At 38.6% G+C, this 288,358-nt stretch overlaps 4 protein-coding genes, 1 long non-coding RNA gene and 3 other non-coding genes across 11 annotated transcripts in view; 5 read left to right on the top strand and 3 right to left on the bottom strand.

Moving 5' to 3' along the window:
- The window catches only part of LRBA (LPS responsive beige-like anchor protein), a 740,236-nt gene extending 720,725 nt beyond the window's left edge, over positions 1–19,511 (bottom strand). The window contains exons 1-2 of the mRNA XM_037024623.2: positions 18,999–19,511; positions 18,237–18,677 (exon numbers count right to left, since the gene is read on the bottom strand). Coding sequence (XP_036880518.2) covers positions 18,237–18,455 — 219 coding nt within the window. The 5' untranslated portion in view covers positions 18,456–18,677; positions 18,999–19,511. The remainder of the gene's footprint in view (positions 1–18,236; positions 18,678–18,998) is intronic.
- Positions 19,512–107,580: 88,069 nt separating this feature from the next.
- On the top strand, positions 107,581–111,856 carry RPS3A (ribosomal protein S3A). The gene is made up of 6 exons (XM_017675333.3): positions 107,581–107,736; positions 108,480–108,583; positions 108,971–109,158; positions 110,649–110,857; positions 111,406–111,515; positions 111,694–111,856. The coding sequence occupies exons 1-6, from the start codon at positions 107,675–107,677 to the stop codon at positions 111,813–111,815; spliced, it is 795 nt and encodes a 264-aa protein (XP_017530822.1). The 5' UTR covers positions 107,581–107,674; the 3' UTR covers positions 111,816–111,856.
- LOC118968553 (small nucleolar RNA SNORD73) lies at positions 109,852–109,924 on the top strand. Its single transcript, XR_005056284.1, has one exon. It is a non-coding gene; the product is annotated as a small nucleolar RNA SNORD73 (small nucleolar RNA).
- LOC118968551 (small nucleolar RNA SNORD73) lies at positions 111,138–111,209 on the top strand. The gene has a single exon (XR_005056283.1). It is a non-coding gene; the product is annotated as a small nucleolar RNA SNORD73 (small nucleolar RNA).
- A 6,913-nt stretch (positions 111,857–118,769) lies between the features above and the next one.
- Positions 118,770–287,427, bottom strand: SH3D19 (SH3 domain containing 19). Of its 4 annotated transcripts, none has more exons than XR_012129616.1 (21): positions 287,183–287,427; positions 209,188–209,227; positions 175,360–175,400; positions 166,452–166,494; positions 164,614–164,752; positions 164,326–164,488; positions 162,635–163,636; positions 154,520–154,627; positions 150,690–150,802; positions 144,225–144,286; positions 142,934–143,198; positions 140,633–140,701; positions 136,511–136,583; positions 135,408–135,538; positions 133,533–133,594; positions 130,886–131,088; positions 130,356–130,405; positions 127,681–127,867; positions 127,179–127,276; positions 124,473–124,650; positions 118,770–120,675 (listed from the first exon to the last, which is right to left on the bottom strand). XR_012129616.1 is itself a non-coding variant. In XM_073232587.1 (20 exons), the coding sequence occupies exons 1-20, from the start codon at positions 287,292–287,294 to the stop codon at positions 120,568–120,570; spliced, it is 3,069 nt and encodes a 1,022-aa protein (XP_073088688.1). In that variant the 5' UTR covers positions 287,295–287,427; the 3' UTR covers positions 118,770–120,567. The 4 variants fall into 4 exon arrangements, 2 of the variants coding, with proteins under 2 accessions (XP_073088688.1, XP_073088689.1); XR_012129617.1 differs by having other exon boundaries at positions 127,179–127,273; XM_073232587.1 differs by lacking the exon at positions 124,473–124,650.
- Positions 185,191–185,297, top strand: LOC118968559 (U6 spliceosomal RNA). The gene has a single exon (XR_005056289.2). It is a non-coding gene; the product is annotated as a U6 spliceosomal RNA (small nuclear RNA).
- PRSS48 (serine protease 48) lies at positions 240,745–254,603 on the top strand. The gene is given in 3 exon segments (XM_073230394.1): positions 240,745–246,451; positions 248,448–248,554; positions 251,460–254,603. Coding segments are annotated over 3 exon segments (570 nt in total). The 5' UTR covers positions 240,745–246,240; the 3' UTR covers positions 251,712–254,603.
- On the bottom strand, positions 280,491–287,176 carry LOC118968418 (uncharacterized). Its single transcript, XR_012129618.1, has 2 exons — positions 286,551–287,176; positions 280,491–280,989 (listed from the first exon to the last, which is right to left on the bottom strand). It is a non-coding gene; the product is annotated as an uncharacterized lncRNA (long non-coding RNA).
- Positions 287,428–288,358: the final 931 nt, after the last annotated feature.

Below are 288,358 nucleotides of genomic sequence, written 5' to 3'. Positions count from 1 at the left end.
ATTGGAGTCAAAATCTGAACAGCAACACTCTCAGTTGGGTGAACAGAGGCTGGGCACGTGGGTAAGAGGACATGCTCAGCATGGAAGACAGTAGACATATGCCTGTCTCAACTGCATAAAAGAGAAAAAAAGAAGTCTCCCTCCTCCTAACCCAGTTTGGAACCAGAATTCATACTGTGAGGTCTAACAAAACTAACTAAAAATTTAGTTTTAAGAGATTCTAGGCTAGAAAAGACTGGACATGACAGAAGCAAACACATCCCGCCAGAAGGAATACACTTTAAACCCAGACTTCTAGTTGTACCCAAGGAATACACTTTAATCCCAGACTTCTAGTTGTACCCACAAACAAAAGTCCCATTGAACATAAGCCCACATTTTTTTAAAAAATCATAAAATAATGAATAAGCCCCCAAGAATCAGCACAAGTCTTATAGAAACAAGTCTTACAGATCCCAAACACTTACGAAAATAAAAATGATCAGATATAAAACATGAAATGTTAATGTTTAAGGAAATAAAAGAGATGTCAAAAGTACGGCTAAGAATATGAAAAAAATTAAATGGACACTTACGACACAAAAATTATAATTTATATTTATATCATTAATGTATTATTTATTGACATTTACAATATAATTAGATATTTAAGAGAAGATTGTTCTAGGCAGAGGGAAAAACAAGAGCTAAGGGGTCACTGCATCCAGAATTGAGTAAGCAAGGAAGTAGAGTAGAAATAAATGGCGTATTGCTTCTACACCGCAAATGTTCATTGAATGAATAAAAGGATTGATCCCACTGGAAACAGATATTTACATGCTTCATGAAAGGGAAGCAGAGTCATATTATTGAATCATAAAAGAAAGTTCCAGTTGAAATAGCAAAATATAAAAATGCTCCACTTTAAAATCTTATTCATAGTTGATCCTTTGACTTCTTCTTAAATAAATGTCTTACTTGAAATTTTAAATGCTAAATCCTAGCTAAATTTACATCCTAATCTATAGAAAGAACAAATAATCTTGTCCCATAAATTTAAGAGTATGGTAACTTTGTTCAGTAAATATATCACGGAAGCTTATCAACTTCAAGGAAAGGTCATTTGAATACCAGAAGCCCATTAATACATCTTGACAAATAATAAAGACAACATCTGGTATTGTCCGCTGCAACATATTAATAAAAGCATCACCCTCTCCTATTAATGTGCTCAATGTACCCAGTGTATTAATGTCACAAAAAAGATTATTAAAATTCCACTTTCTTATGGGATCACTATACAAGGCCATTTCAATCTTGGAAGCTAAGCCAACTAAATCTTAACCACAGCAGTAAAAAAGCAACCTCCAGCAACTTGTATAATGACTAACTACATCATTAATTCCATACAATTTGAATAGCACATTAAAACCTCCCTTTTCCTAATATTCATTTTAGGTTAAAGTAAAAAAAAAAATCTACCTTTCCTAAGACAAATCTTGACTATTTTAGGCAAGTTGTAAACAATCTAGATACCTTTCCAGAATCACTATTCAATTACATAATTGAAAGACGCCTTAAGCCACTATTTCACATTTAAGTTTTTTTTCAGTTATAAGCCATATAATGGCTCAATGGTTAAGAGCTCAGATTGTAGATACCCTGATCTTGAATCCCAGCAAATTACTCACTCATTGACTTGAGCAAGTTATAATCCTTTCTTGTCTGAATTTCATCTTTTTAAAGTGAATATTATAATACAATGTGTTGTCCTATAACTTATATCTTTGCCCTGAATTACCTCCCAAAGGATTGTTAAAGAATAAAATAATGTAACAATAGTGTGTAAGTGATGTTGGTTTATATGTAATTTCTTTCAACAGAATTAAAAATAAATACTTCACAATATATAAAGATCTTAAGAAAAACCTGAAAATTTACAGCAATTTGTATTGTTCTTTAATCCAAGTAAGTGCATGGTTTAATGACTGCAAAAACCACTATGCATTACCATCACATTAAGTATCTAACAATTTGCAAGTACAGATGAAGAAACTACAAAGACATTTCCCCCTGTATTAAAACAATGAATTTAAGAAGAAGGCTACTTTGGGATCAGATTTTTAATACTGATAAAAATGTTGTCTATCAGAAGCTAAAGAAACTGGGCCCACATCTCAAAGAAGGAAACTGAAGCTCCAGTTTAAAAGTGACCGATGCTAATGTGAAAATACCAGTAGAGATTTAATCATGCTAGTATTTTCATTAGGGTTATTTTATTAGTATTCTGGCTACAAAGTTCAACAGATTTTTAATCCATTCCAAACCTATTTTTTCCCCTATAAGGCCTGTTGTTTTTAGTCCACTTTTGCAGAACACAAGGAATTTTGGCAGAAACACCTATACCTATCTAATTGTGAGAACAGGGAGAATTAAATTGGGTTAACACACATCAAACACAACCTGGCATACTAAATAAATCTTAGCTATTGCTATTATCTACTATAACTCAAAATAATGAATTAACTTCAACTCAAAAGCATATCAATTATCAATACATTTTTCCCCTACCTCAAGAGCTACAAATGTCATCATCACTGAAAATAAAAACTGACCCCAAAAGAAGCTTGAAAATAGATTAAGAACCCTAAGTCCACCAAATGTTTTAGTAAAACAAAATAGCCCACTCACACTTCTGGCCACAGGTCCTGCCTTCATCCACCCCCTGACACCTACAGTAAGAAAAATTATCCTGAAGTGCTTTGGATTTTGTGTCAGATTGCTATCTATTACAGCACTTTGATCTAAGAAAATGAGTTGGTAAGAAAATGTTAATAATCATTTTATAATATCTTTATATAACATTTAATAATTAATACATTTTCCACTTTAGATACCAATAAGCCTCTTTAAATCAGGGCCTACTGTGTTTCTGGAAAAGATAGTTGATACCCATTTAAAATTAACTATGTGTTACTATCAGGATTGATTTCTTTAAGTTTCATGTATTAACATTAAATCAACAGGATTTTGTTTAATGTTTTAGGCTAAAATGTTTTATGTATGTATGTCTGTATTTACTCATAAGATCTGAGATATAGTGAGTATAAGATCTGAGATATGTGGGGTATTATAAGATATTGAAGCCTGAAGATCATAAAGACTGGATTCAACTAGGTACTATATAAAGGATTTAAGATAACAAACTTTCATTACTTTATGAGTATTTTCGCTGGAAACAACAAATGCAACCTAATTATTTAAGACTCCAACCTCATCAGAGACCTAATTATTTAAGACTCCTATAGCTTTAAAAGATATATTATAGCTTATGAGTAAAAATATCACAACAATCAAGTCATTATTCATTGAACAAAGATCTTATTAGGCAAGGAAAAAATCTTTTTCAATTCTCAAGAAATAGATTTATTCTCACAAAACTTAATTAAAACCTCACCAGTTTTTTTCACTTGCTGTAAGAAACCATATAGAAAAATCCAGCCCTTCACCTTTTCTAAAACTGAAATTTTTATAGAATATCAATTACTAAAAAATTATAAAAACCAAAAAGTATAAAGTACTGGTGGGGATGAGTCCAGTCAAGAGAAGGGGGAAATAAATGCAAATGCCTACATGTTACAAGGACAACAAAAGAGCATGAACATCACAGCTCCATAACCTTTAAAGTCTTTGGTGTCCAATTTTTTACCCAATGTAAGAATCCACTCCACAAAATCCCCATATGCAATCTCCTAAAACCACCAGCAACAAGAAATTATCTATTCACAAAGCACATTTTAATCATATATATTATTCTTAGACAAATCTAATTAAATTTTTGAGGAATTAGAAAATATACACAAATACATAAACAAAATTCTTAAAAATCTAAAACTGGGAATGTTTTACAAATTTAGTTAGAATTCATGAATTTTCAACAGATTTCTTTTCTGTTTTGCTCTTTCCCTTTCTATATCTTTACTTCCTGTTTTGTCCCAACTTTAAGCCAAAGATTCACTAGAAATTTGCACACAGATAAGTTTCTGAATGTATATATATATATATATGCCATTACATGGGAGCTAATGATATAATACTAGAATAAAAGAACAACAATACTTTAAGGTTAGAAGAGACTGTTGTGAAAACAGACTAATGAATTTACTCTGAATTCACAGGGGTGAAAGAGAGGTTGAGGTAATTCAAAATAGTCCAGTGATAAATGCAAGCTGTCTGACAAGTATCTTCATTAGAAATAGTCAGAAAATAACTGAAATATGTAATAAGGTTTTAACAGCATTTCTTTTGCAGAAAAGAACAACAGAAACTAGGCTTTCTAATAATTGTAATTTATTTAATTAATGAAAAAAAGACATTTCAATTTAACAAATGCTTCTCAAGTACCAAATACTGAAAATTTCTAGAGGCACAAAAATAAATACAACAATTTATTACCAAAGTAAATATTATAAAACAAAAATGTATTCTGGACATTTTGATTTCAAGTTGTAAAAGACTACTTAAGGAATATATGCGTGAAAAGAAATACTTAATAACAAAAAAGTTAAATTTATTATATTAGTTCGACTATGTCAGTATGAGAAACAAAGAGCTTAGTTTCCTTTCTTAGTAATTCAAACAGGGGTAGACAGAAAAAAAAATGACCCTGTAGGAAGGCAAGGCAAAAACCTCCTCCCAAAATCAAACCAAACATGAAAATACAGCAAATACAATACGGCCTGAAACCAACCTGAAGACTGCAGAACTGACCACCTACATCCGGGGAAGAAGAGAAGACCCTACAGAAAAGGGTAAAGAGGCTAGCCATGACCAGGTGGGACCCAAGCTCTCCCCCCACCCCAGCCCACAAGCAGAAGAGGAACCAAGCAGGGAGAGAATAGAAGCTCAGGGCCTCAGAAACCCAGCCCTGGAGATCTACTCCAGGAACATGAGCCCACATTGCATAGTGCCCTGGTGATTGGTAGGACTAGACAACAGAGATGGGCAGACCATTCAGGGAGGCTGAGATCCCAGCTGCCTGTGGAGAACAGGCACACTCTACTGGTCCCCCTGAGAAAGAAGGCAGAGCAGGCAGTTTGAAAGACTTCCCAGCAGTGAGAGGAGTGCCAGAGGGGCAAGGATTGCACAGTGCTCTGTTTAGGAGAACAGTCAGGGTGACAATACCCTGCCAGTCTGCCATCAGCCCAACAGGTTGGGAGCCCTCCGTAGCTTCAGACACTCCATCCCCCTCACTGGCAATGGAGCCCGGAGACACCTTGCAGTGGCATATTGCCTACCGGCCAGCAGTGAAACCAAACTTTACTCCCTGGTAGGCAGGGGGAGAACCCCCAGCTTACTCAGCCCTATTTTGGGCCAGCCAGAGAGCTGTGTGTAAGAGCCAGCTCCAGGAGCTCTTTCCTCCTGACAGGCACCAGTCCTGTTTTCCCGCAGCCCCTGCAATCGCAGCAGGCTGGGCGGAGAGTGGCTCAGCCCATGGCAGCTCCAGAGAGTATTCTCCCACTCCTGTGATCAGATGATGGCCCCCACAGCCCACCTAAAATCAGGACATGACAAGCAAGGCAGACAGGTACCACACCCATTGTGTGCCAAAAGCTGGGGCTCCTGTACAGGAAATTGAGCTTCTGAGCACTAGAGGGCACCTCCTACACAAATCTATTACCTCGTAAGAAAGACTAAAAAAAATGAACAGTCAAAAGAATTTAGTCCAAACAAAAATTCAAGAAAAAACACCAGAAAGAGAGCTTATGGAACCTGAAATCACCCATCTTCTCGATAAAGATTTGAAAATAAAAGTCATAAACATGCACACAGATTTACAGAAAAGTATTCAAGATCTCAGGGAAGACTTAAAGAGATAGAAATCCTCAAAAAAAGCCATTCAGAGATGAAGAATACAGGATATTAAATGAAACACACAACGGAGGGATTTAAAAGATTAGATGAGGTAGAGGAGATAGTATATGAAATAGAAATTAGAGAAGAGAAAAACAAAGAAGCTGAGGAACAGAGTGAAAAAAGAATCTCTATGAATCAAAAAATAGTAAGAGAGCTGCGTGACCAATCCAAATGGAATAACATCGCATTATAGGGGTACCAGAAGAAGTAGAGAGAGACAAAGGGATAGAAAGTCTCTTTGAGGAAATAATTGTTGAAAACTTCCCCAATGTGGGGAAGGAAATAGACACTCAAGTCCTAGAAGGGCAGAGAGCCCCTAACAAAAGGAATATGAAGACAACACCAAGACATATATACTAATTAAAATGACAAAGATTAAGGATAAGGAGAAAGTACTAAAAAAGGAGAAAGTACTGAAAGCAGCCAGAGAGACAAAAAAGATCACTTACAAAGGAAACCCCATCAGGCTATCAGCAGACTTCTCAGTAGAAACTTTACAAGGAGTAGCATGATATATTTAAATTAATGAAACAGAAAGGCTTCCAACCAGAGAATACTCAACCCAACAAGATTATCACAAACCAAAAAAAAAAAAAAAAAATTATTAATTTTTCAGTTCCCAAATGACTTCCCAGTTTAAAGTGAACCAATTCAAATGCAAACAAAACTGTACAAGGGCCTAAATGATTCACGTCTAAGATACTATAAAATTTTTTTGATTCACCAATTCACCCAAAGTTTTTAAAATTATCAACAGTAATAAACAATCTAACAATATCTACTAATGATCTATATAAATGTATTTTTATGCTTTTAACCATATATTACACTTCTGAAAAATTCAGTGCACAAATATGCCCACAGAAAAACAAAAAATAAACAAGAAAAACCCATTTACTTAAAAATAATTCATCTCCTCATACACTAACTACTACAAAACATTGATGAAAGAAATCAAGGAAGGCCTAAATGGATGGAAATAACCTAAACAGATGGAAACACACTCCACTTTCATAGACAGGAAAACTCAATATTCCCCAAAGTGATCTACAGATTCAATATTTCCACAACAAAATCCCAGCTTGCTTGTTTACAAAAATTGGTAAGCTGATCCTAGAATTCATATGGAAATGAAAAGGACTTAGAATAGCCAACACACAAAAAAAAAAAATAGAAGAAAAAGGTAGGAGGACAGAGGACATCCATCCCAATTTCAAAACTTACAACAAATCTACAGTAATTAAAACAGTTTGGTAGCAGAATGAGAATAGACACATAGGCCAAAGGAAAAAAGTTAAAACTCCAGGTAAATCCAACCTTAAGGCCAACCGATTTTTGACAAAGGTGCCAAGGCAATTCAATGGGAAAGAATACCTGTTTCAACAAAGAGCAGTGATACAATTGAATATCCACATACAAAAAAAATGGATTTAGATTGTATCTTATCATTCTTTTTAATCATACAAAAATTAACTCAAAAGTGCATCATAAGCCTGAACATAACAGCTAAAACTATAAAAGATCTTGAACACAGGATGTAAGTTGTCTAAAATTAGGTTGTGGTAGACATGTAGGGGAAAGAATTAAAGATGGAGGCATGAGAGGTGAGACAGAGGCTTCCTCCTAAAACCTCAGATAATATGAAAATAACTAATACAACTAATCCTGAAAGAACAACATGAAAGAGGACAGCACCAGACTGCATACACCTGGAGAAAAGAGCAGACCTCAAGGAACAAAGTAACGTATCAAAGCTGTGGCCCGGCCGGACCCAAGCCCTTCCCCCACCTCAGCTCACTGGCAGGAGGAAGAGAAACGGAGCCAGGAGGGAGTGGAGGCCTGGGACTGCAGAATATCTAACTCTGGAGATCTGCTCTGGGAGCACAAACCCACATTTCATGGTGCTTGCATGATACTCTCGTGATTAGGGGGTTGGAAACCTAAGACAGGCAGAATTCCTGGAGAGACTGAGATTCCAGCCACTTGTGGAAAGCAGGGATCCATATCCAGCTGCTCTGGTACAGCGGAGACAGGCATAGCAACTGGGAAGTAGGAAACAGCTCTTTCCTCCCCCCAGGCACCAATACCACTCCCCTGCAAACCCCGACACTGCTTCAGGGGGCTGAGCAGATCCAGAGAGTAGCACTTCTGGGCACTAGAGGGCACCATATACAAAAATGAAATGCCAAAGGAACTGGTTCGGAGTAAAATTATTACTACAACTCCTGAGAAAGATTTAAATGACATCAACCTCATGAATCTTACTGAATGGGAGTTCAAAATAAAAATCATTAACACGCTCATGGAGGTATGGAAAGATATTCAAGAACTCAGGAATGAATTCCGGTCAGAGATCCAGTCGTTGAAGAGCACAGTGGAGGGTATTAAAAGCAGATTGGATACGGTGGATGAGACGATAAATGAAACAGAAACCAGAGAAGAAGAATACAAAAACGCTGAGGCACAGAGAGAAAAAAGGATCTCTAAGAATGAAAGATTATTGAGAGAACTGTGTGACCAATCCAAACGGAACAATATTCACATGATAGGGGTACGAGAAGAAGACAGTGAAAAAGGGACAGGAAGTGTCTTTGAGGAGGTAATTGCTGAAAACCTCCCCAAACTAGGGAAAGAGATAGTCTCCCCGGCCATGGAGATGCACAGACCTCCCAACACAAGAGACCCAAGGAAGACAACACCAAGACATATAGTAATTAAAATGGCAAAGATCAAGGATAAGGACAAAATACTAAAAGTAGCCAGAGAGAGAAATAAGATCACATACAAAGAAAAGACCATCAGGCTATCATCAGACTTCTCAACAGAAACCTTATAGGCCAGAAGGGAGTGGCATGATGTATTTAATGCAATGAAGTAGAAGGGGCCAGAACCAAGATTACTTTATAGGGTAAGATCATCATTTAAATTTAAAGGAGAGATTAAACAATTTCCAGATAAGCAAAAGCTGAGAGAATTTACATCCCACGAACCATCTCTACAGTGTATTTTGAAGGGACTGCTACAGATAGAAGTGTTCCTAAGGTTTAATAGCTGTCACCAGAGGTAATAAAATCACAGTAAAGAAAGTAGAACAGCTAATTACTAAGCAAACACAAAATTAAATTAACTATCCCCAAAGTCAACCAAAGGATAGACAAAGAGGACAGAATATGATAGCTAATATATAAAGAATGGAGGAGGAAGAAAAAGGACAAGAAAAAGAAAAGAACCTTTAGATTGTGTTTGTAATAGCATATTAAGTGAGTTAAGTCAGACTCTTAGATAGTAAGGAAATTAACCTTGAACCTTTGCTAACCACGAATCTAAAACCTGCAATGGCAATAAGTACATACCTATCAATAATCACCCTAAATGTAAATGGACTGAACATACAAATCAAAAGACATAGAGTCACTGAATGGATAAAAAAACAAGACCCATCTATATGCTGCCTACAAGAAACTCACTTTAAACCCAAAGACATACACAGACTAAAAGTGAAGGGATAGAAAAAGATATTTCATGCAACTAATAGGGAGAAAAAAGTAGGAGTTGCAGTACTTGTATTAGACAAAATAGACTTCAAAACAAAGAAAGTCACAAGAGACAAAGATGGATATTACATAATGATGAAGGGGTCAGTACAACAAGAAGATATAATCATTATAAATATCTATGCACCCAACACAGGAGCACCGACATATGTGAAACAAATACTACAGAATTAAAAGGGGAAATAGAGTGCAATGCATTCATTCTAGGAGACTTCAACACTCCACTCACTCTGAAGGACAGATCAACCAGACAGAAAATAAGTAAGGACACAGAAGCAGTGAACAACACATTAGAACAGATGGACCTAATAGACATCTACAGAACACTATACCCAAAAGCAGCAGAATACACATTCTTCTCAAGTGGACATGGAACATTTTCAAGAACACATCATATACTGGGCCACAAAAAGAGCGTCGATAAATTCAAAAAGACTGAAATTGCGCCAACCAGTTTCTCAGACCACAAAGGTATGAAACTAGAAATAAATTACACAAAGAAAATGAAAAAGCCCACAAACACATGGAGGCTTCACAACATGCTCCTAAATAACCAATGTATCAATGACCAAATAAAAATGGAGATCAAGCAATATATGGAGACAAATAACAACAATAATTCAACACCGCAAAATCTGTGGGATGCAGCGAAGGCCGTTCTAAGAGGAAAGTACATTGCAATACAGGCCTATCTCAGGAAAGAAGAACAATCCCATATGAGCAATCTTAACTCACAATTAATGAACTAGAAAAAGAACAACTGAGGCCCAAAGTCAGTAGAAGGAGGGACATAAAAAAGATTAGAGCAGAAATAAATAAAGTCGAGAAGAATAAAACAATAAAAAGAATCAATGAAAACAAGACGTGGTTCTTCAAGAAAATAAACAAAATAAACCCCTAGTCAGACTTATCAAGAAAAAAAGGGAGTCTACTCACATAAACAGAATCAGAAATGAGAAAGGAAAAATCACTATGAAAACAATAGAAATATAAAGAATTATTAGAGAATACTATGAAAAATTACATGATAACAAACTGGAGAACAGAGAAGAAATGGACAAATTTCTAGAAAAATACAACCTTCCAAGGCTGACCCAGGAAGAAACAGAAAATCTGAACAGACCAATTACTAGCAACAAAATTGAACTGGTAATCAAAAACCTACCTAAAAACAAAACTGCTGGACAAGATGGCTTCACCGCTGAATTTTATCAAACATTTAGCGAAGACCTAATACCCATTCTCCTTAAAGTTTTGCAAAGAGTAGAAGAGGAGGGAATACTTCCAAACTCATTCTATGAGGCCATTATCACTCTAATACCAAAACCAAGCAAAGAACCCACCAAAAAAGAAAATTACAGACCAATATCCTTGATGAACATAGATGCAAAAATACTCAACAAAATTTAGCAAACAAAATTCAAAAATATATCAAAAGGATCATACACCATGACCAAGTGGGATTCATCCCAGGGATGCAAGGGTGGTACAACATTCAAAAATCCATCAATAGCATCCACCACATCAACAAAAAGGACAAAAGCCACATGATCATCTCCATAGATGCTGAAAAAGCATTCAACAAAATTCAACATCCATTCATGGTAAAAACTCTCAACAAAATGGGTACAGAGGGCAAGTAACTCAACATAATAAAGGCCATATATGACAAACCTACAGCCAACATTATACTTAATAGCAAGAAGCTGAAAGCTTTTCCTTTAAGGTCAGGAACAAGACAAGGATGCCCACTCTCTCCACTTTTAGTCAATATAGTACTGGAGATCCTAGCCACAGCAATCAGACAACACAAAGAAATAAAAGGCATCCATATTGGTAAAGAAGAAGTTAAACTGTCCCTGTTTGCAGATGACATGATATTGTACATAAAAAACCCTAAAGAATCCACTCCAAAACTACTAGATCTAATATCTGAATTCAGCAAAGTTGCAGGCTACAAAACTAATACACAGAAATCTGTTGCATTCCTATACACTAACAATGAACTAGCCAAAAGAGAAATAGGAAAACAATTCCATTCACAACGGCATCAAAAGGAATAAAATACCTAGGAATAAACCTAACCAAGGAAGTGAGTGACCTATACTCTGAAAACTACAAGACACTCATGAGAGAAATTAAAGAAGATACCAATAAATGTAAACACATGCCATGCTCATGGATAGGAAGAATTAATATTGTCAAAATGGCCATCTTGCCTAAAGCAATCTAAAGATTCAGTGCAATTCCTATCAATATACCAACAGCATTCTTCAACAAACTAGAGAAAATAGTTCTAAAATTCATATGGAACCACAAAAGACCCTGAATAGCCAAAGCAATCCTGAGAAGGAAGAATAAAGCTGGGGGGATCTTGCTCCCCAACTTCAAGCTCTACTACAAAGTCACAGTAATCAAGACAATTTGGTACTGGCACAAGAACAGACCCATAGACCAATGGAATAGACTAGAGAGCCCTGATATAAACACAAACATATATGGTCAATTAATATGCGATAAAGGAGCCATGGACACACAATGGGGAAATGACAGCCTCTTCAACAGCTGATGTTGGCAAAACTGGACAACTACATGTACGAGAATGAAACTGCATTATTGTTTAACCCCAGACACAAAAGTAAACTCAAAATGGATCAAAGACCTGAATGTAAGTCATGAAACTGTAAAACTCTTAGAAGACAACATAGGCAAAAATCTCCTGAATATAAGCATGGGCAACTTCTCCCTGAACGCATCTCCTAGGGCAAGGGAAACAGAAGCAAATATGAACTCATGGGATTACATCAAACTAAAATGTTTCTGCATGGCAAAGGACACCATCAACAGAACAAAAAAGCATCCTACAGTATGGGAGAATATATTTGTAAATGACATATTTGACAAGGGGTTAACATCCAAAATACATAAAGAACTTACATGCCTCAACACCCAAAAAGCAAATAACCGGATTAAAAAATGGGCAGAGGATACGAAGAGACAGTTCTCCAAAGAAGAAATTCAGATGGCCAACAGACACATGAAAAGGTTTCCCACATCACTAATCATCAGGGAAAATGCAAATTAAAACCACGAGATAGCACCTCACACCAGTAAGGATGGCCAGCAGCGAAAAGACTAAGAACAACAAATGCTGGAAAAGGGGAACCTCCTACTCTGCTGGTGGGAATGTAAGCTAGTTCAACCATTGTGGAAAGCAATATGGAGGTTCCTCAAAAAACTAAAAATAGAAATACCATTTGACCCAGGAATTCCACTCCTTGGAATTGACCCAAAGAAAACAACTTCTCAGATTCAAAAAGACATATGCACCCCTATGTTTATCACAGCACTTTTTACAATAGCCAAGATATGGAAGCAACTTAAGCGTCCATCAGTAGATGAATGGATAAAGAAGAGGTGGTACTTATTCAGCCATAAGAAAGAAACAAATCCTATCATTTGCAACAACATCGATGGAGCTGGAGGACATTATGCTCAGTGAAATAAGCCAGGCGGAGAAAGACATGTGCCAAATGATTTCCCTCATTTGTGGAGTATAACAACGAAGCAAAACTGAAGGAACAAAATAGCAGCAGACTCAGAGACTCCAAGAAGGGACTAGTGGTTACCAAAGGGGAGGGGTATGGGAGGGCAGGTGGGGAGGGAGGGAGAAGGGGATTGAGGGGTATCATGTTTAGTACACATGGTGTGAGGGCTCACGGGAAAAACAGTGTAGCACAGAGAAGGCAAACAGTGAATCTGTGGCATCTTACTACACTGATGGACAGTGACTCCATTGGGGTTTGGGTGGGGACTTGATAATATGGGTAAATGTAGTAACCACATGGTTTTTTCATGTGAACGCTTCATAAGAGTGTATATCAATCATACCTTAATAATAAATAAATAAAACTAGTTTGTGGTGTTTGCACAACTCTGTAAACTTAATAAAAATCACTGAATTGTATACTTAAAACAAGTTAATTTTATGGTATGTGAATTATGCCTCAAAAAAGATGCCTAAAAGCACATCACCTTTAAAAAATCCACAATGACTATTAAATAAATTCCAAACTAGGAACTACCTAGCATATTGCAGGGCCAATAAGGCTAAAAATAGCTATTCAGAAATAAAAAATATATACATAAGATTGGAATATGATTGTAACTACCTATAATTATAAATATTAAAATAACAACAAATAGTTATAGTAGCACTTAATGTGACACACATTATTCTAAGTGCTTTACAAGTATTTACTCATTTAATCCTTCCTACAGTGCAGTTTGCCCACTGTACACATGGACAAACTAGGCACAAACAGGATAAAATAGATCTTGCTCAAGATCACATTCCATATGAATGGACTTGCGATATTGGGTATTGGGATAGCAAACAATTTTTCTTCACTTTACACAAATATCTTTAACATTACTATTATATTACTGTGCATTGAAAAGGAGAATAGTGGACATCATTCATTGCCTACTCAGTTTCAACTCACCCTTCCAAATTCTTACCCAGATTTTTATTTGTGCATCTACCCCTCCCCATACCTATGTACTTCAGAGAAAAATGACCCCATCCTTAGGTATAGCAGTTGACCATGGTTTGCTTAAGCCAATCAGCACATTTCAGAAGCCAGTTTACTGGTCCAGCAGTGCAATCAGGACTGCTGTTTAGACTGTTAGGACAGAAAGGCTCTCTCTCAAGAGATGTGAACAAAAATACATATGGTCCTACATGACACTGTCAGTCACCCTACAACCATGGCAGGAACAGCAATAGACTGTAGCTGACACAGAAAACAATAGAAAGGAAAAGAAACTGGTCTTTAATATTATTGTGTTACTGTTAAGTCTTGCCCTACCTTTGAACTTTCAGATAAATGAGCCTATAAATCCTTTTTATTATGTTTAAAACTAGTTCGAGCTTTCTATTAGTTATAACATGAAGTATAAATTGATGTGGGGGGAGGTGTAAACCCATTAACAAGCATACTTCTAGAGTACATTACTCTTAATCCTTAAATTTATGACAGCAGGTATTAAGGAGGAAGTAAGTTTAGAGACACACTTCAAAATAAAAACACGTTGAATGAGTATCTTTCTAGTGAAGGTTCATTTAAAAGCTTGAAAAGTAACTACATGCAATTTTATGTCCCACACAGTGTATTTTAATATTTTAACTTGACATTTTAAAATGTTATTTTTTAACATCTAGATTTCCAATTCTCCCTGAAAAATCAAAAGGTATGACACCATTGGGTCCATGATACTGCAGAACAATCAGTAGAATGAAATAGCATCTGCCCCTTTAAGTCTACAAGTACACCCTCTGCACAGTCAATACAAATGGAGCTGTTGTGTGGGCTTCCTGCAGGTAGTAAGAGTTTGCACAATTAATATTATCAGGCCCTGTATCAAATGTCATATAATTAGTGAAAAATTATATTCTACCTTTTAAGTGTTAACATTTTAATTAAAATCATACATTTTTTAAACAAAAAAAATATCATGAGAACATGTATTTGTCACTGGTCCATGGGAAATAGTATTACTTAATTAAATAGGACTGGATACCTTGAAATAACCTGATGGAAGTCAAACTCAACAACAAATTCCTGAAAACATGCCAATACATTAATTATTCTGTGTTCAAGAGTTTCACAAATTATTTTAACATACAGAAGACAAAAGAAAATGGTTTTAAACTGCAACAAGAAAAATACAAAAATTGAGAAGTCTGAACCACTTCTATACACAGGCATACCATTAATCAAAACTTATCTATAAAACAGATTTACAAAAGAAATTGAGAAATATGGTAAATTTTAAAGGAACTTATAATAAAATAAGGTCAAGCTACATTAGGAAAGTTGGGAGTTAGCACTTCATAAAGAAAGATCTCTGGAGCTATGCGTCTCTACCACTATATTGGACAACTCTAGGGGAGGGAAGGTAAATTTTAACTGCACAAACCTTATAGTTTAAAGTACCTAATACGTAATCAGTTAAAAAAGAACATGCCTTAATAAAATGCTTGAAAAATAAGAAAAAGTTATGAAACCCATAAATAAGTTTAAACTTAGTAATGAAAAATCCAGTGAAGAAAGGGTAAAGGAGGACCACACCTAAGGATTAGGGATACTGGTAATAAACTCAGTTAGATGGAAGGTTCACCTAGTTCATACTGTTAGAGTATTTCATTACTACACGTTAAATATTCCTTTGTCTTTATCCTTTTCTTCACAATTTTAGAAATTTTAATCCAATGTACTGGCTGTAAAAAAAGTTAATGATCAACTTTGTGCATTCACATTCTTAGTGACAAAAGTGATTGAATGACCTGAAAAATGTTTTTTTACCTTTAAGGTCTTTATTAAACGGTTTTTTGAAAGCTACTTTAATGTTAAGTAAGAAAGGAAATCTACTGTTGGAGGTCTCATCATTAATTTAGCAGGCCAAGGATTTTTATTTCCTTAACACTGTGGGAAAACTGTCTAAACTTTAAATACCTGCTTTAAATAACTGCAAACAATTGTACATCAACTCAAGAGACAGATGTATTCTTGGAAAGGCTGGCATCCTAAGAATCACCAAATTGTAGGTAATCTATTTAACTTTTCGGTGTCTTGGTTTCCTCATGCATAAAATGAGATATATGTATTAAAGAGTTGTTGGAAGAATTTTAAAAAATATATGTAAAACACCTGACCAGTTGACTGGCACATAGTAAATTAGTAGTAACTTTTTTTAAATCATACTTATTATTAATGTAATTTCCTTCCTTGAGTATAATCAAGACTAAGGCTGATAACTATCAATTAGGAAATATTTAGGTGCGGCAGTACTAACAACACTGAAATAGACTAGCTTACCAGATTCCAAACATTTCAGTTCTCAAGATTTTCTAAAGTCTGGCCAAGACTCTAGATATCCCCAAAAGACCATGAAAAGTACTGTAAAGGAGAATGGAAGGAGAGGAACCAATCTAATCCTCTCAGCAACGTTCTGTGCTTTACATGAGAAGAGAATTATGGTGATGAGGAGGTGTGATACAACAGATTTTCCCTCTCCTTCTACGCGGTCACCTATTATTGCCCTACAAACTCATAGCTGTGAAGCACTTAACCAATAACCTGAAAATCCCCACCAGGTCTAAGTTCTAGGCAGCATACAAGCAAACTATCACTACAGAATTTGGAAGTTCCTTAATAAAATGCATGTGACTCATGTTTGGTCATCCACCTCTACACAGAGAAGTTCGAATCCTCCGTCTGCCAAAGAAATGTTGTACTTCACACACAAACAACTAATTATAGTCTATATCACCACCATGGATTTCTGTTTATCAGCCAAAGTACATGAGGTTTAGAAAAAGATTTTAAAAATCACACAGGAAAGTTCTCAGGTCTTGAAGTAAGATGTAAAGGAACAATCAATTTACCATTTATTTCCTTGAAACTCACAAACTTTTTAAAGACCCCCCACACACAAAATCCCCAAAATGTTAATTAACTGTTGAAGCTAGACAATAGATACCACAGTTCATAATATTCTCTATTTTTGTGTATATTTGAACATTTCCATAATATACAGCTTTAAAAATATGTATGTGTGTGTCTGTATTTATACACAAGCTCCCAACACAACAAACTGGTAGAGAAATACCCTACTGTTCAAAGTTTTCATATTCCAAGAATAAGTGAATTTCATCTGGCTACCTTCTCATTCTAGAAATTGTATTGCAGGTGACCGGACTATTATTTAAGGTCCAGTGAAGGAAATAATTAACTGCCCCGGAATAAAACAAGTCTAACCTTGAAAACAGAGACAAAGGGGAAAGGTGCTAAACACTCATTACAGTTATTACATTCATATTTGTTCCCATCTGTTATGTAACACAAGTGAGCAAGTAGAAAAGGGTAAAGTATTTCAAGGCCAAACTTACTTTTTATTCCTTAAGGTGATAAGCACAGACACTGGAATAAAAAAATGTAAAAAGTCCCCTAGAAATAATATCCATTTCTAAGAATGGAACAGGGAAAAAGTAAAGTATTGCATATTTTTAAAATTAGGTTTATAGCTCATAATAGCAAAGCCAGCAACTTCCAATGACAAAATATGCTTTACTGCTAGACATAAATTTACAAAAGAAATAACACTATATGCACGCCACAATCCTCTCTTCAAACTGCCATTCAATTTTCACAAGATGTAACCCTAAATCATTCCAAAATTTAACTTTTCTTAATTATGCCTAACAATAAAACTAGTTAACATTTAAAATAAACACTAACTCATCAACCCTATGAACAAAACGTTTGTATTTAAAACTTAAGGCAAGGCAACTTAGGCAGATTCAAAAGAGTAAGTAAGGACTACCACTTAGATTTTTTCTCAAGTCCAAGAATAGGTCACAAGAACTTATTTAAAACGTCAATGGAAAATGGAGACTTAGTTATACTTCCCAAGAAAAAAAAATGTATAGAATAAAAACTTCTCCACTGGAACCCCCAACGACCACCAAATACTTCCGCAGCAACATTTCCTTAGTACAAAAGTGATTTGTTCACTTTCACAAAACCTGGAGCATCTAAATTTACATAATTCCTCTGAAACTGAAAGATACAAGAAAATGTTTCATTTAGGTCAGTAGAATTTTGTGTTTCTATCCATGGAAAAAGCCATCACCCGTCTGAGTAAAGCACATGGCTCCTGCTTTAAGGTCTTGTTCCCAATCCAAGGAGAAAGGATCTGCTTATAAAAGAGATATTTACTTACCAGATTAAAGACGGTTTCTACAATATCTCTGTTGGATACTTCTCCAACTTCAACCAGTCCCGCCAACACGGCAAATTTCATCCTGACGCCCCTGATGGGGAGCCCTGGTTTCAGCGACAAGGCGCCCTCTTCGGCAGAGGCTTCTTCTCCCTTCCCTCCACCTCCCCCGTCGTCACCTGTTGGTGGCGGGGAAGGGGCATTACTGGCCTCACTAGCCATTCCAGTTCACGAGAAAGGGCAACTCCGAGTCACTCTGGGACAGCAACTGCTGCTGCACTAGTAAGGAGCACACACACGCGATGCGAAACGAAAAGGGTCACGCTCCCAAGTTGTGGAGAAACCCCAGAAGCGATTGATGTGGAAAGTCCTTGGCGTCACTCCCCTGCTCTTGGAGAATACTTATCCAATCTCTCTCCCCGAGGCTGACAACAACGCCAAACCCTATTGGAAGATCAGATTAATGTTAAATAGGCTAGGTTTTCTTTCAGGGGGCTTGGGGGCTGGAGGGGGACAGCTGTCCGTCAAGGAAGTTACTGAAGGGACCCCACTCCCAGCCGCCCGCTTCCCCAGGCTCGCGGAGCGGGGCTCCGAGCGAAGGCGGGCGTCAGGCCCCCGCACAGGCTCGCTCCTCCCCCACCCGCTCGCAGGAGGCGCAGGGCGGCCTCTCCTCACAGGTGCACGGAGAGAAGCTGTCGCTGGGAAGGAGAGGTCGGGAGGAAGCAGGGGGCCCGCAAGCTCCCTCAGGGGAAAGTTCCTCCTCACCCAGACACTCCGGACTGTCCTCACGCCCCTCCGGGGAGCCGCGAGACGGAGGTGGCGGCGAAGATCCAGGGCAGGAAACGGCGGGGGGAAAGGGGCGGTGATTATTCTCCACGCTCGGCCCAGGGGGAGGAGTGAGGCGCCCCTCAGGCACCTGAGGTTCGACGGAGAGAAGAGGGGCGGTGTGTGCAGTGGCTAGAAGGGAGGAGAGGCCCGCGGCGACGGCGGGGGGAGGAGGGAGGAGAGTCAGGGCACCTGGTCGCAGCCGCCAAGTTTCCCTAGTCTGCTCCCCGGGAGTCCGCGGCTGCACAGAACTCCACGGCTTGCTGGCCCGCCCCACCCCTGCGCTCAGCCTTTGCAAAAACGGCCGCTGCAGACGCTAGGCCGCCGCGCCTGAGGCGGCCGGCGATCGTGAGGATGCTACTGCCACACTCCGCTACGGCTCGCGCGGCTGTTCTCAAACCCACTGAGGTTGCTCCCCGCCGCCATGACAGCGCTGAGGGCCGCCGGGCGCGGCGTGCGCGTGCGCGAGCGCGCGGGGCGGGGGCGGGTAGTGGGGCGCGTGGCGCCCAAGGGGCCTGGGGAAGGCGGGGGCGCTGGGCGCGTGTCGGGGTGGGACCGTGAGCCGGCACGCTGCTCGAACACCACCTGGTGTCGCCCGGCCCTGCCAGGGCAGACGCGCCCTCACGGAACCGGCTCTTCCCCCACCCGGTGGGGGACGGTGCCGTGGCGGGGGCTGAGGCGGTGATGCTGCCGCGCCTAATGTTGTTAAGTTACCGGAGGGTCTCCCGGCGCGAGGGAGCCCGCCCCACGTTACCAAGGTGTTTCCTTGGGCTTGGAGAAGGACACCAGAGGGACCGCTCGGAGCGAGAGAGGCTGCTGTCCTTGCCTAAGGGGAGCAGAGTCCCCACTCCTGATTGCTTTCAGCTGCTGCCTGCCGGCTGCGCTCGACGAAGACTTGGAAAGCGATTTCCACTGGGATGCCCGGCAGCTGCCACGATTCGGAGACGGGGCGGGAGCACTCGAGTCGAAGAGGAATAGGGAAATTCCTGGCTCTGCAGCTGCCGCCCCACCAACCCTCTCCCACATTCTAAGGAAGGGAGGATTCCTGAGGCAGCTGCTCCAAATAGCCGGGAGGCGGGGTTAATTGGTAGATTTCTAAGTGCTTTTTTTTCCCCCTCTCGTAATTTTCCAATGTGAAAGGTTCGCCTTATTCTCAGATGGGTTTAAAAGATAAATTGTATTAGGATCAAAACCAGCACAGATCATCGTGTGCCCTTGCGTTCAACTCCCACTATTAACAGTAAAGCATTCTTCCTGATGCATTAGTTAGAAACAGAGAGGAACGTGGTTTTTCAACCCATGGTACTCTTTTAAGTCACAAGGCCTCTTAAAAAATAATGTTTAATATACTCACTCCCTAAAATGAAAGTGAAGCAAAAACTGGGGTCGAACAAAAGTTAGTAAGTACTACGGAGGAGTTAGAAGGAAAAAGTTAATGGCTTGAAAGGCAAAATAGTTTCCTAGAGAAGGGGTTGAGATGAATTTGAAAAGTCAACTGCGTTTTAACTATCACATGGAAATTTGGGGGGAGAGAGGCAACATGACGCATGGCAAAAAGCACCGGAGTATCTTCTTTAGAAAAGTGTTAACACCTTTTTAAAATACTAAAATGAATTCTGCACCAATCTCATGTTGTTGCAGATGTTAAAGATTTGTTGTCTATAACTGGGTTTAAATACTCAAAAGATGAAACACATGTTTTTCATGAACTGAATTGATGACTTAGTCATTGGCAGGGTAAGAGGCAAGCAACATCAATGGCTTGCCATTCCTTAAATCCCTGAAAAACTATAAACAACTCAGGTTATAAATACGGAATAACAGGGAGTGGGGTGTGCCTGCAAGAGAGACAACTTTCAGGTGAGCTTTTACACATCTGCAGGGAAGGAGGGAGGGAGGCATTAAACAATGAAAGGCCTTAAAAGCAGCGTTTTGCCTCAGAAACTTACATGGTCTAACCTTGAGTATATTAATTTATCTGGCCTATAAGTACTAGTAAAGTATTGGTTAAATAAGTAAACGTCTTGTCTTGCAATGGATTTCAGCCCCAGGCAAATTCACTGTGGACTCGATGTGACCAATGAAATGACGGTAGAACGTTCTTGGAGTGAAAGGGTTATTCCCAACTTTGTTTACATGGTGGCTGGTCAATCACCAGAATCCTCTCCATTCAGAGCAAGTCTGCATGCAGCAAGCCAGTCTCTGTCTATGGGCCTGTGCCCTCAGTGCTGCCACCACTCCAGCCTCTGGTCTGGTCTGCCTCCTGCAGCCTTGCAGCCGTGCTACCGTGTAGCCCACAGTACTGGGCGGAGCTCTTTATATACAGTCAATAGCAACGCATTGCCCACACATGTGTAGGGGGCCAGCCAACCAGGGACAGGTGAGAATCCTGGCCACAGGAACCTTCACTTTATCCATGTCTTCTATTAAGAAGGAGCAGACGATAATAATAAAAATGCGTTAAACGCAGTGTGGTCACAATTAGTCTAAATGACCTAGGTCTAAGGTTTGTATTTGTCATAGATTTGCTAGCTCAGTATTAACATGTGCTACTGGGGAAACAAAATGGGACGCAAGAGAATTACCCAAATATTTACCAAAAAATTGTCAGCTGTTTATTAGAGTTTTTCAGAATTATTCAACCTCCTGCTTTACTTTGCCCCTAGTTGGCAACAACGGGAGGTTCACTGCAGCAGGAAGCAGAAAGAAAACAGACGGGGAAACTTCACTTTCTTGCTACAGTTAAAATACAATAGCTGCAGGTTATTGAGGTGTAAAGAATAGGGCCGTAGAATGCTTTAGGGTGAACTACCCATCAACTGTTAAGTTCCTTCATGGGACCATACATTTGAACATTGTAGGAGCTCAATATGTATTATTTGGACTGACTTAAAACTAGTTACTTGCTTCAATTTTTCTGGCCTGAAAGGCCTTAGGCTTGAGTCAAGAAGATCACAGTATAAATGGCTATCTTAATATGGAAAGCAGTTTTACCATTTATTAAAATTTGTTTATATTTTTATTACTATAACAGAAGAATTCTAGTCAAAAGCCTTCATATGAACTATCAGCAGATGAGTTTATATGACTGCCATATTTATATCCCTGTATCATTAATTCAACTGCTAACAAAGGGAAGGAAGAAAAAAAGGAAAAGAAAGGGTGGAAAAAAGATTACCTCCTGTAAAGCCAGGCTCAAGATTTCACCATCTAGTTTGTATCTATCTCTGACATCACAATCTTGACAGAACTAATGATTAAAACTTTTCATAATTTTTCTTCCCTCCAGCATACATTGAAACCATAGCAGAAAAAAATAACACAGTGGATTCAGAACAGGAAGTCTTGTGCATAACGCAAAGGAACTCAAGCAAAAAGAATGTAATTTGATGGTGAAATCAAGAAGGTTATTGATGCACAAACATCTATGTACAAAGAAAATTTTGATAGTAAAGGTTAGATGGAATTTTCTTTCTACCAGAAAGAACACCCAACCACCCAATTATAACTTCTTGGTAATTTGTTAGGGTATGGATTAAATAATAATTTAGGGGAAAAGTACTACCTACAAAATTTGCTGTGCATCTGTATGTGTATTCTTGGATTTGGAGGTTTCTTCAGATTGTTATTCAGCCTAGCTTTATGATACCATAGGCTGGAAATTTGTGGCCCTAGCTTGCAGCACCCTCCTTATGATAAAGTCAAACATATCTTTACTATTTATTGTCTTACTAACATTAAATAAAACATACATTAATAGCCTTTATACTAGTGGCATTTTTCTTGGGCCTTAGACTCTGAGAACAATTACAATTTAAGAGGAAAAGATATTGCCTGCTTTTACAGTTGGAAACTCAAAAGTTTAAAAGTTCACGTGATTAATGTTCTTCAACTAGTGAGTAGATAAACAAAATGTGATATATCCAAACAATGTAATACTGCTAAACAATAAAAAGGAAAGAACTATGGATACATACTATCACACGGGTGAACCTCAAAAGCATTAAGTTAAAGAAGTCAAATGCAAAAGACTACATATTATATGATTCAATTTATAAGAAAATGTCGAAAAAGGTAAATTTATAGAGCCTGAAAACAGAGGGAATAGGGATTGACTACAAATGGACCTTTTAAAAATTGGAAGGGGGAGGTGTGGGAACTGTACTAAAACTGGTTTATTGTAATTATTGCACAACTACATAAGTTTACTAAAAATTATTAAATTATATGCTTACAAGAGTGAATTTTATAATATGTATATTATACCTCAATAAAGCTGCTAAAAAAAAAGTTCACGTGATGTTCAGTATCTAGAAGTTCAAAATTATGCACATCAACTTAATACATTTTGGGCATTTTAAAATTCTTTTTTCCCTTGTGTATGTCACATGAGTTATAGAGACTTTGAAAAGGGCAACTCCACTTTCAGCCAGTGTCCTAGCCAAAGCATACTTTTTTAAGACATAAAATACTAAAATACAGTATTTAGCACAGTTGATGTGGACATAGACTAGGTTTGTGTATTTCCCCATCTCTATTTTGTTCTCAAGTAGTGTGTAAATAAGTAGCCTATTTGTAGTGTTCTCTTATGATAGTAAAATACTGTCATGAGACCGCAATGAAATGCATAACCACCCCATCCTACCTTTGTAATCTATGTAAGTGCATATCCCCAGAATTACTATGTCATAGCTGAATTCTGAATTGCTTGTCCAGATCAGGCCTCAGAGGTCAGTATGTCCCCTGAAAATAGTAGGTTACCATTTCAGTCATCAGGATAGAAGTAGGGGTTCACATAGGAAATAGACACAAGGAGATTGACTTTAAGCAGACAAGAGAGGAAATTACTTTTTCTAGCCCTCACTCTCTGGGGTTTGAACTTTGAATTGCTTGCTAGTAATGCAGCTAGAGGGAAAAAGATGACTTTGTCATGTAAAGGTGCTCAAAGCATTCCTTCTTGGAATGAAGCAACAAAGAGAAGCTATATGGAGAGCAATCAAGGCCCTTCAGCCAACAGCTCCAGCTGAACTCCAAGCTGAGTACCACATGAGAGTGAGCCATCTTGGATAGTGCAGCCAGGCAGAACATTCAGGTGACTGCCACCCTGTCAACAACACATCATATAAAATTACACAGTTGGGTCTACTTAAGCCACACCAAAATTATAAGAGCTAATAAGTACTTTAAGCCACTGAGTCTTGGGAATATTTGTTATAAAGCAATAAGTAGAAAATCAGAACATTAGGTAAAACATCATGTAGTTTTGGGTTACTCTTCCTAAACATATTACTTTTGTTCATCCAAAATACAAACTTTCAGAAATATTCCAGCCTGGTCACAGTTATAATATAGAATCCCTATAATTGGGTATCTATGTTAAGGAGGGTGACAGCACTGTATTTGGCTAGAGATTCTAAAGGAAAAGGGGATTTTGTGGGATCACAGTGGGCTATGAGTTCCATAAGAAATTTTTCAGGAAGGTTTTCTCTCTGTTGCTGACTAGGAAGAACTAGGTTTAGTTTCATTAAAGAAAGCTACCATTTCCTTACAGATGCTCCAAATTATTTTCTCTGTTGAGAAAGATACAGACACCATGGATAAGCATACCTATATCAAAAATACAGAAGAAAAAATGTTCAATAGTAGTTCAATTCTACTAATAATCAAATGTAAATTAAGATAGTATTGAGGTAATGTTTTTTTACCTCTTATCATTACAAATATTTGTAATACCTACTGTTGGCAAAGTAGAAATATGTACCCTCATCAACTGCAAATGTAGAATATCACTGAGAAGCAGTTTAACAATATACTGAACTTGCACTCTTAAAAATGTATCTTAAGCATAACCAGGTAGCTCAGAGACAATTAAAGATCATGTACATTTTAGTAGTAATTATAACTTCAAAATCTTAGAAACAATATACATATCTAAAATAAAAAAACAGGAGTTCATTAAATTACAGTTCTTCCATGAAATGGGATTCTTCGCAGCCATTAAAAATGACATTGGGAGGCAGAGCCAAGATGGCGGTGTGAGTAGAGCAGCGGAAATCTCCTCCCAAAACCATACATATTTTTGAAAATACAGCAAATACAACTATTCCTAAAAGAGAGACCAGGAGACACAACACAATAGCCAGACTACATCTACACTACTTGCAAGAACCCAGCGCCTCACGAAGGGGGTAAGATACAAGCAGCGGCCCGGCGGGACCCGAGCACCCCTCACCCCAGCTCCCGGTGGGAGGAGAGGAGTCAGAGCGGGGAGGGAGAGGGAGCCCAGGACTGCAAAACACCCAGCCCTAGCCATCCAGACCAGAGCACAGACACACAGTGCGTGGTGTGCTGGATACTAGGGAAACAGGACAGTAACACCTGTGAGCGGGTCACTGCAGCTGGTGCCCCTGGGATGAAAGAAAAGCAAGTGCCCTTTGAAAATCTTAAAGGGACAGGGGCCTCACAGCTGGATGGAAGAGCCATGGCGCAATCAGCCTAGTAACTGGGAGTCCCGGGGAATTTTGGGTACCTCAACCCCCTGGGTGGCAGCACAGCTCGGAGGCCCCACATGGTGAAAAACAGCCTCCTGCCCATTCCCCCTCCAGCACGACTCTGCCATAGTGGCAGTGGCCATGCCCACAACAACTGGGCAGAGCTTCTACCACAGTGGCCGGGCAAGAATCAGACACCCCGTCTGGGCACAGCTGCCCAGCATAAGCCACTAGGGGTTGCTGTTCTCCCAGGAGAGGAAGGCCATAACTAGCAAGAAGGGATGTTCTCCCAACCAACACATGCACCAACTCCCCACAACTACCTCTATCATTATGAAAAGGCAGAAGAATTTGACCCAGTCCAAAATGACAGAGACAACCCCTGAGAAGGAGATAGACCTAACCAATCTTACTGAATAAGAATTCAAAATAAAGGTCATAACCATGCTGATGGATATTCAGAGAAATATGCAAGAGCTAAGGGATGAAGTCCAGAAGGAGATTACAGAAATAAAACAATCTCTGGAAAGACTTAAGAGCAGACTGGTTGAGGTGCAAGAAGCTGTCAATTGAATAGAAATCAGAGAACAGGAACACACAGAAGCTTAGGCAGAGAAAGATAAAAGGATCTCCAGGAATGAAACAATATTAAGAGAACTGTGTGACCAATCCAAAAGGAACAATATCTGCATTATAGGGGTACCAGAAGAAGAACAGAGAGAAAAGGGGATAGAAAGTGCTTTGAAGAAATAATTGCTGAAAACTTCCCCAAACTGGGGGAAGAAATAGCGTCTCAGACCACAGAAGCACACAGAACTCCCATGACAAGGGACCCAAGGAGGGCAACACCAAGACACATAATAATTAAAATGGCAAAGATCAATGACAAGGACAGTTTTAAAGGCAGCTAGAGAGAGGAAAATGGTCACCTACAAAGGAAAACCCATCAGATTATCATCAGACTTCTCAACAGAAACCTTACAGGCCAGAAGAGAATGGCATCATATATTTAATGCAATGAAACAGAAGGGCCTTGAACCAAGAATACTGCTCTAGATGGGAGCACTCCTAAGACTAAATAGACGTCACCGGGAAAATAAAATCACAGCAAAGAAAGTAAACCAACCAAATACTAACTAAAGGCAAAAAATAAAATCAACTACCCACGAAAGCAGTTAAAGGAAACACAAAAGAGCACAGAATAAGACAACCAACATATAAAGAATGGAGGAGGAGGAATAAGAAGGGAGAGAAATAAAGAATCACCACACAGTGTTTATAATAGCTCAATAAGTGAGTTAAGTTAGACAGTAAGATACTAAAGAAGATAACCTTGAACCTTTGGTAACCATGAATCTAAAGCCTGCAATGGCAATAAGTACATATCTTTCAATAATCACCCTAAATGTAAATGGACTGAATGCACCAATCAAAAGACACAGAGTAATAGAATGGATAAAAAAGCAAGACCCATCTATATGCTGCCTACAATAGACTCATCTCAAAACCAAAGACATGTACAGACTAAAAATCAAGGGATGGAAAAACATATTTCATGCAAACAACAGGGAGAAAAAAGCAGGTGTTGCAGTACTAGTATCAGACAAAATAGACTTCAAAACAAACAAAGTAACAAGAGGTAAAGAATGACATTACATAACAATAAAGGGCTCAGTCCAACAAGAGGATATAACCATTATAAATATATATGCACCCAACACAGGAGCACCAGCATAAGTGAAACAAATACTAACAGAGCTAAAGGAGGAAATAGAATGCAATGCATTGATTTTGGGAGACTTCAACACACCACTCACTCCAAAGGACAGATCCACCAGAAAGAAAATGAGTAAGAACACAGAGGCACTGAAGAACACATTAGAACAGATGGACCTAATAGACATCTACAGAACTCTACATCCAAAAGCAACAGGATACACATTCTTCTCAAGTGCATGTGGAACATTCTCCAGAATAGACCACATACTAGGCCACAAAAAGAGCCTCAGTAAATTAAAAAAGATTGAAATTATACAAAACAACTTCTAAGACCACAGAGGTATAAAACTAGAAATAAATTGTACGAAGAAAACAAAAAGGCCCGCAAACATATGAAGGCTTAACAACGTGCTCCTAAATAATCAGTGGATCAATGACCAAATTAAAATAGAGATCAAGCAATATAACAAAACAAATGACAACACCACAAAGACCCAACTTCTGTGGGACACAGCAAAAGCAGTCTTAAGAGGAAAGTATATAGCAACCCAGGCATACTACAAGAAGGAAGAACAATCCCAAATGAATAGTCTAACATCACAATTATCGAAACTGGAAGAAGAAGAACAAATGAGGCCTCAAGTCAGCAGAAGGAGGGACATAACAAAGATTAGAGAAGAAATAAATAAAATTGAGAAGAATAAAACAAAAGAAAAAATCGATGAAACCAAGAGCTGGTTCTTTGATAAATTAAACAAAATAGATAAGCCTCTAGCCAAACTTATTAAAAGAAATAGAGAATCAACACACAACAACAGAATCAGAAACGAGAAAGGAAAAATCATGATGGACCCCACAGAAATACAAAGAATTATTAGAGAATACTATGAAAACCTATATGCTAACAAGCTGGAAAACCTAGAAGAAATGGACAACTTCCTAGAAAAATACAACCTTCCAAGACTGACCAAGGAAGAATCACAAAAATTAAACAAACCAATTACCAGCAAAGAAATTGAAGCAGTAATCAAAAAACTACCCAAGAACAAAACCCTCGGGCCAGATGGATTTACCTCGGAATTTTATCAGACATACAGAGAAGACATAATACCCATTCTCCTTAAAGTTTTCCAAAAAATAGAAGAGGAGGGAATACTCCCAAACTCATTCTATGAAGCCAACATCATGGTAATACCAAAACCAGACAAAGACCACACCAAAAAAGAAAATTAGAGACCAATATCCCTGATGAACATAAATGCAAAAATACTCAACAAAATATTAGCAAAATGAATTCAAAAATATATCAAAAGGATCATACACCATGACCAAGTGGGATTCATCCCAGAGATGCAAGGATGGTACAACATTTGAAAATCCATCAACATCATCCACCACATCAACAAAAAGAAGGACAAAAAACACATGATCATCTCCATAGATGCTGAAAAAGCATTCGACAAAATTCAAAGAAGCTGAAAGCTTTTCCTCTGAGATCGGGAACAAGACAGGGATGCCCACTTTCCCCACTGTAATTTAAGATAGTACTGAAGGTCCTAGCCATGGCAATTAGACAAAACAAAGAAATACATGGAATCCAGATTGGTAAAGAAGAAGTTAAACTGTCACTATTTGCAGATGACATGATATTGTACATAAAAAACCCTAAAGACTCCACTCCAAAACTACTAGAACTGATATCGGAATACAGCAAAGTTGCAGGATACAAAAGTAACACACAGAAATCTGTGGCTTTCCTATACACTAACAATGAACTAATAGAAAGAGAAATCAGGGAAACAATTCCATTCACAATTGCATCAAAAAGAATAAAATACCTAGGAATAAACGTAACCAAAGAAGTGAAAGACCTGTACCCTGAAACCTACAAGACACTCTAAAGAGAAATTAAAGAGGACACTAGCAAATGGAAATTCATCCCATGCTCTTAGCTAGGAAGAATTAATATCATCAAAATGGCCATCCTGCCCAAAGCAATATACAGATTTGATGTAATCCCTATCAAATTACCAACAGCACTCTTCAACGAATTGGAATAAATAGTTCAAAAATTCATATGGAAACACCAAAGGCCCCGAACAGCCAAAGCAATCCTGAGAAAGAAGAATAAAGTGGGGGGGATCTCGCTCCCCAACTTCAAGCTCTACTACAAAGCCACAGTAATCAAGACAATTTGGTACTGGCATAAGAACAGACCCACAGACCAGTGGAATAGAATAGAGACTCCAGACATTAACCCAAACATATATGGTCAATTAATATAGGATAAAGGAGCCATGGACATACAATGGGGAAATGACAGTCTCTTCAACAGATGGTGCTGTCAAAACTGGACAGCTACATGTAAGAGAATGATACTGGATCACTGTCTAACCCCGTACACAAAAGTAAACTCCAAATGGATCAAAGACCTGAATGTAAGTCATGAAACCATAAAACTCTTAGAAAAAAACAGAGGCAAAAATCTCTTGGGCATAAGCATGAGCAACTTCTCTGTGAACATATCTCCCTGGGCAAGGGAAACAAAAGCAAAAATGAACAAGTGGGACTACATCAAGCTGAAAAGCTTCAGTACAGCAAAGAACACCATCAACAGAACAAAAAGGTACCCTACAGTATGGGAGAATATATTCATAAATGACAGATATGATAAAGGCTTGACATCCAAAATATATAAAGAGGTCATGCACCTCAACAAACAAAAAGCAAATAATCCAATTAAAAAACGGGCAGAGGAGCTAAACAGACAGTTCTCCAAAGAAGAAATTCAGATGGCCAACAGACACATGAAAAGATGCTCCACATCGCTTGTCATCAGAGAAATGCAAATTAAAACCACAGTGAGATATTACCTCACACCAGTAAGGATGGCTACCATCCAAAAGACAAACAACAACAAATGTTGGCGAGGCTGTGGAGAAAGGGAAACCCTTCTACACTGCTGTTGGGAATGTAAATTTGTTCAATCACTGTGGAAAGCAATATGGAGGTTCTTCAAAAAGCTCAAAATAGAAATACCATTTGACCCAGGAATTCCACTTTTAGGAATTTACCCTAAGAATGCAGCAGCCCAGTTTGAAAAAGACATATGCACCCCTATGTTTATCACAGCACTATTTACAATAGCCAAGAAATGGAAGCAACCTAAGTGTCCATCAGTAGATGAATGGATAAAGAAGATGTGGTACATATACACAATGGAATATTATTCAGCCATAAGAAGAAAACAAATCCTACATTTGCAACAACATGGATGGAGCTACAAGGTATTATGCTCAGTGAAATAAGCCAGGCAGAGAAAGACAAATACCAAATGATTTCACTCATCTGTGGAGTATAAGCACAAAGGAAAAACTGAAGGAACAAAACAGCAGCAGAATCACAGAACCCAAGAATGGACTAACAGTTACCAAAGGGAAAGGGACTGGGGAGGATGGGAGAGAAAGGGGGGGCAAGGGGGAAGGAAAGAAAGGGGGTATTATGATTTGCATGTATAATGTGGGGAGGGGGCATGGGGAGGGCTGTGCAACACAGAGAAGACAAGTAGTGATTCTACAACATCTTACTACACTGATGGACAGTGACTGTAATGGGGTTTGTGGGGGGGACTTGGTGAAGGGGGGACCATAGTAAACATAATGTTCTTCATGTAATTGTAAATTAATGATAACATAATTTAAAAAATGACATTGGAAGGCAAACATCTTCTGAGTATAAACATGAGCAACTTCTTCCTGAATGCATCTCCTCAAGAAAGGGAAACAAAAGCAAAAATGAACTCATGGGACTACATCAAACGAAAAAGTTTCTGTACAACAAAGGACACCATCAGTAGAACTAAAAGGCATTCTACAGTATGGGAGAATATCTTTGTAAATGACATATCCGACAAAGGGTTAACCTCCAAAATATATAAAGAACTTACACACCTCAACACCCAAAAAGCAAATAACCCGATTAAAAAATGGGCAGAGGATATGAAGAGACAATTCTCCGAAGAAGAAATTCAGATGGCCAACAGACACATGAAAAGATGCTCCACATCACTCATCATCAGGGAAATGCAAATTAAAACCACAATGAGATAGCACCTCACACCAGTAAGGATGGCCAGCAGCGAAAAGACTAAGAACAACAAATGCTGGAGAAGGGGAGCCCTCCTACACTGCTGGTGGGAATGTAAGCTAGTTCAACCATTGTAGAAAGCAATACGGAGGTTCCTCAAAAAACTAAAAATAGAAAATAGAAATACCATTTGACCCAGGAATCCCACTCCTTGGAATTTACCCAAAGAATACAACTTCTCAGATTCAAAAAGACAAATGCACCCCTATGTTTATCACAGCACTTTTTACAATAGCCAAGATATGGAAGCAACCTAAGTGTCCATCAGTAAATGAATGGATAAAGAGGTGGTACATATACACAATGGAATACTATTCAGCCATAAGAAAGAAACAAATCCTACCATTTGCAACAACATGGATGGAGCTGGAGGATATTATGCTCAGTGAAATAAGCCAGGTGGAGAAAGACAAATGCCAAATGATTTCCCTCATTTGTGGAGTATAACAATGAAGCAAAACTGAAGGAACAAAATGGCAGCAGACTCAGAGACTCCAAGAATGAACTAGTGGTTACCAAAGGGGAGGGGTGTGGGAGGGAGGGTGGTGAGGGAAGGAGAAGGGGATTGAGGGGTATTATGTTTATTACACATGGTGTGGGGGATCACGGGGAAAACAGTGTAGCACAGAGAATACACATAGTGGATCAGTGGCATCTTGCTGCACTGATGGACAGTGACTATATTGGGGTATGTGTGGGGACTTGATAATATGGGTAAATGTAGTAACCACATTGTTTTTTCATGTGAAACCTTCATAAGAGTGTATATCAATCATATCTTAATAAAAAAATTTTTAATAAAGTAAATAAATAAAAATTTAAAAATAACATTAGAGATAAAAAAGTTAATAGATATAGAAAATTTTCATGATCTATTAAGTTTAAGGAACTTTACCTTTTTGAGTCATTGTGGATAAAGTGAAGGTTCCTATGGCCAGGTTTCTCACCTGGCCCTGGTCAGCTAGCTCACTACACACGTGTGGGCAATATGTCATTATTGACTCTATATAAAGAGTTCCGCCCAGTGCTCTGGACGACATGGTGGCAGGGCTGCAAGGCTGCAGGAGAGCAGAGCACAGGCTGGAGTGGTGGCAGTGCCAAGGCCAGAGACTGGGACAGCTATGCAGGTAGAGAGGCCCAGAGGCAGAGACCAACTCGCTGCATGCAGACTCCCTCTGTGTGGAGAGAATTCTAGTGACTGACCTGCCACTGTGGAAATAAAGTTGGGTATAACCCTTTCACCCTAAGAACATTCTACTGTCATTTCTTTGGTCACATTGAATCCATAGTGAACTTTCCCAGGGCTGAAACCCATTGTCAACACAGCCATGTATCATTCTGCTGTGGTATCAATAAGACCAAAAAATCTTTAAAGCAAGAGGAAATTCTCTCATTAATTAAAATCATTCCAAAAACATTTACTGAGTATTTCTATGTGTTAAGCAGAGCATTCCATATTTAGGTTAGAAACGAAAAACAGTCCCTACCTTTAGGATTCAGTCTAGTAATCGAGGAAGACATTATAATGCAGTATGTTAAGTCTATGAAAATCTAAAAGAAAGATTTTCATGAAAAGGTGATACCACAGCTGAGTATTAAAAATAATAAGTAAGAACAAGCCAGATGAAAAACTCAGAGAAGGTTATACCATGATATTAAAAGACCCCGGAATGGTTGGACCTTTTTAATTGGTTTTGACTTTAGAAGAGAACTGAGATCGTCGCTCTTAAATAGATTTTTCTTCTGGATAAAGCTATAGAGCAGTAAAAAGGGTGCTTATTAATATATATTGAAAAACATATCCTACCACTTTGCTCACAACCCTCTTTATAGGTATTCTTTATGTACGAGGAACATAAGTCTGGGTAAGTCTCGTCCCAGGCATTATATGGTACTTGATAGTTTAAAATGCCATTATAGCGTCTATTATCTCTGCACAAAAGGGGAAATGGAAGTGATTTTGAACTTACACAATAGGTTGCAGCAGGGAGAATTAGTAGATTATGACCCTTCCTTAGTTTTGTTACGAATGAAAATTATGTTAACATAACAAGATCCCCACGCCTAAATTATAATTGTTCAATGCAAATGGTGAATCTGAACAGCAAGTAGGCTGTTAATAAGAACTAGGCATGAAACAAGAGAGGTGGAGTGGACCAAGATAAACCAGGCTAAGGACTGGACTACTACCCTGAAGGCAACCTGCTGCCTTCAAAGGATTTCAGGCTTATAAAGTGAAAGATTTCACAAGTCTGTTAAGAAAATCACAGGCAGCTACCAACACCAATACATACTTGGGTGGAATCATCCATTGTATAGTATTGGTAGAATGCAGTGTTTATATTACTCTACAATAATTTACATTTATTAAAGGTGCAAAATCCTGTGGGAAGGTGCTTAGTTTTAGACCTTTCCTCAAAATGTTAAAAACTGAAGATACATGATAAGCATTATGTAATGTATACAATTGTCAAATCACTATGTTGTACACCTGAAACTAATATAATGTATGTCAACTATATTTCAATAAAAAAGTAAAATAAAATAAATACTGGGTGATAAAAGTAAAAAAAGAAAAAGAAACAAAGTAAAGTAAAAATGTCTTAATTATCTCTCCATAGAAAATACACAATCTTTGGTGAGGCTCTATGGAAGTATAAAAATTTTATTTAGCTGTTAAACAAATACTCAAAACATATTTGGAAGATTGATGTTCCTGTGAATGGAACACTGTCCTAGGAACCTGAGGTGGTGCAACGTAGGAAAATATATTGCCACCAGAAAACTGGACAACCACATGAAAAATGACATTGGATCCCTATCTTACAACCCTCATAAAAATTAACTAAAAATGGATTAAAGACTTAAACATAAGACCTGATACTATAAAGCTCCTAGAAGACAACATAGGAAAGAAGCTCCTTGACACTGATCTTGGCAATGATTTTTTTTCTATATGATACCAAAATCACAAGCAACAAAAGCAAAAATCAAGTGGAATTACATCAAATTTAAATGCTTTCACACAGCAAAAAAAGCAAAATGAAAAGGCAAGCTGCAGAATGAGAGAAAATATTTGCAAAACATATTGAATAATGTGTTAATATCCAAAATATATAAAGAACTCGCATATAACTCAATAAACAAAAAACAAATGATCTGATTTTAAAATAAGCTAAGAAAATAGATATTTTTCCAAAGAAGACAGCATGGGCTCTAGGACCTGTAGGACATTGAGGGAAGATGTCCTGTGAATATTTGCAGCTGGAGTTGGAGATAGAAATGTGGTGTCATCCACTAAAATGAGAAAGATCACCAAGGAGAGTGTGTAGAGTTAGAAAGGGAAAACATCTACAGATTATGGGGCTTGTGGTAGGCAGGTAATGGCCCCTATAGATGCCCACACCCTAACCCCTGGAACTTGTGAGTACATTAACTCACGTGGGAAAAGGGTTCTGTAGATAATTAAAGATCTGAGATGGGAGACTATCCTGGATTATACAGGTGGACGTAGTATAACCACAAGTGTCCTTGTAAGTGAAAGAGTGAGGCAGAAATGTTAGAGTCAGTGAGAGATTTGAAGATACTACACTGATGTCTTTGAAAACAGCTGATGAGGCCACTGGCCAAGGAGTTCAGGCAGCTTCTAGAAGCTGAAAAAGGTAAGAAAGCAGATTCTCACCTTTATTCTCCAGAAGAAATGCCACCCTGCCAACACCCTGATTTTAGCCCAGTGAAACCTATTTTGGACTTCTGACCTCCAGAACTGTCAAAATAATAAATGTCTGTTGTGTTACAGCACTTTTTTTAAAAAAGTAAAATATATCACCACTTTTTTCATATACGCAAGGAGCCTCAAAGATAGAGAATGACATCTTGGAGCTGTAATTGTCTAATTCTGTGAGTGTTAATCTTGGTCATGCTTTAGAGTCATCTGGAACCTTTTATAAATCCCAATACCCTAGCCAAGTAAACCAGATCTTGAGTAGGACCAAGGCATCAGTACTATTTTATTCTCCCAGCTAAGTCCAGTGGGGGCAAGGTTTGTAACCACAAAATTAGCTTATTTTCATTTGATTTTGTAATATTCCTTTTATGACATAATATATATATGTATATATATATTTAATGTTAATTAAAATAATTTGTATAAAGATTTTAGTTATCACTCATTTTGAATATTGGAAATAAGCTTAAGAGTCCTGGTTTTTTTTTTTTTTGGACTATATTTTCCTAGTCCAAAAGCAGCAACCTTCTAAATCAGAAGGAAGAAAAATTGAGTTCTGTGCAAAGAAAAGAACAGACATTTGCTAGATTTCATGTTAAAGACAACACAGAAATAGTGTGAACTTAAAAATAGCTTTATTTCTAAAACAATAAATTACCATTTAGGAAAATATACTCTAATTTTCAGAATTTAAATAAGATTACTAAAACGTTTTGCTATGCTGATGGACAGTGACTGTAAAGGGGTATAAAGGGGGGACCTGGTATAGAGGAGAGCCTAGTAAACAAAATATTCGTCATGTAAGTGTAGATTGATGATAAAAAAAAAAAAAAAGCAGTTCCTGTGTGGTGACCTCCAATGAGTTCTACACAATGATATAAAGGGCATATAAAAGTGCAGGCAAAGGGTCTGTTTGTGTTTATACAGAGGATCAAAGCCTAATTTGGCTATCCCGAAAATGAACTAAGATACGATATGAAAAAGAACTTCCAACATCAGCACTCTTGGGAAGACTCATGCCAGAAGATGATCATCAAAAAACCCCAACAAAGATCCACGCACTGCTACAGGTGTAGATGCACTCATTCCACCGGTTCCTGGACTTGCCATGGGAATGAAGGTGATATCTAAGCTGGCCTGTGCATACAGTAAAACAACAAATTTGACTGGATCTATACTGTTGGAACTCAAGCAAGAATTAGGAGAAGTGCAAATTGTAGCGCTCCAAAATCTTACAACTACAGACTATTTACTGTTAAAAGAACATATGGGATGTGAACAGTCCCCAGGAATGGGTTGTTTTAATTTGTCTGATTTCTCTCAGACTGCTCAAGTTCAGTTGGACAATATTCACCATATTATAGATAAGTTTTCCCAAATGCCTAAGGTGCCTAACTGGTTTTCTTGGTTTCACTGGAGATGGCTGGTAATTGTAGGTCTGCTTTGGTTATGTAACTGTACTCCTATTATGTTAATGTGTGTGTGCAATTTAATTAGTAGTTTAAAACCTATACATGCTGAAGTTACTCTACAAAAAGATATGTCAAAGAAATAATCAATCTTCCCAGGTTTTCTTCTGCCTGCTACTTCTATAGCTTTTCTTCTTCCTTCCTAATTACAACCCTTATATAGAATTCATGCCACATATCGAATTTACCGAGTATCATAATTCTTCCAAGTGGTAAAGACACCTCAAGACAACTGCTGGGCATAGAAGCCACAGGGCATAAATATGCAAAGAAGTAAAAAGCTAACCTTTTCAAACAATAAGGCTTCTCTCTCACTTACCAACTTAACATTTCCCTGTATGGCCCCAGAAGATGACTGGTTAGCCAGAGATGGGTAAGATTCCTCAAGGGAGGAACAACCTAAGACAGGCACAGTCGCAGGGGGGCCATCAGGTGAGAAATTGGGGATCAACAGAGGTGAGGTTTAGAACCTCCTCCCCCTGTTCTGAGAGAAATCTTCTGCATACGTGGATGTTTTATTGCCCCTGTCTAGCTTGGATTAACACATAGTCTACAGGCACACACCTGATCATCTACATTTGCTCTCTTACAACACTAAACTATGTTTTCTACCTTTATCTTGTATCTGCCTACCACTTCAGCATTTTATTAAAAATAATAATAATAAAGAGAGAAATGTGGTATCCACATATAAATCAAGTATAAAAATCAAATGAATATTCATATTTGAACTGTTTATAGTTCATAATGCATAAGCAAAACCGAAAGCTTCTGTGATGACTGCCCTTGTAATGTTCACCATGTAACTTATTCACTATGTAAGAATTTTTTCTCCATGTAAGAACTTGTTCGTTATGCTTCAGAAGATTGGAGACTGATGAAAATTAGGCTTGGGGTGGATTAAGGATTGTGCATTGAGCACTGACCCCCCTATACAGAATTTTATTGTTGTTAACAACCATTTGATCAATAAATATGAGAGATGCCCTCACAAAAAAAATATATATATATATATATACACACACTTCCAATTGTAAAATAAATAAGTAACCGGGATGTAATGTATAGCATAAGGAATATAGTCAAAATATTGTAACAACTTGGTATGGTGATGGCTGGTACCTAGAATTATCATGTATATAAATGTTCAATCACTGTGTTGTATACCTGAAACTAATGTAATACTGTGTGTCAACTACCCTTCAATAAAAAACAATTATATAAAAAAAATAATAATAAGATTGCTAAAATGTGATCTGCAACTATGGGATAGATGCAGAGGAAGTAACTGGGGGAAATTATTTTATGTTGTATAGTAAAATTAGAAAGTCTTTATGCCTCTGCTAAATCCAATACTTTTAATTGGAGGTTGTTAGGCAGTTTAACTTTGTATTTAAGCTTTGAAAAAAACAAAATGTATTTTGCTTTATGCCATGTTAGCCAGTCAAGAAAAACCTAATACAGAAAGTAATTCATAGCAGTACTGATCTAGTTCAATGAGTCATGGCTGTAGAAGCTTAGAAGGCAAAAAAAAAAACAAAAAACTATTGAATTGAGGTCCTGGAAAAATGAGGTAAGTCTAACTGAAGTGGAAACAAGTTTGGTAAGCCACCCCCTGACTATAACACATATTTATTTCAGCCTTTCTATTTCATTCTTTACAGATGGATGATTATTAAGAATAGAATATTATTTCCTTCTTTTCAATTCTCCCTCAACTATTGTTAACCAAGGTGATGGTGTACAACATGAGCAGAACAACTGAGCAAACAAATTTTGTTATTCTCTTTTTTTAGGTTCCCAAATATCTAATTGTCAGGGAACCAAAGTGAATGCACTTTTTTCACTATTAATTTTGAATTGTGATAATTCAGGCAAGTTAGGTAAATTTTACATTTTGAATAGGAAGAATAAAAAAAAGATCAGTGCCACAACTGAGTTTTCAATCCCAAACCCAGAGATTAGTACAACTAGTTATTTGTGAAGAATGGATGGTGTTCAGGCAAGAATAAAAGCAAAGAGACCCTTTAGGATAACACTTAAATAGCATAAGCAAAATAGAGGCTGAGAAGGGAAAGAAAATAATCCAAGATATAGTTTTAAAATAGAACTAACAGGATTTGCTAATGTATTGGATGGAGGAGGTGAAACTAAGGAAAAGGGAACAATAAAAGATGGCTTCTAGATTTTCAGCCTGAGCAATTGGTGGGTAAGCTATTGTCTGAGCTGATGACTGGGGCTGGGCTGAGGGACGAGTTGGTGGTGACATCAAGGACTTACCTCACTTACTTGTTACTAGCCTGTCTCCTGAGGGCATTTTAATTATTTTTTCCTCTGAGGTAAATTAGTGAGGGGAAAACCCAAGGCCACTTGGGGGCTTTTATAAATGAAAGGGAGGTGACAAGAGAGGAGAGGACTAACCGAGGAGATGGAGAGAAAGGAGGCTAATTAGGCAGATGGGAAATAGGGAGTCGTGTTCACAAAGGGAGGAAAGCAATTCAGGCAGCAGGAAAAGGATGTGATCATGCTTATTCATAACCCTGGTTGTATTCTATTGATTATGAAACATATCTGTACTGGCAGCTGTACCTGTGAATAAACACACATTTATGTCACAGTTACATTCATATATTCAGTTCTTCCCACCCTTCTTTCCCCCCAGTATTTCCACTTTCTGTCACAGGATTGATGATGGTGCATTTGTTATTCCTCTTACTACATTTCTCTCTTATACTCTAAATAACATTAAAGGGTCTTACATAATTTAAAAAGTAATCCATGTTGCAGTATTTACAATAGCCAAGATAGGAAAGCAACCTAAGTGCCTATCAATAGATGAATGGATAAACAGAGATGGTATATATACAAAATGGAATATTATTCAACCATAAAAAAGAATGAAATCTTGCCTTTGTGACAACATGGATGGACTTAGAGGGCACTATGCTAAATGATATAAGCCAGGCAGAGAAAGACAAATACCATGTGATTTCATTTGTATGTAGAATCTAAAAAACAAACAAAACAGAAATAGGCTCATAAAACACAGAACAGACTGGTGGTTGCCACAGTGGAGGAGGGTAGGGGATGGGTGAAAATAGGTGAAGTGGATAAAGAGGGGCAAGCTTCTAATTATAAAATAAATTAGTTATGGGAATGAAAATACAGCATAGGGAATAGAGTCAACAATATTGTAGTATCTTTGTATTTTGACAGATGGAAGAACACTTATTGTGAATATTTTGTAATGTATATAATTGCCGAATCACTGTTGTACACCTGAAAAACAATATAATATTGTATATCAATTATATTTCAATTCTTTAAAAGTAATGCATATGAATTGTACAAAGTTTCAAAAATGTGGAAAGGTTAAAAAAAACCCACATAATTGCAACATCCAGAGATATCATCTCTAACATTTGGTGTATGTATATATTCCCACTTAATAAATGTGCTTTACAAAATTGAGATCATGGTAAACATACTGCTTGTAGCCTGCTTTTTTCACTTAGAAATATATCATTAACATTTTCCATGTCAGTAAATAGTCTTTTAAATATCACCTTAAGAACTGTATATTATTACATTATTGACTAGCCCGTCATTGAACCAGTCTTCTGTTGTTTAAATTCAAGTTGTTTCCAATGTTTTGCTGTTGTAAACATTATACAATTGTGTACTAGTTAAGAACATAGGCTTTGACACCTAACACATCTGGCTTAAGTTCTACTTCCATGACTGGCTGTGTGCTCTTGAGAAATTATTAAACAAATTATTGAGGTTTCAGTTTCTTCATCTTAAAATCACTATAATAATAGTACCCATTATAAAGATTAAAGATGAAGTACTTAGTATGGTCCCCAAAAACAATTAGTGCTTAATAAATAAATGTAAGCCATTACTATAATACTTAAAGCATATGTTATTACATGACTGTATCTTTAATTTTTTGAAAAAAAATTTATAAAAGCCTTTCTGATCAATTTAGCTATTTACTGTTCTATTTACCAGCTAGTCTGGTTAGCATTTGGGACATCCATATAATCTTTGATTCAGTCACAAATTTCATTAGTTTCTTAAAGCAAAAGAGGTAGCTCTTGACAATGAATTTTTCTTTGCTCACTCAGACCATTAGGAATCCATGAAGCAAAATGATTCATTTTTCTCAGAATCAGAATCTCAGATACTGTGAAATCCTAGACCACATAAACAGTGCTAATCTGTTAAAATATATCAAAAAGCATCTAGGACTGAGCATAACAAATGGCACAACTCCTGGTCTGCCTGCTCAGCGTCCATTGTTGCCTACTTCCTCTCTGTCACTTTGTTGTAGGCAGTGAAAGGAGAGAAAGCGAAGCAAAGGCATTCAAGACTAGAGTTACTGTCTAATTCAACACGCCCATCACCCTGGGCCTTCCTCTAGCCCTCCCCCCACTGCTCAGAGATGACAGACTGCAGTACCTTTCCAACAGTCCCAGATCCCTTTGCTCCTGAGTCAAGGAATTTTACTTTGTAGAAAACCAAGTTCTCACTTATGTCTTGGTCACTTTTTTATCCCTGAAAATTCCTCAGGGTTCCTACAGGTAAGCTTCTGGAATCAAAAATTTTGGCCACAAGATTTTTTGAGCAAAAGCAAGAAGGGTCAAACACCCTCCCCACTCCACTTCCACCTCCCATAAACCTCTATTTTGTCGATTGTGGGTTGTCTGCTGTGATCTCTTTCTACTTGAATGTTCCTAGTGTGCCCTGGACACTAAAGAAAGTAGATACTATGTTTATACAGCCTTCATTTCTATTTACAAAATCTCTCTGGAATTGGCAGGTTTTTTTCTTTCTTTCTTTTTTTTCATTGCCACACCTGTGGATCCAACTCTAACCATCAGCCTGTGAGTACTAAGGTCTGAAGCCAGTTTCTGATGGGGGAAATGGGAGAGGTACCCATCAAACTGGTTCGACTGCCTGGAGATGACTGATTGCCCCAGTTTTAGAAAAAAATAGAACATAGAAAATAATGTTGGAATTTGGTTTTCCCAACACTGAAATCAAATTTGAGGACTATGAACAACTACTAGCACATTTCTCACTTTTTAACCATTTTAGTAATGTCATGTAGACAGGTGGCCTGGTAGCTTTAAGAGAGCTGCATTATAGACCCTGTTGTACCCTCTTGAGTTAGAAGAGTTATGTCCCGAAGCACCTAACCAATTGCTGGGTCACTTTGACAATGAAGAAAATGAGTCTCTTGGGTTAAATAAATGGTACTGAATCTGAGGTCCTATGAGCCCATTCAGTTTAAGTGCTGGCATTTAGCTTCCCAATTTAGTAAAAACCCAAAGAGGAAGTATACTTAAATAAACACTCTGCCTATAGTTTCCTGAAGAGTTCATTTCAAATAATGAGGAAAAGAGTTTAATTCTATCTGAGGTCAGTTTCCTACATTTTTATTCAATTCCACTGAGTCTCACTTTCTTCATCTCTAAAACAGGGCTAATAATATCTACCACATAGGATTGTTCTAAGAATCAAGTGAGAAAGTAATTACCACTAGATATAGTAATCATTTTTAAAAGGAAGTTTTAATATTTATAATGTAAACCAATAATACAGGACGAAAAACAATTTTTTTCTTTAAGAATCATGCAAACTTTTCTTAGGGTTTTCCTTAACCAACGGGGCATTGGTAATAAATCCTCATAGTTGGACAGAGATGAACAATTCTGATTTTTAAGGTCATTTTTAGTTGTCCATCTTTTCATACCCACAGAATGCTGCTTATCCTTAATAACCCTTATCTTTTTCAGTTTTGAGTTTTAATTGCTTGTTTACCGATCTCTTTTCTCCACAAGACTGGACATTCCAGGAGTCTTTTCCCCCTTATGGCATCTGACATGGTGTCTTGGAAATAGTATATTTTCCAAATTGAATGTAGAACCTGTTGTAGGACTTGACTGTTTCTTATTAACAGTTATATTCTCACTGGAACCCATTTCTGTTCTCTGCTAATGGAAAAGGAACCAAAGGAAGGTGTATAGGTACCGTCAGGAGCAGTTGGAGAGCTAAGGGTTTCAAGAAAGATTAAATTATTGGATGACTCAGACAGGTAGGGAAAATCAAAGCCCACTGGTTTTTCTGGTGGTTAGAGGTGACCTTCAAGAGGACTGTCTCAGCTAAGGGATAAGGAAAAGCTAGACTACCATGGTTTGAAAGTGAATGGGTGGTGACAAAAGGCTCGAAGACTGTACAGACCCTATTTCCGGGAAAGGTGTTCCTTCAGGGGTGAGCTGCAGTCCAACATGACACATGATCTCCCTCCGCAGTTCTGTGCTCCATCCAAGCCAGTTCCTCCCCTTTACACACAGGGATTTCTCATCTCCAGGATTTTGTACATGGTCTTTCCACATGAACTGAGAGTCCAGCAGCAACTACACTTAAACTCTGAGGTCTTTCCTCAGTCACTCCTACTTAACATGTTCTGTTTGCTCTGATGACAGCAACATGTAAACTGCAACTCTCTTATGGCACTTAATGCATTCAGCCTAGTTATTAGAGTTAGGAAAATATGTGATTCCCCTATTAGTCAGTAAGGGATAAATAAACTTTAACAAATACTAAAATCACTTTTCATATTAAGATTCTACCTGTTCAATGGGTAGTCATTGTATAGATCCAGATAAGGAATTTTAAGTCAGAAAAATTATATCAAGAGACTTGAGAATTTAAACTTATGTTAATAAACATGTATATATTGAATGCCTTCTCTGTGCAAAACACTGTTCCCTCAAAGAGTTTAAGGTCTAATGCAGGGATCAGCAAATGTTTCCCATGATCAGTCAGAGAGTAAATATTTTAGACTTTGTGGACCATATAGCTTCTGTTGCAATGACTCATCTCTGCCACATAGCAGGAAAGCAGCCATAGATACTACCTAAACTAGTAAGAGTGGTTGTGTTCCAATAAAACTTTATATACAAACACTAAAAGTTGAATTTCATTTAATTTTCACATGTCATACTACTCATATTATTCTTTTGATTTTTTTCCAAAGATCTAAAAATGTAAAAACCATTTTTAGCTTGTAGGCCATATAAAAGGAGGTGGGAGACCAGATTTGGCCAGTGGCCATAGTGTGCTAATCCCTGGTGCAATCAATGGACAGACAGACAGTTCACTCATAAGCACTTTGAAGTTCTATCCTTAACACCAAAATAATCTACGTGGTGCTGCCATTTTGACAGGATTTGTGATTGACTTATTCTATTGAAGTAGATTTTCATCCACTTCTTTGCCAAATATTTACTTCATGCAATCCTTATTCTAAGCACTGTGCCAGGCACTGAGGATACAAAAGAGGTCAGAAGAGGTGTGAAGAGAGCAGAAAAGATGGTTGGCCTTAGAAAAATCACCATTTTGTAGCTACCACTGTAAAATGTTTCAAGAATTATCAAAGAATGCTAAAACTAATGAGTGAAAGATTATTGAAGAACTAGATATTCACATGCTCTCTAAACAATATTAACTATCAAGAGGAAAAGGTATTTTTAAAATGAAGCAACCTGATAGACCCCATCTTAACCACGTGATCAAACATAACATCACCACTAATAGCTCAAAGTAGCATTAGGTGTGTCCTGATCTGTGGAATGGGAAGTATGACAACATTCTATGTTAGTATTCTTGCCAAAAATAGGTTGTAGAAGATTCTACAAGACAATGGGCCTGTACTTAAAAAATATCAAGGTCATGAAAGACAAAAATAATACTAATAAAATAGGGGCACACTTGTAGATTAAAGGAGGCTTTAAAAGACTTAATCAAATACAATCGATGGTCCTTGATTGGATTTCAGATTGGGAAAACAGAGCCATAAAGGACAACTGGGGGGAAGTGAATATGGACTATATATAGATAATAGTATTATAGCAATGGAAAATGTCTTAGAGCAGTACTAGTATCGGGATTACACAGGAATGATTCTGGGCTTTAGGAGATTCAGGCTGAAGTATTTAAGGGTGAATTATGGTATCTGCAACTTTTAAATGGTTCAGAAAAACTTGATAAACACATATAAAGAGAGAAATAAAGCAAATGTGATAAAATGTTTACAATTGAAGAGCAGGTAAAGGGCATATGGGTGTTTTAGTGCTAACTTTTCTGGAGGTTTCTAAATTTTCAAAATAAAAAGTCGGGAAATTTTTTAAATATAGAAAACCAGGACAAACAAACTAAAAACTGTCCCATGAAATTTTTATGCCAGTAAGAAAGCCAGTCAATATACCACTAGCAAATAAGTGATATAAAATCATTTATAGATTGTAAATCAAGTGAAGAAAATAAATAGGGTGATACAATGGAGAGTAGTTGGGTAGATGGGAGGGCTATTTTGGATACTGTGTTCAGAAAAAACTTCTCTGCACAAGTATCATTTCAGCTGAGCCCCTCAGGGTGATGCCAGCAGAAAATAGATTCCAGGATTCTAGGTTAAGTAAACAGCAATTGCAAAGGTATATGGGTCATTAAATAAATTGGAGGGATACAGGTGGGAACCAAATTACACAAGAATATCAACCATTGTCAAGAGTTTGGATTTGATTCAAAACCCAGGGAGAGATGTTCGCACAACTTTGTGAATTGTACAGTTTAAAAAGTAAATTTTATGATATTTAAATTATATCCCCACAATTTTTATTTAATTAAAATGAAAATAAATTCAGTGAGGACCCACTGAAGGTTTAAAGAAGGTACATGACATGATCCTATTTTCCTTTAAAGAGTAAAGGCTTTTTGGCTGACAGCAGCTTTCTTAAGTCACATACCCTTCCTGCCTTGTATTAAGGTTCTAAATGCATCTAATCTATGAACTGAGTCATGGGACCAGTGTCCAATTTCTCTTTATGCTCTTCACAGTGTCAATACCAGAGCATTACTCATGTTTTATGTTCAGAAAATATTTGCTTAATGAAATAATTAACAAAGGAAAAACCACATTTCAATGATAACTTTATATTCTGAATGTTTTATACAATTTATACTTCTACGGTCAAGAAATCAACATCTAAATATAAATTAAATATGACTTACAATAAGTTTCAAATATCATTGATATAAAACACCACATGATAGTTCCTTCAAGTTATGGGATTTATAGGTAACTTTAATTTTATTTTTGTATATTTTTCAATTTTCCAAAAAATGAATTTGTAATACTTTTTTTTGTAATAATCAGAACAGTAAAAGGTTCTTTTAAGTCCCTGAAATGTTCATCTCTTCTAGATTCTAAATTTAAAAAAAATTTAAGGTCATTAATTTAAAAACCTAGTATATACACAATCCAAGAATGACTCTTGCCTAAGTTCCAGTCTCTGCAGCATTCTTCCTCACCCAGCTGAAGCCACTCATTCATCTGGTGTTGTCACCAATAAAATACTGCTAGGCCAGGGCTAATAGTTACACCATTCCAGGGGGCCCATCTGCGTGGAAGGTGGTATGAATGGCACCCACCGGAACTGTATATAATTTAGGCACTAAGCACACACCTACCGGTCCTGGCATGTGGTAAGGCCTGGAGGTAAAAGATTAAACAAAGCAGTTCTCACACTGTCATAGTTACATGTTTAATCTGTCTCTCCCAGTGTGTAAGCCCTGTGAGGCCAGGAACCATATGGACGGTAAGTTGGATTTCTGAAGGAGGTAATGACTGAGGAGTTTACCAAGCAGAGAAGGGATAGAGTCAAGGAAGAAGATTCAGAAAGAAACAGTAAGTAGGAAGGCAAGAGGGGATTGTTCCACAAGTTCTGTTTGACTGAAAAAGAGAACGGGAGTAAGGCACTGGAGAGAGATACCCATCCTGGTCTTGATCCTATAGGCCAGGAGAACCACAGAAGAGTTTTAAGGAAAGGAATGGGCTGATCAGAGTTGTGCATTCCCAAACCAGATGCTGGATTAGAGGCACATCTGCCTGAAGGCAGGGAACCTTGTTTAGAAGCTACAGCCTAAAAACCAGAGGTTCATATCTGGGATCTATAGTAGATTGAACATGGATGGGAAAAAAATACATCCTTATTTTTTACTGGTCTAACTAAAATTTAGGAATTCCTCCAGTTATGAATGTAGGCAATAAACACAGTACTGTTAACAATGTCTGTGACTTTATAACTAATAGAAATCAGATATTTTCAAAATGCATTCCAGTTATTGCAGATATTATAAATAAAACATTGCTTATCACTGTTGCTCTGTGGAATTATAGTAGTTATCAAACCTACTGTTCCACCTTATTATTAATGGATTAATGAAGAAATACATATATTACTCTTGTATTTTAAATATTCTGATAAATGTGCAGCAATGTAAGTTTTCTATTTTATACATTTAAAAACATTACTCCTCTACATCAACAAAAAGAAGGACAAAAACCACATGATCATCTCCAGAGATGCTGAAAACGCATTCGACAAAATTCAACATCCATTCATGATAAAAACTCTCAACAAAATGGATATAGAGGACAAGCACCTCAACATAATAAAGGCCATATATGATAAACCCACAGCCAACATCACACTGAACAGTGAAAAGCTGAAAGCTTTTCCTCTGAGATCGGGAACAAGACAGGGATGCCCACTCTCCCCACTGTTATTTAACATAGTACTGGAGGTCCTAGCCACAGCAATCAGACAAAACAAAGAAATACAAGGAATCCAGATTGGTAAAGAAGAAGTTAAACTGTAACTATTTACAGATGACATGATATTGTACATAAAAACCCTAAAGACTCCACTCCAAAACTACTAGAACTGATATCAGAATACAGCAAAGTTGCAGGATACAAAATTAACACACAGAAATCTGTGACTTTCCTATACACTAACAATCAACCAATAGAAAGAGAAATCCGGAAAACAACTCCATTCACAATTGCATCAAAAAGAATAAAATACCTAGGAATAAACCTAACCAAAGAAGTGAAAGACCTATACCCTGAAAACTACAAGTCACTCTTAAGAGAAATTAAAGGGGACACTAACAAATGGAAACTCATCCCATGCTCTTGGCTAGGAAGAATTAATATCATCAAAATGGCCATCCTGCCCAAAGCAATATACAGATTTGATGCAATCCCTCTCAAATTACCAGCAACATTCTTCAATGAATTGGAACAAATAATTCAAAAATTCATATGGAAACACCAAAGACCCCAAATAGCCAAAGCAATCCTGAGAAAGAAGAATAAAGTGGGGGAGATCTCACTCCCCAACTTCAAGCTCTACTACAAAGCCATAGTAATCAAGACAATTTGATACTGGCACAAGAACAGAACCACAGAGCAGTGGAACAGATTAGAGACTCCAGACATTAACCCAAACATATATGGTCAATTAATATAGGATAAAGGAGACATGGACATACAATGGGGAAATGACAGTCTCTTCAACACATGGTGCTGGCAAAACTGGACAACTACATGTAAGAGAATGAAACTGGACCATTGTCTAACCCCATACACAAAAGTAAATTCAAAATGAATCAAAGACCTTAATGTAAGTCATGAAACCATAAAACTCTTCGAAAAAAACATAGGCAAAAATCTCTTAGACATAAACATGAGTGACTTCTTCTTGAACATATCTCCCCAGGCAAGGAAAACAAAAGCAAAAATGAACAAGTGGGACTATATTAAGCTGAAAAGCTTCTGTACAGCAAAAGACACCATCAATAGAACAAAAAAGGTACCCTACAGTATCAGAGAATATATTTGTAAATGACAGATCCGATAAAGGCTTGACATCCAAAATATATAAAGAGCTCACCCACCTCAACAAACAAAAAACAAATAATCCAATTAAAAAATGGGCAGAGGAATTGAACAGGCAGTTCTCCAAAAAAGAAATTCATATGGCCAACAGACACATGAAAAGATGCTCCACATCGCTAATTATCAGAGAAATGCAAATTAAAACCAAATTGAGGTATCATCTCACACCAGTAAGGATGGCTATCATCCAAAAGACAAACAACAACAAATGTTGGCAAGGGTGTGGACAAAGGGTAACCCTCCTACACTGCTGGTGGGAATGTAAATTAGTTCAGCCATTGTGGAAAGCAGTATGGAGGTTCCTGAAAATGTTCAAAATAGACTTACCATTTAACCCAGGAATTCCACTTCTAGGAATTTACCCTAAGAATGCAGCACTCCAGTTTGAAAAAGACAGATGCACCCCTATGTTTATCGCAGCACTGTTTACAATAGCCAAGAATTGGAAGCAACCTAAGTGTCCATCAGTAGATGAATGGATAAAGAAGATGTAGTACATATACACAATGGAATATTATTCAGCCATAAGAAGAAAACAAATCCTACCATTTGCAACAACATGGATGGAGCTAGAGGGTATTATGCTCAGTGAAATAAGCCAAACGAAGAAAGAGAAATACCAAATGATTTCACTCATCTGTGGAGTATAAGCACAAAGGAAAACTGAAGGAACAAAACAGCAGCAGAATCACAGAACCCAAGAATGGACTAACAGGTACCAAAGGGAAAGGGACTGGGGAGGATGGGTGGGTAGGGAGGGATAAGGGGGAAGAAGAAGAAAGGGGGTATTATGATTGGCATGCATAATGGGGGGGTGGGAGAAAGGGGAGGGCTGTACAACACAGAGAAGACAAGTAGTGATTCTACAACATTTTGTTATGCTGATGGACAGTGACTGTAATGGGGTTTGTGGGGGGAACCTGGTATAGGGGAGAGCCTAGTAAACATAATATTCTTCATGTAATTGTAGATTAATGATAACAAAAAAAGAGAGAAAGAAAAGCGGGATTACTTCCTGATAGGATAAAACTAACTTCAAATCAATGATTAATGCATGCTTTACATATCCTTAATTTTGATCATTTAAAGGGTGTCAGATTATCAGCTATGGAAGTACATTTTTCTGATAATATTCCTTTCTCTTAAAAAAAAAAAAAAGCAGTTCCTGTGTGGCGATCTCCAATAAGTTCTTCACAATGGTATAAAGGTCATATCAAAGTGTGGGCAAAGGGTTTGTTTGTGTTTATACAGAGGATCAAAGCCTAATTTGGCTACCCAGAAAACGAATTAAGATATGATATGAAGAAGAACTTCCAACATCAACATCCTCTAGAAGAGTCATTCCAGAAGATGATCATCAAAAAACTTCAACAAATATCCTGGTGCTGCTGCAGTTGTAGCTGCATTCACCCCACCGGTTCCTGGACTTGCCATTGGAATGAAGAAGGAGATATCTAAGCTGGCCTGTGCATACAGTAAAACAACAAATTTGACTGGATCTATACTGTTGGAACTCAACCAAGAATTAGGAGAAGTGCAAGTTGCAGCACTCCAAAATCGTGCGACTATAGACTATCTACTGTTAAAAGAACATACGGGATGTGAACAGTTCCCAGGAATGTGTTGTTTCAATTTGTCTGATTTTTCTCAAACTATTCAAATTCAGTTAGACAATATCCATCATATCATTGATAAGTTTTCATAAATGCCTAGGGTTCCTAACTGGTTTTCTTGGTTTCACTGGAGATGGCTGGTAATTATAGGTCTGCTTTTGTTATATAGCTGTATTTCTACTATGTTAATGTGTGTATGTAATTTAATTAGTAGTTTAAAACCTATACATGCCTATGTTACTCTACAAGAAGATACGTCAAAGAAATAATCAATCTTCCCCGTGTTTTCTTCCATCTGCTACTTCTATAGCTTTTTTTCTTCCTTCCTAATTACAACCCTTTAGTAGAATTCGTGCCTCATATCGAAATTACCGAGTATCATAATTCCTCCAAGTGGTAAAGATACCTCAAGACAAATGCTGGGCATAGAAGCCACAGGGCATAAATCTGCAAAGAAGTTAAAAGCTAACCTTTTCAAAGAATATTTCTTCTCTCTCACTTACCAACTTTACATTTCCCTGTATGGCCCTGGAAGATGACTGGTTAGCCAGAGACAGGTAAGATTCCTCAACAGTGGAACAACCTAAGACAGGCACAATTGCAGGGGGGCCATCAAGTGAGAAATTGGGGATCAACAGAGGTGAGGTTTAGAACCTCACCCCCCCTGTTTTGAGAGAAATCTTCTGCATCCATGGATGTTTTGTTGCCCTTGTCTCGCTTGGATTAATACTTAGTCTATAGGCACAGACCTGATCATCTACATTTGCCCTCTTACAGCACTAAATTATGTTTTCTACCTTTATCTTGCATCTACCTACCACTTCAGCATTTTATTAAAAATAATAATAATAATAATAAGGGAGAGATGTGGGATTCACATATAAATCAAGTATAAAAATCATATTTGACCTGATTGTTTATAGTTCATAATGCGTGATCAAAACTGAAAGTTTCTGTGATATGACTGCCCTTGCACTGTTCACCATGTAAGAACTTAATCACTATGTAAGAACTTGTTCGTTATGCTTCAGAAGATTGGAGACTGTTGAGAATTAGGCTTGGGGTTGATTAATGATTGTGCATTGAATCCCCTATACAGAATTTTACTGTTGTTTACAACCATTTGATCAATAAATATGAGAGATGCCCTCTTAAAAAAAATGTACATAATAACAACCATGAAAAAAAATTGAAATTAAAAGTAAATCAAATCTTAACAAAACAATCACTAACTATGAATCAAGACTGACTCAAACCAAGAACTTTGTAAACTTGAAATTCAGGAGCATGTTAGGAGGTGAGCATTTGCTCTTTGTTGCTGGAGACCACAAGTGAACTGGAGAGGCCAGATGTCTGGAACCGGCAGGTGGTTGACAGCAGAGCTTTCCCAGGGTCTCAGAGCACATCCTGTTCCCAAACTGTGCTCCCACCTGCGCAGGGAGCAGCAGCGACATAGGGGAGTCTGATGAGAGGCAGCCGTCGGCAGAGGTCATCCCAGACCGGCTGCACTCGGACCTGTGTGTGATGACTTGCCCCAGGAGGGACACTGCAGGAAACAAAAGGCTTTAGTGAAATGAATCAGAGTTTGGGGGTTAGATGAGGAAGATGGATCAGTTGAGTTTATACTAAAAGATTCCCCCCAGAGCTGCTAGGTACTCAGGGTGCACAAGTCAAGTGCAGACGGACAGACGGAGGACCACCAACCCAATGTGTGAGTCAACAGCGAGATCGAAACCGGACCCCGCGGGCTGAGGTTCTGAACGCATGTGGACATAGGAGGCCGTGGCAAGCAGCCCAGATGATGCCCACAGTCATCCCATTGCTGGAACCACCACCTAGAGAAGCCTCCCGGGACCAGTCCAACCTCTCTCCTGTATCTGTGGCATCTGCAAGTACCCACAGCAGCACAGCCTTCCTCTGGACTTGATATTTTGTGTTAGGTGATGAGCCCTGAGATTTAGTAAAAGCCCAAAAATTGATGGGAGAGGCTTTTTGTCTTTTGGCTGATTAAAAAGATTTAAAAATTAAAAACAAAACAAAACATTACTCTGAGAAGGGTGCAATGCCTTTCCCAGACGGACCAAGTGAGCTACAGCACAAAAAAGGCTGAAAATCACTGCTCAGGCTCTAGTTCTACTGAAATAACTGTGGCTCCTGTAAAGCACCAGGCTCCCTTCTCTGACCTCCAACTACTCACCCAATCTCTTGTGCTTTAAATGCCAATTATTTTATCTACTCTCAGACTAATTCCTTAAACCTCATGTCAGGATTCCCTGCACCCACCCGCGCCCACTCCCCACTCCAGTGTCCTTTCTATATACTGTCATGACAACCTGTTTTTACCCCAAACATAACACTTACTAGATGGACCTGGCATCCCACAATTTAACATCTGGTTTTAAATATCACAAGTGGCCCTGAAACTCCAAGACATGTAGTAATTTGTCAGTGTGCTGAGGCATGAAATAGGATTGCTACTGCTGAGATGGAGTTGCTGAGCCAGTCAGGAGCTTGACCACCCAAGATCCACATTCTACATGATGTCATTTAATGCATATAACAAAGCTATAAATAAAGTCATACTATCCCGATTTACAGATGAAGAATTTGATGAAATCACAAATTAGAGTAAAATTAAAGGTTCTGTAGAGTTTGAAAAGTCTTCAGTCCATCTCTTTAGACTACTGTATTGTTTCTGACTCTACCATAAGGAAATGAGCTCCCTGAAGACAAGGACTATGTCCTTAACCTTGGCATCTCCAGGGCACATACTGGCTCAACAATTAGTAGGTGCTCAGTAAGTGGTTTTCTGGTTAATGAAAGAAAGAACCTAAGAAATCTGCCTTACCTAGCTGAAAGGGAATTTCCTGGAGGTTAGGGCCTCAACGCTGGCCCCACTGAATTTCCAGCTCCTAGAAAAGTGCCTGGCTCATAAAAAGTAAAAGTATTTATTAATTGGCCAATTGTCTAACTCTAATCCTTTTTTTTTTTTGAGGCAAAAGTGAATCTTTATTTAGAATGAGAAAAAAGAAATCACAGCAAATTATACATTTTTTTAAAGCTGACAAATACTACTATAAAATCTAGAAAGATAACTCAATGTTTTTATGAATTAGCTACCTGACATCTCTGCTTCTTCTTTGACAATGATTTTTTTTGGTATCATTAATGTACAATTACATGAGCAGCATTATGGTTACTAGACTCCCCCCATTATTAAGTCCCCACCATATACCCCATTACAGTCACTGTCCATCAGCATAGTAAGATGCTATAGAATCACTACTTGTCTTCTCTGTGTTGTACTGCCTTCCCCATGCCTCCCACAAGATTATGTGTGCTAATCGTAATGCCCCTTTTCCCCCTTATATCCCTCCCTTCCCACCTGTCCTCCCCAGTCCCTTTCCCTTTGGTAACTGTTAGTCCATTGTTGGGTTCTGTGCTTCTGCTGCTGTTTTGTTCCTTCAGTTTTCTTTTGTTCTTATACTCCACATATGAGTGAAATCATTTGGTATTTGTCTTTCTCTGCTTGGCTTCTTTCACTGAGCATAATACCCTCTAGCTCCATCCATGTTGTTGCAAATGGTAGGATCTGTTTTTTTCTTATAGCTGAGTAATATTCCATTGTGTATATGTATCACATCTTCTTTATCCATTCATCTACTGATGGACATTTAGGTTGTTTCCATATCTTGGCTATTGTAAATAGTGCAGCAATAAACATAGGGGTGCATCTGTCTTCTTCAAACTGGAGTGCGGCATTCTTAGGGTTCTAATCTGTTTTTGACACTTGACGCACATTTTCTCTTATCAAGGGTTTTCTATAATTGTCTTTGAATAGCAAAATAATGTACAAAGTATAAATAAGAACAATCTTATAATTAATAATTCTTTCAGATTTCAACTTTTATATTCTTTGGAATAACTTGAACATTACTCTCCCTGATTATCACAGGAATTTTTTACTTATAAAATATGGGGAGGGAAATCTATTTTTTGTTTTGGCTATTGATCTTCAGTACACATACTGATAGGGAAATATTTACAAGGTCAGCAATCTAGTCCAGGTGGCTCCCTTCTGCTTCTCTTCTTTAGCAAAGACAGCAGAAACTCCTGTTTCCTCCACCCCTTCACTCCCTGCTCCACCAGGCACTCACTTCTCAACTCCCTTTTCCCCTTGCTTGCTGCCTACTTGCTGCTGTGCATGTAGAAATGTTACAGATATGGAAGCAGAATGGTATATATTGCTCCCCTTGCCTTTGTTCGGGATTCAGACCTTGGGAGATTAGTCCCCTCTGAGGCCACCAGTGTAAAATAAACCTCAACACTCCAAGACCTCCAAGTGCTGCTTGGTTCTTCTGTCAGTGATCCAGTCCAAGTTTTTCAGGTTTTTCTGTAACATTTGGTTCCCTGACCGGGAATCCCAACCATGCTGTCCCCTTGTTGCCACTGGTTTGGGGCAACGGCGGGGCAGTGACAGAACGGGCAATTGCAATGGAAAAGGCGCACCCTACCTGATCTTTCAGCAGTCTCCCGCCCAGTTGTGCCAGGCCAGCCCGGCTCTGCTGTTCCCACCGGACTCAGGGAGGACCTGGTTCTGACGTTGGATTATGGTAAGGCCCTGGGGCCCCTGACCCAGCCAGTTCCCACTCGTTGGGGTGGAACAGGAGCCCGATCACCTCCTGGAGACATCTTAGAAGTCTCACAGGTAGGGATTCCAGGGAGGGAATGTTTAAACTCTGGTCTGAGTATGTGAGTGAGTGTACAGTGCAGCTGAACCCATTCAGTCTGCACTGAATCTCTGATTCCATGGCCTGTGCTATGGAATCTGAGTGGGCCCTTCGCCACATTCACGGTCGGCTGCCATGACATAATGATGACTCAGTTTTGGCTGGCCTGGCCCAGGGCTTATATGGGTGCACCTTAGTCAAGGCTGACCAATGTCTCCGAGAGGAGTGCGAATGGATGGGCATCTGATTGGTCTCCTCTATAGAGGAGGCACCTCTCCTTTGTCTGTTGTCGTGGCACCATTACGCGGACATGTCACGGGGTCAGGGCACAGCAAACCCACAGTTCTTGACACCATGATCAAAAATTTCAGGAAGGGATTTTCAGGAGACTATGGAGTAAAGTTAACTCCCGGCAGGTTAGAAACACGGTGGGAATCTGAATGGACCACCTTTGGTGTAGGATGGCCTCCAGAAGGAACCCTAGATGTCCCAACAGTCCACCAGGTCTGGCAGGTCATCACAGGAGATCCAGGTCATCCTGACTAGTTCCCATATATTGACTTCTGCTTAGGAATCGCCCAGACCCTTCCCCCTTGGGTGCAATTCACATGCAACAGGCAGGGACAGGGTAGGGTCTTATTTGCCTCAACAAAGAAGCCTACAAAGAATCAGCAGAAGCCTGAGCCTCCTCAAAATCTTGCTGGTGACCCAGAGAAAGAGCTAATATTGCCCCCACTTTATGCACCCCCAAGGCTATCAGCATCAAGTCCCCTGGTCCTGGACACCCTGCTGCGTTCAGCCTCTCTGCCACCTGCAGAACCAGCAGACCCACTCTCCCCTGGACCAGCAGCCAGACTGCGTGCTTGGCCAGGAGCAGGCACCCTTCAGATGCTGGTGCGAGAGACGCGGGAGCCTGAGAGGGCTGATGAGGACGGAACCACCCAGCCAGACAGGTCCATGCTTTACTACCAACCCTTCTCCAAGACTGACCTTCTCAGTTGGAAACACAAAACCTCTCATACTCAGAGAAGCCACAAGCCTTGGTTGATCTAATGGAATCCCTCTTCCAAACCCATTGGCTGACCTGGAAAGACTGCCCACAGCTTCTCTGCACCCTGTTCAACACGGAGGAAAGGAAGTGGATTATAAAAGGGGCCCACCAATACCTGGAAGAGCATGCACCAGCCGGGGTCCTTGATTGGGGTGCATGGGCTGAAATCACTGTCCTTGAAGTGTGCCCCAAGTGGGACTTCACCACCCCTGAGGGACAGCACCAGATCTGCCAATATCAGGACGCCCTCCTCGAGGGGATAACAGCCAGATCTAAAAGGCCTATGAATATGACCAAAGTATCTTCAGTCACTCAACAACCAGGAGAGTCTCCTGGGGACTATTATGAAAGACTGTGTGAAGCTTGTCGCATCTCCACCCCCTTCCCTCCTGAGTCATCAGGGAGCCAGCAAATGATCAACACCTCACTCATAGCTCAAGCCACCCCAGACATCAGACGAAATCTCCAACAATTTGAAGGCTTTGCCAGGATGAATATCACTGAACTGATTAAAATTGCCAACAAAGTATCTAAACAGAGAAGTTCAGGCTGACAGAGAGGCTGAAAGAAGAATGAAGAAAAAGGGGTCAGTCTCCTAGCAGCTGCCCTAAAAGAAAGAGAGATGACCAAAAGGCAGAGAAAAGCCAGCTGCCAAGAGGGTCGATGCCTATGACCCCCCTAGCCAGGTGCCAGTGTGCTTACTGTAAAGAGAAGGGCATTGGAAGAATGAATGCCCCAACCGAGGCAAAGCCCTGAAGCCCAGTAACAACCAGCAGGAGCCCCACGGGGAAAGGCTCACTGGCCTGGCAGGAACAGACTCAGTCTGACAAGGACCAGGCTCTCTAACTCTCGGCCCCCATGAGCCTGCAGTCAAAATGAAAGTGGGGGGCCAAAACATGACTTTTATGGTTGACACAAGAGCAGAATACTCTGTGGTCACCCTCCCTGTAGCCCCTTTCAGTAAAAAAGATTGCCACTATTCTTGGAACCACTGGGACAAAAGCAGTCCAGCAACACTTTTGCCAAGGCCACCAATGTGAACTTTAGACATGTGACATGAGTTTCTCTCCCTGCCCAAGTGCCCCGTTCCCCTCCTCGTTCAAGATATCTCAAAGCTTGGAGCCCAGATGACTTTTGAACCAACTGGACGGACTAGCCTCAAACTAAATCCCCACCAGGAAGAGCCAGGGTCCCACATACTGGCAATAACCACATCCAGGGAAGAGGACTGGAAGCTATTCTGTGCCCAGACCCTCTCAAGTAGCCCACCTGAATTCAAAGCCGCCTTCCCCTCAGTATGGGCTGAAGACAACCCACCTGGACTTGCTCATACCTGAGCCCTTGTCATTGCAGAATTGACTCCAGACGCCCAGCCACAGAGACAGCGGCAGTACCCCCTCTCACAAGAGGCAAGAGCAGGCATCCAGGACACCTAATCAGACTCAAAGAGGCAGGCATTCTAACCGAGTGCCAGTCGCCCTGGAACACCCCACTTCTACTAGTCAAAAGGCCAGGAGGAGGGTACCTGTTCAAGACATGAGAGCCATTAACAGAGTGACTGTATCTTTACACCCAGTGACCCCAAATCCATACACACTTCTCAGCCAGATCTCGGGGTCTGCCAAATGGTTCACTTGCCTAGACTTAAAAGATGCCTTTTTCTGCTTCTGGCTGGCCCCTCAAAGCCAGCTCTTGTTTGCCTTTGAATGGACTGAACTGGATACGGGGCAGCAGATGCAGTTAATATGGACGCAGCTTCCACATGGTTTCAAAAACTCACTCACTCTCTTTGGAGAGGTATTGGCTGCAGACCTTGACAGCTTTCCAAAGGAAGCCACATGCTGCACCCTCCTGCAGTACGTGATGACCTCCTCCTTGCCAGTGACACCCAGGAAAATTGTGCAAAAGGCACAAAGTCCCTCCTCCCACAATTCCTGTCAGACTCAGGATACCGAGCCTCATGGAAAAAGGCACAAATCTGCCAGCAGCAAGTCCGGTACTTGGGCTTCCTCCTTACCCAGGGAGAAAGGGCACTAGGGTCAGAGAGGAAGAAGGTCATTACCTCCTTACTATGGCCCCAGATGAAAAAGGCATATGAGAGTTCCTGGGGGCCGCCAGGTTCTACAGAATCTGGATTCCTGGATTCTCGGCAATGGCAAGGCCCCTCTACAGCCTCCTGGGGGACCGAGACCGAGAGCCCCCTGTCTGGACAGAAGAGGCAAGAGCCGCCTTCCTGGAAATTAAGGCTGCTTTAGGACAGGCACCCCTAGGTCTGCCAGATATAGAAAAGCCCTTCAATCTCTTTGTACATGAAAAGGAAAAGGTGGCCCTTGGGGTTCTCACACAGCCTGTTGGGCCCTGGCAGTGGACGGTCACATGCCTGTCAAAGAAACTGGACCCAGTTGCAGCAGGATGGCCATCCTGCCTCAGGGCACTGGCAGCCACAGTTGTACTCATTAAGGAAGCAGATAAACTCACCCTGAGACAAGAACTAAATGTCAAGGTCCTCCATGCTGTTGTGTCCCTCATGAACACATAGGGACACCACTTCCTCTCCAACTCCCAGCTGGCACAATACCAAGGGCTCCTCTGTGAAAACCCACCGGTTACTCTTGAAACAGTATGGACACTGAATCCAGCAACTTTCTTCTCCACCAAAGAGAGGAAACCAGATCATAACTGCTCTGAAGTAACTGACGAAGTATATGCAATTTGTCTGGATTTGTGAGATCAAGCAATATAAAATCCAGAGCTCACACTGGTCAGTGATGGCAGCAGTTACCTACAAGAGGGTATCCAGAGAACAGGTTATGCAGTAACTACTGCTACTGAGGTCTCAGAAGCAAAAGCCCTGCTGGCTGGTGGGTCAGCACAATGGGCTGAACTGCATGCCTTGATTCAAGCCCTCACCATCAGCAAGAGCAAACAAGCCAACATCTACATGGATTCCCGATATGCCTTTGCCACTGTACACATACATGGGGCAATCTACCAGGAAAGAGGAAAAGCAGTCAAGAACAAGGAAGAAATACTAAAACTCCTCGAGGCTGTCTGGCTCCCAAAAGAAGTAGCAATTCTGCATCGCAAAGGATACCAAAAGGGAAATGACCCTATAATAATCAGCTGGCAGATGAAGCAGCTAAAGCAGCAGCCAGTAAGGAGACAGGTAAAGCTCCTTCCCTCACTATGGCCCTAACACCCTGGTCGAGGCCCCTCCACCCAAACACACTGAAAAGAACGACTAGGCCATGGCTGAAGGAGCCACCTTACTGAGAAAGGGTGGTGGATGCTGCCTGACAGATGGATCTTTGTCCCAACTGCAATCGGAAGGCATTTAGTCAGTGAATACCATCAGCTCACCCACCTAGGAAAAACTGCACCGGAAGCCCTCCTCAGAAAGCAATTCTACATCAGCCAGTTGCCAGCATTAGGCCAAGCAGCAAGTGAGCAGTGTGTAACTTGTATCAGAAATAATGCTCAATCCATATCATGACCCCCACCCGGTGTCCAAAGAGCAGGAGTTTCCCCCTTTGAAGACCTTGAGATAGACTTCACAGATGTCCAGCCAGGCAGAGGACGCAGATACCTCCTAGTAATAGTGTGTACATACTCTGGGTGGGTCACAGCCTTCCCAACTAGGGCAGAACGAAGCCGGGAAGTAGCCAAAGTCCTCCTGAGAGAAATCATGCCCCAGTTTGGCCTATCATCTACAATTCACAACAACAATGGACCTGCATTTGTAGCAGATGCAGTACAAAATTTAGCTAAATCTCTCAATATTTACTTGGAACTCCACACTGCATACAGGCCACAAAGTTCAGGGATAGTAGAGCAAAGGAATTGTGCCCTCAAGGGGACCCAAGCTAAGTTTTGCCAAGAAACTGGCCTTCCACGGTCGGACCTACTGCCCCTGGCTCTACTGTGTGCTCGCTGCACACCTGGGGCTCAAGGCTTTCCCACTTTTGAATTAGTGTGTGGATGCCCTCCCCATGTCTAGGAAGCCTCCCAGGGAACCTACACCAGATAGGAGGTAAGGGAGCAAGAGAACAGTTCCAAGCCTTGGGAGCCACCCTACGTAAGCTGCAGCAATACACCATAGAAAGAGCCCCAATCTCCTTAGGGACCCCAGTACATTCCTTTCAGGCTGGGGACTCTGTCTGGATCAAAGACTGGAAAAGGAACCCCCTCAAACCTCCATGGTCTGGCCCCCGCATTGTTGTGCTAACCACTCCTACTGCCCTCAAAGTTGCAGGCATTACTCCATGGGTCCATCATTCCAGAGTGAAAAAGGCCCATAATCTGGACAAAGAAATACATCAGTGGAAGGCCGAGCCAGACCTCTCTACTATATTGGAGTAGGGCTCAATTTGCCTCCCATCACTGTTCATAATCATTCCCAGGGTCACAACTATGGGGGACATAACAGGAAATGCCACCTGTTTCTGACCCTCTAAGAGCCCCCCTGAACCACAAAAAAGAGGCTTTCCTGACATCTGTGCTAATAACATCACTGTTAATGAATTTTTAATTTACCTGGCCCCAAATGGCATGTTGTGGGCCTGTAAAACCGGACTAACTCGCTGCACCTATAATGCTGCCCAGCCTGGACTGTGCATCCTTGTTCTAGTGCTACCCCAAATATTTACTCATAGTGGGCCTGAGAGGAGCTACCTCCTTTCCCACGGTGAAACTTCCCGAACAAAACGGGCTGCCCCTTTGCTGATCCCTGCTCTGGTTGGGCTCAGTGTAGCCCGATCAGCTGCAGTGGGCACAGTGGCCCTGATAAAGGGAGACTTAGAGCTCACTGCCCTAATACAAGAAGTTGATCAAGATTTAAAGCAGCTTGAATCTGCCATGAATCAACTTCAAGATAAAACTGATTCCCTGGCTGAAGTGGTGTTGCAAAATAGTAAAGCACTTGACCTCCTATTCATGTCCCAGGGAGGCTTATGTGTAGCTCTTGGAGAAGATTGTTGTTTTTATGCAAACCGGTCTGGCATAGCTAGAAGCTCACTAGCTAAAGTAAAAGAAAACATCTAGCATAGAAATAAGATACTAGAAAACAAAAAGTCCTCGTTCCAGGAATGGTTTGAATGGAACACATGGCTAACAACTCTTTTAACTGGCCTCGCTGGACCCACAGTTCTGTTGCTCCTTGTACTATTAGTGAGACCCTTTATCTTTAACTGGCTTGTTAACTTTATCAAGGAATGCATTTCCTCCACACAGCTCATGTATATGCAGAGCCATTATGACCCTATCATAAACCAAGGAGATGATGCCCCCTAAAATGAATTGTTTAAAGGGGCATCAGAGGGGGGAGTGATAGGGTAATATTTACAATATTTACAAGTCAGGCAATCTAGTCCAGGTGGCTCCCTTTGCTTCTCTTCTTTGGCAAAGACAGCAGAAACTCCCATTTCCCTCCTCCCCTTCATGCCCTGCTCCACCAGGCACTCACTTCCCAAATCCCTTTTCCCCTTGCTTGCTGCCTACTCGCTGCTGTCCACATAGAAATGTTGCAGATACAGAAGCAGAAAGGTACATATTGCTCCCCTTGCCTTTGTTTGGGGCTCAGACCTTGGGAAATTAGTCCCCTCTGAGCCCACCGGTGTAAAATAAACCTCAACACTCCAAGACCTCCGAGTGCCGTTTGTTTCTTCCATCAGCAATCCAGTTCAGGTTTTTCAGTTTTTTCCGTAACAATACAACTGGCACACATGGTAAGTGTACTTTTATAGAATCACATTTTTCCTTAAGTTCTAATAAAGTTAAATAGTAATATTTAGTTTATTTTACATTACAGAAAGAAAAAACTTTGTGTTAAACAGTAGCATTACTTAGGCTTAAGATTTGACTTTGAAAGGGATAAAATTTTACTGTAGTACTAGGCCAGAAAAAGGATACATTTTTTCCCACGTCTTGAATGTGTTAAGTGTAAAAAGTGTCCTATCTCAAAGTGCTTCCCTTCCAGACTGATCCATAAATAGACCCACAAAATCCAAATGTGAAATGTACAAATTTCTACTTAACAGTTCCTTCCTCTTCTCCCTCATTAGCTTCAGTTGAACTGAGCTTGCTCAGATAGTCACTAATAACTATGTGCCACATGTATATTTAGAAGCCACCTTGCAGAGGCAATTATCTTTGCCTCTAAGTGTGCAGTTTCAGTAAGTATTTCAGTTACTGTTTCTTACATATCACAAGAGCCCCAGCTTTGTAAAATCAATCACTTTCATTTTTTTAAAATAATGCATTTTCATGCGGCAAGGGATGACAAAAGCATTGGGTACTATTTATTTATATGTTATGCAATATAAGTAAATTTACTAGTGGATTTTAAAATAATTTTTGTAAGTATATGGACAGAATGTAATAAAGGAAAAACTGTTTCAGTTATTCTTTGTGAAATCTGGAGATATGTTGACAAAATGGGAACATTTTATTGAATCCTAACACATCCTGAATCTACATATAAAGTAGTATGATAGAATGGGTCCAAAATCATGTCCCCATCCCCACCACACCTTGTCAACAATGGGATTAGTCATTAAAGGTTTTCTTAGCATGTAAATAGTTTAATTGTGTAAGTCACTCTGTTAATTTTATCTGTAAAATCATTACTATTATTGTCATCTAGAGGAAATAAAGACCTTGAAGAAACAATCAGCATAATAGGTAAGTTTTTATGGAAAAAAAAAACTGCTAGAGACACGCCAGAGTCAGGAATGAATGCTTACTATCTTACTCTACAGCTAGTTTTGATGCCAAGGAATAGTGATTTTGAGTTGGGAAACAGATAAAAAGTTTAGAAAACACGGTCAGTCAAATTTCACACACATATCTTGCTAAGTGATAGTTCTAAAAGACAAATTCCAAAAGTTCCCATTTATTGCACAAGAGGGAAAGATTTAGTTAAAATCTAAAATCTAAAGATTTAGTTAAAATCTTATTACAACTAAATAAGATTACATAAATTAAGAAAACATTTCCTAAATTTCTGAATTAGGATGGAAGACCAAACAAAGCATTCATTTCAATCTCCTTCCCAAGTACCTCCAAAACTAAAGAAGTACAGGGAAAACAGCATCAAAAATTTTGGAAGCTGAAAACAAAACAGACTAATGGTAACAGACTTAGATCCAAGAAATGTGAATCCTAGACATGTTTGGGAAAACTGAAAAACAGCTCAATTTATTCTACAGTGTCTTCAAAATAAATACATGGGAAGTGGTGGCAAGAAGAACTTCTGGAACTTGAAGTTAGAAAGTCTAGGATAAAGACAGTTTGACCTTCCCTTCAACTGGGAAGCAATTGTTGTTCCTCAAGGTGATGGATCAGGTATTTCTTCTCTGAAGAAAGTAAAAAATAAGGTCTCTAGACTATGAAAGTGCCTGGCACAGTTGAGGGATAGGTCTTATATCCCAACAAGTGGATTTATTGACTTTATGCATATTGAATGCTTATTGCAGAAACTGCCACCCCTCTTCACCCACTTAGTGCTCAGAATGCTACATCATTATGGCCATAGATTGAATGTCTCTTTCCTGATGAATCTAACCCCAGAGTTAAATTTACCAATGCAAGTCATCCTACAGTGAAGTATAGTCACTTAGCCACTTATTCAGTATATCCAATGCGTTTTTTAGTCTCTCATGCTTATGCATGGGGTTACGTATTCAAGAATTACCAGTCACTGAGGAAACTTTCTAAGGTGAAAAATATAGACAGCTACAAACAAACAAACAAAAAGTAATCTGGAGGAATTAAAGACTATTCAGGGAGAAGAAAACTTTGAAAAGGAAAAAATGTTGTTAATATGTTTAGAGTTATTAGAAAAAACATATAGCACCCATGAAACAAGAACAGAGTGCCATAGAATAGGAATTCTCAGAGAACAAAAAAGAGTCCTTGGAAATTAAAACCTTAATAGAAAAAAAAATCCATAAAAATTTTTTTAGAAGGATTAGAAGATAAAGTTAAAAAAAAGTATCTCTGAAAATAGAACAGAAAAAAAAAGCAGATGGGATATAGGAGAAAAAAGTTAAGAAAGCTGAAGGAACAGAAAAAAAAATAGAGCAAAGGAAATCAACAAAATAATTCAAGAAAAATTACCAGAATTTAAGGACTCAAGGTTCCAAATTAAAAAACTCACCAAGGGCCAAGGAAAACAGATAAAGATAGATTCATAACAAGTACCCATTGTGAAATTTCAGAACACCTGGACAAAGAAATGATCCCACTGGCTTTCAGGAAAAAAAGTAAACAGATTGGTTATACACATAAGATGAAGAGACACAACAGCTTTAGACTTCCCTGGAAATAAGCACTAGAAGCAAGCAGATAGGCTTTCAAGAAGCAACAGAAATCCATTCAAAATTCTGAACAAAATATCCCCGACCTAGAATCCTCTCCTCAGAAATTATCAAACAAGAATGAGGACTGAACAAAGATGTTTTCAAACATTCAAGGTCTGTTTATTTCCTATGTATCTTTTCTTAAGAAGGTACTGGAGGATGTGCTTCACTAAAATGGGAGAAAAAACAAAAACCAAGAGGATGACATGTAATATACAGGGAGTAAGAGATCTAAAACAGGGGAGAAGAAATCCCAGATGATGTCTGTGCCCCACACATGGGAGTAACAAGTCCAGGTGGGACAGTATGACTCAAGAATCAGACATGGTCAGCCTTTCATCACCAAGATCCTCTGCCATTATACCCTCTTTTAACCTGAGAATAGAGTCCCTGGGTGAGCCTGACCCAGGGTTTTATTTGTGTCTGGTTTATCTTAACCATATGCTGGTAAAGTTTCTGCTTTCACCCCCAGAAGTCTTGGCTTACTCCTAAGACCTAGAGGTAGGCCAGAGGAGTTAAAATCAGAAACTACAGAGCAACTCTCTCTGACCAAACTTCAGCTGTGTGAACAGTATCTAGTCCACACTACATCCATGTTAGATGCGTGGATTCTAATATTTAAAACTATGCATATGTAGCTTGTACACTGCTCCATTTAAATGATACATTACACAATAAAACATCTTAAAAAGAAAAAATAGGAATAAAAAAAATTATTTAACTGCATTTTGTCAAAATATGTTTCTATTTTATTATCAACTTTTGTTTCACATTTTAGTCGAATTCAGTGTTTGTAATACTTCATCTCTCCTGGCAACTATTTGTTTCTAATAAAAACGTTTAGGGTCCTTTGTGGTTCCATATGAATTTTAAAACTATCTGTTTTAGTTCATTGAAAAATGCTATTAGCATTTTGATAGGGATTGCTCTGAATCTGTAAATTACTTTAGGCAGGATGGCCATTTTGAAAATATTAGTTCTTCCTATCCATGAGCATGGGACAGATTTCCATTTATTGGTGTCTTCATTAATTTCTCTCATGAGTTTCTTACACTTTTCAGAGGATAGGTCTTTCACCTCCTTGGTTAGGTTTATTCCTAGGTATTTTATTCATTTTGATGAAGTTGTCAATGGAGTTGTTTTCCTGATTTCTCTTTCTCCTAGTTTGTTGTTAGTATATAGGAATTCAATAGATTTCTGTGTATTAGTTTTGTATTTGGCAACCTTGCTGAATGCAATTATTAGTTTTAACAGTTTTTGGTGGAATCTTTAGGGTTTTATAAGTATAATATTATTTCATCTGCAAATAGTGAGAGCTTAACTTCTTTACCAATTTGGATACCTTTTATCTCTTTGTTTTACTGATTGCTGTGTCTAGGACCTCCAGTACTATGTTGAATAAAGGTGGTGAAAGTGGACATCCTTGTATTATTCCTGATCGTAGAGGAAAGTCTTTTAGCCTTTTGGTACTATGATCTTGGCTGTGGCCTTTATTATGTTGAGGTACTTGCCCTCTAAACCCATTTTGTTGAGAGTTTTTATCAAGAATGTATGTTGAATTTTGCCAATGCTTTTTCAGCATCTATTGAAATGATCATGTGGGTTTTATCCTTTTTGTTAGTGTGGTGTATGATATTGATGGATTTATGAATATTGTAAAATTCTTGCATCCTGGGAATAAATCCCACTTGGTCATGATGGATTATATTTTTTATGTATTTTGGAATTTGTTTGGCTAACATTTTATTGAGGAATTTTGCATCTATGTTCACTAGGGATATTGATCTGTAATTTTCTTTTTTTGTGGTGTCTGTCTGGTTTTGGTATTAGAGTGATACTGGCCTCATACAATGAGTTTGGAAAAATTCCAACCTCTTCTACTTTTTGGAATATCTAAGAAGGATGGGTATTATCTCTCCTTTAAATGTTTGGTAGAATTCAGCTGTGAAGTGACCTGGACTGGAAGGTTTGTTTTTTGGAAGCTTTTTTTTTTTACTACAAATTCAATTTCATTGCTGGTAATTGGGCTTGTTCAGATTTTCTTTTTTTTCCTGGGTCAGTCTTGGAAGGTGGCATTTTTCTAGGAAGTTGCTCATTTCTTCTAAGTTGTCGAATTTATTGGCATATAATTTTTCATAGTATTTGCTAATAATTCTTTGTATTTATGTGATATACATTGTGACTGTTCCTTCTTCATTTCTGATTTTGTTCATGTGTGTACACTCTCTTTTTTTCTTGATAAGTCTGGCCAGGGGTTGTCTATTTTGTATATCTTCTCAAAGAACCAGTTTCTGTTTTCATTAATTATTTTTCTATTCTTTTATTCTTCTTGATTTCATTTATTTCTGCTCTAATCTTTATGATGTCCTTTGGGTTTCATTTGTTCTTTTTTATCTAGTTTCTTTAATTGTGAGTTTAGACTGTTTATTTGAGATTGTTCTTATTTATTGATGTAGGCCTCTGTTGCTTTGTACTTCCCTCTTAGAACTGCCTTTGCAGTGTCCCACAGATTTTGGGCCATTGAATTTTTGTTTTCATTTGTCTCCATGCATTGCTTGATTTCTGTTTTAATCTATTCACTGATCCATTGATTCTTTAGAAGCATGTTGTTTAGCTTCCATGTCTTTGTAGGCTTTTTTGTTTTGTTTGTGTAATTTATTTCTAGTTTCATGCCATTGTGGTCTAGGAAGCTGCTTGATACACTTTCAATCATTTTGAATTTATTGAGCCTCTTTTCATGACCTAGTATATAATCTATGCTGGAGAACATTCCATGTATACTTAAGAAAAATGTGTATCCTGCTGCTTTTGGGTGCAATGTTCTGAGATAACTGTTAAGTCTATTTGATCTAATGTATTGTTCAATGCTTCTATTTCCTTATTTATTTTCTGTTCAGTTGATCTGTCTATTGACATGAGAGATGTGTTAAAGTCTCCTAAAATGAATGTGTTGCATTCTAGTTCCCCTTTAATTCTGTTCGTAACTGTTTTACATATTTAGGTGCTCCTATGTTGGGTACCCAGATATTTATAATGGTTATATCCTCTTGTTGGGCTGACCCCTTTACCATTATGTAATATCCTTCTTTGTCTCCTGTTACTTTCTTTGTTTTGAAATCAATTTTGTCTGATAGAAGTACTGCAACTCCTGTTTTTTTCTCCCTATTATTTTCATGGAATATTTATTTCCATCCCTTCCTTTTTAGTCTGTGTATGTCTTTGGGTCTAAAATGAATCTGTTGTAAGCAATATATAGATGGGTCTTGTTTCTTTATCCATTCTGCCACTCTATGTCTTTTTATTGGTGCATTCAGTCCATTTACCTTTAAAATAATTATTGATAGTATGTACTTATTGTCATCTTATTGCTTTCTGGCTGTTTTTATAGCTCCTTTCTGTTCCTTTCTTCCTCTCTTATACTCTTCTCTTGTTATTTGATGGTTTTCTTTAATGTTATGATTGGATTTCTCTTTTTTAATTGTTTTATCTATTATATATTTTAGTTTTGTGGTTACCAAAGGTTCAAGGATAGCTTCCTTACTATATGATAGTCTATATTAAAGTTTCTGATTGCTCTATTTCAAACACAATCTAAAAGTACTTTCTTCTTCTTCTTCTTCCTCCTTCACATTTTATACATTAGATGTCATAATCTGCACTTTTTGTGAATCCCTTTACTGATTTTGTGTGTAGTTGATATTGTTCCTTGTGTTTTGTTTTAATTTCGTACTTGCCTGGTAATTAATTAGTCTACTACCTTTACTATGGGTTTATTTTCACTGGTGAAAGCTATTTAGCCTTAGGAACATTTCCATCAACAGTAGTCCCTTTAACATATTGTTTAATACTAGTTTAGTTGTTTTAAATTCTCTGAGCCTTTATCTGGAAATTGTTTAATCCATACCTCAAATTTAAATGATAATCTTGCTATGTAGAGGATTCTTGGTTGAATATCCTTCTGTTTTGTTACTTTAAATATTTCATTCCACTCCCTTCTGCCCTGTAAAGTTTCTGCTGAGAAGTCTGTTTAGAGCCTGATGGGATTTCCTTTCAAAGTAATCTTTTATCTGTCTCTGGCTGTTTTCAGTACTCTCTCCTTATCCTTAATCTTTGCCATTTTAATTATTATGTCTTGGTGTTGTATTCCTGGGGTTCCATTTGTTAGGGGCTCTCTGTGTTTCCATAACCTGAGTGTCTATTTCCTTTCCCAGACAGGGAATTTTTCAACAATTATTTCCTCAAAGAGATTTTCTGTACCTTGTCCCTCTCTTCTTCTGGTATCCCTATTATGCAAATATTGTTTCATCTGGATTGGCCACCACAGCTCTTTTATCATTCTTTCATTCCTAGAGACCCTCTTTTCTCTCTTTTACTCAGCTTCATTGTGTTCCTGTTCTCTAATTTGCATCTCACAGACTGTCTCCTCTACCTGCAACAATCTGCTATTCATTCCCTCCACTGTGTGTTTCATTTCAGAGACTGTGTTCTTCAGCTCTGACTGGCTCTTTTTCAGCTCTTCTGTCCTTTGTTGAAATCCTGCCTGAGATCTTCAGTACTTCTGCAAATCACTGAGCATATTTATGACTGTTACTTTGAAATCTTTGTCAAGAATATTAGTGATCTCCATTTCATTTAGCCCTCTTTTTGGTGTCTTGTCTTGTAGTTTTGTTTGGAATAAATTCCTCTGCCTCCTTATTTTATCAGAGTTTTTGTGTTTCTTCCTTTGGATTAGATGGATCTGTTATGCTTCCTGGTCTAGAGAGTAATGGCTTTATGAAGGAGGTGTCCTGAGGTGCTCAGAAGCTCAAGACTCTTTAGGAGCCAGTGCCTGATTCTACTCTGTGGGGGCCCCAGTTGCTTTTGGTGTGCAAAGGCTGGGGCTGCCTTTCTGTCTGTCTACTGGTAGTGGTCTCAGTCTGTAATGCTGGCAGTTTGCCTCAGCCACCTTTGTGATCAGAGCAGCAGCCTCTGCTAGGATTTTGTGAACAAGGTCACCCTTTTCCTGCCCTACAGCAGTGGCATTTTCCTGCCCTACAGCAGTGGATTCAGGGTTGGTAGGTTGTTGTGCAGCTCTGGGGCAAGGCAGAACACATGGCACCAGGCTTCAACACCTATGGCGTGGAAGGAGTTCTCTGGGCTGGCTCCTGCAGGTACCTCCCCTGTTGGACTGAAACAGGGCCAAGAAAGCTAGGAGTTTCCCTATGCCTGCCTGGTAGCAAAGTCTCACACTGCTGCTGGGCCAAGTGGGTTGGACTGCTGGCAGTGCACACAGGAAAGTGCCTCAGGACTGAGTTGCCTGCAAGGGGAATACAGCTTCTGGGGCTCCCAAGAGTGCCTATACTGTTGGGCCAAGTGAGGGCCTGGGAATTATCACCCACCTGCCCTTTTTCCTGATGAGAGAGCTCTGTCCAACTCTCACCTATCTGGCACCCTTTCTGCTGCTGGCAAATCTTTCAAACTGCCACCTCTGCTCTGTCCCATGGGAAGTGGTAGAGCATGCCTGTCCTCCACAAGCAGCTGGAGTCTCAGCTTCTCAGAGTGTTCCAACTGTCCCTGATGTCCAGCACCCTAATTGCCAGGACCCAGTGTAATGTAAACTGGTGATCCTAGAGCATATCCTCAGGCCAGGTGTGCAGAGTTCCTGGGCACCTATCCCCTCCCATTCTGTTCTTCTTCCACCTACCTGTTGGCTGGGATGGGGGAAGGGTTTGGGTCCCACCTGATCATGGCTCTGCCACTTGGCCCTATTATGTGTGGTCTTCTCTTCTTCCCCTGGTGTAGGTGGTCTGTTTTTCAGTCTTCAGGTTGTTTTCAGGTTTAGTTGTATTTGCTGTAGTTACTTTCTTTACGTATTTGTGGGAGGAGATTTCCACCTTGCCTTCCTACTCAACCGTTTTTTTCGCCCTTAATTGTGGGAGTCTTAACTGAATCTGCTTACCTTTTGAGACTAGTTGATGATGATAGTCTGGTGTCCATATTTTGGATTTTGGTGTGTTTCATTTTTAATCTCTGAATTAGTGCTGTGATCAGGCAAAAGAATTTTACAAAGTTTCATAAAACACACACATGTCTGGCTTGACTAAACATAAGCTATAGGTAAGGGAATTTAAATTTTCCTCTGGACACATTGCCTCAGGCAAATATCTATTTTTACCTATGTCCAGGATTTTCTGATTCATTACTTACTAAAACTGCGATTTACCTTATATCTGAAAATGTTAATTATATCTACTTTTTCTATTATGTACTTCAATTGCAAACCAATTGTCAATCTAAAACTAAAAATAAGTCATCTGCTCTAGTTATCCATAGCCTAAGTACTTTCTATATGAAATTCCTTACCATAAATAGTAAGGTCTTTCTACTTCACTAATTAATTAAACAAAACTTATACTGAGTACCTGCTATGTACCTAGAATTGTACTAGGTGTTTTTGATATATCAGTGTATAAAACAGAAAAAAATCCATGTCCTCATAGAGTTTATATGCTAATCGGGGGACAGAATATAAAATATATAGATTCATTGTATAGCATGTAGGAACATAAGAAGTGTGGAGGAAAATACAGTAGACAAAGAATGTGTATGTCACAACAGTTGCAATTTTAAATAGGGTGGTTAAGGAAGGCCTCACTGAGAAAGTGGTATCTGAGCAAGGAGTTAAGGTGGTAAGGATGTAGGACCTGAGGATATAGGATATTTGAAAGAAGAGCATTTTAGGCAAAGGGAACAGCATGCATGAAAGCCTTGAGATGGGAGTAGGCTTGGTGTGTTTGTGAAAAAACTATACCAGTGTGACTATAGAGAATGAGTGAAGATGGTAAATGGGATGAGAAAATTCAGGGGCCAGATCATGGCTTATGAGTGTGATGGAAAACCACCAGAGGACCTTGAGCAGATGGACATGGTTGCTATATAGTTTTAAAGAGCTGTTCTATCTGCTGGATTGAGAATAGGTTGAAGGTAGAGCAAAAGCCAGAGTACAAAGGCCAGTTAGAAAAATCCAGGCGACAACTTTGACCAGGGTGGAAGTGGTGAGAAGTGGTCAGATTCTGAAAACATTTTGGAGATGGAGCTGATAGGTGTTAGATGTGCAATATGAAAAAGAGAGAAGTTGAGAATAGTTGCAAAGCATGCTACAGGAAGTATTCAGTTGTCATTACTGAGTGGGGAAGGCCATGTTCTAACATGAATATGAGCTTCTGGGTTGACAAATGCAAATTTATTTCTGAATAATGTTTCATTACTTGTCAAAGTATTTTACTGTGAGAGATAATTATTTATAACAAAAAAGCCATTTGAATCAGAGTGTGTTTTTTTAATTTTTGAGGATCTGGTAAATGAAAAAACACAGTTGTTCTTAAAAAAGTACTTCTTCTATAATTGTTAAGTGTAACCTGCAATCTTGGCTCTCATTGCGCCGCTTTAGTCCTTGTCTCATTGTGGGTCTAAAGTGCTGATGATACATGCTGCTTCTGTCTGTATAGCACTTTAATTGTGGGAATTATCTCTTAGTTTACCCATCCTCTGATTTTTAATTATCTTTAGAGACAACTATACATAGAATATCTCCAATGATTATCCACTGTCCTACACTGGTAACTCCTAACCCTGTTCATTATGATGCAAACAGGAAGAAAGTATGTTTTCCACTCTTCCTCATTGGGTATATGAAGTACTGTAGTGTCTCTTTCCATTTCTACAAATAATGTAAACCTAAAAACATATATTCTTCTCTTCCTTTTTTGTTCCTTGAAAAGTAAAATTATTTGATTTCAGAGCTTTACTCTTATTTTAACAATGGTTACTGGGCCTACATTTTATTCTGTATTCTTTAATGGAAACATATCATTTATTTGTACAGAGTTTTGTTTTCTTTTTAAGATTCTGGAATTCTGTTTTTAACTCTCTTAGTAAATACTGGTCTGTTTATAATCTTTTTACCCTTAAAAATAATTTGGAAACACTTGTTAGAGTTGCGTGGAAGCTTGTAAGTAATGGGATTCAATTCAATGTCTACTTAAGCAGATACCCAGGTCATTTATTTTTGACCACTTCCAGTATCTAGAAGCCAATATACCACATAGTAGTCCCTTGCATTTTCAAAGAGTTCCAATAGCTAGAAAGTTGTTTCTCACAACTAATTAACCTTAGCCTTACTATAGCTTCTATTCCTATACACCCAGAGCTACAAAAAGCCCAGCTGCCTTTGATTTAGACATCCAGTGTTACATTCTCATATCTGCCAGTAACTAGCCATGTCACATTATGTCAGAATCATAAGCACTCTGAGCCTCACCTTTCTGATTTATAAAATGAGGGGGTTGAACTGGTGAATACCTCTTCTAGCTCTTAAGTTCCATGTTTCTAGTAGCTTTTCCATAAAATCATATGATAGCTGAAAGTAGCTATCATTCTCCCATAAATTTAAGTTTTTTTTTCCTGTCCTCATGTATTGAGTTTACTCAAGGATTCCTTGTGTGACATTTCTGGCTCCTGCACAGTCCTCATCACCCTTTCCTGGACATACTTCAGATTGTGAACATGCTTAAAGATTGCACTCAAAACTGAAGAAAATAGATGTCCTAGGTGGTCTGTGTACTGAGTTCTATATTACAATCACTCCATTTTTCCTTGTATTAGCTATTTATACTGTGCAGCAAATAACCCCAAAATTTAACAGCTTAAAATAGCACAAACATTTATTAACTCACAATTCTGTAGGTCAGGAATTTGGAAAGAGCTTAGCTGAGTGATTCTAGCTCAGGGTTTCTCATGAAGTGGTAGTAAAGTCATCAACCAGGGCTGTAGTGATCTCAGGACTAAACTCAGGCTGCAGAACCTCGTTTAAACTCACACGTGCATGTTGGTAGGCTTAACTTCCTCACAGGGCCATTGAATTGAGAGCTTTGATGCCTCATCACAGCGGGTGGGCCTCTCCACAGGCCTGCTCACATCATGATGCATCAAGACAGTTTGCTCACTCTAGAGCAAATGATCATAGGAAGAAGAAAGAGGGAGAAAGAAGCCAGTTTTTCTTTATAATTATAGGAGTAGCCTATCACTTCTGCCTTAATGATTTCTTGAAATTGTCTCTCTACATCCAGCCCACAGAATTACACGCAGACATTGAATATCAGGAGGCAGGAGGCACTGGGGACTATTTTAGAGGCTGCCTACTTCAGTGGTGAACACCACCTTTCCATAAATGCAGCCTAAGATTAAATGATGGTTTTGTGTTAATGGTTTAAATTGAGCTTCTTGTCCATTAAAACATGAAAAGTTTCTATTTGTTTTGCAAAGGCATTGATTTTGCATTTAATCCTTTGAACCTAAGAGCAGGAATTATCTCTGACATTTTATTCGATTTGTCTCTAATACATTGTTTTTTTTTTAACTAAGTCCCATATCTTATCATTTAAACCCCTATTGAGAGAGAATATGGAGTTTGCAAAACATACTCTTTCATATGACCAATTTACTTTAATTAACTCCTATGATATCTCCTGAAGATTAGGGGGTTTAAAGTAGTATCATGAGTAAATTTAATACCTTATTAAGCCTTAGAGGTCTCTTATAAAACTTGATAAACATCCTTCATTAAAATAAGTGAAGATAACCATAAATAAATGATTATATCTGTTTTGATCTCTAAGGGCCCTTTCAATCTCTCAGTAGCAAAGCTTGCAGAAACTGAATAGTAGTTAATGTCTATTCTACTTTACTTTGAGTTACTTAAAGTTACTGTTATTTGTGACAAAAATATCTTATTTTTCTAGCTGACATAAAATGGACATTAGAGTCTCCCTTTGGAGATTTATCCTCTACTTCTTAGCTTTCTAATTCAAGAGTTTTAGTGTACAAAGTGAATATACAAAAAAATTTACAATCAATATTTTTAGACCAAAAAAGACAGCATAATTCATTGCATTTTTTAAATCAACAACATAAAAAATGTACTTAGTGTTATAAATCCTGCCTATTTCAGTTTCTAAATAATTCCTTTTTTTCTTATGGAGAAAAAAGAACCTAAAAAATAAATATAAATAAAATGACGTCTTGAATGGCTGCTTTTAGTCACATAGTATGGTTGTGTACTATAAACACAATTAAGGAAGTGCATTCCAAGCTAGAAATCACTGATCTGACTCAGAAGTCCAATTTAAAAATATGTATAGGTTTTGGAAAAGTGGAAGAAAAAGAGGTCTCAAAATTATTCTTTTCTTTTCACCAAGAAGTACCATGTCATTAAGAATGAGACCTGGGCTCTGGACATGGCACTGAGTCTGTGGTGTAATTACTGACACGAGTCATTGACTACTCTATATCTTGGTTACTGGTCTATAAAAGGAGGTGATTGGATCAAGGTTTCTTTCAGATTTCAAACTTTCTCATTCTATGAATTTCTTACTGTTTATACTCTCTTTTCTGTATACTTCTTGCCCTCACACAAGCATGGCCTCCCCCATTATCAATATCACTCACCAGAATGCTACATTTTTTACCACGGATGAACCTGTATTGATAGATCATAATAACCCAAAGTCCATAGTTCACTTTAAGGTTCATTCTTGTACATTCTATGCATCTGGACAAAAGTGTAATGTTATATATATATATATATATCCATCATTAAAATATCATATACAGTATTTTCACTACTCTAAAATTGTTAATCTTAAAAAATATATATTGTTTCATGGATTATAAAATTCCTTATCTTTATAAGAAATACAAATATTTCAGAAATTATAATTTAGACAAGTCAAATAAAACCCCTCCTATAAGTAATCTCTGGTAGTTTTTTGTATAAACTTCTAGATTTTAAGTGCATATTTTAACTTACATATTAATTAATTCTAACGTAGCCTGAATATTTAATGAATACCTACTATAACTCAGATTATATAAAATTATATAAATAAATTTACAATAATGCCATCACATTATTCATCCAATATATACTATTTGAACCACTTTCTTTTTTTCACATAATGAGGAATCTTGTAATACTAGATGGTATTCTGTCACCCCATGAATGTATTATTGGGTTATTTCCGATTATCATTATTTTCAATTGTCATTACTTAGGTTCCAAGTGGAACCTAAAGCTCCATTAACAAAATGAACCCTTTGTTAGTCCAACAAGTGGATATAACCATTATAAATATCTATGCACCCAACATAGGAGCACCCAAATATGTGTAAAAAATACTAGCAGAATTAAAGGGGGAAATAGAATGCAATCTATTTATTTTAGGAGACTTCAACATACTGCTTACTCCAAAGGACAGATCAATCAGACAGAAAATAAGTCAGGAGAACAACACATTAGAACAGATGGACCTAACAGACATCTACAGAACACTCCACTCAAAAGCAGAAGGATACACATTCTTCTTAAGTGCACGTGGAACATTTTCAAGAATAGATCATATACTAGGCCACAAAATGAGCCTCAGCAAATTCAAAAGGATTGAAATTGTACCAACCAGCTGCTCTGACAACAAAGGTATGAAATCAAGAATAAGTTATGCAAAGAAAACAAAAAATCCCACAAACACATGGAGGCTTAACAACATGCTCCTAAATAATCAATGGATCAATGACCAAATAAAAATAGAGATCAAGCAACATATGGAGACAAATAACAACAATAACTCAACACTGCAAAATCTGCAGGATACAGCGAAAGCCGTCCTAAGAGGGAAGTATATTGCAATACAGGCCTACCACAGGAAAGAAGAACAATCTCATATGAACAGTCTAAACTCATAATTAATGAAACTAGAAAAAGAATAATAAGTGAGGCCCAAAGTCAGTACAAGGAGGGTCACAATAAAGATAAGAGCAGAAATAGATCAAATTGAGAAGAATAAAACAATAGAAAGAATCCATGAAAGCAGGAGCTGGTTCTTCGAGAAAATAAACAAAGTAGATAAACCTCTAGCCAGACTAATCAAGAAAAAAAGAGACTCTACACACATAAACAGAATCAGAAATGAGAAAGGAAAAATCACTACAGATACCACAGAAATACAAAGAATTATGAGAGAATACTCTGAAAAATTATATGCTAACAAACTGGATAACCTAGAGGAAATGGACAACTTTCTAGAAAAATACAACCTACCAAGGCTGACCCAGGAAGAAACAGAAAATTTGAACAGACCAATTACCTGCAAAAAAATTAAATTGGTAATAAAAAATTGGTAATGAGAGAATAGATTTGTAAATGACATATCTGACAAGGGTTAACTTCAAAAATATATAAAGAACTCACACGCCTCAACACCCAAAAAGCAAATAACCCTATTAAAAAATGGGAAGAGGATATGAACAGACACTTCTCCAAAGAAGAAATTCAGATAGCCAACAGGCAGGTGAAAAGATGCTCCATATCGCTAATTATCAGAGAAATGCAAATAAAAACCACAATGAGATATCATTTCACACCAGTTAGGATGGCAGGCACTGAAACGACTAAGAACAACAAATGCTGGCAAGGATGCAGAGAAAGGGGAACCCTCCCACACTGCTGGTGGAAATGTAAGCTAGTTCAACCATTGTGGAAAGTAATATGGAGGTTCCTCAAAAAACTAAAAATAGAAATACCATTTGACCCAGGAATTCCACTCCTAGGAATTTACCCAAAGAATACAAGTTCTCAGATTCAAAAAGACATATGCACCCGCGTGTTTATTGCAGCACTATTTACAATAGCCAATATATGAAAGCAACCTAAGTGTCCATCAGTAGATGAATGGATAAAGAAGATGTGGTATATATACACAAAGGAATGTTATTCAACCATAAGAAGAAAACAAATCCTATGATTTGCAACAATATGGATGAATGCTCAGTGAAATAAGCCAGGTGGAGAAAGACAAGTACCAAATGATTTCATTCATCTGTGGAGCATAAGAACAAAGCAAAAACTGAAGGACCAAAACAGCAGCAGACTTACAGACCCCAAGAATAGACGGATGGTTACCAAAGGGAAAGGGTCTGGGGAGGGTGGGTGGGAAGGGAGGGATAAGGGGATTAAGGGGTCTTATGATTAGCTCAGATATTATGGGGAAGGCAGTATAGCACAGAGAAGACAAGTAGTGATTCTATAGCATCTTACTATGCTTATGGACAGTGACCCTAATGGAATATTTGGTGGGGACTTTATAATAGGGGGAAATGTAGTAACCAGAATGTTGCTCATGTTAAACCTGAGCATAAGGGTGTATATCAATGATAGCTTAAAAAAAAAAATAAAAGACCACAAGGACCAAGCTCGAGGTTAAAGAAGTTCAAGTGCACAAAAGATCATTATTTCCAGACACCTAAATTCATCAGAAGATTTGCATCTTGATTCTTGGCAGGCCAAACAGGGGTGTTGATAGAGTGGTGAAAAATCAGTGTATAATTCCTGAATGAAAGTATCCAGGAAAAGTTAAGAGAGATCATTATTAAAGGGGAAAATCTCTGAGTGTACAAATTCTAAAGTGAAAGAAAAATAGAATGAAATGTAAGGGGAGATAAATATCTGAGAATTTGTCCCCTTGAGAACTCATTGATTTCATGTAGCAGTGGTTTTCAGACTTCCCTGATTTTCACATTTTACGTGGTGACCAAACACACACAAATTTTGTATTTTAAAAGTGAAACAAAAACTTATGAAACAATACTTAAACTTTCTATGTACATGATAGTTTCTATTCCATTTCATTAAAAAAATTAATAAATGCTGATTGACACCCATTAAACTGATTTCATAAACTGTTAATGGGTCTGACCTGCTGTTTGAAAAACATCGTTCTAAGGTAAAAGATAAGGAGCCCCTGGCTCGATTAATAGAAATGTCCCTGCTCCTCCTTAACAGGCAGTGGAGGGAAGGAGACTGTCCCGTGGACAGTGGTGGAAAATGCACAGGCTGTTTAACCCCTAAGTTTGATGTCCTTACCGTTGGGAGCTCACAATGCTATCACCACCAAGCTGGTCTCAAGGAGACCTACTCTCCCCTTTTAGCCTCTCGTCTAAGGTGGACAGAGCTCTTCTCTTAACACCTTCTGGCCTAGTGTAGTGAAATCAGGCTGAAACATGTAAGTAAGATTTTATCAAAGGTTGAGGAATAGCAAGGGGGAAATGGACAAAAGGAGTAACAGGAGCCTAAGTTATCTTTTGTTAAGATAAGGCTCCTTCTCCAGCTTTGGTGCCTAGGCCTGTCTGCCTCTGTGCTACAGAGGTCATCTGTTCTTTTCCTTCCAGGAGGGGCCTGAAATGAATTCTCAAGAACAACAGAGTGACTCCCAGCCAAATACCTGCAGATCCCCATCCTAGCCCTCTAGTATCTGGTTTCCTTTTACACTTTCCACCTCTTCCTCTGATACTTTGCAAAATTAAAGTCCAATTCTTAGGTGGAATCTCTCAGTCACAACCTCAGCAGTATAACCTCATTCTGTGGCTTCATCCTTCTCAGATTATAATGCAACAGCTTAACATCATTAGAGGAGATGTACATAAAGAAGTCTTTTGGTGAACCCCCAAAGGACTCATTAAAATCACTATGTTCAAACTTCCTGAAAGTGAGTATGTGTACCCTGGCCCTTCTGAAAGAAGTCTACGGTAAGTTCAGATGAAATACAGGTATGATTAGAACAGCAAAAACACCATGCCTCTCTATTTTAATTTTCTTCTTTTTTCCTTCTTAAGAGAACAAGTTTCAGTATCAGGTGCAAAGTTCAATGCTCCTTACCTTAAAGGGAAAGTTCCTGATTCTCTCTGAACCCCAGTTTACTCAGTAAGACAGATGTAAGTACTACTCACTTCCTAGGGTTATAAAAAGAGTTAAGTGAGCTAATCAGAAAATATGTATAATTCACTTAGCAAAGGATCAGTAAATGATAGCTGCTCTTTATCTTAGGTCAGTTGAAGATAGACAAGAACACAAACATTGTAAACTCCTTGGTTAAAAAACATTTGTTTTAGGCTGCCTGATGGCTCCTGGTCTGATGTTTTCTTTGGGGAAGCTCCTACTAGAAATGCCTGTTTCTAGGATACTGCTGTATCTCTTCTGCTCTGCTAATTCCTGCTACAACACAAACTGTGACTGTCCATGCAATGGGTATAAAAAAGACAAAAGGGCAAATACAGGCTTCCGTAGATTTCTTCCCATTCCCATCATACCAAATTTAGGGCCTTAATAGGCTCAGACCATTATAAGAGGTCTTGTGCCCAGAGTCCAATCAAACATGTGATGGCAGATGGATTTCCGAAAGCCGAGTTCTCATTGTGTCACTTCACTGCTCAATAAATTACTTTGGCTCTCCACAACTCTGAACGGTACATATTTTGGCATGGGGCATACCACATGAAGTAAAAGTATCAACTTGCTTTAAAAAATAAATCAATAAAAATCCATTTTTGTTGAATCAGTTCACTTTTTTTGTATTTCAAAAGCTTTGTTTTTTAAACTGGACGGTAGGTACATGGGTTTTGTTGTATTATTACTATTGCAGTAAACAGTTACTCCTCATTTCCCCCTCCTGTCCAGCCCTTGGGAATCACTAATCTGTTTCCGGTTATTAAGGCTTTGGAGACTGCTCATTTCAATAAATGGAATCATACAACATGTGGCTGCTTGAAACTATCAACAAAACAAAAAGGCAATATATTTGCAGAAAAGGAGAATATATTTGCAAAAGACATATCTGACAAGGGGCTAATACTGAAAATATATAAAGAACTCATAAAACGTGTTAAAAAGAAATACACAGGCCCAACATGGTGCCCCTTTGGTTAGGCCAAGTCACCAAACCAGGGCTTAATACCTAAACTTAATTACTGTTTCAACCTGTCTCAGAAATGTAGTCAGTCAGAAATTTTCTGGTCAGCATAACCATAAAATAATCTACCACAGAAGGCCATCTTTCTTAAAAGAAGAGGCAATCTTCATTATAAGAGTCTCTGCTCTTCCACATAATGGAAAGTGACCTTGCCTGAAAAAACACCTTCTTTTCCTTTGCTAATCATCTTACCCCCACCAGCCTGTCTATTAAAACCTTCCATTTTGTACAATTCCTTGGGGCACCTCACTACTTGCTAGAGGGGATGCTGCCCTATTCAGGATTCCTGAATAAAACCAATTAGATCTTCAAATTTATTTGGATTAATTTTGTTTTTTAACAAACTGAACAACAAAAAAGCAAATAATCTGATTAAAACATGGGCATAGAACCTGAATAGACATTTTTCCAAAGGACACATACAGATGGCCAACAGACACACCAAAAAGATGTTTAACATCACCAGTCATCAGAGAAATGCAAATTAAAACCAGAGAGAGATCACTTTAACACCATCAGAGTGGTTAATATCAAGAAGACAAGAAATAACAAGTGTTAGTTGCTGTAGGATTGTAAATTGGTACAGCCAGTGTGGAAAGCAGTAAGTAGTTTTCTCAAAAAACTAAAAATAGAAATACTACTCAACCCAGCAATTTCACTTCTGGGAATTTACCCAAAGAAAACAAAATAAATAATTCAAGAACTATATGAACTCCTTTGTTTATCACAGCATTATTTAAGCTAGCCAAAATATGGAATGGAAGCAACCTAAATGTCCATCTATAGATGAATGGATAAAAAAAGAAGTGATACATATATACAGTGGACTATTACTCAACCATAAAAAAGAATGAAATCTTGTCACCTGCAACAACACAGATGGGTCTAGAGGGTATTATGCTAAGTGAAATAAGTCAGACAGAGAAAGGCAAATACCATATGATATCACTTATATGTGAAATCTAAAAAACAAAACAAATGAACAAAATAGAAAAGACTCATAAACACAGAGTTTTGATCCTTCCGTTTTTTTCTTTGTTCTTATACTCCACAGATGAGTGAAATCATTTGGTACTTGTCTTTCTCCGCCTGGCTTATTTCACTGAGCATAATACCCTCTAGCTCCATCCATGTTGTTGCAAATGGTAGGATTTGTTTTCTTCTTATGGCTGAATAATATTCCATTGTGCATATGTAGCACATCTTCTGTATCCATTCCTTTGGTCCATTTTGAGTTAATTTTTGTATATGGTATGAGGTAAGAATCCAACTTAATTCTTTTGCATGTTGCTATCATAGACATACAGACACATTAATGTATTTATTTCATACTTCTTTTTTTTGCCATTTTTTTTTGAGAGGGCATCTCTCATATTTATTGATCAAATGGTTGTTAACAACAATAAAATTCTGTATACGGGGGTCAATGCTCAATGCACAATCATTAATCCATCTCAAGCCTAATTCTCATCAGTCTCCAATCTTCTGAAGCATAATGAACAAGTTCTTACATGGTGAACGAATTCTTACATAGTGAATAAGTTCTTACATGCTGAACAGTACAAGGGCATTCATCACAGAAACTTTCAGTTTTGATCACGCATTATGAACTATAAAAAATCAGGTCAAATATGAATATTTGTTTGATTTTTATACTTGATTTATATGTGGATCCCACATTTCTCCCTTTATTATTATTATTATTATTATTTTTATTTTCAATAAAATGCTGAAGTGGTAGGTAGAGGCAAGATAAAGTTAGAAAACATAGTTTAGTGTTGTAACAGAGCAATTGTAGATGATCAGGTGTGTGCCTGTAGACTATGTGCTAATCTGAGCTAGACAAGGGCAATAAAATATTCACGAATGCAGAAGCTTTCTCTCAAAACAGGTGGGGGTGAGGTTCTAAGCTTCACCACTCTTGTTCCCCGATTTCTCACCTGATGGCCCCCCTGTGACTGTGCCTGTCTTAGGTTGTTCCTCCCTTGGGGAATCTTACCCGTCTCTGTCTAACCAGTCATCTTCCGGGGCCATACAGGGAAATGTAGAGTTGGTAAGTGAGAGAGAAGCAATATTCTTTGAAAAGGTTAGCTTTTTACTTCTTTGCAGATTCATGCCCTGTGGCTTCTATGCCCAGCACTTGTCTCGCGGTATCTTTACCACCTGGAGGAATTATGATACTCGGTAAATTCGATATGAGGCATGAATTCTATTTAAGGGTTGTAATTAGGAAGGAAGAAGAAAAGCTATAGAGGTAGCATATGGAAGAAAACATGGAGGGATTGATTATTTCTTTGACATATCTTCTTGTAGACTACCTTAAACAGGTATAGCTTTTAAACTACTAACTAACTTGTGCACACATATTAACATAATAGGAATACGGTGACATAAACAAAGCAAATCTATAATTACCAGCCATCTCCAGTGAAGCCAAGAAAACCATTTAGGCACCCTAGGCATTTGTGAAAATTATTCTATCATATGATGAATATTGTCCAACTGTACTTGAACAGTCTCAGAGAAATCAGACAAATTAAAGCAACCCATTTCTGGGATCTGTTCACATCCCATATGTTCTTTTGACCGTAGATAGTCTATAGTCATAAGATTTTGGAGTGCTACAACTTGCACCCCTCCCAACTCCTGGTTGAGTGCCAACAGTACAGATCCGGTCAAATTCATTGTCTCACTGTATGCACATGCCAGCCTAGACATCCCCCTCCTCATTCCTATGGCAAGTCCAGGAAACGGTGGGATGGACGCAGCCACAACCGCAGCATCACCCGGATCCCTGTGGAGGCTTTTTGATGATCATCCCCCAGCACGAGCCCTCCAGACAGTGCTGATGCCGGAAGCTCCTCCTCATATCATATCTTAGTTCATTTTCTGGGTATCCAAGCTAGGCCTTGATCTTGTGCATAGAAACAAACAGACCCTTTGCCCACACTTTGACATGCCCTCTATACCACTGTGTAGAACTCATTGGAGGTCAGCACACAGGAGCTGTTTTTTTTTTTTTTTTATTAAGAGAAAGGAATATTATCAGAAAAGAGTACCTCCATAGCTGATCATCTGACACCCTTTAAGTGATCAACATTAAGGATATTTAAAGCATGTGTTAACCTTTTATTTACCAATAGTTTTATCCTATCAAGGAGTGATCCCCCTTTTCTTTCTTTCTTTCTTATTTTTTTTTTAATCTTTAATCTACACTTACATGAAGAATACTATGTTTACTATGCTCTCCCCTATATCAGGTCCCCCCTAAAAAACACATTACGGTCACTGTCCATCAGCATAGCAAAATGTAGAATCACTACTTGTCCTCTCTGTGTTGTACAGCCCTCCCTCCCTTTCTCCCTCCCCCCACTATGCATGCTAATCTTAATACCCCCCTTCTTCTTCCTCCCCCTTATCCCCCACTGCCCACCCATCCTCCCCAGTTCCTTTCCCTTTGGTACCTGTTAGTCCATTTTTGGGTTCTGTAATTCCGCTGCTGTTTTGTTCCTTCAGTTTTTCCTTTGTTCTTATACTCCTCAGATGAGTGAAATCATTTGGTATTTCTCTTTCTCCGCTTGGCTTATTTCACTGAGCATAGTACTCTCCAGCTCCATCCATGTTGCTGCAAATGGTAGGATTTTTCCTCTTCTTATGGCTGAGTAGTATTCCATTGTGTATATGTACCACATCTTCTTTGTCCATTCATCTACCGATGGACATTTAGGGTGCTTCCAATTCTTGGCTATTGTAAATAGTGCTCTGATAAACATAGGGGTGCATCTGTCTTTTTCAAACTTTATTGCTGCATTCTTAGGGTAAATTCCTAGGAGTGGAATTCCTGGGTCAAATGGTAGGTCTGTTTTGAGCATTTTGATGAACCCCCATACTGCTTTCCACAATGGTTGAACTAATTTACATTCCACCAGCAGTGTAGGAGGGTTCCCCTTTCTCCACAGCCTCGCCAACATTTGTTGTTGTTTGTCTTTTGGATGGCAGCTATCCTTACTGGTGTGAGGTGATACCTCATTGTAGTTTTAATTTGCATTTCTCTGATAGTTAGCGATGTGGAGCATCTTTTCATGTGTCTGTTGTCCATCTATATTTCTTTTTTGGAGAACTGTCTGTTCAGTTCCTCTGCCCATTTTTTAATTGGGTTATTTGTTTTTTGTTTGTTGAGGCGTGTGAGCTCTTTATATATTCTGGACATCAAGCCTTTATCGGATATGTCATTTTCAAATATATTCTCCCATACTGTAGGGTTCCTTTTTGTTCTATTGTTGGTGTCCTTCGCTGTACAGAAGCTTTTCAGCTTAATGTAGTCCAACTTGCTCATTTTTGCTGTTGTTTTCCTTGCCCGGGGAGATATGTTCAAGAAGAGGTCGCTAATGTTTATGTCCAAGAGATTTTTGCCTATGTTTTTTTCCAAGAGTTTAATGGTTTTATGACTTACATTCAGGTCTTTGATCCATTTTGAGTTTACCTTTGTATATGGGGTTAGACAATGGTCCAGTTTCATTCTCCTACATGTAGCTGTCCAGTTTTGCCAGCACCATCTGTTGAAGAGACTGTCATTTTGCCATTGTATGTCCATGGCTCCTTTATCAAATATTAATTGACCATATTTGTTTGGGTTAATGTCTGGAGTCTCTAATCTGTTACACTGGTCTGTGGCTCTGTTCTTGTGCCAGTACCAAATTGTCTTGATTACTATGGCTTTGTAGTAGAGCTTCAAGTTGAGGAGTGAGATCCCCCCTACTGTATTCTTCTTTTTCAGGATTGCTTTGGCTATTCGGGGTCTTTGGTGTTTCCATATGAATTTTTGAATTATTTGTTCCAATTCATTGAAGAATGTTGCTGGTAATTTGAGAGGGATTGCATCAAATCTGTATATTGCTTTGGGCAGGATGGCCATTTTGACGATATTAATTCTTCCTAGCCATGAGCATGGGATGATTTTCCATTTATCAGTGTCCCCTTTAATTTCTCTTAAGAGTGACTTGTAGTTTTCAGAGTATAAGTCTTTCACTTCTTTGGTTAGGTTTATTCCTAGGTATTTTATTCTTTTTGATACAATGGTGAATGGAATTGTTTTCCGGATTTCTCTTTCTATTGGTTCATTGTTAGTGTATAGGAAAGCTACAGATTTCTGTGTGTTAATTTTGTATCCTGCAACTTTGCTGTATTCCAATATCAGTTCTAGTAGTTTTGGAGTGGAGTCTTTAGGGTTTTTTATGTACAGTATCATATCATCTGCAAATAGTGACAGTTTAACTTCTTCTTTACCAATCTGGATTCCTTGTATTTCTTTGTTTTGGCTGATTGCCATGGCTAGGACCTCCAGTACTATGTTAAATAACAGTGGGGAGAGTGGGCATCCCAGTCTGGTTCCTGATCTCAGAGGAAATGCTTTCAGCTTCTCACTGTTCAGTATAATGCTGGCTGTGGGTTTATCATATATGACTTTTATTATGTTGAGGTACTTGCCCTCTATTCCCATTTTGCTGAGAGTTTTTATCATGAATGGATGTTGAATTTTGTCAAATGCTTTTTCAGCATCTATGGAGATGATCATGTAGTTTTTGTCTTTCTTTTTGTTGATGTGGTGGATGATGTTGATGGATTTTCGAATGTTGTGCCATCCTTGCATCCCTGGGATGAAACCCCCTTGGTCATGGTGTATGTTCCTTTTGATATACTGTTGAATTCTGTTTGCTAATATTTTATTGAGTATTTTTGCATCTACATTCATCAGGGATATTGGTCTGTAATTTTCTTTTTTGGTGGGGTCTTTGCCTGGTTTTGGTATTAGGGTGATGTTGGCTTCATAGAATGAGTTTGGGAGTATTCCCTCTTCTTCTATTTTGTGGAACACTTTAAGGAGAATGGGTATTATGTCTTCTCTGTGTGTCTGATAAAATTCCGAGGTAAATCCGTCCGGACCCGGGGTTTTGTTCTTGGGTAGTTTTTTGATTACTGTTTCAATTTCTTTGCTCGTAATTGGTTTGTTTAACTTTTGTGTTTCTTCCTTGGTCAGTCTTGGGAGGTTGTATTTTTCTAGGAAGTTGTCCATTTCTTCTAGGTTTTCCAGCTTGTTGGCATATAGGTTTTCATAGTAGTCTTTAATAATTCTTTGTATTTCTGTGGAGTCTGTCGTGATTTTTCCATTCTCATTTCTGATTCTGTTGATGTGTGTTGACTCTCTTTTTCTCTTAATAAGTTTGGCTAGAGGCTTATCTATTTTGTTTATTTTCTCAAAGAACCAGCTCTTGGTTTCATTGATTTTTGCTATTGTTTTATTCTTCTCAATTTTGCTTACTTTTTCTCTGATCTTTACTATGTCCCTCCTTCTGCTGACTTTAGGCTTCATTTGTTCTTCTTTTTCCAGTTTCAATAATTGTGATGTTAGACTATTCATTTGGGATTGTTCTTCCTTCTTCAAATGTGCCTGGATTGCTATATACTTTCCTGTTAAGACTGCTTTCACTGTGTCCCACAGAAGTTGGGGCTTTGTGTTGTTGTTGTCATTTGTTTCTATATATTCCTTGATCTCTATTTTTATTTGTTCATTTATCCATTGATTATTTAGAAGCATGTTGTTAAGCCTCCATGTGTTTGTGAGCCTTTTTGTTTACTTTGTAGAATTTATTTCTACTTTTACACCTTTATGGTCTGAAAAATTGTTTGGTAGAATTTCAATCTCTTGGAATTTACTGAGGCTCTTTTTGTGAGCTAGTATGTTGTCTATTCTGGAGAATGTTCCATGTGCACTTGAGAAGAATGTATATCCTGTTGCTTTTGGATGTAGAGTTCTGTAGATGTCTGTTAGGTCCATCTGTTCTAGTGTGTTGTTTAATGCCTGTGTGTCCTTATTTATTTTCTGCCCGGTGGATCTATCCTTTGGGGTGAGTGGTGTGTTGAAGTCTCCTAAAATGAATGTATTGCAGTCTATTTCCCTCTTTAGTTCTGTTAGTATTTGCTTCACATATGCTGGTGCTCCTGTATTGGGTGCATATATATATTTAGAATGGTTATATCCTCTTGTTGGACTGAGCTGTTTATCATTATGTAGTATCCTTCTTTATCTCTTGTTACTTTCTTTGTTTTGAAGTCTATTTTGTCTCTTATTAGTACTGCAACCCCTGCTTTCTTCTCACTGTTGTTTGCCTGAAATATGTTTTTCCATCCCTTGACTTTTAGTCTGTGCTTGTCTTTGGGTTTAAGGTGAGTTTCTTGTAAGCAGCATATAGATGGGTCTTGCTTTTTTATCCATTCTATTACTCTGTGTCTTTTGATTGGTGCATTAAGTCCATTTACATTTAGGGTGACTATTGAGAGATATGTACTTATTGCCATTGGAGGCTTTAGATTCGTGGTTACCAAAGGTTCAAGGTTAGCTCTTTAGTATCTTACTGCCTAACTTAGCTCACTTATTGAGCTGTTATATACACTGTGTGGAGATTCTTTTCTTCTCTCCCTTCTTATTCCTCCTCCTCCATTCTTCATATGTTGTGTGTTTTGTTCTGTGCTCTTTTTAGGAGTGCTCCCATCTATATCAGTCCCTGTAGGATGCCCTGTAGAGGTGGTTTGTGGGAAGCAAATTCCCTCAGCTTTTGCTTGTCTGGGAATTGTTTAATCCTGCCATCATATTTAAATGATAGTCGTGCTGGATACAGTATTCTTGGTTCAAGGCCCTTCTGTTTCATTGCATTAAATATATCATGCCATTCTCTTCTGGCCTGTAGGGTTTCTGTCAAGAAGTCTGATGTTAGCCTGATGGTTTTCCTTTATAGGTGACCTTTTTCTCTCTAGCTGCCTTTAAAACTCTTTCCTTGTCCTTGATCCTTGCCATTTTAATTATTATGTGTCTTGGTGTTGTCTTCCTTGGATCCTTTCTGTTGGGGGTTCTGTGTATTTCCGTGGTCTGTTCGATTATTTCCTCCCCCAGTTTGGATAAGTTTTCAGCAATTATTTCTTCAAAGAGACTTTCTATCCCTTTTCCTCTTTCTTCTTCTTCTGGTACCCCTATAATACGAATATTATTCCTTTTGGATTGATCACATAGTTCTCTTAGTGTTGTTTCATTCCTGGAGATCCTTTTATCTCTCTCTATGTGAGCTTCTATACGTTTCTGTTCTCTGGTTTCTATTCCTTCAATGGCCTCTTGCATCTTATCCATTCTGCTTATAAATTCTTCCAGGGATTGTTTCACTTCTGTGATCTCCTTCCTGACATCTGTGTTCTCCCTCCAGACTTCATCCCATTGCTCTTGCATTTTTCTCTGCATCTCATCCCATTGCTCTTGCATTTTTCTCTGCATCTCTGTCAGCATGTTCATGATTTTTATTTTGAATTCTTTTTCAGGAGGACTGGTTAGGTCTGTCTCCTTCTCAGGTGTTGTCTCTGTGATCTTTGTCTGCCTGTAGTTTTGCCTTTTCATGGTGATAGAGATAGTCTGCAGAGCTGGTATGAGTGACCGCTGGAAGAGCTTTCCTTCTTGTTGGTTTGTGGCCTTCCTCTCCTGGGAGAATAGTGACTTCTAGTGGCCTATGCTTGGCAGCTGTGCGCAGACAGGGCTTCTGCTACCTGACCGTTTGCTATGGAGTTTATCTCTGCTGTTGCTGTGGGCGTGGCCTGGCTGGGGCTGCTCCTCCAAAATGGTGGAGCCCTGTTGGAGGGGGAGCGGCTGGGAGGTTATTTATCTCCATAAGGGGCCTCTGTGCTCCCTGTTGCCCAGGGGTTTAGAGTGCCCAGAGATCCCCAGATTTCCTGACTCTGGTCTGGTCTAAGTGTCCTGTCCTGCCCGTTTAAGACTTCCAAAAAGCACTCTCCAAATCAAAACAACAACAGCAACAACCAAAGAGAAAAAAAAAAAAAAAGAAAAAACACGCTATTTTCTTTGTCCTCAGGCGCTGGTCCCAGGCACCCGCTCACCAGTCCTGCTGCTCTGCCTCCCTAGCACTGGGGTCCCTGTCCCTTCCAGGCTTCCAAAAAAGCACCCACCAAAAAAAAAAAAGGGGAAAACGCGTGATATTGTTTGTCCTCAGGTGCCGGTGCCAGGCACCCGCCCACCGGTCCTGCCGCCCAGCCTCCCTAGAACTGGGGTCCCCGTCCCTCCAAGGCCTCCAAAAAGCACTTGCTAAAAAAAAAGGGAAAAACACGCAACCTTCTCCATCCCCAGGAGCCGTTCCCAGGCACCCGCCCCCGGCCCTGCCGCCCTGCCTCCCTGGCACTGGGGTCCCTGTCCCCCTAAGGCCTCCAAGAAGCACTCGCCAAAAAGAAAAAGAAGGGAGAAACGCGCTATTTTCTTTGTCTGCCAGGCACCCGCCTCCCTGGTATTGGGGTCCCCGTCCCTCCAAGGCTTCCAAAAAGCACTCGCCAAAAAAAAAGGGAAAAACACGCAATTTTCTTTGTCCTCAGGCGCCGGTCCCAGGCACCGGCTCACTGGTCCTGCCGCCCCGCCTCCCTGGCATTGGGGTCCCTGTCCTTTTAAGGCTTCCAAAAAGCACTCGCCAACAAAAAGAAAGGGAAAAAACGCGTGATATTCTTTGTCCTCAGGCACCAGCCCCAGGCACCCACCCACCGGTCCCGCCACCCTGCCTCCCTAGTATTGGGAAGAATGCGCGATTTTCTTTGTCCCCAGGTGCCGATCTCAGGCACCCGCTCACCAGTCTTGTTGCCCTGTTTCCCTGGTATTGGGGTCCCTGTCCCTTTAAGGCTTCCAAAAAGCACTCGCCAAAAAGAAAAAAAAAGGGAAAAATGTGCGATTTTCTCCATCCTCAGGTGCTGGTCTCAGGCACCCGCCCACCGGTCCTGCCGTCCTGCCTCCCTGGCATTGAGGTCCCTGTCCCCTTAAAGCTTCCAAAAAGCACTCGCCAAAAAAGAAAAGGGAAAAACGCGATTTTCCCTGTCCCCAGGTGCCGGTCTCAGGCACCGCTCACTGGTCCTGCTGCCCTGCCTTCCCAGTACTGGGAAAAACGCGCGATTTTCTTTGTCCTCAGGTGCCAGTCTCAGGCACCTGCTCACCAGTCTTGCTGCCCTGTTTCACTGACTGGTATGGGGGGCCCTGTCCCTTTAAGGCTTCCAAAAAGCACTCGCCAAGAAAAAAAAAAATCTGCTCCGGTTTCTTTCCACCCGCCAGGAGCTGAGGCTTGTATCTTACCCCCTTCGCGAGGCGCTGGGTTCTTGCAGGTGTGGATGTGGTCTGGATGTTGTCCTGTGTCCTCTGGTCTCTATTTTAGGAAGAGTTTTCTTTGTTATATTTTCATAGATCTTTGTGGTTTTGGGAGGAGATTTCCACTGCTCTACTCACGCCGCCATCCTGGCTCCGCCCTCTATTTTGTACTTCTTTTTAAAAAATTGTTCATAATTATTCTTTTTGATGGTGTTGTAAATAGAACTGTTTCTTGATTTCATTTTCTGACTGTTCATTGCTAGTGTCTAAAAATACAGTTGATTTTTGCATATTGAATTTGTAGCCTACACTAGTTTATAAGCTCTAGATTTTTGGTGAATTTCTTTTGATTTCTACAAGATTATATCACCAGTGAATATAGTTTTACCTTTTCCTTTCCAATCTGGATGACTTTTATTTCATTTTCTTGCTTAATTTTCCCTGCTAGAACCTTCAGTATAATGTTGAATGGAAGTAACAAGACTGAACATCCATGTGTTATTTCTGATCTTAGGGGGAATCATCTGGTCTTTTACTCTTAAGCATATTGTTAGCTGTGGGGTTTTCATTAATGCTTTTTATCAGGTTGAGGAATTCCCTTCTTTTCCTAGTCTGTCAGCTGTTTTAATTATGAAAGGTATTGGATTTTTGTCAGTGCTTTTTCTACATCTATCGACATGACCATGTGGTTTTTTCTTTTAATTGTGTAGATGTGGTGTATTACATTTATTGACTTTCAGATGTTAAACAAATCCCAGTTTCCTGAAATATAACACATTTGGTCATGATACATAATTCTTTTTATAGACTATTGAATTTTGTTTGCTATTGTGTTAAGAATTTTTGCATTAATATGCATAAGAGAATATTGGGTTTTAGCTTTCTTTTTTGTGGTATCTTTTTAATTTTTTATATTGAGGCAATACAATAATATGCACAAACCTTAGTGTACAGTTTGATGAATTTTGACATATATATACACTCATGTGACCATTGCCCAGATCAGATTTTATGATGTCTTTGTGTAGTTTTATTAGAGTAATACTAGCCTCATAGAATGAATTGGGAAGTATTCCCTTGTTTTCTATTTTTTGTAGGAGTGTATGAAGAATTAGTATTAATTCTCCTTTAAATGTTTGGTAGATTTCACCAGTGAAGCCATATGGGTCTTGGATTTTCTTTGTGGGTAGATTTTTCTATTGTCAATCTTTTTTATGGGTCTTTTGAAAGTATCTTTTTTCTTGAGTCAATTTTGGTAGTTGGTCTCTTTATAGCAATCTGTCCATTTCATCTAGGTTTTCTAATTTATTGGCATAGGATTGTTCATATTATTACTTTATAATCCTTTTTATTTCTGTAAGGTCAGCAATAATGTCCCTTACTTCATTTTTTATTTTAATAATTTATATCTTAAAAATTTTTTTCTTGGCCAATCTAGCTAAAAGTTTGTCGGTTTTGTTGATCTTGTCAGAAGACCAGCTTTTGTTTTATTTTTCTCTATTGCATTTCTACTGTCTATTAATTTCCTCTCTAATCTTTATTATTCTCTTCCATCTGCTTGCTTAAGATTTAGTTTGGTTTTCTTTTTCCAGTATCTTAAGATAGAGGGTTAAGTTACTGATTAAAAATATTTCTTTTTTAATATAGGCATTTTCAGCTATAAATTATCTTTTTAGCACTGCATTAGATGCATTCCATAAGTTTTGCCATGTTGTGTTTTCATTTTCATCATCTCAAAGTGTTCTTTAATTTCCTTTTGCTTTCTTCTTTGACCCTTTGTGTATTTAGAAGTGTGTTGTTTAATTTCAACATACTTGAAAGTTTCCCTAAATTCTTCCTGTGATTGATTTCTAATTCCATTCCATTCTTGTTGGAGAATTTACTTTGTATTATTTCTGTCCTCTTAAATGTATTGATATTTGTTTTGGCTCAGCATATAGTCTATCCTGTAGAATCTCCTCTGGGCACTGGAGAACATTGTGTGTTTTACTGTTAAGTGGAGTGCTCTATAGATGTCCACTATATCTAGTTGGTTTATAGTGTCACTGAAGTCTTGTTTTCTTATTGTCCTTCTGTCTAATCGTTCTATCCATTTTTGAAAGTGGAGGATTGAAGTCTCCAGCTATTACTATAGCACTATTTCTCCCTTCTTTCAGTTTTTGCTTGATGATGTATTTTGATAATCTGTTGTTAGATGCATATACATTTACAATTGTTATAACTTCCTGACAGACATCACTATGAAATATCCCTCTTTAATAACATATTTTGTTCATAGACTTTAAGTCTACTTTGTCTGATATTAGTACAGTCACTCTAGCTTTGCTTTGCTGTTTGCATGATACATCCTTTTCCATTCTTTTACCTTCTATTTGTAACTGAATCTAAAGTGTTTCCTGTAGACAGTATACAGTTGGATGTTTTTTAGAAAAAATTTAGTCTGACAATGTCTGCTTTTTTATTGGACTGGTTAATCCATTCACATGCAATGTTATTGGATTGGATTTACACTTGCCATTTAAATTTGTTTTCTATATATCTTGTGGGTTTTTCATTGTTGCTGTTCCTCCTATTTTTTAATGCACAAAAGGGAGTTTCAAGACAGGTAACTGAATTGTTCCCTAGCCAGTATATCCTAGGCATCCAACCTAATGTTGAATACCATATTATTATAGATACTGGATGATACAAACAGCAGAATCTTACCCAGTGATTTTTAAAACATGGACTCCAGACCAGCAGAATCAAACATCAACTGGAAATCTGTTAGAGGAAAAAAGTTAATCTCTGGGATCAAACTTGGGTTTGAATATTAGTTCCACACTTACAGCTGTGTGATTTGGGAGAAGCCACTAAATGACTGACTCTTGTTTCCTCATTTAATAACCCTACCCTACAGCATTGTTGTGAAAACTAAAAGAGATTGAGATAATGTAAATAATTGAGATGATGTACATAGTAATGTAAATAATTCTACTACTAGGCTAGGACTTCCATTTCTTTCCCATTGCTAATATAATATATAATATAATATACGAAAGCTTCTATCTGTTTTCTCAGTATTTTCAGTATAACTATGAGGGGTTTAAATTGCTTAAACCACTTCTCATTTTAGCAATTATTGGGAAGGAAAAATGCATAAACAGGAATAGAAATAGAAAACATGAGATTGTGTGGTAGTTTAGCAGAGAAAAAGGGAAATCCAGTCTCAGATAACTTCCAAGGAGTTCAGAAAAGTTAAGTGGCAATTTAAATATCACTCTGAATGTTGGTATATGCTCAAGGCCTGAAAATACAGCAATTTTTTTGAAAATCACTGTTCTATGTATCTTTTGCTTTTATTGAGAGTATTGCAGTAATCCTGTGAGAAGATAGGGCAGGCATTACCATCTCCATTTTACAGGGACCTAATACTAAGAGGGCTTAACTGACTTGCCAATGATTATATGACTAGTTGGTGGAGAAAGTGAGATTGAAGCTATGTCAATTAATTTCAAATTACATAGTATCACGGTTTCTAAGAAGGTCTCAACAATGTACTGAAAGGATAAAGGTCACTATACAGCCAGATAATACTATTGAATAAATAAATATCTGATTTATAAATAAAAATCTTATTGCAATAAATACCCTTGCAGAGATCCTATTTAAGAGGAGACTTTATGCTATTTGCAATTCAGATCTCCAGAGCAGAGGGTAAGAAATGTGTATGTGAATATTTATTCTGGTCAAAACTTTAAGGAACATGACAATTGTTTTTGAAGGCTTTGTAATCTGACTTGACTATACATAGACTTTATGGTAGTATATACATTGTTGCTTTACTGTACAATTTACAGGTGTCACTGAGTAGGATTCATATATAGATTAGGTAATGTATAAGCATATAGACCTACATTAATCTCTTTAGCATACTTGGATTCTTGAGAGCAGAAACTATATTTTCCCACCCAATTTCATAGTGTCTACCACTAGTGAATGAATAAATACATAAATAAGTGAATAAATCATCCTTCATTTACTTCCCATTTTGTCAAAACCAACTTCCTCTATTTCTGACCCTTGAGGCCACCAGTATCTCCTATTACTCAAAAACATTTCCAACCAAGCCCAGTCTAAATTCCATTCAAAACCAAGACACTGATTTACTCTCCATACCACTTATTTATTCCCTAAGAAACAGACCAAAGTGATTCTCACAGAGATCTGAACCCTGACTATGTGAGGGTCTCCAGAACTGCTTATATAAACTTGTAGATCACCACTCCTTTATCCTGCTCAGTTCTGTGACTCAAGATTCTGCTCAAAATCAGCACATTACATGTTCTTTCTGGTGCTTCCCTTTCCCACACTTTATAGTTCTGCATCACCTTCCATGCAATCATTATGGTGCTGCACATTTTAATACAGAGATGAACTTTATGATTAGCCATTTAAGAAACAAAAATGAAGTCTATAAAATTCTTATTGATGTAAATGTATCGCTAAAGAGTGGCTGGTGGAAATAAGTTCCCTTTTTGGGTAAAAAGGTGAGGGGAATGGGAAAAAAATAAAGAAAAACTTTTTTGAGCACCTACACTGTGTCAGGTAGTATGCTTTGTCTTTAATTTTCACAAAAACTTTAGAAGCAAGGCAGACAGAGACTAATTGTTCCTAAATATCCATTCTTGGAAAGTAACAGAATTTTTGGTAGGCACAAGTGTGCATAGCTAGGGTTTACATTTCCAGCCTCTCCTGCAGGGAGAGCAAAGTGATATGAGCCAAAGGATGTGGAACTTGTGGATGGCATTCTGTAAGGAAAGGAACATGCCTTCCACTTTGCCTTTCCCTCTTCCTGATGACTAAATTTTGACTTTTCATCTTGGATCACGTGGATAAGAGCAACATATTATGGATGGTACAGTAATAAAACTGATGAAACCACTGAAACCTAAATCCTTAACACTATGGAACCTATGCATCAGCCCTGGACTGTGTATATCTGGACAGTCACATAGTAAGAAATAATTTCTACCTTGTTTAAGCCAGTATTATATAAGTCTTTGTTATGGTTTCTGAAACAAGTCATTGCTTAGCTCCCTGTGCAATCAATGTGAATGATGGTCCCTGGAGCTGTGCAACTCAGTGGCCTTGAACTGAACTGCTAACTAACAGTGTAAGGAGTAAAATTCAGAAAGATTTAAAACTTTCCAGAAGTCAAGCTACTGAATGATAAGGTAAAACTGAACCCAGATCTACATGATACCAAACAGTGGCAATACTAGATTCTAGACCTCAATTTTCATTTTGTGAAATGCTGTTGACCAGAGGGGAATTTCTACATGATACTCACATAGGCTGAGGAAAGTGGTTTCAATTCCCACCTCAAAACAGCAACAATGGGTGTCTGGATATTGAAAACAAGTGAGTGGCCCCTAGACACGTGCTCTGCTTAGTACTAGCAATAGTACTAAGGAATCTAGTTTGATGGTGCCATTGTACTTTTGTAGTGACACTAATATCACGGTGTACAGATTTAATCTCAGCTTTCCTGCTCAATTCTCTTGCTTTGCTTCCTGGAACTGGTTCCTTCTTTGTATTTACCATCCACAACAAAACATGCAGGCTGGGGTAGGAAGGGGGAATTATTCCAACAAGAACAACACTTCACATTTAACAAGTTAAGGATAGAGAGGTGTTGGCATGAGTGTGACTAGCAGCTGATTTTGTTTTGGAGAGAGAGAGAAAAGGGTAGTTACTAGTTACTGAGTACCTATGACGTACAAAACCCTGCACTAAGCTTCTGATATATGTTGTGTTTACTTGAACCTTACAATAACCACAGGAGGTAGGTATTACTCCTACTTACTGGTGAGAAAATAAAGACAATGTAAAGTCACATAGCGGTGAGAGAGCAGTGATTTGAAACCAGGCCTGACTACAAAATTCATGTTCTTTCCACTACATCTTGCTGCCTTTAAACTTTCTAAAGTCCTTTCAAAAACTTTATTTTCTCATTTTCAAATACATTATCTCCTCTATAGAATTCTGAAGATTATCTTGGGACTTTACAAAATTTACCAGGCTTTTAATTCTTTGGCACAAACACTAAAATACTCTGCAGCTTTCAGGAAATCCAGAAGATCCTTTGCTGTAGTGCAGTAAAAGGTGCCAGCTGGCAACAAGAGAAAGTGCTTAAGCCAGAGCGTCAATCAGCCTACTACTTCCTTAACAAAGTTTTACTATGGGGAATAAAGGTCAGCTGAACTAAACAATGTGCTTTGTGACACACTTGATTTCATTTTATCAAAAACTCCTCATCTTACTGCCACCTGATACTTGTTGGTTGACCTGTAACTATTCTGGTGACTGGTGTAGGCATTTCAATAATCCCAACTAGAATATCTCTACAATGAGAACTCAGCATTATGTATTATTTTCACTCTGTCAATAGGAAAGGAGAAAACCTATATTCGCAAAGAAAAAGAGTACTCCGCTGTAAGTAAAAATATTAATCAGGATTCATCCTTTAATTGCCTGAATCATTCACTGATTTTTTCAAGACTAGTATACAATGAAAGATTATCTGGGACAGAGTCTGCCTTCTCTGCAGGTGGAAGGTAAGCATCAAGAAACAAATCATAATTATATAATGTGATCATCTGTGATGATTCTTTTTCTCTCCACACAATAATTCATCAGTAAATTCTGTGGTTCCTATCTTCAAAACATAACCCATAATTTCCATTGCATCCTTCCCCGAGGGCAACTGAATCTAACAACTCCAGAGAATTTCATTCGCCTCTCAGTCTCAGGAAATGGCATCCTGTCTCCAAAGCTCCCTCTCTACTTGCTCCTCTCCATCATAGACCAAGCTACCATCGTCTCTTTTAACTTCTTCTTGATTCTACTCTTACTGTACTACACTGCATTCTCCACACAGCAGCCAGTGTCACTTCACTGCTCCAAGTCCTCCGATGGCTTCTCAGCCCACACAGAAAAATATCCAGAGTCCTTACTGTAGCCTACAAGCCTCCACATTACCTGAAGGAGGCAACAAAGTCATTCTAAAAATGACAGGGGAAAGGACTGAGTTGGGAATGGGAGGAGTGAGGTGAGGAATTGGAATAGTCAGACACGGGTAAGGGAGCTGACAGGTAAGAGGACAGACAGGGGCCCCAAAGACCCAACTGATATGTAGTACTATTAATTTCTAGCAATTCCAGTCTGAAACGTACAATTTTCTCTAATCATACTGAAGAGTAAGGGTAAATATAAGGGCAGAGAAAATGCATGTTAGTTTTTGCTGCAAAACAAATTCTCCCAATACTTAATGACTTAACACAATAAACATGTTTATTTTCTTATCATTCTATGTGTCAGCTGGGTGGTTGTACTGTTCTGGGCCAGCTTAGTTGGACTAAATGGTCTAGGGTGGCCTTACCCAAATACCTGATGGTTGGTAGACTGGTTGTTCTGGAGGTACCTCAGCTGGGGCTACTTATTTCTGTTTCAAATGAACTCTTATTCTTTAGCAGGCTAGCTCAGGCTTCTTAGTGAACTCAATGTTCTAAAGAGCAGAAAGAGAACAAACCATATATGGGCCAATATGTTTTAAGCTATTGCTTGAGTTATAGTTGTTAATGTCCCTTGACTAGAGCCAGTTATATGATCAAGACAAGAGAGAGTGTGGAAGGGGACTGCACAAGGTCATAGACACAGGGAAGAGTGAAAATACTGGGAAGAGTGAAAAAAAGTACTACCACAGAAGGTAGATTGCATACTAGGCTTAGGGTGTTCCAGGCAGGGCTGGAGGATAGACTGCAAGGAAATAGTTTGAATGAGAAAACATGTTGTTCAGATTAGCAACCATGGGCTACAGCTGAGAAGGAAAGGAAATGAGATCAGGAGGTGTTTACAGACTGGGAGGAAATGATGTTAAACAATTCTAGAACCCATTCCAACATGTGTGAGGCTCTTTCCCACATCTACAAGCAGTTTTTGGAGTCAGATCCCACAGATGAAGGGCTTAGTAGTACAAGACCACTGTCCTCCTTCAGACACCAATCCCAAATCCTGTATCACTAGTACCTCTTACAGGCTGTAGATCTGGGGTTCCAAAGGTACCCTCCTTTTTTGTTAGATAAGCTCACAGAACTCAGAGAAACATTTTACTTACCAAATTTCTAGGTTCTTATAAAAGGGTATAGCTCAAGAAGAGCCAGATGGTGTCCATCAATAGATGAAAGGATAAAGAAGATGTGGTACATATATACAAGAGAATATTATTCAGCTATAAAAAGAAGAGAAATCCCGCCTGTCTTGCCAGGGTTTCAGCCCTGGGCAAGTTCGCTATGGATTCAATGTGACCAAAGAAAATGACAGCAAAATGTTCTTGGGGTGAAAGGGTTATACCCAACTTTATTTCCATGGCGGCAGGTTAATAACTAAAATCCTGTTCACTCAGAGCGAGTCTGCATGCAGCTAGCCAGTCTCTGCCTCTGGGCCCTTCTGCCCACACAGCCATCCTCTGGGTCTCTCTGCCCGCACAGCCATCCTCTAGGCCTCTGTCCTCAGCGCTGCCACCACTCCAGCCTCTGCTCTCCTGCAGCCTTGCAGCCATACCACCGTGTCATGCAGAGCACTGGGCAGAGCTCTTTATATAGACTCAATAGCAACATATTGCACACACATATGTAGTGAGCTAGCTAACGAGGGCCATGTGAGAATCCTGGCCACAGGGACTTTCATTTTGTCCACACCGCCATTTGCAACAACACAGGTGGATCTAGAGGGTATTATGCTCAGTGAAATAAGCCATGTGGAAAAAGACAAGTACAATATGATTTCACTTATTTGTGGAATATAAAAACAAAAAACAGGACACGGGAAAGAAAGACAGCAGTGTTGGAAGGCCATGAAAATACAGCAAGTACAACAAGGCCTGAAACCAACCTGAAGACTGCAGAACTGACCACCTACATCTAGGGAAGAAGAGAAGACCCAACAGAAAAGGGAAAAGAGGCAGAGCCATGATTTGGAGGGACCCAAGCCCTTCTTCAATCCCAGCCCACAGGCAGGAGGAAGAGGAACTGAGCAGGGAGGGAGTAGAAGCCCAGGGCCTCTGCACACCTGGCCCTGGAGACCTGCTCCAGAAACAATGAGCCCACATTGCATGATGCCCTGGTGCTTGGTGGGGCTGAGCAAGAGAGATGGGCAGAACAGTCAGGGATGCTGAAATCCCAGCTGCCTATGGAGAAAAGGCACACTCTACTGGTCCCCCTGAGAAAGAAAGCAGAGAAGGCACTTAGAAAGACATCCCAGCAGTGAGAGGAGTGCCAGAGGGTCAAGCATTGCACAGCACTCTCTGTTTAGGAGAAAGGTCAGGTGGACAATACCCCACCAGCCTCCCATCAGCCCCACCAGGTTGGGAGCCCTCAGGAACTTCACACACTCCATTCCCCTCACTGACAACACAGCCTGGAGACCTCTCACAGTAGCATGGCCTGCTGGCCTGCAGTGAAATCCTCAAAAAAAGCCATTCAGAGCTGAAGAATACAGGATCTGAAATGAAACATACAATGGAGGGATTTAAAAGTAGATTAGATGAAGTAGAGGAGACAGTAAATGAAATAGAAATTACAGAACAGGAAAACAAAGAAGCTGAGGAACAGAGTGAAAAAAGGATCTGTGGGAATGAAAAAATAATAAGAGAGCTGTATGATCAATCCAAATGGAACAACATTCATATTATAGGGGTACCAGAGAAGAAGAGAGAGACAAAGGGATAGAAAATCTCTTTGAGGAAATAATTGTTGAAAACTTGCCCAATTTGCAGAAAGAAATAGACACTCAGGGCATGGAAGGGCAGAGATCATCCAACAAAAGGAACCCTAGGAAGACAACATATAATAATTAAAATGGCAAAGATAAAGGACAAGGAGAGAGTACTGAAAGCTGTCAGAGAGAGAAAAAAGATCACTTATAAAGGAAACCCAACCAGGCTATCAGCAGACTTCTCAGCAGAAACCTTACAGGCCAGAAGGGAGTGGCATGACACATTTAATGAAACAGAAGGGCCTCTCCCCAAGAATACGCAGCAAGATTATCATTTAAATTTGAAGCAAGGATTAAACAATTTCCAGATAAGCTAAAGTTGAGAGAATTCACTACCACCAAACCATTTCCAAAAGATCTCTTATAGAGACTGCTCGAGATGGAAATGCCCCTAAGGCTAAATAGCTGTCACCAGAGAAAATAAATCCACAGTAAAGAGAGTAGGTGAATTAATTACTAAGCAAACACAAATTTAAATCAACTACTCAGAAAGTTAGTCAAGAGATACACAAAGGGTGTAGAATATGACATCTAATACATGAAGAGTGGAGATGGGAGAAGAATAAGAAACGGAGGGAAAAAAAAAACCTTTATATTTTGTTTGAAATAGAGTAATAAGTGATTTAAGATAGACTGTTAGATAGTAAGGAAACTATCCTTGGACCTTTGAATATAAACATTATAAATATCTATACACCCAACATAGGAGTACCTAAATATGTGAAACAAATACTAACAGAGTTAAAGCGGGAAAGGGAATGCAGCACATTCACTTTAGGAGACTTTAACACAACACTCACACCAAAAGACAGATCCATTAAACAGAATATAAGTAAGGAGATAGAGGCAGTGAACAACACATTAGAACAGATGGACCTATCAGACATCTACAGAAAATTCCACCCAAAAGCAGCAGGATACACATTCTTCTCAAGTACACATGGAACATTTTCCTGAATAGATCACATACTAAGCCATAAAAAGAGCCTCTATAAATTAAAAAGATTGAAATTGTGCAACCAGACTTTCAGACCACAAAGGTATGAAACTAGAAATTAATTACGCAAGGAAAACAAAAAAGCCCATAAACACATGGAGGCTCTTAAATAATCAATGGATCAATGACCGAATTAAAACAGGCATCAAGCAACATATGGAGACAAATGCAAACAACTCAACAGCCCAAAATCTCTGGGATGCGGTAAAGGCAGTTCTAAAAGGAAACAATATAGGAATACAGGCTTACCTCAAGAAATAAGAACAATTGCAAATGAACAGTCTAAACTCACAATTAGTGAAACTAAAATAACAAGAACAAATGAGGCCCAGAGTCAGTAGGAGAGACCTAGTAAAGATCAAAGCAGAAATAAATAAAATTGAGAAGAATAAAACAACAGAAAGAATCAATGAAACCAGGAGCTGGTTCTTTGAGAAAATAAATAAAATAGATAAACCCTAGCCAGACTTATCAAGAAAAAAAAGAGAGTCTACACACATAAGCAGACTCAGAAGTGAAAAAGGAAAAATCACCATGGACACCACAGAAATACAAAGAATTATTAAAGAATACTATAAAAAATCATATGCCAAAACATTGGATAACCTATAAGAAATGGACAACTTTCTAGAAAAATAAAACCTTCAAAGACTGACCCAGGAAGAAACAGAAAATCTGAACAGACCAATTACCAGCAATGAAATTGAATTGGTAATCAAAAACTACCTAAGACCAAAACCCCTGGTGCAGATTGTCTCATGGCTTAATTTTATCAAACATTTAAAGAAGAGCTAATACCCATCCTCTTTAAAGTTTTCCAAAAAATAGAAGAGGGAATACTTTCAACTCATTCTATGAGGTCATTGTGACTCTAATGCCAAAACCAGACAAAGATACTACAAAAAAAGAATATTAAAGACCAATATCCCTGATGAATATAGACACAAAAATACTCATCAGAATATTAGCTTAACCAAATTCAAAAAAACATCAAAAAGATCATCCATCATGACCAAATGGGATTTATTTCAGTGATGCAAGTATGGTACAATATTTGAAATCAATCAGCATCATACACCACACCAACAAAAAGGACAAAAATCACATGATCATCTCAATAGATGCTGAAAAAGCATTCGATAAAATTCAGTATCTATTCATGATAAAATCTCTCAACAAAATGGATATAGAGGGCAAGCACCTGAACATACTAAAGGCCATATACAACAAACCCACAGCCAACATCATACTTAATGGTGAAAAGCTGAATGCTTTTCCCCTAAGATTGGGAAGAAGACATGGATGCCCACTCTCAACACTTTTATTAAACATAATACTGGAGGTCCTAGCCATGGCAATCAGACAACACAAAAGAGGCAAAAGGCATCCAGATTGATAAGGATGAAGTTAAACTGTCACTGTTTTCAGATGACATGATATTGTACATAGAAAACCCTAAAGACTCTACCAAAAAACTACTAGAAGAACTGAATTCAGCAAAGCTGCAGGATACAAAATTAATATACAGAAATCTGTTGTACTCCTATATACTAACAATGAACTAGCAGAAAGAGAAATCAGGAAAACAAATGCATTTACAATTACATCAAAAAGAATTAAAGGCCTAAGAATAAACCTTACCAAGATGGTGAAAGACTTACACTCAGAAAACTATAAGACACTCATGAGAGAAATTAAAGAAGACACCAATAAATGGAAATGTATCCCATGCTCATGGACAGGAAGAATTAATATTGTCCAAATTTAGCCATCCTGCCTAAAGCAATCTACAGATTCAATGCAATCCCTATCAAAATACCAACAGCATTCTTCAGTGAACTAGAATAGTTCCAAAGTTCATATGGAACTATAAAAGACCCCAAATAGCCAAACCAATCCTGAGAAGGAACAATAAAGCTGGGGGGGATTATGCCCCCTAACTTCAAGCTCTACTACAAAGCCACAGTAATCAAAACAATTTGGTACTGGCACAAGAACAGACCCATAGACCCAAGGAACAGAATAGAGATCCCAGATATAAACCCACACATATATGGCCAATTACTATATGATATAGGAGCCAAAGATATACAATGGGGAAAAGAAAACCTCTTCAACAAATGGTGTTGGCAAAACTGGAAAGCTGCATGTATGAGAATGAAACTGGATTATTGTCTAACTCCATACATAAAAGTAAACTCAAAATGGATTAAAGACCTAAATATAAGACCTAAAACCATAAAACTCTTAGAAGAAAACATAGGCAAAAATTTTTTGCATGTTGTCATAAGCAATTTTTTCCTGGACACATCTCCTCAGGCAAGGGAAACAAAATAAAAAATGAACAAGTGGGGCTACATCAAACTAAAAAGTTTCTGTATAGCAAAGGACACCCTCAAGAATAAAAGAGGCTATCTACAGTATGGGAGAATATATTTATCCGGTTTAAAATATATAAAGAACTCACACAAATCAACCCCCCAAAAACAAATAACCCAATTCAAAAATGGGCAGAGGACCTGAACATACATTTTTGTAAAGAAGAAATACAGATGGTCAACAGGCATATGAAAAGATGCTCTACATCACTAATCACCAGGGAAATGCAAATCAAAACCACAATGAGATATCACCTCACACCAGTCAGAATGGCCACTATTCAAAGACTAGAAATGACAAGTGTTGATGATGATGTGGAGAAAAGGGAGCCCTCCTGCACTCTTGGTGGGAATGTAAATTGATGCAGCCACCATGGAGAGCAGTATGGAGGTTCTTCAAAAAACTAAATGTAGAAATACCATATGACCCAGTAATTCATGTCTAGGAATTTACCTAAAGAAAACAAAGTCCCTGATTCAAAAAGATGTATGTACCCCTATGTTTACTGCATTATTTACAATAGCCATAATATGGAAGCAACCAAAGTATCTATCAATAGATGAATGGATAAAGAAAGTGTGGTACATATACACAATGGAATATATTCAGCCACAAAAGAGAAAGAAATCCTGTCATTTGCCACAACATGGGCGGACCTAGGTGGTATTATGCCAAGTGAAAGAAGTCAGGTGTTGAATGATCAATACTGTACGACTTCACTTTTTTGTGTTATCTACAAAACAAAGTAAAACAAAATGATTAAAATAGTAATAGACTCAGAGAAACTGAGAGGTGACTGGTGGTTACATGGTGTGGAGGGATGGGTTGGTGGGCTGGTGAGGAGAGTAAAGGGGCACACAAATCTCAATCATATTATAAGTTAGTCATGGGGATGGTATACAGCATGGAGGAATATACTCAATGGTTCTGTAACATCTTTCTATGTTGACAGATAGCAACTGCACTAGTTGCATAAGGATTTAATAATGTGGGTAACTGTTGAACCATTTTGTTGTATACTTGAAACCAATATAATATTGTATATCAGCTATACTTCAACTTTAAAAAGTGCTATTTTTAGTAAACAATTACTGGTTCAAAACATGAGAGGGAGAAAAAAAAAAAGGAATAACGAAGATAAACAAATGTCAAGCTGTTTTTGGTATACTAAAGGTATTCCTTGGTTCCAGAATCCAAAAATTTATTTGGATAGCCACTAAGGATGACAACGACTTAAATCCAATCCCAGGGTCCACAGGTGTGAAGTCTAACAGAAGATTCTCCCCTCAATAAACTGTGACCTTCTATGGCTACACCCTCAGGATAAAAGCTGAATCCAGAGGGTGACAGCTTCTGTAAGGAATTATAGCTGCATTTGAAACTCCTGGGTTGCCCAGGAAGCCTAAACCCAAAAGCTTAGCTAAATGCCTGCACAGAAGGACATGTACATCCTTTGTGGAGGAACTTACCTTCATTCTAGGCATCAAATTATTCCCACAAACAAGTCTTCAAACACAATGCTAGTATTCAAAGATGACTAGGAACTCAAGGCAACCAGACTGCATTATGGAGGAAGAGTGCAAAAATAGACAATAGAAAGACTGGCAGAGACTTCAGATACTACAACTGTCATTCAGTGACTGTAAAACAAATATGTTCTCTGGGCTTAAATCTATATTGAAGATGCCTGCAAAGAATAACAAACTACAAAGGGACATAAACTGCAAAGTTAAATGGATATTTTAGAAATAAAAATACAGTAATCAAAACTAAAAAATGATTGGATGGATTTAATAGAGATGAAAAGGAAATTAACAGCATTGACACCTTACTAGGTTTGATGTATTCTGACATTTTTCTGTTGGGTTTTATTCTATCTGAATTATGAAATTCTCATATGGTTGAGACCCAGAAATCTGGTTTCACACCCTGTGCTGCCCCCTGCCCATTTGCTGTTATTCAGTGTAATTAAACTAAAACTGGTGATTGAACTATTTACTATAATAACAGTGTCAGGCGATATAATTTTTTTAAAAGATGCTATTATTACGAAGCAAGTTGAGGATTGGAATATGTACCTCTGACAAATCCCTTAGGTGCTAGTGTTTGTAGAATAAACCAGATGCAACTGAGTTCATTAATGCCTCCCCTGAGGCTCTTACACACAGGCAGAAAGAGAAATTAGATCACGAAGAAGGCGAGTTAGGTTTTTAATTCTGAAGTATGTAGCCTGGGGGTCTATAACATTTTTCCAATGGATAAGTTTTAAGCTAGCCAACTGCCACTTATAAAGTAAATTTAGTCTAGGTTACTTTAAGTATAGAATAATAAAGATGTTTATTAGACTCAGCATTAAATTTAGCAGGACTCATTGATTTCCATTGGTCACTAGTTTTTGTCAGTCTGCAATGAAACACGAAAAATAAGATTTATGTTGTTTTTCATAAAGTTGGTTTATTTATATAAAAAGGCTGACTTTTTAGAGGGTATGTTCTTTCTTTTTATTTGGGGGGTCAAAATGTAATTTTAAAAGAAAATGATGGTGATAGTAAATGGCAGTTGTTTTGTTTTTGTTTTCATAGCTTGATGAAATTTAAAAATTATAGTCCTATTAGTTCCCAAAATTATTTTGAAAATCTTGATTGATCCACAAAGTTCAAATTCTGGAACAACAGTGATGTTGTCTTATTTGTTAACCCAACAAATATTATGTACTAAGAGATGGTGCACTGTGTGTCCTTCTGCTTACAGTGAGAAAGAGACACGTTTTAATTAATAGTTACTAAGCAGGTAAAGAGTGCTAGGTCTTCTGGGAGCAGGTCTGAGGGAAAACGTGTTTGTCTGGGGAATCAATCCCTTACTCAAAGAAGCAATGATGATGAGCTCTCTTGGAAATGCACAGGTATTTGCCTGCTGATAAGAGAAAAGGAATGAAGACAAAATTGCTCAGTCCAGGGAGTTTTAAATAGTTCTAGATGGCTGGAGTTGGGATACCTGGTAAAGAGTAAGATGTGGTAAGGATGAAAAGGGATTAAGTGAGTAGGGTCAGATAAAAGAGTTTTTGTAGGCTTGGCTAAGGACTTGGATTTTTTTCTTTTTAGATTGTGGTAAAAAATATGTAACATAAAATTGACCATCTTAACCATTTTTACGCACACAGTTCAGTAGTGTTAAGTATCTTCATATTGTTATGAAATAAGGACTCTGAGTTTATCCAATAAGCAACTGAATTAATTGAATTATTTGAATATTTCAGGATAGTTTCAGAGATTTAGGATGATTGTTTTAGAAGGTGCGGCTAGTAGGAGGTAGGGGATGGAGGCTAGAAGGACTGGAAGGGATTATAGAACTTAAAGGCTGTGAGTGGCAGGCAGTTTCTAGCTTGGTCAAAGTTTTGCTGTTTTTTTTTTTTTTTTTTTTTGCCAGAAAGGAAGTTAGAAAAGTGAACTCTACATACCACTGGCTGAGTTCCAAATCTGCATGGGCCAGCTTCCCAGGGGCTGCAACTTGACGCTAAGGGGCCACATCCAGCCAGGAAGTATTTTGTCAAACCCCTATAAAAAAAAAATTGTTTTTTGAATTAGCTGTAAAAATTGAAAAAATTAGAAATTTCACATGCAAAAAAGTCCAGCTTTTCTTGAAAAATCAAAATATCTGGAAACACTGGATTCATAGTCCCTCGGATAAACAATCAGCAGAGTTAATTCTACCTGTTTCTTTCTTTAAACTTTATATGAATGTGAAAACAGGAAAGTATACAAGTCAGTGTACAGCTTGATGGATGTTCGTTCACAAGGCGAACATACCGCACTGCCCAGCAGCCGTATCAGGCAGAACACTACTACCATCTCCAAAACTATACTGATTTAATCCTAACACTCCTGAGGTAGATTTTATTACTGTCTCCATTTTAAAAAGGCGAAAACTGAAGGTCACAGGCTAAATACTGCTGAATAACTAGTATTTGAACCCGTATCTGCTTTTCGGAGTCCAGATTCCAAGCTCTCGAGAAGAGACAGGTTTGAAAGTGAGGTGGTAAATTCAGGTTGGAGCAATGTTGAGCGGGCGCCTCCTCCCAAGGAAACCTACTTCCAGGCCACAGGAGCCACCAGCGGCGTGCTGCACGGCCTCCTCACACGCGAGGGCGCTCCTCGTGGCTGCAGCCTCTTTCTGTTGCCGCGACTTTCTTGAGGCCGGAAGAACGAAGGCCAGGTCACGTAGCGGGCGCGCCTACCCCGTACTCCTAAGTTCTCGCGCGAGTTGTACTTCCGCCTTTCTGGTTCTCTGAGCAGCACCATGGCGGTTGGTAAGAACAAGCGCCTTACGAAAGGCGGCAAAAAGGGAGCCAAGAAGAAAGTGTAAGTGGTGACTGTCGTGGTCTCCCGCTTTTTGGGGGTGCTGCTGGAGCCGGCGGGCGGGTTCTGGATCTCGGCGCGGGCCGGATGGCGAGGATGTCGGTTGGATTGCGCGGGCCCTGCCGGGGGTGTACCCTCCGAACCGCGGCTTGGCGGATCTGGGTGCTGCGTCGCGGCGAGCCTACTGCCTATGCCCTGGTTCCCTGGGCCTCGTGCGCGGTCCTGGGCTGGATTCCGTCGCCACTTGGGGCTGACGTGTTCCGTATCGTGGGCTCGCGGGCCTCGTAAATCCCATGGGTAATGGATGTCACTCCAGGAGCTGGAGTTGAGACAGACACTGTTCTTAGCCACCCAGGACCCCATGTTCCTCCTGCACTTGGGTCGGATTGAGCCCGGGAGCTGCTAATAGGCACGCGTGGGACCTTTAGCCGGGGTTACCGGTATTGTTTTCGCGTATCTGTAAAGTCCAAAAGACGGGCGTGTTACTAGAGGCATGCTGCCTGTAGAAGAACCTTTCTACAGGGGCGGGGAGTGTGTGGGGCGCATAGCTTTGATCAAAGTATCCGGTCTCTACAGTGAAACATCGTGGTAACAGCTAGATTTAATGTGCGCTCCCCGCCTCACCGTGAGAGGAATAGTTTTTGTCTACATGCCAGTTAGCTCTTTAAAGTCATTAGACTGAGGAAAGTTAAAAAAAAAACGAACTACGTGATCAGCAATAAAACTTACGCTTTTTAAAAATACAGGGTTGATCCATTTTCTAAGAAAGATTGGTATGATGTGAAAGCACCAGCCATGTTCAATATAAGAAATATTGGGAAAACACTAGTCACAAGAACTCAAGGAACCAGTGAGTATCTTATTCTTGGTTTGTATTTTTCCTAAACTGACTCTTATGTATCTCCGTCTACATCTCCTGCAGAGGGAGACTTTAAGGAAATGTCAGCTCATGGTTGCAGTTTTGGCCATCGAGATGCTTGTTTTTGGTACACTTCATAGGAGCAAGGAGGTGCTTTTAGAATTACTTAGTAAACATCCACGGGTAGTTTTGAGCTGCTAATGAGCACTGTCATAGGTCACTGGTGTCTAACTTGACTTGGTTAACAGAAGTCAAGGTCTTTACAATTTACGTTAATGAACATTCTAAGCTCAACCTTATGCATGAACATTGTCTTTGGTGGCTTGATTTTGCTTATGTGGTTCCTGCTGTTAAGACTATTTTTTTCTTATTTTATAGAAATTGCATCCGATGGCCTCAAGGGTCGTGTTTTTGAAGTGAGTCTTGCTGATCTGCAGAATGATGAAGTTGCATTTAGAAAATTCAAGCTGATTACTGAGGATGTTCAGGGTAAAAACTGCTTGACTAATTTCCATGGCATGGATCTTACCCGTGACAAAATGTGCTCCATGGTCAAAAAATGGCAGGTGAGAACAGAATTCTGTTCGTGAGAGCGCAGGGTGCTGTGGATTTGCATGATGGGATGTCATGGTGTGATGACAGCAGGGAGCACATCTGAGTTGAGGTTTAGATTTCATTTAAATCCTTGATGTTTCCTTGCCATTATTGAGCACTGGCTCCAGGATTGTCAGTTTTAAACTTGAGCAACAGCAGTGAGCAAGCCATGATCTTCATATCTGTTTCAATTCAAGATTTAATATTGGGTTATCAAAGTTTTTTTGCTGCGTGGATTAGTGACTGGTTGAGGAACATCTGGGTTCAGGTTTTCAGTTTTGCCTGTCTTGAGAATATCTTTGGGCCTCAAAATCTCGTGAATTTTATATTTATAGTGAAAGAGTGGATTGGGCCAGTCTTGATTACCTCTGCAATAGAACATAATAGGAGATACAGAGCCTCTGACACAAGGTTGAAATTTTGGCTCCATTTCTCTTTGGTAGGAAACTTAAATCCTGTTAAGCCTTGGTTTCTTCATCTGTAAAACATAGGTCAGAGTATAAAATCATAGTTATAAAAATGAAATAAAAGATCCACATAAATATGCTTAGGTCAGCTTGACATAAAAAACATTTAGTGAACATGAGTATTAATACAGGAAATAGCTGCATTGGTTCAGATGTATGTGGCTAGCCATCCAGTTTTGAGATGATTTAGATTATAGGAATGATTGGTGAAAAACTGTTTTGGTCCAAATGTTAGATACTGATTATACAGTTAATGTTTGTATCTGACATTCCTCTAAGGTTTTTATGGTAGTATTTTTTGGAAATATTTTAAGATCCCTTTGCTGTAACTATTGTATTTTTTAAGTCATAAAATTTAAATGCTAAGGAGGCAGTTCATTTTTTGTTACTAAAGATAGTTTTCGCTGTTTAAATTTAGGCAATAACATGACTATGGATGTTTTATATTTTTAGCTGTGATATAGACTAATCCCCAGCATGGCTTTAGTTTGGAACATAAAGGACATTTAAAAATATATGCATTTTGTGTTGACATTATTTTGCCAATTCAGAACACATTCTTTTAAAAGATGGAGTGGGTGTAAGATGTCCATATTGTAGAGTGTTCTGACCTATTTTCCTCTTGTAGAGTTGACAGTTAATTTGGGGAGGGGCAGGCTGTAAGGAAAAGTATGTGTATGTGCAATGTGTGGGGATGGGTGCTGTTAGGATAGTACTGGGTAAGTTTCTGTGGTTAAGTTACCCAGTGAAGAAAAGGGAAGACATTTGAAAGGACTTGGTATTTAACTAAGGATAGTAAGGATTTGGGTAACCATTGGTAGGTTTGTTTCAAGAAAAACAATTCTGTAAATCAGGTATGTGATTTATATTATACTTTATAATGTATAATGAGTATGTGATCTTCCAGTATTTTCATATTGGAATATGAGGGCTAAAAACTGATAATAAATCCCTGTATGTTTGAGACTATCTTTTTCTTTCTTTCTTTCATTTAGACCATGATTGAAGCTCATGTTGATGTCAAGACTACCGATGGTTATTTGCTTCGTCTGTTCTGTGTTGGTTTTACTAAAAAACGCAATAATCAGATCCGGAAGACCTCTTATGCTCAGCATCAACAGGTCCGCCAAATCCGGAAGAAGATGATGGAAATCATGACCCGAGAAGTGCAGACAAATGACTTGAAAGAAGTGGTCAATAAATTGTAAGTATTTCTTTCCCTCAGACAACACAATCCTGAATCTCTTATAATCCCTCAGATGAGGGAAAGCATGTGAGACAGTGGGGAGTCTGACTTGTGTTTAAATCCTGTGAAACCTACATTCCTTGAACAGCATGTGAAGTGCTCAGTAATGGTGATTTTTTTCCTTTTTTTTGATGAAGCTATCTCTTGGTAAGATAGAATGAGGCTGAAACACAGGAAATGCTTTTGCCTTAATTAGAAAATACACTGAATAGACAACTGTCTATAATCCTTGTATGGGAATAAGTGATGACAAAATGTTTCGGTCCCAGATGATGTCCAGTGATAACACTGTTATCATTTTTCTGATGTTCCCATGCAGTTGGCAAAGCAGGTGTAATGGAAAGGGCAGAAGGCTCAAATACTAACTTTGCTACCTAATAACTAACTTATTTAACCTTGGCCTGTACATGGGCAGTAATAGACTGTCTTACGTGAGGATTTAATGTGAATTAAATGCAATGGGTATTATATGTGTAGGCTTCTTTTCTGTCATTACTGGTTTGCAGGATTCCAGACAGCATTGGAAAAGACATAGAAAAGGCTTGCCAGTCTATTTATCCGCTGCATGATGTCTTTGTTAGAAAAGTAAAAATGCTGAAGAAGCCCAAGTTTGAATGTAAGTGAAAAATCACAGGACTCCTGAAAGAAAAAATTGTGTGGCCAAATAGATGATTTGGGGTTTTGTTTTGAGGCCAGATGATGTCTTTTGGGGAGGGGGGGGAGGTTCATATCTACATACTAATTTTGGAGACCATTATTTCAAGATAAAATTAACAATTTCTTTTTTATTTCAGTGGGAAAACTCATGGAGCTTCATGGTGAAGGCAGTAGTTCTGGAAAAGCTACCGGGGATGAGACAGGTGCTAAAGTTGAACGAGCTGATGGATATGAGCCACCAGTCCAAGAATCTGTTTAAAATTCAGACTTTAGGTATCAAATAAAAAATCTTATTTGTGATGTTTCATTTCTGATCATTCTTTAAAAATCTGACACCTTGCTGAAATCATATTTTGAATTGATAGTAATGTGAACTTTTTGAATCTGTGATGATTTTATTCATACCATCCATTTTATCTATTGCTCTTAGTTACTGAGTAGCTGAGAAAGGGTAGTGATCTGGGAGTGTTAAAGCTGATTAACAAAAGGAAGTCTTTTAATTACATGGTTCTTAAGCCATCCGTAGGCTTATTAAAACATTGCTTAGTCTTGCCCCCAGAGTTTTAATTCAGTACTTCTGGGTTGAGTCCTGGGAATTTGCATTTTAATGTTTTCCCAGGATGCTGATGGCCAAGGACCATGCTGCAAGAACTGTGCTAGACAGAAAAGGAAGAGCCCATTGGCTTTTAGTCTGTTTTTTTAAAAATCCAAATGCTGTCTTGCCAGTACCTGTAAAATAGTCCATTGTGCCCTGGCATAGGCCTTGTGTGATTTTATCAAAACTCCACCAACGGGTGTATAAAATTCAGGAGCCTGTTCACCAAGTAGAGCTTCTTGGGACTGTGTTGGGTAGACTTAATAATGCTTAATCCCTCCAGCAGTCAAGAAAAAACTCTTTGATCTGCCACCACCTAACGGGAGGCCCAACTCCTTGGATGCTTTGACTATAGTGAACAGTATGTATGCCTCAGTAAGCAAGCCTTTCTGTTAAGTAAAATATTCCGGAGTATTTTTGATTCTTGCATGAAACTGGTGACAAACGTGGAAAACTGTCTCCTACCCCATCACCTTATGCGTAGCTGCTGGTTCAGTGGGGCTCTGACTTTAGAGATTCCCCCAAATACCTGGGTCTCAATCCCCGGCAGCTTGGCTAAATTAAAAGGTTATGGTATCCAGTGTGCTGCTGTGGCTCCAACCTCAGCAGCTGTGCAAAACTGAAGTGAATGTGGTCACTGCTTAGTGGGGCTAAACTCACAGCTGTGCTCTTTACATCTGGCCAGTACTTCTTGATAAAAAATGGTCATTCCCTTTGCTGTTGCCCAAGCTCTAGCTACCTGGTCCACCACTTGAAAGACTATCCACACAGATTAAAGATACCTCTTTTTAGGGATGTAAATTGTGGCTGGGTCACACATGTAGTACCGTGATACAACTTAGAAAAAACAAGGTGTGGATCACCCCTGCACCGATTGCCTCTTGCACATGGCAACTTGTCTACCACCGTGGGATGTGCACATGAAATAAGTCTGTCTATGCATGCCAGACTTGGGATTCCTGCCCAAAGTTGCCCCATTTGTCTTGAGGTAAACAAGGCCATATTACACAGAATAACTACTGACCACTGGACCTTTGCCCACCCCTGGGTGATGTGGTGCCTTGGTACTGTTGATAACATTTTTAGGTTACCATGTTTTCCAGTCTCATCAACTGCAAAAACATCTTGTAGCCCTTGAGATTAACGTGTCCTACTAGTTTTCCAGAACACTTGGAATTTACATCAGGGCACTTGTCACAAAGGCCATCCGGAAATGAGCCAATATTTCACGGCTCTCTACCATCCACATATAACCTGGTGGTGGCGAGCATTTAAAAGTTTTGACTCTTACCCTCACCTCCTGTGTTACCCACCTGAGTGCTGAGTGAGGTAGTTTGGTCTCAGAACACAGCAAATCCCAGAAAAGTATCTTGGCTGCCTCCTGGGTGATAATGAGTAAAGGTCTAGGTGAAAGTACAGATGAAATTACAGGTACCAATTTTGTGACAGTGGAGGAAAGTGGAACAACGCACAATTTGTTCCTAGATCAGTTTCTCAGCCTGGTACTACTATTTTAGGCCAGATAGTTGTGAAGAACTGCCCTCTGCATTGCAGGATGTTTAGCCATATGTAGCAGCTCCCGAATGTACAAACACAGATGACAAGAGTGGCTGGTCACATGCCTCTGATGTCTAGTGGCCTTGGGTAATGCTAATAATGGCAACTGCAGTTCCAGCTTTTGAGTGATACTGTCCATGTGACTTAACCAGTGTGATAATCCAAATCAGGTTTAGCAGTTAAGTCCCAAAGTGACTGCCCTTTTGGGTTGTAAGTTTGTATGTGGGGGAAAATGGGTCATGAGATGGTTCTTAGCTGGGGACAGGTGTTGCTTTTTTGGCCCATCTACTACCCCTCTAATTACAATAATGGCAACAAAGATTAGCAGATAGTTTAAACTCACCTGCAACATATCAAAATGAATAATAGCCTGGCTTTGGAATTCACCACGGTTGTGATTCCTGCCCAAAGTTGGCCCATTTAGACTGCTCCCCAATTGGACTTAAGAGTTCGCCAAGTCTGGGACCCTGGAGAGAACTGAGTCAGTTCCACAGGTTGGCTTCATGCACCTTCATGCACTGCTTTTAAGTCTTAACTGACAATACCCCTAATTAAGTGTTCTTTGAGAGCCTAACCTCTGTTGGTTACATTAATCAGAGTGGCTGAGAGAAGAGCATACTTCTGTAAAAATTCAACTTTGGCCAAGATCTCAGGCTGAAGAGTGAATGGTGAGAGGCAATCTGCTGTAGAGCCCAAGTGCTCCTGCATGTTCTTGTTGGGTATGCCAAGAATACAATTCTCTGCTTTTTACCTGGGCCATTCCTCAGGGCTGTTTGTACCATGAGCAACTTTGAGGAATGAGGTAGTGTCTCCCCTGGAAAAAGTTGGCTTGCTTCTTATAAAAGTGGAAATCTTAAGTGTTCCTGTTCTGTAATGCAACCCACTTTGTGACACACCCTTAGCATCATCTCTTGGATTTGGGGGAAATAGGAAGCTGACACAAATGAACACAAAGATTTTATTTTGCTTTGCTGTAATAAGGTCCTTTGTTTCTGACCCAGGGGTCTCATGTTTTTTTGCCAGCATCTATAAAAGTGTGGCAGTCTAACTTTTTAGCTTACAAGTTGGGTAAAATGTCAAACACTTTCTCCTTCCCAATTATTTTGAAGCAAATCTCAGATAATAAAATATAAATATTTCAGCATGTATCTCTGAATTCCTCAAAAAGAAAAACACAATCTTACTAACACTCCTCTACATTGCAGTAACTCCTTGATACTATCAAATATCCAGTGACACCAATAGATGATTCTGTTGGACATAATGCTGTGATAGGCAATGCAAAAGTGAAACCTTCCATTTGCAAAGACCATGAAGTCAAGGTCGAGAAATTATTGCAGGTGTCATTAAACTTAGTCTGTTTGCAGTACTGCAATTGTTTTGGGTCAAAAGAAAATATAACACTATAGTGGCTGAAACAATACCAACAGAATGATAAAATCAAATGGTGAGGATATGGAGTAACGAGTTCTCAAATATCACTAGTGGAGTGCAAAATGGTACAACTATTTTAGAAGAGAGGGAGCTTTTTAAAGAAAATCAAACATGTTTATTTTACCACTTTAACAATTTTACTTCAGGTATTTATCCAAGAGAAATAAAATGCACAAAAAAACTCAGGAGAATGGATAAACAAATTGTGGTATATTCAAATGATGAAATACTACTGAGTAATAAAAGGGAATGAAATACTGTTATACAACAGCATGGATAAATCTGAAAAATACATTGAGCAGAAGAAGCCAGAAAAAAAAGTTATTCCAACTTAACGAAATTCAAGAACAGGCAAAATGAATCTATGTAATAGAAACCAGAACAGTGATTGCCTCTGTAAAGGGATGGGGTAGAGGTGAGGATGTGGTGACTGACTGGAAAGGGGTATGACGGACTATTTAGGATAATGGAGGCGTTCTATACATTTACTGATGGACATATGTGTATGTAATTGTCAAAACTCAGTGAATTGTATTCTTAGATCTATGCATTTAATGCAAATTACATCCTAATTTTAAAAATGTGGGCCTAGCCTTTAGGTCAAGGACTTCTGTTTGCCCCACTCGGGGGTATGCTTTCCACACCAACTCACCCCTTCGTACCTACTCAGGTCGGGAACCAAACCTCAATACATTTCATTTTCTTCGTGGACTTCTTGGCAATGATGGTATCGAGAACCTTGGCTCCACATCTGGTTCTGCACGGCAGCCTGGGCATCATTCCCAGGAATCACGTGGCCAGATCCGATCATGATGTCCAACATTCCAGCGGTCATGGTTAGTATCACTGCTGTCTAGAGCCTGACAGTAGTGGTCCTCACTGCCAACTCCTAAAGAAGGACATCTTACTTTCTAAGTCTGGGCACCAGCTTGAGTGATTTGGCTGCAGGCTTCGTGCAGACCATCAGTGTGCAGGATCCGTCCCATTTTGTGAATGTGATCCTGCTTTTCATTTTCCCTGAGGGACTCAGATTGTGTGGTCTCATCTTTATTCTTACTCTTTTATAAAGTAGTCCCTCTTTGTACCTGTCAAACAATATGACAGAGGCCATCTACCCCAATCCAGCAGTAACAGCCTGGCACACCTGCATAGGGGCAGTCATCCCCTTGGTCATCTGATAAGATGCACCACTGCCTTACTGCTTTATTTTCTGCTGCTCTCTGACCTGCCAACTCCCTCATTTCAGTGGACAACTCATAGCCCAATCAAGTCCCTCTTACCTGCTTTATTTTCTGCTGCTCTCTGACCTGCCAACTCCCTCATTTCAGTGGACAACTCATAGCCCAATCAAGTCCCTCTTACCAGCAAAGATGCAGGCTTCCACCTGCTCCTTCACATTCATCTTCCCTTAGAGTGTTCTGTATATGCATGAGTTGGGTAAGTGTTTTCACCACTGCATGTTTATTGTTTAATAGCCTTGGCATTTCACATGTCTAAAGACAACACACCACTGTCTCTCTAGGATAGAATAATTTTAGGTATAGTACTACGCTGAAGAGCCACATGCTCTGAGGATCTTTGGAAGTTAACAACTCTGCCCTTCAGGTGTTGGCCACTTTGGGACCTGGTGAGCAGTGTGACAGGCCTCAGTCATCCTTTCAATCAGGGCTCTATCTAATAAAAACCTGGGATATGATTGGAGAAATAAATGTAGCTGGTCCTTTTAATTGTAAAGAAGACTTAACTATGGGACCAATATCTTGGTATTAAGACTGTCCGTCAATTTCTGTTAAAGAGGATAGATGGATGACTCGTAGGTAATTCTCCTTTCTGAATTATAAGTTTGAATCATTACTGCTTCTAAAATATATTTCAGAGTTATTATCTTGCAGTATCTGAAGATAAACAATCCATGGTATATATATATAATTAAGATTCCTTTCTGAAAACCCAGACTGTGTCCCAGACTCTGAAATACAAATTTATTAGCTTAACATTGCTTGAGTTAATCTAATAGACTCCAAAATACTGAGACAGTATTTTGCTCTATATGTGCATGAAAACCTAGGCTTAGTATTGTTCTGCTGTTACTAAAAGCACAGCCCTATAGACAAAGCTTTTCAAGACCCGATGTTTCAAGCATTCAAATAGTTCCTATTAAATAGAAAAAGGAACCTCCAAAAGGATCAGTTTGTGTTTGAGTTTCTAAGTAACATCAATCTGTCTATATAAAACTAAGAAGCTGAGCAGGAATTTTCTTTTCTCCTTGAAAGAGATAAATTCAGTTTGATTTATTCTCTGCAACTAGTTCTAATCGTAAGTATTATATCTTAAGAAATCATACATTTTATAGGCCAATAAAGCAGATCAATTCTACTTAAGTGCTAAAGAGAAATGTTATCACTCTACCATATCAAATTGAAAAAGTAATGAATTGGGAATCAGTTAAGCTACATTTTACTTTAGGCTCTGCAATACGTATATGGCCTTAGGCAAAATCATTTGACCTCTACCATTTGAGCTCTGGTCTGCAGACTCTTCAGTGGTCTAACTGGATGAGCTTGCAGTTAGGTGAGAGGCCCCTAGATGGTGCTGTTGTTCTAAACTGGGTTTGTATTTTTTTCCCCCCTAATTACAGTGAAGTAAAAAAGCATTAGGTTAGAAAATGATTTCCTGTTAGCTCTGAAAAAATGCAGTTAAGATTTCATTCCGTGGCATTCAAAATGGTACGAATTATGGATCATATGGCCCATGTGCATTTGACATTAATTAAAAGGAATAAACTTTTAATGATTATACCAAATATCTCCTTATAATTAGCCCATATATCCATCACTATTTCTCCATATACTATCTAAGCTTAAGAAACCAAATAAAAACTAAACAATTATTGTTAAGAGTACTGAAGTGTAACAAACCTTACAGAAAAATGTTATTTTTTTTTCAAATGCCATTCTAACAATTCTGGCAAATGCTCTGATTTTTCTCATTATGTTTCAGACTGTATTCTAAACCTATAATTTCCATGAGCACAATGACAGATACATTACCCCCTCAGCAATGTAAACAAGAGCACCTTTTAAAGAAATGTGTTCTTTTGGTGTTCAAAAGGGTAAATATATTACATGACTTCTCTAGTTATAACACACCAAAGATAAAGGATTTGAAAATTCTAGTTTGAGGAAGCTTGAATGAACAGTATCAGGTTTTCACCTAAAATTCCTGAAAGGAAAGATCCATTCCTATTTCTCTTATACAAAACTGAGTCCAAAAATTATATTTGATCAATATAGAGGAAAAAATATCCATGAAAAGCTATAACCAACTAATACTTTTGTCTTCTTTTCAGTTGAGTGGGTAAAAATGGCAAGCAAAAAATGTGGCACAATGGAATAAAATAACATAAAATTGTGAATTTTGTTTCAATAAAGACTTTGTCAACAAATTAAAGAGGAAAGACTGGATCTTGATGGATCCAAGACAGTATTGCTATATGTAAGTTATCCATCCGTCCATCCATTCATCCCACCCACCCACCTTTACTGAGCCTACACGGTCAAAAGCCTGGAGATACAAAGATAAGATGCCATCTCCATCTTCAAAAAACTCAGTCTAGTATGAGAAAAGGACTTTGAAAAGTTCAGTTCAGTTTATTACAGTGTCAAGTAGATTTACAACTATTGCACTTATCATTCTGCTGACAGAAGGCCAAAATTTAAGAGGGATATTATTCTCCAAAAAAGCTAGGTTTTCATGATCTTTGATGCAAGATGTTAAAATTACATAGGCAAAGTAATATACCTCATGTTGTACTGTACTCCCCCCACCCCACACTTTCTTCTGTTGTACAGCTTGCTGCAGATGGGAATTTAACTGGGATAATGCTTTAATACCTCCATTTCTCATGAAATTACCCTTGAATGAAATTTGACGTTTTTTATAGTCTTCTTTACTCAAAACGTAGAAAAAACAGCTCTCATACTCCAAAATCATTTGTAACCATATAACTGGAAGATGAACTTTAATCAAAGACAAAGTAAATACCTCTTCCTTTACAGAACCCCATGTGATGTTCACATAATAGTTTGACCACTGGCTGCCTATTTTTGGACAATAGGAAACAACAGTAAAAGCTAAAAAGTGGGCCAGCATATGAAACTCTTATCAAAAATAGAAGAAAGTCATGAACCATTGTTGGAAAAATGTTTTACATTTCCAATGAAACTATTCCACTGATCTGTTTGGCAGATTGTCTTCGACCTATTTGGCTTTAGTCCGTAAACTGTAATTGATTCAGTCTTATAAAGAGCCACTTTTACCTTAGGCCTGGAATGAATAACAACGGATAGCAGGAAAGTGGTTTATTTATTCTAATAATTGTGTAGGGATGAGCTGGGAAAAAAAACCTCAAAGTATCAGCCTTCAGTCTTCTTACATTATTTTTCATTCTGATTATACTGGGAAGAAATGAGCTGTGGAGGTTTGGCATTGTTTTCAATCTTAACAGTTGCTCTGTATTCTGAGATACATGTGATTTGTAATATACCACTATTACAGAGACACAGCTTTTATATATTACTGGGGTAATGCAAAGAAAATGAATTTTTCTTTGGGTACCAGTAATTGTCAAAAGAATGATTGCAGATTCAAAAAAACGTGCTTTTATAATAACCCTGTTAACATAAAGTATACATGGAGAAAAGAATTAAGTACGACATGTATGTGGAAGGGTTAGTTGTATTAACAAGACATTTCAGGATGGTTTTGGTTCTCTTGACTACAATATATCAAATTTCAACCCCCTTCAAATCCTTGGACAAAGTGGTGACAGTAACACAAGGAGCATTTCGTGAGCATGAGATGACTCACCACTTGCTTACAAGGCTCCAACTAGTCAAGAAATTACCCATTCCTGAAGCAAGAATTTGCCCTACTTAATAAGAATGTGCTTAAGCTGTTAGGGTTAATTTGAATATCAAAAATGAAATTTAGATTACCAACCCATATTCTGATAGTTACAGCATGTAGAATCTCAAATGTTCTATTTTTAAATGAAAGTAAAAAAAATGAAGAAGCACAGTTAATTTATTTGTGGTGATAAAAATAGATGGCCAAGTGCAACTTCTGCTTGTAAGTGTCCCCAGGCTGCCAGGTCACTAGGTGCTTCCCTGGAGGACATGTATCTTTCCTGCTAGATGTTCTCCTTGGTAACATATTTGCTCACAGGTTCCATGTGCACACTTCTACTGTGAATGAAAGCTAACCACAAAATCTAGATATTTTCTGCTTTCAGAAAATTCTAGTGTACCATGTACAGCATAGATATTTTTTTAAAAATAGTGCAAAAACATATCTGATAGTCAAAGTGATAGTTCAAGTGAGTTCTTGTGCCAAGGAACATAGTTAAGCTTCACCTTTAGCTGACTCATAAAAACTGAACGTAGGTTTTGGGAAATATCCCACATTTTCCCATTAGTTCTCCGCTCATCCAGTCATCATCTACAGATTCCAGCTCTGTTAGTATATCTCCAGCCTGTAAGAAGAAAGAAATTGGAAATGATCTTTAATTACTTTTAAATATGAGTATGTTAAGTAGCCCACCTGGAGAAGCATGTATAATCTCTTTAAATAACTTCTTCATCCTGATCTGCTGAGGTTAAATGATACACTACAAGGATTATCTACAACTACGTAATGATAATGATGCCATTTGCTTATATGCCTCTTTTCCTCAAAGTCCATTCCTTTGCCATGTTGCCCTTGCTGCTACTTGTATTTTCCTGCTTGTATTTTGTGCCCCTCAAACCCACACTCCTAATCTAAAATTCTCCCTTAATAAATAACAATACCAGCTATTTTACATGTGTGTGTGTGTGTGTGTGTGTGTGTGTGTGTGTGTGTATATATATATATATATACATATCTAGTAATTATTCACTGTGCACCAGCTATGTGTCAGATACAGTTCTGGGAACTATGGATACAGCAATAAATGAATGATGACCTCATGCTAGAGTGGGGAGACCAAGAAATAAGCTGGCAGAGGAGGACAGAAAGTATGGGGTTGCTATCTTGTTAGGGCAGTGAGGAAAGGTTCTACTGCAGGTGGCATTTAAGTGAAAGAGAATAAGCCAAGTGCTTGCTGTATGCCTTGTCCTATTCTACAAACTTTATAAGAATTGATTCATTTAAACAACATTGTTCTCCTAGATGTGAGTACTATTACTATTCCCATTTTAAAGAGATCTATTTACAGATTTTCTTATTTAAAGAAATTGAAGCTCAGAGAGATTAACTTATTGTGTCGCCTGTCTTGTCAGTGGTAGGGACAGGATTTGACGTGTGATTTCTAAGTGTGTGATTAGTCTACACTGCTGACCATTGAGAAACATAGCCATCACATTTTTTTGTTGTTGTTCTTGTTGTCATTAATCTACAATTACATGAAGAACATTATGTTTACTAGGGTCCCCCCTTCACCAAGTCCCCCCCACAAACCCCATTACAGTACTGTCCATCAGCATAGTAAGATGCTGTAAAATCACTATTTGTCTTCTCTGTGTTGCACAGCCCTCCCCATGCAGCCCCTATATTATACATGTTAATTGTAATACCCCCTTTCTTTTTCCCTGCCCTTAACCCTCCCTACTCCCATTCTCCCCAGTCCCTTTCCCTTTGGTAAGTGTTAGTCCATTCTTAGGTTCTGTGATTCTGCTGCTGTTTTGTTCCTTCAGTCTTTCTTTGTTCCTGTACTCCACATATGAGTGAAATCATCTGGTGTTTGTCTTTCTCCACCTGGCTTATTTATACCCTCTAACTCCATCCACATTTGTTGCAAATGGTAGGATTTGTTTTCTTCTTATGGCTGAATAATATTCCATTGTGTATATGTACCACATCTTCTTTATCCATTCATCTGCTAATGGACACTTAGGTTGTTTCCATTTCTTGGCTATTGTAAATAGTGGCTTTTGAATGTAGAATTCTGTAGATGTCTATTAGGTCCATCTGTTCTAGTGTGTTGTTCAGTGCCTCTGTGTCCTTACTTATTTTCTGTCTGGTGGATCTATCCTTTGGAGTGAGTGGCGTGTTGAAGTCTCCTAAAATGAATGCATTGCATTCTATTTCCTCCTTTAGTTCTGTTAGTATTTGTTTCACATATGCTGGTGCTCCTGTGTTGGGTGCATATATATTTATAATGGTTATATCCTCTTGTTGGACTGAGCCCTTTATCATTATGTAATGTCCTTCTTTATCTTTTGTTACTTCTTTGTTTTGAGGTCTATTTTGTCTGATATTACTGCAACACCTGCTTTTTTCTCCCCGTTGTTTGCATGAAATATCTTTTTCCACCCCTTGGCTTTTAGTCTGTGCATGTCTTTGGGTTTGAGGTGAGTCTCTTGTATGCAGCATAGAGATGGGTCTTACTTTTTTATCCATTCTATTACTCTGTGTCTTTTGATTGGTGCTTTCAGTCCATTTACATTTAGGGTGATTATTGAAAGATATGTACTTATTCTTATTGCAGACTTTAGATTTGTGGTTACCAAAGGTTCAAGGTGTTCAAGGTTATCTTCTTTAGTATCTTACTGTCTAACTTAACTCGCTTATTGAGCTATTTTAAACACTGTCTGGTGATTCTTCTTCTCCCTTCTTATTCCTCTTCCTCCATTCTTTATACGTTGGTTGTTTTATTCTGTGCTCTTTTGTGTTTCCTTTAACTACTTTTCTGGGTAGTTGATTTTATCTTTTTGCCTTTAGTTAGTATTTGGTTGGTCTGCTTTCTTTGCTATGATTTTATTTTCTCTGGTGACATCTGTTTAGTCTTAAGAGTGCTCCCATCTAGAGCCGTCCCTCTAAAATAGCTTGTAGAGGTGGTTTGTGGGAGGCAAATTCCCTCAACTTTTGCTTGTCTGGGAATTGTTTAATCCCTCCTTCATATTTAAATGATAATCATACTGGATACAATATTCTTGGTTCAAGGCCCTTCTGTTTCATTGCATTAAGTATATCGTGCCATTCTCTTCTGGCGTGTAAGGTTTCTGTTGAGAAGTCTGATGAGAGCCTGGTGGGTTTTCCTTTGTAGGTGACCTTTTTCCTCTCTCTAGATGCCTTTAAAACTCTGTCCTTGTCCTTGATCTTTGTCATTTTAATTATTATGTGTCTTGGTGTTGTTCTCCTTGGTCCCTTCTGTTGGGCATTCTGTGTACTTCTGTGGTCTGATTGATTATTTCCTTCCCCAGTTTTGGGAAGTTCTCAGCAATTATTTCTTCAAAGACACTTTCTATCCCTTTTTCTCTCTGTTCTTCTTCTGGTACCACTATAATGCGGATATTGTTCCTTTTGGATTGGTCACACAGTTCTCTTAATATTGTTTCATTCCTGGAGATCCTTTTATCTCTCTCTGCATCAGCTTCTATGTGTTCCTGTTCTCTGGTTTCTATTCCATCAATGGCCTCTTGCATCTTATCCATTCTGCTTATAAATCCTTCCAGAGATTGTTTCATTTCTGTAATCTCCTTCTGGACATCATCCCTTAGCTCTTGCATATTTTTCTACAGCTCCATCAGCATGGTTATGAGCTTTATTTTTAATTCTTTTTCAGGGAGATTGGTTAGGTCTATCTCCTTCTCAGGGTTTGCCTCTGTGATCTTGGTCTGTATCAAGTTCTTCTGCCTTTTCATGGTGATAGAGATAGTTTGCAGAACTGGCGTGTGTGATGGCTGGGAGAACGTCCCTTCTTGCTGGTTTGTGGCCCTCCTCTCTTGGGAGAACAGTGACCCCTAGTGGCTTGTGCTGGGTAGCTGCATGCAGACGGGGTTTCTAATTCTTGCCCGGCCGCTGTGGAGCTCCGCGGTTGCTGTGGGCATGGCCAGCCTCAGGCTGCTTCTCCAATATGGCGGAGCCGCATTGGAGGGGGAACAGGTGGGAGGCTGTTTATCTCTGTGAGGGGCCTCTGAGCTGCGCTGCCGCCCAGGGGGTTAGAGCGCCCGGTGTCCCCAGGGATTCCCAGCTGCTGGGCTAAGTGTCCCAGGACATTTCCGTCCAGCTGTGGGGTCTCTGTCCCTTTAAGACTTTCAAAAAGCACTCGCTTTTCTTTGCCCCTGGGGCACTGGCTGCAGGGGCCCGCTCACAGGTTTTACTGTCCTGTTTCCCTAGTTTCCAGCACCCCACGCATGCACTGTGTGTCTGCACTCTGGTGTGGATGGCTGGGGCTGGGTGTTCAGCAGTCCTGGGCTCCCTCTCCCTCCCCGCTCCGACTTCTCTCCTCCCGCTGGGAGCTGGGGTGAGGGGCGCTCGGGTCCCGCCGGGCTGGGGCTTGTATCTTACCCCCTTCGCGAGGCGCTGGGTTCTCTCTGGTGTGGATGTAGCCTGGCTGTTGTCCTGTGTCTTCTGATCTCTCTTTTAGGAATAGTTGTATTCGTTATATTTTCAAAAATATATATGGTTTTGGGAGGAGATTTCCGCTGTTCTACTCATGCCGCCATCTTGGTTCTCTGCATAGGATCTGCCATCACATTTTTACAGTGTTATCTTTTTACTTAGGCTTTTTACTGTAATTGCCTCTTCTCAGCATCCTGAGCATTTTGTCTTCTACATTTACATCTCCACATAATGGTAAATCTCCTCTACCGTTCGGTTTATTCCATTCCTCCATGGCCTTGACAGCAAATTTACATTCTTTCCTATCTTAAAGAGCTTCTCACTGACCCAGAACACTGATATATCCTTATCAGATTAGTCAAAAAGGCTGTGAGTCTTATTCACGCTTGAATTATAATTCCCCAACAGATGAAGACGTACTTTTTGAAATTATCTCCTGAAACTATTTTGTCACTTATGGTTTCTAACCATATCTGAAATCTGGGTTTAACATTCTATAATGATTCAAAATGACCCTGGCCACTTTTATGAATCTTTTTATCAGGAGATGGACTTATTTGTAGTCCTCACACACTGACCTCCGAAAAATGGTTTGATTTAAGGCCTTTCTTTATGAAAAATAGAAAGGAAAAATGATGACTATCAAATGTCATTAATTATTTTATTCTGCTAAAATCTGTAAAATTTCTGGTAATTCAAAGTTTCTTTTATACATAAGTTTCCTCTGGTTCCTAAATTATAACATAGTGGTTGACTAAAACTATTTTTCTTAGCTCTGGGCCTTACGTACATACCATGTCAGTTTTCTGATAGCCAGGACTATTTAAAGAAAAAGCTTTACCTATTAATATTCTGTAGCTATTTAATTAACTACTAATGATCAACAAGTATAGAATCTCTTACCTAAAAAACTCTAGAACTTTCTTAGAGTCAGTCACCTGTAAAATGAAGACCACCTATTTTTTGGAGGATCCTGTGAATTCTGTTATCTATATTGACATAACTTAAATGAAAGTCAAAATAACATCCAAGAAGTCTGAATCTAGATTGTTCACTAGCAGTAACTTTTTTTTAACAACAGATTGTTTATTGTGATATTAATTTACTGATACATTTTCTTTTATAGAGTGCATTTTCCAGGATCATTACAGTAGAGGCTTTATTTAGTCAAATCCTTAGTGTTTCTTAGTAAGTTGTATAGTTTTCTAAGACCCACATATTTTCATTAATGTTATTTACCATTTTATATAGTATTTTTATTATTTCATATTTTGAAACTCTTTAATATATTTTTTATTGAAATATCATTGATATACAATCTTATATTATTTTCAAGTATACAACACAGTGGTTCAACAGTTACCCATATTATTAAACCCCTCCCCTATGGTAACCACCAGTCACCTCTCAGCATCTATGAGTCTATCACTTGCAGTAACATTTATGTAAAGATAAAAGGAATGAATTTTAAGCCACTGACTCCCAAGAGTGGAAAGGACTAGGCAACAGTTTCCCAACTTTTGGATTTTAAGGTCCAAGAAATTTTTTAAAAACGAAAAAGGAACTCACATAGGGTTACCAAATTATAATTTTGCATAAGAAATATCTATCACTTACTGAAAATATTTTATATAAAAAATGACATTTTAATATAAAAAAATAGAAGAAATTCTCAGAAGAAAGCAAAACTCCATCACAAAATAGGAAAGTCAGCCATCCCATATACTGACCTATCTTGGCATGCCTCCCTTACTCCGTGACTCACCAGAAGCCTGCACGTACCCAGCGTCTCCTTATTTTCCTCATTTTGTTGCAGACATGTAAAAACCTTGTTTGGGCACTCCCTGTTTTAAGTCTCATTTTGCCCAATCACTCTTTGATGCTTTAATTCCTTCTCTGGCATTGCTGCCTCTGACTGATGATCTCCAGTTATGGAGAATTTAGCCATCTGCCGCAGGCTCTTCCGACAGCAGCCACAACTAAAACCACTCTCCTTCCTCCGACACAGCCCCAAGTACTGTTCTGGCTGCTTTCCTCAGAACGTGGTCCAAGTGTGGAAACAGGGTCATGGGAGTACTGTTTTCACTTTTAAAATAAACAAGAGGCACTTCATAGGTGAAGTAAGATTAAGATGGACGTTCAGCCTTCTAAAAACCTTTGCAAAGCAGCTTAACTTTCTGGGATCATTTTCCCAAAGTCTAGTCAGTGTCTCTGTGGAGCAGACTCTAGTGCCTCACAAGGCCCTGCTGCAGGGGCCAACTGCAGTAGGTACCACCTGCCTTTGTCACTGGCTTCAAAGGCATGACAGTAGCAGGCTGCAAGGCCATGGAGAGAGTCATCCTTGACTACGGCTACCAATGAAAATCCATTTTTACTGAGATCTGATGCTGTAAGGCGCAGGAATAAGGAATTCATTTGGGGATCATAGGGCTACTAAGCAAATAAGTTTTCTTTAAGTACCTAAATGCTTTACTGATAAATTACTGATAATTGTCCTATTCACTTTCTCTAACCTCCTTTAAAATTAGGGTCTGAGATCTGTTCATTCTTGGCTAATGATTAATACTACACCCAAATACACTACCCTTCAGTGGAAGACATTTTGAAATTTATAGCTGTGTAATGCACTTATAAAAAGATACACATTCTGACCTTGAAGGAAAGTTCATCTTCATTTTCCCCGTGGAAATCATATAAGGCTTTGGCCTTCCTCTCCTTCAGTGCTAAAGCAGACACACTTTCTGCCTCTGCTGTGAAGACACCAAAAATTCAAATATATACAAAAACATTAGACTAAAACACAAATCAAACATTTTAAGAAACCTCCTTGACATTACCAGGACAGAATATTTTCAATTAACTTTGAATTTATTTAACTTGCAAAAAGATGAAGAAGGTTCTCTTAGTAGGAAAAAATTGTAAAGAACTTACTTAGTAGATAAAATTAGCCATTATTAAGACATTTTTATATCTTTTTGCCCCCATAAATCCAACAAAGTATATGAAGAGAGTTTGCAAACTTTATGGATCAACTCTTTCAAATGTAGGCAAACCACTTAAAGTGAGCACGGACAGAGGGAAAAAGAATATATATTGTCTCAAAGGTCTCAGGTGCCCCTTAGAGAACAAGAGTCATTTCTTGCAGTTGTCGCACCTGGGCAGGGTCGCACAAAGGCTGCTGGAAAGACCCCCTCCGTGCCACGCAGTCGGTCCCTGGGCCAGGCAGCGTCCAGACGCTCGGGGTTCAGGATCTGGTCTCCCCTCTTAAAGGATGAGTCCTCACTGGCCTCTGCTGGGAAACTGTGAAGAGCCTCACACCATTCTCCAGAAAGGGTATTCTCCTGTTACAAATAAGGAGTTTGGTAAGAAAGGTGAGATTTTACTTGAAATTAATTTGTACATAACTTAAAAAGTGGTGTGGTAAAAGCTAAGTGGTCATAAAATTTCAAAGCTTGAAGGCTTCTTTAAGTCACGTAGCATTTATATTCTATCTGGTCTTCGAAATGAAAGTTTCCAGTAACTTTTTTCTTCAAATATAATTCTGAAGGACATGTGATAAATTTGTGGCTTTACTGCTTTTAAGAGATACACAATGCTTAAGCAAAACCTTTTTTCTAATTCTGATCTATAACATTAGTTACATTTTAAAAATTAAGTAAAACCAGAGAATACTTATCTATACCATTTATGAAAGCATACATGAAAAACCCTACCTAAATTTCATGTAATTTATGCAAATAACTTCCAGTGATGCTCTTCTTTACCTAAACTGGGAAGGATCAGAATGGACAGTCTGATATATACAATGAGTATTACTCAGCCACAAAGAATGAAGTCTTGCCATCTGAGATATGATGGACCTAGAGGGCATTTACACTAAGTTCAGTAAGTCAGAGAAAGACAAGTACCATATGATCTCACTTACATGTGGAACCTGAAAAACAAAACAAATGAACAAAACAGAAATAGACTCAGAGACACAAGAGAATACACTGGTGGCTGCAACAGCGGTGAGGCGGGGATTGGGTGAAACAGGTGAAGGGGGAAATTTATTTAGTGAGAACGTTCAATATGTTGATGTGGATGATGGCTACTTGAGTGTATACACATACTGAAATTCATCACACTGTACACTAAGATTTGTGCATTTTATTATATGTACCTCAGTATAAAAAAAGAACAGTCTGTTAATTCCTAGGTCATCACCTCATTCAGAGGCTATCAGATTCCCTGGCACAGGATCTCATTAGTTAGCTTAGTCAGCCTAGTTAGCCAGCCTTACTCAGCTCCAAGGCTGGTAGGATACTGACCCAAATGTGTGGTAGGCAGTATAAGGGAAGGCTCCAACAAGAATGCTTTTCCCCCAGACACACCAAAGGGAAGTTCTGCTCTGTGAAAAAGGCATCTCTACCAAGTTGGCACAGGAGCCCTGTATGCAAGGTGCCCAAACAGGGAGGAGAGAATAATGCTGAGAGTAAAGGCTTGGAGCCGGGCAGGCTAGGTTCCAGACCCAGCTCTTGACACTTCCTAGCTGACACTGGGCGAGATGCTTCTCTTCTCAGAGCCTCAGCTTCATTTTAGGGATGCTGTGAGGATTAAATGAGATAATGCATGTAGAATGCTTGGCACAGTTCCTGGACCATGTTCAGTTCTCAAGAAATTATAAAACAAAAGAAAAGAAAAAAAAAGCAAACAAAAAACTCCAACCCTAGCCCTCTTGCTCTTGCACTTGAACAACCAATCCTAAAGAATGGTACTAGCACTCCCAAGAAATGCAGGCGACCATGCGAACATTTCCTTTTGGGAACTGTAGTCACTTTCTGTCCTGTTTGACCTTATCAGTGGCTGGGGATGAAAGAATTAAGAGGCACACCATCCAATTCCAGTGACATTTTGACAAACAATGACCCCATCAAGCTCACTCTTCTGAAGTATGTCGCAGACCACAATGGGAGTCGCCCACATTCCAATTCAGTCTAACTACTTCTGAAGTCATGTCATACAGTATAAAGTTTTTAATCCTTTCCCCTCTCCCATTATAAAAATAACTCAAATGTTCCCAAACATTTGGCCAGTTTGGATATGTAGGAAGAAGTGGGAAAAAACCTACCCACCTTTAAATTTTACCAACTAAAGGCAACTGAATGTTAACAACTCTGTTTCCTTCTTGTCTTTTTATGCTGTATATTCAATTTTCCTATAATACATGTTTTCCTCCCATGATGTTTACTTTATAAATCTAGTTTGTCATGGCCTCAGATCATTCTCCCAATAATGGTTACATTTAGGTTGTTCCCAATTTTTTACCTATTATAATAACAACAGTATGGCCATCTATGTGACTAAAACCTTGTCTCATTTTTTATCCTTTTCTTAGAGAATTAGTACCAATAATAATCTGTACTTCTCTTTTAACATCCATATGCTTATTGATTACTTGTTTAGTGTTGAGCTGTACTAAATTTTTGTTAAATGGATACTTTAAGTGGTACCTTATTACTGCTTTACAAGGTGTTTCTTTGATTACTAGGTGAGTAATCAAATTAAAATTTTTTAAATATCAGCCACTTAATAGTATCTCTTCTATGAATATTCCAATCACATCTCTTCCCTTGTTTTCTATCAAGGGTTACATATCTTTCTAATCTATTTGTATGAGCTCTATATACAATAAAGATATTAACCATCTAATTATTTAATTTACTTCAAATATTTTCTACATGAATTAAAAAATGATTTATAACATCTTCTCTTTATAATTATGGTTTTAACATTCCTCCCAGAGTTGAGAGCTGGTCTTCACTACAGTCATCTATGCAAGCAGCATACCTGAGACTTTGCACCAGAATCTTGTTTGGTCTTCAGCGGTACTTTTGTGCCTAAGTTTAAGAGAAAAGTCAAAACTTCAGATGTAAAGACTATATTGTACGGAGAGAAACTATAGGGGGACAGTGAAAAGTCTGGTATTTCAGACCAGAGTCTTCAGATATTGGCTATATAACTTTGACCAAGCACTACCCATACTGGGCTTGTTAACTTTACTGTAAAGTGAAAGAGGATACACACTAGTTATGTCCTATAGTCCACTTCGATTTAAAAGTCTATGATTCCTTGTCTGCCATTTCTGGTATGAACCTATTGCTAATTATCTAAGACACCAAAACCAGCTTTCTGATAGATTACCACAATCTATCTGACAGATTATCCCAATAATGACTATTGCATTTTAAAAAACATTTTTCATGCAACTAAAAAAATATGGAAAATATGGACTGTTACACATCTTAAACTGCATAAGCTGTCATTGCTTATTTGAATTAGGGTATGAAAAAATACAAAAAAATATTTTCTATACTCACTTAAAACATTTGTACCAGAAGTAGGATGATCCTCAATGAGTTCCACAAAGTTAAGGGGAAAAATCCCAGTTCTGTCTTGAAGTTCTCCTCTGGCCCATTCTTCATTCACATACTCTTTAAGAGTAATAATTTCTCCCTCCGAGAAACTTAACTCATCCTTCTGGTCTCCAATGTATTCAAATCGAGCAACACATCTTGGGCTCCTGAACAAAGATGACATTTATAGGTTAAACTAAACTAGAGAGTCTTAACTTTCAATATGCTTTAAAACCTTCATTCAGTCTTTCAATAAATATTCTGTAATTGCTATGGAACAAGGTATACTAGACAGAATTTAAAATTTTTCATGAAAAGAGAGTGACACTTCTAAATGATAGTCCTTATCTTTTAGATAGGAACTTATTTACTCAGAAAAGCTAAAATCAAGGTCACAGAGGACAGGCAGAATTCCAGATAAGTAGCTAGGTGGTCACTTTACATTGCCATGCCTTCCAATCACCTCTACGTTATTACAGAATCTCCCTAGTCTCTACGTCTGTATCCTCAGGCCACAGTAATCCATGGCCAAATCCGAACCCTCTCAATCAGAATGCACTGAGTTGAGGAGTGCTAACCCTGACAATCCCAGGGCAAGACATCCAACCTCCAGGGCAGATGCCACGGGCATCCACTGGGCAAGAGTAGATACTTAATATATGTTGAATCAGTGAGTTGTACATACAGATAAATGGCCTTCAAAACTATAAGGTTTGAAAAAACAGGAACTCAGCATGTTTTCTTGTAATAGTTAATCTTATTTATACCAATCACTGTTCAAAAGATATTTGTATCTCCTTTAAAACGTCTTTATTTCTGAAATTTAGAACAATCCTTAAATGATCTGCAATTTTGACTGAAAAAAAGAGAAAAGAGAAAAAATTCTGTCCCTAGAAGGCATGATTTAATTTCAAACATTCAAGCTGAGGCTTTAGAAAGGAAGTTTCAAGTTTCAATAGCAACAGGCTAAGGAGATGCAATTGCCTGAAGAGAAGAGGGATTCTAGCTCCAATCAAAGTCTGATTGAAGACAGGTCAATGGATCAATGGCTATGAAAGCCCACTTTAAATTTAACCTGTTGACACAATAAACACTACTTAAAAATAGGAGAAAAATTGAACCGAAAATAGAATTCAACTGTTGTGACATCAGAAGTTTTCTTACTTGTGATAACCTTTGCATTTATTTTCTAAAGTCCTCAGGGAACATCACCTTATGTCTGACCTATTCAGAGACAGGTTTACAGTCTTCAGCCAGTAGTGAATTCTATTAATTTGCTCATTTAACTGGAATATAAAGTTGCAGTGTGACAGCGTTTTAAATCAAAAGAAGTTACAATGATGCATAAAAGGGTATATAAATTCATGGAAAGGCCTTCAGGCATAAAAGAAGACCCTTCAATTTAACTCTTCCTTTACTTTCTTCAAGTCCCTCTTAAAAACAAAACAATACAAAATGTCTACCAGTTTTTGTAGGGCTCATATTACTACAAGATTTAAACATTTTCTATAACAAAAATATTTGAGCCTTCTAAAAAACGTGTTGGTAGATAAACACCGAAGGCCAAAACTAGATGCACTGGATGACAGAGCTGTCTCTGCTCCAGCTGGTACCAGGCCATCAGAGCATCAGGGTAAACTCTTGATGTCTCTGCCTTGTATCGGCACGGAGTGTTGCTTATGTCAGCTTCCATCAGCCTGTTGCATTTTCATCAAAATTCTAATCCTCTAAGACTTTTTAAAACAAGTAGCTTCCTTCATAATTAAAGAGACACACAAATAGCCAAGATATGGAAGCAACCTAAGTGTCCATCAGTCGATGAGTGGATAAAGAAGACGTGGTACATACACACAATGGAATATTATTCAGCCATAAGAAAGAAACAAATCCTACCATTCGCAACAATATGGATGGAGCTGGCGGGTATTATGCTCAGTGAAATCAGACAGACAGAAAAAGACAAATACCAAATGATTTCCCTCATTTGTGGAGTATAACAATGAAGCAAAACTGAAGGAACAAAACAGCAGCAGACTCACAGACTCCAAGAAGGGAACTAGCGGGTTACCAAAGGGGAGGGGTGGGGTTGGGCTGGTGGGGGGGGGGAGTGAGAAGGGGATTGAGGGGTATTATGTTTAGTACACATGGTGTGGGGAGAGTTATGGGGGTTACAAATTAATAGAATTCACTACCGGCTGAAGACTGTAAACCTGTCTCTGAATAGGTCAGACATAAGGAGATGTTCCCTGAGGACTTTAGAAAATAAATGCAAAGGTTATATCACAAGTAAGAAAACTTCTGGTATGTGTGGGGATCATGGGGAAAACAGTGTAGCACAGAGAAGGCAAACAGTGACTCTGTGGCATCTTACAACACTGATGGACAGTGACTGCATTGGGGTATGGGGAGGACTTGATAATATGGGTAAATGTAGTAACCACATTATTTTTTCATGTAAAACCTTCATAAGAGTGTGTATCAGTAATACCTTAATAAAAAAAACACAGAGAATCTGAATAACTGCACATCTGAAGTGTTTAAGCTTGGTAATTCTTTGTGATATCAATGTTCACCTCTGTAGTTTGTTCAGGAGAACACAAATAAAACTTACTTAACACAGTGAGATGAAACGGATGATACTCTTTTCCCATTTCCAGCTTTTGGAACATCAATCTAGTGAAGGCAAAATCAAGGCAGTAATTCTATTTCTTCAGATTTTTAGTAAGATAAATTTAAGGGTAAGTAATTAGGAAGTACATAATTAAAATTAACCAGTTTAGCTAGGTGTTAAACTAATTAAGTAGTACCATAGGTTCTAAGAGATAAGAAACAGAATTTGGAGTTTGAAAAAAATGCATGACTTGTGATATAGCCTTCCATGGCCCATCAATCCCTCTCCTATTTGTTGTAATAAGCACATTAATATCCCTTTACTCCTGATGGAGTTTTCTCTATCCCATATCCTCTGAGTGGGGAACTTCAGAGGAGGAGGACTAACTAACTTCCTCACCTATTCAAAGCACTGGGAGAATTTTGCACTACTTTCCTGACCCCAGAAGAAAACATTTTAATCAAACTTGTGAATTCTCTCCATTTTTATATCTCTGGTACATTTTCTCCCCCTTTAATCGGGAAGGAAGGAAGGAATTAGTACTCAGCAAGCACCTAGTAAGTGGCAAATACTTTATATTAAAATCCTCATTTACAAGGCTCAGTAGAGGTGGGCTGTAATAAAATATATGGCCATAATGCACTAAGTCTGAAAAGTACTTAAGACTTTGAGGTTTATATTAAATAAATCAGTACTCTTCCTAATGAATTCGAAAAGTTCGAAGTCTTAAAACAATTTTTTAAACTTGTGGGCTTAGAAGTAACACTTATACGAATAATCTGGCAGATCCCGTGTGACTGATTCTGATGTGGAAATGGTGCTTTTAAAGCATTGCTATGTTGGGCAGAGGAAGAATGAGGACAAGCGCTGAAACTATTATTCTTAATGTTAGTTTAGTGAATGTGGTGGGATTTCTCCAAAGAATTAGCGCATATATATATCGGACAATTTTTAAGACCCACATTTTGTGATTCAAGAGACTCAACCTCATTTATATTTGAAATATACAGGTTTCCTGTCATACTTGTTTTCTAAGTTTCTGATGTAATGGAAAATCATTTGTTTTTTTCCCTCCAAGTAAGTTGTTAATGTTCAACTACTTAAGTTCACTTTATTGGTATTTTCTAGTATTTATAAATTACATGAGGGCTGAGTTATACTCTTTCTACTGATACAAATGTGTAAGTGGCAGTCTGATTTGACCCCATGTTTCACAGCCCCCCAGGCTCAGCAGTTACAGCTTTACCATACAGGTCTGCTATCGCAGCTACATTGTGAGGGTGTAGATATAAAACTCTGAACTTTAATGTAATTTTTCCCAATCAGATTTGAAATTATTGTATGAAGAACCATTAGCGGACCACTACCATCAATGAAAGTACTTTAGTATTTCCAAATCTATTTTTTTTAATGATAGAAATAAATGGGAATGAAAAGAATGAAAGAAACCAAAAATAGATGCACTCCAAAGAAAAAGAGAAGTGGTACCATAACCACAGAGGACATTGCTTCAGGACAGTCGAGTACCACTTAATTCTTATTTACTAAATGTTTCAAATAATCAACATACATCCTTCAGTACTTCCCAACCCTGCAAGAACACGTGGTCTATCTGCTGACCTGCAGTAGTTTTTCACCTTAGGATTTCAGATAGCATTTAGGCATTAAGTTCTAATACCCCATAATATTATAATAATTTACCATTATGCAGTTGAATAAACATTTTTTGAATATTCCAAACATTTTCCAAATTAATCAATGGAAAAGAGAGAAGCAGAGCCCAAGAATCTAGGCTCCCAGTTATGTTTTCCAAACTGCAGGTCACACAGAACCCTCTGACTGTATGGCCAATTTAAGCAAGCACAACCCACTTACAATTACTTTGACATAGTTGGCAGGAAATATGCCAGTCTGGTTTCTACATTTTCCTCTGTACCAATCTGTATCTATTTTTTCCAGAAGATAAACAATTTCTCCAGAAGTGAGGTTCAAATCATCAACTTGTTCTGCAACATAAAATTATAATTATGTTTGATGAATTATCCTGGTTGCTGATCTGATTAAAGCAGAGCACAAAGTAGCATTTAGTTCTGTCCACTGAGGCAGTATGTTCTACTGATTCTGAGAACAGATGATACTAATCATACTGGCTTAAAAAATATATCCTTTTTGGGGGATACTGTTGTGAGCTTCCTCTCTTAAGACAAAATTAGATATATTTACCATGCATTGATTAATAGGAAATGGTTAAAAAAAAAACCACATTGTGCTGGCCAATGATTTCTACTGAGCCAATATAAACCCTTTGCTGAATACACACTGAACAATTAAAGAGCTTTATAGACATGGCATAATTTTCTTATTCTCAATCCTGCTTAAAAATCATTTCAATCTCAATATATTAACTAAGGGAGTACTACAGTTCTTCAGCAAGTAAATTGACTGGCACTAAAAATAAAAGTCTACTAAGTGGATAAAAAGAGGTTATAAATGAATCAGGAATTTATTTTACTTTAGACTTGGATATAAAATATATTTAAAAATTGATTACAAAAAATTTATATTTTCATCTCATAAATAATTGAGCATGTGTGTAGCTTTTACAACTCTTGGGAGAAAAGAACTTCACTTATTACATTAGAATTAATTTCATTGTAATTGTTAATTGGTACCCACTGTTTTCAAAGTGTTTATGAGTTTGCAATTGGTAAGCAATCTACTCCCTCCCTTCGGCTCCCTCACAGTCTCCCTCTCCATCTCAGGGAGAGTTCCACAAAGGCAAGGGAATGCAGCTAAGCTTTCTGGGATGGCTGGGTACAATCAACCCTTCCTGAAGGCAGGGTGATGGATAAGGTGACCTCTCCAGTCCAGATTCTGTTGGCACAGCAAATGAATAAGATGTCCTTGAGAGGTTAACCCAGAGAGGATGCCTGCTCAGGGATCCTAAACCACTCCCACTTTATCACTTATGTCCTTACCTGCTGGGAAATTGTGAAGAACGACAGCATGAGGGGCACTACTGTCAACAGGCTTCTGGGCATGGCGTGGGCCCTTAGGGGGAAAACAGGGCTGTGAATGAAGTGTGCAGGATGGATGCTGGATTTATTATTCACTCTGAAACCATTTTTTCCCCTCATTAGTGATCTCTTGACACAATTACATTATTAGTATACAGGATGCAAACCACATGGTTGAGCCAAACAAGGGAATCATTAACAAGTTGAAAAGGCATGTGTCCTTGCCAAAGGAGGACAGAAATAACTCTCAATTATTATGTCCCCTAGCAATTTCTTTAAACCAGGAGAGTAAAACAAAAGGGAATTACTTTTTTTGTAAAAAAGAAAACCCCAGTACCTAATTCTACCCTGAAGTAGTGTTTTTGGCCTCTTTACCTTTCAAAGGTCATTTTTTCCTTAAGCTGTCATCAGACTTAAGCCTTAAGAACCGAGCCTTAAAAGTTGTGTCTTCATTAAGATGGGAAAAGAAGAAAGTTCCACAATTTACACTCTAGCCTTTTGTAAAGGTAAGAGGTGATAGCTTCCTTGAAAGTATAATTCACAAGCAGTAAAACCCATTTCCTTTTTTACCACTTAAATGAATGCTTTTTCTAATTTGAAAGCCAATGCTATCTCCCATGCCTGGCCTGGATTTTCTATTTCATCTGAATGGTTTACTCAACAGTAATTCTAGGTAAAATTAGCAAAGAGAATTCAGTATTCTCTACCTATCTAGCCAAATGCCCTGATTGGGTAGAGGAGGAGAAGCTGAAGAGTGACCTGTCATACTGGCAAGCAGTTGCTAGGGTTGGTTTCTTGAGGAGAACAGACAAGCTTATTCACCTCATCACCAAATCCGACTGAAGACTATTATCTGGAGTTGGAACTTCTCTCCAACACTGGCAAACCCGTGAAATAAATGAGGGCATATTTCTGTGCCCCTCCTTGTCACTGAATCTCTGCTAACGACTCCTGTCCCCTTAGGGATATCCTCACACTTCCATTCCTCGGCCCCTCCCCTGGCCACGGCACACCAGTTGATGAGACTGCACTGTGGATCACAGCACCTTTGCTCAAACACACCTGCTCTTTTAACTAAAATGCACCTGCAAAGGCATGATGCATTTTCTCATTAGGTAAACCGAAACACTAATTAAGGTTGAGACAATAACACTGATGGCAGCTTACTATATTAGCTTACCAAAGTAACGCTGACATTTTCTTAAAGGCTGCTCAGTGCTTTTCCCTAAATAAATGAGCATGAGGGGAATTTCAGGGACTGCGCAAAGGAATTGTGAAATATTTTATGTTTGGAGAGGCTTTCAAAAATTTTTATATATTCATTATACATGCATATGTATGTTTTAATCTGTGGAGAAAAGACTGGCTATTCAATTAATTGTGTTGGACTAGATGGCTATCCATTCGGAAAGACTGATGTCAGCTACACCAAACACAAACATGAATCTCCAAATGAACCAACGATCTAAACATAACCAAGCCTGAGAGAGCAGAAGAGGTGGGACAGGAATGGGCGCCTCCCAGTTAGTTTCCCTTCTCTGCCTTCAATCACGGACACCCCTGGCAATGGGCTCACAACCGGGCAGGGCAGGTAAAGGGCAAGAGGGACAGGCTCAGCAGGGTGGCCACCAGGGGGCTGTACAATTCAGTTCATACCATTAGGGGGTATCTGGGAGGTTAATCTAATATTTCAAGCTCTAATTATGACTACAATTGGCAATATAAATTATTAATAAGTATAGTTAATATTCACTGTTCACTCACTATGTTCTACTATGTTAAATACCTTACATGCATTAATTAGCTCAATTTTTAAACATCTTGAGACATAATTCGCATACCATGAAATTCACCTACTTAAAAGTATACAGAGTTGTAATATATTCACAGAATTGTACAACCATCATCACAATCTCTCACAATGTTTATCACTCCCCAAAGAACTCCCCCCATCTAGCAGTCATCCCCTGTTCACCCTCCTCCCAGCCCTAGGCAGTCACTATTCTACTTTCTGGATTTACCTTCTTAGGACTTTTATATAAATGAATCACACAAGATTCTAAAAATAACTCTGTGAGAACTCATCATACCTACTTCACACATTAAAAAAATGATGTTCAGAGAGATTAAATAACTGCCTAAGGTAGCAGAAGGCTAACTGAACCCTTGAGCATGAGCAGAGTTTCAGGGATAGTGGAAAGGAAATTGCAAAACCCTGAAATTGTGAAACTCCTGAAACCCAAATCTGTGCTCGCCTCCAGGCAATAGGTAACAATCTCCTACTTTCCCCTTGATCTGACAGACTCAGTCTCAATTGGTCATGTTCAATATTTTCTGTTTACTAAAGCAAGGTTAAGAATTAAATGTTTTTAGACATCTTCACCACAAAACCAGGCTTTCATATAGGTAAATTTTATTTTTCTAAAAACTATAACACTAGCTATGAACCCAGAAGCCTAAAGGAAACTTTATTTAGTATCACCAGTAGTAGTTGGCCACTGGAGGCCAACTGCGTGCAAGTCATCTACTTACAAGATGAGTAAGGTAATGTTTAAAATGGAAAAAAACTTTGGATTGTTATAAAACAATGACCTAAATTTTGTAGCTTTTGTTTCCCACCAAGGAAAGCTTTTTGGCTGTACAACTCCCACTATTACTCAGCAGTGTGTTCTCAGAGAGGAAGGACAGCTGTGACAGATGGATAATGTGGTGTCGAAACAAAGAGACAATGAAGGAGCCACAGAACTGTCCCTTGCAGACTAAAGTTAGAATTTTCAGTATCCTAGCTGCAACTAGCTTAACAAGCATCTTTTCTGCTCTCTAAGATACAGACTTAAGTTTCTTAACAATCTTCAAAAAGATAAACTGCCTTCATCTTACTACACTGATGGACAGTGACTGCAGCTGGGTATTGAGGGGGCTCGATAATATGGGTGAATGTAACAACCACATCGTTTCTCATGTGAAACCTTCGTAAGGGTGTATATCAATGATACATTAAATTAAATAGCCTTCTAAGGAGAAAGAATTGGACTAGATTATGAAAACTAGAATGAATAGCAAGCCAAATATTTTACTTAGGCTAAATGATTGGTGGGTATTATTCTACATGTTTGGCTACATTAACTAACAGAGTTAAAATATAACTGGGAAATCTGCAAAACTCTTTTAAAAATATTCCTCTTATGAACTGTTCAGTGGTATTTTTCTTGCTAGGCAAATGACCTTCAATAATCACTGTATTCTCCCAGGTTCCACAAATTTGTTAGGCCTCAATTGTGACTTCAGCTCATTGGATTACATTTCATTTCATTATTTTATAAGCTATGATTAGAGAAATGAGGTTTACACTAAGCTTAAATCTTAAAGGGAAGTGCTTTATTATGTCAGACTTAGCATTTACAGGGCAGGACCCCCTTTAAAATAATTAACCATTTTGTTAGCAAACTAATCTTTGGTAAACATGTTTACATTATTTCAAGAAGAAACAGCTCTCACAGTTGAAAATTAATGATTGAGTGCTCTGGTGCTCTAAAGTCAGCACAATATGAAGCTGGCAAAACTTGGTAGTCACTTAGTGTATCAAAGTGATTAGCATGGTGGTGGCATGTCTCTTGGAAGTAATTTATTTTTAAAATGGAATAAAACGCTGCTGTAATCTTTACTCTGGTTAAAATAAACATGCCAATAAAAATCTGAGGAGGAGAGATAATTAATAGTTCTATAAAAAGGGCTGTCATGTGTGATATGAGGGCTGTACGATATTAATTCCTTACGTTTGGTCTGCTTCTAAGATATTCGTCAAGTGGGGTGATAATCTTTATCTGAGACTGGTGAACTCTGCCAATCTCTTCTCCCTTTTGGCATTCCAAGTAATTATTTTCCACCCACTTCAGCACCACAAGTACGTCCCCAAGCTGTAAGGTACAATACCACTCTCTGAAGCAATTATTATTTAATAAAACATTATTGCCTTTTTCATATTTTAATCTTTGGAGCCGAAAGTACTTAATAATATGGAGGGCAGTAACAGAGGCCAGTGATCTTTTTTTATCAGTCAGGAGAGAAAGAACTCTACTTTACCTTACAAGAGAGTTCTCCAGGGTTCTGGGGGACAATGTCTTCATTAGCAATTCTGTGAGGCACAGGCAGCTTAAACGTAAGTCAGTAAAAGTATTATTCACAATCAAATAACCTGCTCCTAAACTGCGGACTGTCTGGGGATGTGGCATGTGCGACCGACGTGCGAATCCCCAGCACTGGAGCTCTCCCCTTGTTTTCCTCGGGGCCTGGGTCCAGCGGGGCCTGCCGTTTCTCCCGGACACTGAAGGTCCTTGGGGCTGTGGAGCGGAGTCCACAGGACCACACAGGTTGAATGTGCTCTAAAGTTCTCTTTAACAACCAGGAAGTCTCATTCTATAGGACAAAGTCCAGCAAGTCCCCTGGATGTCTGAAGGGTAATCAGTACCCGACGTCAGCCTGCCAAGGTACGCCTTTAGTTCAGGGTCCTCAGTGGCTGTCTTCTGAAGGCTGACAGGGGATAGGTGCTTCCTCTGTACTGCTTGACTGACGGCTTCTATTGCCTTGAATCGCATCATCTCCTGGAGCCTGACACCCAAAGGCCACTTAAACCCACTTCACTGCCTGACTCCAGTCTCTTCCTGGCCCACTCAGCTCTGTCTGATCTCAGAATGGCTTTCCTCCCATTCCCTTCCTGGCCAGGGGACTCTGTTCCCTGCCTTGGTAAGTTCTGGCCGATGAGTACAGGTCAGAGGCTTTGTAAGATACAAAACGCACGCCCAGGAAATGTGATCAGACAACTTCACTTCTAACAAGGAAAGGGAGGCTGCCTGTGTCCTTCAGTCACTCATGGGCAAAGGTGCTGAGTGCAAGGTTGTGGCTCCGTGAGGCTGGCGCTGCTTCCAAGCAGCTCTGTCAGAGTCCCTGGGCCCCCACTGTACCTAGGTTCCTGGCTAGCCATTTAATGAATGGTAGGACAGCCATGGAAAAAATGAGGGACTTAAGGGATTATTTCATAATGAGACATCCTACACTAATGTACTACCATTTTGAACTTATTAATTTCTTTAAGTTATTCAAATGCTTTATTGACATTACACAGCTACGCTAAGAACCACAAGCAAAATCTGGTTCCCCTTGAATGAGGCTCTTAACACGGAATGGCTAAAGCAAGTGAAGATTTCACAACCAGGAACACTATTTTCATAATACAGCTTAATGGTTAAGAGTGTGGGCTCAGAGCCAGTTGACTGATGTTCAAATCTTGGCTCCACCAGTAATTGACTTTGTGACCCTGGGCAAAGTTACTTAACCTGTGTCTTACTTCCCTCATTTACATAAAGGTGATAACAACAGTATTTATCTCACAGGTAAATGGTGTGAGGAATAAATGAGTTATTTAATTTATATAAAGCACTTCACAAACAATATCTGGCTGATAAAAAGTACTCTCAACATATCAGCCTACGGTTTTTATTTATTATTTTTAAGTAACCTATCCCCAGAAATACCCCTGGGTTTTAGCAATTAAAATTTCATGAGTTTAAATGAATATAAATATATATGAATATATTACCTCCTCCTTATCTTTCTATATCCTTCCTTCTCTTACAAGAGTTAAAAAAAATCGTAAGTGCTTAAAGTAAAAAAAATTTCTGATTCGATGGAAATGTAGAACAATGTAAAATTATTAGTTGCTGTTCCTGGTAAGAGCCACTGTCATACAGTTGTCCAAAGAGTGCAAACAACCCTTCTTATTCATTTTATCAGGTTAACCCAAACAAAGCAGAGAGGGCACAGCTCTGTTTTCAAGTGTGAGAAATGGACATAGATTTAAGGTCATATGATGAGAAAAACATTCAAAGAAAATGAAATTATTATCTCAACTACCATAATTATTGATGAAAACTTTCAACTGGTTAAATGGATTGGTAATTAGGTTTAAAAGGGGAAAATGAGAGAAAAACCATTCATCTTAATAAAAACATTCTTTGCATTTCATTTAAAATTTTACTTTGTGGGCAATAAAGCTGTAGCTGTAAGATATAAACTATACCAAGAAGGAAACCACAACATCTGTCAGAGTTACTCCCATCAGCATAATCTACTGGGTCAGGTTTTTCAGAATCTGTTTGGCCAAGCCAGATACAGCAGGTTACAGTCCCTGTCTGTGCTGCTTCCTTTCCTGTATTTCTCCTAACAGGGAATCCCTGCTTTAAAGACCTGGGTTTATTATGGCATACTTACCTAAAGCTCTCTCAGAAGCAGGGGCAAACTACATTTGTCTCATCCTTTTCTAAGGAATAACGATTTTATATACATTAGGACAAACCTCCTGACCACATTTTTAAAGGTTCAACTTACCATGTATTTCCTGTAGAGAGGGTGTCCTGGTTTGGGGCGAGGGGGCAGCACTGGATCTTGATTTTTAAAGACTTGACTCTTCGCTTTTGAGAGTCCAGATGCTAAGTTTCCTTGTTTTTTCTGAAGGTCCATGTCAGAAGACGACCAACTCAAGAGCAGCTTTTTGTTTGATGTTCTGCTTGCAGCAAGTTTAGGGGGAGGTGGTCTCTCGGGGGCCCCCTTGGAAGCAGGCTGTCGAGCTGGTACGACTTTTCCGTTTACAGGTCTGAAAGCCAAAGTGGTAGCTGAGTCAATCTGATCAATACCAGGGTCTGTTTTGTTTTTTCTTAAACACACTGTGTACACACACACACCCTGCTTCCTGCTAGTATAATACAACTTACTAAAACATGCAGGGTATGATATTTTTGAGCTAATGACTGCCATATTAAGCATAATATTATTAAAGGAAATGCCATGATGTTCCAGCTTCTTATCTTGCACTAGAGATTCATTAGCTCAAGACCAACAAGCATTTATTCTCATGTGCTCTCTAAAGCACCATTTGCTCTTAAAACACACTATGACTGTTTTAGGAAACTAAAGCACTTTCTACCAAAGTCTGAGATGAAAAGCTTATTATATAATCAGGTGTATGTGATGGGGTCTCGTACATGATTAGCAAAGGAACATCAAACTCTCCTGATATTCATGTTGTAGAAATTATTATTAAACCCTAATTCAGATGAGTATAAAGAAACCTAGTTCAGAAAATGGGAAAGGACAACTATTAACTTTGAAAGCCTTTCCTTAATCTCTATGATAAAAATAATTTCCATCATTGTAACATTTCCTGATAACACCACAGCTTTTTGTTCAAACAGCCCTGAAACTCACGAGGGCAAGCTGTTTCTGAGCTCACAAAGGCTGTTCCCCTTTGGGGATGCCAACAATCAGGTAGGTTTTTCATAATGGGGAGTGTGAGTGTGTGTGTGCGTGTGCACGTTCATTCCAGAAGTGGAGCTGTTTTAGATTCAGAAAGGAGTCTCATTCATTTGAGCAAAAGTAACAATAATCCATGTTTGAGCTCTGTGCGATTTTGGATGGAGTTAAAAGAAAGCAGCAGAGATTCCTCCAACCTGCTGCCAAAGCAGACTGGATTAGAGGCCTGGGTGAATTTCTGAGTTTAATATATCCCTGAAAGAAGATCTAAGACCAACAACATTCAGTTTTGGTGATGGAAAGACAGTCCAGTCACTGAGTCATTTGTTTTCTCTAATTTACTTTTAAAACTTTTCTCATATTTACTTACCTTGGTGGCAACCGTGGGGGTCCTCGCACAGAGCCTCCTGTTTGACCAGCATGGTCAGTTGCCTGCAAGAATCAGAGACCGCTTTTTAGTTAAGGTTATTTTGAAACAAGAGCTTGTCAAGAGCAAACAGGGCAACTTTTTGGCAGGATCTGTAAGTGGAAATGGAGCTGAGTTATAGAAAATAGCTTAAGAGTTTTTAGTCTTAAACAATACTAATTAATTGCTCATTCCTACCTATGCTGTTCATGTCCTAATACAAGTGAAAAGAGAGAGGAGGAAAGCAGAGGGTCTGCTGTTCCAATTGTAGGGCATTGTCATACACCCAGCAGAATCATGAGGTATTAAGGATGATGTTTAAATCATGATAGATTACAAAGTAGCAATTTAAGCAGGCACTGTAGGGTACTACGAAATGAAGCCTTATTTATTCCATGACAACACAGGATATGCACTGCTCCTAAGTTTAAACATATAATAACTGAGGTGGTGATTCATTTTTTTTTCTCTTAGAACAGGAAGATGTCTCATCACTGGATAGTTTACACATTGTGCAGTAGGTTTTGAACTAGAAAGAGGTGGAACATGAAAGAAGTTTAACGGACTGCCTGCAAGGAAGAAGGTGGGAACATAACAGAAAGTTTAAGGGATAGCACATGAGAAGAAACAGAAAAGGCCCAAGAAAGCAGAGAGCTTGTACCACTACCCCAAAGGGGTTAGATGTGCCAAGAAGGCTTTTGCAGTAAAGGGGGATAATAAGAAAAACAAAAGATAGGCAGAGTTGGAATATTTTAGCCTAACAGTAGATGAGAGAAATTGGACATGTGGAGATCAACAGGAAGTTTCTCTAGGGGAAGATATTCAAACTGCTATTTAGTAGTTTTTTTCTGCACATGTTGTATAGTCCAAGGATCAGGAAATGAGTATAATACATGGAAAATATATTCAGACCTTCTGTTGAATTAAAGTTAAGGGATCTCAAAGCCAAAACTTTTTTTTTTTAGGAAAAAGTCTTCACTGAATTCTTCTAAATTGAGTCTCTTTTTCTACCTTCAAGCCCCCAACACTGACATCCAAGAAACAGTAACTTCTCCAAGACCTCACAACAGGGAAAAATGCTAGCTCTTTCTCTTTAAAATTATACTCCCTTTTTTTATAAATGAGGTTTAACTATAACTTGGGAATCTCTGGGCTAATTTAGATTATTTTCCTCCTTCTCATCATATAAAAATGAATTAAAACTCACTCCCATGGTTTTTAATTCAAACTGAATTTTAACAACTTTTCTTCACACCAAATGATTAATTTCCAGTAACTATGATCATTTAAATGTTTCAGTGTTTTAAAATTCCATTTTTAAACACAAATTATGTTTGCCCTTAAACTTTGTTTCACTAATGAGTTCAGTTAATGTAGTGAAACAAGTCACCAGCTCATAAACCCTGCAATATTCCCGACTATAATCCATGCCTTTTAACTATGCTGCTGTCTATATTTCCCCCTGACAAATACTGCTATGATGCTTGAAAAACTCATTTATTTTTTAACCAACAGGGTTCCCTTTTCTTCACACCCTCACCAACCCTTGTTATTCCTTGTCTTTTTGATAATAGCTATTCTGACAGGTATCAGTAGATAACTCACCATGGTTTTGATTTGCATTTTCCTGATATCTGGTGATGTTGAGCATCTTTTCATGTGCATTGGCCTGGTATCTATCTGTATATCTATTTCTCTAATAAACATTTTCTAATAGACCTCTACCCATTTTTAAATTCTATTGTTTCTTTTTTTGATATTGAGTGTGTGAGTTCTTTATATATTTTGGATATAAATCCTTTATCAGTTATATTATTTGCAAATACCTTCTCCCATTCAGTAGGTGACCTTTTCATTTTGTTGGTTTCCTTCACTGTGCAAAAGCTTAGAACAATGTCTAAGAGCTTACTGCTTATTTGTTTTCTAGACGTTTTATGGTTTGAGGTCTTATATTTATGTTTTTAGTCCATTTTTGTATAAGGCATAAGGAAGTGTTCTGGGTTCATTCTTTTGCATGGAGCTGTCCAGTTTTCTGAACACCATTTATTGAAGAGATTGCCTTTCCCCCACTGTATGTATCTTGCTTATTTTGTTAATTGGCATATAAGTGTAGGTTTATTTCTGGACTGTTTATTCTGTTTCATTGATCTATGTGTCTGTTTCTGTGCTAGTAGTATATTGTTTTAAGTATTATAGCTTTGTAGTACAGTTTGAAACCAGAGAGCATGCTATCTATAGCTTTGTTCTTCTTTCTCAAGATTGCTTTAGCTATTCAGGGTCTTTCAAGTTCCATACAAATTTTAGGATTACTTGTTCTAGTTCTATGAAAAAGGCCATTGTTATTTTTATAAGGACTGCACTGAATCAGTAGATTGCTTTGGATAGTACGGGCATTTTAACAGTTTTTTAATTCTTCTAATACATGAGCACAACACAGACACCTTGGAAATATTTCAGGTTCATACCTTGGATATATTGGAAATACTTAGTTCCAGAGAGACCACTGCAATAAAATGAATATTGCAATAAAATAAGTCAAATGAAATTTTTGGTTTCCCAGAGCATATAAAAGTTATGTATACCTTACATTGTACTGTATTAAGACTGCAACAGTATTATGTCTAAACAATATATATTAATTTTAAAACTCTATATTGCTAAAAATGCTAATCATTTGAGCTTTCAGTGAGTCATGATCACTGACCACACATCACCTTAACAAATGTAATAATAATGAAGAAGGTTGAAATATTGTAAGAATTACCAAAATGTGACCCAGAGACACAAAGGGAGAAAACGTTGTTGGAAAAATGGCACCGACAGACTTGCTTGACACATGTTTGCCACAAAACTTTATTTTGTAAAATCTACAATAAAATAAAATGTAATAAAACAGGTATGCCTGCATATCTTTCCATTTATTTGTGTCATCTGCGTCTTAGAGTTTCATCAGTGTCTTAGAGTTTTTCAGAGTACAGATCTTTCACCTCATTGGTTAAATTTATTCCTAGGTATTCTATTCTTTTTGATGTAATTGTGAATGGGGTTGTTTTCTTTTCTTTTTTTTCTTTTAAGGTATCACTGATATACACTCTTATGAAGGTTTCACATGAAAAACATTGTGGTTACTACATTCACCCATATTATCAAGTTCGCCCCCATACCCGACTGAAGTCACTGTCCATCAGTGTAATAAAATGCCACAGAGTCACTACTCATCTTCTCTGTGCTACACTGTCTTCCCCACGACACCCCCCCACACACACCATGTGTACCAATCATAATACCCCTCAATCCCCTTCTCCCTCCCTCCCCACTCACCCTCCACCACCCCTCCCCTTTGGTAACTGCTAGTCCCTTTTTGGAGTCTGTGAGTCTGCTGCTGTTTTGTTCCTTCAGTTTTGCTTCGTTGTTATACTCCACAAATGAGGGAAATCATTTGGTCACTTGTCCTTTTCTGCCTGGCTGGGATTGTTTTCTTAATTTTTCTTTCTGCTAGTTCATTAGTGTACAGAAATGCAACAAATTGATGTATATTAATTTTGTATCCTTAATTGATTGACTAGTTTTAAGAGATTTCTCGTGGAGTCTTTAGGGTTTCCATACATAGTATCATGTTGTCTGCAAATAGTTGAGTTTTACTTCTTCCTTTCCAATCTGAATGCCTTTTATTTATTTATTTTTTCTTCTCTGATTGCTGTGGCCAGGACTTCTAGTACTACTCTGAATAAAAGTGCTGAGAATGGGCATCTTTACCTTGTTCCTGATCTTGGAGAACTTTTCATCTTTTCAGAGTTGAGCAAATTAGCTGTAGGTTTGCCACACATGGCCTTTACTATGTTGAGGTACATTCCCTCTATATCCACTTTGTTGAGAGTTTTTATCATGAATGGATGTTGAATTTTATTAAATGCTTTTTCTGCAATAGATGATGTACATCAATAAATACATATCATATAATCCTAATCTTGCACCAAATATTAACTCTAATATTCTGTGGTTAGTGTTATTTTTATGGGGAATCTTATATATCTTTTAAATTTCTCAATTTTCTACAGTGTACAAATTTTAAATCAGAAAAAAAAAGGCAGTAAACTCAAATTCCCCAGGAATGTTAGGCTAAATTTGAAAGACACTGTTGTATCTGACATACATCAAATACTGACTGAATTGGGGATGGGTTCCTGCAGAAGCCACTGTCTTAGTGTTTGCTCAAGTCCAGGTTTATACACAGATTCTGCCAAAGGCTTTGGAAGATTATTGATTAGGGATTTCTTCTCTTTGATATTCCACATGCAACTGGAGCCTCTCTCTATTTGCTTTTTGTAGTTTTTCTCTAGTTCTGACAACCCTGAACTTCGGCTTTTGATGTGTTTGGATAAACCTTTTAGTTTCTATTGAAATTGGTTTTTCTGCTTGTTATTATCCCTGTAGATGCCATCTTTTTGTGCATCTGCTTTGGAAAGGTTTTTTATATTCTAATTTCAAAATTACTCCCCAGTTTTCTTCTGTATTCTTAGAAGACAGATAGGTCTTCCAAGACCAGATTCTTGTCTGTTAGAATTACTGAGCAGCCTCTGCAGATGTTTCATATCTTTTTATCCAATAACTGGTATACTTCTTATATCCTGAATTTATTAGCCAGCTTCAGTGTTACAGCCTTGGTTCCTTATACATGCTGGGCAGCATCTCCTCACTTTCCTCCTGCACAGCTGGCAGCCTCCCTGGCAAAGGCCTCTGGAGCCTTGGGCTTCCACTGTGGGAGGCAGGACACACAGAAGCATCTGCTCCTGCAGACAGACTGGCTCCAGTGGGTCCTAATGTTCCTCCCCCTGGAGTCCCTCATTGTATAAGTGAAGAAAGTGAGATTTTAGAACCACAACCATCTTTTCCTGAGATGGAAAGTTCCCCAGTGCCTCAGGCAGGACAAACAGTAGAGCGGTTTTACCTGTGCCTCATAAAGACGACACAGGTGGTAACAACCATGCCTATCCTAATGGGTCATTGCACTGGTAAAATATTCTTTCTAGAGCTCCTTACCCATACCTGAAGTCTTATGATCTCTGGTCTAAAATTCATTCAATAATTGTAATTCTCAAACAAAAGAAATTTCTCAGTTGTAGATTTTGACTTCCTGGCCCTGGAAATCTGTTATATGTGATTTCAGCCAAATCATTTAACTTGTGATTTATTTCTCATCTCTCCCTTCAGACCCAATGTGTCTATTATGGTTTGTGTTTGTTACAGTTCAGCACAGAATGCTTTGACCCTCCTTTATAAACAGCCTAGGACAGGACTTTGCTCATGTTGTTCATGTTAGGTACAAACAATTATGAATATAGTACCTCTCTAGATGGTTTAATTTATTCTAACTTCCTTTTCTCATTTTTCTAAAATGTGCTTTGTGGACTGCTTAACACCAAATGTAATGATACCTAATATTTGGATAGAGCTTTACACGACTTAATGAATGATACATATGCCTATTCACCATCCTCTCACTCGCTTTTAGAACCTTTAGAGTACATATCAGTAACTTTCTCAAGTAACTTTTCCTCCACAGAAATGTGGGATTTTCCTGTTCAAAAATAGTATGGTAGGGGCCCTATCATCCTCTTTTGGACTTCCTTGGCCCAGTTTTAATAAAAATTTATTACCAAATACTTTAAAAACACAAGTGATCACTAAATTTTAATATGGCCTATAGGAAAATCTCATTAACCTGATATTGGCTAATTCAATTTAATGTCTCCTTCAAAGAAATTTCTCTTCTATAATCAGGTGGGTTTGCATGTATAATAAGCATAGTTAATGCACAATGTAAAAATATTATGAAATATGAACAGAAAATTTGATTTAGACTTTAAGAATTGGTTTCTTTTGAAACAAACCTTAAAGATACTCTATCACATGGAAATTTCAAAAAGTATGGAGAAATTGTATTGAGTCTGAAAAAATATATATAGAGAGAGAACTCTCTGACCACCATCAGTTAACAAGTACAGAGTAAAGCATTATTTTTTAATTAAATAAATATTTTCCCTTAAACTTAAAATGAACAAATTCTTACAATATCTTAAAATTATGTCAGTAATTATGTAAATAAAAATTGATAATTGAACTAAATCTATTTCTACAAATACTAAAGGTTTTTAGAGATTTCATTAAATCCCTCATTATTAGTGCCATTAAATTGTATACAACTAATTATTTTATGATGAAGTGTAATGATTGAGCCTAATTTTTTTGTTCTGCAGTGATTTTTTAAAATACTGAACATCAAACTAAATAAGTAATTAGGGCTTAGAAATTGCTTTGTGATCTTTTATTATCTGACCAATATTAAAATAATTTAGACATCAGCTGAATATTTAAAATTAACACATAGCTTAATCTTCAACCTAAGATGATCTATAAATGACCACTTACCAAGTTTCTAGTTCTGTCAACATTACTGAGTTTTCCAGATACTGTACTGTAAGTGTTTCCAATAGGTTTTTCAGTAGGGAGAGGAGGTGGGCTTTGTGGATCCTCATGTAAACCTGGAAAAATAACAGTAATTCATCAATAATTTCTGGTCTTTGGTGACTTCAAAGTAGGAAATGATTGCAGTTTGGTTCGTGAGGAAAATGGCTATCATAAAAGATGCACGCAGAGAATGGAGAGGTAAACAAATGAGAAAGAGCTCCCAGCAAACCTCAGAAAATAGACAGTTAGTAGACATCAGTTAATTTTACTAAATGTTTTATAGAGAATAAAAAAATACTAAATAATTACAACAAGGGCTCAGGATGTTTGAGGACCTTCTACATGGCAGGCAGTAAGTTAAGGCACTTTATTCACATACATTTTCTCCAACCGACATCTATCTATGTGCTAGATTTATGAAGTCCACTAGCTAGTGGACTAGTGGTGATTCAGACTTAAATCTAAGCTAATTAAAATTTCAGTTTCTCAGTTGCACTAGCCACATTTCAAGTGCTCAATAGCCACATGTGGCTAGTGGCTAACATAATGGACAGCACAGATATGAAACATTTCCATCTCTGCAGAAAGTCCTCTTGGGCAGTACTATGCTAGATAATATCCTACCCATTTTACAGATGAAGAAATTGTAGCTAAGAAAAAATTAATGAATCATCCAAGGTCTTAATGGTAGTAATTGTCAGATTCAGGGCTTTGAACCCAAAAGCCTTTGCTCTATGTAATAAGGCATGCTGGTTCTTAATAGGTGGTGCATCCAACCCTCTCCCATCCAAATAATTAAATGGTTTTTCTAATTCATTAGCTTCAGATTAATGAGCTTAATTAATTGCCCTCAATTTAAAAAACAGTATCTTTACATACAAAGTACATCCTTAACTCAGTGATACTATACCCCCAACTTATTTTAAAAAGAAGAAAACAAGATGACTGACTTAATTACTGGCAGCTAATCAAATCTGTGTGCAAAAACACTCGGAGGGAGATGGCTGTTAGCACACTGCACGGGGCTAAAGCCACCTTTTACGTACTGGTTTAGGCATTTAAAGGAGATGGGAATTTTTTTTCATTCTTTCAAATGAACACTTTCTGCTTCCATTTCACATAAAAAACCTTTTAAGAACAAGATGATTTGTCAGGTTCCTATGTTATTCACAGACAGGAGAACCCTCTCAAACAGAGGAAAATATCCAGGCCAGCTACTGGGAAAACAATGATTTAGACACTAGCAAGAGAGGCAGGGCTGCTCTGGGCATTAAGACTCACACACAGAACATTCCAACTCTGTAGCCACCTTGAAGACCTTCGCTGTGCTGTAGCTTCCTTCCTCTTACAAGGAAATAATGAATAATTTAGGATATAATGTTGTTGTGACAAACAATTAAGGGTACAAAGTAGTAACTGTATGAATGTGGAGAGGAGACAGCTTACTGGCAGGAGGGGATATAGGGATTATCTTTTGCTGGGTGTGTGGCAAGAGGTGGAGATTTCCAACTTCAAATAATGTGATCACTTTTCTCAATGAGAAAAGTGACATTTGAGCAAAGACTAGAAGAAACAGTGAAGGGAGAGCCATGCAGATATCTGGGAAAAGGACAACCTAGTCAGAAGAAACAGGTTCAAAGGGGAAGAAGCTAACAGCTTCAAAAAGAACAAGGAGTTTTGCACCACAAAGCTGTTCTTTCTTCCCTGTCCAATCTAAGTTCCTCAGACACCAATAGTCTTTCATTTTTTTTCTCCCACAGTCTGTATGCATTGCTTAATAAGTATAATAATAGTTTGGGGCACTGGTTTTTGATATAAAAGAGACAACTTTCCAGAAACTAACACTTCAATTCTCTCACTTACAGCAGTACAGAATTCAACTAATAGTTCCTGGACTTTGTCAGGATAATAAATAAAGGTGCTTCCTCAATATATCCTTTTCAGGACTTCGGGACTATTAATCCAATTTGTAAGTGTGTAGAAAAGATTAAACAAAGCAGGTTTGAGACTGTTTATCTTAGAAAGATCTGCTTATAAGGTTGGTTGGTCCTTGCTAGCATCTAGAAACTTGGACTTCAGGAAGGTTCCCACCATTCCCAGAACTGATAAAAGAAAAGTATATGGCTTATGCTGAACACCTGCTTTCTTTCTGGGATCTGGAATTTTGGTATGTGTGAAAATTCTCAGAGGGGCACAGAGTCTCTAATGAGCTTCCCTGTTGACAATATTTCCCATGTGTTGTCACAACTGGCTCCTGGGGGAGTCAAGCCAATCCTGTGTGACCCACTGGGTGAGGACTCCTAGAAGCTTGTGCCAGGTTTCCTCCAGACTTCACCCCATGCACCTTTTTCCTTTGCTGATTTTGTTTCATACACTTTTGCTCTAATAAATCACAAATGTGAATACAAGTACATCCTGTGGTTCTCCTGTACGTTGTACACTATATATGCTAAATCATGTGAGTTGTCCTAGCACATCATTTTACCTGACAGTCTTGGGGAGCCCGACACAATAGGAGAGCAAGTTTAAATGAAGAAGTTGTATTACTTAAAACCAACATGAGGCTTCAGGGAATATATTTATTATCACTGTATCACAGTATGCTTGCTAAAATCCAGAATACATTTAACAAGTTAACAGCAAGCAAGCAAACAACCCAATGAACCATCACTTCACTCACCTGGGGGCTAGCTAATGCTGTCAAAAGAAATGTACCACCAGTTCTTTAATGTAACACTTAACGCATAGTCTCCTAAGAGAAGTACCACCAGAATCTGGTACCTTGAATTCTTCTCCTCACAGAAACTCAATTCAAATTTCTTGTTACTTGGCTTGGAGCCATCAGTTAATAACCAAAACCACCAAAAGACCAAAACCAGTAGATCCTTCTGGGTAGTATTTTATAGAGAAACTAAACCTCTCTACTAAAGAGGTTTCATAGCATTCCAGGGTATGCCTGCAAGATGACCCTGGGATGCTAGAGGTAAAGGAGAGACCCTTGCTCTGCTTTCAGGAGGAATGGAGTGGCAGAATCTCATTAGACAGAGGGAAGGATGCATCTGGGCTATGTGAAAGCATGGGAAGAAATGAAATGAAAGTAGAGGCTCATGGAGAAAGCTGTGATCACTGAGCAATGCCAGGAACTGCTCTGGAACCCACTGTACACGCACATATATGCGCACATACCCACACTTTAAAATAAATCTCCGGGGTCTAAAATAAATAGTTCTGGCCCTCTTGGTTTCTATCTCTTACAGTAAGTATCAAGTTTCTTTGTAGTAACTGTTAAAGCTCATAGAAAATTTCACTTGTACCATTACAAAAATCAAGGGAATAAGTAATATAAAAGTGTAGCATTATACTAATTAAAAAACATTTATACATTATCATGTTTTTATGAGTTCTGGTTACTGCTCTTCACACAATTCACACATAACTTACATTATGCTGACTGGAATAAAATACTCCTAATAGGCAAACACAATTTTATTTGCTACCCCATGTCTTTACCAGAGGCACTAACATAGGATACTACAACCGTTCTGAGTTTCAGTCCCCACTATTCTCTTTGCTTAAAGACAACATTAAAGAGAAATGAAATCTGTATTGACAGTACTACTGTACTTCACTGTCTAAAGAATTATTAACAAACAACTTGTTCCCAAATGTCCTGAACTATAAAAAGAATAAATGTCCTATTACACATAATTGTAAGAGCAGACATTAATAAATTAGCATATATTTCTCCCAGGCTCTTGGAGAAGCAAATAAAGGCGGTGAGAAGTACTTACATTTTCCTGGTTTGGATGGAATCCGAATCACAGTGGGCTTCCTGGTGGGTGCTGGTAGAATTGCTCCTTCTTTTGTTGGTTCTGTTTTTGTGGGGAGCTGAAAGGGATCTAATGAAAAACACAGTTTATTTTGCATGTTTTAGTTAACAAGGACTCAAACAAAAAGCCTCATTCATAATTAAAGAGTCATATTTTTCATGCCCCAGGGAAAACTATTCATGGATAAACAAAATCTCAGTTAGCAGAGACAAAAACAAAGTTTGAGCTCATGAAAGGAAATAACTTGGTGCTCTGTAAATAATTCATATGGCTTTGTTCCCTCTCTGATGAGAGATATCCAGGACAATTTGAATTATGTAGAAGTTTTCTTTCGTGGGTGTATAAATCATTTCATAAGTGTCCGCCTGAAAATAAGGGGCAACTGAAACAAGGAGCTTCAACTGCCTATTGGGAAGCTTCTCAGATCTCCTGGGAGGAAGGCCTCTTCTTCTACCCAACACTTCTGTACCTGCTGGAAAATTTACCCACAGAGCTCCCCACAGGCCCTTCATCCTACCTACAACCATGCCTGGCATTGGGTGGGTGTGCTGCAGTCTTGGCTTTGGTGGTTTAGTAAAACTGTGCTTCAGTAACATGAAAATGAAAAACATTTTATCCTGGAAATAAAATGATACATCTCCCTGCAAATATTTAATCTTGGGGCAAGGACACATGACTTGGCATTTCTCTGCCTTAACTGACTCATTTAAAATGGATAGTAGATGCTTGAAACAAAGGTATAACTACCAAACTTTTTTTACTGAAAAAAAGAAAAAAGCCTTTTTAAAATGCAATATTCTTTTCAGTTAATTTGGGAAAGTTACCATAAATTTTTTTAAGGATGAAAAATCTAAAAATAGATTAGCAAAAAAAAAAAGCTGTATAATGGATACTCCATACAGCACACAGGATCTCATGAGGCTGCCTCTGCCTTTATTCAACAAGAGGCAGAATGAGGATATGCTGTAATTCTGCACCTGTTCAGTGAACCGTGCCTGTAGGGAGATATTCCTGTAAAACAATGCACTCCATAGCTCCTGTGATGAACAGCATTCATGTTCTGCCCGTTACGAGCTGTAGTTCAATAAGTACTACTTGCTGACCGCTCTTTTCACAATATGTGAAGAGCTGAGCTAAGGAATAAGACCTTCAGGTCCCCTTCCACTCAGCTCTCAGGCAACCCTATCATCATATATCCTGCTCCCTAGTCACTTGCTCATCATGTATGTCTAGCATGTGCCAGTAATAGTGGTAGACAGGGAGACGCACTGGAAAGGCAGAATCCTACTTTACGTGTATTATCTATCATCTAAGAAGGGCCCCCAGATAGCATGCTAGGTAAAATAATTATTAGACTACTAAGAAAAAACCCTAGATCATCCCGCTATGGGAATCTATTAGCTCACAAGTCAGGCAAGTCTTACCTATTTTCAAAAAAAGACAACTCAAGATTTCCAGAATACTATCAAACTTTAAAAAGGGGCTCTTTTAATAATATAACTTTCTTTCACTATAATCTATATCCTCACAAAACAAAGCTCTTTTTAGATCTAACCAAATTCTTTAATTCCTTATTTTGTTACAGCATTTGTTGCTACTTCAAAAGTAAAATTCATTGTAACATGGGAAACTTAAGAAATACATGATAGAAAAGTTCCTGTAATCCCGTCCCTCCAATAATAATTATCTAAAATTTGGGTACCTACCTATACATTTTTTTCCTATATTATATATATTATTATCACAGGTAGTTTGAAAAAACAAAAACAGGATCTTTTTACATCCATTTCTTTGTAATTTGCTTTTTTACTTTGTTCATCCAATACTGACTGGGTGCCTGCTACAGATCAAACACTATTCTAGATAAGTAATTCATGTGGTATTATTAGAAGTACTATTGAAAAAGGAAAAAGTACAGCAAGGTGAGGAGCTTCAGGCGAGCGCAGCAGCAGGCTGCAGCATCAAACAGGCACGCAGCTGGCGAGGGAGGGGACGCCTTCATGACCATCTTTCTATCAACTGGATTTTACATATTCTCATATTCTTTCAACTTGAACAGTATACATCTAGTCTTTAGGAAACAGCAGTGCTAATGGATAAAAAGGGGACAGGTGCACTTGTGTTAAAGCCCATTCTTGCAAACAGGGTATTACCCAAATCTGAACTCCCCAAAAGGTTCATCTATTCTCAGCAATACTAGCTAAAATGAAATAATCTGAAGACTCCGTGTAATCTTAGCATACATTGTATTCAAACACAGAAACACAATATTCTTCTGTGCCTATTTTTCTTTCTATTCATCTTCCTCCTGCCATTGCCTCCACTCTGGGTCCCTGGCCCTTGCTGGAACCCACTGACCTCCACGGAGCCATCTTCCTACCCACTGCTGCCACAGAGCTTGTTCAGGGACTTGACTGCCTTCCCTTCCACCAACCTTGGCTGTCACATCCCGTTCCCTCAGGGTTCTGGTTTTCTGCTGGGAAAAGGACCAAAAATTCAAGGAAAGGATTAAGGCTGATAATTGTCCATTATTTTGGGTGGGTATAGAGCTGGAAGAAAATCTTGAGCATGGAGTAACTTCAGCTGTTTCCTAACTTCTATAAATTCTGGGCCAGTATACCACTATACTCTCTCTCTCACATTCCAGAGTGGAAGCATGAACAGGAAGGGCAGGAAAAAAAGAAAATAGGCCAATCAGTGCCCTTGAGGGCCAGGGCACAAGGCACCCACAGTGTGCTTGCTGTTGGAGGCCTGGCCTCAGGAAACCCTGCCCCAACCACACATGCTGTGCAGGTCTCACTTACTCCTTAAAGGGTCCAGTCACTGTTTTAAACCTATAGGATTTAAATTGAAGTAGCACAGATACAACTTACGTTAACAAAGTATTTGAAGTGTTCTAGTTGCACCCACTCTTTGTCTTTTGGTCTTTATTCTTAATATCATGAACTGCTCTTTAATAACTGGCACCATAGATCATGTGTAATTCTTCCTCTATACATGTCTCTGGAGAAAAACCAATTTTTTCTCAATACAGTGAAGTGAGGAAGTCTTACTGTCCCCATACTGTGGGCCGCTTGGCAGGAGTGGAACTGTTCAGTGACCTGCCCCAGCTGTGCTCACTAAGTCAGTGAGTTCGGCATTTGCCTCTGTCTGCTGGCTGTCCTGGGTTGCAATCCGAACAAGGCATGCGGATTAGTAGGGAGGACAAGTGGCATCACTTCAATGGGAAGGTGGAGTCAGAGGCCTGTTTTTCCTTTTGTTGATAGTGTGCAAGTCTCTAAATATGTATGAATTTTTCTTTTTATGTTGTCTTCACATGAGAGAGTTGTTTTTTTCCAACAGAAATGTAAGTGGGCAACATATAAAACAAGGACGGAACCTCATGTTTGGAAACTCCAGGCATTGCCAGGCAGGAAACTGGGTCATTGGTCCTATCAAAATGTTTAAAGTTCGTAACCTTTGACGCAGTGGTCTCATTTTTAGAAATTTACTCCTCAGAGTAAAAGCACCATAGAGGTCAAAATGTTTATGAGTGCTTGCTGCAGCACTTCATGAGTGCCAAAAAAAACCCCACAAAAAAATCCAAAAAACTAAAAACATTGTCCATTAATAGATGAAATGTTCAATCAACTGTGATATACTCATCCTAGGGAATATTAGGCAGGTATAAAGAAACAAGGAGTTAGACTTAGACTGGCCTGAAGAGAAGTCCGCAAATCTCATTGTTAAAATTTTTTAAAGTGCTAAGGGGTATAGTATGACAAAAATTGTTATAAAAAATAGGAAAAGTACATATATGTGTATAAGTTTGTAAGCTTTGGTTTGGAAAGTCCCAAGCCATAGAAGGCTACGAAGAACATTGTTTACACTGGCTACTCTAGGGATTTAGATGAACTAGAGGGAGATTTAATTTTCCTCTTTTACTAAATGTTTGTATTGTCTGATTTGTTATAGCAAATATGTTACTTTGTAACTGAAAAAAATACAAAAAAAAAAATTGAATCACAAAAAACAAGTTGTAAGATTAAACTGAAATAACACCCCTGCCAAGCAAACCAAAACAAAACCACTTAAAAATAAGGGGAAACAAATGAAAATTCATGTCCCTTCAGCTGTGTTTCAAGGCATTAATGGCTATGAAATTTTTCATTACATAAATAAAAAAATAAAAACTCCTTTTTTTGGGATACTATTCCTCAGTGATTCTATTTAATAGGAAATAATGCAGATACATGTTTTTGAATTTGCTTATTTTTAGTCATAATAATCAGCTTATATTTGTAAGCCTGGAGTATGTAACTATTTAACTATTTAGAAAAATCATATATTATTGTTTTTAAAATTTCTACTCATCACAAGGCTGAGGATGAGTACAGAAAGCACTTTCTGTGGCAAAAACGACAGGAACGCATGCTCCCAGTTTCTTTCATCCTAATCCTGCTTATGTGCAGTGACTTGAAAGCCAGGCTCCCCAATCCCGTTCTGCCTAACCAGCTTCCTCATAAAGGGCAACCTTTGTTACCAACCTTTTATACATCTTTCCACAGATACTGCCTATTTCTATGCTTTAACACAGTAGCTAAAATACCAAGACTATTATCTGTACCTTGCATTTTTCACTATTATCTTGGAAGTTGGTCCAAAGGAGGAGGGAATACCATCTTTTAAAATTCTCTACAATACTCCATTGTATGGACGTACAGTAATTTATTTAAGCAGACCACTGAAGGTTATTTCTAACATTCTGTAACAGAAGTCTGGAATCTGGGGTCCAAGATTGCACTCTGCCCTTGAAGCTCTGGAAATTATACCTCCAACTATGCATATATGAGCTAAAGGATTACTCTCAAGGGAGATAAAAGATTCATAGGCTACTAATCAGATTCTAAGAGGTCTCTGTTTCAGAAAGGGTTAAGAACCACAGTGCCACAATTCTATCACAGACTGCTCTTGCTTCTACAGAAAAATACAAAGCATATCCAAAAGAATCTCCTATACAAATCTAAGAGCCAATGGCACTTCTCTCTACTTTTATTTGCAGTTTTATTCTTGCCTTCTTCTACCTGTTCACACCAACACCAATATTCTACATGTGCTGCCAAACAAGCAGGCCCCTTTACATTATATCTGCGTAGTCTTCATCATTGGATTGAGAAAAACACTGATGATAATGTAGTTTTCTGCCCATTACCTGTCTCTAATAATATGCTTGTCATCATAATTAGTTTCACCATCCTTGGCTTGTTTTTCTGTCATCCCTTGAGTTCTGTGAATAACAAAAATTGGCTGCTAAACTATTATTCTGGTCTGTGTAATGGAGCTGACAGCAGAAGCACTCTGCTTTTTTTGACAACTGGGTATGATTTGTAAAGGTGTGAAGAGGAATTGCTAACACTCTCAGCTCCATTACATTCACCTGGAAGGCATTCTACCCAAGAAATGAATCCAATATTACATTGCTTGTTTTATGAGTCTTCCTTTAATAATATATTTAATCTTTACAATGTTTTCATAGCTTTGGTATTTTCTGATCTCTACTTCCTGAGATTAATATGGCAACTTCATTGTATGAAAACTATCTTACTAGATTTTCTTTGTTTTTAAGGGAAAAGAAAAAGAAGACACATTTCTGAGTTGCTCTCCTTTCTCTCCTGGTTTTCCACTGATGCCAGGATGACTAAGCAAGGTTTCAAAGAAAGACCATAATCTTTATTTACATAGAGAATGCTACTGATATACCATCAAAAAGTCACAAGGCCTCAAATCAATAAACAAAAATCTCTACACATTGAGGAATTCAGAGGTAATCCTGAAGGCCACTGGGGGGGTAGTAAGCAGGGAAGCAACAGGAACTAAGGAACACTCTAGAAAAGATCCTTGAGCAGCCTTCATATGGAGGGTAATGTGTTTGAGGCAAAAACAGGGGTTCAATATAGGAGGCCACTGCAGTAATCCAGGAATAGAGGTCTATAGCAGGGAAGTACATGAGGGATGGAAATGAGAGGACAATTCAAGAGCTATTCAGAAGGTAAAACCAGCAGGACTTGGTAATTAACTGGATGCGAGGGCAATAACTGCTACTAAATGGGCACTTATCAGGTTCATAAAAGGTGATAGGGTTTTCCTGCATAATCACATCTAATCCTTGCAATTCCCCCATAAGGAGTATTATTATCATGTTTTATAGATGAGGAATCCTAAGCACTGTGGGGTTAAATAAATTTTCCAAGGTCACATAGCAATTAGATGGCCTGACTCCAAGTCCAAACTACCAGCCACTGTGTAACAGGTCAGGAGACTCAAGGATGACCTCTAGGATTCTCTAGGGAAGGATGGGTATGTGATGGTGTCATTAAGGTACATAATATACAGGAAGCGGGGCAGGTTTAGACAAACATAAAATATTCAGTTCAGTGTAACTCCACAGTTAAGTGCAATGGTTAGTCAGGCAGGGCAAGCAAATTACACATTTTGCTAAAAGACTACCTCAGTAATTAAATGTTTTGCAATGAAGTGGTAGAAATCAAGAAACAGAAAGGCTGAGTATGAAGCATGAGACTGTCTTCATGCTGAATGTATATTGTTGACCTTCCTTTTTGAAAATGACTGTAATTACCTGCTTGATGACATAGAATAAATTCTCAGCAATTATTAACCAAGCTGCCATCCCTATATAATCTAGCAGGTGCTACAAAAAGTGACACTTCTTTGGTTTGTACTGTTCCACCCTGTAACAGCTTGCTGCTGTTGGACCTAAACCTTTTAACACTGAAAGGTTTAAATAACAAAATGATGTAACAAAGACTTGAAAACTTTATAAATGTTGCCTGGTTTAAGGATTCATGAAAATGTTGGGTAGCAACATGACACAGTGAAAAATAAACTAGACTGAGAATAAAAAGACTAAGTTTGAACCTGCCTTGGAAAAATGTTAGCTTTATATGACCCTGGGCAAGTTACCCACTCATCTCTCTTGGCATCATTTTCTCATCTGCAAACTGAGAACAAGACACTTGCAGAGGGTTACTGTAAGTATTAAATTAAATAATATATGTCTGGGTATCTAGTAGGTTTGAGCAGCTCAACACAGTCTAATGTTTTCCCTTCCATCCCTTATAGACAACAGGCATGCTATAACCAGTTACAATGTTGTGCGTGCATGATAAATATTTAGTAAATATGTGTTTGTTATCATTTAAAATATACCTGCGCTGTGCAGAATTTGGTTTTGAATCACAGAGATTATACCATCTTAATGCATGTTAAACATTTATAAGATGACAGCTAACCTTTTGGAAATACTATTAAGCTTGTATGTTCAAAGATTCTACCTAAATGAGTAAATAGCAGTGAAAGGAATCTTATCAATGACAAGTAGAGCAGCTTAGTTAGACAAATCAAAGATAAGCTTTACCATCATACCCTCCATCTGAACAGCATGAGGAAGGAAAACATACTCTCTGCCTCTTGGGAAATTTAATTTAGTGATCTTGGCAGGAAACTTACAACTGTGTATTTTATTTACAGAACTTTGCATTCCCTAGGGAAGATGTCCTGTGAAGATTAAAAATTGGCAACATATGATTTGGTCCTCACTCCCGGCATTGCTGCTGCCAGAGTCCACCCCAGGGCTGGTCCCTCTCCTGGCACTCCCAGTGATTCAATCTGGGGAGCCCTTCTGGGGCCACTAAATGTTCCCTGTCTATGAGGAGTTTCTCCTGTATCCTCTGAATACTGGCATCTCTGCTCGACAGAGTAAGAAACCAGCTTTACATCCATTTTAGTCCGTCCCAATCTGCTTATTCCTGGCTCATAAATAATAACAGTAATCAATATGTGTGTCTCCCTCTTTCTCTGTCTCCATCTCCCCCAACCCGATACTTTCCCTTCCCAGTTCCTACCCAGCTCCATGTTTCTTAACCTTTCTGTATTTTTCCCTGTCTCTATACACACACACACACACACACCACCCACCCACCCTCAATAAATTATGTACTGGCAACTAAAACAGCCAAGTGCCACTCAAGATCCCCTATAATGAGTTTAGATTTCCCTCCACTTCTGATTTTTACTCACCCAGAACCATCTCTGAACTAACAGACTCTTCACCCAGGTTCCCAGATGGGGTGGGTAAAACATCATCGTCAAAACTAATGAGGTCAATGTCTCCTGGAGGCTTGCTCTGCACAACTGGGACTGGGGCAGCTGGTGGAGGTCCTTCCCCCAGTGACCTGAACGCTTTGGCTTGTGATGCCACCAAGAGCCGGGGAGGAGCAGCGACAGGGCTCAGGGAAGTCGCAGGGCTGGGGTTTTCTGAGGAAACAGACTTCTTTAGCAGTAAAGGCCGGGGAGCAGGAGTTGGGACTTTCCTGCCACCATCGGGGCTCTCAGCCAGAGGCCCTCCTCCCAGACTCTCATGATTAACACGTTGTGTGAGGCCAGCACTTGGCTTCTTTGGCAATTCAGGTTTGGTTACCGGGATGCTCCCTGCTTCCTGTGCCGAGGAGAATGGGGAGAGCCCTTCCCTGGAGGCCAGCTTGAGTCTGTTTTCAGTCCAGGAGTCCCATTCTCCAGAAACTCTGTTAGCAGCTGGTTTGGGAGCCACGGCGGGTTTCCCTGAGGGAACAGCAGGCCTTGAGGGGAGTGTGCGGGGAGCAATTTCTGGTTTCTTAGGCAGACCCGAGATTTCTGTATTTGTCTGACCCTCAAATGCTTTGATCTTTGAAACAACACTGTTTTGGCTTCGCTCTGCATTCATGATGTTCATCGCGGCCTGACCATCCAAGCCGTTGGTATTGCCCAACAGAAACTGGCACTGGCTTGGGGAAGATTCCTCTTCTGTGGCCACTGGGCTGATTTTCTGGTGATTTTGCTCTTTAATGGGAGTATCTCTGGCTACTGGTCTGAGGTTGTTTTTTGATCTTGGTCTTGGCACTGGACATCTTATAGCACTGGAGTTTTCTGGACAATTCTGTGCTTCAGAATTATCAAAGACTATTAAAGGTGCCACACTTGACAGGAGATCACAGGCTGAGACCACTGGGGGAGGCTGAAGAGGCTTGAGAGGTGCCTGTAGTGCTAACAAGACCAAAACAAACAGAAAGAACTTGCAACATTACAATTTAGAAGAAAAAAAATAGAAGATACACAGACTTCTTAAATATACATGTCGAATAGCAAGAGATTTCAGTTAAGTAACAAAAAGCAATTCCAGTAACAATGGGGAAAGGTTTATACTCATTTCTTCCTGCAGGAGTATTCAAGTTATATTTATTCATATAAAAATATTCATTATATAGTATTTTAAAATACCATCAAATTCCTGATTCTCAGAATTATCACATAAACCATTACTATCTTGTCAAAACTCCAACATGTCTTACTTTATTTTCCCAAAATAATTTACTCTCATCTGTTATCCAAATACAATACTTTTTAATAGCCTAATAGGACAACTACCTTTAGCACCCCATCACATTTAAGTTACAGAATATAACATCCCTCTCAATGGGAATAACGCACATCAGCAGCATTAATAACCAAGACTTAAAAGGATGATGCTTTGGTGATAGGAACTAGGGTGAGTCCAAGAGACTGGGGCTGCAGCTTGAGAATGATCCATAATAATCACAGCAAAGCACACAGTGATTATACTGATGGGGAAGTAGAGTTCCATGAATTATGCAAAAATTGAAAATTATTTTAAAGGCTAGAAATCTACTGATTACTTCCCTAGAACTAGGTCAGAATTAGGGAAGACAAATTACTTGCATTACTTTGAGGCAGATGGTTGTCTATTTCTTCTGAAAAGTCTGTCTGAGTTGCCGAAGTAATAGTGCGCCTTGAAATGGCAGCAGCATTATTATTATTTGTAGCATTAACTTGAACTTGGTTGATTTCTTTTATGACTTGTTCATAAGATGGTGGAAGCTGCAAAATAATGAAAACTTCAGATATGTATGCGTAATAGCCAAGGTGTTACTTTCATTAACTTTAATTATCTTTAAACTTCTTTTAAAAATAACATGCAAAGAGAGAATGTGGTATTTGCTCACCTCAGCAGGAACTAGCTCATTGGTTCTCCACGGGCCTGCGGCAGAAGATGGTGGAAATCCCAGTCCTGGGGGTGGGGCTCCTGGAAACCACGAGGCCGGCCTCAGGGGCTCAGCTGCCACAATGGTGATCTCTGGGCGCCTAACAGACAAAGCCTCAGTGAGATTTAAAGGTTGGTAACAAGGTATTATTGTTTATCTGCAAATGTTCAAAGATTCATGAACACAACTACCACCCACAAAAGTTACATAAGCATGGCCACAGTCACAGGGATGACCTCTTTGGCTTGGGCTGTCTCTAACAGTACACCCAGACAGGTTTCAAGGGAGCAAATGATGGCCTCCAAGAGTTAGACATGTATCCTGAGCACACTTGGTTGACGGTTGATAAGGATAAGGACTAAGTAAGGCCCATACAATCTCTTCATTCCAGGGCTCTGCAGCCTAGCCTATAGCACAAACATCAATATACTTACTGTAGTTAGAAAAGTACACTGATCAAATAGAATTGTTTAGTTTTCTGCCATTATCAAGTACATACTTGCAATGTTTCCATATAAAAAGAGTATCTTCTTCGTCCTGCCCCACTTCTGCTCCAATTCACAGTTATCTTTAACTGTTTAGAGGTTACATGCTCACTTTCAGACCCTGATGCATGAGTCTGTGCTCCTGACCGGGTTTATATATTAATTTGAGAAGCTACAGTTACTTAGGCATGGCTCCTTTCATCATTTTCTTAACTTGATTCTACATTTCCATGTTTAAATTTTACATTTAATCGGACTGCCTAGCAAACAACTGTGTGACCCTGGGCAAATCAGTCACACTCTCTGAGCCTCAGTTTTCTCATCTAACAAATAGGAATGATGGCATCTGCTCTGCCTGTCTCTAGCACTCTTTGGAAAATGAAAATACAAATAAACAAGCACTGCCATAATCAAAACTGCATATACATGCATTCTCATGCTAGCTTGTGAAGCAGAACTTGCCCATTGATTAAATTTGAATTGCATTACCTAAGAGCCTCCGCTTGGAGCTTTTGTCTAACTAAATAAGTTACTAGTTAATCGATGTTAAGAACTATACATACATTAATCCTTATGATAACCTTATGAGGTAGGTATGATTAGCACAACTTTAATGATGGGGTTACAGAAGCTAAGCAAGGTTGGGTAGCTTGCCCAAGGTCACATGGTGAGAAAGTAGTGAGTCAGGATTTGAACTTGGTTATGTCAGACTCAAATCCTGGTTCTTTATTGCTCTATACTACTGTAAGAAATGTGAAAGCAGGGACCGTATCTTTAAAAACCCATCCACCTATTTATCTATGTGTCCATGCATCCATCCATTCTCCCACCTATCTATTGGTCCTTCCTTCTATTTATATGACAACTCCCTCCTACCCTCCTTTCCTCTCTCCAAACCAGCCATCCAGTCATGTACCCATCCAGCTCTATCCAGCTGGCCTGACTCTTTTCCTTTCTTTATTCTTCCATTTGCTTTTCTATCCTGTCATCCAACTATTTATCTACGCAACATCTACTAAGTAGCTAGGAGGTACAAAGCATTTCTTTGAAGCAGTTACAACAGTGCTTTACATGTAGCAGTTGCTTAATAAACATTTTTACAATTGACTTCAGTAAATAATAACTTGTCAAAAGAACATTTTCAGGCCTGTACTGCTTTTCTCAAGCAAAATCTTCACCATTCAAACTTACAGATTAATTCAGGAAATGTACTGATGAGGCAGAACACTGCAATACATTGTATACAGAAGAGAAATATTTCACTTAACTGATTATTAGCAGAATTTATGCCCTTTGCTATAAATATAACCATACCTCCTATCTCGGTGAAGCTCACTTTGAATAGAAGTCCGAGAAGCTAGAGAAGAAAGAAAAACTGGTATAGCACATCACTGCATTCAATAACAGTTTAAGTTTTTATAAGGCACACTATTAGAAAAGGTTAGCTTATACTCAACATCATACAGAATGTATGAATTTTAACATTCATAAGTAGAAAGGCAAATCAAAATGATCCTTTTATAAGGCATTAAGTTAATCTGAATTGCATAAGAATATACAGATTTCAAGAACTCCCAAAAGACTTTCTTTGGTTCTGAAAATAATTTGAAGAATGAACAGAAAAAGAAGACAGCTATTAGATATAAACTGCATGGTAAAATCATAAATGATGATGACATGAAATTAACAATGGGCAGAAAAAATTTAAGTATCTATTCTAATCCATTTATTTTTATAATATTTGTTTATAACTGTCTCTAACTCTGTAAAGATAGTGGAAGTGGTGAAATTTTCATCTATTTTCTAACTTTTCTGGAATTTTATAACCTTTAAGGTATTTTATTACCTAAATTAAGAGAGAACACACAAAAAAAGTATTTGAAACTTTTATGAACATGTTTATAGCACATATTAATTGTACATACAGTACTAACTTTTCCCTCAAGACTTAAACTCAAAAAGCTAGATGGCTTAAGTTTTCCAAATTTTATTTTAAAGTTAAATTAAGTTTTCAACAGACAATCTGGCAAATGTCACATATGGGATCCATATTACACACATGTGTAATAGAGAATATTACCCCTATTTTCAAGGAGCACATACTAAAGATACCTTTAAAAAAAACCTTCAAATACTTAAGATTTGTGCATAAGGGGAATTTGTTTCAGGTTAAACTGTTTCTACCAGATGCCCTCAGATCTCTCCAATACTCTACTTTTTCAATTCTTCTTGTTTGGAAAGCTTAAAGGCATGAATCTTTTCTCTCTTCCTCCTATTAACTTGTGATTCCCTCTGAACAAGGAGGCTGCCAAAGCTGGGGTGGCGAGGTTGGTCATGGGAGGAAGGAATGAAGTTTAGGCTGCGGTGGAACTGTGCCATCTGAACCTATACTGGGCTGGCAAGGCCAACCCAACGTCTGAAATGAAAACTCCTGGACCTTGAGTTGGAGGATGTCCTATCTGCCTATCATTGACGGGTTTGACTATTAATTTTTATCAAGAGCTAAACCAAGCTGAGGTGCATTTTGTCTATTGGAATAAATGAGGACAGAGAGGCTAAAGCTCTGAGTGGTGCATCTGATTCGTAAGAATAGTTTCAGTATGTCAGAGGCTCAACAAGTGTGCTACAATCATCACCATCACTAAAGCCAGAATCAGCAGACACAGCACTATTAAAAGACATCATGTTATTGTCACAAACATACCTCTTCCACGGGGCATTTTTGGTGTGCACTATTCATGAGTACTAAGGGAGAAAAAGAAGGGGTTATAGAAGAGGAAAGGGAGGAAAAAGTGTGAACTCTGTTGCATATGCCAAAAAAAGGAATTTGGGAACAAGACTGTTTGCCATGCCACTGTTTCTCCCCACTCCGTACACTTCAATGGAAAAGAAAAGTTGATGAACCATAGTTTCAGAGAGTAAAGGTATTGTCTATACAGACCAGGACATAAACACACATAACCAGAGTAAAAAACATACCTACAGTTTTTAACCACCACCACCACAAAAATCTAAAGATTATTTTACAAGATCAATTTGCTATATCAATGGGGATGAGTTTTAAAGTATGAATAAGGTATGTACGGGGTAATTCAGTTGTCAATTTACATTCTTTTAACTCAGTGGGTTTTCATTTGATTCTGCCCCTTCACACTGGGTCATTAGTTAGTAACACGTACTGCCCCTGGTTAGTGATGTGATATTCCCACTCGGGGACAGAAGGCCTCCCAACCACACTTACAGATACCCACATCCTTTGAGAATCAATGCTTTCCCTTTTCCTGCTCTGGATTTTTTTTTTTTCATACTCAACTCTGAAATCTCTTCCTTCTCTTGATCCTTACAGAAAGACTGGCACTTTCTGTCAGTGTTGAACATGTTCAGCAGCTAGAAACGCTTTATATTTTTATGGCAGATTTTCATATAGTGTCTCACACTCTGCCTAATATTTCTCAACTATCTGCTTAATCTCTTTCTCACTTTCCCAGATTAAACAGATTTGATGTAGTTGTTGCTAGAACTGAGTTTGCCACCAAAGCCCACACAGAAGAACATGTTCCTTTTAACCCCTGCCCCAGGCTGCTAGTCTTTTGAGCATTTTGGATTAAGGCCACAGAATAAAGTCAGTATTTTTGTTTAAAGTTACCTTATCATTTTACAGAAGTATTTTGAAATTTATCTGGTTAATGTGATTAAACTCTAAGTACAAAACAAATTCATATTCTGCTGTTTATATACAACTGAATCTGGATTTGCAATATTAACACTAATAAAGAAAAATCCTCCTAATTCCAACAGGATCATAAGCCTGGAAGGGCCCTCAATGATCCTCCTATTCCAATCTTACAGAAGAGGAGACTGAGATACAAAGAGGTTAATGAATTATCCCATGTCACACAGCTCCTTAGGGAAAGGGTGGAGCAGTTTGTTCCTTGAAGCAGGTTACCTCCTTGTGGAGCCAGCCCGGAGAGCTGGATGCTAGTCCTGATTCTAATAATTCAAAATTATTGATTAAGTTATGGTTGGACGAAATAAGCACAGAGAAGGACTATTACATTACAAGCATCCTTGCTTTAGTACTGCCTAACCAATGAAAATCATAATTAATAAAAAAATAACAACTGCATTTGCTTAAGACAGGGACTAAGCTAGATGTGTTTCACTTGATAACAAGAACTCAGGAGTGGGAAGCTCAATAGCTGTGTAGTCAGGATGTCTAGGCTCATAACTCAGATCAACCTTGTAAGCCATTCCACCTTCCTGAGACTCAGTGTCCCTACCATCTATAAAATGGTGTCAATACCTGCCCTGCAGAGCATTATTTATAACATATGTGAATAGCTTCTGACTTAGAGTAGGCAATGAATATTTGCTAAATCTGAATTTCAGAGAATAATTTTCTCTTAAGAAGCTGGTGCAAGAAAAAGCATGTAATTCCAGATGTATCTAATTGGAACACTTCTATGATCTTTATCCAAAATATTTAGGGCTCACAAGAACGAGCACAAAAAGCAGGACCTCAAGGCTTGACTGGAACCAGAATCACTATGAAAAGAATTTAAAATACAACCAGTTAAGGAATATTGCTTTTAAAATATGGTCAAGTCTTTCTCCTTGCCAGGGTTAGATGACTGAGTCTAGGATAGTAAAACATTTCCGTGGATTGGGTAAGACATAAATTGCTGACAACTTTTTCTTACACAACAGCAAAACAGGAAAAAGAAAAGGGGATGACACAATTATTCTTCATTCTCTAACTTACATAGAGTCATGAGAGGATCTGTTTGGCCTTCTTGCCTAAACCTCAGGAATAAATACAACCAACAACTACTACTTTTTTTTAATTTTGGTATCATTAATCTACAATTACATGAAGGACATTATGTTTACGAGGGTCCCCCCTTCACCCAGTTCACCCCACATGCCCGTTCACAGTCACTGTCCATCAACATAGTAAGATGCTGTAAAATCACTACTTGTCTTCTCTGTGTTGCACAGCCCTTCCTGTAACCCCCACACACTATACATGTTAATCGTAATGCCCCATTTCTTTTTTCCTGCCCTTATCCCTCCCTTCCCACCTGTCCTCCCCAGTCCCTTTCCCTTTGGTAACTGTTAGTCCATTGTTGGGTTCTGTGCTTCTGCTGCTGTTTTGTTCCTTCAGTTTTCCTTTGTTCTTATACTCCACATATGAGTGAAATCATTTGGTACTTGTCTTTCTCTGCTTGGCTTATTTCACTGAGCATAATACCCTCTAGCTCCATCCATGTTGTTGCAAATGGTAGGATCTGTTTTTTTCTTATAGCTGAGTAATATTCCATTGTGTATATGTACCACATCTTCTTTACCCATTCATCTACTGATGGACACTTAGGTTGCTTCCAATTCTTGGCTATTGTAAATAGTGCTGCGATAAACATAGGGGTGCATCTGTCTTTTTCAAACTGGAGTGCTGCATTCTTAGGGTAAATTCCTAGAAGTGGAATTGCTGGGTCAAATGGTATTTCTATTTTGAGCATTTTGAGGAACCTCCATACTGCTTTCCACAATGGTTGAACTAATTTACATTCCCACCAGCAGTGTAGGAGGGTTCCCCTTTCTCCACAACCTCGCCAACATTTGTTGTTGTTTGTCTTTTGGATGGTAGCCATCCTTACTGGTGTGAGATGATATCTCATTGTGGTTTTAATAAGCATTTCTCTGATGACAAGCGATGTGGAGATTCTTTTCATGTGTCTGTTGGCCATCTGATTTTCTTCTTTAGAGAACTGTCTATTCAGCTCCTATGCCCATTTTTTAATTGGATTATTTGCTTTTTGTTTGTTGAGGTGTGTGAGCTCTTTATATATTTTGTATGTCAAGCCTTTATCGGATCTGTCATTTATGAATATATTCTCCCACACTGTAGGATACCTTCTTGTTCTATTGATGGTGTCCTTTGCTGTACAGAAGCTTTTCAGCTTGATATAGTCCCACTTGTTCATTTTTGCTTTTGTTTCCCTTGCCCAGGGAGATATGTTCAAGAAGAGGTCACTCATGTTTATGTCTAAGAGATTTTTGCCTATGTTTTTTTCTAAGAGTTTTATGATTTCATGACTTACATTCAGGTCTTTGATCCATTCTAATTTACTTTTGTGTATGGGGTTAGACAGTGATCCAGTTTCATTCTCTTACATGTAGCTGTCCAGTTTTGCCAGCACATTCTGTTGAAGAGACTGTCATTTCCCCATTGTATGTCCATGGCCCCTTTATCGAGTATTAGTTGACCATATATGTTTGGGTTAATGTTCAGAGTCTCTATTCTGTTCCATTGGTCTGTGGCTCTGCTCTTGTGCCAGTACCAAATTGTCTTGATTACTGTGGCTTTGTAGTAGAACTTGAAGTTGGGGAGTGAGATCCCCCCCACTTTATTCTTCCTTCTCAGGATTGCTTTAGCTATTCGGGGTCTTTGGTGTTTCCATATGAATTTTTGAACTATTTGTTCCAGTTCATTGAAGAATGCTGTTGGTAATTTGACAGAGATTGCGTCCAATCTGTATATTGCTTTGGGCAGGATGGCCATTTTGACGATATTAATTCTTCCTAGCCAGAAGCATGGGATGAGTTTCCATTTGTTAGTGACCTCTTTAATTTCTCTTAAGAGTGTCTTATAGTTTTCAGGGTATAGGTCTTTCACTTCCTTGGTTAGATTTATTCCTAGCTAGTTTATTCTTTTTGATGCTACTGTGAATGGAATTGTCTTCCTGATTTCTCTTTCTATTAGTTTATTGTTAGTGCATAGGAAAGCCACAGATTTCTGTGTGTTAATTTTGTATCCTGCAACTTTGCTGAATGCCGATATTAGCTCTAGTAGTTTCAGAGTGGAGTCTTTAGGGTTTTTTATGTACAGTATCATGTCATTTGCAAATAGTGACAGTTTGACTTCTTCTTTACCAATCTGGATTCCTTGTATTTCTTTGTTTTGTCTAATTGCCGTGGCTAGGACCTCCAGTACTACGTTGAATAACAGTGGGGAGAGTGGGCATCCCTGTCTTGTTCCCGATCTCAGAGGAAAAGCTTTCAGCTTCTCGCTGTTCAGTATGATGTTGGCTGTGGGTTTATCATATACGACTTTTATTATGTTGAGGTACTTACCCTCATACTATACCCATTTTGTTGAGAGTTTTTATCATGAATGGATGTTGAATTTTGTCAAATGCTTTTTCAGCATCTATCGAGATGATCATGTGGTTTTTGTCTTTCTTTTTGTGGATGTGGTGGATGATGTTAATGGATTTTCGAATGTTGTACCATCCTTGCATCCCTGGAATGAATCCCACTTGGTCATGGTGTACGATCCTTTTGATGTATTTCTGAATTTGCTTTGCTAATATTTTACATCTACGTTCATCAAGAATATTGGCCTGTAGTTTTCTTTTTTGGTGGGGTCTTTGCTGGTTTTGGTATTAGGGTGATGTTGGCTTCATAGAATGAGTTTGGGAGTATTCCCTCCTCTTCTATTTTTGGAAAACTTTGAGGAGAATGGGTGTTTTGTCTTCTCTGTATGTCTGATAAAATTCCGAGGTAAATCCATCTGGCCTGGGGGTTTTGTTCTTTGGTAGTTTTTTGATTACCGCTTCAATTTCGTTGCTGGTAATTGGTCTGTTTAGATTTTCTGTTTCTTCTTTGGTCAATCTTGGAAGGTTGTATTTTTCTAGGAAGTTGTCCATTTTTTCTAGGTTTCCCAGCTTGTTAGCATATAGATTTTCATAGTACTCTCTAATTATTCTTTGTATTTCTGTGGGGTCCATCATGATTTTTCCTTTCTCGTTTCTGATTCTGTTGATGTGTGTTGACTCTCTTTTCCTCTTAATAAGTCTGGCTAGAGGCTTATCTATTTTGTTTATTTTCTCGAAGAACCACCTCTTGGTTTCATTGATTTTTGCTACTGTTTTATTCTCCTTAATTTTATTTATTTCTTCTCTGATCTTTATTATGTCCCTCCTTCTGCTGACCTTAGGCCTCATTTGTTCTTCTTTTTCCAATTTCGATAATTGTGACATTAGACCATTCATTTGGGGTTGTTCTTCCTTCTTTGGATATGCCTGGATTAGTATATACTTTCCTCTTAAGACTGCTTTTGCTATACCCCACAGTAGTTGGGGCTTTGTGTTGTTGTTGTCATCAACAAGTATTTCTTTAGTGTTTACAAAGTAACTGACCTACAAGGATTAAAAGGCAACTTTTTTTTTTAAAGAAGATGCCTCAAAGCCAGAGCTTTCCCTTTGTTTCAGCTCCTTTCTCTCTCTGCTAGGACCCTGCTTCAGCAGCTTCCTCCTCTGTCCTGGTCCGGTCTGATCTCCCCAGGGACTCCTTCCCTGCTGCCTATATATGTCCCCAGCTTCCTCATCCTAAACAGTCTATGAACACGTTCAAATCTCCTCTCTGCTTAACCCTCTTTCCTTCTCAAGCTGCAGCCCTTCCTTCCCTTGCTTACCAAATGTCATAAGAGAGTAACTTACCCCAGCTCTCCCAACTTCCACATATTCCATTCACTGTTCAAACCGAAGTGTGACTTCCAACATCAGTGTTCTCCTAAACTGCTCTCTCAAAGGTCACCACTGCCCTCCTAAGTGCCACATGCAATGACCTCTTCTCAGCTGCCTGTCATTTGGCCTTGCAACAGAGGTAAGAGCTATCTGTGGTTCACTCATTTTTTTTGGAAACCTCTCCCCTCCCTTGACCTCGAACACACAGCTGTCTCCCAGTTTTTCTATTACTCTTATCATTCTTTTTCAGCCTCTTTGGGTCACTCCTTCTTAGCTGCCTTCTCCTCAAGTCTTGCATGCACAGGGGCATCAGAGTAAGCAAGTTCCATCCTGGAGGATCTATGGGAAATCAGGTACAAATTACAATTACCAACAGAGAGATCCTGAAATCCAAGAGGGAGGAAAGGGAAGAAGCCGGAGAACAAAGGCAGCAGCCAGCAGACAGGACTTACTGACAGGAGGTCCTCCTCCTCAGCAGGGTTTTTTGGGTCATGCCTTTCTTGCCCAGTGGTCCCTTAAAGGGACAGCTTGGCTTCAGAATGAGTATTTTCCACGACTCTGTCCTTTGTCGTCATCTTTATTCTCTATACTTTCTTCCTAAATGTTTACCTATTTCCAGGGTTTTGCCTATAACCTTGAATACCCCAAATTATATCTCAAGAAATTCTTGCCTGAATTCCCAGCCCTAATTTCCTTTTCAAATTGTATCCATGCCCCTTCTCCCCAACCCCTCACCCCAAAGGCTCGAAGGCATGTTAAGCTGACATGAATTCTTCATTTTCATATCTGAATTCCTTTCAACATGAACCTTGGCATTCCCACATCTTTGTAATTCACCACCACCAACAGAAATGAAATGTGGAGAAATATGGACTATCTTTCTATATTGCCACCTTAAATTTTTTCACTGAAGTGATTCAAATGCATGAGCTTTGCAACCTGTGTATATCCTAAATTCATAGTAAACATTACAAATTATGTTTCTAAAAATAGGATACCTTCTCAGGTAGTGACCTCAGCTCAAATAATGTGAACAACATCTAAAATCCCTTCTTTATTTTTCTAACAGGTAATCCATGTTCTATTGGGAAAAGGGACCTTTGTAGAGCCTTTTATTAAAAAACAACACAGAGATCCCATGCCAAGAGCAGGTTTTAACAAAGAGGTAAAGCTTTAACCAAAAAGTAAAGTCAGAAAGTATGAATGCACCATTTTGAAGAGAATTCTATTACAGCACTTCATTTTTGTATGTAACAGTGTGAGCCAATCTCCATAGATATTTATACAGTTAAATAAAAATATTGTGGAAACAGATGAATAAAAAAAATGACAGGGTTTGGTATTTTTTAAGCCCATTAGATGGGCTATAGAAATGGTTACCTATAGAAAATGGTTACATAAAATTTGTGTTAGAATCACAGAAACTGACTATATGACCCAGATTTTTTTTTTTTTTTTGCAGGTTAGTTCTGTAAGAGAAGTATACTATCCTGAGGAACTGGCTTACTAATAAACAAAAGTTGCAAAGAAATCTGAAAAACTAGCTGTTTGTCTAAAATGGTTTATTATTCCTTAGAAGCTACTCTTGTTGGATCCTTCGTAAAATTCATCAGTTACAATCACTTGCTGGAAATCTAAGTCATCATTTAAAATTATTACAGAGGAAAATACAGAGCAAGGAAAAACAAACTTACATCTCTTGATTACCGCTCTAATGGATGACAAGGGTCCTTGGCTAGAAAAAGAGAAAGAAAACTTATCACATATTCATTAATCCTTTGAAGAATAATCATTCATAATGCTAGGTCATTGCTGGGACTCAGTATGGCACCAAACAGCAAACCTGATACATTAGTTACTGTATCCTCTTTGCAGAACACAAATTTAAAACCTTTAAAAAATTGTCTTTAATATTTGAAATGTTTTATGGGAAATGCACAGGCTGGTGAAATATATATGCAGTATATAAGTAAAATTTTGCTTTAAAATTGCTTTCACAACCACCTACATACTATGTTTTCCAATGAAATTCTGGACACTGCTTGAAGTTAGGTAGCAATTACATGGTACTCAAAAGAATTCTGACCCCCTTTCTCTCTTTTAATATAAATTTTTATAATCAATTTAACCTAAACTAACACAATTTTCTTACTAAGATTAGAATTAAAAACCTAAAATTAAAAATGTTTTGGTTGCTTTGTATTTTGTTCAACCAGTGGTTCTGGCTGCCAGATTGTAACCTTAGGCAAGTCACAGAACCTCTGAGCTGTTTACTTACTGCTTAAGACCTCTAGTTACAAAGGTTTATGCTCCTAGTTTGTGAGGTGGTTGGTTGGTTTTTAACTTTATTAAAACAAACTGGGATGATTTTGAAATCATTTAGAAAAAATATACAACCTTGAAAGCTTACTATCATTTAGAAAAAAACCTTGTTTAAAAAATTCTTTACTTTTTAAAAGAAATTTACATTCTTAAATTTATGCTTGTGGTAATCTGTATAAATCTTCTTGCTGTTTCTTAGGCAGATAAGCTACAATTAAAGGAAGATGCAACAACATATCGGTTCATCTTATGGGAAGGGTACCTAAAGAATATACTCTGCTAGACAAGAAAATAAAAAAATTAGCTCCATGAAGTTTACAATATTATGAAGCTAGGACCATAATATAAAAAAGTAAGTATTTTCAGCAATGTTGAATTTTTTTTAAAAAAGTTCTTGAAAGCTTTCTGTAAACAATATCTTGAAAAAAAATTAGTATAAGGTAATATAGAAGAGGTAACAGCACTAAAACACAAATAGGTCGACTGGAGGTCATAGGAGAAAATCCTTGGTGCAAAAGTGGAGAAAATCTGCATGTTAATACTATACCTGTTGATTCATGTACAGTAATTCAAAGCATCACAGTCAGTACGTAGAGGCAGGGCCAACAAAGCCAAAGTTCATGTGTGCACAGGCAGAACCTATGCCTAGGAGATGTTTCTCAATGTCTACATGATCATCTCCTTGCTTGCTACATCTGATTTGGTAGAATGTTGTTATTATCATTTAAAAAATTTCCTTCATTAGCGTTGTGAAGGAGGAAGGTGTATTGACTGGGGTGGAACATGGTAGGTGTTGTGTCAAACTGCTGCCCTCCCAAAATGATATGTTGAAGTTTTAACCCGTAGGACCCCGGAATGTGACCTTATTTGGAAATAGGGTCATTACAGACGTAACTAGTTAAGATGAGGTCATACTGGAGCAGGGTGGCCTATAGTCCAGTAGGACTGGTGTCCGTAGAAGAAAACCATGTGAAGATGGAGACTGAGGACTGGAGAGGTGCAGCTGCAAGCCCAGGACTGCCTGCAGACCAGCAGAAGAGGGAAGAGGCAAGGAGGGTTTCTCTTGTGCATTTCAGAAGCACGGCCCTGATGACACTTTGATTTCAGACTTCCAGCCTTTGGAGCTGCAAGATAAATGCCATCATTTTAAGTCACCAAGTTTCTGGTACTTTTGTTATGGCAGCGTAGAAACCTAGGAAGAACATAAGGGGGCCTTCAGGGTGCTGAGTTGATGTGATAATTCAGTGAACTGTACACTTTCTGCACTTTTCTGTATCTTAAGCTTTTAAAGCTGGGAGTAGAAACCTTGGCACAAAATAGAATTTTGACTCAGGTCAGCCCAGGATCTATAATTCTCAAGCTTTGCAGCATTAAGTTTAAGCTACATCTACAAACCAACCAACCAATCAGCCAGTATCTTTTGTCTAAAACATTTTCCAAACTCTAAAGTTTAAAGTTCCCCTTTAAACATTAACAGGTTTGGTAATGAGGAAAATGAAAAGGAGGACTGTGGTCAAATACATCTCCATGGGAAGCAGTTCTGGGAGGCGCTGGAGCAGCCACTTGGCTGGGCAGGGCATATAATTTCTGTATCTTAAATGTAGCTATAGATGCAAAACTGTTGGTTTTGAAGACGACCTTTTATCTTCATCTTTCTGCAGAGAAAAAAGCTACTGGTGAAGGTACCATCCTATAGTCTTAAGAAAAAGCCTAATGGGAGTGCTTTCTCCAGATGAGCTCAGGCTCATGTCTAGTCTGGGGACCTCCAGGAAAAGTGGCCACTGCGGGATAGCGGCCACAGCCACGTGACGATTAATCAGAGGAGGGGAACACTCTTGAGGGAGCTAGTTCTAGAGTCCAACTGTCCATGTTCACTCAGTGCCTCCACGTGCTAGCTGGTGTGACTTTGTGCCAATTATTAGCTTCTCTAAGGCCCTTGTTTCCTCATATTTAAAAGCAGGAATAATTCATCTCCTTCATCAGGTTGTTTTGAACAGTAAGAGGGAGAATCCATTAAAGCATTTTACACAAAGCCTAGAACAAAGTGCATGTTCAAGGTACGTGAGCTGCTATTATCATTATTCATGTTTGTTCATAATCTTTAGGGGCATCACAAAATATCTCACAATACGTACAACCCGTGATAGGCTTTCACTTTGCGGTCTGATTTCATACAGATTGTAAGCCTAACAGCTTATGGGTTTAAAGTTTTTTTTCCTTTGAGTTTACTTTGCTCTCCTCTGGCTTCTGTTGTTCAGATGGAACCCGAACCCAGGCTACCCCACAGCAAAACAGAGCGCCAAAAACTCCATCCTCATTCCATCTTGAACTTATAAGCCTATGTCCTGGCCCTCAGCAGAGCTAACCCAGATCTTCTGCCTTCTGCTCTTCAAGCACTGTGGCCCCTATCATCAGGTGCCCTTGCTCTCGGTTGGGCAGATAAAACCACTCAAGATATGATCATCAGAAACCCCCCCAGGAGGGCAAAGGGCTTGCAGATCCTGAGGAGGAGAATCAAAATAAAAGTTGGGTCAAGCCAGAATTGTTTCCAGTCTCTGTTCTGATGATTCATCTTTCTCCAGGACTCCGGGGGGCTCCTCCTAGCTGTGCAGAGACCCTGTCTATCCTTTCTTCCTGCTCTCTTACAAAAAGCACTTCTCAGGCTGTTCTGTAGGATCATTCTCTTACCTGTTACCATTGCATTTGTATATGAACCTTAATTAGTTAAGTGTTTTTAAGAAAGAAAATTACATTTTAAAAGTGTTTCTTAACCTAGTGAAGTTATTTTCTAATTAAGATTTCAACGATGAAGATGACGGAAACAGCTTATTATATGTGCCAAACAGACCATCTATTTTATAAATGAAGAACAGAAGGCTTAGAAATTAGGTACTGTGTCTGTAGTCACACAGCTGGTAAGTGCCAGAGCCACATGTGAAATCCATTATTGCCTGACTATAGTCTAAAAGTCTGTAATTCAGGTTTGGGTAGCTGGGTAAAAGTTTCTGTTTGTTCCACAAAGTTCAATATGCAGGCAGCACCTTCTATGCAAAAGATGATCCAAAAAATACCACAATGTCTCATCCAGATTCTTCAGGTAACAGAAGAAAGCAAAGGGTTGCTAGGTTTGACATTTTGATGTTGTGAAAAACAGCAAAGCAAACCTCAATGGTCATTCTTAAGCTCAACTAAGAAAATCCAACCTCTCTTTTTATTTTGAATCATGTTTTATTTATCATAATAAAAGATTTGAAACAATTAATTATACAACTTTCAAAGCAAGAGCATGTTTCCTGGTTTAAATTCTTTCCTCCCCCACCCCTTCTTTGGTGAGGAAAAAGTTGTTTTCCCAAACCAGTCATGGAAGTCGCTGGGTTTAGCTTGCTTGGGACACAGATCAGAATAATGCCTACAAGTGCCCACTGTTGTCATCATATCTAGTTTTGGAGTTCTTTCTGTGTGCAGACGTAACTGAATATATTTTTTAAAATGCATTATTTGCAAAAAAAAAAAAATCAATAAAGGCATGGCATATCATTGGAATACCAGTCAGTAAAGCCATTAGCCATTTAACTCCTTTTAACAAGGAGTTAAGCTAATATGATGTAGAGGAGCAGCCCTCTCGTCAAGGTGATAAACCTGCCAGTGATAAAACGTTTGTCTCCTTGCACCATCTTCTCTCAACATTTAGATCAATTCATCTCCATTTCATAGCAGTGAAGTTAGACCACATTGGTAGAGGTATTCTGTCTCCTCCATGCTCTCACACATCCAGTATCTATTACATGTATAATATGTACCATGCACCAGGAATGCCCTGAAAGCAGACTCTGACCTCAGGGAGAAAGGCAATCATTACAACTGCCTTTCTATTAGTACTACACAGGGATAGGCACAAGGTGCTATGGATGCAGAGAAGATATACCACTTGATCTTGGGGTCTGAGGAAAGGCTTCCAAAATGTGATTTGTGTCTTGACTGAGCCCTGAAGAATGTGTGGGAAGAAAGGCTTGGAAGACGGAGTGTCAGACGACATGTGTAACAGACCAGGGGTGTGGAGACAGGTAAGCATGGTTGGAGCACAGCATATGAAGAAGCCATGGTAAGAGATTAAGAAGTGACTGGAACTCAAATGCCATGTCAAAGGGTAAGTGAAAACATGCTATTGAGGGAAGTGATGATACCAGACATCACCAACCAAGTTAGACACTAAGAATCCATGGGTTGAAGATATGGCAGCAAAGTGTTTCAAAAGCAATTAAGAATTTGTCTGGGACATCTTCCTGAAGTTACCTGGTCTGTCTGTTTGCACCAGCCATTGTGGTTGTGGCATGCCTGACTTCTTAAAGGGTTTAGTTATATGAGTGCTGGTATTCTGTATCTTGAATTGTGGGCATATCCACATTTTTAGGAACTAAATTATGTAGATGATAGGATTTGACAAGCTAATATTGGATGGATGAGATAAATAATGAGTGGATGCAGAGAAGAGATGGTAGAAGCAAGAGGAGGTTTCTGTAAGTGCCAGAAAGGCACTGGAGAAGTCTGCAGTCTTACTCATGCATCAGTTCTTCATTTATGGACCTCTCACTATATACTCAGCAATATATCACAAACTGGGGACACCAATATGAATAATATACAATCTCGTCCCCCATGAAGTATGCGGTCTTGTTGATAATTCAATAAATAAAATATAACAACAATGTGAAAGAAAATGTTATATAAGATATTATGGGAACTTTGAAGAAGGGCATCTAAATTTAGCCCTAAGAGAGTTGAAGGAAGCATGGAGCTGATGCTTGAATAGAACTAGTGCAGGGTACTCAACCGGCCACTATACTGACATTTGGTAAGGAAGGGGGGTTGTCCTGTGTATTACAGGATGACAAGCAGCATCCCCAGCCTCTACCTACTAGATGCCAAAAGCATACTTACTTACCCCGCCTCCCTGCCAGTTGTGACAACCCAAAGTGTCTCTAGACACTGCTAAATGTCTCCTGGGGAGGAAATCACCCCCAGAGAACCACTAAGTTAGTGGCAACAAAACAGAGTTAACAGGATTTATATGGACAGGAAGGAAGATGACTGTCATTTCTGGTTGCCAAGTTAATGGTGACAGTAGTGGGATAAAACTGTGTGTCAGAGGTGAGGGAATGGGGCAAAAGCAGTGAGGAGGAAAGAAGAAAGAAGTAAAAGAAATTTCCAGCATCAGTAACAGTTTTAGAAAAGTAGTACTATGGTTATACCAGGTGAAAAATATGAGTCTGCGAAGAAACACTGAGTCAGTCATTCTACAAAAAGAATGTTTTTAAGACAGGTGTTTGTATAGCAAGGGTTACCTGTACTTCTTCAAAGTGCTACTTATTTCAGGACTACAATAAAACCAAAGTCCTTGACTTGCTCCATTAAAAAAAATCATTACATGTAATTTTATAAACAAAGCCTTGGGACAACCCTGACTTGCTTGTCAAAACAGAAGGCAACAGTGTTACAGAATAACACAAATACCTGTTTTCATCTTGTATGAGCATCAGATTTTTATCACTCTATATTACCTTCTAGATGAAGGCAGTATTATGTAATGGGAGAAGAAATGAGAGTTAATAAACAATATTTTGCCACTGAAACAAACATAAAGCTATGATGCCATTTTAATAGTGCCTAAATTATCATGCCAATATGTAGGACCAGATCTGATAAAGTGTGAGGAATGGAAAAGAATAAGAATGTGTAGTTACTTGAAACTAATGAAAATAAATTATTTTTTAATTTTAAAACTCCAACAAGCTGCTACAGTTTAAAGTGTGAGGATGGTGAGGAGGCGAATCCTTTCTTAAGAATTTAAGAGTGAAGATTAGTAAAGAAAAATAATTGATAACCAACTAGAATAGCTTCTGCTAAAGTCAAAAACTACAACAAAACTACAAAATATTTCTATCAGTGCTCTGACAGCTTGAGGGGAAAAGTTATATACATTCTGAGACACTTTTTTATCACCAGTGATGGCTCAATTATAATCATTAAGATCTGTAATATAACATTACGTTACACCAGGTATTTTTCTACTTGATCTTTTTCAAGGACAAGGAAATCATATGTGCAATCTTTATTTACACATTTACTTCCAGGAAAAAAAAGCTGATGCATATTTAAAATGAGTTTAATTAACATACCCTACCTATTACAAAATTTGTAAAATGAGTTCTATTAACAACACTCATACCTGTGAGCATAAAGTATATGAAAGACAAGTAGAGAAAAAGCAAATAGGATCATGATGTGCCTACTGGGGCATCATGCCTATAGTGGGAAGAGTACAGAATTTGGAGGCAGCCAGACCTACTTCCCTATTTGTGTGAGCTCAGCTAATTTACTCACTTGCTGGAATTGCTTCCTCATCCGTAATATGAGGATTCTAATGCCTATCCTCTGGCTTGTTCCTGAGTCTGAATAATAACAAAACAAAACAATATGTAAAATATATAGCACAAGGCTTGTCACATACTAGTGTCTCAAAAATTGCTAGTTATATTTCTTACCCTACTTCCCAATACACAAATTTCTGTAGTCTGTAATTATCCGAGGCTGAACTTGTGGGAGCTATCCTGCCAATATCTGTTGAGTTGCCCTGCAGTTATTATAACTCTACCTTACAAATTCAAATAATTGACCATGCACATTTATTTCAGTTGCAATTATTCACTACTTACAACCATTCTGAGTTTCACAATGCATACTTCTCACATACCTAATCTCTTACCAAGCTGAAGCAATAACAAAGCCAAGAGAACAAAACAGACCGACAAGCTTTCGTGAGCACTGTATTGTTCTCAGTGAGAACACAGAACTCTGCTCCTTTCGCTCACCCTTCCCAAGATGTTTTTCACAAAATGGACCTGGTGATCAGTAGCTCTAAAAGGATTTATATTTCTTTAGCTCTATTAACAAGTAATCCCACAAAAGTATTCAAATCCTAGAAGAAGCTTTCAACTTTGTTATTAGTAACTACAGCACATTTGAAATTAGAATATGTTTTCCTGTCCTTCCCAACTCTTTTTCTTTATTTTCACACATGCATGTCTTGACTTCCTAATCAGACTGCAAATTTCTCAAGGAGAGAGACTGTCTTCTACTTCCTTTTTATAGTGCAAGTCAGTGGAACTATACGTATTAAGTGCTCACTGAACTAATGTGAACTCAATTGTACTCACAGAAATAAATATAATTTGAATAGTACAGGTGATTCCTCTTATAATTTACTTAAGCAAATCCAAAATTATACATTCCACTTATAATTTACTTAATAAGTGAATCCCCAGGAATAATTTTACTGCTGGCTTTGTTCTATTGGTTTCAATTCCCAGTTACACCTTGTATGCACATCTTGCCCAGAACATCTGGGTCTAACATTTAAAAATTGGCATTTTTCATACAAAATATCACCTTGATGAGCATCTGGTGCTCAAGGAAGAATAGTTCTCTCTTCTAACAATAGATGGAAAACTGGCCAGGTTTACCTAATTAAGAGATGGTGCAATAAACACTGTATTTTAAATGTGAATTAATGGAACTTAGTGATAATTCAAAGTTTTTCATTGTACACTACCTTTAGAACCTCTCTATAAATTAAACCTTTGGTAATTCCCAGCCAATAAGCTGCACAAACAATTCACTGGTGTGCTACTAAATTTCAAACCATGTATAATACACAGTAACATACACTGATGTTAATCAGAACTTGCCCAAGTGGGTTACATGATGTAGAGTAGGTACAACTTATTCTGAGATATATACAAGGCATAATGTCGAATCACCACCTAGGAAAGGTGGTATTTGCAGCAACATGTGAGAACAGGAATTTTTTAACCTCTCCAAATGAAAACAGAAAAATGTTGAAAACTATGGGTCTGATGCATAAATGAATGAAACAAGGAGCTAATAACCAGAATAAATTCTTTCAAGGGTTTTATCTTTCTTCCACAGTCAACTTAAAGTGAGCTGTAGAAAAAGTGTTAAAAGAAATTGCAGAAAGACAAAAAGGGCAAAAAATATAATCCTCTCTTTTCTAGATATATATAACAATATAGTAGGATTAAATTTTTAAAGTTATTTGTGGTTAAAGGCCAAAAAAAAGGACAGCATAGTACTAACACAGTGTCCATTATATGCCAGAAAAAAGTGAGGGAGAAATAAAATACTGACAAATACATGACAGTTTCAGTTTGAAGCATCCATGACATGCAGAAACTGATTTTTTGAATTTTGTCTTACTAGCTGATTATTGTATTTTAGACTAAAAGATAAGCTTTCACTCTGTTAAGAGCAAATGTTTATTATTCAACCAAGAAATAAAATGTTTATGCTCTTCTGGGCATTATGCTGGGTACCAAACAGACAAGATTCACTAGGGACATGGTCCCTGCCCATGAGGTTCTCACAGTCTAGTGAAAACCCTATGGACAAGAGAATAGCTTACTATTTGTGTGCATTTCTGCTTTTCTTTCTTTTTTTGAAATATTTTTTTAACTGAAGTATAGTGATATACGCTTTTCTTGAAATCAGGACTTTCACGTACCTTTTACTTGTATTAGAAGTACATTTGTGTATTATCTCCTCCATTACACCATAAACTTCTCAGGCAAAGTACACATATTGTAATGATGTTGCATATAAGCCTTAAGTTAAAAAAAGATAAGTATGGCAAATTTTTTTAATTAAGGTAATTTTTAAGTCCCTTCGGCATGTTCAGATTCCATTCCACAGAATATTTTAAGTCATATGTAAAGAACAAGTCTCCTAAAAACATCTGACTCATCCGATTACACCCTATTTAACAATGCCTTTAAAGAATGTAAAAAAGAAGTTCTAAGGAAAAAAAAAAAAGAAAACCTACACCCTTTTCTAAAAGCGTCATCCTGGTTTCAAAAAAACTATATGCACCCAGAAATGGGTGACACATCTCTTGGGACATTTCCTTATAGAAAAACCTAGTATAAACTCCTGCAACACATATAAGGCTGGCAGGGGACACCACATGGCAAGAGAAATTAGGACACGGGAAGCTTAGAAATCTAGAGAGCCACTTCGATGCACATTACAGAAGGAAAAATCAAAGACAGATGTTTCCTACACCACACCATATATTGAGTTGTAACGTCTATATAACAAGAAACAAATATCAAGTAAAAAAGCCCTCTGACGTGCTCGCTTTGGCAGCACATACACTAAAATTGGAACAATACAGAGATGATTAGCATGGTCCCTGTGCAAGAATGACACACAAACATGTGAAGCGTTTCATAATTAAAAAACAAAAAAAGCCCTCTGTCCAAGGATGAAAAAAATACTCAGGGAGGAAAAAGAAGAAAAAGTTTCTCATTAACATACTAGTTTATTACCAACCTTGAAAAATATGCTTTATGTCATTAGTATTTTCTTTTTTACTAAACATGTATAAATATTTCAATATGTTGGTTCTCAACAGAACATGCAATCTACTCTCTTTTCTTGGTATTACTCAAAAGAACAAAAGATGGTGGGAATAGAGTGGTAATATAGTATCACCACCCACACTTGCCAAGGTACACCTGGTAACACTTTTGATGTCACAGTTACAGAGAAGAGGTCTTAATTCTGACATTTCTGTCTGTAACTTTTACTTGTCTTTTTGCTTCCTCAGTGCCTGAACAAACTTAACACTTTAAAAATAACCTGAGATGAATTCTATTCCTTTGGAGACAAAAATCAAAGGAACATATATATATACATTATATGCATATACAAAAATCAAAGGAACATATTTACATATATGACAGTATTTAATTAAACATTTGAATTTTACATTATATAAAGGACATAGGAGAAGAGAGTGGGAAGGATGGAAGGAGGAAAAGTGGAATCAGACTTGACACACAACTTGTAAGTCTATCATAGTAAAAGTGGGGGGATTAATCATTCAGTGGAGGTACAGTAAGTATGGACGAGTATTTTTGGCTTTTGTTTTCACATCATTCCTAACTCACTTTTAATCACTCAGTACTGAAACCTGGAAGAGAGAATTGCATAGCATGGGTGCCTAGCGTCTCCTGATGTGGCGATCAAAATCAGTACCCAAACACAGAAGTCCCAGGAGCAGGTGATATTTGGAGCTGGGCTAGCAACAAAATATGTCATAAACAAATGGGTATGTTCATGCGTATATATATATTTGGGAAGGTACCTTAATCTCAGGATGTGGTAGTGTTCCAACAAGACCAAATTTATCTCAATTAACCAGTTTAATGTTCTCTTGTAAAAAATAAAACCTTACTATTAATAAAAACATATGAAAAATCAGTGGGTTTAGTGGAAGGCAACAAGGAAAGAAAAAAAAGGTGAGACATAAGATTTCACGTTTCTCCATTCTCTATTGTAGGGGTTAAAATAAAAGTGCCACGAGTAATGACAGTTTGCTATTTTCACTGCAAAGCAAATATCTATCTTAAGAATCTGAAACTGATCAAAACATTAGTTAACACTTCCAATTACAGTCAGAAAGAAATTAGGTTAGTTTGAAACCCTGACTTTAAAATATAAAAACATTACTGCTTATAAAATGTTAGCTATATTTTTTGTTTGAACTATTGAGGCAGATAGTTTTTAAAAGCCAGGTTTAAATGTTATTAATAAAAGTACATAAATTTATTTAGGCTGTTATAAGACACTACAAGATCTTTCTACACCAATAATTTAAAAAAAATTTTTTAAGGGAAATACGGTGGCCACCCATTTCTTACCTTTGTAATCACTTGATCAAAGGTATTAAATTGGCCACGCCCTCCCTATTTACCCTCTGTAAAATGCATTACATTTCTATCTTTTCAACAAATTTCAGTGGTTCCTAAACCAGAATAAAATAGATTCAATTGATAGTGGAGGAAATTAAAATGAAGCAAAACATACAAACAGCAAGACCTAATCAATGTAATTGCAAATATTAAAGGCCTTAAAAAGACCTTTATGTTACTAATTAAAACAAATACATTTAAAAAAAATTCATTTAACCAAGTCCTTCAAAAACAGTTCTTAAAGAGTTTCTGTTAAAATCAAAGGCTTTAACCAAGAATGTAAAATGGGCCAAGAATGTAGAAAACAGCTGAGCTCATTCTAACAACACATGAATTTGTTCTCCTCTGGGAATTGGAACAGAAATTTCAACAGTGAGTAAGCAAGAACATTCTTATTGCAAATAAAATAATCAACAATTTCTCCATTATATAAGGAGTGCAGTGCATCTACCAGCTAGTATCTAATTTTTGCCAAGCCACTGGAAATCTTTTTCATTGGCTTCTAAGAACATATTTTGTAGCTAAAGGATTTTAAAATCATTTAAAATTATGGCTACAAACAGTTATATGAAATTACCTAACACATAAAGTAGATTTCAAGATTAAGGAGCCCACAGAAAAGGTTTTAGGGTAGATATTATGTTAGCTGAGGACACCGTCATTTGGAGGTATAACTGTTCATTAAGACTGTAGACACTGAGTACAACTACCCCAAACAAATTGTCCTATATTTACAGGATATTTAAAAAGACTCATACAGTAAATCTGCCTCCTACAAGCATGAGAAAGAAGCAGAAGGGAAGGAAGCAAGAAGATGTAGAAGAGAATGTCAGAGAGAATAGCAGGTATGAGGTCCAGCTGAGCAAAGGATTGAGCACTTCGTCGTGGACACGCAGAGCCAGGTTTCCATACACTCTCAAGATAAAGACTGCCTGAGGAATGACGAAGTCCACACGGGCACCATATTTTGAAATAACCAGCCTACTACACAGGAAATTTATGCTGCCCCATCTCAATTCATTCTCTTCTCTTCACTTTTACACTGGAGAGGCACTTCAGGCAGCCAGTGTCACCAAGTCCCTTTTGTGACTGGCTACACCCACCATTTAATGGCCTTAAGTATAGAGTCTGCAGCAAAGCAACAGAGTATGATCAACTGATCCTCAGATTTACTTCTATGAAGTAGATAAACAGATCCCCAAATGGATTATCAGTATTACCCCAATCTTATTTTTAAAATCTTAATTAAAAAACACATACATATACATTTATATGCACATACATGCATATAAATACAAATAAACACAGACACAAGTACGTATAATACATGTATACTTACAATTATATTTCATATTTATACAAGAAAAGAGAACACATCTACCCAGAGGCATGGTGGAGCCAGCCCACACTGGGTCATGAGAACTAACAATGAAATTCCAGAAATTTTGCAGGTCAGTTATTAAATACAGTATTATTAAAAATTATATAACCTTATAGAAATTATATAAATTTACAATTAAATAAGTCACATAAAAAACAAAGGTGATATTAGCAAATTGAATTAAAAAATACATCAAAAAGATCAGCCATCATGATCAAGTGAGATTTATTCCAGGGATGCAAGAATGGTACTATATTCAAAAATCCATCAACATTATCCACCACATCAACAAAAAGGACAAAAACCACATGATCATCTCCATAGATGCTGAAAAAGCATTCAACAAAATTCAACATCCATTCATAATAAAAACTCTCCACAAAATGGGTGTAGAGGACAAATACCTCAACATAATAAAGGCCATATATGACAAACCCACAGCCAACATCATACTTAACAGCAAGAAGCCAAAAGCTTTTCCTTTAAGATCAGGAACAAGACAAGGATGGCCACTCTCCCCACTGTTATTCAACATAGTACTGGAGGTCCTAGCCACGGCAATCAGACAACACAAAGAAATAAAAGGCATCCAGACTGGCAAGGAAGAAGTCAAACTGTCCCTGTTTGCAGATGACATGATAGTGTACATAAAAAACCCTAAAGAATCCACTCCAAAACTACTGGAACTAATATCTGGATTCAGCAAAGTTGCAGGATACAAAATTAATACACAGAAATCTGTTGCATTCCTATACACTAACAATGAACTAGCAGAGAGAGAAATCAGGAAAACAGTTCCATTCACAATAGCATCAAAAAGAATAAAATACCTAGGAATAAACCTAACCAAGGAGGTGAATGACCTATACCATGAAAACTAAAAAACACTCTTGAGAGAAACTAAAGAAGATACCAATACATGGAAATACATCCCATGTTCATGGATAGGAAGAATTAATATTGTCCAAATGACCATCCTGCTTAAAGCAATCCAGATTCAATGCAATCCTATCAAAATACCAACAGCATTCTGCAACAAACTAGAGCAAATAGTTCTAAAATTCAATGGAACCACAAAAGACCCTGAATAGCCAAAGCAATCCTGAGAAGGAAGAATAAAGCTGGGGGGATTATACTCCCTGACTTCAAACTCTACTACAAAGCCACAGTAATCAAGACAATCTGGTACTGGCACAGGAACAGACCCATAGACCAATGGAACAGGATAGAAAGCCCAGACATTAACCCAAGCATATATGGTCAATTAATATACGATAAAGGAGCCATGGACATACAATGGGGAAATAACACCCTCTTCAACAATTGGTGTTGGCAAAACTGGACAGCTACATGCAAGAGAATGAAACTGTATTATTGTCTAACGCCATACACAAAAGTAAACTCGAAATGGATCAAAGACCTGAATGTAAGTCATAAAACCATAAAACTCTTAGAAGACAACATAGGCAAAAATCTCCTGAATATAAACACAAGCAACTTTTTCCTGAACGCATCTCCTCACGCAAGGAAAAAAAAAGCACAAATGAACAAATGGGACTACATCATGCCAAAAAGTTTCTGTATAGCAAAGGACACCATCAGCAGAACAAAAGGAATCCTACAGTATGGGAGAATATATTTGTAAATGACATATCCGACGAGGGGTTAACATCCAAAATATATAAAGAACTCATGTGCCTCAACAACCAAAAGGCAAATGACCCAATTAAAAAATTGGTGGATGATATGAACAGACAATTCACCAAAGAAGAAATTCAGATGGCCCATTAGGCACATGAAAAGATCCTCCACATCACTAATTATCAGGGAAATGCAAAAAAAACCCACACTGAGATATCACCTCACACCAGTTAGGATGACCAGCATGAAAAAGACTAAGAACAACAAATACTTGCAAGGATGTGGAGAAAGGGGAACCCTCCTACACTGATGGTGGGAATGAAGCCAGTTCAACCATTGTGGAAAACAATATTGAGGTTCCTCAAAAAACTAGAAATAGAAATACCATTTGACCCAGGAATTCCACTCCTAGGAATTTACAGAAAGAATATAATTTCTCAGATTCAAGAAGACATATGCACCCCTTTGTTTATTGCAGCACTATTTACAATAACCAAGATATGGATGGAAGCAACCTAAGCATCTATCAGTAGATGAATGGATAAAGAAGATGTGGTACATACACACAATGGAATACTATTCAGCCATAAGAAACAAATCCTACCTACCATTTGCAACAACATGGATGGAGGTGGAGGATATTATGCTCAGTGAAATAAGCCAGGTGGAGAAAGACAAGTACCAAATGACTTCCCTCATTTGTGGAGTATAACAATGAAGCAAAACTGAAGGAACAAACAGCAACAGACTCACAGACTCCAAGAAGGGACTAGTGGTTACCAAAGGGGAGGGATGGGGGCAGGCGGGTGGTGAAGGAGGGAGAAGGGGATTCAGGGGCATTATGATTGACACAAATGGTGTGGGGGGATTATGGGGAAGATAGTGTAGCACAGAGAAGGCAAATAGTGACTCTGTGGCATCTTACTACACTTATGAGCAGTGACTGCAAGGGGTTATGGTCGGGGGGTCACGATAATATGGGTGAGTGTAGTGACCACATTGTTTTTTCAAGTGAAACCTTTATAAGAGTATATATCAATAATACCTTAATAAAAAAAAGGGATACTAAAACTTTATCATTTCCTAATTATTTTACTAAATTTCACTATTTTCTATGCTCTTGAGATTATTCATGTCTATTATGTTTGTACGGTGGAAATACTGTATAATGATATGCAACTGTAACTGTGCAACTCTTTTCAATTCACAATCAGCAGTGTCATTTCGATAAACCGGCCAAAATGGGAGTATTTACATCACAAAATTGGGAAACCACAGCTTAACTTACCATTTTATTGATGGTCTAGACTTAAGAAGTGATGGAGAAAATGTTGATGCAAATTTGACATACAAGCATGTTGTGCCTGCAGCTGTTACATTATGAATACCACAAAATACTGAGGAAACATTCTTTTAGTATTTTAAAACTATTATCTGAATCAGCAAAGAACTTGCTCAGGTCATTGACAAAACGGATGGAAATTTAATATATGCTTTGGTTGTTTTACTTCCATTTTACTTATTAAATAAAAGTATCAACTAACATTCATACTGGAACTAACTCACAGAGAGCTGGTAAACACCAGCACATCACTGCATATGCCCAAAATGTTAACAATCATCATCTCTAAGAATTACAGATTATGATTTGTTTATCTACCTAACTCTCTGTATCTCCTAAGTTTCATATAATGAACTTGATTACTTTTACAATTTTTATGTTATCAAATAAAAGCTTTGGTATGGCAAAGAACAAAACAGAAAGTAATCAGTTCATATTAAATTCACGGCTTTTGAAGAATTAAAATTACATTCAAACAATCAGATAATCAATCACCTTCTGGAAATACCAGACTGAGGTCAAATTTAAGTGCCATTACAGTGGTGAAAAAAATCCCCTTAAATCCTAGCATGAATAACAGCATGCATATAATCCAAAACAATTTACAAAGAGGAAATGATCTATATATACAGTTAAGCTTTGAAAAAATGGGGGTTAGGGACACCAACTCCCCATGCAGTTGAATATCCACATATAACTTTTGATTACTCAAAATAAAACCTTACTAACAACATACTGTTGACCAGAAGCCTTACCAACAGCAGTTATTAGCACATATTTTGTATGTATTATATACTGTTCTCAATAAACTAAGAGTGTTTTTTCAAATTGCTACGAATCTCAAAAAAATTTTCCAAAATATTGATTGAAAAAAATCTGTGTATAAAGTGTTTTCTTGCAGTTCAAACCTGTGTTGCAAGAGTCAACTGTATTTCACAATTCCCCACTGCTCCAGCAATAAAATAAAAAAACCCAAAGAGCTAATAATCAAATTAAATGAACATAAACATTTAGTACTTAAAAATCATTAATGCAACTATTATTTCCTTAGTATATTCTACATGCCTGGGACTGTTCCAGGTGCTGGGGACAAGAAAACTAAAGACAAGCCCCTGCATTCAAAGAGCTTACAGTTAAGTGGAAAAGATAGAAACATAGGCAAGCTTTTTTTTTTTTAAAGCAGGCAATTTTAATAGGAAATGTGGAACCACCCAAGGATATCTGGAATCTTTAAAAAACACTATCATAATATAGAACTAGTAATGAATGTCAATTCAAATGAAATACAACTGAAAAGACAGAGTAAAGTATAATCCAACTTAAAAAAAAAAAGAATAAAAAAGATTCTCAGTGGCAAGACAGTATAGCTATGAATAGTAACATTAACCTCCTTGCAGTGGCCACAGTCAGAGACACTCCTCAAACTCCCAGCTAGTCCAGTGTTGGAGTTTTTAGAACTGGCTTGGTCTGACAGTCCAGTCCTAATTCAAACTTCTTGTGACACTCAAATCAGCCTGCTCACACCTATAACCTATGGCTATGTCACCTTAAGAAAGTCTGTAAGATATGCTAGTTGTATCTAGGGCCATGGCTCTTTCTGTTATAAGAATTCCCAACGACAGAAAGCAACTAAAATGAATGTGTAGATGGATAGATAGATGCACAAGTAGTTAGGCAGGCAAGACAGACAGAATTGTTTTTTCTTAACAACCTTACTTTGAAAAAAGAATATACACCACTTAGCAGTTCCTGCTAGCTTTACATCTCACCTATCTAGGTAGCAGGTACCACTCCTGTTATATTAATGGAATGCAGAGAGACAAAAGCCTTTCTGAACACCTAAAGCTGGTGTGATAAAGCTACACGTTTTGCTTCTTGACACTCTGTTAAAACTGAGGTCACAATTTTCCTAGAGGAGTTACATAGGTCTTTCTGGCTAAGCAGAACCCAGTCACGGTATTTGGTATTCTTCTTGAAAGTTTCAAGAAAAGAAGAAAGAAAAGGAGACTCGGACAAAATAGGAAGAGAAATGTAATTTTTGGTGGAGGGGTTAGAATCTAAGACACAGTTCCAAGCTCTCCTCCTAATTCCACATTCTTCCCACAGCCACAAACCTGACACGAAGGGCCTAAGAAACACTGGAATTCCTGTGACGGGGAAATCACCACCAGCAGCTACAGCTTCCCCATCAGCACCACCAGCACCTTTCCCGGATGTGGGACAGTCCTGAGTAGTGGGGCAGCAGATCTGCTGCGTGATCTTAGCAGCTGAAGAAGACAACAGTGTGTGAAGATAACCAACACACAAACATAAATCAGAAAGGTTTCCTCTAGCTCATTTATTTACTTCTGCAAGTAGCATAAAAAAAAGAATACATTTCTAAGGTCTTCAGATTTCTAGCCGTTTTCTAGTTCACTTGAAAGCTGTCTCCTCTCATATCAGGAAACATTAACTGGTTCTGTTTCATCAACTGCTGTGTACCAAACTTAAGAGATAAAAAGATGAACACGTGCATTTAGGTTGGGGGCTAGGAAGGACTATGAACATATAATTACAAATTTAATTACAAACTATAATATAAGGTGACTTGTGCTCTAGATAGACTTACGCCAAAGTAATTAGGAAGCAGGTCTTTACTTTTTGGTTTCTGTCCCTATGATATCAAAATGTTTCAAACAGTAACTTCAGGCCCCATTTTTAAGTTTTAACATAAAGACTGTACTTGCATTTCTTTCCAACTCTAACATTTTGTTAGAAATGTTTGTTTTTAAACTAGAATTTTCTATAAGAACAATGACCTTTCTTCAAGTAATTCAGTCTTGATCATTTTATCATATATTATTTGGTAATGCAGAATAAAAGTTGCTCCCCATGCTAATGAATTGCTCCCACTTATTTTCTTATAGTAATATTGTACATATGTCTTTTGGGAGAATCTTTTTTTAAATAAAGTCTTAAATTTTGTGATAGTTTTAGATTTGTGGAAAAGTGAAGATTCCATATATCTTACACCTAGTTTTCTCTTACATTCTAGTTCACATCTTACATTAATATACTACATTTGTCCCAATTATCTGTTTTTAAACACTCTCATTATGTAAACTCTACTTTTCTATGTTTTATGTGTAAGAGGTTATAGAAGGTACTAGAAAAGATCCTCTACAGGAATTAATGTAACATTGAACTGTAAACACTGGGTGACAACACTGTTCCCCAGAACAATAAAAAAATTTTCAAATCCAAATACTTGTGTCAAGGTGAAGTCATGCCCAAACCGAGGAGTGAGGTCAAGTAGGCCTATTCACAGGGCTTGCCACCCTGACTAGCTCCATGTAAAGACAGAACATTTGGGGTGGTGTTTTACAAAGAAGAGAAGTACTAGTAAAGGGAAAAAAAATTCAGGACACAGGACAACTGCTAACCTTAATAGAGTTTGAATTAAATCAGGATGGTATGAAATTTCTGTACATTTATTTTTTAAGGTTCCAATTCCCTAGTAGTATAAGTTACCTTAACACCCAGCAAAGTGTTTATCACACACAGTTAACTATTTGTTGGGCATAAGTGAATCCCACTTTCAAATATGTCATTATACTGAAACTCCAGTACATCTGTTTGTTATCAAATCTACATCCATCAGTGTTGCACAGCAATGTTATTTTTTTTAAGCTATGATCCTTCTCACATCAGGTCTACCAGAAAAGCAAGTTGTGGTTTTGCCTCAGGCTTAAGCAGAACAAATCTATGAGAGATTTGAAGGCTGTATTCTCAATAATCACTATTAAAAAAAAACAAAGTATAATATTTTATTTAAATACTGAAATCAAGTCTCTTCTTTATGCACATAAAAGGCCAAAGAGAAGAGGGGAGAGATGACCCACCCTGGTACATAACGCACCTGTTTGCATTAAGGCTTTAAGTGAATTCCTGGAGACAAAGGGCATGTAGGCCTCAGGACCAAGAAGCTTTCTGGTAACTGTGAAAGAGTGTGAACTGTGTGAGCGTTTTGGAGGTGTGAAATACAACTTCAGCTCTGCCACCACTCACTCCATGAGCATAACTGCATCACTTAATGCAATCTCAGATTATCTCTCTTCTATCCACTACTCCAAAATTTTGTATTGTTTTAGGAGATCCCACATTAAAGTTTTTTTTTGAGCCTTTTGTTGGTGGAAGAAGACAAAACAATAAAGCCTTCTATTACTAAGGCATACACCTTATGTCAGTGTTCATAAAACAAGCAATACATTTCCCTCTTCACGCAGTATACATTATATGGCAGCGATTTGGCTTGTATACAAATACTTTAAAGTACTACTCTGTTCTGTTTCTTCAATATATTCATGGCACCCTAACCTATGTGGAAACAAATCCTAGAATCAAGCTGACAGTCTGGGATAGTCTTAAAGCCAATGTATGTTAAGTATATAATTTTCATTACTAAACAACAGCATTTTTTTACTTATGTTATTATATTATCTTGTGAGGTTAAAAGCAACTGAAACCCCTTTCAACTCAAATTAAAAAAGAGAGGCTTTGATAATGAGAATATAAGGGTTATGAAGGAATTCCCACAAAACTGAAGTATAGCTGAATTTCTCAGAGCACTGGAAAACCAGGTGGCTTCTTGCACAAGCTCTCCTTCTGTTCTTCCTCACTCTTCTGACACCACACCATACCTGCTTCTCTCTTCAAATCTCTTGCTACAGTTGTACTCTGCTTGTTCATCAGAGTATCTGGTCAGTGTTCATTAATATCTATGTCCCATCAAGCCCAAATCTAAATAATTTTCAAGCTACAGAAACCAAGGCTCTTAGCTCTGTCTTAGTTTAAACTTTCGAAAGAACTTGTTATCACAGTGCATGGGTCACAAGTCCACCAACTATGAGGAAATGAGGTAAGGCCATGTGGCAACCCTGTCACAGGTGTGTGTCCTTCAGCCAGGAGAAGCTCTCAAAGCAGGCAAAGGCCGGCCTCGCTGCAAACAGCATGACTCCGTGAGGTAGAATTAGTAGTTCTGCACCATCACCCCACTGGTCAGTACTGTCAAGAAACCAAACACTAAAACATAGGCCTTAAAAGCCAGTAAGAGGATCAGTTACAGGAATTGTTTCCAAGTGAAGGCTGAACACTTTGGAACCCAAGACCACCAGGAAGATTCCTAACAATGTCTACTGTGCTTTTTCCATTAGCTATTTTACTACTGAGTGGCTTGTCTACTCCTACTTTGAGTGTAGGGACATTGAATACATCCTGTATTCAGATTGAGAGATTAGGGTTTATTATGCTCAAAGGAATGCAATTAATTTCCATCTGCTATGTGGAAAAGTCAGCACTAGTAAAAAAGAAGCAAATCTGTATCTTTTCTTCAAGTAGTGAAAGCTAGTTATCTTGTCATTATGTCAGAAGCCTGTGTGACCACTCACTGTTCCTGATAATCTGAGACTTTGCTAGTTTACACAGAGCAGATTTGTGTCACAGTGTGCTTATCCAAGCACAAAGGGTCACATGTACGTGTCAGGATCAGAAACCACCCAGGTCAGGATTTTTATGCATATGCCGATTTATGTTCTTGGGCAAAATCCTGCCATAACCAGACATACTGGCTCCAGTAGAGAGAACCCTTTAGGATCAAGAATAGTGCAACTATACAGTTATTTACTACAAAACTAATGGATGTCAAGCAGATCTGTCAGAAAGAATTTCTGGGTCAGACACTTGAAGTGTGCTGACCTTGGAAAGCAGAGATCACAATACTAAAACTCATTCCTGAATAAGGTCCAAAGCAACTGTGATGGTCAACTTTATATATCAATTTGGCTAGGCTACAGTCCCCAGCTCTTCACTCAAATACTAATTTACATGTTGTGAAAGTATTGTGTAGAGATAGTTAAAGTTCATCATCAGTTCACTTTAGGTGTGAGAGATTATCCTAGATAAACTGGGTAGGCCTGACTCAACCAGTAAAGGCCTTACAAGCAAAACTGAGGTTGGCCTGAAGAAGGAAAAAAAATCCTGCTTGGCTTTAGTCCATGTACTTAAGTCCCAGCCTGCTGTTCCTGGTGATCTGTCCTGTGGATTTCCAACTTGCCTAGCCAGTCCCCACAATCACAAAAAATAATTATTACCTAGAATAAATCTCTTAATAGACATCTCCTCTTGGTTCTGTTTCTCTGGTTGAACCCTGAGTGATACAGCAACTAAATCATCATCATCATAATCCTAAGAGACAGGCACTATTATTAGCCCCATTTATAGGAAACTGAGGTAAAGAAAGATTAAGAAACTGCCCATGGGAACCCAGATCCTAAGTGGTCCTAAGTGGGGAAGTTGGATTCTAAAGTAGGCAGCCTGATGTTTGAACCCAAGCACTTTTTTACCTTCCATTCCACAGCCTTTCTGAATAATTCTACCAATACAAGCAGAGCTTAACCAGCTAAAAAAGTATTTTTAAAGTTCATTTTGGATTACCCTAAAAAATTCTCCAAACTTGGACATATATGGTAGTATTTTCTGTATTTATTTCACTCATTCATTCGATCATCCTAAAAATTCCCCAAAAGTGAGCATAGTCCTGATTTCAAATATAGGCTCATATATGAAAAGTCTTAACATATTTTTTATCCATAAATTTTGATCTATTAATGTCACTGCTAGGAATTTATCACAAGGAGACAAAGCCCTGTTATTGAGCTTCACTTTATTACACCTCACAGGTACTGTGCTTTTTTACAAATTGAAGGTTTGCAGCAACTCGAGCAAGTTTATGGTGCCATTTTCCCAACAGCATTTTGCTCCCTTTGTGTCTGTCACATTTTAATGATTCTCACAATATTTCAAATGTTTTCATTATTATTATATTTGTTACGGTGATCTGTGATCAGTGATTACACTCACTGGAAAGTTCAGATTTGCAATGAAGTATTTTTAAAAATATACACATAGCTTTTTCAGGCATAATGCTACTGCATGTAATAGACCTCATTACAATGCAAAAATAACTTGTATATGCACTGGGAAACCAAAAAAGTCATTGACTCGCTTTAACGTGATATTTGTTTTATTGCAGTGTTCTGGAACAAGCATATCTCTGAGGTATGCCTGTTACCAGTGATAGTCCATAAAAACACAGGTATAAGAATTTTATTACTGCATCATTGGTAAGAGTAAAAAACTGCAAATAAGGTAAGTGTCTGACAACAGTAAAAAAATTTAACATTTGGTATACCTATATGATGGAATACCATAAAAATCATATAGGAATATGTTCAAAAATTGTTTTGTGATAAAAGGAAGTTATATACAACACTGTGTACAGTATGATCCCAATTATGTTCTTAAAAAATATACCACGGTACCCACAGTAAAAAGACTGAATGACCAATATACCAACAGCAAGTCATAATTCAGCATAATTTTAATTCTCTTTTTTAAATATACTTTCTAAAATAAAAATTTATTGTTTTCTAGTAAAAAAGTTTAATCATGATCTGTAAGTTTACTGAAATGGGAAAATGTTCATGATATAATGCTAAAAGAAAATAATTTAAAAAGCATATATTCATGAGCTTCTATGTTAAAACTATAGTATGTACTTGAAAAGATAAAACCCAAAGAGAAATACATCAAAATGTAATAGTGATTAACTATGAGGAGGTGAGACTAAAGATGATTTTGTTCTTTTATATACTTTTCCCCAATTTTCTATAATGAGCATATTCTGCTTTATAACCAGAACAAATGAATGTAATTTCATTTAAAAACAATTTTTTTAAAAGGCAATGATGTTAGAAGTTAGGAATTCACCATATGGAAAATTTTGGAGTGTAGTTCAGCTTACAAAGACTTTTTCTATTTGGAGCTTCTCTAGAATCTGTAACTAAATCTGTAACTACTGGGCAATAGATGGTAATAAACTTTAAGTTCTGCTTGTCATCTCTTGATAGCATCCCTGGACAGTCTGGACAAGGCAGTGTGCCAACAATATTTTCTCTAGGGAACAGGTAAAATTGAGGGTGTATTTTTATCTTAGACACAATGTTACTCTGAAGCATTCAGAGAATGGATAATCAGTACTTGCCTTCTATTTTTAAATTTTTTTTAATAACCAGAGGGTACTGATTCTCAATCCTCCTTTATAAAAGTAAAGAGAATCACACGTAAGTCCGCCTTTGGCATGTCTGCCTTATTTCTGCAGCATTTATAAGTGCTGTCCAAGTGTGGGCAGGCTTACTCTGCATCTCTGGAACACTGCTCTACAATTGGAATGAGATCAGAAGTAACAAAAATTTGTCACTAGGGCAGAACTGAATGCTCTGATTTATTACCTACAGGAGTACCTAATCAAAAAGGAAGCCCCCAACCCTGAAATTATATTTTTGAGACCAGCCTGATTTCCAGTTTTTAGAAGAGTTCATGTAGTAATTAAGACAGTGTTTTGTCAGCAAACAGAATAGAGAGTCTACAACAGACACAGGTTGATACATACAGTTTTGTGTCACATGCTATGACAGAGGAGGCATTACAGATCAGTGGGGAAAGTGGACATGTCAACAAGTAGTAAAGGAACAACTGATAGTTTTAAAAATTCAGAAGGAATTAATTTTATCATGTGAGAATCTAAAGACATAAAAGTAAAAAAGTAAAACATATTTTGAAGAAATATATGAGATCATTTTCATAACTTTGGGGTAGGGAATGAGTTTTTAAATAAGACTCAACAAGTACAAATCACAAAGAAAAAGACTGATAAATCGGACTATGTGAAAACTGAAGTATGTGAAGACAGCAAAGGCATGTGAAAAGACAAGTCCTGCACATGGGTGACAAAGGTTAGTGTCCAACGTAAATAAAAAACTACACATCAGAAAGTAAAAGACAAACTGCTCAGTAAAGTATGGGTGCGGAACTCGTAAAAGATGAAACCAAAGCATCCAATGAATATTTGAGTAATCTTTGGTAAAAGATTCTTTACCTTGCTGCTATTAAGAAGATGTGTGCTAATGTCATAATGAGATACCACGGCACTTCCATCAAGTTGGCAGGAAAATCACAATGACTGATGGTAACAAGTATGTATGAGAATAATTTGGTGTATCATATTTACAGTGCAACTGAGCAACATCTAGTGAAGCTGAAGATGCCCAGAACCTACTTCCTTGGAGAAGTTTTTTACATGTACCAAAGGAACCACGAACAAGAGTGCTGGGAGTCGCACTGTTTGGACTAAGGGAACTATAACTGTATCTCAAAAACATAATTTTGGATGATAAAAACCAAGTTGTAGGACAGGTACAGTATGATACTATTTATATAAAGCAGAGGTTGACAAATGGGCCAAATCTAGTCTGCCACCTGTTTCTCTAGATAAAGTTTTAGAGTAACTCCACCATGTCTATTTGCTTGCGTACTGTCTACAGCTGTTTTGCATTACAATGGCAGTTGAGTAGTTGTAGCAGAAACCATCTGGCCCTCAAAACTGAAAATACTTTCTGACCCTTCATAGAAAAAATCTGCAGACTCCCTTTTTCACAGCAAAACACAAACAATATGTAGTTTTTTGAATACTTTTATGGCTACATATACATATACATATGTGTATATTTTATATGTATGTATACACACTTTTTAAAATAGAAGTATAAAAATATGCATGGAATTAATAAATAGTGAATTTTGGATAATGATTATCAAAGAAATAGGTCAGGGAAGGGTAATATGAAGTTTCAAGTATATGTATTTATTTTAGATATACTTGTTTTATTTCTTAAGCTAAATAATGGCTTTGCAATATTATGTACACTTAAAAATTTTTTCATAATTCATTAAAAAGGCCTTCAAAAACTACTTGAATCCTATGGCATTGATAAAGACAGGCTCATAATTTTCTTTGATTATTTCTGAAAGAGGAAATTTAAGAGGAAATAATCAAGAATGTTCAGAAAAAAACATGATTAAATTCTTTCTCATTTTACCTCTACTTACAGTACTTCTGTATAGTTTCCTTTACTCAAAGCACCATTTATTAATCTGTCAATTTTTATCTCATTTTGTCACTTGAGAATCATACAAATAACATGAAAACTTTTTTTTGTAGTACAGAAATATGTGGTGTCTGCCATTATTCTACAGGCAACTACTAAGAGTCTACTGGTTCAGTGCCTATCCTAGTCTGCATTCCATGCATATATATTATATTCAAATAATATTTACAATAAATGGGAATATGTGTGTGTGGTGTGTATGTATACATGTGTATGCATGTGTATATATATTCACATATATGTGTATGCCAACTTGCCCTTTTCATTTATATTTTAAAAGTAAAACTATGTCACTTTCCATTTCATTATTTTTTAAGTGCTATAAAGAATTTTCTGGTGTAGTTATATTTAATCAGTTCTTTACTGATAGCATCTGTTATTGATTGTATAACAGAAATGATGCTGCAAGAAACATCTTTATGTTTCTATCTTTGTGTATAGTTGTGTACAACAACCTCTATTGCTTCTTCCAAGATAGATTTTTTTTCTCTCAAGTTTCTACTGAACTATTCTAATTCAAAATTATTTTAAGCTTTAAAAGTTTCCATACCCTACATTTCCATTTTCTTCCCCAAATTTCAGATGGCTTCATGGTGGTTGGGTGCCACTCCAGGCTCAGTAGGGTGTTTCAATGCCCCTTCCCATAAGGTGACTGAAATGTCAGAATATTTGTAGCATATAGTTCAGTACAGTCAGAGTTAATGGTTGATGATGTTAAAACTCACAGCCACCATTTTATCATGAAGAATTTGAAAGGGTCTTGGTTTTCTGAATCAGCACCTTGTTGTTGATCTTATAAAGATGTTGAGGATTTTGTGACTTTACCATCCCAACACTGTGGTTTAAACAGACTAGCTAAAAGGCAGAAGATTTAACTTGTCTTTGCTTTTCTCCTTTCTAAATACGCTTATTAAAATGTCATGCTCTGCTAGGCTTAGTTTAACTACTGTAATTCTGCAGCACTTTCCCTGCCCATATGTTTTGGTTCCTGTACCTCTATAAACTATAGCCTGTGTGTAATTACTTTCTGGAATTATGTTTTCTAAGCTATAAGAGAAACATTACTTTTGCTGTCGCATCTGTAATGCTATAAACGAGGTGAAAAATTAAAGCATATGCAGGTTTTGTGGGGGGAAAATCCTTTTGCAATGGGAGTTGTGAAGGGATTATTAACATTTTATGTCATTTTACAGAGAATATATACATCACATTGTTTTATTGTGGTTTCAAGAACTGTGACTTTAGCATTTCCCCCTAGTGTGATGGGAATGAAAATGAAGCATTTATATGGTGTATCAGCTGGGTAATTGAAAAGTTTTATCAGCTGGCCTTCGGCTGCCATGGTACTTAGTGTGGGGTTTCTCTGAAGTTGTTTCGAATTAAACTATCAGCAGGCAGTTAACTCTGGAACAGTAGCTGGTTCTTTATTTATTACTTTTTCTCAAGATGGGTATGTTTGGCCAGCCATTTTTCAGCAGTCCAGGGAGCACATGGAACTTGGCCCTTACGTTTTTTTTAATCCTAATTCTTTCCTCTTTCCCTTGGGTTAGATACAGTTTGTATTAGGTATTTAGTTTTCTTCAGTATAATTTAAAGGCAGTTATTTATATAGTTCTACAAAAACCTATATTAAATAGCCTTTAATTGAGTGAATATTATATATATCTTTGTGGATCTCATCTATCCATAGGTTATGATTTTACCCCAACTATTAAATATCCTTGTTCAATGGGACTTTTTAAATTTAAATGTCTTCCTCTCAGAAATGATTAAGTTGTGTTTTTTAGCTTGGGGTCTCAATGTTGACCTACACCTGATAAAACTTTCCCTTTAACTTGACAGGAGTTAATGCTTTCCTTCCTATTTCAGCCCTGAAATGAAAAGCAAACATCCCAAATTTGGTCACCTCTCACTATGAAAGCTATAAGAGTGTCTCGCCTTATAAAAACACAAACAAAAGAAATGCATCTCTCCATCACTACTGGGCCTTGAGCCCATCATTCTTGCTACCAAGTGGCCTGAGGAAAATCAACAAACATAGCAAAATTAAGTGATTTTTGTTTCTATTTTCTTCTTTCTGCTTTGTTGATTCGGCAGGTATTAATCTGCTCACTTCACTGCTGCCCCGTGGGACAGCCCTACTCAGCTTAGGATGGCAAGGGAAGAATAGGTCACTGCCAATCTCAGCAGACACCCTGGCCAGAAAACAATGACCTCGTCCTGGTAAAACATTTCTCCTTACTTATATAGGGCATTACTCCTTAACTATTTTTGTAACAAACATATTCAATAATAATCATGGCCGAGCTTTTGAGAGTCAGGTTCTTCCAATTTGCAAGGGAAAAATACTGGCATCTCCCTGTCTTTGAACTACATTCAGCATCTACTCAATAAACATTTATTTATTAGTTGCTTACTGTGGACCAGACACTGTACTAACTGGTAGGGTTACCTAGACTAGTAGCACAGTTCTTGAGAACCTGATAGTATAAAGTAGAGGCTAAAGAATAAAATACTTTCTGAATATCCTCACAAGTACCACAAGAATTGCCTAAAGTAGAAATACAAAAATTTGGATCCTGACTTTAGAGGAAGGCTCTTGGAGATGGGAATGTTAAGTCCAAAACAATAGGCAGTGCATGATCCATGAAGGTGGAGACTTTCTTGTTTCCTATTGCATCATGGGCCCAGATTAGGGCCACTCAACAAATACTTATTAGCTACTGAATGAACAGAAGACTGGAGCCATCAGGAATAATGATACAGCTATGCACGGATCTCTTCTACTCTATTCCTAGCACTTGCTTGTCCTGCTTTCCTTTGACAGTGCTCTGTCACAGAGTGGCGTCTCTGTCAGGAAGTCCTTCCTCACTTTGTACAGACATCCACCCTGCTCAGTGGATGCATCTTCTGCCCTCTGGGACTTGCCAGAACATGCAGAACACTTCCCTCCACTGCTACTTTTTATTTTGAAATTTTCAAGTCTCTAGGACAGTTGAAGGAACAGTACAATTAACACCCCTATATTTTTCATGTGTTCATCAATTATTAAATTTTTCCATATTTGTTTTATCTTTCTCAGGAATCATTTGAGTATGTTGAAAATGTAAGATTACGTCTCCCCTAACACTTTGCATATATCTCCTAAGAATAGACATTCTCCCACATTAACAGCATTAGTATTATAGATCTAAAAAAGTAATATTAATAAAATATTATCTAAAGTAAAACTCACACTGAATTTTTTATTTTTCCAAGTTTTTTAATCAGGATTAAAAATTTCCAGATTAAAGAAAAAAAACTTCATAGTCTCTTTAAATCTGTAATCTTTTTCTATCCTTTTTTGTATTTTTCATAAAGTTATCTTTTTTTGCCAGGATACATAAGTGATATCGAATGCCTAAGTGATATCTGGGTGTACTGCTAATGTGCCCTGAGGCACATAGTGTCTGGCTATCTCACTAGTGATGCCCAAGTTGACCACTTGATTAAGAGTGTGATCACCAAATCTCTTCACTGAAAAGGTGTATCTCCCCCTTTGAAATGAAAAACTTAAGGATCATTTTAAAGCAGTGTCAATATCTGTTCCTCCAACAAATTTTCCCCCAAGTTTTAGGAGCCACTGATGATTCCTTCCTGAATCAACTATTACATTGAAAACTGTAAAATGATTCTATGATTTTGTCTACATGAATTTGTAAAAATCCAGTGTTGGAATCCATTATCATTTAAAAATATCATTTTTTTGATACTCAAATTGTCCCAGAGTTGGTGACTGGGAGCCTCCTGAAGCTATGGCACAGGAGGTTTTAACATGATCCCATTAGTCAAGCATTTCCTACCTTTCTGTCACAACAGGAAATCTAGTACTCTCCCCTCCAAGGATCCCTTTTTCCTCTTAGAAAGGAATAGCATTTATGAGGGACATTTTTGCCAGCCTTCCAGATGTTTGATGCCAGTTATTTCTGTCCCATACACCTCCCCAAACTTCTACCAAGGCTAAATCCACCCAATTCCTTACACAAGTATTCCTATAATTTAACTTTGATTTCTACCCTACTCTTCTCTTTCGTATTCCCTGTCCCAGCTCAGCTGTTGTCTTCTATTCCAGTGGTTCCTGACCTGGCTACACACCAGAATCACTGGGGGACTTCTTTAATATACAAATTCCCAGGATCTACTCACCCCACAACTGTTGAATGAGAACTCTCTGGGATGGAGTATGGGACTCTGTTTTCGTTTTTTTTAAGTTCCCCAAGTGATATCAGTATAGTCAGTCCACTGTACATTACAACTTTTCAAGGACTTCTGGGGCCAGAATTGGTTGCAATATCAAAAGTATGAGCTAGAGTTGTTACTTTTCTTATACTTGGTATTATAATCCTTTCAATGTAATTAAATCAATGCTGACATTTTGAGGGAGATGGAATTAAACAATATTTTTGACTCATGATGAATTTATGAAGAAATCATCAAGACTTTTTCAAACATACTGTTAAGTCTCATATCCTCCATCTTCTTTATGTTCCACTGGCCTTTCAGACCTAAGTGTAAGGATTTACACTGGATCCAATTAAAACTCATTGATTGGCTCAGTCAAACCTTCAGTATATCAAGAGTCTTATGGATCCTGATTTTATCATTACGCTTCCAGCTTTACATCACCCATAATTAAGCATGCTGTTAAAGTCCTCTCTCTTACACTGTCTTTTTTTTCCCTATATTTTTTAAAGTATTAAAAAGTTCAGTCTTGCTTGATTGTGGTAGTGGTTACAAGACTGTATGTATTTGTCAAGATTCACAGAATCATACACCAAAAACAGTGAATTTTAATTTATGTGAACTATACCTATTTTAAAAATTAGCCTATATTCCAAATACTCAGCTATATTTTTCTCCCAGATTCTCTCTCACTAACTTATTTTGAGTGACAGCTCTGCAAGATACACTGCTGCCTAAGTTTTCATAGATTTTGCATTTTTATTCATTAGAGGTCAATGCATTCTAGGGTTTGCTATCTTGAAAAAGCATCAGGGTTTGGTTTACCAGGCCAGTCAACCCAATGAATGCATTATACCATTTATCAGCTCCCACAATGCAAAATGCAAAGTAATAAAATGTGGAATAAAGTGAAAGTAATATTTGGAAAATCACAATCCTTCACAGAATTGTGTTAATCAACTATAGGCCTTTAATTCTTGCCTATGAGTGGAAGTTAAGACAATTTTCCACCTACAAGTTTAACAAGGACTTGAAAAAACACTCTTCAGATACTGTACATAAAAAAACCCTAAAGAATCCACTCCAAAATGATTAGAATATCTGAATTAAGTAAAGTTGCAGGATATAATACTAATACACAGAAATCTGTTGCATTCCTATACACTAACCATGAGCTAGCAGAAAGAGAAATCAGGAAAACAATTCCATTCACAATTGTATCAAAAAGATTAAAATATCTAGGAATAAACCTAACCAAGGAAGTAAAAGACCTATACCCTGAAAACTATAAGACACTCTTAAGAGCAATTAAAGAGGACATTAACAAATGGAAACTCATCCCATGCTCTTGGCTAGGAAGAATTAATATTGTCAAAATGGCCACCCTGCCTAAAGCAATCTACAGATTCAATGCAATCCCTATCAAAATACCAACAGCATTCTTCAATGAACTGGAACAAATAGTTCTAAAATTCATATGGAACCAAAAAAGACCCCAATAGCCAAAGCAATCCTGAGAAGGAAGAATAAAGTGGGGAAGGGGGGATCTCGCTCCCCAACTTCAAGCTCTACTACAAAGCCACAGTAATCAAGACCATTTGGTACTGGCACAAGAACAGACCCACAGACCAGTGGAACAGAATAGAGACTCCAGATATTAACCCAAACATATATGGTCAATTAATATACGATAAAGGAGCCATGAACATACAATGGGGAAATGACAGCCTCTTCAACAGCTGGTGTTGGCAAAACTGGACAGCTACATGTAAGAGAATGAAACTGGATCACTGTCTAACCCTATACACAAAAGTAAATTTGAAATGGACCAAACACCTGAATGAAACCATAAGTTATGAAACCATAAAACTCTTAGAAAAAAACATAGGCAAAAATCTCTTGGACATTCTTCATGAACATATCTCCCCGGGCAAGGGAAACAAAAGCAAAAATGAACAAGTGGGACTATATCAAGCTGAAAAGTTTCTGTACAGCAAAGGACACCATCAGTAGAACAAAAAGGCATCCTACAGTATGGGAGAATATATTCACAAATGACATATCCGATAAGGGGTTGACATCCAAAATATATAAAGAGCTCACACACCTCAACAAACAAAAAGCAAATAATCCAATTAAAACATGGGAAGAAGAGCTGAGCAGACACTTCTCCAAAGAAGAAGTTCAGATGGCCAACAGACACATGAAAAGATGCCCCACATTGCTAGTCATGAGAGAAATGCAAATTAAAACAACAATGAGATATTACCTCACACCAGTAAGGATCACCACCATCCAAAAGACAAACAACAAATGTTGGTGAGGTTGTGGAGAAAGGGGAACCCTCCTACACTGCTGGTGAGAATGTAAATAAGTTCAACCATTGTGGAAAGCAGTACGGAGGTTCCTCAAAAAACTCAAAATAGAAATACCATTTGATCCAGGAATTCCACTCCTAGGAATTTACCCTAAGAATGCAGCAGCCCAGTTTGAAAAAGACATATGCAGCCCTATGTTTATCGCAGCACTGTTTACAATAGCCAAGAAATGGAAGCAACCTAAGTGTCCATCAGTGGATGAATGGATAAAGATGTGGTACATATACACAATGGAATATTATTCAGCCATAAGAAGAAAACAAATCCTGTCATTTGCAACAACGTGGATTGAGGTAGAAGGTATAATGCTCAGTGAAATAAGCCAAGCAGAGAAAGACAAGTACCAAATGATTTCACTCATCTGTGGAGTATAAGAACAAAGCAAAAACTGAAGGAACAAAACAGCAGCAGACTCACAGAACCCGAGAATGGACTAACAGTTACCAAAGGGAAAGGGACTGGAGAGGGTGAGTGGGAAGGGAGGGAGAAGGGGAAAAAGGGGCATTATGATTAGCACACATAACATGGAGGGGGGCACGGGGAAGGCAGCATAGCACAGAGAAGACAAGTAGTGACTCTATAGCATCTTACTACGCTGATGGACAGTGACTAATGGGATATGTGGTGGGGACTTGATGATGGGGGGAGTCTAGTAAACATAATGTTGCTCATGTAACTGTAGATTAATGATACCAAATATATATATATATATATAAATACTCTTCAGTGCTGGTGAAGGTCTTGTGAAATACACTCTCAGACAGTAGGGGTGATAGGCTTCAGTGATAGAACCTGTTGGCCATTTCAAACTATCTAACAAGAACTTAAAGAATTCAAATGGGATATATATATATATATATATATATATATATATATATATCGATTAAAAAAATCTAGAAAGAATTACACTAAGTTTTTAGTAGTAGCCAGCATTCTCTAGTTGATGGAAGACTGGCTGTTTTATTTTTTAATGCTTTGTATTTTACAAAATGTTTCTAAAATTTATATGATGAATCCATCCATGCTAGTTTTATAATTAGGAAAAAAGCAAACACATTCATAAAAATGCCAGTTAAGAAAGGGCAGGAAAATAAACCACAACAGGAAGTAAATAAGATAAATTTTTATAAAGATTTACCTGTCACTGATAGGAATTCTCAAAATAAATATGTCTTTCAGGTAGCTGATAATTTTATAAAGAATTTCTGTTCAGAGGATGAACAATATTTCTCTTGTGAAGCTTCTTTGAATACCACATAAGATTCAATATACAGTAACTCTAAAAGGGATACCTGCATGGCCCCCAAATAATATTTCCCAAACAAGAAGCTTTATACAGAATTATTAAATATTATAAATTCATACCTTGAAGAACGCTGCTCTGGTTTATTTCGTTCGTTGCGATCTGTAAAGAAAGAAGTTATATGTCAAGATGCTCTTTAGAAGCCCTGGAAGAGAAGTTCTTAACTGCAAGCTGTAGTTAAGAATAAATACCATTAGAATTCACAAAGAATTGTTCCAAGGTTGCTGTGTCTTCCCCTGTATACGGCTCTTCATCAGAGTTGAGAGGATTTTTCTGAGAGAGGAGGTAGAAAGGATACAAAGGACAGGCATATAAAGTTTTTATTGTTTGTTAAAATCATCTACTTGGAAAGCACATCTACACATATTATTTTATTTTTAAGATCTTCGCTGTTTTAAGAACTTTGCTAAAACCAAAACAAATTTGGCTAAGGAAAGAAAGGAAACCGAAAAGCCACAAATTACTCAGCTCAAAAAAATCATTCCATGAATCATGGCTGGCAAAAGCTTCTAACAGGAAGGGGCGGGGGTGGGGGGGCGCGCTGGGATGAGCAGTCAGCTATAGCAACATCTGCAAATACACTAAGACCTCATCCTTAATTGTATCACCCAGAACTTTCCAGAAGTTGGATTTTATTGTTTCACAAATAATTAGGTCTAATGAGCTATAATGTTCTCAACCAGGGGTGATTCCACTCCTCCTCTTCCAGGGGACATGTGACAATCAATATCTGGAGCCATTTTAGTTGTCACAACTGGGGTTGTAAGAAACTACTGGCATCTAGTACAGAGACCAGGGATGTGGCTAAACATCCTACAATTCACGCTGCAACACAGAATTATCTGACCCCAAATGTCAGCAATGTTGCTGTACGGTAAGAGACTACAGCACGGCTGCTTGAGGTTTTAAAAGTGCCTGTTTGGACTGCTGTAAAATGCTGTTAATCAACCTGAATTGTTACATACAAGAGAAAGCACCATAAAATCCACAGGTTGTCTTTTTTTTTAATTCCAAGTAATTATTTTTCTCAATAAATGCTTAAAAATATATAAAGAAATGTGGAAAAAAGATCTCAGTGTTATAGAAACACTAACAACAGAAAGCAATGGGTAAGCCACAATAAAATCCTATGCAATGACTTAATAAAATCCTTTGCAATGTAATTAAAATACAGTTTTCTAAAGCATTTTTGGAATTAATAACAACATGATAGAACTTAATAGCAAAACAAGATTAGGCAGGAATTCTTTTTCTTCCTTAATGCTGGTGGAACAGCATAAAGATAAGGAAAACATACCCTAAAACTTCCAGAGAGAATTATGGAAGAAGAGAATCAGAGTTTCAGAGTTAAATGTACATATCAATTCCAAATGGGCTCATAATAAAAAAGAAAAATTTTTTTAAACCAGAGTTAGTATATAGGAAGACAGTGTTCTTTGAAAGACTAAGTAGGAAGATTTACAATACAACATGTTTGTTTAGATATAATGCTTTTCAAAATGTACAATGTTAATATGTTTCTGGCTCTAATTTCTCTACACAGTAACTAACGTTGCTCCCCCTTTTAAAACTTTTGTTTTAATTTGGTTTTACCCCACCCTTAAATAAAAATACCATGGTTTTTCACTTGTTGAGTCCTAAAAACTTAAACTCATAACAATACAGCATATATTTTAATCATTTGTTTTCAATCATTCCTCTTCAGCGTTTAGACTGCTAGTTTTGTCAACCAAAGTAAAATATAATGTCTCAAAGTAAAGCTAGAAACTGGATGCAAATCAGCTATCCTCATATAACAAAGCAACAAGTCTTACCTGTGGCTAAAGATGAGCTAAAAGTCTGCCCGTAATAGCATTTGATGTGGCTGTGATCCTAGTTTTGTACAGTTTATTTAGGCCTGTGATAGCAAATTCCCCCACAAATCCTCTTAGTGGTACAACACACAGGAGGAGAGAAAGAAACAGAGTTCCATGCATGTAAACAAGGCTCAGCATCTGAGGGCTTCCCTCCAGGGTCTGTTCTGATTGGCAGATGTGCTACGACCAGTCTGCACAGCTGGAATGTGGCCACTCAGGAAGTGAATGGCTCATAGTTCGCCTTCATTCTTGGTTGAAACAGGAAATCCACAGTCACTTTTATACTTTCAACTATAAGAAAATACAAATGCTTCCCTAAAGTACCTCTCTACTGAACTAGTAATTAAAATTTAAGAAAATAATTTGATAATCTGTTGGAGGACATTTTAAACATTTCCTCCCAAATTCACTTTGTGTTACATTCCTATGTAAATACACATACACAATGTTTATGTTACTCCTGAAAGCCATAAAATCTGATAATTTAAGGGTAAGAGTAAATTATCCATTACTCACAATATGCCCCATCCCCTACCTCTTGGTAATGGAAAACAAAACTCATGTTCTTGGCTTGATTTTTTTTCTCAAAGTATATAAATATTTGGATTTCACATTTTGTCATAAGCCAACTTTTAGTTTGAATACATATAAACGTAGTGTGTATATTTGTGTATCTGTGTCTACACATATTTTTGTATAGTTAAGTGAAGTAATTTTCGTAACAACCAAGACTATTGTACAATCGTCAAGAAAAACATTAGTGGTAATGCTGAATTTCTGGCAAAATAATAAGTGGCTATTATTTTGGTCCAAAAGCCAAGACTGAACAAAACAAAGCACTGAAGGCAGATCGGGATCTGGATCTTACAATAATAAAACATTTGGATATAATCTCCTTAAGAAAAATGAGAACAGATCTATAGCAAACCTGGAAATTTCATGTTGACATTCACAGTGCTTTAAGCATATGGATTATATTTATTTCAAATCACATCCTCTTCGGCAGACCCCCACCCGTTCCCACTTTTTTTCAGAGCTTCTGAGTTTTAAATAATTAGGAGAGAATATACTTGCAAAGGCTTCCTGAACTTTTACATACTTAGAAATCATACAAATAACTTACTAGTCCAAAGTCTCACCACTCCTATGGAAAAAAAAAAGTTATTAAGAATGACCTAACTCTAAAATTTACTTGCCAAATGCTGCACATTTGCCGTGGATAATGCACTAACTCCAGGGGCCCACCAGGCAGAGCATGATTTTGGTCACTAAGAGATCAGCGGTGCACTCTCAATGTGAAGATCAGCATGGAGGGATGGCTATGTGAAAGTCTACTGGTTTTGTAGGTGTATGTCTGTGTCTCTGACTCTCTCTCTCTCTCACACACACACACACAGAACACGCTGTATTCCCTGTGTCCTTACTGGTTAATAAAGCTAATTGAAGAGACGTAAAAATACCCTGCAAGCAGAACAAAGACAGAAAATAAGGCAGAACTGGTGCAAAGAGAGTTGATGGCTAGGCTGTCTGTGTATAACGTTGTGGGTAGATATAAAGAAGCCAACAGGGGAACCCAAGGCACATCAAGGGGATGGAGAATCAGGAGTGGTCGAAAGCCAACACAGGCTGGTGACTGTGTGAGGTCCAGATTACCCAATTTCCCTGCTGTGATGACTTCCACTTCTAAGTAATCTGGACATACACGTTTTCAATGTTTACGTATTTAAATGTTATACCACTTATGTAGAAATGGGCCCCTGTTCTGACGGACAGTTTTTTGGAAATGGCTAGTGGATTCCACTGATGTATAACCATTCAGCATGATTCTGAATCTACTAATACGCCAAATACTTTGAAATCAAGATGACAAAAATGCAAATGTAGTCTTCTGCTTTGATTAAAACTAAGAAGAATGGCCAACTCAGAACTCAATTAGAAACTATTCTAAGATATTCAGGCTTTGAGGATTTGGCTTTGATTACTTACTGGAGAGAAAAATGAAACCCCAGTGGGTAGTAAGGACTTACACTACTGAAGTGAGCAGTGAAAGGTCTTTGAAATTAGTGGAAAGGCTCAGTCTATGCAGAGACACACTCACAACAGAATAGTAAGTGATATAAAGGAATCTGTCTTGTACCTCACATTGGAGTACTAAAATATCTCTTGAGAATCAGTATTATCTATGAATGGGTATACTCCCAAGTATTACTGTTCAGTTTGGGAATATATATATATATGCTATTTAAAAAAAAAACACATCAACCCTACATAAATGCTTTGTGCTATTCAGTATTAGTAAAGGCTCCACACACTCTGAAAAAGAATTATTTGTAGGAACAATATCATTAGTTCTTATGATAAGTAGCATCAAGAAAACAATGAATCCATCCATTAGAAGACAGATAATACTTAGGGTTCATGAATCTTACTTTGTTGACTCTAAAAGATAGCAGAACTGGTTCCACTAAAATAGAAGGTGGATGTAATTTTACTGATCAAAGTTAGAGGCTTTTCTGAAGTCTTTAAAAGGTTCTTGCATTTAGGCAGAGAAAACTGTGAATATATGTCTACTTGAAAAGAAGCCAGTGTTCATTCTACAAAATTACTGACCCCAACTAATAGTAATTCACCTCCTTTTTCTAATTTCATTTCACCATCTTGTTCAGGTGTGTTCCCAAACTGATTTTCAGACTTTTGAGATTCCCACAACAAGCATATTGTTCTCTTAAATGGTTTTCAATAAATACACATTTGTTGTTGTTGAACTTAAATAAGAAAATTACTACTCTCTTGGTCTAAACACCAGGAAGCTGAAGACAATCTCTATGAGTTATCACTGCAGAAGAGAAATGAGGCATATTATAGAGGGGTTTATATGACTGCTGCCCATGCTTTGTGGGTACACGGAAAAGTCTGACACTTTTTATTCATTCTAATTAAAAACTGCCCAAACATATTAAAATGCAGCACCCTAATCACACCAGGTAGGAGAAATTAGAGATGGAAGGGAAATTTTTTCAATATGGGAGTTACATTTCAACAAAGAAGCAGATTATCTCTGGAATGTTCTCTTCTTCCTATGCCCACTGTCTTCACTGCATTTTCCATTCTGATCAGCACTTGCCTGGTCCTGGGCTCATCCCCTCTCATCAGCCACACTGTTGACCAGATAAATTCAAGTCTTAGAAAAATCACAAATGAATGAGAGGATTCCATGAGATAATGATACTGTGTCACAAGCACTCAATAAATGCCAGCTGCCATCATGTTGTTAAAAGACCAGCTATTAACTAGTCGTAGCAATTGGTACTGCACTGTACTGGTTGCACAAGTTAGTAAACTTGTCTAAATAGGTTTTCTCATCTACAAAATGGGGGAAGAAAACTATCTTTACAGAGTTTTTGTAAGGACCAATGAATTAAAGGGTATAAAGACCTTAGCACAGCACCTGGACCATAAATTCTACAACTATAATTCTATTACTAATAGTCTTATCTTTAATGCCTGGCTCAAGAACCACCTTCTTCATGAAATTGCCCAGGACTTCTCTTTCTCCTCAGCATCCTTGTATTAATTTCCTACTACTGCTTTAACAAATACCAACAAACTTGGTGGCTTACAAAACAAAAACTTATTATCTTACAGTTCTTGAGGCCAAAAGTTAAAATAGGTCTCACAAGGCTAAAATCAAGGTGCTTGTGGGGCTACTTTCTTCCTCGAGGCTCTAGGGGAGAATCTTTTTCCTTGCCTTTTCTGACCCCTTAAGGGCACCTTCATTTCTTGGCTTGCAGGCCCTTCTTCCAATAATGTAGCACCTCTGAATCTCTCTGACTCTGACCTCCCCTTCTGCCTCCCTCTTCCACTTTCAAGAAACTTACGATTACACTGGGCCAGCCAGGACAATGCAAAACCATCTGTTTATGTCAAGGTCAATTGATTAGCAACTTTACTTCCTCTTTGCCATGCAGTATAACATCTTAAAAGGCTCCAAGGATTAGAACATGGACATCTTTGAGGCACAGGATTACTCTGCCCAGTTTACATCCTATCTGAACTCTCACACTACCTATACCACTCCCTTGACACTTAGCACATCATGGTTATTAATTAAGTTTTTTAGGCATGTGTCTGCCTCCTTCTGATGAAGTCAAGACTCTAAGACTCTGCTTCACAGTCAGTCAACTGAAAATTGTTGATAATGGTAATATCCAATGCCCTCCCTTTTCTGCCCTGTGCTCTTTAGGCTGTAGTTGGTTCACTGACATATCTGATATTGCTGAAAAATGTATCTTCCTAAGAATTACCACACATTTTTTGCTTTTTATAAACACAGTTATAATTTAAGAATCACCTTTGCCCTGAAACAATCCACATTTGGTCTATACTTCTGTCTTAAAATAGCTCTCACCAAACCAAATCACACATAGAAAAATAAACTACAACACATTTGAAGTGGAAAAAGAATCAGCTATTTGGTGAAAGGCTGTGACTTCTTTTTAACGATTCTTCTTTAAAATGATTCAGCTGGATCATTTTGATTGTTGGGTTCAACTCACTACGAATCAGGCTTTTTATGATCTGGGTTTTTTTATGTTACTAGCTTCAGAGAAAAATCAGAGCCACCATCTACACTGCCCCTTTTCACCCCAAGGTGAATGTGGTTAAGACTTTAGGAAGACGGACATTTCATCTGTGCCACCCAGGTCCTCGGAGGCAAGATAATGAGGGGAGCAAAATGGAAGCAGACTTAGGGACAGGCTGTCATCAACCTTCCTTGATGTTTCTACCTCAAGCTCTCTAACGATTCCCTTAATAATTACTCTATATATCTCTTTTTGTTACAACATTCCACTTTCTTCAGCAAGAGAAAATCATAAGTTTTAACATCATAATAATCTCTATTCCCCCAACTGCCAACTAAAAATATTAGACCCATATTCAAGATTCCCAACGGTTTTTCTAAGGAGTCATAAATTTTACCTCAAGTAAGATCTGCTATGAGAAAGGTAACTTGAGAAAGTGACGCCATCAGGGTTTGCTTTCAGTGTTTCCAAAGTTGTCATAACCTCTTAGTCACAAAGCACATTAGTATCCAAAGAGGCTCTGAGAAACCTTGCAATTAAAAAATTTTGTTTAACTGTTTAACACAGCCATTTCCCAAACTAATATGAGAATGAAACATTTCTTACAAAATCAGATTTGATATCTGATACCTTGGTACTAACAATGTTATCTCCTTATCACCCTCCAACTCCCCCAGGAAACCACAGTGCCTTACTCACAGCTTGGGGTTTGTCATCTCCATGTCCAGCACCACGCCCGACAAGTAGGTGGTACTTCCCTAATGAACTGAACTCTACCTGGTGTGGGGCCAGGCACAGGATCCAAACACAAACGGGGGAGGAAAGGAGTGACAAATGAATCTCCCTTCCAATCCAACTAAATCAAACCTGATCTTTTAAGATTACATTTAATCTGTCCTTTCTTTATTCCTACCACTTAGTTATCTTTGATTCTGCATTGTTTAGGTTAATTGGTGCATCTTAGAATTACAGCTTCCACAAAGAAGGTGAGCACAATGAGTGCCTTTAAGTACCTACTACCGGGTCATAACCATGATGGGAAATCAATATTTCAGTATGACAACCTAGATAGAGGTTAAGAGCATGAACTCTTAGGTCAGACAGGGCTGCTTTTGAGTTCTTGCTTCACTATTTACTACCTGAAAGACCTTAGCAAAGTATTAAACCTTGGTAAGGCTCCATATCCACATTTGTAGAAGGGAGATGATAGAAATAACTATCTCATCAAGTTGAATGAAGATTAAATGAAGATATGCATAGAAAGGATAATATGGATGCTGACTATGACAAATGCTCAATAAATGTTTATTAGTATGATAATATCAGGGACACAGAATCTTCATGGAGTTTATAATACTGTGCGTAGAATTATCTAAAAGGTTAGTCATCTTTTGTCCAATATGGGTCTCTTAGTTCTGCAGGAGTTTTTTCTTGCTTATTAGTGGCTAAAAGGGCAGGAATGTACTAATAAATAATTTTCAAACCTTCCCTTATCCAGTGTTTCCAGCCTCTCTTCCTTCCCTGCCTCGTGAACCAAGGGCTACTATGAAAAATTAATAAATCTGATTTTTCACTTGCCCACTGCAGCCTCTGACAGAAGTGATAAATAAGCCCTGAAAGTAAGCAGCAGAAGGGTAGAAGAGAACTAAAGAGCAGACAGAGGCAGTTCCTTCGGAATGAAAATCTGCCAACCAAGGATTGCTATCCCTCCTCCTCCCTGAAGTCTTTCCCCTTCCCTAGTTTTCCTTACAAGTGTCAAGCCTTCACAGACATTTTCTGAGACACAAGGACTCTAAAATGAATTTTCTGAGTAGGATGAATGAGTGATATAAAGAAAAAAACTAAATAAATTAAATATAAATATTTTACCGATTTCTGAAATCTGCCTCCATATTTTAGGATAGTATGGATTTCTTTTCCAAGAATCCAGAAAACAAAGATTAAAATTGTTATTTCAGATGTCAAAGGATAGATAACATCTCTAAACACAGGTTGCTTTTTCAGCTGTTAGGGTAAAAATTAAGATGATTTTTTTCTTTAAAGGCAAAAGGCCCATTCCTGCTGTCTCCTCTTCCTTTAGTTCTAATTTGCAGATGTTGTAATAAAACTTTACCTTTGTACAGCTGTCTCTATAAATTGAGCAAATACAGGAAACCACTGTAACCAAGAGACTCCTTCATCTGCAGTTAAGCAGGAAACAAAGGAAGATTATTCCAAATCCCAGACACTGAGCTGTGCTGTGAAACCTTTCCTACAGAGAAGAGGACTTTTCTGATCCTTCAAGCAGATTTTTATCCACAGTGGGGCAGTCTCAGTCTCTAATCTGGAATGGTGAAAATTTTTTTCTTTTAATCAAGAAAAGGTAAAGCCACATCCAAACCTTACACATTCCCTTACCTAGGGATAGAGAATGTATTCTCTGCACAACAACACATTGTTTCGTGCAAATGCAAGGTTACTTGTCTCCTTCCTCTCCATTTTACTAACAAACTTCCATCCACATAACAACCTTCAAAAGGCTACTGGAACATACAGAAGAAGAATGCCAGCTGCCTCATTCTAGTCTTCAACTGTGAAGAGTGCCTCTAAAGTAAGTGCTCAGGTCTGATTTTTTTCCAGTTCTAAAGACACACAGGATCTTTGAGTGAGAGTCCTGAGAGGCATCTACCATCTCTGCTTTGAAGCCTTACTTGATTTCCCTCAGAAAGAAATAATGCTTCCCTCCCTCAAACAATCATACACACAGTGCCTAGCATCTGTCAGGAGGCCAACATTAAATATCTATCATTGAATACTGATATGAACCCTCTCCAACACCCCTGGCAAACGGGAAATCAGCTGAGCCAGAAAGTCTCTGTGCTGTTTGTGTTCCTTTGTGTAGGGGAGGGCATTATTATTAATTCATAAGAGATGAGATTGTGCATTATCATGCAAAGGTTTCAGATAACTTTGATTTGGAATGAAGGCATTTTTAAGTGCTACTTCAGTTACAAAATCAGTAAAAACATTATATTCACACAATGAAAAATACAGTTTGGTGGGGGGGAGTGCAGTTATCACGAAGCACAGAAGCTACACAAGGGATTCACTTCTGTGGCTTCCCAGGTCACAAGAAAATAGCTGAGATAAATTTGAGAATTGGCTATCAGCAAAACAGGGACAATGAAAGCTATTACTGGTCAGATGTTTACTATGTTAGACACATTTTTAATACATTCTCATTTAATCTTCACAGAAGTTCCAAGATGCAAGTCTTTTCCATTCTGTTGATTAGAAAGCCAAGTCTCAGAGAATTAAAAGGGAGTATGAATTTTCAAACCTGGAACCTAAGAAATCCAAGGTCCCCGCTCTTTCTACTACATAAGAAGGCTGGAGAGGTCCCATTCATTTGATGAACCACAAAGTAAATGTGCAGAAATGCTGTTCCCTACATGCCACACTTACATTTCAGGATCAGATGGTGTATAGTTTAGAGAGCGAATTCAGGGCCTCAAATTCTTTCCAACCACCTCTGAGGTTTTACTTAGCTCTGCAAGACATACAAAGACCCTCTCACAAATTCCTAAGAATACAGAAGATTTGGCTTGGGCATCTTGACAAGATCTCTGAACTGGGAGAATAGCTCCAATTCGCTCACTAGTGCTGTTTGGAAGAGAGACAGATGTGAGCAGCTGAGGAAGGAGAAGATAAGTTCAAGAAAAAAACTGTCCAAACTCTGCCCAGGTTGGGGGTCCCATGTGATGACAACAAAGGCTTTGCAGGAAGATAACTTCTTTGCCTACTGGGACCAGGCCAAACTGGTCCCAACCTGATCCCAACGTGGGCGCAATCCAACAAAACCAAGAACTGCCCAAAACACGCCTCATCATAGGAAAGGACATGTGTGCTGAGAGGGATGGCTATGAATGGACCCATCAATCAAATTACCCCACCTTGTCAATCAAAGAGGTGCCTCCAAGCCAGAATGCAATATCTAGGCCTCCCACCTAATGGATGGGAGCCTTTTGTCTACCTTGACTCTGGTCCACTCCTCCCTTGGAATGTATTCAAATAAAAGTTTTGCTTTGCTTCCCTATTGTGTCTGTCTTTCAGTTCTTTGTTGCAGTGGAGACAGGAACCGAGACCAAACTCAACTCACCAGTGCTATCAATAATCTTATGCTACTAACATTAAATTTTCTGGCTCAACAAAATATGGATACAGGTACATGATGACAGGGATAATTCATTACAAAATCAACAGACTGTGAGGCAAGTTTGAATTCTTCCGTAATGCTGTTGTTGTATTAACTCCTGTACCCTCCAAATCAAATTTTTTGAAAAGAATAAAGTTACCTGAAAGAATTCTTATTATATTTTTAGGACACAAATCTGGGCATCGCTGATTTTCTTTTCAAACAAAATTAACCATCTTTTTACTACAATGCAAAGTCTAAGAGACTCCATCAGGTCAAATAACAAATATAATAAATAGCAAATAAAAATGTAAACCTATTGTAAAAGGGAAAAAGAAATGGGAAAAGGAAAAAGTCTCTTGATTTCTATATTCCTCCATAATACCATTAAAATGTGGGAGTCAAACTGTGTAAGCGGATGCCATAGACCTTTAAACAAACATGGAGGTAAAGTGATTCCTGCCTCTGGTAAGGATGTCATGGAAACCTGAAGTTCTTAACTGTTTCAGGCATTCACACGTTGCCATCTGGCAGAAATTAATCTCTCATAAATAAGTAAGAAATTAACAAACAGTAATCATTAGTGTTATTATTTTGAAAGACTCAAAGCATGAGATATACTAGATCTATACCATATGTTTCTAAGGCAATTTCCAAAGTCAATGCATGACAACTGTTGGAAAAAAGCTAAACATTCAAAACTCTTTTTATTAATTTCCTGACTATTGGGAAAACTGCCGTTCTTTGATGTAAGCTCAGAGAACACTGAATAATGTGTTTTGAGAATTGTTGCTAAAAAGCAAACAGAGAGACTATCAAATCTTTGGACAGAGAGTGTATCTCCAAATACGTCCTCTTCAATGAGTAAAGATCTCAATGGATTTTCAAGACTCATGGAATTTAATTTCCAAAGCCTTGCATACATATTAGCAGGCACTGATTGGTGGGAGTCTCAGTGATTTTTGTGGCTCAGAACAGCTACTGGCCCCTGAATTTAATGACAGTGAGGCAAAAGCAGATTTGACCCTTAAACGTCTATAGTAAACAACACTTGGGCATCTTACTTTGACGCCATGTTATCTTGCCACATCTCCAAAAAAAACCACTTAAGGGTTTTCTTTAGTTTAAAGACACCTTAATATATGACTTTGTGAGACATATCCCTTAGATTTTAGAGAAATTGTTCAAAACCTATGCCTCAAAAAGGGCATAGGAGGAAAATTCAACATTCAAGTTAACCTAAGGAAAACAATTTGCAACAAAGTCAAGAAAGGAAGACACTTATACTTGATCCTAAATTCTTTCTACGTTTAAGATCACAGGAATGACTTTAAGGAAAAGACAGATTTAAACATAAGTTTAAGTTTATTTTTAAAGGGCCTGACTATGCCTACCATGTCATAGTCAAAGACCACAGACATATGTATAAAGAGAAATGCACACTCGGGAAGAGCCTCAGATGCTGACACACAGCAGAAGCATAGTCGTCTTTCAGTTTAGACCATCCAATTTAGAATAATTAATCTGTACAGAAAACACATTTCCAGTATTGAACTCAAATGTTAACTAGGTGTCAGTAGATGGGGATGTCTTTGAAACAACAGCCACAGCAAACTTGACAGGTTAATAAACAAGAGCAGTCTCTAATGTATAGGATCGAAATAAATATGAATAATAAATTGCTAAGGAGTTTTATCATTGCTGACATTTCTGACTTAAAGTGTTTAAACTCACTGTTATAGTAATATTAATCTGTTCAAGTCTTAAATAGAGTAACAAGATGCAGTCCCTGTTATTTGTTTTTTAGGAAAAAAGTAAGGAGGTATCACTGTTGGCAAGACTTCAGATGAATGCTCTCCTACAGGTACAGAGACAGTATCAAATCTTCACAGGAGAACACATTTCAGGACAGAGATGGGCTCTGTCCACCCTTGCAGCTTTTAATAGTACTATAACCCAGGGCTCTTCCAGATATTCCTAGGACAGACACACCTAATCCCCATAAAAGAGCATAAAAGTTCCTGGTTTGCTCTAGCTGCAAAGTCATTTAAATTCAAATTTAATTGGATGAATTTGCATTGGCCCAACGCAGGCTTATGAGTCCTTCAAAGCAATTTGACCAATTCTCACGGCCCAAACTTGTCCAATTCTCACTTTTCAAACAGTTTAAAGATTGGGAAGATGTTAACTAGAAAAAACAATGAAGAGAAGGACTGGAACGATACATGACTTTATAATGATCTTCAAGAAACACACACAATGACTGAAAATATAGTTTTTCCCTGGTGGCATTTGTTTTGGTAGTTACTTTTTAATTGATGTTTTCTGGAAAATTTCTCCATTAGATTAAATAACTAAAGCAAAGCTACAAAAGGCAACTATCCTAATATCATATAAAATTTGAATATGAAAAGGAAAACCCAACTCCCAGGTACCCCCACCTAGAGGAGCACTGACAACATCTCTATTTCTCAGAGTTTCAGGCATTTTGGGATAATGTTCTCAATTAACGTTGTGCTCTGTGCTCTCAATATTTGAATTGCAACATTATAATTTTGATTTATCAAATTACGCACAATTTTCTTTTCAATGATGATGGTCAATGCTGGCCCAAGGAGTGTAAATACAGACACTCTTATCTACCATTGGTAGGAATGGGTATGATCTTTCTGAACAGCAATTTGGGTCTCTGAAATGTTTACGGCTTTTTCTCTAAAATCCTGCTTCTAAAAATCTACCCTCAGAAATAGAAAAGTCAAGGAAATTTCCATATGAAGACATTAACTGCACTGTTCTTTACAACAGCAGATCTAAGAGTCAACAGCACAGGAATGACAAAATAAATTTTGACACATTTTTAATTTTTTATAAACTATGCAGTTATTATCATATTCCACATTTAGTTAGTATCAGGCACTTACATAAGTGTTTTACTCACTTGACCCAGCTATGGTCACATATTGTTTTTTTTTTTAATTAGCAGGTTTACTGAGGTATAATTTACATGCCATAAAGTTTTTTTTTTCTTAAGGTATCATTGATATACACTCTCTCACGCTGCCATCTTTAATCTAGATGCCATAAAGTTTACCTGTTTGAAGTGCACAGTTCAATGATTCTTAGTAAATTTACCAAATTGTACAATCATCACAGTCATTTTCAACATTACCATCTTCCTAGAAGGATCCATTATGTCCATCTGGAACCAATCCCTGATGCTATCTCCAGCCCTTCCATTTTGTTTTAATAATACAACTCTAAAACCTTAATGCATGTTAACAGATGCATTCATGTTATATGGATTAAAACAGTAAAGTTAAATCTCGTATACATTGCATATAACATGACCATTATTATTTTTAAAAATTACATATTTTTAAGAAATGAATGTGGTTGCTGTGCACCAGTGGTATAATTTTCTTATAGATCATTAAAGCTATCTGGTTAAAAACCAAACAGTATGATTGGTCTCATTTTCCTATGTTCAGTACTGAGACTTCAATAAACATGCATTCTTTTTTTTTCACTTTTTTAAAAAAATTAAAGTATCACTGATATCATAAACATGCATTCTTAATAGCTCCATTGGCAGCAACAGGAAGCAAATACTAAAATACGATCATAATAACCACTCTCCCTCCAGACATCAAAAATTGCCATCTTTCTTTTACTTCATGTTAACTTTATTTTCTAATGGTAAGATAGTTTTAAATGATTTTATTTCTCTTAATTTCATTTTAAATGTTTTCCTAATGAGATTCTGGAAAAAGTCTAGGCTTTTCTGAATTGGACAATGTATTTTACCCATAATATTCAGGAATTTAGTGTTAAGAATTACACCCAGCTGACTAGAAGTCCAGCCAATATATTTTTAGTTAGCATAACAGAGATTTCTCTAATTAGGAAGCATTAGTGTCATCTGATTCCTGATCCTTGCTTAACAATTCTCCCCATACAATAGGGATCATTAAGTATTAAACCCAACAAGAAAATATTTTTACATGTTCAAACATGCATAATCCAGTCAGCAGCCCATTTAGATCTAAGATTAGGAAAAACTCCTTTGAATATCAAGAAGTTCTTCCAATGATAAAGGTCAACAGAAAACAGACTCTTGGAGACGTAGAAACACTGATTTTGGGACTATAAACACGGGTGCAAAACCATCATCTTCCTCCTCCCTGTCTCTCCCTCCTCCCTGCCCCGCAGCCCCCTTGCAAAAACAAAACAAAACAGACACAAACTACAGACTTTAGTGGAAATATACTCCCAAGATTTTCTTAAAGTGAATTTATACTGATTGACTGATGAGTTAATTGATTAATTAAAGTAACTATATTAAGTTGCTTGCTTCCTTGTCAATTTAATATCCTTGTTGGACATCTGTTACTTTTCTATCATCTCCTCAAAGACATAAAGGAGCCTCAAAAACACTTAAGTATGAGTTACAAGATTGCTTTGAGTTTTAAACAGATGTGCACTTGTATGAAAGCCCAACTATAGAGCACTCATGGGTAATTACTGTGCTTGACAAGTATGAGTCACAATAAAGGTATCTAGAACATACATATTCTCATACATATATTCAGAGTCTGTACATAATCTTTGTCCTAGGTATATACTGATAATATACATTAAATTTTTAAATATTTTCTTAGTTAAACAAAAGACAAAGAATTTTACTTAGCCCTACTAGTTTCATGCCCAAGACATGTTTTCAATATTTCTCTGAAAAAAAGTATAGAAAATTATCAAGTATTCAGTAACAAATACAACCTCCAGCTGGAGGGAGATCATAAAGATTTATATAGAATAAGCATGAGAAAATTAAAAAACAGAACTAAACCTGTACTCCTATATATTAAATATGTACTATTACAGGTCTCTCCTTCCAAAGAAAATCAACGTTTAAAGATCTGAAAACCAGAACACTGACATAAAATTTATTTTTAATTTAGTCACCACAAACTGAGACAAAATCTGAAATCAATACCTTATAAGGGTTTATAGAGAACTCCAAATATTTGTAAACTTGCTGTAAAAGATTTAGAACCATTTTCAGGAACAAAAGAGAAATTAGGTCTGGTCTTCTATTTTGATGAATTTCCATTATTCTCCAGCCCTGCCTCTGATCAGTTTCTTCTTTTAAGAATTATTTAAAGCCTTCTCTGTTTTAGCTTAGAGTCTGGAGAAGCATTAAGATTCCATCCTCTGCATAAGGAATAAGGAAATATCTTCCTGTTTTTCTCATTCCCCAATTTCAGTTAGTCTCCCCAGATTGTTGCAGTATTGTTTGGTTAAAATGTTCCTAATAGTCCTATCAGATTGGCTAAAACAGGGGTGGGGGTAGTAAGAGAAATAACCAGTACATACAAGGAGGTGGAAAAAGGAATCTTCACTATTCACTACACTTTGCTCTCAATCACTGTAAATTGGCACCATCTATGTGACGGACAGATTTTAAAACACACATTTTTCTCTTTAGTAGTTCCATGTCAAAGCAACTGCACAAGTACACAGAAGAATGGTAAAGAGTATATTCTTTAGCATATTCTATAGCCTAATTTGTAATAGAAAAAAAGAAAAACTATGTGTCCATCAACATGGGCATAATTTTAAAGTTATGTTACACTTCTGTATTGTGCAATGTTAGGCAGCTGTTCTAAAGAAGTCATCAGGTCGGTATATACTGAAGGCACAGAAGGACTCTGAGCGGAAAAAGTTAAGTTGTATAAAGAATACCTCTACTTTTTGCCATGGTGTGTGTGTGTGTGTGTGTGTGTGTGTGTGTGTGTGTGTGTGTGTGTGTGTGTGTGTGTGTGTGTGTGTGTGTGTGTGTGTGTGTGTGTGTGTGTGTGTGTGTGTGTGTGTGTGTGTGTGTGTGTGTGTGTGTGTGTGTGTGTGTGTGTGTGTGTGTGTGTAATGATGCTTTAAAAGCAACCTATTAGGCACTAGAAGTACAGAGGGGGAGAGGAGGGAACTTTCTATTTTACTTCATAAATTTCTCTAGTGTTTGAATTTTTTCAGTAACTGCAAAGAAAAGACCAACCATATATTATACCCTGCATGCAGAAGCAGAAAGAACCAGAGCTATTAATATTTTAATAATAACTATTACCTCTAGATTTCATTCCTTCTGCCTGCCTGGAGAGAGAGGGTGTTCTGCTCTGGTCTTATGCACACTAAACCTAACACAGTCTCTCCCACGATGGTTTTGTGAACCAAGTGGAAAGTAGTGGCTGAAAAAAATAGTGGTTTGGTTAGATTAATCACCAGTTGTAGACCAGTCAACAAAGATGCTGACTAACGGATGAATTCCAGCCTCATGGTTCAGTGGCCCTCCAGCCTGGGGTCTTAGTGTTCAGAGCCTCCTTTGAAGGACTAAGGGAAAAGTGAAAAACAGGACAGCCACCCCTGCATGCTCCCAATAAGCCTCCCCAACACTGAGTGCCTTCCACCACAACCCACCTTCGAGGCTAAATGATCTTTCACCCAACCTCCAGGGCTACTTCCATGTCTTCCCTGGCCTTGGATCACCAGTAACTGCACCTCTCCATGATCTCAGTTTTAATCCCAGCACATTTACTATGTTTCCTGCACTCCTTACAGCAAGGATGCCAATGCCAATAATTTTTAACTCTATTAGGAGTCATAACCCACTGATTTTTACATTGCTTTACTCTCTACAGCCCCTCATTCCGGACTTGCCTCCTTTCCAGCTTAAGATCATGATTTACCATTACAATCACTCCCTTGCCCCACCCAGTTCAGTAAACCTCAACCTGATTATGGCCAACCCTCTGCCCTCTTCTATGCTGCCACCCATGCTGCTGAACACCTCCTGTGCACACACCACCATGCCAATTTCACTTTAAATTCTAATGGATACTTTCTGTGGACCAGCAGTCCCACTATTTTCTCTGGCCCTTTTATTCCCCACATTCATATATGACTTGTCCACTCCTGAAAATTCCTCAACACTTCCCTGCCCATCCTCACTCTCAATGGATGATTTCTACTCTACTGAGGAATTAGAAACAATCATAGGAAAACTTCTACCATCACTTCTACCAACTGGCATCCACGTCCACATATTTGCTTTTACTCCTGTTGTATGAAAGACCAGTCTCTGCTCTGATTAAGTATCCTCACCCGGCAACTCATGAGCTAGGTTCAGTCCCCTCCTGTCTGCTCAAGACACGTCAGCAATTCTCTCCTGCACCATCAATTTCTCCTTCTTTACTGGATAATTCTATTAGCACACAAACATGATGTAATTTCTGCCACCTAACAAAACAAGAAAAAAACTGCCCCACCCAGGCTCTTCTGCTAGCTGTTTCTCAACCTCCCTTAAAATCAAAATGACTTTTAAGAATTGCTTGTATTTACTGTCTCCAATTACTCTCCTCTCTGGCTTGAATCCATTCCACGATGCTAAATCAATGGTCAGTTCTTTGTAGCATTTGGCAGCGCAGCTGATCATGCCTTCTTCCTTGAAACACCTCCTCTCCTTGGCTTCAAGAATACTGTCAGGACTCTCTCTGCCTACTGCACTGCAGGCCTCTCAATCTCTCTCATGGTTCCTGATGATCTCATCTAAACTTTGGTGTGGTCAATCCTTAAAACTCCCAGTGGGCTTTATTTATACTTACTCCCTAGGTGACCTTAACTCATCTTCTGGCTTTGAAAACTATGGATGCTGGTGACACCCCAATCTCGCCCTTCAGTTTGTGGCAATCTGATTCCAGATTCATACATGGAATTGCCTACTGGACATGTCCAGCTGGACATCTATCAAGCATCTTAAACTTAAAATGCCTACAAATCAAAGTCTTGTCTAGCCCCCAAAACTTGTTCCTCCTACAGTTTGTCCCGTCTCAGTAAATGATAATTCCGTACTTCCAATGGCTCAGACCAAAAACCCTGGAGTCATTACTGACTCCTCTCTTTTTCTCATGCCCACATCCAAACATCAACAAGTCCCAGTGGCTCTACCTTGCAACCAAAATCTGCCACTTTTTACCACTTCTGCCTCTACAACCCTAGTCCAAAGCCACCATCACCTCCTGCCCAAGTTATTTCAAATCTGACTGGTTTCCCTGCTTCCACCCTTAACCATTCTCAACCTAGTAGCCAGTGTGATCCATTTAAAACCTTAAGTCAGATGAAAAGACTCATGCTTCTTTACAGATCCTGCTCCTCATTTTTCACAATACCTTATACACAACGAAGACCCAGTATTGGTTGACTTGGGAAGGCAAAGATCCAATTAAAAGACATAGAGATTGAAGCAAAAAAAGGAGAAAAGGAAGCCAAAAATATTGGCCAGCTGATTGGTTTATTCCCTCCTTTTCATCTTCTCTTCTCAGCCCTGCAACCATTCTAGAGACCAAGGACCTGGGGTAACACTGCTCCCAGGCTGGCTCACTCTTGGTCAGGAGTGAGATGGGAGCACCCAGGGTAGGTCGCTGAGATGTGGCAGAGGGAGGTCTCCCAGACCAGGGTCACTGGGCGGTGAGCGAGCCCTGCTCCTTCCAGCGCTCACACCCAGTTTGCCTGTCCTCCACCCCTCCCCCAACCCTCAGGCAGAGCCTCCAGACACCCTGTCCTACTGCACTGCAGGGGGTGCCTCAGGCCCCAGCGCCTCCCCCAGGGCCTTCAGTTGCACCTCTCAAGTCTGGTCCCTTCAGTGCCTGGCCCCAGGTGAAAGCCAGAGAGTAGGGGGGTGAAGCGGACAAATGAGCCGAGGAGGAAAAGCTGGCCACCCCTCTTCCCCCAGCTAGCCTCTCCCTGGGAGCCGAGCCCAGCAAGCACTAAGTGCTGATTCTGAGGACAAAGACGTGGGCTCCGCTGTGTCCTCCTGCTGTCTGCCCACTGTGGTGGGGCCTCAGGTGAGTCCCTGGCATGAGGAGAGTCCTAGGTGGGGTGAAGGCTCCACCCCAGGAGAGGCTGCACAGGGCATGGGGTGTGGGCCCCCTGTGGCAACAAGAATCCATCCACCACGGGTGTCTCCCACATTCCCCCTTTTCTCTCCCCAGGCACAGATGAGGAGGAATCAGAGAATCTCTTGAAAACAAGTAAGGTGGCCCAGCCTGGGGCGGCATGCCCGATGGGCCATGGGAAGGGAATCCGTGCCAAGGAGGATTGAGGACCCAGCGTGGGAAATGAACAGGGACGGAGGGGGCTGGGGCGCAGGCTGCAGGAGCAGGTCTCCCACACCTTTCGCGTCGTCAGCAGTGGGCAGCCTGCAGCCTCATCTGGCACTGCCTCTGGCAGGGAGGCCAACATGGGGCAGCGGTCCGGGCAGGTCAGCATCCACCAGGGATCGTTCCACATCAGTGTGGCCACCGTCATCTTAGAACAGCGGGTACTGACGGTGGCGAGCTGCTTCCAGCGAAGGCTGGCCTTGCGTCAGGCAGACCCTTCGGGGACTCGGGTGACTGAAACTCCTGGGCCAAGGTCAGAGAGGAGTTTATCTTGCACTGCCTGAGGCAGCACAGCACACAATGCCTTGGAAGTGGGTCCCAATGTTTTCCTGCCCTGGCTCTCAGTGCAGTGTAAGTACTCTTAGATTTCAGGCTTCTTCCTATTCAACAACCTTGATTGAAACAAGTGCCTTAAAGAAGTTTAGCCCCCTACCCACTTCTGGCATCTAAGTCTCTACCCAAGGAGACAGCCCCCAGAGAGGGCTCCTCCCTTACCAGCACACTTACATCTTCATAGGGCTCTGCATGCCCAGTTCTGAGCCTTTTTCACTCTCCCTAGGTGACCTCATCCATTCCCATGGTTTAAAATGTCTTATATTTTCTGATTAACACCCACGTTTACATCACTAGTGCTCAACTCTAGTTCTGATGCGTTTCCAGTTGGATATCTTACTGGTACCTCAAAGGTAATGTGATCAAAAGAGAACTACGATTTTTACCATCACTGATACCCCAAAATCTATTTCTCTGTTTTCTCTATCTCACTCAATACAACCAGTTGCTCAAGCCAGAAATACAAAGCCTTGCTTTCCCTCACCCTCCACATTGACTGTATATACCAATTCTGTGAGTTTTATTTCCAAAATATACTTTGACTCTAGTATAGCCTTCCCCGGACCACTGCAGAAGGATAATAGGATTTGCTACCTTCACACACACAACAAAATCATTTTTTTATAAGTCAGAGGTGAGATCACATCACCTTCTTCTTCAAATCCTCCAGTGGCTGCCCAAGCATCAAAAATAAAACCCAGATGCCTCACTGATGCTCACAAGCCATGAATTGCCAGATTGCTCATTTTTCCAACCTCATCCCATTTCTACTCCAGGTTTATTTCAATTCCTAGGAACCGCCAAGCTCTTTCTCACCCTCAAGGCTTTTTCACACTCTATTCCCTCGGTCTAGAATGTGTTCTTTATAGTTCTCATGACTGACTCCCTCCCACCAGGGACTCAGCTGAAAAGTTGAGAGCTCAACCAGACCTTCTCTGATCCCCTCATCTGAAGTCCCTTCCCCCATCCTTTACTCTCTAACTCCATATCCTGTTTCCTTTACAACACTCATCACAACTTAAAATTTTGTACTGTTTACTTCTTTGCTGCTTGTCTTCCTCCCCCAACCCACACCCCTTCTCTTGGTCTCTCACACATACACAGTCCTTAAGACCCAAAGCCCTATAAGGCCAGATTATGTCTACATCTCACTTACATCCTCAGGAAATGCTCCACACTTATTGGAGGAACAAATACTCAGGAAGAGCTAGGGGAAAAATGCAACCTTCAGAACTACCAGCTCTGCTAAGACACTCTGTAACAGTCGTAAGAAACCCATGGCATCTGTTCTGTTTCTCATCTTCTCAGGTCTAAAGACGCCAGAAAACACAACGTACTGGTCACTTCAGGTCTTTGGTCACCCAGACTCCAAAACGACAATAATACCCCTGTCGAGGACTATTCCCTACCCTGACTTCCACAGGGACACATCTGGTACCATCACTGTGGCCCAACTGTCTTACCCAGTCCCTTCGGCCCTGTTGTCCTGCCCATCTGCCCCCCCTCATCTGCACTTCAGCTGCAAAACTCAACATCCTGCTGGGTGACTGGATGGGGCTATTCTGGGAAATACCAATGTGAGGATAAGTAGATTTTCTGAGCTCTATTTCCTCAACTGACATTCTCACCCCCTGCTCTCTACTCCACCATACATTATACTCTCCAAGTAATTAGTCTGAGGTACTGAAGACTTCAAATCCTCCTTGACCCTGTACCTTCCCTTTGCCTCCTTCGTTATTTTCTTCTGTTGTGACATATGCACCTATTTATGTCTGCTTTTGCACTTCTTTAGTAGTTATTCTAAGACCTTAAAAGTGAAAAGGATAGGGCTATGATAATCAGAGGCATGACATCTGTACCCATAGCTGAAAGCTGTTTCATAGTTTTTTTAGGACAACTTTCTTTTTGTCTTCACAGATAGGAAGCCACCTTACACACTGAAGGAACTAAAAGTACCTCTCACTCATCTCCAGACATGCAATGACTACCATCAGAAAGAAAGCCTGGTGCATGGAGTCACGCCCATCATCAGTGAAGCCAAGATCTGCTCCAAGCTCCCAGTGGGGCCGACACATCAGTGTACAGTAAGAATCCATCCTATAAGTACATTTCAGGGCCCTTCCCTTCCCCAATATGCTGCCTCCACATCTTGTACCTTTAGAGCCCCTGGGTGAACCCAGGAGTGCCTGAACTCCCTAACTTTACAGTTTTGGCTGAACTATTGGAGAGCCTCTCCCTCTGCCCTATGTATGACCTAGCCATCTTTCCTCTCTCCCCAAGGGCAGCAGAGGAGATACCCTGGTGTGTAAAGGGGAGGATTTCTGGGTCCTGGCAGACTGGTGAGCTGGGGATCAAACTGCATCCAAAGCAAAGAGCCTGGAGTATATACAAATATCAGTTTCTACAAACCTTGGATTGAGAAGTCAGCCATCTCACATACTGTCTTTCCTGCTGTCCCCTGTCTAGCTTCTCTAGGCTCCTCCCTGTTATGGTTATGCCTCTCATTTTTCTGGGGCTACCCTACCTGGTTGAGGTCAGTATGCCCATGTTAAAAAGGCAGTTTAGAGTAAGGGAGAAAGGGGAAATTCTACAAGTTGAGGATTCTGAAGAGATTTCAAAGATTCAGCAAGATAGAGATGCACTTCTGCTTCCTCCCAGCACAGGCCCCATAAGCCTTAATTTGCTGGTTGTGTTTTTCCCCCCAAGTCAACCTGGAAAGCAAGTTCTCCAGGAGTAATGAAGTTTGATTGATTCTATTATTTCTCATATTTGTTCTTTTGACAAAACTGGAAACAGGGCCTGGGGAAAATCCAAATGCACAGAACTTTAGGGCTAAAAAGAATCTGGAAATTTCCTGGCCCAACCAAGAGGCAAAAGGAGCCTGGGGAGGTGTGTTTGTTATCTATCACTGTGTGACAAATTACCCCAAAACTTAACAGCTGAAAACAACAAACACTTATTACCTCACAGTTTCAGTGGGTCAGTAACTAGGAGGGCTTAACTAGTTAGCTCAGGCTCAGGGTCCTTCAGGAGCCTGCTCTGTCAGCCACAGCTGCAGTCACCTTAAAGCTCAACTAGAAAAGGATCTGCCTCCACGCTCATTCATATGTGCATGGTAGGCCTCAGAGAACCCAGCTCTAAGCTCACTCACGTACGCCTCTCTGCAGGGCTGCCTCATGGCAGCTGGCTTTCCCCGGAGTGAGTGAGCCACGATAAAGGGAGAGCACCCAAGACAGAAGCCACAGCCTTTTTATAACCTAATCTCAAAACTCACATCTCATTACTTCTGTTGTACTCTGTTCTTCAGAAGTGAGTCAACAAGCTACAAACGTCAGGAGGCAAGGATCATTTGGGCCATCTTACAGGCTGCCTTAAAGGAGGCAGAGTAAGGGAGGGTCTGGACTAAGAAGCTGGGAGGCTAGGACTGACTGTACTGAGTGGTGTGGGGGCAGTTTAAACAGAGGCATTCAGGGGAGACTGTCTTCTGAGTCTCCCATTGACCCCATCCACTGAAAGCACCTCATGGTTGCACTTAGGTGGAGCGGAAAAGGAGGCATAAAAGGGAGCTGTTTATTAGATTTCCAACTCACAAAATCCTGTGCCCAGAGAGTAGTCTAAGAATGTATCTCGTATAAGAAATGTATGCTGCTTTATCTCTTATCCTTTTCCTGGGCCTCTGGTATACAAAGAGTGGTTAAGAACATAGGATCTCACACTGGCCAATGCTGAGTTAATTTATGGATTTCATAAGATACTGATTAAAATAATAACAGGATACTCTGTATTACTTAACAAATAATTGGAAGGAGTTTTAGCAAGACAGTGAACAACAAAGTAAACATCTTTTGCCCAAAATTCATTGAATACCAATAAAATCATTGTTTGAAAGTGAAATTTTTGATTAATAACTGCAAAGATACAATTACATAAAATAAGTGAATTAAGTGTGGGCTACTAAAAAGCTTTCCATACACATGAAGAAAATATTAAGAACTTTGAAAAAAATTAATTCCCCAAATGCAAAAATTCCACAAAATATAAGAAGGATTCAAAGAATGGTTACAATTTATTCTCAAAGGGACACTGTTCATTTAATAAGACCTCAGGATTTTTTTTAGAAGACAACACTACAGAATTGCAAGAAAGTCATAACTGACACTGTGGAAAACATTTCAGCAAAAGAAAAGATAAATTCACTTAACATGGGATTCTCAAAAAGTACAAAAGATAAAAAATGTGAGAAAAGATGATGGATCTAGATTTTAGAGCCAAGAGAGACAAACAAGATAAAAGCAGGTTTTAGAATCATAAAATAGTTGGAAGGCACCTTACATGTTATCTGATACAACTCTCAACACAAGGCATAAATTGCCTTGTTTAATACATAACAGATAAGCCTTACAATTCTTAATTCAGCACCAATAGATAACGAACTGGTGGGAATCAGGGAATAGGAACTATTTTCACTACATAGCAGCGTCCCACCCCTTGTCCACTAGAATCCTCTACAACTGAAACTTAACAAGCCAAATATACACATAATGGATGAGAGGGAATGAGACAGTTATCTGTAGAAAGAACTAAAAAAATTTCAGTAAATGCATGCATTACATGTCTTAGGAATAAGCTAAACTTGGAGATTTGGGTATTATACTCTCAAAGTAACATACCAAGAATGAGATCATATTCGAGAAAGCTTAAATCTAATCAATGCTATTAAGCGCTGATTGAAGAAAAACAGTTATTAGAAAGAGGAATGGTCAGCATGGAGTCTACGGAAGGCAAAAGCCAGATAACTACATGTGTTTATCAGACCCTCGACTGCTAAGGGAGAAGACACCCAGTCTGATGACTATAAATTTCACACTTGTTTAAAAAAACATGTTCTGTTATGGACAAGTGTTCTCCCAGTTTTTGTAAAGATATTTCATCCAAGAAAGCAAAATGCTCATGGAGATCAACCACTTGCACTTGTTCTCATCCAAAGCCTCTTCAAACCCCCACCCACTTACTAATTTGGTTTCCCTACCTATATCAAGATGTACTCTTGTTCAAAAATTTAAAAATTCCAAATAATGGAAATGAATAGCTCTCACTGCAAATAAACATTCTGGTTCATACATGAATCTCTTAAAATTCAGTGAGTTAATCTCTTGAATTTGATCTATCCTGGGTGCTCTCTGATCAGCCCTGTATTTCAGAAGCTAAAAAGCTAAGGTCCCACAGCCTAGACTGAGACGACTTCAGCCAAGTCACATTACCTATGAAAGACCTGTCTGTGTGGATTCTCTGGGTGACACAACATCTTTAACTTGCCTCTAATTATAGCAAGAATTTCTGTTTACTTTATGCCTACTCTATATTGGTTACTGTGCTGGCCACTTTAAATATTATCTCTGTTATCTTAGCAACTCAAAAAGACATTATTTATGGCACTTTTACAAATGAAAACACATACACACACAAAACAACTTAGGCTTAGAAAGGTTAAGTAACAACCTGCCTACGATCACACAGCTAATATTCAATTACACAGATTTATACAGGATTGCCTAACTCAAAAGATTTGGCTCTTCCCACGAAACCAAATCACTTCCATTCAGTTAGAAAGCACTATTCTTCCTTATACAATACAAAGTAACACTGCCTTTTAGTTCTAAATGGTTATTTGTACAATGGTTACTTGTACCTTTTATTACACTCCTAGTCTTCATTTGTAATTATTTGGGTGTACACAGCTTTACTTCTGAATAGATAAGAACAGCCTTGAGAAGACAAACTGTCCTATTCAATTTCTTGACCCTCTATCGGCAACTAACATAGTGATTTTCTGAATAACAAGATGGGAGCTATAGGATATAGAAAGCCAGCTGTCAAAACTATAAGGAAGAATTCCTCTGGTATGAGTACCAATGAATAGAAAAAGGAAAATGTTTTTTCTTCTAATGATGAAAAGAACAAGACCAATGTCTGCAGAGGGAAACTGGTTAAAGGGCAGTAGGGCCCCAGGCAAGTAAGATGGAGCTCAGAGAAGGGTCAGCCCCATGGAGAAAATGAGCCCATGTGAAGGAAACGGTACACGGGCCAATAAGGCCAAGAGCTGGGAAGAGGAAAAAGGCTGGCTCGAAAACGTTGTCCAGGGCTTGGCCCTGACATAATGGATGCCAAGTATATGGATTAGTCTAGGACATACTGGTTAATGGGCTAAAGCTGGACTGTAACTATTCCTTGTTGAAGTTCAAGAACTAAGAGCAGACCAAATCTTTTAATAGAGGGCCTACGTGTCTACTGCTGTAAGGTAATGGAAAAGGCAAAAGCCAGGGCCTGCTAAATATGTGCTAGAATAATCAATTATTCTTTAAGGACTTTTGTATAATGGGATTTATCCATTTTCCAATTAATTAGATAAGACAATGGAATCCATTTGTTCTACCTGGAAATACAGACAAAAAGCTACAAAACTTGCAAATCTACTTTATTCTCAGAATGCTCAAGAGAAGATTGCACCCCTGAAGTGGCATCCTTGCTCTACGGCAGTGGTTCTCAACTGAGGGTGATTCTTCACCCAGAGGACATCCAGAGACCATTCCAGTGGTCGTGACTGGGGGTGAGTGGTAGTCCTGCCATCCAGTAGGTAAGGTCAGAGATGCAGCTTAGCATCCTACACTGCACAGGACAGCCCCCCACAACAAAGAATAACCTGGCCCAAAATGTCAGTAGCACCAAGGCTGAGACAGCCAGTCTACAGGCACCATCAACATCCATCTAAGCCATCACCAAGATGACCTGTTTGCCCAGAACTAAGTTAATACTTAAAATAGGGATATTAGATCAACAACAATAAGAACAGTAGCTACTATTACTGCATGCTTAAATAGGCCAAACCAAAGCTAAGTACTTGCCTTTATTTCCTTTAATTCTTACAAAAACCTGGTGAAGTATTATTATTCCCATTTTGCAAAGTTTGAAGTTGTAACTTGGCCACAGCCACATGGCAAGTAATAAAGCTCTTAACACCACCACATTATCGCCACTTCACAAACAAGCATTTATTATGTACAGCACAAATATTTAAAGGTGACTTTAATGATAACAGGGTAATGACTGGGAACAGAGACTCTGAGACAGAGTATGATGAGACAGTCAGAAAGCTGAGAAAGCTGTCTCGAGGAAAGTGTCTGCACTGGTCGTTCAGCACCTATTCTCTTGCTTCCAGCTCCTTGGCAATTCTTCATCTTAAAAGAAGTAAGGGAGCAGTAAAGTGGCAGACCAGCATATTTCCTGATTGCTAAACTAAAAATAAGAAAATAGCTGTAGAGAGATAATGGAGGCAACACATAAAAATAAATAGATAAATTAGCAATGTATAATTCAATGTTAAGAATCTCTGAGATCATCAACTGATTCCAATGCCTTCACATAGAGTAGGAAAACACAGGCCATGGAAGAAAGGTGACTTTCATGAGGATGGTCATTTAGCCATCTTCATGAAGACAAGAGAATAGCACACTATGGGCTGAAAACCAGAGGAGGTTTCTCCAAAATGATAAAAGAGAGTTTGGATTAGATTCAGAAAGAATGCACAGGTTCCAACTATCTCTTTGAACATGGACATTTCCTGCAGGGCATCTGAGATAGGGGCATAGGAAGATCTTGAATTCATCTCCTCCCACAGACCCACCAAATCTACAGCTACAAATGGATCACTTCACTCTGAAAAAGATCTGAAAACTAGAAGAACTGCTCTCCCCACAACAAAGGATAAAAGGAATGCATCAAGACGGTAGGAGAGGCAGAGACACAATCTCAAATCCTACCCCTTGCGTGCAACACACAGTAGGGAGGGATCTCACGAGACAGGTACATCTCCCAAAGGAGTAAGGGTTTGGTGGCCCACATTAGGTGTCCCAGCCCCTAGAATCTGCGCTGGAGAGACAAGCCCCCAGAACATCTTGGCTTGGGAAGCCAACGGGGCAGATGTCCAGGAGTCCCAAAGTGCTACAGAAAACTCAGATTTCCCTTTTGGAGGGCTCATGTGCAGTCTCACTTGCCTAGAGACCCAATGAAAAAAGAGCAGTTTGAAAAGCACCTAGACTATATATGAGGGAGATTCATTTTCTGATCTGAGGACATCAGCTGTAGTGGTGGAACAGTTGAGATGCTCCCCCAAAGACAGAGGAGCAGGTGGATGTCACTGTCACACTCCCCACATATCCTGCTAGCACAGGCAGCTGAGCTCAGATGCGCCACCCTCCCCCATGCTGCTGGGATGGGGCAGGGGCGAGCAGCCAGACACTTGCTGAGGCCAGGGAGTACAGGCAGTTGCAACACTCTTCCCAGTCCCTGGCTGCAGGGAGAAACACAGACAGCGTGTGAGTGCAAGCAGCTGCCCCACTCCCTGCTGCATGGCTGAGGCTGGCCAGCAGATGAATGCCGTGACCACTTGTGGTCAGGAAACTCTCCCACTCTCAGCCTAAAGCTGCTGTGGGCACAACACAAAAGCAAGGCACTCCTGCTACACTGCAGAAGCCGGCAAGTCACATGGCCAAGACATTTTCCTGTTGCTTTTCTGAAGCCAGTGAGCATTCCCCCCCGCTACATTCTCCACTTGCACTGCTAAAGCCAGGAGTAATCCATACAGGGGACACACCTCAACAGCCTAGTCCTGGCAACCAAGAGGTCTGCTGTTTCAGAGGTTTGTGGGACTGTTAGAATCAGAAAGACAGTTCTTGGCAGCGCCCCCTATCCCCCCCCACAGGGCACTGCACAGATAGCTGAATGAAACACAACTCCAGTCATCCTGTGAAAAAGGCCTGGAGCAAGCCTGAGGGACAGGCTTCCAGTTCCCCTCATACCTAGAAACTAGGGAGATGCTCCCAGAGAACATAAGCAGGGAGAAAACCATGCTTCCACACCTCTTTGGCCTCACTATAACTTGATGAAACTTCCCAGATGGAGTTCATACTTTCATCTGGAGGTCCTATTTTGCAACTGTCACCTAGGAGACACCTCCAGATCTCCTGGTCTGCAAACCAGCAGAGATTGCAATTACTGCCCCATAGGACTGTGTATATATGCATATTTCAAAAGCTGTGGCTTGAGGGTCCGGCTTCCAGTCAGCCTAAAACTAGGTGCTAAATTAGATTTCTCCCCTTGGATCACTGACAGGTTTTGGTAAACCCTCAATAACATGATCAAACCAAAAATAACTGAGACAGCTTAGACAATCACAAAGGTTCAATAGACAATGAAGAACTAGGACAAAGTCAAATGAGTAGGATCATCACCTACACAAAGCCACTCAAGATTGAGAGCAGTAGCTGTTTTTCCTAATATGTAGAAATAAACAGAGACAGTTGAGCAAAAATGAGGAAACAAATGTATTTCAAATGAAGAACAAGACAAAACCTCAAAAAAAGTCTTAATGATACCGACATAAGCAAGCCACCTAATAAAGAACTCAATGTAATGGTCTTAAAGATGCCCACTAAACTCAGGAGAAGAAGAAACTATCTTCTTCTGGTTGTGAGAATGTCAACAAAGAGATAGAAAACATAAGAGTGTACTAAATGGAAGTCATAGAGCTGAAGACTACAATTATTGAACAGAAAAACACATTAGAAGGTTCAAAACAAGGATGTCTACTCTTGCCACTTTCATTCAACACAGTATTGAAAGTCTTCATGACAGCACTTAGGCAAGAAAAAGATATACAAATGATCATTAAGAGGCTACAATGTACAATTATATACCAACAAACTGGACAACCTAGAAGAAATGGATAAATTATTAAATTTACAATCTTCCAAAATGAATCATTAAGAAATAGAAAATCTGAATAGACTGATTACTACTAAGGAGACTGAATCAGCAATCAAAACCTCCCCTGCAAAAAATCCCAAGACCAGATGGCTTCACTGGTGAATTCTATAAAACATTCAAAGATTTAATATCTATCATTCTCAAACTCTTCTAAAAAATTAAAGAGGCAGGAAAACTTCCAAATCCATTTTACAGGACCATCATTACTCTTGACACCAAAACCAGAAGACAACACCACAAAAAAAGGAAAATTACAGTCCAATATCCCTGATCAGCATAGATGCAAAAATCTTCAACAAAATATTAGCAAATCAAATTCACCAATACATTAAAAGGATCATACACCATGATCAAGCAGGATTTATTCCAGAGATGCACAGATGGTTTAATATCCACAAAGTAATCAATGTCATATGCCCCATTAACAAAATTAAAGATAAAAATCATATGATCATCTCAATAGATGCAGAAAAAGCATTTGACAAAATTCAACATCCAAATGTGATACAAACTCTCAACAAAATGGGCACAGAGGAAACATATCTTAACATTATAAAGGTTGCATGACCAACCCACAGCTAACATCATATTCAAAGATAAAAAGCTGAAAGTTTTCTAAGATCAGGAATAAGACAAGGATGTCTACTCTTGCCGCTTTCATTCAACATAGTATTGGAAGTCTTGGCCACAGCACTTAGGCAAGAAAAAGAAAGCATATGAGTTAGAAAGGAAGAAGTAAAATTGTCACTATTTCCAGATGACATGATGCTACATATATTGAATCCTGAAGATTCCTCTAAAATAACTGTTAGAATAATTGAATTCAGTAAAGCTGCAGGACACAAAATTAATACACAAAAAATCTGTTGCATTTCTGTATACTAATAATGAACTATCAGAAAGAGAAATCAAGAAAACAGTCCCATTTACAACTGCATCAAAAATAAATACAACCAGGTAAGTGAAAGACGTGTATACTAAGAACTATAAGACACCAATGAAAGATATTGAAGACACAAATAAATGGCATTCTGTACTCATGGACTGAAAGAATTAAAACTGTCAGAATTTTCCCATTGCCCCAAAGCAATCTACAGACTCAATGAAATTCTTATTAAAATTCCAATGCCATGTCTCACAGACCTAGAACAAATAACTCTGATATTTGTATGGACCCACCAAGCAATAACCAAAACAATCTTGAGAAAGAACAACAAAGCCACCATATTATCTAGCAACTCTACTACTGGCTACCTATATGAAAAAATGAAAACACTAATTCAAAGAGATATATGTACTGCCATCTAATCGTAGCATTATTTACAATAGCCAAGATGTGGAAGCAACCTAAGTGTCCACTGATAGATGAACACATAAAGATGTGGTACATATATACAATGGAATACAACTCAGCCCTAAGAGAGAATGATAGCTTGCCATTTGGTCTCCATCCAAGTACTAACCAGGCCCGACCCTGCTTAGCTTCTGAGATCAGACGAGATTGGGCGCGTTCAGGGTGGTATGGCCGTAGATGTAGCTTGCCATTTGGGACAACACAGATGGACCCTGAGGTTATGAGGCTAAATGAAATAGGTCAAACAGAGAAAGAGAAATAAGGCAATAATTCACTTCTATGTGAAATCTAAAAAACAAAACAAACAAACAAAACAAAACCCAAACTCATAGATACATAGAACAGACTGGTGGTCGCCAGAGGGGAATGGGTTTGAGGGAGGAGGGGCAAAATTAGTGAAGAGAATTAAGGAGTACAAATTTCCAGTTGTAAAATAAATAAGTCATGGGGATATAATGTACATCATGAGGATTATAGTTAATAATATTGTGTTAACTTTGTATGGTAACTAGACTTACTGTAGTGACCATTTCACAATGTATATAAATGTTGAATTGCTAGGTCATACACCTGAAACTAATATTGTACATCAATAAAATATTATAATTACACCTCAGTAAAAATAACAACAGCAAAGAAACAGAAAAAAATGAAAGGAACGGGATATTTTCTTACATGATTCAATGCTAGTATCCCACCTGTCAAGATTTAACAATAATTCCTTCATACCATCTAATATCTAATTCATTAGCAAATATCCTTGATTATAGCAAATGTATGTTTAGAGATGATTTGTTAAATCAGGATCCAAACAAGACCACACACACTTACATCTCTTAAGTTTCCCTCCCTTTTTACCCCTAACACCATGACTTACTATAGAAACCCCATTAGCTGTTTTATAAAATGTGCCATATTCTGGATTTAACTGTTAACTTTCCTGTGCTGCAATTTAACTTATTCCTTTAGCCCCAGTAGCTTCAGAGATTCACCTTTCACTTGTTCTTAACACTACTTCATTGGACATTGCCTCATACAATGTCATTATCAGAAAGCATATGTCTGCATTATTCTATTATTCATATTTAATGAAGCTAAGATTGATCGGAGGAGGGTTCAAATGGTAACAGCCCAACCAGCACTATATCAGCCTTTCAACTATTGATAATCATCCCTGAATCAATTATCTCAGGAGGGCCTCCAAGTGATGGTTTTCAAATTCAGTCCAACTACATTTTTTAGCCAGAATTCTTCCCTCATCAAATAAGTCCATTTCATTACTCTTAACTACAGTTTGAACAGGAAAAGCAAAATAACTATTTAATTCTTTCATTTCCAATTTTCAAAGTAAGGAACTAGTGTCTTAGTTACTTCCAATAAAGCTTATTTCCAACTAAGCTGTAACTAAAAATAATTTTTTATTAATTTATTTTTATTAAGGTATTATTGATATACACTCTTATGAAGGTTTCACATGAAAAACAATGTGGTTATTATATCCACCCATATTATCGAGTCCCTCCCATACCCCATTGCAGTCACTGTCCATCAGTGCAGTAAGACACCACAGTCACTACTTGTCTTCTCTGTGCTACACTGTCTTCCCCATGATCCCCCCCACACCATGTGTACTAATCATAATACCTCTCAATTAAAATAATTTCTAAAACATTTAAACATAAGAGAGATTCTGTGAGCAGTCCAACTAATATGTAGAGTATTAATTAGTGACTTCAGATCTATCCAGGGATATAAAAGTCCAAAGATCTAGGACAACCACAAGATCGTCAGAGGAAAAGGAATGTCTAGTCAAATTTTTGCTCCTTTACTAAATCAGCAGAAAGACTTGTCCAGAGCTTTGGTGTCTTTGCAAAATGACTACCTGTACTTCAGACATGACTTGAAGGCAAATCTCAAGCTGAGGTCTGACTTTTTTAAAAACTGTACTTAAGTGAGTTGACAAAATAGCTAAAATTGCCTGTGAATACCATAAATTAATTGGAATACCCCACACGTTTGTAATATAAATAAGAAATCTTTTTCTTCAATTAGGTGAGCAGGATAAAATGACAGGTTGAACATTAATTTCAGGAAAAAGTTAAAAAATACTAAGATGGTCATTATATAATTATAAAAAGCACAGTGAATGATAGACACATAACCAAAACAAGTGTATACACACAAAAAGATGCACAAAACAAGAACCATTAAAAATGTATGTAGGAACTAACATAAATGTACAAATAGTAGATTTTTATCTCTGTCAAGCAGACAAATGAAGACAACTTGATCTGAGAAACAGAAATTAGGTAAAAATTCATAATTGTGACAGTCAGTAAACAGAAAATGGAGAATTAATTTTTTTAAGTGTTTACTTCTGAAATCATAAAAAATATATTAAGAGGTAAACATCTGACTTGTACTAACATACAGCAAATCTGGCATTTGCCCTGCTGCCCAGCAGGCCACATTTCTGCATCTTCATCTTCATGCATAAGAACACTTACTCCAAAGACATTGACTCCATAGCCATCAACCTATATCCTGGTAAAAAAAAAAAAAAAGAGACTGTTCACATTCTTGGGAATTTGAACTGAAGATAAGGAAAGACTTGGGCAGTTGATGGTGGGAGAGAAAGAAAAGACACGGTTTGTGGTTGAGCCATACTAATGGCAGGGGACCTACGTGAAGATCCCGCCCTCCTGCTCTGAGCTCCCTTCCAGCTCTGGTCTCACACGCTGGTCTCAGGTCTATTCTAGGATAGCTCCAGATGTCCTTCTTACTCTGTTCTCCTTATTGTTCCACAGATACCTGTATTCATTCGCTAGGGCTATTGTAACAAAGCACCATGGATGGGGTAGCTTAAACAATAAGAATTTATTTTCTCACAGTTCTAGAGGTGAGAAGTTGGAGATTAGGTGTCAGCAGGGCTGACTCCTTCTGCAGCACGTGGGGAAGGATCTATTCCGGGCTTCTTCGGCTTGTAGATAGTTGTCTTCTTGCTCTGTATTTGTCTATGTCCAAATTTTCCTCTTTTTATAAGGACATGGGTTATACTGGATTAAGGTCCACTCTAATGACCTCATTTTACCTTAATTATCTCTTTAGAGACACTATCTCCAAACACGGGGGCTAGGCCTTCAATGTATGAGTTTTTGGGGTGATGTGTTTTAGCCCATTACAATATTTTTTAACTAATCCCCTTTGTTCAAATTAATTTAAGTGAACCTCTGTGGGCTGTAACTGAATAAACCTGACTAAACTACATTTTCTGGTCTTCTATCATTTTTCTATTATTCATGTGTTTTCTTCAAACCTCTCTATATTTTAAGCTATCAGAGAGTAATAACATGCCCAACCATTCACTGAATTCTGCCTCCACAGACCTAGAACCCTACAAACAATTAGTACAGAAAACATAAAGGGCGCAGAGAAGAATTATGCAGCAGATGCCATGCTGTGCCAGCAAGATCCCCTCTCAGGACTGAGGAATTCATTCTCCTAGTGCCCCAAATGCTGGCTGCAGAAGTTCACAGCTAAGCCCTATTCAAAAACTGCCAACAGCCACCTCATCCAAGGTAATGCCCATTCCTTGGAGGCAGCCTGCATCCAGTCATGCTGAAGTCCTAAAGCCCAGCCCTCCCACTCACTTCAGGACATCTCTGAAGGGCCACCCCAGCTCCTGAGCAACTAAGGGATTGGCTGTGGCCTGTTACAAACGCAGTATAGTTGAATTCTCCCTCTGCCCACTCTTGCTTCCATCACACCTTGAGGGACTGATCCTGAGACCACTCCCAATTAACCTGCACACAAATCTGTCTTAGGGTCCATTTTCCAGAAAATCTGACTTGTAGTGTATTCTATGGGTAGTACTACAACAAAGATAAAAAACAAACTTACAAAAAATTAACCAGGTTCTGGGTTAACTCCCTCTTGTCTATTTCTTGCTTTTGAGGAACACTGTCCATTTCCATTTTCTTGATAGAGGGAGGGTCCTGTTCCTTCCAGGGTCCTCCAACCTGCCCTGGGCAGACAGCTAGTGCACCCACCCCTTCCCCTGCCCTCCCCCAATATTCAGGCAGGAACTCCAGACACCCTGCCCTCCTGGACAGCAGGGGGTACCTCACACCCCAGCTCCAGACACCCTGCCCTTCTGGACAGCAGGGGGCACCTCACACCCCAGCTCCAGACACCCTGCCCTCGTGGACAGCAGGGGGCACCTCACACCTCAGCTCCAGACACCCTGCCCTCCAGGGCAGCAGGAGGCACCTCCCATGGGTCCTGCAGCTGCCCTTCTCAAGTCTGATCCTTTCAGTGTCTGACCCCAGGTGAAAAACCAAAGGAGGGGAGTGGGGTGAAGCAGAGGATCCTCAGCCTAGGAGGAAAGGCTGGTCCTACCCCCTCTTCCCCAGCTGCTCCCTGGCTGGCCTCTCCCTGGAAGCCTAAGTCCAGGAAGAAGTGCTGATTCTGAGGACAGAGACGTGGGCTCTGCTGGCTCTGTCTTCCTACTGTCCCTTCTGCTGGGTGAGCCCCTGGAATGGGGTGGGGTGGGGTAGGGAGGAGAGACAGAGGTTTTTTGGCTCAAGAAATTATCATGTAGAATAATGTGATACCTCACACATGGTATGTTATTTAGGAATCGTTTGCCCTGAGGAGTCCTGACAGGATACTATATGACAGGCACCACTTCATAGATCTTGGATATACCAGTAAACAAAACAAAGATCCCTGCCCTTGTAGGGCTTGTGATCAATGCACATATTAAATTGTAAATTATAAAGCATGTTAGAAAGTAGTAAATACTATGAAAGGAAAGGGGCATCCAGACACAGGAGCAGGAAGTATGTTGTAATTTTAAATATGGTAGTCAAGGAAGGTTTCACTAAGGAGGAGGAGTCATTGGGGCAAAGACTTGAAGGAGGTAAATGATTTAGCTAGAAGGATCTAGGAAAGGTGCATTTCAGGCAGAGGATCTAGGGAAGGAGGACTTCAGGCAGAGAAGGATCTAGGGAGGTAGGGGGGGAGGATTTCAGGCAGAGGAGGATCTAGAAAAGGTGCATTTCAGGCAGAGGAGGATCTAGGGAAGGAGGATTTCAGGCAGAGGAGGATCTAGGAAAGGTGCATTCCAGGTAGAGGAGGATCTAGGGAAGGAACATTTCAGGCAGAAGGTATGGGCAGCACAACCACTGCTCAAATATTTCAGGCATATGCTTGTTCATTTACTTCTCTCTCCCGTAGTGACTTAAAAGCAGGGTAGGCTAAAAGGAGCAAAAAGGTAACAGGTGGCAAAAAAGTAAGATATATAAATACTGTAAAATACTATTTCAGATAAAGAAAACAGGACAAAAGTAAACAGTTTATAACCCTCCAAAGCATCTGAAGACATCATTGTATTTCAGCCTAAAATACTTGATATTCCTAATGAAAGCCTTCAATCTACCAAGTAAAAGGTAAATTATGTTCCATGTAGGCTGAAGAAAGCAGGTAAATATGTAATTACCAAGATTCCCACTAATGGACATTTATAAAAATGTGGCCTTTAACACCAATCTGAGAAATGAAAATGCATGGAAAGCCCCTGTTCAATAAGTCTAGATATAAGATGTGTTATTTTATATTAATGATATTACGTGTCTGTCTTAGGGTCTTGCCCATGCTGTTTTCCCAAAAATAAAGATCTGCAATCAGGTGAGTGGTCTCCACTTGGGCTGAAGGCTGCTAGGTTTGGAACTGGAATGGGATGGAGTCTGCAGGACTCTGGTCCTAGGAACAGAGGGAAGTTTGAAGATGGTCATCACCCCTGCCCTTCTCTGTCTAGTGTGCAGACGACCTGTATACTTGAGCCGTGTTGTGGGCGGCCAGGAGACCAAAGCAGGGCACTGGCCTTCGCAGGTCAGCCTGCACTTCAAACAGAACCACGTCTGCGGAGGTTCCCTTATCAGTGAGAGGTGGATCTTGATGGTGGCACAGTGCGTACACAAGAGAGTTCTAGCTATTGGCTAGCACACATATGTTCTCCATAAACATATGAATGACTTCACAAACTAACCACCAGATAAATGAAAGTGGTAAGATGTGCAGGCAAAGGGAAACCCTGGGTCACCCTGGACCAGGGACAGGGCATAAAGGAAGAAAAAGAAATGATGCCGATAGGCACTATATTAGACATTTTTCTTACTTTGTGTCATATCACTTCCTAAACACCTCTCAGGGAACGTTGTCTCAAGCTTTCTTAGGTCACAAACGCCATCTGAGCTCTCTCAGAGCTACTCTGTGAAAGCAGCAAGGTGCCAGGTGGTAAGCAGCCCTGCACAGAGGCCCACGTAAAACTGATGTCTCTAGTCGGCAGTTAGTGAAGATGTGAATGCCTGCCTACTTAAGCGAGTTTGGAAACAGACCCTCCCCGTGTCGAGTCATGAGATGGCTGCTGCCCACCTTGACTGCAGCCTTGAGAGAGACCTTCCCTCAAAGGCAGCCGGCTGAGTCAAACCTGTTCCTGCCCCACAGACAGTGAAGTAAGTGTTGTTTTAAGCCTCATCTAAGCTTTGTGGTAACTTGTTATCCAACAGTTCTTTTCAATAACAACACTGAAAGCTTAAAGAAAACAGAAATAAATTCAAAATGCTAAGAAGAAATTATTTCTAACCTAGAAACTTTCTACCTATATACAAACTTTGAAATGTGTGGGATAGAAATAAGACATTGTCAAATATACAAAGCAGCAAAAATATTACCTCTCATGCACATCTTTTCAGGAAGTGGTTGGAGAATGTGCTTCACAAAAATGGGGGGCTTGAGGGGGCATGGGATCCAGAAAAAAAAGGGAATTCTCCAAAAGAGTATCCCCAAGAAAATTATAAGGAAAAGTGCCAAGGTTGGAGCAAGAAGGCAGAGGGCTCCAACAAAAGACAGTATTGATAGAATACCTGCCTGGTTTCAATATATTGAGAGATTTACACCTCTGTCAGGGAATTTGGGGAATGAATGCTGAATTAGTGACAGGTATATAGAAAACTAAGTGAGACCACAGGAGAAGCAAAACATTTTATAAGAACATTTGTAATCACAGTACTCAATATGGCCCAGCAGTGAATAATGTTTACACAGTCACAAGAACACACACATCAAATACTGACCTAACAAGAAGTTATAATACTAGGTTAGGTGGATGGTGAAAGGAAGTAGGGATTGGCAGTGATTGCTGGCTCAATCCTCACCTTCCACAGTAGAAATACAGTATTCTAAAATGGGAAGAAAACTGATTTAATAGCAATACACAGAGTTACTTGAAAATACTAGGGAAAATAAAATACTAAGAGCTTAAAGTTGAAAGCAACTGCCTTGGGACAGTGCAAATTGAGGACAGCAGGGGGAGAGAACTTCTTTTCTTTATTTTGTATATCTTACCGCACAGCTTAACATTTTAAGTAATATATATATATATATATATATGTAAACTTTCATATATATAAATAAACTTTGGTGGTTATTCTATGCTTTAAATTTTTATTAAATGAAAGGTCTCATGGCTCAGAAATCAAAACAGGCAATAAAAAAAAAGACTATTAAAATACATATGTGATGGCAGAAACCATGGATGAGAGGTCAGAGAACCAGGGAGAAAATACAAGACAAAACTCTGGTCAAAATAATACAAAAGAAGACCATAGAAACGGCAGACTACAAAGGAGTAGTCAGGGTGAAAGGGAAGGAGAAAGGAGACAAACCCACCCTAGTTCAAGTTAGAAGCAGCCTGGTTACTTCTGAGTCCGTTCCTTTCTTGCCTAGAGACTTAGTGCTTGTTCTGACCCAGATACAGCACATAAGCATGCTCCATTTGTACTATTCTCTTTCTCTTCCCCTTAGAACCTGGATTCCTTTGTTATATACTGCATGGTTGGGATCAAGTTCAAGGAAAGGCTATTCAAATAATGGTGTGAAGCATCATGTAGCCCAAATCACTATCCATCCCAAATCTCGAGGTTGAACTGCAGACATGGCCTTGCTGAAACTGGTCTCTAGAGTCACCTTCACTTCTCCCATCCTGCCCATCTGCTTGCCCAGTACCACAAAGCAGTTGTCAGTTCCAGGCTCTTGCTGGGTGACTGGATAGGGGAAAGTTAAGGAAAGTGAAGGTGAGAATGGGTTTAGAGTAAAGAGTTGTTTTACATGTTACCCTCCTGTACCCACTCCAGAACATTCACAATTCTAGGCATATTATTACTATGGCAAATACTTTTCAACAAAACCAGATCAACCTATTGATTTTATCAATGTCTTCAAATAAAATGTCTTTTTTCACATTTATATGTTTATTTTACTTACCCTTATATTCTACCTAGAGTCTAGCTACATCTGCATGAGCAGATACTAACAATTTAAACACATAATACTTTTCTGAAACAGAGGTTAACAAACCTGACTTAAAGTATGGAGAGAATCTAGTGTTGTTTTATGTTTTTAAAGTACCATGCTAACTCTTTCCCAGGAATGGAGTAAAAACAAGACAGAAAAATGACCTGGGAACAGAAGAATGGGAAAGGAAGAAGTTTTAGAATATTTAAAACATGTTATTACTTAATCAAAATGTATCATAATTTCTCTTTATTTAGAACATTAGAATACCCCACACTGACCCATTAAAAAAAACACCTCAAATAGAACTAGTTTTGACTTATCCATTTTTTTAGATTAATGGCACCAAAAAAATTTTTCCATTAGCAATTACGATTAGAAAGTGATTGAATTCTGCTTTGGGAATTCCCATCCAGAAATTTCTGCACATGACTGAATGTTGCCCCTAAACCTTTCCAGATGGCTTTTTCTTTCATTCCTGTCTATCTCTACAGATACTGATTACCCTTCCACACTCCAGGAAGCAGAAATACCAGTCATTGACTGCCAGGCTTATGAAAAACTCTACAACCCAATTGGTTTTTTATTGCCATAAGTAAGCCAGTCATCAAGGAAGACATGATTTGTGCTGGTGATATTCACAGAAGGAAGGACAGTTGCAAGGTTAGAGTTTGTTCTTGTAAAAAAGCCAATTTAATATGAAATCTTAATTTGGATCCAGGTTTATCTATCTGTAAACAGTAGTGGATTGGCAATCAGGAGACAGACTCTGACAATTCTTCTGTTACCCGGGACAAGTCACTTAACCTTTATGAATTTCATCTCTTCAACTGTTGATGTAGAGCAATGCTAACCATTGGTCAGTGGGTTTCACAGACTTGTATATTTTTATAAATACATTTAAGAGTTGGACAGATTTGCCAGTTTTACTTTTTCAAGTAAAAACATTTCATTTTACACTTAAAACATATCATTCCAATGTCACCTGATCCTAATAGTCTGATGAAAAATCAGCCATCATTTGTGTCTGCCTCAAATGAGTTCAATTTATTGAACTCTGGCTGCTTTCAATTTATTTTCCCTCATATTTAATTGTTAGAAGTTTGAATGTGACATGCTAGGTGTGTTTTTCTTTGTATTTATCCTATTTGAGATCCACTGAGGTTTTTTTTTTAATCTTTCATCAAAAGTTGGAAAACTTTCATTCATGATCCTTCAAATATTATGCTGCCCATTTCTCTCTTCCCTCTTCTGGTTGAAACCAGAAATTTATGTTATACCTTTTGATATTTTTATATAGGTCCCTGATATTCTGTCCATTTTACTTTTAATTCTTCAAATTGCATACTTTTAAATCACTATATTCAAGATCATTCATATCTTACTATTAATGTTCATCTAGTGACACTTGCATTTCAGATATTTTTTAGTTCTAGTATAACCATTTGATTTCTCTCTCTCTCACACACACACAGACATACACATTTTTCTACATCTCTGCCAAGATTTCCTGTCAGTATATTCATTGTTTGCAAATATGAGCTTCACTCCCACCAGGATGGCTATAATCAAGGGAGATAACAAGAGTTGCTGAGGATGTGAACAAATTGCAACCTTCATAAATCTAGTAGGAATGTAAAATGGTGCAGCTGCTTTGGAAAACTGTTTAGTAGCATTTCAAAATGTGAAATACAGAGTTACCATAATGACCCAGGAATTCCACTCCTGGGTACATACCCAAGAGAATATTCATAGCAGTATTATTCATAAACAGCCAAAAAAAAGTAAAACCAACCCACATGCCCATCAACTAATGACTAGATAAACAAAATGTGGCATATCCATATTATGGAATATTATTCAGTCATAAAAAAGGAATGGACTACTGATAAATGTTACAACATGGATGAACCTTCAAAAGAGTATGCTAAATGAAAGCCAGACACAAACGTCACATATTACATGATTCCACCTTTACAAAATGTCCATTATATTCATGCCCATAGAGGTAGAAAGCAGATGACCAGTTTGTCTAGGGCTAGGAGGATTGAGAGGAAATGAGGGTTACTTGTAATGGGTATGGGGTTTCTTTTGGGGGTGATTTTCTAAAACAGGCTGTGGTAATGGTGCAGTAACATTGTGAATATACCAGAAACTACTAAATTGTACATTGTAAATGGGTTAATTGTATAGTGTGCTATTGTAACTCAATAAAGCTATTACAAAAAGAAAGAGACAGCCAAGATTAAGATACATACCACCAACTATTATCACTATCATTATACAAGGATTATTTTAATACTAGAAAAAAAGCAGTAAGAACCTAAAAATAGAAAAATAAAAACAGTTCATTCAACTGAAATAAATTTAACTTTAGTGAAAAAACTCATCACATGAATTTCTCTTTTTTATCAGACAGGAATATTCTGAAACTACTGATGCACTTAGTTAAAGTCTCTGCCAATTTCAAATTCTGTAATTTCAGAATTCCCATGATCTCCCCCTAATGCAGTGGGAAGTCTACTTCCCTCCAGAGCTCCATTGCTGCACAGGCCCCACTGCCCTGCTCTAAAGGACTTTCCACCTCGTGTGACCACCCTCCTCTTCATGGTTCCTCTTCACTAAACTCGTGACCTTTCTTTCTTCCTTAGGGTGATTCTGGAGGGCCTCTGGCATGTTTCATGAATGGTGTATGGATCCAGATAGGATTGGTGAGCTGAGGTATAGGATGTGGTGAATCTCCTCCTGGACTCTACACCAATGTGATGGACTACCAAACATGGATTAGCTTCATTGTCTCAAGAGCTGAGAGGTCCTGGGCACCAACAATCTGGACTTATCCAACCTGCTGTTCCCTGCTGTACTGTCTCTGTGGCTTGCTTGGGACTATCTTGTGCCTTTGAGCCAGACGTTTTACCAGGAGAGTAGGCGGCATACTACTCCACTCATCAAGTACAGGGCAAGGGAATGCACGTAGAATAAGCCCAGGAGCAGAGTACTCATGTGACTTTATTAAAATTATTAGAAATGATTTTGTGTTTAAGGTTCTGTATTCTGGAAGTATGTTTTAGTGGCTGGAAAGTCAACAGCTAAGGAGGTGACAAGTTATAGAGGCCTGCATGAAGTAGAAAAAAAAAGAATACATGAAAAAGAACATTCAGGTCAGAGAAGAGCAAGTATAAAGGTTCTGAGGTAGGAGCATGCTGCAGAGCCTGCTGGGCCTCAGGAAGGACTCTGGATTTTATTCTCATTGACATGAGAAAGCACTGGAAGGCTGAGAGCAGGGGAATGGTGAAAGAATAGAATAGAAAATCCCACACCACTGTTCACAGGAGTATGCAGAGGCCAGGAAGGAACTAGGGTGGTAAAGATGGTAGTTCCAATGGTAACAGAGTTAGACAAGAAAGAATGAGAATCAGATATGAATGCACTAATGAACACTAGAGGCCTTCAGTTCCCTGAACATCAGTGAGAAAGGTTTGTGCTGTGCACTGTTTCTTGTCTATCCTATTCCCCACCTGCAGTTAAAATAAAGCGCCATTAACCAAGGTAAAGAAAGGCACAAACCCAAGTTTCTTACCATCTGCTTTATAATTCATCACTAAGATACATACCTTACTTCATATGTTTTTAACTTCCTTTCCAATGTTCCTTTCATTCCTTCATCCCATTTCCACTTCAAGACCTTATTTTATCTGTCCTCTATACATGGAATACCCGCCTCTTGTACACTGCAAACCACTTATTTCTGACCATTGATTACAAAAGGAGACAGTGGCGAAAGAAATCTTAAGAAAGAAGAACAAAGCTGGGATATCACACTCCCTGACTTCAAGCTATACTACAAAGCTACAGTGATTAAATTAGTATGGTGCTGGTATAAGAACAGACACACAGATCAACAAAACAGAATAGAAAGCCCAGAAATAAACCCATGCATATACAGTCAATATATGACAAAGGGGACAAGAATAACAATGGAGAAAAGACAGTCTCTTCAATAAATGGTGTTGTGAAAACTGGATAGCTACATGCAAAAAAGATGAGGCAAGATTATTGTCCAAAACCATACACAAAAGTCAACTCAAAATATACTAAGACCTAAGTATAAGACATGAAGCTGTAAAACTCTTATAAGAAGATACAGGTAGAAAATCTACATGCTAACAAGCTGGATAACCTAGAAGAAATGGACAACTTTCTAGAAAAATACAACCTTTCAAGACTGACCAAGGAAGAAACAGAAAATCTAAACAAACCAATTAACAGCAACAAAATTGAATTGAAAATCAAAAAATTACCCAAGAACAAAATTCCTGAGCCAGATGGATTCACCGCTGAATTTTATCAGACATTTAGAGAAGACATAACACCCATTCTCCTTAAAGTATTCAAAAAAATAGAAGAGGAGGGAATACTTCTAAACTCATTCTATGAACTAGCATGACTCTGATGCCAAAACCAGGCAAAGACCAAACAAAAAAAGAAAATTATAGACCGATATCCCTGATGAACACAGATGCAAAAATACTCAGCAAAATATTAGCAAACCAAATTCAAAGATAAATCAAGAGGCTGAAAAGCTTCTGTACAGCAAAGGACACAATCAATAGAACAAAAAAGCATCCTACAGTATGGGAGAATATATTCATAAATGACAGATCCGATAAACGGTTGACATCCAAAATATATAAAGAGCTCACATGCCTCAACAAACAAAAAGCAAATAATCCAATTAAAAAATGGGCACAGGATCTGAACAGAGACTTCTCCAAAGAAGAAATTCAGATGGCCAACAGGCACATGAAAAGATCCTCCATATCGCTAATCATCAGAGAAATGCAAATTAAAACCAAAATGAGATATCACCTCACACCAGTTAGAATGGCCACCATCCAAAAGACAAACAACAATAAATGTTGGTGAGGATGTGGAGAAAGGGGAACCCTCCTATACTGCTGGTGGAAATGTAAATTAGTTCAACCATTGTAGAAAGCAGTATGGTTCCTCAAAAAACTCAAAACAGAAATACCATTTGACCCAGGAATTCCACTCCTAGGAATTTACCCTAAGAATGCAGCAGCCCAGTTTGAAAAAGACATGTGCACCCCTACGTTCATCACAGCACTATTTACAATAGCCAAGAAATGGAAGCAACCTAAGTGCCCACCAGTAGATGAATGGATAAAGAAGATGTGGTACATATACACAATGGAATATTATTCAGCCATAAGAAGAAAATAAATCCTACCATTTGCAACAACATGGATGGAGCTAGAGGGTATTATGCTCAGTGAAATAAGCCAGGCAGAGAAAGACAAGTACCAAATGATTTCACTCAGCTGTGGAGTATAAGAACAAAGAATAAACAAAAGGAACAAAACAGCAGCAGACTCACAGAACTCAAGAAAGGACTAACAGTTACAAAAGGGAAAGGGACTGGGGAGGATGGGTGGGAAGGGAGGGAGAAGGGGGAAAAAGGGGCATTATGATTAGCAGACATAATGTAGGGGGTGCAGGGCACGGGGAGGTCTGTACAACACAGAGAAGACAAGTAGTGACTCTATAGCATCTTACTACACTGATGGACAGTGACTGTAATGGGGTATGTGTTGAAGACTAGATAATGGGGAGAGACTAGTAACGATAATGTTGCTCATGTAATTGTATATTAATGATACCAAAAAAAAAAAAAGTTGGCCCAAAATTCCCACCTCCTTTCTCCTGTGGAGATGAAAGAGTCCTTAAGAATCAGCTGCAGAGGTGAAGGTGGATTAAAAGAAAAAAAAAAAGAATACACAGGTAAAAATCTCTTGAAGATAAGCAGGAGTAAATTTTTTTCTGGATATATCTCCTCAGGCAAGGAAGAGAAAAACAAAAATGAACAAGTGGTACTACAGCAAACTAAAAAGCTTCTGTACAGCAAAGTCACCATCAGTAGAACAAAAAGGCATCCTAAAGTATGGGAGAATATATTGATAAATGATTTATCTGATAAGGGGTAACATCCAAAGTATATAAAGAACTCATATGCTTCAGCACCAAAAAAAACAATTAAAAACTGGACAGAGGACTGAATAGACATTTTTTCAAGGGCATACAGATGGCCAAGAGCACATGAAAAGATCCTCCACATCATTAATCATCAGGGAAATACAAAGCAAAACCTCAATGAGATACCACCTCACACCAGTTAAAATGGCCATTATCCAAAAGACAAGAAATAATAAGTGCTGGCAAGTATGTGGAGAAAAGGGAACCCTCCTACACTGTTGGTGGGTAAGTTGGTGCAACCACTGTGGAAAGCAGTACGGAGGTTCCTCAAAAAACTAAAAATAGAAATATTAGATGACCCAGTAATTCCACTTCTGGGAATATACCTGCAAACAATGAAATCCCTGATTTGAAAAGATACCACAGTTCTATATTTCTCCCTGCATTGTTTACAATAGCCAAGATATGGAAGCAACCTAAGTGTCCATCAATAGATGAATGGATAAAAAAGAGGTGGTACACATACACAATGGAGTACTATTCCACCATAAAAAAGAAAGAAATCCAGCCATTCGCAAAAACATGGATGGACCTAAAGGGTAGTATGCTAAGTGAAATAAGCCAGGCGGAGAAACACAAATACCATATGATCTCACTTATTTGCAGAATCTAAAAACAAAACAAAATGAACAAAATAGCAGTAGCCTCACAGACACTGAGAAGTGACTGGTGGTTACCATGGGGGAGGGATTAGGGTGGGTGGGTGAAAACAGTGAAGGACATAAAGAGGCACAAAATCTCAATTATAAATTAGTCATCGGGATGAAAGTACAGCATAGAGAATATAGCCCATAATTCTGTGACATCTTTTTATGTTGGCCAATATTAATTACACTAGTTGGGGTGAGTATAATACAGATTAACTGCTTAATCACTGTGCTCTATACTGAAAACCCAATATAATATTGAAACCAATAAAATATTGTATATCAACTATACTTCAATTAAAAAAATAATCAAGGAAAAAAATATGTATATAAAAAGGAGGCAGTGAATATCTGAAAAATGCAGTGAAAGGACCCCAGGAAATGGTTTTAAAAATTAACAGGGAATGAGCGAACTGTATGGTGTGTGAATTATTTCTCAGTAAAGCCATTTTTACTAAAATGAACAGAGAAGCTTTTCTCCTGCTTTAACAAAAAATTGACTAGTCTGTGATGTATTTAGGGCTTTCTAAAGATTTTCTAAATAATTCTTATGATTGCATTTTTTAATGGCTCAAACTAACTACATACATTTTCTGTTTCTATTGCTAAAACAGAAATGTAAAACTTAACCCAATACATGAGATAGAGCACCTGGTAACACATTACAGGAGGAAAAAATATCAATAAGCATTTGTATTCACAGAACTAAAACGTCAAACACTTAAGGTAACAAATTTAATCAGTGATACCACAACTGACAAAATGGGGAGGAAATAAATGGGGACATCTTTACATCGTATTTTAGAAGGGGGATGAACAGCATTTATGCCTTAAAAATAAATTTAAATTTGCAGAATACTTTATTCCTTGGAATATATAACCTTATATGCTCCAATTTTCATTTTCACATCTTAAGGAAGCTTACGATGGGATTTGCTAAGGTCACAGTTAACACATTCTATAGTCTAAAGCTGTTGATAATCCAGTCAGAAATTTTTTCCCCCTAAAATTGGGGAAAAACATATAGTTATTTCCAGACTTCTATTCATTTAACAAACAAGACTATTTCCAAGTAATCACTCATTTTTTTCCTTTATTTCACTAAATTGTAAAGTCCTCCCCAAAATGTGTAAAGATTACAAAAAAGGACTCTGAACAATAAAATATGTAAGTTATATTTTGGTATTATTTCAACAGTGGGTATTTTATCTTTTTTTCATCTTGACTTCATTCTAAAGCTATAATATTCTCCCTACCAAACTTGACCATGTATAGTTTATTTACATACTAGAAATCACTACCTAAGATATTTGTTAAATACATTCCTTCTTCAGGAAGGGGAGGAAAGGAAGGAACCATTCAAAATAACCAGGGGTTAGATTAATTTTATTCTCTACTATGAATAACTAAGAGGAAATGTTCACCGTCATAAGAATAAAAAAGACTGAACTCTTTAACGGGAAATTCGAATTGCCTTTCAGGATAATTATCCTCATCCAACCCAAATTCTCTCCACAGCATCTTATGTAAGTCTTCACATCCCATCACCATGTGTTTGGGATAATTGGGCTGTAGCCCTGTGGCACTTTGTTCCACTCTCATGACACCTAGCCCACAGAGCATTGTACCATAATTGGCTAAGCACACCTACAAGTAAAAAGAATAGGATAGGATGAGAGCCAAAGGCTCCAAAATGCTAAAGGCATTCTGTTTTTAGTGGAAATTAGTGAGAAGAGGGCAAACTCTATATATATAGTTGGGGAGAACTGAGATAACATTCTGATTGATTTAGATGTGATTTGCTGGATTGGATGTGGGTGGTGGAAATGAGGATGGGAGGATTTGAAGAGAAATCAAGAATTACTCCTAGATTACTGGCCTGAGAATGGTTATACTATTAAAATGAAGTGAGGAAAGCTGGAGGAAGAGCAGATTGGCTAAGCTATCAAATCCGGTAACAGACTAAATAATGCCCCCAAAGGATGTACATGTTGTAATCCCCAAAACCTGCAAATGTTACTTAACTGGTAAAAGGGGCTTTGCACATATGAATAAATTAAGTATCCTGAGATAGGGAGATTATCCTGGATTATCTGGGTAGGCCCAACATAATTACAAATTTTGCAAGAGGAATGCAAGAGAGTCAGAGGTGCTTGTATGACTTATATGTAGAAGACAAGGATGGAAGCAGAAAGAAGAGAGGAGTGAAGACAGTGAAGACGCTATGCTGCTGGCTTTGAGAATGGAACAATGGGCCACTAACCAAGGAGTGCAGCCAGCCTACAGAAGTTAAAAAAGGCAAAGATATGATTATGCCCTAGAGCCTACAGATAGAATGTAGCCCTACTGACAACTTGATTTCAGTGCAGTGAAATGGATTTCAAGACTTTTGACCTCTAGAACGGTAGGACAATGAATTTATATCACTTAAAGCCCCTAAATTTGGAGTCACTTGTTACAGCAGCAATAGGAAACTAATACATATATGTTAGATTTGTGATGCCTATTAGATATCCAAGATGCTGAGTAGGCAGTCTGGAGCTCAGAGAGGGCAGGACTAGAGAAATAAATAAAAAGAATCTGAATTATAGAGCCTCTTCCCAACATCACTCTAACCCTGCATCCAAAAAGAGCACTCATGCACACACACAATATTCTTGCATTGTAATTTCAAGATATTCAAGAATCTCTATATTCATAGAACCTCCAGAATATTATAAGTAATCACAGGGCAGCCTGTTTTAACCCTCTCTACGGAGGAGGAAACCAAATTATTCTTCACTTTAAAAACATCTTTTAAAAAAAATTCCTTTTTCCATTTCTGCTTATTAAAAACTAATCAAAATGTTACAGAAATATCTAACATAGAAAGTTCAAATCCCATGCAACCATTGTGTTCATCCCAACTTCCCTTTACACTCCTCATGCTTAAGGATGTGTTTAAAATGCCTCTTGACACCTTTTAAAATGATTATACAAAAGTACAGTTGCTTTTTTTTAACCTTGTCTTTAAAAAAAAAATTAAGTCTGCTTCTTAAAATTAGCTTATGATAACAGAAAGCAGTGGTTACAACATCTACAAAACCTTAGCAAATCCCATGTTAAGAGATTCCTCAATAAGTGAAAATGAAAATTGGAGAATATTAAGTAAATATTCCAAGGAATATTCCAAGGAATAAAGTATTCTGCAAGTTAAATTCTATTTTAATTAAGAGTTAAAAGAAATTTGATTCATTTTATTAAAAATTCCATATAACTAGTCTAGATAAAAAGGGTAACGGTTGATCAAAGAAATGTTGTGTCAATGAATTTTAAATAATGAAAACATTTTGGCTTTAAAAATTAAAATCACTACAGCATCTTCAAAGGCAAGTATTTGGATGTTAGGAGAAATCTCCTATCTCCCTGAGTTCAATGAAGCTATTTTTGTTTCTGAAATGAAGAGTTAACATGAAAGACCTCAAGTAGACAGTGTTTTAAAAAATGCATGTATTTCACATTCTTTTTGTCTGGAAGCAGCAGAGTTGGTATCATACGTAAAAATGTATTAGCTCACTAAAAGGAACCTAAAATGACTAGTTTCAAAATGGGCACATTTTAAACTTTTAAAAACATGTTGTAGAGAAAGTGTAATAAAACCAATGTCAACTTACTTTTCTTTGGAGCCCATGTGGCCTGGCCAAGCCCTTTCAAGAAGGAAAAATCCACTGAGCACCAGGACGGGAGCCATCCTACTGTTGATCCTAAATACTGTACAAAGCTTTGTGGGGCAGAGAAAAAGATGGCAGACTGGAAGGCAAAGCAGAAACCTCCTCCCAAAAACACATAAAAGAAGAAAATACAACAAATACAACTAAACCTGAAATGACCTGAAGCCTGCAGAACCAACCACCTCCAGCCGGGAAAGAAAAGAAGACCACACAGAACAGGGGTAAAGTGCCAGGAGCAAGATCAAGTGGGACCCACGCCCTCACCCCAACCCCAGCCTAGAGGTGGAAGACAGAAGAATGGAGTGTGGAGGGAGTAGGAGCCCAGGAGCACTGCACATCTGGCCTGGAGATCTGCTCCAGGAGCACAAGCCCATATTACATCAGGTTCTGGTGATTAGAGGGGCTGGAAACCAGAGACAGCTGGAACACTCTGGGAGGCTGAGACTCCAGCCACCTGTGGAAGACAGCATGCTCCACCAGTCCTGAGTGAGACAGCAGGAGGCAACAGTGTAAAGACTTGCCAGCAGTCGGGGGGGGGGGGGGGGGGGGGGGGAGAGTGAGGGTTGGAAGGGACTCTCTCCTTAGGAGAGCCACACATCAGCCTACTCACTCCATTAACACTGCATCTCTGCCACTGATGCAGGGCAGGCAGAGGGTGACCCCACCCACAGCGATTCCACCAGACTACTGTGCTGATTACAAAGGTGGGGTCTGAAGCAAAACCCCAGCACAGACTCAAACCACTACAGAAGACAGACAGAAAGGTGGCCCAGCCCACTGCACAGCAACAGCTGGGGCTCCCACAAAGTAGAACCAGGCATTGGAGAGTAAAGAATCTTGAACTTCTGGACATCATAAGATGCCTCCTTCATAAAGCTATTACTCTGTAGGTCAGGAAGCAAAGCAGAACCATCTAATAAAAGAAACATAGAAACTCTGACAAAATGAGGAGGCAGAAGAATAAGTTCCAAACAAACTGCAGGACAGGACACCAAAAGAGGGCTAAATGAAACAGAGATCATCAATCTTCTTGATAAAGACTTCAAAATAAAAGTCATAAACATGCTCACTGATTGACAGAAAAATATTCAACATCTCAGGGAGAACTTCAATAAAGAGACAGAAGACCTGAAAAAGAGCCACTCAGAGCTGAAAAATACAGCATCTGAAATGAAATATAAAATGGAGAAATTTATGAGTAGATGACTGTATGTAGAGCAGACAGTGAATGAGGTGGAAATTAGAGAACAGGAACACAACAAAGCTGAGGAACACAGAGAGAAAAGGATCTCCAGGAAACAATGATAAGAGAGCTGTGTGACCCATCCAAATGAAATAATATTCACACAATAGGGGTAACAGAAGGAGAAGAGAGGGACAAAGGAAAGTCTCTTTGAGGAAATACCTGTTGAAAACTTCACGAAGCTGGAGAAATAGACACTCAGGTCATGGAAGCACAGAGAGCCCCTAACAAAAGGAACCCCAGGAAGACAACACCAAGATATATAATTAAAATGGCAAAGATCACGAGTAAGGAGACAGTACTGAAAGCAGCCAGAGAGAGAAAAAAGATTACTTATAAGGGAAACCTCATCAGGCTCTAAGCAGACTTCTCAGCAGAAACTAACGACCAGAAGGGAATGGCATGATGTATTTGACATCCTGAAACAGAAGGACCTTCAACCAAGAATTCTTTACCTGGCAAGATTATCTTTTAAATTTGTAGCAAGGATTAAATAACTTCCAGATAAAAAAAAATTGAAGGAATTTGCCACCACTAAGCCAGCCTTACAGAATAGGTTGAAGGAACTCCTGTAAATGGAAATGTCCCTAAAGCTAAATAGCTTTCACCAGATAATAAACCCATAGTAAAGGTCATAGACCAATTAATTACCAAGCAAGTACAATATTAAAACAAAACAAAAGAAGCAAAATCAATTATATACAAAATAAGTCAAGGGATACACAAAAAGTGTGACAGGGGAAGGAGGAAGAATAAAAATACCTTTCGATTGTGCTGGAAACAGAGTAACCTCCAGTAGACTGTAAGGAACCTTTGGTAACCAAAAAATGAAAGCCTAAAATAGATACACACACAAAAAAAGACTTTTAAAAGAGAAATTCAGTCACAACACTAAAGAAAACCACTAAATAACAAGAGGAGAGTATAACAGAGTAATAAAGGAACAGAGAGGAGCTATAAAAACAACCAGAAATGGGGCTCTCTCCTCAGGATAATGGGCTAGTAGATGATACCACTCACATAAACAGACAGATCAATCAGACAGATAATAAGGAATCAGAGGCACTGAAAATACATTGTATCAGATAGACTTAACAGATAACTACAGAACATTCCACCCAAAAGCAGCAAGATACACATTCTTCTCAAGTGTACATGGATCATTCTCCAGAACAGATCACATGCTAGGCACAAAAAGAGCCTCAATAAATTCAAAAAGACTGAAATTGTACCAAGCAGCTTCTCAGACCACAGTGGTATGAAACTAGAAATTACACAAAGAAAACAAAAAAGCCTACAAAGACATGGAGTCTAAACAACATGCTTCTAAATAATCAATGGATCAATGAACAAATTAAAACAGAAATCAAGCAATACTATGGAGACAAATGAAAACAACAATTCAACAGCCCAAAATCTGTGGGACGTGGCAAGGCAGTTCTAAGAGGGAAGTACATAGCAATACTGGCTTACCTCAAATAGCGAGAAAAATCCCAAATAAACAGTCTACAATCACAAAGAAACAGAAAAAAAAAAATGATGCCCAAAGTTAGTAGAAGGAGGGACATAATAAAGATCAGAACAGAAATTAGTAAGAATAAAACAATAGAAAAAAATCAATGAAACCAAGAGCTAGTTCTTTGAGAAAATAAACAAAATAGACAAAATAAACAATATAGACAAAACCTCAGACTTATCAAGAAAAAAAAGTGTTCACACATCAACAAAGTCTGAAACAAGGAATAATCACAACAGATACCACAGAAATACAAATAATTATCAGAGAATACTATGATAAATTATATGCCAATAAACTGACAACCAAGAAAAAATGGAAAACTTCCTAGAAAAGTACAACCTTCCATGACTGACTCAGAAAGAAACAGAAAACCTGAACAAACCATTTACCAGCAATGAAATCAAATTGGCAAGCAAAAACTCCACAAAAACAGAAGTCCCAGTCCAGATGGCTTCATAGCTGAATTCTACCAAACACTTAAAGAGAATTAATACCCATCCTTCTAAAAGTACTCCAAAGAGTAGAAGAGGAGGAAATATGTTCAAACTCATTCTAGAGGCCAGCATCACTCTAATACCAAAACCAGACAGACACCACAAAAAAGAAAATTACAAATATCCCAGATGAATATAGATACAAAAATCCTCAACAAAATATTAGCAAAACAAATTAAAAATACATAAAAAAGATCATCCATCATGACCAAGTGGAATTAATTCCAGGCATGCAAGGATGGTACAATATTCATAAATCAATCAATATCATACACCACATTAACAAAAAGGATAAAACCCACATGATCATTTCAGTAGATGCTGAAAGAGCACTTGACAGAATTCAATAACCATTCATGACAAAAACTCAACAAAATAGGTACAGAGGGTACATACCTCAACAAAATTAAAGGGCATATATGACAAAGTCACACCTAACATCATACTTAACTGCAAGAAGCTGAAAGCTTTTTTCTCAAAGACTGGGAACAAGACCAGGATGCCCACTCTCACCACTTTTACTCAACATAGTACTGGAGGTCCTAGCCAAAGCAATCAGACAACACACAAAGAAAAAAGGCATTCAAGTTGCTAAGGAAGAAGTTAAACTGTCGCTATTTGCAGGTGGCATTATATTATACATAGAAAACCCTAAAGACTCCACCAAAAAACTTTTAGGATAATTGCATTCAGCAAAGTTGCAGGATACAAAATTAATACACAGAAATCTGTTGCATTCCTATATGCTAGCAACAAACTAGCAGGAAGAGTAATTGGGAAAAGAACTCCATTTACAATTGCATCAAAAAGATAAATACCTAGAAATAAACCTAACCAAGGAGGTGAAAGACCTTTATTCTGAACACTAAAAGACACTCATGAGAGAAATTAAAGAGGACACCAATAAATGGAAATCTATCCCAAGCTCATGGATAGGAAGAATTAATATTGTCAAAATGGCCATCCTGCCTAAAGCAATTTACAGACTCAATGCAATCCCTATCAATATACCAACAGCATCCTCAATGAACTAGAACAAATAGTTCTAAAATTCATATGGAACCACAGAAGACCCTGAATAGCCAAAGCAATCCTGAGAAAGAAGAACAAAGCTGGGGAGATTATGCTCCCCAACCTCAAGCTCTACTACAAAGCTATAGTAATCAGAAGTTTGGTACTGACACAAGAACAGACTCACAGGTCAACGAACAGAACAGACAGCCCATATAAACCCATGCATACATGGTCAATTAGTATATGATATAGGAGCCATAAATACACAATGGGAAAAAGACAGCCTCTTCAACAATTGCTCTGGGAAAACTGGACAGCTACATGTAAGAGAATGAAACTGAATTACTGTCTAACTCCATTCACAAAAGTAAACTTGAAATGGATCAAAGACCTGAATGAAGTCATGAAATCATAGAACTCTTAGAAAAAACATAGGCAAAAACCTCTTGAACAAATGTATCAGCAATTTTTTCCTGGACACACCTCATCATGCAAGGGAAACAAAAAATGAACAAGTGGGACATCAAACGAGACACCATGAACAGAATAAAAAGGCATCCTACAGTATGGGAGAATATATTCATAAATGACTCACCCGATGAGGGGTTAACATCCAAAATATATAAAGAACTCATATACCTCAACACCCCAAAAACAAATAACCTTATTAAAAAATAGGTGGAAAACCTCAACAGACACTTCTTCAAAGAAGAAATGTAGGTGGCCAACAGGCACATGAAAGGATGCTCCACATCACTAATCATCAAGGAAATGTACATTAACACCACAGAGATATCACCTCTTACCAGTTAGAATGACCACTATCCAAAAGACAAGAAATAACAAATGCTGGAGAGGATGCAGAGAAATGGGAACCCTTCCACACTGTTGGTAGGAATGTAAATTGGTGCAATTGCTGTGGAAAGCTGTATGGAGGTTCCTCAAAAGACTAAAAACAGAAATACCCTTTGATCCAGTAATTCCACTCCTAGAATTTACCTGAAGAAAACAAAATCCCTGATTCAAAAAGATACATGCACCCCTAAGTTTACCACCTCACTATTTGCAGAAGCCAAAATATGGAAGCAACCTAAGCGTACATCAATAGATGCATGGATAAAGATGTGGTACATATACACAATGGAATATCATTCATCCATAAAAAGAAAAGAAATCCTCCCATTTGCAACAACATGGATAGATGTAGAGGGGATGATATGCAGTGAAATAATCCAGGGAGTGAAATACAAATAACATACAATTTCACTTATTTGTGGAATATAAAACAAAGCAAAACAGACGGAACAGCAGTAGACTCATAGACACTGAGAACCGACTAGTGGTTACCATGAAGGAGAGGTTGGGGAGGGTAGTGGGGAGTGTGAAGGGGATAGAGGGGCACAGTAATTCACAATCACAATATAAGTTGGTCACAGGAATGGAGTACAGCATAGACAATATAGTCAATGACTCTGTAACATCTTTCTATGTTGATAGATAGTAACCACACTAGATGAGGTAAGGATTTAATATGTATAATTGTTGAATCACTGTGTTGCACATGTGAAACCAACATCAGATTGTGTATCAACATACTTCAATTAAAAACAAAGCTTTGTACAATACTTTTCATGAAGAGTTTTAGTCTCTAGGAGTGAAAAAAACCTACATAATACTGTGTGTGTTCATAAAATAGGCTCTGGAAAAAATATTTCTAAAAGAAGATTGTATTTCTCCAGCCATGAAACCTTAAGCATCATATATATAAAACAAAATAGACCTAGAAATTGTCAAGGGAAAAAACAAAGAAAAAGAAGGTACAAAGCCATGTTATGAAATTTGAGCTCTAAGAGGAGGATACAATGTATAAAAATAAGACATTGAAAGGTTTTAATGCAGGGGAATATCATGATCACTTTGCATGCTTGTGTAGATAACGGATTACAGAGAAGTACATTACGGGGTAGAAAGGCTAGTTATAAGGCTGTTGGGAATGGTGAGAGATGTTTTTCTTGTAATAGGCTAAGAAGCAATTTGATGGGAGGGCATGGGGGAAGTTGGTCCAAGTACCCCAAACTAAAACAAAGAATTTTAGCCTGGAAGGAAATGTCATAGTCTGGAGGCTGCAAACTTTTTCTGTAAAGGGAAAGACTAAATATTTTAGGTTCCTAGGGCTACAAGGACTGTGTTGTAACTACTCAACTCTGCAGAAATAGCACAAAAGCAGCCAAAGACAATATGTAAATGGATTAGCATGGCTCTGTTCCAATAAAACTTTATTTACAAAAACAGGAAGTGAGCCAGTATTGGCCCACAGGGCTATAGTTTCTAGATCTCTGCTCAAAATCCTTAATATTGTCAATAAAGAATCTGAGACCTAGAGAGTTTAAATCAAGGTCCCACAACAGGCTAGTGACAAGTTGAGCATTAAAATGCAGGTCTCCTGAATCTATTCCTCTAGAACAGGTTCTATAGGGTCACAAGATAAAGATGAAATACACAGTAAAATAAGGCAAAAATGCTAAGGGTAAGTTTTGATTATTTTAAACAGCTCTCAACAATTTGGTTATATGAGGACTTGCTTTTCAATTAATTATGGCTTTCAGAAAAACAAGTGAATATCATAAGACTGAACAGGTGAATGATAAATTAGCCAGTATTCGAAAAATGATGTTCAGAGGAAACACAATTATATACTTCCTTCCTATTATCATTTCCTTGAATTATTAATCATTTGTTTTATCAACAGGACAGTGTTTGCTATCATCATTGCAGGACTTCATCTTAAGGCAAAACAAACTTTTTAAAAACACTAATAATATGAGGAATATACTAAACCAAGGGGCAATTATTTCACTTGGTATTTTTTGTTACTAAAGGTATCATTGATATACACTCTTATGAAGGTTTCACAAGAAAAACAATGCGGTTATTACATTCACCCTTATTATCGAGTCCCTCCCATACCCTATTGTAGTCACTGTTCATCAGTATAGTAAGATGCCACAGAGTCCCTACTTTTCTTCTCTGTGCTACACTGTCTTCCCCATGACCCCCCCCACACACGTTTCACTTGGTATTTTTAATTTATTATTCTTTTAATTTCCAAAGTAATACTCACTGGAGGAATCTCAAACAATACCGAAGTATATGAAGTGATACATTCCATTCCTCCCTCAATTCCATTTCCCAGTGTTAATACATGACTGATTTATATCAGAGCAGTACAACAAGCTACTTGCTATGAGTCACTCTTTTAGCAACAAAGAGGAATATGAAGTTCCTCTAGTCAGATATTCCTCAGAAATCATATATTAAATCAGAGAGTTTGGGAGCTGTCTGTGGCTGGTACTGAGGAATTTAAAATGACAGTCTTGACCCCTGCACTGTAACCAAATGAATGAGGCTTCTGAAAAACCCTGAAAATGCTACCACAGGATATACAAACACTTCAAAAATGAGTAAGAATATTGTGGATAAAGTGAATGTTCCTATGGCCAGGATCCTCACCTGAACCTAAACTACTTGATGGTGTAACTGGCCTGCTGCTAGGCTAATGCTTCCATACCTGTAGGAAGTAAGCTATTATTGACTGAGTCACTATATAAAGAGCCCTGCCCAGTGCTCTGGGGGGAGGCAGAGACAAATGAGAGTTACAGACCTGCAGATTGTTGGCTGAAGACATAAATCTGTTGCTCAACCTATCACTGGGAGAACAAGCCAGGTGATGAAGCCTTTCAACCCACAAATGTTCCACTGTCATTCCTTGGACTCAGTGAATCCATAGTGAACTTGCCCTGGGCTGAAGCCCATTGGCAAGACAAATCCATATCTTCTCTTTTGGTAGTTCACTGGGAAAACTCAGAGCAATTTGCTCATAAAAATTGACTATCTTCAGTATTTTTTTGCAAATCCATACTTGAGTGACATTAGTGAAATCACAGAGTAAGGAACTCCCAAGTCCATCCTCCATTAAAGCAATTAAAAAACTGGCAGAATCAACTCTTTTGGAACCCTGGAAACCAACCAAAAGTTTGCAGCAACCACCTAACGCAGTGAAACACTTAATAAACCTAGCTGGACTCTGACTAGAATAGTGAGTTTTGTGATAGTTAATTTACCTCAGTCCCATCCCCGACTCTCCAAATCTGTGGTAGCCTTGAAAATAAGCCTGCCTTCCTGGTATGAGTACCAGTACCAGCAGGCGCAGAATAGACCTAATTCACAAGAATTGTAATCATTTGTTTTGACCTGTCTGGTGGCACTCTGGAAGACCAGCACAAAAGGCTTGCTTTTTTCTTGCCTAATTCAGCACTAGAACTCCCAAGTGCTAAAAAGTGGCTAGCTGAAGGAAGTTTGTTGAAAACACTTAAGGCATAATAAATATTAGTTGCTGCATGAAGCAATGGGTAAGAGTTGAGGCAAACAACAAACCAACCAAACAAGTTGGGAGGAAGGCCTAGAGAGTAAAATGCTTTGGGGAACAAGGGCTTTGAAAATCTCCCATATCCTCTTGAGAATCTGGAAGGCCATATGTATTCTCAGGGTGTGCATGCTCAGAATAGATTGGAAAAGGCCCTATGCTCTCACCTCTGGCTGACCTCAGGCTCTGCACAAACAGGAAGTGAAGGCTAAGGAGGTTGTACACTGCCTGGAATGTTAAAGGTGTACTGCAATACACACACAAGGCCTACCTTCAAAGACTGGGAGATTTGGGGAGGGGGGTGTCCCCAGACATTTAAGCAAAGCTGTCCAATCACTAGCTGACCACTAAGCTAATAAAACTAAGACCAAAGACACACATCACAAATAATACATATTTTATAAAATTAGTTCAGAAAAAATCACTAAACAAACCACCACCAACATACTAAGCAGCAATAACAAACCCTTAGGAAAAATCTTCGAGATTGCTACATAGTAACATCTAAAAATTTCAATTTTCAAAAAAAAGCTGTAAGGCAGGCAAAGGAAAAAAAGTATGGCCTGCATACTGAAAAAAACAAAGCAATCAATATAAACAGTTCCTGTAGAAACCCAGAAATTGGACTTACTAGACGAAGACATTAAGTCAGCTATTTTCAATATATTCAAACAGTTAAAAACACTGCAAATACAATTTTTTTTAAAGCTGCAGACTAGGATATATGTTTTCAAATCTCAATCCAGAAAAATAATTGGGTGCAAAATACATAAAGAACTTCAAAAAAAAAAAAAACAAGAACATATGAAAACAACCTAATTTTAAAATGTACAAAGATGTGAACATTCTTCACCAAAGATGATATACGGATAGCAATTTACCACACAAAAAGATGCTCAACATCATCATCCATTAAGGAAATGCACATTAAAGCCACAATGAAATAGCATTATATCTAACAGAACAGCTAAAACAAAAACAAAAACAAAGAAAAACTGGTGCTACAAAGTGCTGGTGAGGATGTGGAGCACTGGAACTCTCCTACTTTGCTGGTGGTAATGCAAAACAGTATGGCACCACTCTGTAAAACAGTACGGCAATTTCTTATAAAGTTAAACATACATTTACTATAGGACCAAGAAGATAGTATGTACTTAAATACAGAAAACTTATGTTTACACTAAACTATGTATGAATGTTTAGAGCAGCTTATAAAAACTGAAAACCTAAATATCCTTCATCAGGTAAGTGGATTAAAACAAAGCACATTCATACAATGGAATAGTACTATGCAATAAAATGGAAAAACTATTGACACATGTAACAACATGAATAAATCTCCACAACACTGTGCAGGGCGAAAGAACCAGTCTCACTGGTTATATACTATATGATTCTATTTATTTTATATTCTGGAAAAGGCAAAACTACAGAGAAAAAGAACAGATCAGTGGTTGCCAGAAGTTAGGGTATAGGAAAGGTCTGAGTACAAAGGGCAGCATGGGAATTTCAAGGTAATGAAACTGTTCTGTATCTTGACAAAAGCAGTGGTCATACTAATCTATATATGCATTAATTAAAACTTACAGAACTGTGTCCCAGAAAGAAGTCAACTTTATGCAATTTAAAAATTAAAGGGGAAAAAGGACCACAGGGGTTCAAATCTCCATCCCAGTTAACTTCTCTTTGCCCCAGTTTTCTCATCTTAAAAACAGGTCCTGACTTTCTGCTGTTAGGAGAATGGTATGAGCTCCTGACACATGTATTAAGCACTAAATAAATTATTGATAAATACAATGTTTTGTCAAGATATGCTATAAAATTAGTACTTCTTAAAAACTTACTACAGGATTAAGAAATCAGGGTTTCAATTAAAAGAGCAAAAAATTAAAATGCTTAATGCCTCATTCTCTTCATTAAACATTCATTGGAAACCTATGAGGTGATCAGTACAAAATTACATTTTACAAGGTTTACAAAATCCTTGTACTTGAGGAGCTAGTGAAAGGTTTGTTCCAAGTACTGCGTAATTTCTCATTATGATGTTTAACACTAATAGCAAATGTGTTCTAATTAAAGCTTAATATTAAATGTTCAGTATTACTGTCCCTCTCTGTGAGAGGCTGTCAAATGGCAACCTCCTTTTCTCAAATTGGAGAACATTAGCAATGCTGGCCTTGTCACTTGCTCTGATGTCCTACACCCCATGTGCCACTAGCCCTGTCAGTCCTTCCTGAGAAATATCTTTAATACATTAAACAACTTTAACACATACATCGGCTTGGGACTTTTTAAGCAGCAGCCGCTTCTCTAAATAATGATGAATTCTATCTTTACAATCTTTCCCTCCTTACTTGAAAATTAGCCTCCTTTTCTAGGCTAAACAACAAAACTTATGTTTGAACTTTAAAATCCAATTCCAGCGGAACCCAAGATGGTCACATCCTGGGGCCAGAGGAGCCACTCACCTCAGGGACCCGACACTGCTCACTGGCAGGGAGCAGGGTGAGGCAAGACCTCACGGAGCAGATGCCCACAAGCCTCCTGGGGCCCCAGGCCAAAGCCTAGGAGTTCCAGGCCCTGCAAAGCTGCTTCCCTGAAAGCAGCCGAAAAAAAAAAAATCCTAAAGAGAGCCCATTAGGAGGGACTTCAAGCCCTGGACTTATCATACATTTGCTTCCCTTCAGCCCAAAGGCTGGCACCAGCTATACTGATAACACCAAGAGGCTCTTAACACTACAAAGGAAACGAGAAAATGTGAAAGTTCTTGAGTGTCAGTGCATATTGTTTCTCAACAGGGTGAGCCATGGGTAGAGTAGGAATTCGCTTTCCATCATTCTGTATGTATGTAAGAACAGTTAGAATAAAATGCAATCCAACAGAATAGAGAGCCCAGATATAAATCCAAGTTTATATATGGCCAATTAATATACGATAAAGGAGCCACAGATATACAATGGGGAAATGACAGCCTCTTAAACTGGTGTTGGCAAAACTGAACAGCTACATGTAAGAGAATGAAACTGCATTATTGTCTAACCCCATACAAAAATGTAAACTTGAAATAGTTCAAAGACCTGAATGTAACTCATGAAACCATAAAACTCGTAGAAGAAAACAGGCAAAAATCTCTTCAATATAAACAGGACCAACTTTATTCTGAACACATCTCTTCAGGCAAGGGAAACAAAAGCAAAAATGACAAATTGGACTAAATCAAACTAAAAAGCTCTGTACAGCAAAGGACACCATCAGTAGAATAAAAAGGCATCCTACAGTATGGGAGAATATACTTGTAAACAACTTCTCTGACAAGAGGTTAATATCCAAAATATATAAAGAAATCACACGCCTGAACACTCCAAAAGCAAATAACCCTATTAAAAAATGGACAGAGGATCTGAACACACACTTACCCAAAGAAGAAATTCAGAGGCCAACAGGTACATGAAAAGATACTCCACATCACTAATCATCAGGGGAATGCAAATTAAAATCACAATGAGATATCACCTCACACCAGTTAGAATGACTAAAATAGAAAAGACAAGGAACAACAAATGCTGGCATGGATGCGGAGAGAGGGAAACCCTCCTACACTGTTGGTGGAAATGTAAATTGGTTCCATCATTGTGGAAAGCAATATGGAGGATCCTCAAAAAACTAAAAAATAGAAATACCATTTAACCCAGGAATTGCACTCCTAGGAATTTACCCAAAGAAAACAAGATCCCAGATTCAAAAAAGACATACCCACCCCTATGCTTATTGCAGCACTATTTACAATAGCCAAGAAATGGAAGCAACCTAAGTGTCCATCAGTAGATGAATGGATAAAGAAGATGTGGTACATACACACAATGGAATATTATTCAGCCATAAGAAGAAAACAAATCCTACCATTTCCAACATGGATGGAGCTAGAGGGTATTATGCTCAGTGAAATAAGCCAGGCGGAGAAAGACAAGTACCAAATGATTTCACTCATCTGTGGAGTATAAGAACAAAGAAAAAACAGAAGGGGTGGAGGAGGAGCCAAGATGGCAGCGTGAGAAGGGCAACGGATATCTCGTCCCAAAACCATATATATCTTTGAAAATACAACAAATACAACTATTCCTAAAATAGAGACCAGAGGATACAGTACAACAGCCAGGCTATATTTACATCTATGAGAACTCAGCATCTCATGAAGGGGGTAAGATACAAGCTGCGACCCGGCAGGACCCAAGTGCACGGTGTGTTGGATATTAGGGAAACAGAAAAGTAAAATCTGCGAGCAGGTCCCTGCAGCCGGCTCCCCAGGGACAAAAAAAAAAAAGCAAGTGCTTTTCAAAAGTCTTAAAGGGACAGGGACGTCACAGCTGGATGGAATCATCCCGGCACACTCAGCTCAGCAGGCTGGGAATCCTGAGGAACTTCAGGCGCCCCAGACTTTTGGGTGGAAACGAAGCCCTGAGGCCCCTCAGTGATAAGCAGCCTGCCATTTGTTCCCCTGGCCGGCACGGCCCAGCCACAGTGGCCAAGCAGCCGGAGAGCAGCAGCGCCCACAGCAACCGCCCAGTCTCCTCCCAGCACACAGTCGCCTGGGCCAGAGCCACAGGCCACCGCCGGCAAGCAACTGCCTGGCAGAGGCAGAAGTAGTCAAGCAAAGTGCAAAGGAGCACCGTTCTCACAGGAGAGCACACCCAGCGCACATACCTCACTCCGCAGGGCACTGGGCTGCCCCAATGGCTGTACTGCCTGCGGCGGCTGAGGGGATAAACCTGGAAGCTGCTCCCAGTGTGTGGGTAACCAACACAGGCAGCGGAGAAGGACAAGGCAACCAGCAAGGAGGAAGGGACTTTGTTCTCCCACCTGATAGAGGTGCTACCTGGCTGCGACTACCCCATCACCATGAAAAGGCAGAAGAATTTGGTCCAGTCCAGAATTACCAAGACAACCCCTGAGAGAGGGCCTGGGGAGATATATATGACCAATCTTCCTGAAAAAAATTCAAAATAAAGGTCATAACCATGCTGATGGACCTGCAGAGAAATATGCAAGAGCTAAGGTATTGAGTTAGGAGGGAGAATACAGAAATAAAACAATCTCTGGAAGGACTTAAGAGCAGACTGGATGAGGTGCAAGAGACCGTTAATGGAATAGAAATCAGACAACAGGAATACAGAGAAGTTGAGGCAGAGACAGATAAAATATATCCAGGAATGAAAGAATATTAAGAGAACTGTGTGACCAACCCAAATGGAACAATATTCACATTATAGGGGTACCAGAAGAAGAGGAGAGAGAAAAGGGGATAGAAAGTGTTTTTGAACAAATAATTGCTGAAAACTTCCCCAAACTGGGGGAGGAAATAGTCTCTCAGACCATGGAAGCCCACATATTTCTCAACACAAGGGACCCAAAGAGGACAACACCAGGACATATAATAATTAAAATGGCAAAGATCAAATAAAAGGAGAGAGTATTAAAGGCAGCCAGAGAGAGAAAAAAGGTCACCTAAAAAGGAAAACCCATCAGGCTACTATAAGACTTCTCCACAGAAACCTTACAGGCTAGAAGAATGGCATGATATATTTAATGCAACAAAACAGAAGGACCTTGAACCAAGGATACTGTATCCAGCATGATTATCATTTAAATATGAAGGAGGGATTAAACAATTCCCAGACAAGCAAAAGTTGAGGGAATGTGCCTCACACAAACCTCCTCTACAGAATATTTTAAAGGGACAGCTCTAGATGGAAGGACTCCTAAGGCTAAATAGATGTCACCAGAGAAAATAAAATCACACCAAAGAAAACAGACAACTAAATACTAAGTAAAGGCAAAAAAAAATAAAATGAACTATTCACAAAAGTAGTCAAAGGAAACACAAAAGAGTACAGAATAAAACACATAACCTATAAAGAATGGAGGAGGAGGAATAAGAAAGGAGAGAAATAAAGAATCATCAGACTGTGTTTATAATAGCTTAATAAGCAAGTTAAGTTAGACAGTAAGATACTAAAGAAACTACCCTTGAACTTTTGGTAACCACGAATCTAAAGCCTGCAATGGCAACAAGTACATTTCTTTCAATAATCACCCGAAAGGTAAATGGACTGAATGCACCAATCAAAAGACACAGAGTAAAAGACTGGATAAAAAAGCAAGACCATCTATATGCTGCTTATAAGAGACTCACCTCAAACCCAAAGACATACACAGACTAAAAGGCAAGGGATGGAAAAAGATATTTCATGTAAACAATAGGGAGAAAAAAGCAGGTGTTGCAGTACTTGTATGAGACAAAATAGACTTCAAAACAAAGAAAGTAACAAGAGATAAAGAAGGACATTACATAATGATAAAGGGGTCAGTCCAACAAGAGGATATAACCATTATAAATATATATGCACCCAATACAGGAGCACCAACATATGTGAAACAAATACTAAAAGAATTAAAGGAGGAAATAGAATGCAATGCATTCATTCTAGGAGACTTCAACACACCACTCATTCCGAAGGACAGGTCCACCCGACAGAAAATAAGTAAGGACACAGAGGCACTGAACAACACACTAGAACAGATGGACCTAACAGACATCTACAGAACTCTACACCCAAAAGCAGCAGGATACACATTCTTCTTAAGTGCACATGGAACATTTTCCAGAATAGATGACACACTAGGCCAAAAAAGAGCCACAGTAGATTCAAAAAGATTGAAATTCTACCAAGCAATTTCTCAGACCACAAAGGTAAAAAACTAGAAATAAATTGTACAAAGAATACGAAAAGGCTCACAAACACATGGAGGCTTAACAACATGCTCCTAAATAATCAATGGATCAATGACCAAATTAAAACAGAGATCAGTTAATATATGGAGACCAATGACAACAAGAGAACAAAGCCCCAACTTCTGTGGGACACAGCGAAGGCAGTTCTAACAGAAAAGTATGTAGCAATCGAGGCCTATTTAAAGAAGGAAGAACAATCCCAAATGAATAGTCTAAAGTCAAAATTATTGAAAATGGAAAAAAAAGAACAAATGAGGCCCAAAGTTAGCAGAAAGAGGGACATAATAAAGATCAGAAAAGAAATAAATAAAATTGAGAAGAATAAAACAATAGCAAAAATCAATGAAACCAAGAGCTGGTTCTTTGAGAAAATAAATAAAATAGATAAGCCCCTACCAGACTTATTAAGAGAAAAAGAGAATCTATACACATCAACAGAATCAGAAATGGGAAAGGAGAAATAACGATGGACCCCACAGAAATACAAAGAATTATTAGAGAATACTATGAGAATCTATATGCTAACAAGCTGGAAAACCTAGAAGAAATGGACAAACTGAAGGAACAACAGCAGCAGATTCACAGAACCCAAGAATGGATTAACAGTTACCAAAGGGAAAGAGACTGAAGATGGTGGGTGGGAAGGGAGGGAGAAGGGGAAAAAGGGGCATTACAATTAGCACACATAACATGAGTGGGGCATGTGGAAGGCAGCATAGCACAGAGAAGACAAGTAGTGACTCTACAGCATCTTACTATGCTGATGGACAGTGACTGTAATGGGATATATGGTGGGGACTTGGTGATGGAGGTAGTCTAGTAAACACAATGTTCCTCATGTAATTGTAGATTAATGATACCAAAAAAAAAAAAAACTGAAGGAACAAAACAGCAGCAGACTCACAGACTCCAAGAAGGGACTAGCAGTTACCAAAAAGAAACGGTTGGGGAGGGTGGGTTGGATGGGAGGGAGAAGCTGATTGAGGGGTATCATAATTGGCACACATGATGTGGGGGGGGGGTGTCACAGGGAAGACAGTGTAGCACAGAGAAGACAAGTAGTGACTCTCTGGCACCTTGCTATGCTGATGGACAGTGACCACAATGGGGTGTCGGGGTACTCAGTAATATGGGTGAATGTAGTGACCACAAAGTTGCTCATGTGAAACCTTCGTAAGATTGTATGTCAATGATACCTTAATAAAAAAAGTAAACAGAAGAATAAAATGCAATAAAACAATAGAGACTATTTTCAATCACCTCTTAAGAATTCACAATTTGACACATGTGTTGAAGGTACGTGCCTGGCACTGTTCTGAGTTATGGGGCTGTAACAGTGAACAAAGCAAGTGTCTTCTCTCACGGAACTCATTACTGAACGTCAGAGTGCTCAGCTCATGCATAGCGTCTTCCAATTGTACCCTCTCTCCATTCTAAGAAAAACTCAGACTACCTCCCACCCACCCAGAGTCCCACCTGCCAGAAGCAGCTGCAAACAATTCTCAAATCCGGCATGCTAGAGGCCAAGTGGGCATCACAGGACCCTAGCGTTCTCCACCAGAAGGCACCAAGGATGGGTCTGAAAAGTTAGCCATCTGTAAGTTTGCCATAGGCCTCTGAGGTAAACTGGCATGAGAACTCTGCCCAAAGGGGGCACCCTGTGCTGGATGCTGGCTGGACAACCTACTTAGAGCCTCTTTCTCAGGGAGGCTGACTATAAAAAAATAGAAGTGCAAATGATTCAGTACATTCAGAAGCCATGGAAGCCGAGGTAAACTGAGTCACAAAAATGATGATGTCACTGACATAAGGAATAACAGTCATCACAACTGTCTTGCTAATGGGCTTCAGCCCTGCCCAAGTTCACTATTGATTAACTGAGACTGTGGAAAAACAATGGAACATTCTTGGGGTAAAGGGGTTTATTACCTGGCTTGTACTCCCAGCAATAGGTCGAACACTAGAATTACATCTGCATCTGTCTTGCCAATGGGTTTCAGCCTCGGGCAAGTTCATTATGGATTCAGTGTGACCAAATAAATGACAGTAGAACGTTCTTGGAGTGAAAGGGTCATACCCTGTTTTATTTCCTCAGTAGCAGGTCGTTCGCTAAAATCCCATCCACTCAGAGCGAGTCTGTGTGCAACAAGCCAGTCTCTGCCTGCACAGCCATCCTCTGGGCCTCTGTCCTCGGCACTGCCACCACTCCAGCCTCTGCTCTGCTCTTCTGCAGACTTGCAGCCATGCCACCATGTCACCCAGAGCACTGGGCAGAGCTCTTTATATAGAATCAATAATGATGCATTGCCCACATGTGCACAGTGAGCCAGCCAACCAGGGCCAGGTGAGAATCCTGGCCACAGGAACTTTCGTTTTATCCACAGCATCCAACAGACTGCAAGTCTGCAATCCTCCTTCTCTCTGCCTCCCACCTGGAGCACTGGGCAGAGCTCTTTGTATAGTGACTCAGTCAATAGCTTATTGCCTACAGGTGTGGAAGCAGTAGCCTAGCAGCAGGCCAGTTACATCATCAAGTAGTTTAGGTACAGGTGAGGATCCTGGCCACAGGGACTTCAGTTTTTCCCATAACAACAAAGAAATATTCTCTAGAGTAGTATTTGCTGTCTGTTTCCCAGAGCTACTTTATTTCCAAATGACTTCTGAGGGTACTTCCTGTGTCTTCAAACTTACCATATAGTCTTAATTTAATAAGCCTCTATCAGCTGAGGTTAGCAGAACAGGCCCAATCTGAAAGAATGTAACTACCACATTCATTGCTTTCTGGTTCAGTGACAGCTACTCAAACCAATCTTTATGTGGAGCGTTCTCAGGCTAGAAGATAATAGAGAACTGAATAAAATACATGTATAAAATGCATGGTGGATTCTGTTTGTTTATTGTTTGACTACAAGTCATCACAATACGAATTACTTATGACAGAAAAACGAACCGTTCAAATTATAAGAAATCACACTGAAACCACTCAACATCACATTTTTTAATAGGACCCTAAGCCCGTGAGTCTCATCTAATAAAGAACTTCAAAAATCCAGCCCCCAGCAACTATTCCAGAAGTAATTAATCAGGAAACCTGAGGATGGGGTCTTGAGTGTATCGTTTTCTAAGCTCCCCAGCTGATTCTGATGTCCAGCCAGCCTTGAGAACCCAGCACTAAAGTAAAGATGCTGAGGGCTTGGTGGTCAAAGTGTGGGCCAGGGACTAGTAGCAACACCTGGAGCTTGTTAGAAATGCAGAATTTTAAACTCCACCCAAACCTACTAAATCAAAATCTGCATTTTTATAAGACCTCTAAGTAATCTGTAGACATATTAAAGTTTGAGGCACTGTAAGAGGTCCTACTGCTACAGAAATGTGAGAGATGTCCCCATGTAATAAAATCAAATACCTCAAGAAATTTTCTATTAATAGGAATAGAATGCATAAGAGATAAAATGTGATATTAGGCATTTCATGTTATTAGGCATCTAATTCAAAGTAACATCAAATGCAAGTCAGTACATTTTAAAACCTGCAGTACCACTCCTTATTCTGAACAAATTCCACTTACAAACCACACCCTCCAGTGGCAATAGTTACACCTCAGCTGCGTAACACAAATCTGCCTTGTCATCTTCACACCCCTACAGTTGTCTCCACTAAGCTAATGTGTATTGAGGGGTAGTCCTTGTGAAAAAATAATGAAACAAGGGGTGCGGTGACAAGCAGATCATTTTCAGGGGTGCCCCATGCTGGGGAGCCTTCCAGGTTTTTGCGAACACCCCTGTAGTACTGTCTGGACTATTTGGAAATGCCAGTATTTATTGCTGGAAAAAACTAATTCTCCACATATTGTGGGCACATTTTCTTCTGTGCCCTTTGTTCTTGGCCACTTCTCAGAAAAAAAGCATTTAGCTACCATCCAGCATAGCAATTCCTTGATTAATGCATCTTCAGGAATCAATGAAGACAATCATACTGAAAACAATCAAATTTTTGAATCCTAAGCAGCAGCCCTGGCATGCATTACAGGGCTCATCAGCAATGTGACTGTCAAATCTGCTCAGATGCATCAAAGGAGAGACAAAAATCACCTCCTTTCACAGCTCTATTCATTTATTCCCTCCAAAGTATTCAGACCTGGCCCTAAGAAAAATGGCAAAATTAAAAAACTTTTCAGATTTTGCAGGGTTTTTTTTCAGTACGCTTGAACTTGTCCAAGGAGGAGATCCCATGACCCCTTCAAGACCTACAAGAACTCAAATTCTACAAGCATGTTCCCCATAATTAACTTTGAAAATAGAGAATGAATCATTCCCATTCAAAAGATGCTCAAGATGCTTTTAAAGTGATTTGTCCAAGGTCACATTATAAGAAAGTACAAAATAGCAACAAGAATCTAGGTATCCTAAGGTGATCTAACATCAGCAAAATGCATTACAGCCTAGTGGGAAGGAAAGAGAAACAAGATTAAGTTAGAGTTTGTATCAGTTACTTACACAGTGGCTTAGACCAGAGTCTGTCTGTCTTGCCAAGGGGTCTCAGCCCCAGGCAAGTTCACTATGGATTCAATGTGACAAAGAAATGACAGTAAAATGTTGTTGGGGTGAAAGGGTTATACCCAACTTTATTTCCACAGTGGCAGGTCAATCACTAGAATCCTGTCGCCTCAGAATGAGTCTGCATGCAGCAAGGCGGTCTCTGCCTCTGGGCCTCTCTACCCACGCGGCCATCTCACTCTGTCCTTGGCACTGCCAACACTCCAGTCTCATCTCTGCTCTCCTGCAGCCGTGCCACCGTGTCACCCAGAGCACTGGGCAGGGCTTTTTATATAGAGTTAATACCAACGTATTCCCCACATATGTGTAGTGAGCTAGCCAACCAGGGCCAGGTGAGAACCCTGGCCATAGGAACCTTCATTTTATCCACACTCTGTTTTTTCTCAAGTAACAGAGGAGGCAGGCGATCAAAAGTTCATATGATGACTCTATTATCACTGGGAACTCAGATTCCAAATCTTTTCCTGTGCACTGTTCTGAGTGCATGGCTTCCATCCTCAAGGTAACCTTATGGCCCAGGATGGCCTCTGTGAGCTACATATGCTTGTTCCCAGGAGATGAAAGGAAGAGGATGAGGGCAAAAGGATATCCTGGGCAGCTGAGTCCCCTAAAGAACTTGAAACCCCACTCAACAACTTTTACTTGCATCCCATTAGCAGACTGGGTGTAGTTTCACAGGGGGAGCATTATTAATACATTCAACAATACAGGTTCCCCTGACTAAAGAAGGGAATGAATATTGGGTTGTAGTCTCTAGAAGCAACCAGAAGTCTCTGCCACAGAATCCTATGCTGTGTGTGTCACACAGTGAGCTATGTGACAGTGACCTCTAGGCCTCAGTTTCCTAATGAAGGAAACGAAGAAAAATGAAGGAAATCATCACATTTATCTGATAGGATTGGCACGAGGATTAAATGAGAAAAATACATGTTAAACAATTAGACTACCTGGCACCCAGAAAGCATAATTATTAACTCATTAGTATTTGATTATCCTAGTCCAGTGACTTTCCAAATTCCTCTCCTACTCTAACTTCTTCTCCATTCCCAAAAGTTGAAAAGGAATTCATATTAATCCTTTGTACCTGTTGATACTCCAGTGTGAACAAGTTTTAATCATAGACCACTTCAATCAGATACATGTATTTCATGCCTTTCTGTCTTGCCAATGGGTTTCAGAACCGGACAAGTTCACTATGGATTCAGTGAGACCAAAGAAATGACAGGGAAACGTTCTTGGGGTAAAAGGATTTATAACCAACTTTATTTCCACAGTGGCAAGTCAATCACTAGAATCCCGTCCACTCAGAGGGAGTCTGCATGCAGCAAGCCAGTCCTTGCCTCTGGCCTCTATCCTTGCAGCCGTCTCAGTCTCAGTCCTCGGCGCTGCCACCACTCCAGTCTCATTTCTGCTCTCCTGTAGTGTAGCCTTGAAGCCGTGCCACTGTGTCCCCCAGAGCACTGGGCAGAGCTCTTTATATGGAGTCAATAACAACGCATTGCCCACACGTGTGTAATGAGGTAGCCGATCAGGGCAGATGAGAATCCTGGCCATAGGAATCTTCACTTTATCCACATTGTCCCTTCTAATTATGAAATGAAATTATGTGCCAGATATCAGCACATATCAGATATTCAGGACAGAAATAGGGTGGAGGAATTGAATTTACATTCTCCAATACGCAGGGTGCAAAGATAGTTCCAATGAAGATATTTGGAGAGCCTGAAGAAACTAAGGAAAGAGTAAAACAGAATGAAATCTCCTATGCAGAAGAATTCCAAAAAATTTATGTAGATACTCTACCCTCACGGTGGATCATAATCCTCACTCCTTAAGTGTGGGCTATGCGCAGTGACTTCCTTCAGTTCCTACAATATGGAGAGGGTGGGGAGGTAACCACGGAGCAGAGAAACCTGACAAACACTACCTCAGGTGATCAAAGTCAATATCAGTAGTAATATTATGTACCCTTAGTATATGATAAAAATGATACTTTGCCCCTGCTAAACACCCACATCTACAAAACACACACAATCTCAGTCTAAACATGAGAAAACATCAGACAAATCCCCAAAAGTGACAATCTACAAAATAGCTGACCAGTACTCATCAGCACAGTCACGGGCATCAAAACAAGGACAATGTGAGCAACTATCATGACCACGAGGAGCCTGGGAGACACGACAACTATATGCAATGTAGGGATCCTGCAAAGCACGAAGGAAATTAGGTGAAACTAAGGAAATATGAATGAAGTATGGACTTCAGTTAATAACATATCAATATTGGTTCATTCATTGTAACACATGGACTACACTAATGTATAATGCTAATAACAGGGGAAACTGGATGCAGGGTACATGGAACTCTGTACAATCTTCATATGTTTCTGTGAATCTAAAACGATTCTAAAGCACAAAGTATATTTAAAAAAAGAAAAAGAATGGTCTATTGCCTGTACCCTCCACCCTGACCCATGCACCTGTTTTCACCCCAAGCGCAGGCTTAGAGCTCTTAGAGGTGAGGCCTAGAGCTGCTGAAGCACAGGAATTGACATTCTACCTTCTTATAAACAAGACAGCAATACCTCCTTCCTGCCCTCGGTAGACTATATTCACTTCCTTCCCAAACTTAACCTGGTTCTCGTAGCTCTGCTCTGCTTTGAAGCTACCAAACATCTATTTTGTCTTGTACTTAATTGATAACATTTCCATCATACTCATGTTCATTCCTATAAATCCTTCTAGAACACACCCCATGTTTTCCATCAATGAAGTGAGACATCATCACTTTATCAGTGAAGTTCTTATCTTGCAAATGGCCTGCAGGACAACCTAAGGTAATATAACCACCCCCTCAAGGTGAGAGGTAATGTCAATGAGCTTTGCACCTTTGGCTTCTTCCTCATCAGTACAGCACTTCACAAGGAGCCCCGAGAAATCCCCCAAGAGCTGACCTTGCACTCTGGCAAACTTCTGTAGAACAAGTCTGAAGTTATTTTTCTCTTCAGCAACTAGAATCAGAAAATGTACAGTTGGAAGCCTCATCCTTTCAATTAATAAGGCAAAAACTAAGGCCCAGAAAGATACTGTAAATCACTAGTAGCTGAACTAATAGAAACTTGATTAGAACCCAGGTGTTCAGAGGATTCATTTCTACCACTGAAAGTAAAGCTGAAATGATCTGAGGGAAAGAATGACTATGTTGCATCCAGAATATAATACGCCAATTAAGTTACATCAGCACTGGATGAATAATGTTAAAGTTAAAAAAAAAAAGAAACAGATGACGCACGTGGGTTAAAAATAGGATTTAAGATCAACTTACCTCTGATTTGCTGAAAGAATGAGCTTTCCATGTGTGATGATGGAGAGAAAGTAAACAAGCCACGTTAAAATAGTTTGTATGGCACAAGGAATGCCAAATGAAACCTGTCTCAGTCTTAAGGGTTCCTGTAGGATTGATGTATTTCCCAGAGATGTATGAATTCCAAAGCAAAGCAACTACATTTGACGATGAAATGGTGAAGATGCAGGCTTACCTCCTTTTTCTTCACCAACTTTAAACCCCTTAATTATTTCCAAATGAAGAAAAATGTAGTCTCACTATCAGCTATTTTAACAATAAAAAATAAATGCTAATAACTTTATAGGTATTCACTATGTGTCTAGCCATGTTCTGAGGGTATCACATACACTAACTCATTTAATCCTCAAACCCCATGCAGTAGATTTTATTAATACTTCCATTTTACAAATAAAGAATGGGAGCACAGAGAGGTTAAGTAACTTGTTCAAGTAAGAGGTGAGCTGAGAAATGAACCAAGACAGTCTGGTTCACTTATGCTAAACTCCATTTGACAGTCACCTTGTAGCAATCACTTTACATTCTTATTTACCTTCTTTAAAGCGTAGTAATATTACTGTCCCTACTTTCATGACATGTTCTTTAAAAGCAGAGAGCCTATTTACATATCTCTTTGTATTCCTTTTATTTTCTACACCATTTGGCATACATTATGTTACTGGTGATAACTAGACAGCTCTTCTTAAAGAACCTGGTGGGTGCAGGGTCTTTAAACAATGTGTAAATATATCCATAGTTTCCATGGAACTTAAAATAACTCAAAATAAATTAGATGACTTTGGAATTCTAGTAACAAAAACAAGATGGTGGCCCAGAACAACAATACAGTTTTCAAAACTAATTAACATTAGAACTGCAAACTCTGGGCCATATGACCTAGCATGTAATATGAATCAACTCAGAGAAACTATAGTTTATGACATAAAACACACAATAGAGATAATTGAGGTGCAGCTATACCTAGTTGTGTTATTTTAGATTAAGTCTCTAACATTTCTGAGTCTCAATTTACTCATCTTTAAAATGGGAGTAATAAAACATACCCTCTTTCTACTCAGGTTGTTTTACGAGTCAAGTTAAATGAGGCTCTGAAAGCCATTCCTAGGCAGAAAAATACCAGATAAATGTATAGTATTTCTAAAATATGACAAGCAAGATACAGGTATACAGATGTGGAGTATTAGTAGCAACTGACTTTTATTAGCAACCAGTAGGCTATCTTAGGAAAAACATCAACTTCCTGGTCAAAAAGACCTGGATTCAAGGTCCCATTCTGCCACTTGTTAGCTGAGAGACGTTGGGCAAGTTAAATATTCTGAGTCCCAATCTTTTCACCTATGACAGGGAGAAAATAATACCTACTTCACAGGGGATAACATATAAAAAGCACCTGGCTCTCAGTGACCACCACAAATTTTATTCTGTGCCCTTATACTAATAATATGAGTTATTTTACTCAAAACACAACAGAGAAGTTGTATCAGTCCTCCCAGAGTTTACCATCAAAAAATCAACACAGAGCAATATTTTTAAATATTATTAGATTCTATTAAATGCCTACTGCTCTTTTTGGTGATTAGCCAAGGGCCTGGAATTTTGTATTCCCTGCTCTTTGGAGAAACAATACAAAAATGCTGTAGGTCAGTCACAGCTTCTCAGATTGGTTTGAGAGTCTGACGAAAGCTGTGGCATCTCTCTCCAAAGAAAGCTACAAAACTTGAAGGAGACAATACGGGAGATATGGGAGAATATCTTCATGAACTTGGGATAGGGAAAGCATGCTTAACCAAGGGAGACAGTGAGGGGAGAAGGGATATCAACTATAAAAAGATCCATAAATGCACCTACATTAAGAATTTCCATATCAAGAAAACAATTAGAAAATTTTAAAAATAATCACCACAGTGGAAGAAGATAATCTGCAACACGTGCAACCAACAAAGGCTGAGATTCCTGTGTAAAGAACTCTGACCCCTTAAATCAATACAACATTGTAGACAAAGAGTGTGATATATTGATAGAATAAAAACAAACTATAGCTTCATGTAACAATGTGGATGAATCTTACAAACTTAGTACCTAGTGAAAAAAGCGTAACACTAAAGAATAAGTGCAGGATGATTCCCCTGTTATGAAGTTGTAAAACAGGTAAAACTAAGTAACATTGTACAGGTGCATAGGTGTATACATCTGCACATACATGAAACTGTGCAGAAAAACAAGGACATGATAATTACAAAAGTCAAAGAAGTGATTCCCTCGAGGGGAAGGAAGATGCCAGGACTGGGAAGGATCCAAGTCTGCTTCTAGGGAACTGACAATATTCTACTTCTTGACTTGAGTACAGGTTACAAGAGTTTTACTTTATAATTTATACATTTTATACACTCTTCGGAACGTACATTGTGAAAATAAATAAATGCACTTCCACAAGTAGACCTAAATTTAGTGGGAAGAAAAGGAGTTCAGAGACTCCCTCCTGTCCATAAACCCCAAGTTTATGGTGCCAAGCTGTTTCTTTCTCTTCTTAGCAAAGAAAAAGAACATCTTTAGATTGCCAAGTTGTAGGGGGAAGGAGGAAGAGAGAACATGAAAGGTGAAAGATTAGAAAGACAGACATTAAGCAGATGAAACATTAAGCCTCTGGGCCAGTTCATACTCTCTCACTTGGACTCAGAACATCTAGCACAAACATTACTAACAGATGCCCAAGCTTGGTAATGGAATGTCATGGTGTCTGAAAAACATGCCAACTAGTAAGGGGAAAGAGGAGCTCAACTTGTAAAGAAATGTCAACTATTAAATAATGTAACCGAAAAGAAAGATCAATAATGACAAGTTTAACCCTCTACCCACTCCTTAATATCTCTGGGTCTCACCCCTTAAAGGAGACAAGAGCATAACAATTTCCAAGTGAAAAAGCACATAATGTCATGTCTTGCAAAATATTATCAGAAAACCTAGAAAAGCTTCTGCCAGCCTTGGGAAATTAAGGAACTGTAAAAACAAGTTACAAAATGCCATTTCCACCAGCCTTGGAATAAAGACACATATTGCAACTAAATGATAAATATGTATCTAGATCGTATCTTTTCTACTGCCAATAGAGGTCTTCACAGTACAGTCCATAATAAGGGCGACGGAAACTTTTTGCTGAAGGTAACTGGAATCCAAGTAGCTTATACTGTTCAATCAGTAATTCAATGCCGGTACATCTTTGTAAAGTTTTTTCGTTGTATTCTTGAAAGAAATATTTACTCATATCCAGCAATTACCCACTATTTCAATTAGGTTTGGTCTATACTGAATAAAACTATCGATTATTTTCAAAATGGCTGGTTTTTTTTTATTGGGGTATATACAAAAAAACCCACAAATCAGTGTAGAGATAAATGCATTTTGAAATGCTTATATGGTCATGTAACCATCACCTAGATCAAGATAATCAAACATTCTAAATTTTTTTTGCCTTATTTTGATAGAAAGTCCTAGTTATGGGCATAAGGAAATATTTTTAAGGTTCCAAGATCCTACCAAGGACATCAAATCAACTATTTCTTCATGTTTCACTCAACTTCTTTCATTTCCATTCCACCCTCCAGTTGTTCCCCAAAGACACATAATCTTCTCTGAATTCTCCAACTTTCTTCTAGGTTAGGGGAGCCACATATAACAGCTCCTCCATGGCTTGATGGAATGTCCACTATGTTCCACTTTCTAAAGAGGCTTAAATGAGTCGTTTTCATCTGAATCCTTCTCATTTCTCTATCTCCCTTTTGTTGTCCTTTTCCTAGATTTGGTCTTCCCACCTGTTCTCAGATAACTGGCTGATCCAATTGGAATCAAAGACCAAAGAATTTCCTGTTATGTCTGATTGAAAAGCTTTCCCGGTTGGAGGGAACAAACGGGTGTGGATCTGCACTTACCCATTCTTTCACTTTTGCGCCAAACTACTGATCTGTGCCTCCGTTGTGCACCCCAAAACGCAAGGTTATAAAAGTAATTATAGGGCCAGAAATGACTGTCAGTCCAAATGAACTGCCTTTTCGCACGCTGTATTCTAGACTGGGGCTCACAAAATAACCCAAAAGTAAGTCCTAGAGAAAACTGGTGAGTTGCGGCGTTGGGGGGTAGGGAGAGGCACAGGTCCGAAGTTCAAGAGACGTGGAAAGCAGATTGGATGATCAGCACGTGGTTCGACGTGGGGGCGGAGGCGCCGGCAAACCTACTGGGAGGGGTCGTTCCCCACAGCGCTGCTAGAGCCAGCGACCTCGGCGGCCTCTGACTCACCCGAAGAAGGGTAATCACCCCGCCCCGAGTTCCAAATCACTCATGGATTTAATTGGCAAGGAAATATGTAGTTTCGGCTCCAGAGCCACTGGCAGGTACAGACCAGTTCGAATCTCCTCAGGCTCGGCCCGAAAGTGAAGATGGAAAGGCCACTGTCCCTCCCGCTCGGTTAGGCGCCCGTCCCGTCGGGGCGGGTGCAGGAGCCGCCACCTGTGGGCAGGGCCCGGCGCCCAGCCCTCGCTCCCGCGCCCCCTCGCGCGCCCCTCACCTGCGGCCGAGTGGCCCGACAGCGCGCGGCCCCGGGCGCGGCGGGGGCCCGCGAGCTCTCGGCGCTCGCGCAGCTCTTCCTCCTCGTCTTCCCGCCGCCGGCCCTCAGCCATGGGCGACGCGCGGGGGCGCAGCCGGGGCGCGACGGGCGAGCTGCGGCCCCGACGCCGGGGCCGCGAGCACCTGGGTCCCACGCCGGCGCCCTGGGGGCCTGGCAGGCGGGCCCGGCGGGGAGACAGCGGAGGCGGCGGCCGCGGGAACGGCTACCTCTGCGGACTCCACCTGCCGCCCGCGGGGGAGCGGCCTGGCGCGCGCCGAGCCGGCTTCCCCGCCTCCTCGCGGCGCTCCGCGGCCTCCGGCTGCCGGCCCGCTCTCCCGCTCCAGGCCCCCTTCCTCTTTCCCTGCCCCGCCCCGCGGAGCCGCAGCCGGGGATCGGGCGGGTTCTGGCCGGGCCTCGCCTCCGCGGGGAGGGGTTACGGGCCAGCGGGGCCGCCCCACGGCCGCACGCGCTGGAACCTTCCGCCGGACCCAAACAAACGCGGGCAAAATAAATAAACGGGATGGGAAGGGGCGAAAGAGGAGCTGGCCTGGCCTCTTCCTGTCCTTTCACAGTATTCCGGTGTCAACAGGAAACCCATTTGCTTGACACTTAAACAAAAGGAGGAGGAGCAGCAGCAACCTGCCCCCCCCGCCGGACTTGGAAAAGTGGGACAGCTAGCAGTCGCTGAACTTGGGAACAAACTTGGCTTGGAGTTTGGTTCAAACTCGGCCTCTGGTTGCACATTTTCTTGGCCTTTTTAAGCCATGCCTCGGAGCAGCACAGAGCAGAGGATTTTTAGGGCAGTGAAACGACCCTATAAGCTATTATAAGATTCATTTCATTATACATTTGTCCAAACCCGTAGAATGTACACTACCAAGAGTGAACCCTAATGTTAGCTATGGAGTTTGGGTGCTAATTACGCCAGTCTCAGTCCCTCAGTTGTAACAAACAGACCACTTTCTGGAGGATGTGGATAATGGGAGGCTGCGCTTGTGGGGAAACTGGAGTGATAGGAAAATCTGAATCCGGCTCAGTTTTGCTGTGAACTTAAAACTGCTCTAAAATATAAAATGTAATTTTAAAAAAAAATTTTTTATTGACCCCCCACTGTATTCTAGTTGATTTAGGGTTAGG

Source organism: Manis javanica, chromosome 3 (assembly GCF_040802235.1).
Source record: "Manis javanica isolate MJ-LG chromosome 3, MJ_LKY, whole genome shotgun sequence".
NCBI classification, from domain to species: domain Eukaryota; kingdom Metazoa; phylum Chordata; class Mammalia; order Pholidota; family Manidae; genus Manis; species Manis javanica.
Note: the sequence above shows the minus strand (reverse complement) of the source record. Positions and strands in the feature narration are given on the sequence as shown.

Bases quoted from the DNA above. Each gene is read 5' to 3' on its own strand.
- RPS3A (XM_017675333.3), top strand. From the start codon at position 107,675: ATGGCGGTTGGTAAGAACAAGCGCCTTACGAAAGGCGGCAAAAAGGGA. The intron at 109,159-110,648 runs GTGAGAACAGAA...TCTTTCATTTAG, and splicing joins CCATGGTCAAAAAATGGCAG to ACCATGATTGAAGCTCATGT. The intron at 111,516-111,693 runs GTAAGTGAAAAA...TTTTTATTTCAG, and splicing joins GAAGAAGCCCAAGTTTGAAT to TGGGAAAACTCATGGAGCTT.
- SH3D19 (XM_073232587.1), bottom strand. From the start codon at position 287,294: ATGGCTGAGGGCCGGCGGCGGGAAGACGAGGAGGAAGAGCTGCGCGAG. The intron at 133,595-135,407 runs GTAAGTGGGTTG...TGCCTTCACTAG, and splicing joins CCAACTATGTCAAAGTAATT to ATTGATGTTCCAAAAGCTGG. The intron at 120,676-127,178 runs GTCAGAATGTGT...TTCTTCTTACAG, and splicing joins AAGATGAACTTTCCTTCAAG to GCTGGAGATATACTAACAGA.